Genomic DNA, 288358 nt, shown 5'->3' on the forward strand with positions numbered 1-288358 from the left:
TGCTCCATGATTTTCTAGGGACTGAGGTGAGGCTGACTGGCCTGTAGTTCCCCGGATCCTCCTTCTTCCCTTTTTTAAAGATGGGCACTACATTAGCCTTTTTCCAGTCATCCGGGACCTCCCTGGATCGCCATGAGTTTTCAAAGATAATGGCTAATGGCTCTGCAATCACATCCGCCAACTCCTTTAGCACCCTCGGATGCAACACATCCAGCCCCATGGACTTGTGCTCATCCAGCTTTTCTAAATAGTCCCAAACCACTTCTTTCTCCACAGAGGGCTGGTCACCTCCCTATACTGTGCTGCCCAGTGCAGTAGTCTGGTAGCTGACCTTGTTTGTGAAGACAGAGGCAAAAAAAGCATCGAGTACATTAGCTTTTTCCACAACCTCTGTTACTAGGTTGCCTCTCTCATTCAGTAAGGGGCCCACACTTTCCTTGACTTTCTTCTTGTTGCTAACATACCTGAAGAAACCCTTCTTGTTACTCGTAATGTTCCTTGCTAGCTGCAACTCCAAGTGTGATTTGGCCTTCCTGATTTCACTCCTGCATGTCTGAGCAATATTTTTATACTCCTCCCTGGTCATTTTTCCAATCTTCCACTTTTTGTAACCTTCTTTTTTGTGTTTAAGATCAGCAAGGATTTCACTGATAAGCCAAGCTGGTCTCCTGCCCTATTTACTATTCTTTCTACACATTGGGATGGTTTGTTCCTGCAACCTCAATAAGGATTCTTTAAAATACAGCCAGCTCTCCTGGACTCCTTTCCCCCTCATGTTATTCTCCCAGGGAATCCTGCCCATTAGTTCCCTAAGGGAGTCAAATTCTGCTTTTCTGAAGTCCAGGGTCCGTATTCTGCTGCTCTCCTTTCTTCCTTGTGTCAGGATCCTGAACTCGACCATCTCATGGTCACTGCCTCCCAGGTTCACATCCACTTTTGCTTCACCTACTTATTCTTCCCTAAAAAGAACAGGAGTACTTGTGGCACCTTAGAGACTAACAAATTTATTAGAGCATAAGCTTTCGTGGACCACGAAAGCTTATGCTCTAATAAATTTGTTAGTCTCTAAGGTGCCACAAGTACTCCTGTTCTTTTTGCGGATACAGACTAACACGGCTGCTACTCTGAAACTTATTCTTCCCTGTTTGTGAGCAGCAGGTTAAGAAGAGCTCTGCCCTTAATTGGTTCTTCCAGCACTTGTATTTGCATACTGGAATATATCACACATTTGCAAATTTATTAGCCCCAATCAAAAAACAGATCCCTATGTCAATTTTTCCCTTCTGTGAAAATTGCATTTCACTTTCATTACAAATACTACAAGATTTAAAGCCAAAACAGTTTTTAGCATTGTTTCAGATATGGGTGTGGAAAAATGTGCATGTTGTGTCAACAAATTCGCTGCCAATTAATATTAAGAATCAAATTGTCAAAAGGAACATTTAATGTCCTGATACTGCAAGCTGATCCATGCGAGTGGATTTCTGTGCCCATGTCTACATTGCAATAAGAAACGCACAGCACAGAGCCTCAGAGCCCGGGACAGCTGATTCAAGCTTGTAGGCCTAAAAATAGCTGTTGTTGTCAGACGCTACCAGTGTGGTGCTCTGCTCTGTTCAATGTTCATATCAGTCGGCTGCGTGTGTGTGTTCCCTCTGTGTGCTACCCTGGATCTGCAGATTGCGGGCATAGCAGACCCCGAGAGAATCCCCAATGACCACAGAGTCCGATAAGGTACGAAGGCACCCAGCCAGGTTTATTGTCAAAGAGAAACACAGTATTTAGCTCCCAGGATTAGATATCTATGGTTCTGCTAGTACATATGTGCTTCCTGGCAATGAACCAGTTCAGTCAGTGGCGGGACTTTCCACTGCCCCCTAGGCCAGACAAAGACACTGCCCCAGGGATGTGTTCTTATACACAGGTACAAACAAGTTACACATCACTCCTGACGTATTGAGGTGCAACCCCTCTACATAGCAAGGTACAACCCCTTTACACAGTAAGGTGCCGCCTCTCACCTTGTACATGGTGGTTCGAACAAAACTCTATCCATCATATTACCCTTTTGCCCCCATCCTTGTTATCTGCGTGGAATGTGCAAGTATGCGAATGTTCTGATATCTGGTGTCCAGTACCTTTTAGATACGTCTCTTTTTGCAGCATCAGCCCTTTCCTTGCCAGCTTCTATGAGCAGGGCCTGCCTCTGGCTCACAGCTTAACTTTGCTTTATGTTAGCAAAGTCTTGACCATTGTTTTAGTTCAGGCCTCATACTGGGCCTCTGATATAAAGGTTTATGTTTCAGGGCCTCATCTTACTACATTCCCCCACTTTTTGTCTTTTTAAGGGGAGGATGTTTACCCATCGTCCCGGAAAAGCATAATTCATGGACTAAAGATAATCCAGTGGGCTAAACACTGTTATGTGGTTACCTTATTTTACCATCCATACACTCATGCCCCATCTGTCTTTTTAATCTGCACATTCCCTCATACAACTGATAGACAGATTTTATTATCCAATTATTTTTTAGTCCCTTATGGTGGGCCTGGGAATGTTAGGCCCGGGACCGTGACTGAGGAATGTAATATTATGATTGAGCCTTAGAGGCACTCCCAAATCATTAATATATATGAATAATATGGATATGGGGCACCTGGCATTGGCCACTGTCGGTAGACAGGATGCTGGTCTGGATGGACCTTTGGTCTGACCCAGTATGGCCGTTCTTATGTTCTTATGTTTGTAGTGTATATGGGCATATATGCATAGTATGTATGTATACATATAATAGCACTTTATATCCAAGCATAACAATTCTTTTCCAATCTGTTGAGGTAGTTTGGCCCTTGTGGTACTGCAGATAGCAACCCGCTTTTATTAGGGCAATTACAGTTACCATCTGTATCATTATTAGTAGTAGGCTGAGTGTTTTGAAATACTGGGATAGGGATTGTGATAATGTGTCCCACAGTGCTATGTATATGAGAAGTAAAACAGAAATTTGAAGTAGTGACACTACCACTGAGGCCTTTATATATAAATATATTGTAATTAGTTACTACACAGTACTGTCCATTCATGTTATAGATTACCCTTACTGCTGGTTGTCAAACTCTGGTAAGCTTCACTGTTGTCACCTTCTGGTAAGCTTCACTGGGCAGGAAACAGAAGTAGATAGCTTCTCTGGTCCATTGATTGAACTGCTCTGTGATACACCAGTAGTTGATGTAGATCCAGTTGTTTTTTATGGATGCTGTCTTTCAGATAACCTACTGAATGGACAGTAACCAATTTATCAAATATTGCTGTCAGGATTAGTATTGGTAGCCAGATACTGAACAAAATTGTTTTGAATAACATGTGCCTTAGTTAGGATGCAGTGTCAGTAACCCAAATTATGACTGGTACTAACGGAGAATTTGTTTATCCAATTTGTAGTTACTGTGTAACTTAATTTCTTTACCAATTTGTTTTTTCCTTGCCTTCATGTTGTTTGCTGCCATTAATTTGTTGATATTTACCTGGGTGTTGGTTAAACAGTTTAGCAAGGTTATGCACATTGTATATGTTGTACAGCAATAATACAATACAGCAATAATACAACAGTACAACAATAATACAGTAGTACAGCAATAATACAGTTGTTTTTACACCGTAACCAAGTTGAAAGTAAATCACGGTTTATCCTGGTCCAGCTAGTGGTTTTTAGCTGTTTGTTAACTTAATTGTCCATATATGGTAGATAGAGGTGTATTTGACCAGTCTCTTAGGCTGGGTCTACACTACCCGTCTGAATCGGCGGATAGAAATCGACCTCTCGGGGATCGATTTATCGCGTCCCAACGGGACGCGACAATCGATCCCGGAATTGACGCTCTTACTCCACCAGCGGAGGTGGGAGTAAGTGCCGTCGATGGGAAGCCGCAGAAGTCGATTTTGCCGCCGTCCCTACAGCGGGGTAAGTCGGCTGCGATACGTCTTTGCGTATCTTAAATCGACCCCCCCCCCCCCCCCGTAGTGTAGATGTAGCCTTATTTATAAAGCACTTCATTTTTCTTTTCTTGATGCTTGGGGGTTTCTTCACTGTATACTGATATTTTCTGGTGTCTTCAGGGTGTGATATTTTCTGGTGTTTTTGGTCTGTGAGCTACAACTTAAACAACTTTTGTTAGTTAACATAGTAAAGTTTTTTGTTTCTTTTCCTTTTTTGTTTTTGTTTTCAGTAACCCAAACTTAATACACAGTTTAACTTAGTTTGTTTACAATGTAATAGGGACAATATAATAGGGACCAAGTCTTTTATAACACAAGCTATATTTTGCAATTTTTGTATAGACATTAATTTTCACTTGAGGTGCATTACTAATATTTTATACTAAATAAAATTCTTAACTGCTAAAATAGATGCTCACAATTTTCCATGAGAAGGTATATTGCTTTCCCTTGCAGAGTACTCTGTTTTAGCAAAAGAGTTAACAGAGTTTTTACCAAGCTTTTTAGAGTTAATTTGCTTGTGATACCAATTTCACTCTTGTTAACTGTTTAGAAGCACAAACTTTAACAACTACTGCTTCCCATTAACATAACATAACAAAAGAAAAGCATATAAAATTAAACCAACTATAAAATTAAACCAAAATAAATTTTAAATACAGGTCCATACAAATACTTTAAGGGTATTAAACTTTCATGATGCCTTGTTGTGTTTGGGAGCCAAAGGTGGAAACCTGTTGAAAATGTGGAAACCTGTTGAAATTATTTGGTTAGCTATATACATAAGTTGTTATTTTTAAATATTTTTGCTATCACATTCTTATAACTATATTTAAAAGTGCAAATAAATTTATAAAAAGCCCAAACAAGAAATTGACATTTTGTTAATATTATCTTTATCTTAATGTTGAGGTTTCCCCTTACATTTTTTCTTGAATAACAAATAAAAAAACCTTAAAAAACAAAACAAAACTGTGATTGATAAAAGAGAATTCTTTTTGTTTGCAATTGCATTATTTGTTGAGGCAGAAATATATGTATATGTAACTGAAACCTTTTTGAACTTTGCACAAAACATTGGTGCTAATAATACTATGATTATACCCCAACCATGATCTTAAAATAGTGTGGTACCACTATACATATATTTTTAAAAGGGTATAAAATTGACTTTTGTTGCAACAAAATAAAAATAATGAAAAATAGTCACGTGACACACACAACATACAACACAGGACAACACACATGACGTACAGGACAAACTTACAATTAAAAACAAATGGTGCCAGAATTCTATTCATAAGTATACAAAATAAGGCAAACAAAAATAAAAAATAAAAAGGGTTAAACATTTGAATAAACAAGTTACTACCTAATTTAAAACTTTTAACATAAATTGATAAAAATATATATTAATATTTGCCAACTGTAGCGTATTAATTTGGTAATAAGGAATTTTGTATTACTTTATATTTGACATTATTTTAAAACTCTGCTATATGGAAATAAGAAAAGTCCATGTTTTAAATATTAGTGAGTGGTTAGGATTAGAAGCAGAGTGTGTATTTCTGTTGCTTGGCACCCATATCTTCAAGAAAGTTAGGAATAATTCCAGCTGTTGCATTCCTGAAGGGTTAAAATAATTAATTTACTGGATTTATTTAAAGTAAAGCTTTTACCTTGTTTTCTTTTTGTTTCTTGTTTTGTTCTATTTTCAATTGCTTTATCTTTTGGAGGTTTCTGTAAAAACTATAACTTTTAACTTCTAAAACAAAGAGAGAGAGACGATGTGAGGAGAGGCAGGGGAAAGGGGGGGTGAAGAGCAACCTAGGAAGGTAGGGAGACCTGAGCTAAGAGAGATTAACTCTATCAAGGTATTTGAAAGTACTGGCCGCAGCAGTGAGTTTAGCAAACTGAGAAAACATATAAAGGACAAAACTTAACCGGTATATAAAAATATTTGAAAAAGAAGGTTCTATTTTTAGATATGAGCGCGGAGTGTGGTTCCATGGGTCAAAGCGGTTGGGAACCTGCACAGTTGGGAACCGCGCCCCTGGTTTTTAGCCTGGCTCTGAGAGGAGAGTGGGGGTAGTTACATGCTCTTGTAAAACCTGAATTTGTTCCCCCAGTGTTCATTGCTTTTGTGTGCATGCCAAATGGATTGCAGGAGTGCCCTTTTTTACTGCAGTTAACTGTTTTGGGGCAGCTCCATGTGTTAATGTATTAATTCTAGGTGTTAACCCGCTTAATTTTGGCTGCGTGCATGTGTTCCCTCTGTGTACTGCCCAGGCTCTGCAGATCGCTGGCACAGCAGACCCCGAGAGAACCCCCAATGACCACAGACTCCGATAAGGTATGAAGGCACCCAGCCAGGTTTATTGTCAAAGAGAAACATAGTCTCTAACTCCCCAGATTAGATATCTACAGTTCTGCTAGTACATATGTGCTCCCTGGCAATGGACTGGCTCACTCAGTGGAGGGACTTTCCACTGCCCCTAGGCCAGACAAAGACACCGCCCCAGGGATGTGTTCTTGTACACAGATACAAACAAGTTAGACAATACTCCTGACGTATTGAGGTACAACCCCTCTACGCAGGAAGGTGCCGCCTCTCACCTGGTACATGTTGGTTCGAATAAAACAACTCTATCCATCTTATTACCCTTCTGCCCCCATCCTTGTTATCTGTGTGGAATGTGCAAATATGCGAATGTTCGGATATCTGGTGTCCAGTACCTTTTAGATATGTCTCTTTTTGCAGCATCAGCCCTTTCCTTGCCAGCTTCTGTGAGCAGGACCCGCCTCTGGCTCACAGCTTAACTTTGCTTTATGTTAGCAAAGTCTTGACCATTGTTTTAGTTCAGGCCTCAGGCCTCATACAGGGCCTCTGATATAAAGGTCTATGTTTCAGGGCCTCATCTTACTACAGCTGTATATGAACATTCCGGCTTGGACTCCCGGGTTTGAGACCCACCCCCGCTCGTGGGGTCTCAGAGCCTGAGCTCCAGTCTGAGCCCAAACATCTACACTGCAACTTTATAGCCATGCAGCCCAAGACCTGTGAACCTGAGTCTGCTGACCTGGGTCAGCCACAGCTGTGCTGTGGGTCTTTTATTGCAGTATAGACATGCCTGAATCCCAGTGACATTGATGCAACCTGGCAGTGGTGTAAAAATCCACCCTGGTGGACCACTGTTTGCAGGATCAGAGTCTATATTTACATTCCCGAGTTGTATATACTGAAAATCCTCAAATCTCTTCATGGAAGCAATATTTGAGAGTGCAAGTTGGTTAATTCATTAAGCATTCATAAGTCTTGGTTGCATATATAAACCCTAGCTTTTAGAAACACAAAAAAACTGGTTATTCAAAACTGCACATATAGAAAGACATGAAAAGGCAGGCATTCAATTTTGAGAACAAATTTAGGAGCCCCATTGAGGCCCCTCTGAAAATTTAGCCCAAAAGTTAACTTAGATTAAAAGAGGAAAAAATGAGCTGACACATGCCTACTATTAATTGCCGCCCCATACACATACACATTAAGCCATGGGTCCCCAATGCCCTGAGATGGTATAGAGGGGCTTCCACATAGAGGGAGGGGAGAATATTACTGCTTAGGATCATGTCCCACCCTTCCTCTGGAAAACTGGGCTCCTTTCTGTTCTTTTCCTGCCTTTTGAACAGAATAGTTGAGCACATGATCTAATTTAACACGAGTTATGATATGATAGTCCTGTGCTTTCTTTAAATCATTCTGCCAAAAGGCCATGCAAACCAGACAGCTGGAAAACCTGAAGAAAAAAAAAATAGAGGAATATTCTGAAAGAATGCCAGAGCTCAATGAATAGCTGAGACATCTGGGAACAAACATTGTAAACTCATATTATAATAGATTTTAAAAACAACGTATCATTCTGTAATGCCAACAGACCGCGGTCGTCAGGATCGAACCTAGAATCTCTGGAGATTAGTGCATGAGCCTCTACTGCATGAGCTAAAAGCCAACTGGCTGCTAACTAAAGCTGTAGAGCAAACTCATTAATCTCTCTCTCTCTCTCTCTAAGTGGTCTCGGTGCCACTAGATGGGACAGAACACCACACCCAGGAGGTGTGTGGGTTACAATTCTGCCAGGTACAATGAACTTCTGTAAGGATCATTGCACTTTAACACGCAAACATCACCAGCTAAAAGGAGAAAAATCAACCTCAATTCCTCCAAAAGCCAAGGGGGTAGAAGTAATTTGTAGCACACCCAGAGGTTAACAGACCTGGACACCAGTGAATTGAGGGAGTGGAGGAAGAAAAGGGAAGTGAGGTTTAAAGATAGTGATCCCTTACAAAGAACACCCTACCAGTAGTTTCTTCTCATTTGTATTGAGGAGCACTCCAGATGGGGAATTGTCAGGGATCTCAGCTACAGCAGCATGGCACAGGGAGAGAGGCAGCCAAGTCCTGAGCCATTAAGGGTATGTCTACACAGCAATAAAACACCAGACAGCTGACTCAGCCTTGTGGGGCTCAGGTTGCATGGCTATAAAACTGCATGTACATGTCCAGCTTCGAGCTTGGGCTAGATCCTGGGCTCTGGGACCCTGCAACAGGGCCAAATCTGAGAGCCCAGATTCCAGAGTGAGTCCAAATGTCTACACTGCAATTTTATAGCCCCACAGTCCAAGCCTTGTGAGCTCAAGTCAGCTGACATGGGACAGCTTCAGATGTTTTATTGCAGTGTAGACATACTCTTAGGGCTTTGTTATGGAGTGAGGACAGTTGCTTAATTGTTTATGACCGCAGGTATGTTTAGATGCTAAGTTTCTGGACCCCACTATTCGGAACCACTTTGATGGCAACAGCCTTCCACCAAGGTTCACTGTTTTGACCAAGTTTGGATTCAGTGAAAAAACAGAGTCTTGATTCTCATTGGTTGCTGAATATTAGTTTTCTTATTTGGATTTCTACAATTATAAAAAGGACTTCTATCCAGAACTACGTGCCCGGTCAAGTTAAAAAAATAAGACCAAACAGCAGTTTAACCCCAGGTTCAGCCCACAGAACTAAACCTCCTGAGAACATAACACACAAAAGTCCTCTCCTTCAAAGAACCTGACAATCCTGGGGCAACCACAGAGGGAGCCAAGTCAGGCAGTGCCGTGACCTGTAAGAGGATGTGAAATGTTTCCAAACCGTTTTCAAATAATGTTGTTTAGTAAAGTCCTTCCATATGTATAATAAAAGTACTCCCCTAACACCTACAAATCCTGCTCCATGGTCTCTATTCATTCACTAAAAAGGACCTTTTCATAGGTATGCAACTTTAAAGGCTTTGGTTTGGAGCCCTAGTCTGCATTTAAGCACAGAAATGGCAATACAATACACTGAGTGGAGGAGAGAGCATTAATAATATGGAAGGCCTGATGTGGGTTGGCTAGAGCAATTTACCCCACGCAAAAAGGTCTATGGTTGGCGGAAATGCCTGGCAGGTAACAATAGAACTAATGGAATTAACCTGTTACGAATTTTAGAAATTAGACTAATAAAGAGCAGAAATGCTAATCTCTATTCTGTGCAACAATTTAGCCTCCAAAATAAAGGTAGAAAATCTCTGCACTGCAATTAGAGATAAGTACTGTATTTCATAGTATTTTGCATTTTGTATTATTTTGCATAATAGTAATAGAACTATCTGTATATTTTAAATTGTATGGAAACAGCAAACACCTGAGGAAAACTTCCTCCTTTATGCCTTACCAATGAAAAGGTAAATGCATTTATACTGAATTGGTTAGTGAGATTATTTTAAATAAGTGTTGCAAATTCCTTTTTAATGCATTTTATTATGTAGTAAATCTCCATCTTAGGGAGAATTTCACATTATATCCCTTTTAAATTTCATCTCTCCTATAAGAAATGTCTCTATTAATACAAAGGGAAAGGATGATCCTGACATTAAAGCACAGGAATGGAAATTGGACCTGTGTTCTATTCTTGGCTATGTGACGGACTTCCCGCCTGAAATTAGGCAAGTCATTGGTTAACTTTTCAAACCCTCAGTTTCCCTCATCTGTCATATAAAGATAATGGACCATCTCCTCAGTGGGTGTAAACTGATGCACTTCATTGATTCCCTTGGTAGAGCTCTGGTGTTTTACATCTGCTGAAGATATACTCCATTAATTCTTACCTGCCTTCCATTGCTGTTGGGAGGCTGAATTAACTAATATTAAGTGCTTTGGTATTCTCAGATTCTCCACAAATGCAAACTTTCATTAAACTCTGTTTTCTGCCTGTTTATGAGTCCAGAAAATAAAACCAGTGATACATCCGGTGTTAGTTACACATACTTCATGTACCAGAAAAAATAAGCAGCTTGGATGGTATTTCAAATACATAAAATCCGATAAGACCAGGAGTATCAGAAGTGGACACGAGAACGAATGGATATAAACTGGCCGTGGGGAAGTTCAGGCTTGAAATTAGACGAAGGTTTCTGACCGTCAGAGGGGTGAAATATTGGAACGGCCTTCCGAGGGAAACGGTGGGGGCGACGGACCTGTCTGGTTTTAAGATTAAGTTAGATAAGTTTATGGAGGGAATGGTTTAATGGTAAAACATAGTAGCCAAGGAATACCAAGCAATGGTGGGTAAATAATATAATGGCTAACAGAGGTCAGGCTAGAGACTCTTGCCTAAATGCTCGGGGTCTTACTGATCGCCATATTTGGGGTCGGGAAGGAATTTTCCTCCAGGGTAGATTGGCTGAGCCTCTAGAGGTTTTTCGCCTTCCTCCGCAGTATGGGGCAGGGATTACTAGCAGGAGGGTCTCTGCCAATTGAAGTCACTAAAACACAGGATTGGGGACTTCAACAGCAGAGTCCAGGGAAGGGGTAGGGACGGTTTTGTGGCCTGCAGCATGCAGGGGGTCAGACCAGATGATCATAATGGTCCCTTCTGACCTTAAAGTCTATGAGTCTATGAGTCTATGATCAGCAGCTAACATATTAATGTGTTTTGAGGAGATTTTAGTATAAGGAGTGGAACTTGAGAAGGAGGGTCAGGTTTCAAGAGGTTCCTGATTTATTGTAACATCATGGGTTTAGGAATGCAGGCCCAGCCATTCTGCTATATCACAAACTGTATTGCCTCAGCATATAACACTGGCCTCTCAGTGTCTTCCCTGTAACTCTGCTTGTGTGTCATATCAATTACTACTAATGATAAAGTTGGCACCTAGACATATGCTAGAAATATCTCAGCTTCATTTAGATGTGTAAAGACAAAAAGGGCCAAATCCTGCTGACCTTAATCACAGGAGCAATTACATGAACTTCAGTAAAAATTCCCATAGGAATAAGACCAGCAGGATTTTATCCTGAAAATTAACTTCATTGCATATGGTAATCACTGGCAAGATGCACTGGGGATTGCTAAGAAGTTATGATATGGAAAATGCCAAAACATTTTAAAGCACATCTCTACTGGCTTATAAAACTCCCCACACAATTCAGTTCATCCCTGGAAATAGGTAATCTCACTTTGACGCACGTGCAAATATAAGGGAATACTGATCATTAAAGGTCTCTTTGAAAGTGATAAAGTAAATACCTTTCATATGTGCAAAATAAAATTCTCTCTCTTTTAAGATAAAATATGGGAACGTGCACAAAAAAAGGTCCTATTCCCCTCCTGCAAGTAAAGAGTAACTACCTCTGAAGGCAATGGCCTTCTCTACACTAAGCATTTGAAGCAATATCCCTACCTTTGGTCTAGTACCAATGCAGCACCCCTCCCGCCATGCTAGACAAGACCGAAGTACAAATGTACAATGTGTGCAGACATTTTTACCACTCATGGTGTCAAGTATCAGAGGGGTAGCCGTGTTAGTCTGAATCTGTAAAAAGCAACAGAGGGTCCTGTGGCACCTTTGAGACTAACAGAAGTATTGGGAGCATAAGCTTTCGTGGGTAAGAACCTCACTTCTTCAGATGCAAGACCTTGAGGTTCTTACCCACGAAAGCTTATGCTCCCAATACTTCTGTTAGTCTCAAAGGTGCCACAGGACCCTCTGTTGATTTTTACCACTGTATCACCTGGACCTGCTTTGGTATGGTGATGCCCTGATGTCCATTCTAAGCTAGCACTTCTACTCCAGTCTAGTGGTGTGATTTTCCCTCCATGCTTCATCCCAGACTGTCTTTTCACTGATATACCTCTCCCAAATGTAATTTACATAGTTAGGAAGTAATGGGTTGAATTCAGCCTGAATGTAAGCAGGCGCCACTTGATTGGCCTCAGAGTAATTACACTTGCTTATGCCATGGTTGAATTTGGACCAATATACCTTGACCTCATCAGTCCAATTAGCATATTCAGGGAAGGATGAGGCAGAGGTCCACTGCTGTGTTTCTGCATTGCCTGCTGCTTCATACAACTTCCCAGGGGCCCTATTCTTTGCATAATAAGACCCCCACTGGCTACCTCTCCACTGAGAATTTTAGCAGTTCCCTCACCAATGGTCAAGCACAAATGCATAATGCTAGCCATGATGGAAGTGTCAGAGTAAAGCCACACAGGGATTTTTATCATCCCTTAGATCTAGATTTGGTCAACATGTGATGTTGCATGAAATCACCGACATTGTCTGTGCTAGCATCCTAGGGGCTGGAGCATGTGCAAACTGTAACCATTAACAATGCTGCTTGTTGATGTTGCAATCCCCTCCTTCCTCTATTTTCAATGTGACAACCTGCAGTTGTATAGCTCATTGCCACAGGCTGGCCTCCTGCACTGGGAGTCCCCATAGGATTTGATAGAGCCCTGAGATGAAAGCAGGATAAGTGACTATCAGGGCACAACCTCTGCCAGCACCATACTGAACACTGGGCAGAAAGACAAGGGAGGAAGGGGGGCCCTAAGCATAGCCAGGAGCCCTCTGTTTCTGTGGCATAGTGCCTGCCAGTGAGCATGCATCCCTAGATTTGCTGGCTTAGCCTATTTGCCATCACCATCCTGTGCACACCACTGGACTGGAGTGTGCCTGGGACTGTCACCTCCTCGTTGATGGGGGCCATCAGGATCTGTGTCTGCACGGCTGAGTTAGGTTGGAGTCATGGCCAGACCAGCTCTTAAGTCATGGTTCTGAATTGGGAGTAACAGGACGTGTCCTAATTCCACCTACATCTGCCTCTCCCTTTGCCTGGTCAGTCCAGGGAGCTTTCTGCGCAGGTGGAGATGGGGGGATGGAGGGGAGGAGGGCAAAATGCTCCACCTACATTTACAAGTGTGACTCTATCAGGTTATTGGAGATCAAGTGCCTGATGCATCCGAAAAGACGTGGCGGGGGGGGGGGGGAGAGGGGGTCAGCACTGAGCTATGCCCCTATTGCCAAGACACTGGGGTTTAGTTTATTACAGGCAATGCATTGCACCATCTGTAAAGTGCCCACATGCAACTCCAGTGTTAGCACTGGAAGGGACTTTCAGAAAGTTGCATCTCCAGGGAGCTGCAGTCTGCAAGGAGAACGGGTCGAAGTGAGTTTAAGTGTTTTCAGCTAGTTATTGGTGAAGCTAAACACAACTGATTTTTGTATAAATACCAGTTAACTCCAGTCTTTGACATAACGCTCCTGATTAATTGCTTCTGCAGCATGGCTGTGCCCAGGCACTGCTTTATGTCATTATGCTGTTTGAATACTTCCAAGAAGTGTTGGCTGGCTAGTTGGTCTTTCCCTTTAAGACTTTAGCAATGTTAGAACACACATGGTTGTGAGCTTTGAAAAAACAAACAAAACTGGTTTCTAAATGGATGAGCTAAAGCAGAATGAAACACCAAGACTTCATGTAGGGTTTGTGATGCTAATTCTAGGTCTGCTCAAAAAAAGGAAAGGAGATATTGTATATATTTCATGTAAGGGCAGGCTTTTTAATCATTTGTTTACCGTGGAAGTGTGGCAATTTCCTCATCTTAATCTCTGTACTAGCGACAGTAGAAGTTCTTTCTGCGTTGAGCAGCAGTTCAGAATCAACTGGGATATGATTTTAAGCAGGCAAGCTAGGATGATGGTTGAGTCTGAGGACACAAGATAAGTTAAGCAAGGAAATCCTAAATTACCATGTAACTGACACTCGTCTGCCTGCGTTCCTTTCAGCGTGTACAATATACAGCCGTGCACACTCCTCAGGACCCCGCTCACGCCCAAACCCAGATTTAAGCACGTGGACTTCTTCCTTCTGCACAGTGTCTCATTCCTAACGGTTTAACTTGGTCCTATAGCTACTGTCCTCATTTTGATTAAAGCTGTAGGGAAACGGTGACTAATCCCTTTCCCCCTAGTCTACGAGCTCTGGATTTCTCTGGTATCTGAGTTTCGCGGGGAAAGTGACAGTTCTTGCATTAAAAGAGAGCAGCCCCGCTTTCCGCAGAAGTTTATCACACGCACTTCCATTGAAATGGTAACGGGTCAAGGAGGTCCGCAGCGGGATAATGCTACACAGCAGGAAGGCAGATAGAAAGCTACCGCTAAGAGAGAAACTAGTCCAAGCTAACTGCAGAGGTTTATTGCTGATCAAAAGAAAGCAGCAGCTGAAACAATCTTACACTTCTACAAGGTGAGATGTTACTGCAGCTGGGGATGATTGACTCCCCTTTAGACTGTATTGTTTAGCAGGAACGAATACCTAACATGACTGAGTGCAAATATTGTAGAGTTTGAAACTACTGCACCGATCATTGTTTTTCGAGGGGAGTAGGCAATCAAACGATTATTTGCTGTGTGTTTTCATTGTGCATTTCAGGGGGTTGTCAATTACAGCTGTCACACAAGGGTTTCTTTTGAGTCTGTCCTTTATTTTTTAACCAGTCCTTTTCGCTCTTGTTGGCGCACGGCTGCAAGCACATTGATTGTTGGTTGTTCACGCCTGACTTCACCCTAGGGACACACGTGCTCTTGGACGTTTTATAGAAAATCAAAAATAAAAAAATCAGCCTAAAACATTTTCAAAAGGAAGGAAAAGGTCACGTCAAACTGGCGAGGAATTTCTCTAGGAGGAGGGTGGCTGAGGCTACCAGCAAAGAGGCCACCTGCACCCTGTGTTCCATTGGAACGGAGCCTGCAGAAAGCTGGTTTTGCTCCTCGGTGGGGACTATCCCCTGATTATCCTGCAGGCGGCGCTTTTAGGTATTTACCGTGCCTCCCCACCAGACCAAAAGAAAAAAGTCCCTAGGAGAAGCGGCTCAGCCACACACCAGGGAGGGAAAGACAGACAGAACTGATCGTGCGGAGAAGCTGACAGAACAAACCAGCGCGCAAGACAATCCAAGGGGTGATCTTCGATGCGAGGTATCTCTTCTGTGCAAGAGGTGCCTTAATACCGGAGAGCGGATCTCCTGGGCAGGAAAGCATCAACTTCAGCTTATTTGTGTTCTTTTCCCTCTGATGTTCATGCCTCGCAGTTTCTCTTCCAACAGGAAACATTTCATGGAGAGGGATTGTTACTTTTTGCAGTCGGCATGGGATACCCAGGAAGAGTAATGAGACGCCACAATAAACAGCCAGGGAGGAATTTGACACTCATCTGTTGCACTAAAGCGAAGCTACAGGCGCTGTCTCCTTGGCTGGAAGTGTTGAAGACCACCTGAATTGGGGGAGAGTGTTTGAAAGATGAAGAGAATAACATAGACATGGGGAAAAGTGGATGAGGTGGGCGATTGCAAAAAAAAAAAAAAATCCTAAACGGATTTAATTTATAAATGGAATTGAAATGTGCCCTGATAACAGTTGAAGTAAAAACGCTGGATAGCAACGCATGCATATAAACCAAGTAAGTTCTCACCCATTTTGGAATATTTTCTTCTTGACGCTTTGGTTTTATTGTTGTTCCTCTTAAGAGACGCCACCAATTACTGGAATTAACCAACTTTTGCCCACGGTGGCTACAGGGGTTTTGTACCCTCTTGGACCTAGCATTAAGCAACATTTAGATTTTTCCCCTTTACATAATAAACGTGGATTTTTTTAATCGCAATCAGTTTAATTGTTGACATTGTAGACAGTGCCATCGTTTGGGTTATTGCAAGGGAAGTCTGACACCTGCAGGACAACTGAGTATATGAAAAAAAACTGAAGGGAAATAGTTTTGTGACGATGACTAGATGGCTCAGAAGTAGCGAGTAGACAATAGAATTGGGTGGGTGTGTTTGCGATTCTTGTAATGTAAACCAAAGGATTTATGCAGAAGGCTAATTCTTTGAGACGGGGCTTTCAGGGAGGCGAGTGAAGCTGTTTAACTGGACAGAAGACTGGTTGTAGAGTTAGCGTGAGTTTGCCTTTAAAGTATAGCGGAGTGCAGCTAAGTGACCGTGACAGCTGTTCAGGTGAGGGCTCAGACTGTATCAGGAATCACCTTTGTCTCATTTTAGATTTTGAATTTTACACCCATATATTATTATTTGGCTACAGAGGTACATAAAAGACAGCGCTTTCAGAAAAAAGAATTGGTCCTCCCCTCCCTCCAGGTATAGTGTTTGATTATGACAACTATCATGCTATAGCAAAATATTTTTTCATGGGTTACCAGCCTTGTAATTGCTAACACTCAACCGCTTGGAAGGCAGCTGTACAGCCATTGATAGGACATTTTTCTTTTGTTAGGAATACTGAACTTTCTGAAACTATGATGTAATAAAACTGCAGCTCTTGAATAACAGTGTATTTTCATGTAGGAAAGGATAAGTGATAAGCGTTCTAATAATAATTTATCAGCTAAAAGCATGGGGATCTCACAATGGAGTTTTATTAGGATGTAATTTACCAGACAGTAGCAACTCTGCGGGCTGTTTCTTTATCCTGCTATCAACTTGCTATCAGGAAGAGTTACTTATTTAAAATAGTGTTTCTTTCCCCTGATCTGTCTCTGAAGCTTTGACATATCAGCTTTCCTATGTGTCCTGTCATTGTGAAGTTAAACATTGTTTCAATTCTGAAAATCAAAGTGGATGGGGAACAGCTACACACTAAGTGCAGCAAATTTCATGTACATCTTGTATTTTTTCAACCTTAAAGTATTGTTTTGTTTTTTTAATTTACAATTTCCCTACTAACCATTGCTACTACAAAATCCTGAAAAAAACATAAAGAGAATCTGGTGGAAGGAGTGTGAGGTTGATGGCAAATGAACATGATGAAAATGAGCCTGAGAATGACTTATATGGTAAACAAACTGACTGAAGGAATTCACCCGTGCATTGAATTTACATTTTCAAGCTCCTGAATATTTTGGCTATTTTACAGTAGTCATAATCCTGTTGAAAAGAAGCAGTTGATGTTCTGGAACCTTAAACAAACACTGACAGAAAATATATACTAAGTAAGGGTTGAATTGTAAAATCCACTGCGATTGGCAAGACCTGCAGCTTTGTTGTTGTATTATTATTATATTTTACAAGGCAGTGTCACTAAATTTTTTTTTGTTTTACTGGCATCAATTGAGTGAGCCCATGTTAGCATGGCAACTGAAATTTATATTTATCCAAAGTTGCCTCATAAAAGAAGTAATGCCAGTTCTTCCTGAACTAAAATACCTTCTAGCTAGAAGTAAATAGAAACGCTACTCCAAAATGCTTTCTGGTTAGTTGGCACTTCTAAAAAATTAAAAGAAAAGAGACCCTAAAACAAAGTTCAGACAATATATTCAGAGAAGGATGAAATTAACATCTGGTTTAGTTATGATAAATGCATCCACATAAACTCTATATAATATAGCATGTACACAATTAAACAGTAATAAGTCACCAGGACCAGATGGTATTCACCCAAGAGTTCTGAAGGAACTCAAATGTGAAATTGCAGAACTACTAACTGTCATCTGTAACCTATCATTTAAATAAGCTTCTGTACCAGATGACTGGAGGATAGCTAATGTGATGCCAATTTTTTAAAAAGACTCCAGAGGAGATCATGGCAATTACAGGCCGGTACGCCTAAATTCAGTACTAGGCAATTTCTTGAAACTATAGTAAAGAACAGAATTATCAGATACATAGATGAACATGATTTGTTGGGGAAGAGTCAACATAATTTTTATAAAGGGAAATCATGCCTCACCAATCTACTAGAATTCTTTGAGGCGGTCAATAAGCATGTGGACAAGGGGGATGCAGTGGATATAGTGTACTTAAATTTTTAGAAAGCCTTTGAAGAGGTCCCTTACTAAAGGCTCATAAGCAAAGTGAACTGTCATGGGATAAGAGGGAAGGTCCTCTCATGGATCAGTAACTGGTTAAAAGATAGGGGGAAAAGGGTAGGAATAAATGGTCAGTTTTCAGAATGGAGAGAGCTAAATAGTGATGTCCCACAGGGGTTTGTATTGGGACCAGTGCTATTCAACATATTCATAAATGATCTGGAAAAAGGGGTAAAATTTGCAGATGATAAAACACTACTCAAGATGGTTAAGTCCAAAGCAGCCTGAAAAGAGTTACAAAGGGATCTCACGAAAATGGGTGACTGGGCAATAAAATGGCAGATGAAATTCAATGTTGATAAATGCAAAGTAACGCACATTGGAAAACATAATCCCAACTATACATATAAAATGATGGGGTCTAAATTAGCTGTTATCACTCAAGAAATAGATCTTGGTGTCATTGTGGATGGTTCTTTGAAAACATCCACTCAATATGCAGTGGCAGTCAAAAAAGCTAACAGAATGTGGGGAATCATTAGGGAAGGGATAGATAATAAGACAGAAAATATCATATTGCATCTATATAAATCCATGGTATGCCCACATCTTGAATACTGCGTGCAGATGTGGTCACCCCATCTCAGAAAATATATTGTAATTGGAAAAGGTACAAAAAAGGGCAACAAAAATGATGATGGGGTATGGAACAGCTTCCAAATGAGGAGAGATTAATAAGAATGGGACTTTTCAGCTTGGAAAAGAGACGACTAAGGTGGGATATAATAGAGGTCTGTAAAATCATGATGGGTGTGGAGAAAGTAAATAAGGAAGTGTTATTTACTCCTTCTCATAACACAAGAACTAGGGGTCATTGAATGAAATTCAAAGGCAGCAGGTTAAAACAAACAAAAGAAAGTATTTCTTCACACAACGCACAGTCAACCTGTGGAATTCTTTGCCATAGGATGTTGTGAAGGCCAAGAGTATAACTGGGTTCAAAAAAGAATTAGATAAGTTCATGGCGGATAGGTCCAGTGGTGAGCTGGTGCCGGTTCGCACTGGTTCACGTGAACTGGTTATTAAATGTAGAAGCTGGTTTAGAACTGGTGGTTAAAGGGGTGGGCAAACTCCGGCCCGTGGGACCATCCTGTCCGGCCCACCTGAGCTCCCGGCTGGGGAGGCTCCCCTGACCCCTCCCCCCCCGCTTCTCCCCTCTCGCAGAGCCTCAGCGTGCCACGCCGCCGGCGCCAGCACTCTGGACCGCTCCTGGGCAGCTCTGCAGCTCCTGCCGCTTTGAGCGGCATGGTAAGGGGGTGGGGCTGCGAGCTCCAGTGGGCCACGTGGCACCCATACACGCTGCCCTGAGCAGCGTGGTAAGGGAGCCGGGTCAGGGCTGGGAGGAGGGGTTGGATAAGGGACAGGGAGTGGTTGGAGGGGACGAAGATTCTGGGGGGGGGTGTCAGGGGATGGGGAATGCGGGGGCGTTGGGTAGGCATGGGAGCTCCATGGGTCTGTCGGGGTGGTGGTGGATGGGGTCGGGGCAGTCAGGGGACAGGGAGCAGGGCGAGTTGGGTAGGGGGTGGAGCCCTGGAGGGGCAGTTAGGATGGGGTGTCTCAGGCTTGTACTCACCGGGCAGTGCTTAATAACCGGTTCCCTACCGGGTCGTCGTTGGCACTTTGGTGGCGGGTCGTTCACTTGTTCCAGGTCTTCGGCGGCACTGAAGGACGTGCCGCCAAAAACCTGGAGTGAGTGAAGGACCTGCCGCTGAAGACCCAATAGGGAACTGGTTATTAACATTCTGGCAGCTCATCACTGGATAGGTCCATGAATGGCTATTAGCCAGGATGGACGGGGGTGATGTCCCTAGCCTCTGTTTGCCAGAATCTAGGAATGGGCAACAGATGATGGATCACTTGATGATTACCTGTTCTGTTCATTCCCTCTGAAGTACCTGGCATTGGCCACTGTCAGAAGACAGGATACTGGGTTAAATGGACAATTAGTCTGACCCAGTATTGCTGTTCTTATTTAATGTAGGTCCTACATCCCAATACAAAAAAAGAAAATTATTAGAGGCGGCTTCATCAGGCACTTAAATACTCTAGTGGTAAGGAGCAACAGAGGGTCCTGTGGCACCTTTGAGACTAACAGAAGTACTGGGAGCATAAGCTTTCGTGGGTAAGCACCTCACTTCTTCAGATGCAAGTAATGGAAATCTCCAGAGGCAGGTATATATCAGTGTGGAGATAACGAGGTTAGTTCAATCAGGGAGGGTGAGGTGCTCTGCTAGCAGTTGAGCTGTGAACACCAAGGGAGGAGAAACTGTTTCTGTAGTTGGATAGCCATTCACAGTCTTTGTTTAATCTTGATCTGACATTTCACTTCCTAGATAGATTCCTTTATGAAAAGAATGGACCTGAATAGTTTGAACAAACTTGCCTACACAATATATCCAGATTTTGTATAATATAGCACTATCCGCCACAGCAGCCAGTTTTCTGTGAAGAAAGATCAGCTGGATATCACAGTGATAGGTGCCTTGGAAATATTCAAGAAAGATGGATAACTCTTAAGATCTGATCCTGTAGACCTTACTGAGGCAAAAGGAAGGATTGGACCCTAGGTTTCATCACCAAAATAATTTAAGGGCTCTATTCCCCATCCATGGAAGACATTGGCAAAACTTCTTATGGTTGTAGGATGGGGCCCTAAGACAGAATTATTGCTCTCTTTTTCCCCATAGCTTTCCTTTCTGTTCAGACTGTCAAACAGAGAGATTACTTCAAAGACAAGCCAAACATACAGATGGATGTCTCTTAAATTCAACCGTACTCTCCTTCTATTGATGCTGACACCATTTCTTCTAGTAGCTGGTCCTCCTTTTTAGAAGACAGTCCATGAAGAAAGCATTCAGACCCTCAGTACCTCTTCCTACGTAGGGCTCAACACTGCTAGGACCACACTCCTCACTTGGCAGGATTGTGACCATCACTTTGAATATGCCAGGGCCAAAATATGTTGCCTGTTAATACACACATGATCAGTGAGCAATAGCACTCCCTTTTTAATAAAGGTTTGTGTTCGACCACTCAGGCCAACCCATCAAGTACTTGTTCAAGGTGACTTGTAGAAGAAGTTATGTGGCCCAGAGAGCTAAAGTACTAACCGCTCTGTTCCAGAGAGATCTGTTAAATCCTAATGTAGGTGACAAGTAAAAAGTGAGTTTGTCTCATCCAACCCCTGTGGAGATTTGTCTCTATCCCCAAAACACTATGCAGTTTGGCAGCCTCTTCTAGGGAGATACACAGGAATGGTGAAGTTGAAGTGCTGCAGGTCAGGATTGGCGCGTACTGGCAAAACAATAGGGAAAGTCCTGCATAGCACCAGCCTCTGCCACGCCTGACCAGATAGGCTGTGCTATTATTCCCTCACTTCCTCAGGGCTACATTCCCTTTTCAAATGTTAATTTAAAAAAGAAACAGATTTGCACTGGATCTGAAAAGACAACATGGAAGCAGCTAGAAAAGGCTTATTTATAGCATATTTTGAGACAAAGTAAACAAGAATGGAGGGGGGAGGCATTCACAGCAGTTTTTCTACTCAGACTAGAGCACATAATGGCTTTATTTATTGTCAGGCATACTGTTATCTCTGGTCTTCTATGTGACTTCAAATCCAAGCTATGTTGGTTTACAATATAGCTGTTTCATCAGCCATAAGTTTTAAAATGACTAAAAGCAAGATGATTTAGAATTAAGATGAAAATTTGCTTTTAATTCACCCCTTTGTAGCCATATTTTGCATCAGTGTATGGTATTAAAAATCAATCTATTTTTTTTAAAAAGCCCTAGACTCATTGAGGCAGAGGAAAGACAGAATTCTGCCCTTAGTTCTGATCTGAGTGATTTAACATAGATTTTGATTATATTCAAAAGCTATATGCCAGTATCCAAGTGTTATTGAGATATGATATTGCTGAACAATTCCTTGTGGTTTAATACACTGTAAATAAAAAGGCTCTAAAAACTGACCACACACAAAGGGCTAATAAATTAAAGCTACTTTTTTGTAACAAAAAATAAATGGACATCCAGGGAGAAATCCTTTCTAGGTACATTAAATGTCTGCCTAATGTAATTTGAAACTGGTAAGGTAAGAAAGCATGAAAATAGGAGTTAAATGCTTTGCACAGCAAGGTTAAGGTAATGAAAGATTGTCAGTATGCTGCATAGAAAAAAAAGTAACTAATATACCTTCTGTAGATCATTTCTCAGCTTAAAATTCCAGAAGTGCTGCGTCTACTTTTAAAAAATGCATTTCTTATTTAAATAGAACAAGAGGTGTGCTAAAAATGTCACAGAATAAGTACGTATAAAATTAGATTTGTCTTTATTTCCAAATTATTTTGAAAGTGAATTTTGGAAAAAGAGCTTCTGAAAATTTGCTGGGTTTAATTTTTCTTATGTCAAATGTTCAAGAGCCAGAGCCAGGCAAAGCTAACCTATACATCTGTGAGCCCAGAAGCTGTGGAAGATTCCTGGGTTCATAGATTTATAGATTTCCAAGCCCAGAAGGGACAATTGTGATAATCTAGTCTGACCTCCTGTATAACACGGGCCAGAGAACTTCCCCAAAATAATTCCTAGAGCCCGGCAGGCTATACTTGTCTGAAAATATCTCCCTGTGTCTATGGTATACAGAATTAGGTGCTCAAATACTATGGTAATGAATGGGAAACTTATAAATATGATTTTTTTTAATTAGCCTTTTCTGTGGTAGAGTCTATGAGGCCTCAGCACTCCATACTCTGGACTGGCTCCATCCTTGTGGTGATCTTCCCTGTGATCTAACTGTTCTTTTAGTGTCTAGTGGTGACTTCTCCATCCCAAGATATCACCTCTATGGTTTCCCAGAAGGTTCAATTTCTTTGGCCTCTGCTCTTTCATCTTCACCCTTTCCGTCATTTTCTCCCTATTTGCCTTTACTCTCGTGTTTACATGAATGATAGCTGGAGATATCCCTGGATACTTAAGTGATTCCTCCTTCTCAACCCTAACTTTGATCAAGTAAACTTGTTGCTTTTATTTCAACGGTCAGCCAAATATCTTACATGCAAAAGTGGATCTGCTGAGTGAGCAGGAGGAGCACTGCCAAAAACAACCCTAGATCCAGATCTCCTGTTTACATCCACTAAGCAAAACTGATTCCACTTGCATAAAACCAGAGTATCCAGGCTGTATGTGCGTGGGTGCAGAGCAGCTGGGGAGATAGAATCTACCACTACTGCAGCCTAGAGCCAGGGTTCAGACCTGCGGTTCATCCCTTCCCTTCCCAACCTTTGAGAGCTGCAGTTCCAGTGAAAGGGAATTTTACCCATTGTTTGTAACTGTGGGGTCACACTTAAAATTCAACTCTCTCTTTCCTCCCCACATTCTCTAAGGTCCAAATCTCAGACAAAGTTATTCAGGGGACACATTATGTACATCTCAAGAAGCAGACCATTGGCTTACCAAGTCTAGTGAACAAATAGTTGTGCCCCACGGAGCAAAGTCACAAGGATATTCTGTGCTTAAGTAGCCCTGATTGGCCAACTTTTATGGTTATGCACCGTCTGCATGCTCTCAAACCTGCTGCAGGCCATATAGTGGGCCTAAACCAAAAAGTGGGCATGAGTTTTCTTGGTTTTCAGTTTCTGAAAATTTGCCTGTGATGGGGTGTTCACCCTCACACTAGCCTAGAAGGTGTTGATGAGGCTGAGAAGCGGCCAATTGCTCAGATAAGCCACAGATGAGGTGGCCTATGTAACCCCTGAATGATGATGGAACCCAGCTGAGAAGAAACAGAAGTGGCTAGTATAAAGCCAGGAAGCTGGCAGCAGAAGGAGGCCACAGTGAGGGCTCTGGACAATAGAGAGGAAAGGAAGGAAATCTAGGGGCAGGGCTTAGGGAAATGGCAGCAAGGTTTAGATGGTACAGACATTGGTTCCTGATTAGAGGGTCCCAGAGGTGGAACCTGGAGTAGAGAGTGGGCCCAGGTTACCCTACCAGCCACTGGGGAAGTGGCACAGTGCTGGCAGTGAGGGAGAAAACTACCATTTTTGGATGGACAGACTTTGATAACCCCCAGAAGGGATTAACACACAGGTGACCTGGATGAGGGGCCAATCCAATGAAGAGAGAGGACCCTGAGTCACAGAGAGAGAGAGAGGGCGAGAGAGAGGCAGGGGGATGCACGAATGAGTGACAGACGGGGGTGCTGGACCTGGATGGAACTCCTCCCCAGAACAGCGAGAAGGAGGCACCCCATTGGTGACAGTGCCCATCACCCATGTACAACTTTTAAAAACCAGGAAGTTCCAAGTATCAATTTGAAGAACCAACAAAAATAAAATCTCCACCCTTGAATCCAAATAAACATGATACTCATTTCATCTGCTCCCACTCCTAGTGAATGGCTCAGGAAAACAGATGGCTGTGCTACTTAGTATGATGCCCAGCATACTTGGGTTCTGTCAGACCAAGGAATTGGTAGTGAATTCCACAATCAAAGGCCCTACACTGAAACCCACCTCAACCAGCTGTCAAATATTAAAATCTGGAGGCTGTGAACTCAAGCACATTGGATATCTCTATCTTCATGGCAGTACATTTGGACAGAGAGAGAGGGGAGGTCTTTTAGGTAGCCATGTAGGGTTTTAAAGAATGAGCCCAACAGTTTGAATTGCAACCAGAAGTGAAGAAGAAACCAGTGTAGTGTCTGGAGAAGTGATAGAATGTTTTTACTATATGGTCAATATGTTTAGGCAGATAAATTCCCACATTCTGCATCTGCTGTAGATTCCAAGTGATCTTCAACTCTAACCATGTGTAGAGCAGACTGTAGTTATCCAATATGAAAATGAAAAAGGCATGGATGGCAATAGCAAGATCTACATTGAAGAGAAATAGTCACTATTATCTGACCAAATGCAGATTTAAAAAAAAAAGACATCCCTGTCGACTTTGTCAACTGGGAAGGAATCCATGAATTGCATAAACTTCCAGTTGCCTGTTTGAGATCCACTGTTGGCAGGTTGTTAGCCATCATCTGTGCAATCCATTTACCCTAGCATCAGGTCTTTGAAGCAAATGGCTTTATGCAGAGCAGCACTGAACAGCTCACAATAGCAGCTGTGTGAAATGTGGGTGACTTTAAAGGCTTATTTGTCCAATTTGTTGTCCATCTTATTAAAACAGGTAGAAACTCCAGCCAATGGATCTACAAAGTCTATCACCTGCCTGGCATAGAGCCAGCTGGTATGTTGACCAATCTTGTTCATGCTGCACGACAGTGGCATCAGTAGGGTGATGCCTCTATCTGCAGTGTATTATAGGAAGTTGGCCAGGACACCTGGGGACCACTTTACCATTCCACTACATTTCTACTGGTAAAGGATATAGGACATTGCTGAGAGTGGAATATGCACACGATGGGCTGGGAACTCTGTCTCCACTTAGTCAAGCTATACATACCTGGAATATGCACACGATGGGCTGGGAACTCTGTCTCCACTTAGTCAAGCTATACATACCATAGGAAGTCAGTAATCATTGGATGATATGTGGATAATATACACAACCATCTGTTTTTTGTGGGGAGATTAGGGGCTTTTGCCTTATCTCCCTACTACCCATTTCTCTAGGTCAGGACAAGAACTAGAATGTTAATTGTCCTCATCTGAGAGAAAAATGTAAAGGCATTCCTACTTAGCATGTATTTTATCTTTAGTAGACTAGAAAACTGGTGTCATATCTAAGAAGTGTACTGGACCACACAGAGAGCACAAGCTTAGTCCTAGGACAATTTCATCTTCTTCTATATTGCTGTAGACTTCTGGTAACTTGCTATGAAAACAGAAATGCTGTAAATACAAGTGCCGTTTGTTAGTAAATATTTTCTTATTAAAACATTTCCTTTTTAAAAAGTGGGACAGTCCCACTTACATTTTCCATAGGGGATTTAAATTAATAGCAATGGTCGTATGTGCATTTTGGGGCATATTGTGTCTGATTCAAAACTTACGTACAGTAAATATGTATACAGAGACTTTCAGCAAGAATGTTGGTGCTGACAAATCCACAAGCTGTGGAAAGGGATTTCCAGGCCAACTGTTTCCTAGGCAAACTAAATCAGTGACTGAGTCCTGTCCCCTTCTGCAGGATGCGCTGAATCCTCACCCACTGGCGTCGTAACTCCCATTGAACTTCAAATGTGCAGGGTCTGGCCTTCCAATCACAGCATTGGGAATACAACATACCAAACCAGTGCAAGCACCCTGTCATCTGTTCTCAGAGTGAGTTAAAATTCGTGTGCAGACAGATTAGCTAGACTAAAATGTGGTGTTCTGTGTGTTTGTGTGAAATTCACCCCTCTGCAAAGTGCCAACACAAAGACTATGCACTATCTAAGAAAACTTCAGATTTTTTTCATCAAAAACCCCAATATCCCAAACTGGAAAGTTTTCAGCTGCACTCAGACTCACTGAAGAGTCTAAATTTTCCATGGGACTGCCCCCTCCACCATTATCCAGTCAGATCTAGGGTGGACCCTGCACTGGCTGCTCAAATCCCGCCTCTTGGGAAGAAGAGTTGCACCACCTACACTGCATTCAGTCTGCTTCTGTGGAGGGGGGAGGGCAGCATCTAGCCTTTGCAGATGGTCTCAAGAGTGGTTTTTTCCCCCTTACAACCTACCTTAGTCCACTGAATACTTGGTTATAGCTAAAAGTATTATCTTTGGGTTCTCAGGTGGTAATATCCTAGCTTTAATCTCTAGCTATGTGGAGTTGCTTGTTCTTAATAGATCATTTCCAGGTAAATCCTCTTGTTAAGCTTGAATGCTAACTACTGCAGCATCCTCTGTTGGAGAGGAATTAAAATATCTCATTTGCATTTTGTTTAGACACAATTTTATTTAAACTAGGAGAGAGAATGTTAGCCTTTCATTTTGGATAATAATCCTTTAAGACAAGCAGTGCTGCAGTCAGCCAACAATATCAGATTTTAAATGTTGTTTATGCTGATATAATCAGCTCGGTTTTTACATTTAACTTATTTGTATAGAGTGCTTGAACCTGCAAAGTACTCACAGCTGTAAAATTTACGCTAAAAAATTCTGCATGGAGGCTTCAAATACTGGCTAGGTGCCATAGAGAGGGATAGTCTGACCTTGTGTAAAATCAGGGACTTCCTATAGAAAAGTGTTGCTAACTTTCCCACCCTTCTAGCAAAAGAGATGCCCATCAGAAGGGCCAATCCAGTGTCTGAACTCTTATACATTTGAATTTTAAAGGAACTTTTTTAGTAAGTGGACCCTACAGTGCTATAAAATAATTAAGGTTTATGACACTGATGTAAAGCATATGTTATATCCATTTTTAACTGATGGTGGTCTTGTCAAGCCTCAGTTTCCCTAAAGTCTCTCAATGCATATCAGTGGGAGAAGAAGGAATAGAATCCATATTCTAATTTATGTGCTCTAACTACTAGTCACATTTTCTTTTATAGTGAAAATGAAGTCTAGTATAGCACAATTGTGATGCCATATTTTGGTCTCTCCACTTAAATAGAAATATTTTCATTCATGGTTGTTTAACTTAATGGTCTTAAGTTGGAACATATTTGTTTATGTATTGAAGCCAGTTATACCAAATACTTAGAGCTTGGATATTGTACAGTATGTTTATTGCTGCAATATCTTCATGTGTAACTAAACTTCTAATGTGTAACTCTTCTCTAAATTCTCCTGAAGGTCTATTTTTTTCCCACTGTGCTTACAATATGCTTGCTAAGTAAGGACTCAAATCTCTCCTGTATCTGAGTTCCATTCGGTACAGAAGAGAGGTGGGGGAGCTATCAGAAGCTGGTTGTCTCCTTGATTCTGTGCCCATCAGACCCCAGTGTGAGTAAGAATAACCAAGGGATTGCTATAACTTAGGCTCCTGACAGATGGTCTGAAGGGCCAGCATAGGGCGTGGAGCGCTACCACAGCCCTGACATGCTCCCTCTCCTCCCTGGACATAGCTGCTACAACTGGGTGGGGGGCTGGCTGGCTGAGGCAGGAACTGGTTCTGCTGTCTTTATGCCAGTGAGGAGTTCTTTTCTACCAGGGGAATTCTCCATGGGCTAATTACATATCCAGAATCCAGCCCCTTTACTGTTAGTGGTGGAAACAGGCCAGATCATAAAATAGAATCTGGACTGAAGTCTACCCATTCACTCTATCCATTTATCTAAAAAACCCAAGCCAAAACACATGATTTTATTATAAACAGACACTTCTTTCCTCCATCATACTATGCATTCATTACATTGAATAAGCATGTATTCTTATTGATATTATAGAGTCATAGGACTGGAAGGGACCTCGAGAGGTCATCTAGTTCAGTTCCCTGCACTCTTGGCAGGACTAAGTATTATCTAAACCATCCCTGACAGGTGTTTGTCTAACCTGCTCTTAAAAATCTCCAATGATGGAGATTCCACAACCTCCCTAGGCAATTTATTCCAGTGCTTAACTACCCTGACAGGAAGTTTTTCCTAATGTCCAACCTAAACCTCCCTTGCTGCAATTTAAGACCATTGCTGCTTGTCCTATCCTCAAAGGTTAAGAACAATTTTTCTCCCTCCTCCTTATAACAACCTTTTATGTGATTGAAAACTGTTATCATGTTCCCTGTCAGTCATCTCTTCTCCAGACATCTCTTCTTCCCTCACAGATATTTTCTAGACCTTTCATAATTTATGTTGCCCTTGACCTTCCTCGCTTGCCCTTCATTACTCTTGTCACCCGCCACCTCATCATTCTGTCAACTCCAAAAATAGTGCATAAGCTCCTTGAAGCAGTGATATTGCCATCTATTTGTTTTGCAATGCGATAAAACTCAGAAAGGAACCAATCCATTTCACCTTCAAGAATATGGCTGGTCCAAGTTATCCTGTGTGTGGGTAATACATACTCCTTAATGCACAGATAAGGAAGATGTGTCCAAGGAACCCATTAGATGGTGTATCTGCAAAGCAGCTGTCTATTCTGGAGTATTACCAAACGGATTATTAGTTTGTCACAGCTTTCAACTGAACCTATCAGAAAATCTTAATTATCCAGAAGCATTGCTGTGGAGCACTGCTTTCCCCTGGTGTTTATCACCCTGTTTCCATACTATTCCTACTAGGCAATACTGACTAAAGGCAAGGTGGATTGGAGTTGAATGAGAAATCCGGACTAAAAATCAAAATACGATTTCCAACATGGCAAAAAAATGGATGGTATTTCAAAAAAACAACAAACAAAGAACCCCAAACAAGTCAAAATAGCAGGGCCTTTCATTTCAAAACAGCCACATAAATGATTTGTGGGAAAAGCTTAAGACAACTGTGAGTAATATCACCAAATTAGAATAGGGCTGCTTGTGTATTTATCACAGAGAATTCTTACTGACAGCTCCAAAATAGACATACTTGTATGGCTTGTTTTGCTTTTATTAACATAGCAGTTTGGTACACATTGTACAAGGAGAGCTAAACATGTTCAAGTCTCTAGTTATCTTATTTCATTAGTGTTCCCTTGTTCTGTTTCTTATTTACTCAGAGCAAATGTAATATTCTTGCCTTAAACAAACCCTTTGCACCTACAGAAGGGGTATAATTAAAGGCTATGTTAATCAATAAACACTTCATTGTAAGGAACCTTTATGAGCAACAAGGAATACACTACATTTTGCAGTATTGGGTAATAGAGGCTCCGATTTTAGGAAAGTATTTGAATTATATGCTTAACTTTAAGCATGTGTTGAAGCCAATAGGATTTCAGCATATGGTTAAAGTTAAGAACATGCTTAAGTGCTTTCCTGAATAGGGATGCTTTCCTGAATCAGGGCCTAAGGATTGTAATTTGAAGTATGAGGTCAAATATTACTTATGGTAACAGAGAAAAACAACAGCATGTTCATATATGGTGTTGATGAACCTCAGTTCATGGGTTTTATACATATAAGATAGTCAGTCCTTTAGTGCATGTTGCTTTTTTCAGTCTAAATCCTTTTTTGCATTCTTCCCAGGTATCAGCATATCTGTTCATACACATACAGTTGAGTGTTTCTTCTTTTTTTCCCCTTTAGTGTCCATCAGTACCCCCTCTTTTACAATCTCTCAATGGTGTTTGCTACTGTCTAAGAATACAGTATTTCACTGTTGAGGATGCTATAGTCAAAATTCATTCCATTGCTCTTGCATATCAAAGCTCTTCTCAAAGTCCCAAAAGAGCTAGATATTTATTTATTTTCCATTTGCACCTATCATTATTCTCTAACCACCCTACAAAAGATAAAATCACAATGTTGATCAAAATGCATGTACTAACAGTAAAATTACTTGGAATTCTGGTGCCCTGATATGAAATCACACAAAACGTTTCCTTGTTCTAGATCTGTCAGATTCAAATTTTCTCAAATGGAGGCTACTCCTTCGAAAACTTGGCCCATTAGATATGAGAGAAGAATAATGTTCTACCCATTTTCTGTTTTATTCAAAAATTCATTAGTTTATTACAAATATATATGCTTTTATTCTCCACTCCAGTAAGCCAAGATACCTTTATAGTGGCGTAGTTCTAGTGTAATGGCATGAAGAATCAAGCCCAAAGTCTTGTTATTGATCATTTAGAATTGTATTTAGTTTAAAACAAGATTCTATTTTCCATAATTGTTATTTTTCATTATGATCTGTTCATTAAGAAAAATTCCACCCAGTCCTGCACTGCAAAACCTTTGGCAGGTCTCCATAAATCAGTTTTTTGTGGCAATGCATGAACTTCTATTTTTAAAAATTGAATATACCTCAATTTATAGACCATCAAAGTATTTTTTCATTGAATTTTACCTTAGCATTTGCACACACACTTTTCTTCAAGAGCAGCACTCACTTGATTGCCTTTACAGCCTGACAACATAGCCCTGAAATCATGTAGCAATTTGGGTGCCCAGTGATCTTTTACATTGGTTATCTTAAAAGTATTGGCTAATTTGCAAGGTCCTTAATCTTCATAGGACTGATCTTCCAAGACCAATGTACACTTAGTGCTTGATCCTGCCAGGTGCTAAGCTCTCTGACCTCAGTCCCACAAAGCACATATGTATATACTTGACTCTCAGCACAGGAACAGTCCAAATGAAGTCACAGGACATAAACTTGTGTAAGTGCGTTCCTGTATTGGAGACTAATCTACTCACAGTTTTTGTAAGGGTATAACTAATTCAGTTAGGGGTGTGATTTTTTTTTTTAATCCAAAATTGTTATGCCAGTACGAGTGCTTATGCAGTATACTTTATACTCTCATATTGGCTACATCTACACTACAGGGGGGAGTCGATTTAAGATACGCAAATTCAGCTACGTGAATAGCGTAGCTGAATTTGACGTATCACAGCCGACTTACCCCGCTGTGAGGATGGCGGCAAAATCGACCTCTGCGGCTTCCCGTCGACGGCGCTTACTCCCACCTCCGCTGGTGGAGTAAGAGCATCGATTCGGGGATCGATTGTTGCGTCCCTATGGGACGCGATAAATCGATCCCGGAGAGGTCGATTTCTACCCGCCGATTCAGGCGGGTAGTGTAGACCCAGCCTCAAGGGAATAAGTTATACCAGTATAAGGCACCTTTACACTGGTATAACTGTGTCCACACTAGAGGGCTGTATCACTTTAATTATACAAATATTTCAATATACTGGCATAGTTAAAGTGGTATTATTTGTCAGTGTAGACAAGGCCTATGTACTTGATTGCACTGGAAAATCGGATTCTTAAGTGTCTGAGGGCACCAACTAAGTCCACAAATCACAAGAAGATTTTTTACAAATGTGTCCATGAGAATTAACATACATTTTTCTTGCTGTGAACTGAAAAGGCAGAGCTGATATAAGGCTGATTAAAATACCCTCATTGTTATACCAAATCTTTGGTTACCTCTTCTGGTTTACCGTGTTTTAAAGACATTCAGGAATCAGTCTGAAGAATTTTTGATAGCATTGCCAACAGACAGTAGATCAGTTCTAGGCTGGTGGTCACAACAAAATAATTCAGTCCCAAAAGGTCTAATCCAACAGCAAGCACTGGAAAAATCCAGTGTTAAACATGTATGTGTTCTTAACCAAATTTCCATGAAAATCAGTATAATTATTCTGACTCAAGGCTGCTAACTGCTTCTGTTTTTATCTATTTATCTTAAACATTAAGCTAAAAATCATACGTTATTAAGGAGTATCAAGTCCTTTTAAAAAAAAAAAATCCTTTGAATTTGTGTATTTCCTCATGAAAATGCCACACAATTCTATGGTAAGAGCTCTGAACACTATAACACATTAATGGAAGCTGTGGCTTTCTAGGCCATAGACTTTTTGGCATTTTCTTCTAGGAGGCCATAGACTTTTTTGGCATTTTCAATTATTTGAAAGATACAGAGTTAAGGATTCCCAGCTGTGGTATATATACACAGAATAAACATTCTAATGGTTTTCTTAGACTCCGTTTTTGACCCCAGTTTGGCCCATTTTCACCACTCAAGCACATAGAGGCCATAAAGTTATCTTTTATGGCTACCTGTCAGTATAGGGGAAATTCTAAGGGGAAGAGAGACAGTTCTACTCCCCATTAAATCTCCAGTGAGCTCCAGTTTGTGGAATGAACTTGTGGGGGGTCAAAGACATCTTGAGGTTTAGATTACAGCAGTCCTAAGGCTGCTGTAATTTATACCTGGCTGGCCCCAAAATCTGAGATCCAATAAAGGTGATATAAAACTACTTTTGTCCTCCCCCATCCCCAGATCCTGTGGCAAGCGCTGTTTGGCCTGACCCGAGAATTAAGCCAATATCTTTGATTCCATTCTTTATTATCCACAAAGTGCCCCCATTCCCCCCAAGGTTTTATGTACAACAGTTCTTCAATCAATTAATCAAATTCATGTAAGTAAGCCTAACAACATCTTAAAATGTTTGATTTTTAGATGAACTGCACATGGCCTCCATCATATAAAACTGCTGGAGGAAGCAGGACACCATACTCTAATCGGGCTTGGGAGTTTTCATGAGAAATCTGCTTCTGGTTTTTGATTAGTGATTTGTTAGCGTTTTTGCTGTGCCTGATAGACAAAGAAAAGGTGATGAGGATGAATGTGATGAGGATGAAGAGGTGACCAGTAAGCTATAAAGGTTTACCTTGGGATGCAGATTGAAAACAAGGATCATATACACAGTATACACAGAACATAGAATTGTTAGTTCAAGTAAAGCCAACTGCAATTTTTTCCAATAACATAAAAACATATTTTTAACAAGGTCCTGTAACAGTAAATTATTTTCTTCAATGATCATTCTCTGGATAGGGAGAATTCACAGACATTCACTCAGTGTGTTGTCTCCTTTATTGTTTGACAGCTAATCTTTTTACTATTTATAAACTTCTTATTTTTATTGCTTTTCAGTATAATAATATTTTTTTTACTGATTAAAAAATTATATGATCCATGCTCCAAAGAGCTTGCAAACTGATTACATTTTCTCATTACGGCCTGTCAAAATTAGACAAAAGGTTGGATCTGAAGAAAGAATGACAGGAGCAACTCCCATTTCTCCCATTAGTCTTCTTAGACTTTCTTAGTTTCAATTTTTGTCAGAAACAGCCTTTGATTCAAAGGCAAAAAGACCCTTCCTGTGGTAAGTTAGTTTGCCCTAAACCCAGGGAGCAGGAGGAGCATAATTTGAATTAACATTAATATTTTACCTTGTGCAGATTGTTTCCCAAAACTTTTCATAAAATTAAAATATTTTTTTAAAAAATAAACAAGTTAATCAGTTCATAAATCAAATTGCATTTGAGGTATAAAAGTTGATTAGAAAAGAAAGCTAAAAGCAATAGTAATTAAGCATGATTTAAAAGGAGGATTAACAGCTGTAGAATTGAGAAAGATTAGGAAGGTATTTAAATAAAACACATCACATAGAAGGAAGCACAACAGGGAATAGACAATGCCCATGAGATTTCAGAGAGGCATTGCGAATACAGTCAGTGTGCTGTTTAAAAGTGAAGAGCATGGTTTGAAGTATATCAGATAAAAAGATGAACTAGTACAGTGTAGATAGATCACGGGGAGCTTAAATGTTAAGAGAATCTTGAACTCAATCTTGCATTTGTCTAGAAGGCTGTGGAGTGAATAGCACATATGAGGAACATTTGGTTTTTAAGGCAAACATGAACTTGAGCTGCTGAACTATTTTTCAATTAAACTGATATTTTTAATTAATTTAGCTATTTTCATAGTGTTCAGCTCTATGCCAATCAAATGGTGATTCTAGATGGATGAACTAGTATATATCCTTTTGCAATCCAATGCTGCAAAGATTTATGCATATACTTATAACTTCATTCACTGTGTTTGATATCTTAGCCAATATCCTGCAGTCAATGGGAATCTTGCCATTTGGGGGATATCAGTATGTTAATGATACTTTGTCTATATTGCACAAACTATCCTTTGGAAGGAGAAGACAAAAGCAAAGCAGAATGATCTGCTATGAGTCTTGGAAGTTGGGTAAGGACAAGTAGGAACAAAGATAGAAAGGCTTCAAATAGGGATCACTGATGAGAAATATGCTACATTTCAACAAACTAATGCAGTCATGCAAAAGAGAACAAATAAAATTGAAGAAGATACTTCAGTTTCAGGCTAGGAGTAGTAATTCTTACCACTATGTATTTTAAAGTGCTGCATAAATGTTGTTGTTATTTACTCCGTGAAGTAAGCATTGCTTACGAGAGGGAGTGTGGGCTATATTGGCAGAGAGAAAGGAGAGTCAGGACAAAACTGGGAGGAAAGATCAAACCAGTATCTTAGATGCCTATATACAAATGCGAGAAGTATGGGGAATAAGCAGGAAGAACTGGAAGTGCTAATAAATAAATACAACTATGACATTGTTGGCATCACTGAAACTTGGTGGGATAATACACACGATTGGAATGTTGGTGTGGATGGGTACAGCTTGCTCAGGAAGGATAGACAGGGGAAAAAGGGAGGAGGTGTTGCCTTATATATTAAAAATGTACACACTTGGACTGAGGTAGAGATGGACATAGGAGACGGAAGTGTTGAGAGTCTCTGGGTTAGGCTAAAAGGGGTAAAAAACAAGGGAGATGTCATGCTAGGAGTCTACTACAGGCCACCTAACCAGGTGGAAGAGGTGGATGAGGCTTTTTTCAAGCAACTAACAAAATCATCCAAAGCCCAAGATTTGGTGGTGATGGGGGACTTCAACTATCCGGATATATGTTGGGAAAATAACACAGCGGGGCACAGACTATCCAACAAATTCTTGGACTGCATTGGAGACAACTTTTTATTTCAGAAGGTTGAAAAAGCTACTAGGGGGGAAGCTGTTCTAGACTTGATTTTAACAAATAGGGAGGAACTCGTTGAGAATCTGAAAGTAGAAGGCAGCCTGGGTGAAAGTGATCATGAAATCATAGAGTTTGCAATTCTAAGGAAGGGTAGAAGGGAGAACAGCAAAATAGAGACAATGGATTTCAGGAAGGCAGATTTTGGGAAGCTCAGAGAGCTGATAGGTAAGGTCCCATGGGAATCTAGACTGAGGGGAAAAACAACTGAGGAGAGTTGGCAGTTTTTCAAAGGGACACTATTAAGGGCCCAAAAGCAAGCTATTCCGCTGGTTAGGAAAGATAGAAAATGTGGCAAAAGACCACCTTGGCTTAACCACGAGATCTTGCACGATCTAAAAAATAAAAAGGAGTCATATAAAAAATGGAAACTAGGACAGATTACAAAGGATGAATATAGGCAAACAACACAGGAATGCAGCGGCAAGATTAGAAAGGCAAAGGCACAAAATGAGCTCAAACTAGCTACGGGAATAAAAGGAAACAAGAAGACTTTTTATCAATACATTAGAAGCAAGAGGAAGACCGAAGACAGGGTAGGCCCACTGCTTAGTGAAGAGGGAGAAACAGTAACAGGAAACTTGGAAATGGCAGAGATGCTTAATGACTTCTTTGTTTCGGTCTTCACCGAGAAGTCTGAAGGAATGCCTAACATAGTGAATACTAATGGGAAGGGGGTAGGTTTAGCGGATAAAATAAAAAAAGAACAAGTTAAAAATCACTTAGAAAAGTTAGATGCCTGCAAGTCACCCGGGCCTGATGAAATGCATCCTAGAATACTCAAGGAGCTAATAGAGGAGGTATCTGAGCCTCTAGCTATTATCTTTGGAAAGTCATGGGAGACGGGAGAGATTCCAGAAGACTGGAAAAGGGCAAATATAGTGCCCATCTATAAAAAGGGAAATAAAAACAACCCAGGAAACTACAGACCAGTTAGTTTAACTTCTGTGCCAGGGAAGATAATGGAGCAAGTAATTAAGGAAATCATCTGCAAACACTTGGAAGGTGGTAAGGTGATAGGGAACAGCCAGCATGGATTTGTGAAGAACAAATCATGTCAAACCAATCTGATAGCTTTCTTTGATAGGATAACGAGCCTTGTGGATAAGGGTGAAGCGGTGGATGTGGTATACCTAGACTTTAGTAAGGCATTTGATACGGTCTCGCATGATATTCTTATCGATAAACTAGGCAAATACAATTTAGATGGGGCTACTATAAGGTGGGTGCATAACTGGCTGGATAACTGTACTCAGAGAGTTGTTATTAATGGTTCCCAATCCTGCTGGAAAGGTGTAACGAGTGGGGTACCGCAGGGGTCTGTTTTGGGACCGGTGCTGTTCAATATCTTCATCAACGACTTAGATATTGGCATAGAAAGTACGCTTATTAAGTTTGCGGATGATACCAAACTGGGAGGGATTGCAACTGCTTTGGAGGACAGGGTCATAATTCAAAATGATCTGGACAAATTGGAGAAATGGTCTGAGTTAAACAGGATGAAGTTTAACAAAGACAAATGCAAAGTGCTCCACTTAGGAAGGAAAAATCAGTTTCACACATACAGAATGGGAAAAGACTGTCTAGGAAGGAGTACGGCAGAAAGGGATCTAGGGGTTATAGTGGACCACAAGCTAAATATGAGTCAACAGTGTGATGCTGTTGCAAAAAAAGCAAACATGATTCTGGGATGTATTAACAGGTGTGTTGTGAGCAAGACACGAGAAGTCGTTCTTCCGCTCTACTCTGCTCTGGTTAGGCCTCAGCTGGAGTATTGTGTCCAGTTCTGGGCGCCGCATTTTAAAAAAGATGTGGAGAAATTGGAAAGGGTCCAAAGAAGAGCAACAAGAATGATTAAAGGTCTTGAGAACATGACCTATGAAGGAAGGCTGAAAGAATTGGGTTTGTTTAGTTTGGAAAAGAGAAGACTGAGAGGGGACATGATAGCAGTTTTCAGGTATCTAAAAGGGTGTCATAAGGAGGAGGGAGAGAACTTGTTCACCTTAGCCTCTAAGGATAGAACCAGAAACAATGGGTTTAAACTGCAGCAAGGGAGGTCTAGGTTGGACATTAGGAAAAAGTTCCTAACTGTCAGGGTGGTTAAACACTGGAACAAATTGCCTAGGGAGGTTGTGGAATCTCCGTCTCTGGAGATATTTAAGAGTAGGTTAGATAAATGTCTATCAGGGATGGTCTAGACAGTATTTGGTCCTGCCATGCGGGCAGGGGACTGGACTCGATGACCTCTCGAGGTCCCTTCCAGTCCTACAATCTATGAATCTATGAATCTATCCCAATTTACGGTTTGGGAATTTGATAGCTTAAACAAATTGTTCCATGCAGGGTGTGTCTACACAACAACGAAACCCTGTAGCAGCAAGTCTCGGAGCCTGGGTTAACTGACTGGAGCTGGCACGATGGAGCTAAAAATAGCAACATAGACATTCCTGTCTGGGCTGGAGACTGGGCTCCAAGACCCTCCCTGCTTGTTGGGTCTCAGAGCCTGGGCTCCACCCCAAGTGGGAACAGTTACACTGCTATTTTTAGCTCCGTAGCGCAAGCCCCAGTCACTTGACCTGGGCTCTGAGACTCACTACTGCAGGGTTTTCTTGCAGTGTAGACGTACCCTTAATGACCCAGTGAGAGAGCTGGGATTAGAATTTAGAAGATGACAGCTGGTATCCTAGGGTGAAATCCTCATCCCACTGAAATCAATGGGATTTTTGCCATTGACTTTATAAGAGTCAAGATTTCAGCCCTAGAGTTCAGTCCTCTAGGCCACACTGCTTCTCAAGAAAGGCATGCTATTTTTGATCAGTTTGGGAAAGACATTACTTATTTGACTGCAGATGGATACATTCATTTTGGAAAAGTAAAGGTTTTGCTCCTGGAAATGTTGAATCAGAATTGTCATGCTCTGTGTTTAATAACTCTGAGTTGGATTCCCTTTCTCCTTGAACCAACTTGGGAATTGTTCCTGAGAGAAAGTTAACACGAACGGAAATGTAACTGGTCATGACTCATTCAAGCTTAGACAAGAGAGGAACATTTATCAGATCTCTGCTATTTTGTTTATGGGAGCCTATTTCAATGCTGGGAGCATAACTCTCATTCTTCCATTTCAAATGTAGATCAAACAGTTCTGTTCCTCAACATGAAAACCCCTGAATCATTGTGTTCTGGAAATGTTTGCTAATACTAGTAATCAATTGTTTTAATTCCAAAAAAATGCATTAAAGTTCTGCTTGCTATATTCCATGACAATCCAGTATTAGAACAACAGATCCAACATGTTAATTTTAAAAAGGAGTTTTGCTATTCACTTGAGCCTTCAATGTTTCAGTATGTTTATGCCAACTCTCCACCCACCTGAGCTTGTCATGCTGAGCTTGGTGAAGATATGTCTCCGTCAGTCCTACTGACTGTATAACAGAATTTAATCGAGTAGGAATCCACTGAGCCATTTGCCCATGTGAAAATGGGTAGAGTTAGACTAGACATTGACCCATTCAGAATACAGGATTGTTTCTCATTCTTTACAGTGTGATTAAAGAAGTCACAATTTTAACATCTCTCTATCTCTCCATCCTCATCTCTCACTCTATCCTTAAACCATTAGTTCAGTGTTTCTGCTTCTCTTCAGGAAATCAAGGGAGAATAAACCCAGACCCAGTCTCAGGATTTATGAGTAGGCCATTAAGATGAGCCATTGCTTCACCTCTTTTCCCTTCCCATTTGTCTATCTAGAAATGCCTACTATTATTTGTACTGAGGTAGTATCCAGGAGTCCCAGTCATGGACACCGAACCCACTACGCTAGGCACTGTACAAACACAGAACATATAGACGGTCCCTCCCACAAAGAGTGTGTGACCGCCTCCATCACTATAGTATCTGAGCACCTGACAGTCATTAATGGATTTTATCAGTGCAATAACCTGAGAGGTTTTAGCCTCAGCATTACAGATGGGCAACTGAGGCACAGTGTAGATTAAGGCCCAGATTTTTAAAGGTATTAAGGCATAGCTCTGCACAGCACCGCAATGCCTAACTGATTTAGTAGCCAAAGTCCTTGAAAGTCAATGGGACTTAGATTCCATAGTGCCTATATCACTTTTGAAAATGGGACTTAGGTGTTGCAACTTCTAAATATCCTTCAAATATGGGCCTGTGACTTGACCAAGGCTGTATAGAAAATCTTTAAGAACATAAGAAGATAAGAACGGCCGTACCGGGTCAGACCAAAGGTCCAACAAGCCCAGTATCCTGTCTATCACAGTGGCCAGTGCCAGGTGCCCCAGAGGGAGTGGACCTAACAGGCAATGATTAAGTGATCTCTCTCCTGCCATCCAGCTCCATCCTCTGACAAACAGAGGCTAGGGACACCATTCCTTATCTATCCTGGCTAATAGCCATTAATGGACTTAACCACCATGAATTTATCCAGTTCTCTTTTAAACGCTGTTATAGTCCTAGCCTTCACAACCTCCTCAGGTAAGGAGTTCCACAAGCTGACTGTGCACTGCGTGAAGAAGAACTTCCTTTTATTTGTTTTAAACCTGCTGCCTATTAATTTCATTTGGTGACACCTAGTTTTTTGTATTATGGGAATAAGTAAATAACTTTTCCTTATCCACTTTCTCCACATCACTCATGATTTTATATACCTCTATGATATCCCCCCTTAGTCTCCTCTCTTCCAAGCTGAAGAGTCCTAGCCTCTTTAATCTCTCCTCATATGGGACCCGTTCCAAACCCCTAATCATTTTAGTTGCCCTTTTCTGAACCTTTTCTAGTGCCAGTATATCTTTTTTGAGATGAGGAAACCACATCTGTATGCAGTATTCGAGATGTGGGTGTACCATCGATTTATATAAGGGCAATAATATATTCTCAGTCTTATTCTCTATCCCTTTTTAAATGATCCCTAACATCCTGTTTGCTTTTTTGACCGCCTCTGCACACTGCCTGGACATCTTCAGAGAACTATCCACGATGTCTCCAAGATCTTTTTCCTGATTTGTTGTAGCTAAATTAGCCCCCATCATATTGTATGTATATAATATGATGGCTGAGGCAGGAATTGAATTCAGGCCTCCTGAATCCCAGTTCAGTGCCCTAGCCACCAAATCATCCTTTCTACCTCTTAGGTCCAATCTCTTGCTCTCCTTTTAACCACCGTGATCTCTCCCACCCAGTGGTTGCTTTTTGTCATCGTCTCCTTTCATTCTGGGTATGCTCCTCCTGTTTCGCTCCTATCTCATAGGGAAACTGTCCTATTTCCTCTTCCTCCCCACCTCACCCACAATGTTCCAGCAGCTAACAGCAAAGCCAGCTCTTCCATTGCCCCTTCTTCCCCTCCCATATGGCCAAAGGTCTAACTGGGGGATGAAATGAAGGAGCTAATTCAGTTGGAGGTAAACGACTGATATCTGGGAGAGAGTTTGCAATATCCCTAGCAAAAGCAGGGAAAGTTTAGGCAGCATCCAATGGCCATAAATTGATCAGGGTGCCCCAAAAAGTTCAGAAAAGCTGCGGTCACAGGCTTCAGGGCTGGAAAACAAGAACTCCACTCATGACAAATGTTGACATTTATTTTCATTAACTAGACATTTTGAAAAAAATTTGTGGGGGAGGAAAAAAAAACAGAAAAAGTGAGACCCCCCTCCACACACCCAGTATAGCCAATAGCTTGAGCCTGTATGTCCCAGATTCGTTGTGAGTGCTCTAAGTACTAGACTATTGGTTATACTGATGGGGCTCTCTCTCACTGGTTTTCACAAGCAATTCCCTCTTAAAACGGAGAAAATTTGATTTTATTTAATTGGAATTTTCCAGCAAAAAACTTGTCAGAAAATTCCCTGCCAGCTTCATTCAGTAGTTCCTAAGATCAACTTTGAGTGGGTACAAGGAAGACCACGAATAATCAGTGATTTTTAGGAAAAATATTTATGATGCTCTTTCCATCCTAACAATTACCTTCCATTTTGAAGGTTTATCTTTGTAATGAAAAGGGCTGGAGACTTATTTAAAAAAAAATTAGTCCATAAGCTAACAGGCTATCCAGAACTGTGAACCCACATCTGCAGGTTTCATGGGCAGCTAAATCTCAAGTAAACCCACTAATTGTGTAAAGTATGCTTTGTCCCAGTACTGTTATGTGATTTGAAAGTAATATAGGTGATATGGTCATGAGACACCTAAATTATCTCTGCATTTTACATTGTATGGAGTGCTGCAGTGTCCTTTTCTCAGATCCTCTAATGCAGCGGTTCTCAAACTTCATTGCACCATGACCCCCTTCTGACAACAAAAATTACTACATGACCCCAGGAGGGGGGACCAAAGACAGAGCCCGCCCAAGCCCCGCTGCCCTGGGCAGGGGGCAACGGATAAATCTGAAGCCCAAGGGCTTCTGCCCTAGGCGGGGGGCATGTAACCTTAGCCCTGGTCAGTAGGGCTTGGGCTTCAGTCCTGGGCAGTGGGGCTTGGAGTTCAGACTTGCTGGGGCCCAGGGCCAACACCAGCCTTGGCGACCCCATTAAAATGGGGACGTGACCCACTTTGGAGTCCTGACTCACAGTCTGAGAACCCCTGCTCTTGCAAAGCTTGTCATCTTTAAAGTGTTTTGAACTGGGTGATCAAACATGAATGTCCGATATATTGTTGTTACTGATACGTATTACACTAGTTGATAGCTCTTCTACAACATAGACCCGGGGAAATGACACATTTAGAAATCATGCATAACTCTTCCTGAAACAAATTCATACATCTACAGAGTAATTTTATTTGAGCTGAAAATCTTGACAGTGATACTCTGCTGTGAATATTCTTTATAAATAGTTCTATTTATACAAAATGTGGGTGAAAGTAAAAGTGAAATGGCAGAACACACTAGCATATAGAACCTATGAGGTCCTTCAGACCTCTGTCCTGGGTGATGAGTGGTGCATAGTCCTTACTGTCTTCATGGTCAATCAAATGGGTCAATTTGTAACCAACCATTACAAGCCAGTATGGATGTATCTCTGCATTTCTTTTAAGCCTTGAAGCATCACTCTCATTCATACAATACATGAAGGAAATGGCTCCTATAAAACCGAACAGTGTAATAATGAGTCAGCAGTAGCAAAGGCATGAAGAGCAAAACATAGTAACCAGATTTCATTTGCTTTTTTTGTTCATACTGATTGCACTGGACATCTCTGGCTGTTTGCACTGCTTACACATGTAGCAGCTATTTGCCCTCTGAGCTGTATCTTGAAATCAAAGTGCTGCGGAACATACTCTCTCCTTTCTCAGCAGTTTTGGTACAGAAAATACGATGTATTTTTATACTCTATGATTTTAGGATCAATTCAGAAGGACCTTGCTGACATGGCTTTTCTTCATAATACATATTGTAGGAAGTCTGTCTGTGGAGAATGACACTACAGCCAAGATTTTGAAAAGTGATTTTGGGTGCCTCCGTTTTTAGTTGCTCATCTTGAGACACTTTTAAAGGTCCTGATATTCATTAAGTGCTGGGCACTAGTCCTCTCCAAATCAGATCTCTTTAAGATGTCTCAGTTTTGCCAACCAAAACCTGAGCTATCCAATATCACTAATTGTTTTTAAAAATCTTGGCCTATCTGCCCACTATAGAACTCTTACTCTGTGATTTTATACTTTCTTGAGGGTTTCCTCTTTGGGGAAATGAATTTGCTTGAAAAGAAGAATTTCACTGCTCCACCATGTGAAGCCATTTCTATTGTAACAGTAACCAAAGACTCCAGTGAGTGCTGTATGGTACAAGGTACTGTACAAACAAAACACCAGTATAGTCCCTGTCCCAACGAGCTCACAATTCAAGATCATAAATATTATTACTCCTTGCATTAGATATAAGTAGTTCCACAAGGTCTTTTAATTCACCCCAGTGTAAGGGATCTCATTCCTATTTAACTGATTGCCTTTTTTTTCTTTCTGATTTCATTATAAAAATATTTCTCTCTCAAACCACACAAGCAGCATGTATCCTAATAATGACTATTAATAATAATTTGTAATATAGTAGTGCTTAGAGACCCCAATCAAGGATTAGGGCCCTATAGTGAGAGGTGCTATACAGATAAGTAACAAGAAGACATCCAAGATATTTATTAGTCATTGAAGTCCAAGAAACAAATACATATTACCATTTTAAGTCAGACAATCATAAAAGGGACATACAGCTAGATCTGAAAAGGAATTGTCACAGAAAAATTGTTCTCCAATATGTGAGAGTTAGCTTATGGGTCAAACAATTCCATCTATGACCTGTGTATTACCCTGAGAATCAAGAGTGAGTTGGAGGAAAATAGCATTCAGGAGAAGAGAGAAACCCTACCATTCTGCACCCTAGATACAATTCTCTGCTCTGCCAGTGCAGCTAGAAGCATAGCTAATGAAGGAACAAAATTCAGAGATAGACACTGCTATTGGAAAATACATTCCACAGCTTGGCATCTGGGTCTTGCAGCTGCCAAGTGCAGTCTGTTTATAGTCATCATAAATGTTAACTCTATTGCTAGAAGAGAGTAAAGAGGAAGACAGGAAGAAGCAGCAGGAACCCTAGCAATAGTGAAGATGGTTCAAATTCAGAATTCTCATAACAGAGTACTTATGGCAAGGCAAACGGGGTGGCACTTCATTCTAATCATTTATGCGCTGTACCCGATAGCTGCTATGTCAAAGATCTTTATAAATGGACGTACAGCATGAATTGCAATGGAGTGCAGTGGAACTATACATTTCACTCACGTGAATATAAAAAGAACGAATACTTAAAAAATGATCATGATGCGCTTTTATCATGGTGTTCTGTAAAGTAGGAAAAGAGATATTAGGGGACAGTATATATCAAAAGTGTTACTGAAGCTTGCCTCCAAATCAAAGTCTGTATCTAAACTCATATCAGCAAACTATGCAATAAGTAATGCTGGCTGTAGATGTTACCATGTTCTATCAGTTTAGGTAGAATAAATAGTAAGTATTTCAACTTTGTTTAAATGTAAAGGAGTACCTGAAATGGTACTGTACTGCATGTCCTTTATTGTCATCTTATGAATGACTAATATTAAGGAGATGACCTTTTAAATAAAAATGTTCTAGATTCCTCAGTCTAACACAGGGGTTCTCAAACTGGGGACCGGGACCCCTCAGGGGGTCGCGATGTTCTTACGTGGGCGGTTGCGAGCTGTCAGCCTCCACCGCAAACCCCACTTTGCCTCTAGCATTTATAATTGTGTGGAATATATCAAAAAGTGGTTTTAATTTATAAGGGGGAGTTGCACACAGAAGCTTGCTATGTTGAAGGGGTCACCAGCGCAAAAGTTTGAGAACCACTGGTCGAAAACACATTGAAATACTTAGAAGAATAGAAAATAATGTTAATAACTGAAAACAAAAATACATAAACATTTATTTAAATATAATCCCACCACAATGTGCTCATGCAATTTATTGTTAGCATAGTGAGTCTGCAGAATTGCTTGTTTGCTAGTGCAGGCTAAAACAGTTACAAAGAAAAATAATTGGTTAGAAAAAAAAAGTGATTGGCCCTGCATTTGAGAGTACTTGGTTAGTTGCAGGGAGTAGGGACATTTTGTGTAGAGCTGCCTTTTAATAACAAGAGTTGTTATATAAAACACAGAGCATTCTTTCTTACATCAACAGGTACTGCAGCTTCCAACAACTCTGCAAAACATAATTCTCCTTGGACATTTTAATTTAACATAACCTTTAGAAGTTGCTACAAACACTTTGTGCAACTCTTTCACTTGGACTGTAATTATTAAAAGCTGTGGGCATGGGGCAGGGGAGGGGAAAGTCACCATATTAAATATTCAAAAACCTATTTTGTTTATTGATCTTGAAGTACTGCAGTATGTGCAAATACAATGCAATATGCATATGTCTATATTAGCTCGTGAATTTATTCACTCAGGAATGAATTATTGTCTTGTAAAATGAGACACCCATCCTATTCTTCCTTAAGTACAGCGGGTGGGCTTTCCACGTGTATTAGTATTCAAATACAACTGTGAATGAATGTTTTAAATCTTTAGCACTTTAATTAGCACTGGCCTTTGATGGGCAAGCAGTGGAATGTCAGATTCTGTGTAGTTCCACATTTAAAAATATATTGTCCCCAAACCCTTTCCAATTAAAGATTAGGGGGGAAATCAGGTCTCCACTCTCATAAACAATGGAATATTTTTTATCATTAAATACATGTTGTGACAGAGTGCTGGGAACCAACATCTATTGAGTTCCGGGGGTGGGCAGGCACAAACCCTCCCACATCTGAAGTCTAAAGGGAGGAGCTACTGAACCCGGGGACCAAGCAAATTCAAGGAACCAGGAATGACAAACATGATCAGGATCAGGAGTGAGGGTCACAGGGACATAAGCAGGTAACCTGAGGGGGACACTGAGCAGAGAACCCTGGACAGAACCCACTGCTTCTAAAAGGTGTCTATGGAGCCAGCGGATGCGACCTTGAGGAACTCTGTCCGGACACATGAGAGAAGGGAAGAGTGGAAATAGGCCCCAAAGTTGCAGAACCCCTGCCTGACCAGCATCCTCCTCCTGGTAGAATAGATGGCTACCTTGCCCAGTGCCAGGAGGAGGTTGACGAAGAGGTCTCATGACTTTGTGGAGCCACGGATGGGTTGGAAACCAACAGCTGAGCCAGCACTCTGGTCACTTAAATGCCAGTTAATTTCTGCCAAGGACATTGGCCCTTAATTAATGGATTAGAATGGGCTGGAGGGGAGGACTAATGAGCAAATTGGCCTATAAATACAGGAAGTAAGAAAGCGTGAGAAGAAAGTGTATGTGGGTGTGCTCTGAGTAGAGAGAGCTTCTCCTCTGGAGAGAATGAGGAGAAACTAGGTAATACAGTCTATAGCTCAGCAAGGTGGTAGGAAGAGCAAATGTAAATAAACTACATTGGGGTGTTTATCAATGGAAGGTCTCTACATCTGTAGACAGAGTGGAAGACAAGAGGAGCCTGTCGCATGTGATTATGTGGGCATCTCCCTATCTAGTTATATTGCAACATCTGATTGTGGCATAGCAGCAAGAGCATGGTGAGTGGGTATTCTCCAGAAATTCTCCTCTGTGTGTAACACCACTAGGGTATTTTGCTGCTGATTTCCTCTCTCTGACAAGCCTCCATCATTAGCAGTTTTTGCTTCAGATATAAGCTGCTTCCATTGTTGCTACTGTAATAATCAAGCGGAAAGATATGTATGTATGTAGTGTTAGCATCTGGTAGGTGGTCTATGATTGGAGTGGGGGGGGGGAAGAGAAGCAACATCATAAAATCAAATGCAAAAATGTCATGAGCAAAACATAGTTGAAATAGTACATTTTCTCTCCTTATTCAGCCTGGAACTGATCCTGTTCCTACTGAAGTCAGTAACAGAACAATAGGTGAAATTCTGGCTCTGCTGAAGTCAACAGCAAACTCCCATTGACTGAAATATGGCCAGAATTTCAGCCAGTGACGTCCTTTGTGCAAAATCAAGTCCTTAGTTATAAAATAATTATAGAAGCTAAAGATGGAAAATATTTATTTTTACTAGATCATCCACTCCATTTCCTGGCTGACATGGGATTTTCCCTGCAGTATGCTTTGGCAAATGTTTTGGCCAGTCTAATTTTAGAATATACTAATGTGATGGGGATTCCACTTCTTCCTTTTGGAAACTGTTTCATGGTCAAATACATCCCCCGCCCCTCTAGCTAACAGATTAAAAATTCTTTTGTACAGGTTCATCCTTATTTTCATATTTATACCCACTGGGACAAGCATAATTCCCCCCCCCCCTTGATATCTAAACTCTTCAGCTACACGTAGATAGTTCTACCCTTTTTCGTATCTGTCATGTAGTCAAGTGAGACATATTCAGGGCCCAATCTAACTCTCACTGAAATCAGTTGTGCTCTTTCTATTGCCTATAATAGGAGTTAGTTATTTTAATCTTTCTTTAGAAGACCGTTTCTATTTATGAGTAGAACTGGGTGAATAATACAAACATTTTCCCATTAACATTTGTTCAATTTTAGGTATGAATTAGCTTTTGGCACATGAGTGACCCATTTGATCTTGTTTTCCATGCATATTTGTGGCTGAATTTTACTAGCATGAATTTTCAGAGAGTAGATTTAAAACCAGTTTTCCATAGACATTCACCCATAAGAACATTAGAATGGCCATACTGGGTCATACCAAAGGTCCATCTAGCCCAGTATCCTGTCTTCTGACAGTGGCCAATGCCAGATGCCCTAGAGGGAATGAACAGAACAAGTAATCATCAAGTGATCCATCCCCTGTCGCCAATTCCCAGCTTCTGTCAGACAGACGCTAGGGACCCCTGCCCATCCTGGCCAATGGCCATTGATAGACTTATCCTCCATGAACTTATCTAGTTCTTTTTTTTTTTTTAACCCTGTTATAGCCTTGGCCTTCACCCAATCAGGGAACAGGAAAAATGCCATGCAATGAATCATAACTGAGCAGTATTACTTGAATACAACTATTGAGATTCAAATAGCAACCCAGTAAGTAAACAAAATACATGAAAATGTTGTTAAATAACCAATAAATTGGAGCTAATCACTATCCTGCTCATGGACATTCTGCAAACTTTCATCAAGGAAACTGTTAAGCTTTCTCTCAGCAATAATGATGAGCATGAATGTATTGTAACGGAGATATTATACATCTGACTGGCAACTGCAGGGGGAGGGAAGTGTAAAGAAAATCTTCATTTTTAGTAGTGTTTATTTTTGGAGATCCTTTAAAATGTGGTTGAGTAGAACAATGGGTTGAACATGGGGATAGTGTGTATGTGCACACAGGACCAAGGGCTTGATCCAAAGTCCAATTAATTCAGTGCCAGCTCTTCCATTGACTTCAGTAGGCCTTGGATCAGGTCCCAAAACACCCAACTTCTTTCAAAAGCCTGCCAGCTGCAGAGCACAAGCATAACTCTGCTGGCCTTTTGCTCCGCCTCCACAGGATTTTTTGGCTACCAGTTATACGTACTTTAGGGCATGCTAGCCATCTTGAGTTAGCACAGCAACCTCATTTTTCTATTCAGCCACATTTATGATGCAGATGTGGCCTTTGGATCAAGCCATTGGTCCCAACAACTAGAAGAAAATCGCTTGATATGTAATTGATGTGGATATTGGGCAGATGAAATGATAGATTCACAACGCTATCTTGTTTGCATTTTAAATGGCACATGCCTTCATTTTATATTAAATTGCACCATTACGCCTGCAACTCAGAAATGGAAGAAGCCTCAGACTGTGCTATAGTCAATTCTTCTGTAAATACTTTACATTTAAGGCATCTCACTAGGCATTTAAGAGGCTGAAAAGATGTGACCTTTTTGACAGCCATTCCACAATTTTCTGGGTAAATTCTGGCATGCATTATTCATACTGACGAGAAATGGTATGAATCTAAAACGAAGATGCCCAGGGCTGTACACAGGGAAATGACCTGAATTGATAGCTTCCTTAAAAATATTAGTTAGATCCTCAGCTGGGGTAAATGGATGAAGCTCTATGAAACCAATGAGGCTCCAAGAAGTCAAGGATGCATCCTCGCATCCATTCTTTTTATGAGTGCCTTGGAACTGCCCGTCACAATGTCCTTCAGAATGGCCCCGAAGGAACAAAGCACTTAAGCACGACAACCAATCCAATTCACATGCTTAAGTACCATTTAAGTCACTGGGAGATAAGGACATGCTAAAGTGTGTTGCTGAATCCTGGACAGCTTTCCCCAGCTCTGTGTGGTAGATTGTGATCGACTTCTGAATCAGTAGCTGCTACCATTTACATTTGTCCTTCCTGTAAATACTGCCTCAAATACAGAACTGCCAGGACATTTCCCAGAAATGGCCGTTAAACATCAGTCTTTACTGGGACATCAACCTTTGATATAACCCTTGAATGAAACATGGCATCTCACCGTATCTAAGTGACTGACTGGTATTCTTAACTGGGAACTGAGTAGGTCCCTAGGGAAAGGGGGCAGCTCAAATATTTCACTATAAACTCATCCCTATTGGTATTCTTGAACTGTCCTTAAAAAGAGGGTCCTGATTGTTAAAAATCACATTGTGTATAAAATGAGAGGGGTTTTTCCAAGCAGAGACAATAATTATGCAGCTTCCAAATCTTCCTGTGAGCCTATAAAATTAGCATTCCACGCATGATCCTCTCTCCCACTTCTTTCTGAAGCTGCGTTAGCTTTATTTAGAGTGAACTGATTTCCCTTAGTGATAGCGATTGAGTTGTTAGCTTCTGTAGGATGATTTGGCCAGGAAATCTACAGCAAGTGTGGCAGGTCCAGTGTTGTGATACGCTGTAAATTGTTATCTCTACTAGTTTACAATAGCAGAAAGAGAAATAGTCAGGTGCAACAGGTAATTGTTGTTTTCCTTTCCTATTACTGCTATTATTTTGTATTCTTTAGCACTGAGTGCTCAGAAGTCCTTGTGAATCTTAACAAATTCAACCCAATATAGCAACATGTCCTCATAAGTATCTGATAACCCCTTGGGTGCAAGATGAGATGAAAAGAATAAAAATCCCCCTCATCTAAATAACAGTAAACACATGGCTGGAAGGATGCTCTTGTGTTTTAAGGTGTTGGACAAGAACTGAAGAGGATCTGGCTTGAACTCCCAGTGCTGCCACAGATTTCTTTAGTGACACGGAGCAAGGCAGCACAATCTCTCTGTGCCTCAGATCCCCATCTATAAAATAATGGATACTGATATTTCTTTTCATCTAACTCTGTGTCTGTTTTGACTGTAAGGTTTTCAGGGCATGGATTATTTCTTATTTTGTGTATGTACAGTGCCTAACACAATGGGGCCTGGTCTCACTTGGGAGTTGTAGGCAGACTGTAATAGAAACAATTATTTGAGGAATACCAAAATACAATACAACAGGTACCCGGGAATAAGTGTGTCCAGATAATACTGCTGTGAGGGAATATCTCAAGTTGTCAGCCAGCATCTTAAAGCTGGACCCAGAATTAGGCTACTTCTGACTGCTCTTCAAGTAAAACTTCTGATAGGGATCATGTGCAGCCCAAAGTCCTGCTTCTGAGTCTGACAAGAAAATAAATAAAATTACCTGTTTACTTTCTGGTGACTGAAAAATAAGTGTGGGAAAGGGAATCGCTCCCCAAGTGAGTGATGTCTTATGCTTATACAGACTTTACATTGTTGACTTCGCAGTGTGTTACCTCCATATGTTGTATGGGCAAATAAATGTTGGTTGAGCACCCCACTGATTTGAAAGGAAGTTAGTGTCCATAGAAAAAAAAACAAAAGAATAAGAAGGAAATTAATGAAAACTATATTGCAAACCTCTCAAGCATCTAAATAGTGCCTGTGGTGGTATTGTTAATTAGGACTCTGTTCCATTATCCTGTACTAAGATATTCAGAATAACATGAAGTCTTATATTGCCCCATGTAGGGATAAGTTAAGGAAATTGGCAGCATTTATTTCACATCTTTGTTTTTATTAGCACTCTCTCTAATTTAATGCAACTTTAAAGCAATGTTGTTGCTGTTTCTTAATTATTTGCCAGTTGTAAGTAATGTGTTTTTAAAGGTTTTTATTTACTATTTGCAGTAATTTAGGGAGCAAACTTCTGCCATTAGCAGACCTTTTTTCCCCAAAAAGATTTTTGACTCGACCAAGTATAGTTCTTATTGTTACTTATATTCAGTTTATTTATGATTCATATCTGTACACAGCTTTGTGTCCTTGAGGCAACAGAAATTGATGCACAACAGAGGTAAATTTTAACCAAGCAGAACACACCCAACAAACCCACCTACCAATGTACAGAAGTAATCTGTACAAGACTTTCATTTCACACAGCATGAAGTGTTAGATACTATCCTCAACTCCAACTGTTCAGTGTTTGTAAAAGACAGAACTCATTTGTAAATTAATTTCTACTGTGAAACACCTGAGCATTCCTTAATATAACAAAGAAGCTCTCCTGCAGATCAGTGGAGCACCGATTACCTCAGTGAAGCCTGGGTTCTGTAAGGAGCAGGTTAGGGTGGATAGATATGCCTACACTGCCACTAGACACCCACAGCTGGTCCGTACCAGCTGGCTCAGGCTGCAGGGCTGTTTAATTGGGGTGTGGACATTCGCAGGGTCCTAGAGGCCAGGCTCCAACCTGAGCCCGAACATCTATACTGCAATTAAACAGCCCCCAAGCCATATGAGCCCAAGTCAGCTGGCACTGGCCAGCTGCAGGTTTTTGATTGCTGTGTAGACATACCCTACGTGTACAACTGCCCTGTGTGGTCTGGAACTGGAATTGCTCAGCTGGGCTGCAAACTGATGAACATTTTCATTAGATCAAGCGTTAGATATCTTTAATTTGAATCAGTAGGATCTGAGTTCTGTTTGGTTCTTCTAAGGTTCCTTTATGGTACCTGCCACTGGGATAGTGGAGAACCTTACAAAGTTGAATAATGCAGTATGACTAGGCTCTGTCTTGTGTGATTTTTGTCTCCGTTCCTCTCCCCATGGAGAAGAACAGCGTGATTGCTTTTAAAAAAAATATGTACTATGAGTTTTTGTTACTTCAGCAGGGGCCTGAGCACGGCTCAGCCACTGCAATGAACATGAAGACTCTACAAAGAGATTTGGTAAGAGCAAAGGCCACAGCTTTTATTAACTGTATAATATAGCAGGTCTAGGAGAGGAGGAGCCAGACAGCCTCTGCCCAGCAGGATCAATCCCATGCAGTTCTCTAACCAAAAGTCCATAAAAGCTGTGTAATTCTTAACAGAAGGTTACCCCAGTGTTCAGGACAGCAAAGTCCTTATATATAAGGCATGAAGGCTTAGACAAGGTGTGCATCAGATAGTGAAGCCCGTCCCTTAATTTGCAGTACGCAGTAAGGTCCTGCCAGGCACCACCGAGCCATTGGCTGGGACTGCAGCAGCAACCTCTTGCTAATCATTTAAGCTGCATTGTCAACTGGTTCCACAATTATGACACCAACAGTACAAATCCCACCTCCAGCGCTGTAGAATGTGAAAGACCCATGCTGTTAGCTGTAGGTTTTACCATGTATTTGCAGGGGAATGGGAAGGACATTGGGAAAGCACCACCCATGATACACAAATGAGCAGTCAAGCTGGGAGTAGGGACTGAAGGCTCCTAAATCCTGCCACCGCACAAAGCCCCAAGGAGAGGACTGGGGAGGAGTGGATGGTCATCCCTTCTTCCTAGAAGCCTAGAGGTATCTTTCTCCCCCTACTCTCTGGTGAATGAGGGCTTGCAATTAAAAACCCAGTGAATAACGAATGGGAATGTTTTGCTGCATGCACCTGGCTCTATAATTCCTGTGGGTCAAATCCTATGCTCCTTACTGTCACCTTACTTCAGCAAAACATCCATCGAAGAAGTGAATGAGTACAGCAAGATTTGGATCATTGTACATTTCATGCAGTTAAATTCAGACACTTGGATTTCTAATAAATTCTGATTCTCTGAAGGTGTAACAAGCATTTCCTAAGGGTGCTCTCTGTGCTTTATGGGGGAACACCAGAATGCTTTGAAGCTTTTAATCTGCATAGTTTGCATAATTAGCATGGAATCTCAGGATGGAGTTCAACTAGCTTTGTTGATTTAAGGAATATGAAGAGAGTGGGAGAGAGATGTCAGTTTTCAAGACAAAAGGAAGAGGGTTTTTTCATCTCTTATTAATGTGTCATTGGTAATAGGATGGATCCATAGTTAGATACTCAAGTTACAGTCATGTTAATTGAAATTCATAAAAAATGTTAAATATGTCACATCTTCAAGCCTACCTTTTGATCCAAAATCTTCCTTCACATCACAGAGAACTGGAGTTTTCATGATTTTATTAGTTTAATTACAATAGATTCAGTCTGTTAAAGCCACAAGATATAACAATACCTTTGCTGAGGTATTATTTTTATCAGTTGGGAGTGGAGGAGTCTCGCCTCCCCCCCAAGTACTGATATTGTCCATAGACTTTGGCAATATGCACTTTTACAAACGGAAAGTAAAGAAATACATATCACTGCATCTGGAGTGCATTATGAGGCAACAGTTAATGAGTGTGATTCATCTCATTTATACTAGTCCAAATAAGGAGTAACTTTATTCAGTATAATTCAGTCAATGGAATTACATTAGTGTAAAACTGGGATCTGGTCTACATTTAAAAATTAGATTGACCTACCTACGTCACTCAGAGCTGTGCCCAGAGCGCTGCAGTTAGGTCAGCCTCACTCCCGATATAGATACAGCTAGGTCAATGGAAGAATTCTTCTGTCAACCTAGCTGCTGCTTCCTGGAGAGGTGGATTAACTACATTGAGGGAAAAACCTCTTATGTTGATGTAGGATGCCTCTAAGCTATGGCACTACAGTGGCACAGCTACAATGCGATAGCTGTGCTGCTGTAGAGAAGGTATATCCTGAGAGGGGAGATGAGAATCATGCCCAATATTTGTCGAAGAATTTGGCCAATTCTATCTACTCTATCACTTGGTTTTGTAATAGTATGACCCCACGGACTTCCAAATTGACACCAGCATATAAGTGAAATCAGAGTCATGACCAATAAGTGTGTTCCATACATCTGCCTTTTCACTCCACTAGTTAAGGAATGACCTAACCTGAGAGACCTTGTAAGAATTATGAACCTTCAAATTTTCCATTTAGCTACTTGGCAGCAGATTGCAGAAGAGAGTCCATACATTCCAGAAGTGAGTTGATTCCAGCCACTAACAATTGCACAATCTTTATATTGTTATGGGAAAGGTTTAATGAAATGCATATTATGAATTATTGATATAGATATATAAAGAGAGATACACACACTCAGTATGAAGTTCTCCATAGGGAGGGTTAAGTGTAGAGACCCATGCCCAAATGACTCCGACCATATCCAGCCAGTCATTAAAGGAATTTTGTGTTTCAAGTGCAGACTGTGCAGGTGGAGAGAAGATGGCTTCACTTTGAATTGGTTGTAATTGAACCTGTCTGCAGAGAACTTTTGACATGCAGAGTGTTACCCCAGGTTCTTTCAACCCAAAGCTCTTGGTAACTTGTATTCTGCGTGAGGTGTTGTCAGGAAATAAATCCGGGGAGACACGGCCGTCCGACCGATAGATGGCTGGCACAAACAGGACAACACAAGAGTGCTTTCACTTAAAGCTAAACTTTACTTAGTCTCACACACTTATACATGTCCGCAACAGGTTAGTAAAACACCCTCAACAATTACCGAAGCTGAGTGTGGCTCTCGAGTGGCACAGCGGCTGCCAGTGGGGAACACAAAATGTATCCAGAGGGCGAGTCCAGTCCTGAAGAGTCCCCCTACCTCAGACTTTTCCCCCTTATTTTATACATTAGTCAAGCAAGAGGTTTTCTTCTGATTATTGATTAACTAGGTGTGGGTTTTTCCAGAGTTTGCAGCCTTGAGACCCTGTTAGACACATTCCTGAGGGCACATCCTGCTCTTCTAAGATTCATGTATCAGCAACTTCAACACAATTCTTATCAGGAAGGACGCAGGGTCAAGCTGCCCTTTCTGTGGCATTCAAACCCCCCTCCCCTCCTGCCTTGGTCAAGATGAGCTTGCTGCATGGCCACTTTACAGCCTGCTGATGGCTGCTTTTAGCAATAAGCCAAGGTGGGTTCAAACACTTTACTGGTTTGCTGACATCTCCCCGTACACACAGCAGCTGCACAACACTGAGGAGAAGACAGGAGTGTCACGACTGAGGCTTGAGCAGTCCGATCTAGTAAGAGCATGAGTTGAGAATAAAGCCAGGTCAGATACCTTGAGGGTAGAGTCCAAGACAAGCCAGAGGGCCAGTGAGGAGTCAGGAGGTTGGTAGGGTCAGGTTACCAGGAGAGCAGAAGTAGGTGTTGCAGGAGAAGCAGCCCAAAGCAGGGAGATCTCAATTGCATGGACAACTTCCTGTGCCTGTGCTGGGTTTACATAGAAGCTGTGAACCAACCAGGACCCCCAGCATTCTGCCAATCAGATTCCAGGACTGGAGTCCACTGTCAGGGTTCAGTTTCAATTCTGACAATTGCTAGCTGGTCATTTGGTAGCAGGCTGGAACTTACTATCTCCTAAGAGCCCAGAGAACCAGGGTCCAAGACCCATGGTCTCTGACAAGGGGAGTCAATGCTTGGGGGTATCTAAATTAGCCCATGTTCTGCTGAGGGCTGTATGATTTTGAACTGAAGGGTTTCTTAAGTGAGAATGAGGAGGAAAGGCAGAACATGGTGTGCCCACTACATTTATTTTCCTTAGCATTTCCTTGTGTCATCACTATCACAGGAAAAACTAGTGCAGATTAACCACTGGCATTTTAATCATTATGTCCTTAATCAAGTATTTCCAAACTTTGACCTTCAGCATTTTTTTCAAGAACTGATACAACCTTCTCATTTTCTTACTTGCAAATATGTGTGTTTTTTTTTAAATTATTAGCATTCTAACTTTATTTTTAAATAGTTGAGACTTGTCTACAATCTTAACTTTGTTTTCACAAAGTTTTTCTTTTTTTACCTTAGAATATATAGTACATATTGATCTGCAGTATATGTTAAATCCAAAGATATATAAGGCAGAGCAGACTTCTTCCTTATAACAAGTTGCTGCAAATTAGCCAAAAGTTACCAGATTGAATATCCCTTGAAATCAGTGGAGTGTTTCAAGTGGATACCAGTTAATCCCATTGATGTCAATGAGAGTTTGATCAAGCCCCCAAAAATGAATTGGGTTAGGCTGCAATTCTCTGAGGTATGGATAATGTGCTAGTAGCAAAAGTAAACTTAGTTGTGTTAACAGCCTCAATCACATAATAAATCAGACTCAGAACGCTAACTGGAGCCTTTCCTGAGGAAGGAGGACTGTAAAAGATGGTCCGTAATTGAGTTCTTCAGATCTCTGTGATCAATCCCATTTTTAAAAACTAATGAACAGATTACTTTGCTTGTTCAGGTTCTATTTAACAAGATTGCTTTATCATGACTATGAGGAGTTTTCTCAATTCATGCAGGGTGCGGGGTGGGGTGGGACAGGGGAGCACACAAAAAATTACATTTCCAGTCTGAACACTTCCCCCCCTCAGATCGTTCCTGACTCAGTGCCACACAAAACTCATTAAAAACTTATTCTCATTAAGAAAGACCTATTGAGTCCCTAGATCCATTGAGAGACATAATTTTACTCTCAGGTTTCAGAGTAGCAGCCGTGTTAGTCTGTATCCGCAAAATTAACAGGAGTACTTGTGGCACCTTAGAGACTAACAAATTTATTAGAGCATAAGCTTTCGTGGACTACAGCCCACTTCTTCAGATGCATATAAAGTGGAATAAATATTGAGGAGATATATATACACACATATATCTCCTCAATATTTATTCCACTCTGTTACTTTTACTCTCACCAATTTGAGGCAAAGTTTTGGCATTTCACCTTGCACAGCTTGTAACAGGGGATAGTGAGCAACACAGTGAGTCTTCTTAAACTCATTGTATTTTTTTATTATATATAGTCTTACCTGTGATAATATATTCCACTGCTTCATTTGAGAAGCATGATACTTAGGTAATTCTACTGCAGCATCTTGTTCCCTATTCTAGTCTATAATTAAGGTGGTGTCAACAGCTGTCAGCCAGCACTTCCATCATGAGCCCCTGTTTTCAGTTTATATTATTAATTAACATTTATTTGTAGATGAGACTTAGCTTATTCCACCCATAGGACAAATTCTCATTGATCAGTTAAAAAAAAAAAAAGACTATTGTATAATTTCAGAACAGTTTTAAGATTTTTATCTAATCACACAGAGATGAGTTGTTCTGAGTTTCAATCTGTGCTCAAATAAGCATCCATCTGAAGGACAAAGCCCACCGGTGAATATCTGTACTAGAAATAGTAAAATGTAGTAGAAATGTTACCAAAGCACTCATCACCCATAACATTCTATTATTTCCTCTGTCTTGAGAAAGATATGGGGCCTGAAGAAACTCTACAAAAGGTGTATAATTGAATATATGAAATTAAGGTTTCTGTCTACTGGGCTACATTGTTATACAAACACCAGTGCACACTCCATTATAGGAGAAATTTGTCAGGGATTCTTTCTGCCACTATCTCATATGAAGTTATTGTCTTAAAAAAATCAGAGAAAACTGTAAATGCTGTCATCTCCTGAGGTTTGCACTTTCTAAATTTTATTTTAAAATATTTATTGTGTTTCGAGCTGTAAGTATTCTTTCCGTAGTCTTTGCGATATAGGGCAGATGCTGATGTTTCACTTTATAGGGTTATGGGTCAAGAAATGTTTTGATTCTTAATTTAGGCCCAAGAATGAACTGTGGAGTCACTTGGAAGGAATATTCTAAGTTAAGAACCAAAACATTCCATGATCCTTAAACTGAAAGATCAACATCTGACCTTTGTATAGTGGTATGACAAAGATTTAAAGTCCAGATCCACTGACGTGTTTTAGAACTATGTTTCCAAATGCATCTGATTATCTTTGTGAGCACCATTTAGATTCTAAACTCTTCATGGCAATGACTGTCATTTTGTGTCACAATTCAGATCCAAGAATATTGTCTGCTGCTAATAATTGAGAATAAAAATATATTGTCATACTTTCAAGATTACTGTTAAAATGCAATTAAACCTACCCTAAAGAAATGAAAAATGTCGGCAGTAACTAGTTAGAAATGTACTTTTTTTACTTTGTAACTACTTGAAGATTACCTCTTTTTGCAATTAACAGAGTCTTCGTGAGAAATTCAGATACAGGACCACAGGGCTGAAAATCAAAACAGCAAATACCATTCATTTCAAAATGAGTGACTCTCAAAGTGATGTATAAAATTATTATAGAGCAAGCCAAACCTGATAAGGGATTTGGATGGCTTAGGGGTCAGGTAATTGGTACATAGCTTCTGTGGTGTTCAGTGATCACTCTGTGCTCAAGGTGCTTACAAGAGCTTTGCTTTATTCGGTTTATGGTTCCAGCCGGATGAGCATAACAGTTTTACTTAGCCCTGTCCAGACTCTGCCTTGGAATCTCAATTCTTAGAGGCACAATCCCTAATGCTAATTACTATCAGATCAGTGATTCAGATCCAGAGTAGGTCTTCAATGAACAAAAGTCATTCACATTTTATTTTAAGGTTTAATGTGTAAATGACTTATAAGGGGCTAATCATTCTGTTATAGGAATTTTACAGAAATAAGGAGATGGTTATAATGGTTCAATAGAAGGTGTTATAAAGTATTATAGCCAACTATAAAGTGTGACCAATAGTCATTGCCATTTGATGACTTTTCTATGGCCCATATGGAATGAAAGGGTGGGCTCAGTCAATTGCCTTGTGGACAAGGGTTTGCATCACAACTGGGACTAACTGACAGTTTCCAATGAGGGGGACAAGGACTGAATAGACACAGAGAACAAGCTATTGTCTCTCACAAAGAGGTGCTGCATTCAGCTCTGGGTTGAAGCACATTGAGCAACAATTCCCTCTCCTTTCCTGCTATTCAGTACCTGTTCTGAGTGTTAACAGAGGGCTACTATAGCCAGTTCAGGGCATTTCTGAAGCAGTAATGTCACTCCAGCACTGGAAAGAAAATTATGGTTTTGGGATACCAGAGGCTGCTGTGACCAAGGTGGATGTAGGTTGCTTGAGCTCTGAAATGGCCCACAGGCAACCCCCAAACATTGTGGCCTAAAACCCACATCCAACCCCAAGAAATATTACACCCAATTGCTGAAACTTCCAAGATGCCCTCTAGTTCTGCATCTTCCTTTCTGAATCTGAAAACACAGAAGATCTGCCACATGCATGCCCCCTCCTCAAACAAAATGGTGCCTGAGCCAGATGGAAAGCAGATACTGTTGAAATTAAATCTACAGTTTCCATCCTACAGAGAACCGTGACTGAGATTCAGAACACACTACAACTTCTATCCAGATGAGTGGGTGAAGCAGAACACCCTTTCTGTAGTGGAAGATTTCAAAGAGAACAAATTACAGGTTATGAAGAACTGCAATGATATCAAGACTGAAGACCAAGCTAAATGATCTAGAAAGCCACTCAAGATGATGTAACATCAGGATTGGGGATGTCCCTGAGGGAATAGAGAGTTAAACACCTTGAATTTGTCCCTAAACTGCTAAACTAAGGGCAGGGCTACACTACTGCTTAAGTCAATCTAACTTAGGCCACTCAGGGGTGTGAAGAAAACACCCTCCCGAGCAATGCAAGTTACAGCTACCTAAGTGCTGTCCACACCGGTGCTATGTCAGTGGGAGAGACATAGCTTCCGTATCTTGACATAGTGCATCTTCACTAGACGCACTACAGCAGCGCAGTGGCATTGGTGAAGCTGTGCTGATGTAGAGCTTCTAGTGTAGACGTGCCCTAAGTTGTTGGATCTTTTGGTAGATTTGCTTTTATATAGAATGGGCACACTGGACTATTGCCCCAAGCCAGCTCCAGGAGGTTGGCCTCGAGCACTGATTGTGAAATTCCTGAACTTTTCCACTAAGGAGCTCATGCTGCAGAAATCCAGAGGGGACAAAAGGAGCTGCTATGCGGAGAACCAACAATTAAAATACTGTTCTTTCAAGGTTATACCTGTGATGGGGTTGCAGTGAATGCAGCTTTTAACCAAGCGAAACATTTGGCCAGGAAGATTTACATGAAGTATTTTATTAAATACCTAGAATGCTCCATATTAAGAATGGTGAGAAGATAGTATCATTCAGTTCCCCTCAGGAGGCAGAAAAATGCCTAAAAAATGTGCAACCTCCTCCCTCACTAGGGGTCATCTATGGAATGATCTGACTGTATAGAACTTATGTATTGCTCTCTGAGATCTGATATAGTTTCTTTAAGGAAGTTGATGGGTGCTAGTTGGTACTGATATGATAGAGAAAAGAAAAGTAACTCACATTGGGGTGGAAGGGTTATCAATTTACTTGGTATTGCCTTAACTCACAGAAAAGGAACATCAATCTAAAAATCTAACATTTGATTAGAAATTATGTATCTTTTAGCATTGTTTTGCTAGATGGTGCTTCCTTATGAGTTAATGTATCAAGATTCTAGGGTTACTATAGCTGTGATGATTGGACCCCACAGGCTGTGAGAATCTCCAAGTTTCACCTGATCTGGCTGCCCCGCTGGGCAAAGATGGGTAGTTTGTGTTTTGTTTTTGGACTGTTTAAACAGATTCTTCTTTTTGATTGTATGATACTAATGTGTATTTCTCTCTCCACTATCTTTTCTGCTTTGTTTTTCCGCCACTTATTTTATTCCTCTCTGTCCCGCTCCAGTTGCTGGCAATTTCCTTCATACTCCTCTAGAATATGTACTTGGACTTGACACCCTACCCTTGAATTATATAGCTTTCTCTTAGATATGAAAATTGTGTGCTGCTCAGGAAAATGTGCAATTTCTCATTTATTCAGAAAGTGACTTTATATTTTATCTGGTATAGTTTAACAGTGAAGGCTCCGAAAATTAAATGCATCTCTTGGAATATAAAGGGTTTTAATTAGCCTATTAAAAAGAAAATACACTCATTGCTTAAAAAAGAATGTTGACATTGCCATGTCCCAGGAGATGCACATGACAGAACTTGAAGCTTGTAAACTGAAAAGAGATTGGGTGGGTTTCCCAGTTTCTAGATTCTTTAATTCTAAAGCGAGGGGCATCATATACTAATACATAAAAAGCTGAACAATGTCTGACACTGAGGGCAGATTTACTGATTCCAGAAGATTGGAAAAGGGCAAATATAGTGCCCATCTATAAAAAGGGATAAAAGAACTAGGGAATTACAGAGGAGTCAGCTTAACTTCAGTACCCAGAAAGATAATGGAGCAAATAATTAAACAATTTGCAAACACCTAGAAGATAATAAGGTGACAAGTAGCAGTCAGCATAGATTTATCAAAAACAAATTGTGTCAAACCAACCTGATAGCTTTCTTTGACAGGGTAACAAGCCTTGTGGATAGGGGGAAATAGTAGACATAGTATATCTTGACTTTAGTAAAGCTTTTGATACTGTCTAGCATGACCTTGTCATATAAACTAGGGAAATACAACCTAGATGGAGCTACTACAAGGTGGGTGCAAAACTGGTTGGAAAACCATTCCCAGAGAGTGGTTCACAGTCATGCTGGAAGGGCATAATGAGTGGGGTCCCACGGGGATTAGTTCTGGGTCTGGTTCTGTTTAATATCTTCATGAATGATTTAGATAATGGCATAGAGAGTACACTTATAAAGTTTGCAGATGATACGAAGCTTGGAGGGGTTGCAAGTGTTTTGGTGAATAGGATTAAAATTCAAAATGATCTGGACAAAGTGGAGAAATGGTCTGAAGTAAATAGGATGAAATTCAATAAGGACAAATGCAAAGTACTCCACTCAGGAAGGAACAATCAGTTGCACACATAGAAAATGGTAAATGACTGCCTAGGAAGGAGTACTGAGGAAAGGGATATGGGGGTCATAGTGGACAACAAGCTAAATGAGTCAGTGTAACACTGTTGCCAAAAAAAGAAACCAAACACTGAACATCATTCTGGGATGTATTAGTAGGAGTGTTGTAAGCAAGACACAAGTAATTCTTCCACTCTACTCTGTGCTGATTAGGCCTCAACTGGAGTATTCTGTGCAGTTCTGAGTACCACATATCAGGAAAGATGTGGACAAATTGTAGAATGTCCAGAGAAGAACAAAAAAATTAGTAAAGGTCTAGAAAACATGACCTATGAGGTAAGACTGAAAAAATAGGTTTGCTTATTCTGGAAAAGAAGACTGAGAGGGGACATAACCTTTTATATACTTGTAAACTGTTACAAAGAGGAGGGAGAAACATTGTTCTTCTTAAGAAGCAATGGAATTAAATTGCAGCAGGGGAAGTTTAGATTGGACATTAGGAAAAAAACTTCCTAACTGTCAGGGTGGTTAAGCACTGGAATAAATTGCCTAGGGAGGTTGTGGAATCTCCATCATTGGAGATTTTTAAGAGCAGGTTAGACAAACAACTGTCAGGGATGGTCTAGATCAGGGATCGGCAGCCTTTGGCACGTGGCCCGCCAGGATAAGCACCCTGGTGGGCCGGGCCAGTTTGTTTACCTGCTGCGTCCACAGGTTCGGCCGATCGTGGCTCCCACTGGCTGCGGTTCACCGCTCTAGGCCAATGGGGGCTGCGGGAAGTGGTGCGGGCCAAGGGATGTGCTGGCCGCCGCTTCCATTGTCCTGGAGCGGCAAACCACGGCCAGTGGGAGCTGCGATCAGCAGAACCTGCAGACGCGGCAGGTAAACAAACCAGCCTGGCCCACCAGATGCTTACCCTGGCGAGTTGCGTACCAAAGGTTGCCAGTTCCTGGTCTAGATAATACTTAGTCCTGCCATGAGTGCAGGGGACTGGACTAGATGACCTCTCGAGGTCCCTTCCAGGCCCATGATTCTATGCCTCCTTCAAAAAGGACTGGAGAGAACATAGAATTGATACCCTTGTGAAGGTACTGATGTCCATTGCTTCTGCCCCCTCTCCAGTTAACCTCAGAATCCACATCAATCTAAGATATGAAATCAATAAAATTCTGTCCTGAAAGACTGAATTGTCTTTGTTTGAAGCAAAGCTACTAGGAATCTGGCAAGAGATCTGGCAAGCTATTGGCATATAGACTTAAGCAAAAGGCTAACAGAAATAAGATGATTGCTGATGTTGCAAATAGCAGTAATAAATTATGTACAATAATTTCAGTTTTATTCAGAACTATATTTAGCTGAAGAGGGAATCAGTCCAGAGGCCCTAGATAAAATATTTAGTGGATTCTCTGCCACAGATCTGACTTTCAGAAGGAACTTTTAGATGCACCTCTACAAATCACAGAACTGACACAGGCTATAAAAGAAATGAAGGTTGGAAAGACTCCTAGTGCAGACAGATTCCCAATTGAATTTACAAAATGTTCTCTGAAACTTTAACACTCAGATTATTGAATATGTTCAATGAGGCCAAGGATGAACAAACTCTCCCACCTACTCTGAGAAGTTGTAACCTCAGTTATTCCTAAACCTGGGAAAGACCTTGGACTATGTAGTAATTACAGGACAATTTCCTTAATCAAAGGTGATAAGATTTTAGCAAAAGCTCCTGCTACGTGATTGGACAAAGTTCTCTCACACATCAGACACAAGTCAGGTAGGCTTCCTTCATAATAGACGTAGCTCAGATATTTTGCATCAACTGATTGATATTATTGCCTCTTTGAGTTTCTAAAGAACCCTTAACTGTCATTTCTTTAGATGACAAAAAGGCCTTTGATGGCATAACATGGAACTCTTTTTCATGTGTTTATCAAATCTAAATTTTGCTACCAATTTAGTGCTTGGATTAAGCTTTTGTATGCTAACCTGACTTCCAGAATAGTTACCAATGATATTATTTCTTCCCCATTTTCATTGCAGAGAGGTATGAGGCAGGGGTGCCCTCTTTCTGTTTGATTTTAGCTGTGGAATCTTTAACCATTGCCATCCAAGCAGATCAACATATTCATGATATTAGGGTGGACCAAAAAAACCCATAGTTATGCTCTATGCAGATGCTTTTATTCATATCTAAGCCCCAGGTTACCATTCCTACCTTCTAAGCATTATTAATATATTTGGACTCCTCTGGATATAAAATTAATTGGGGGTAAATCAAAAGCCTTAGGCATTAAATATACCCACAAATACCTTTTCTTAAATTGGGACTGTCAATGGCAATCTTATATGAAATATTTAGGAATACCAATTCCCAGAAATATTTAGGGCATCCCAAAGATAAATATAGAACCAATTATTGCCCAAGTGGCTATTGATTTGGAGAGATGGAGTCTGTTAACCCTCACTTTGTGGGGTAAAATTAATATACTGAAAATGAATGGCCTTCCCAGAATTGTGTGTGTCTCAAGGGGGTCTCCCGATTTCTATTTCTCATACTTATTTTAAAAATGTTCCTTTGGAGCACAGGTAAGACCCTGACATAACTAGCAATTTCCCATACTCCCCAATCACAGTGGAGTAGTTCATTGTTAAAAACACTTCAACTATATAATGCTCAATCCATCTATCTTGCTAGGCAATGTGATCTGGGGGATACGACTCTAACCAGCCTCATTCCTACCTCCACCACTGACTTTCTGTGTGATGTAGTTCAGTTTCCCCTGCCATCCTTTGCTAGTATTGTCTATGAATAAGATTGTCCACCCCATAAGATAGGGACTGTCTCCTACTATGTCTTACAGTGACTTCCACAATAGGTCCCAGGCTTAAAACCTCTCAGTACAACTGTAATTCAAATAATAACTAGGTATTTATACCATGCTAGTCATTATGGGTAGGTCTATGCTGACTGTGGCAGCGAGCCTCCCAGCTCAGGTTGACAGACTCAGGATCACAGGGCTCATGCTACTGTGTAGACAGCACTTTGATGTTGCAATGCAGGCTAGAACTTGGGCTCTGAAACCACACCCCACCCTAGGCTTCAGAGCCTGAGCTGTACCATCTACACGGCTATTTTTAGTGTGGTAAGATGAGCCTCGCAAGCCTGAGTCTGTCGACCTGGGCTGGGAGACTTGCTGCTGCAGGCTGTGTAAACATACCCTACTAGGCCATCATAGAAGGCTTAGTCCTAACCCACTTACTTTGAGATTTTGCTTGACAAAAAAGTGCATGATGGAGCTCTCAGCGAGTTAGAAATGTTCAGCCAGTTGGTTGAACACATATTAATGGTTTAGAATCTTGCTCTAGAAAACTGGCCATAGTGAGACTTTAACAGGAAAGTTACTTGCTTGTTTGTTGAGCTAGTCCATTTTATAAAGCATTTTAGCCAAGCCCTGAAGAAGTCCCCTTTCTTCTGTACTATTGTTCTTGACATTCAATTAGCATAGCCCTTCGGTCTTCATTATCCTGGAAACATCCAGCTGTTATGGAAGACATCATCATGGAGTGGGAAACGCCTCCTCCCTTTTAATGTCATGCTACCAGACTGCTTGGAATCTCTCCTGTCTTTCTCATACAACAGTAGTTACACAAGCTGTGCAAAGAGAGGCTTCAAAATGTGGATTCATTTTCAAAGGTGGATCTCTCTTCTGAAGATATTTTGGATCATCTGAGCCCTCTTACTTAAAATATTTCTTTATCTACTGTGACAGACCCAGACCAGTGGGGTACAGGAGTCTGGTTGAGGGCAAATATACTGGTCATTGGATGAGTAGTTTTCTGTTCTCTGAGTGACCAGAGAAGGGGCTGCACTAGAGTAATCAGGAACCTGCTAGAACCAGTTAAGGCAGGCAGGCTAATTAGGACACCTGGAGCCAATTAAGAAGAAGCTACTAGAATCAATTAAGGCAGGCTAATTCGGGCACCTGGGTTTTAAAAGGAGCTCACTTCAGTTTGTGGTTTGAGGAGCTGGGAGCAAGAAGGGCAGGGTGCTGAGAGGGTGTGCTGCTGGAGGACTGAGGAGCACAAGTGTTATCAGACACCAGGAGGAAGGTCCTGTGGTGAGAATAAGGAAGGTGTTTGGAGGAGGCCATGGGGAAGTAGCCCAGGGAGTTGTAGCTGTCATGCAGCTGTTACAGGAGGCACTATAGACAGCTGCAGTCCACAGGGCCCTGGGCTGGAACCTGGAGTAGAGGGTGGGCCTGGGTTCCCCCAAACCTCCCAATTGACCTGGACTGTGGGTTCTTCCAGAGGGGAAAGTCTCTGAGCTGTTCCCCAACCAACATGGTGAATCTCTGAGGCAAGAAAATCTGCCAATAAGCACAGGACCCACCAAGTTAGAGGAGGAACTTTGTCACACTACAGAAACAAGCATTAGAACAATTAAGTTGTAGGTGGAGAAGGGATGTTTTAAGACTTTCTAGTAATTATTAGGAAAGACTTCACCATGCAACACAGGTTCATTTAACCAGTTTGCCACTCTTGTAGGAAAATTGGAGACTGCATTATGTATTTTCCTAGTGAGGAAAATTATGAGGGAGCAGAAATTTTGGCAAGTCAAATATAATAAGGCAAACCAAAAAAGAATTCAAAGAGGAACTAGCTAATGCCACAAAAACATTTTTTGTAATTATATCAGAAGCAGTAAGACTGCCAAACAATCAATGGTCCTACTGGACAATCAAGGTGTTCTAAAGAATTAAAGGAAGATGAGGCTTTTGTGGAGAAGCAAAATGGATTTTTTTGCATTGGTATTCACTGTAGAGGATGTAAGGGAGATTCCCATACCTTCACCATTCATTTTAGGTGACAAATAAGGCACTGTCCCAGATTGATGTGTCAGTAGAAGACATTTTGGAACAAATTGATTAATTAAACAGTAATAAGTAACCAGGTCCAGATAGTATTCACCCAAGAGCTGTGAAGGAACTCAGATATGAAATAGCAGAACTGCTATCTGTGCTATGTGAGCTATTGCTTAAATCAACCTCTGTACTAGATGACTGGAGAGTAGCTAATGTGATATTTAAAAAAAAAAAGGCTTCAAAGGTGATCCTGACAATTACAGGAAGGTAAACTTAACTTCAATAACAGGCTAATTGGTTGAAACTATAGTAAAGAACAGAATTATCAAATACAGAGATAAATAGATATATTGTAGAAGAGCTTTTGTAAAGAGAAATCATACTTCAATCCATTAGAATTCTCTGAGGGAGTTAAACAAACATATGCAGAAGGCTGATGCAGTTGATATAATATACTTGGAGTTTCAGAAAAAAGTTTTGAGAAAGTCCCTCACCCAAGCCTTGTAAGCAGTCATGGGATAAGAGGAAAGGTCCTCTTATGGATCTGTAACTGGTTAAAAGTTGGAAAACAAAGGGTAGGAATAAATGGCCAGTTTTCAGAATGGAAAGATGTAAACAGTGGAGCGCCCAGGGATTTGTACTGGGAGCTGTGCTGTTCAACATATTCATAAATGATCTAGGAAAGCAGGTAAACAGTGAGGTGGCAAAATTTCAAAATAGAAAAAAATATTCACTGCCTTTCTACAGAGGCTTCTCTGGACGTATTTACAAATTTGAAGAGTTTGTTATGTTTTACTACTTGGAATAATATTTTGCTTCCAAGTTTGATATGCATAATTCCTGAAGACCAGTTACAAGGGCCTATATTAAAACACAGCCTCAGAATTTGATTTTTTTTTTTTTATGTAGGGATGAAAATTTAGGGCTAGATGTAAAGAAATCTCTCTCTACTTGTCCGGTCCTGCACGTTTGAGCTTGTCATCTTGCAATATAAAACTTGGGTAGAATTTAGAAAAAAACCTCCACCCACTGTCCCCTATATTGCTATCCAAAAGAAAACCGCCATACCTGAATATGGTGTGCATGTGTGTACTTAGACACAGACACCTGACAATACTATGGCAGCCTGTATTATAGTGCATATATCACAGTACATGAATCTGGACTGTTTTTCACAATTTACATTTGTATTAAAAATCAAGCGCATAAAATATCAGTGGAAAACTGTGGGAGGCCTGAAAATAATCCAATAGTTCCTTTACACAACACTCATACAAACCACAGGGAGATAAGGAGTGGATGAAACACAGGTAATCAGACCTGTACAAATATGTTTCATAAGGCAGAGGATTACGGAAGGAAAAACCTTCTGGGGAAGAAGGAGGACAGGTGCCCTTTGTCTACCAGCCAGGGGAAAAGAGACCTTTTTCCAAGTAGTCAGAAGGAGAAAAGGTAAAACCACCTTCTCAGCAACCAAGTAAGAGGCAAGGTAGGGGAATCCCTTTCCCACAGCCAGGAGGAGATGGAGGGCAGAAACTCCCTTGCTAAGAAGGGAATTAGTTACAGCTTTGAAGCTAAAAGGAGGGAAAGCCCTTTGCAAGCCTGTTTTGCAAAGCATAAGGGAGAAAAGTCAGTGCATACACAGGTACCATCCAGCCCTTTGTTTGTTCCCAGAACTCAAATAGCAGCACTGCCATGAAATAATGGTGAGCTAGGGGAAGCATTATAGCTAATTAATGATCTGTCTTATTCATACTAGTGGTGGTGTTTGAGCTCTGGAAATGAACAGGTTGGTCATAATTAATCACTTAAGTGTTCTCCTGTGCATGACATGACCAGAAATGTCAATAGTAAAGGAGCACAAATGGACTTACTTTATACCATATATTTGTATGTGCCATTGCAAACTTGTGTGCAGATACTACAAGGAGCCTCTATCTTCACGAACAAGGTCAGCTCCCAGACTACTGCACTGGGCAGCACAGCATGGGGAGGAGGTGACCAGTCCTCTGTGGAGAAAGCAGGACCAGCTCCAGGCACCAGCTTAGCAAGCAGGTGCTTGAGGTGGCCAATTCAAAGGGGTGGCACTCTGTCCAGTATCGAGGCGGCAGGTCCGGGTCTTCGGCGGAAATTCAGTGGCGGGTCCCTCATTCCCTCTCTTCCTCTTTGAGCTGCCGCCGAATTGCCACCGAAGAGGAAGAGAGGGAGGACCCACCGCTGAACTGCTGCAGAAGAAGCTGCGCAGTTGAGAAGCAGCAGAAGAAGCAGCGCTCGTCTTTTTTTTTTGCAGCTTGGGGCAGCATAAAAGCTGGAGCCGGCCCTGGGAGAAAGAAGGTGTTTGGGACTATTTAGAAAAGCTGGATGAGCACAAGTCCCTGGGGCTGGATGCGCTGCATCCAAGGGTACTAAAGGAGTTGGCGGATGTGATTGCAGAGCCATTGGCCATTATCTTTGAAAACTCATGGCGATCTGGGAAAATCCCGGATAACTGGAAAAAGTCTAATGTAGTGCCCATCTTTAAAAAAGGGAAGGAGGAGGATCTGGGGAACTACAGGCCAGTCAGCCTCACCTCAGTCCCTGGAAAAATCATGGAGCAGGTCCTCAAGGAATCAATTCTGAAGGACGTAGAGGAGAGGAAAGTGATCAGGAACAGTCAGCATGGATTCACCAAGGTCAAGTCATGCCTGACTATGATGAGATAACAGGCTCTGTGGATGAGGGGAAAGCAGTGGATGTGTTATTCCTTGACTTTAGCAAAGCTTTTAATACGGTCTCCCACAGTATTCTTGCCAGCAACTTAAAGAAGTATGGGCTGGATGAATGGACTATAAGATGGATAGAAAGCTGGCTAGATCGTCGGGCTCAACGGGTAGTGATCAATGGCTCCATGTCTAGTTGGCAGCCAGTATCAAGTGGAGTGCCCCCAGTGTCGATCCTGGGGTCGGTGTTGTTCAATATCTTCATTAATGATCTAGAGGATGACGTGGACTGCACCCTCAGAAAGTTTGCAGATGACACTAAACTGGGAGGAGTGGTAAATATGCTGGAAGGTAGGGATAGCATACAGAGGGACCTAGACAAATTAGATGATTGGGCCAAAAGAAATCTGAGGTTCAACAAGGACAAGTGCAGAGTCCTGCACTTAGGACAGAAGAATCCCATGCACTGCTACAGACTAGGGATGAATGGCTAGGCAGCAGTTCTGCAGAAAAGGACTTAGGGGTTACAGTGAACAAGAAGCTGGATATGAGTCGACAGTGTGCCCTTGTTGCCAAGAAGGCTAACAGCATTTTGGGCTGTATAAATAGTGGCATTGCCAGCAGATCGAGGGACATGATCATTCCTCTCTATTCGACATTGGTGAGGCCTCATCTGGAGTACTGCGTCCAGTTTTGGGCCCCACACTACAAGAAGGATGTGGAAGCACATGACTTATGAGGAGAGGCTGAGGGAACTGGGATTGTTTAGTTCAGGGATTGGCAATGTTTGGCACGTGGCTCACCAGGGTAAGCACCCTGGTGGGCCGGGCCAGTTTATTTACCTGCTGACGTGGCAGGTTTGGCCGATCGCAGCCCCCACTGGCCGCGGTTCGCTGTCCCAGGCCAATGGGGGCGGCAGGAAGCGGCGCGGGCGAGCGATGTGCTGGCCGCGGCTCCATTGGCCCGGGCCGGCGAACCGCAGCCAGTGGGGGCCACGATCGGCCGAACCTGCCGCGTCAGCAGGTAAATAAACTGGCCCGGCCCACCAGGGTGCTTACCCTGGCGAGCCGCGTGCCAAACGTTGCCGACCCCAGTTTAGTCTGCAGAAGAGAAGAATGAGGGGGGATTTGATAGCTGCTTTCAACTTCCTGAAAGGGGGTTTCAAAGAGGATGGATCTAGACTGTTATCAGTGGTACTAGATGACAGAACAAGGAGTAATGGTCTCAAGTTGCAGTGGGGGAGATTTAGGTTGGATATTAGAAAAAAACTTTTTCATTAGGAGGGTGGTGAAGCACTGGAATGGGTTACCTAGGGAGATGGTGGAATCTCCTTCCTTGGAGGTTTTTAAGGTCAGGCTTGACAAAGCCCTGGCTGGGATGATTTATTTGGGGATTGGTCCTGCTTTGAGCAGCAGGTTGGACTAGATGCCCTCCTGAGGTCCCTTCCAAGCCTGATATTCTATGATGCACACAGTAGGTCTGGATAAATAAAACGGTAAAATGTGTGCTTCATCTTCATTAGTGCTAGTGCTGCTATTGGTGGATCTGCACCAGTGAATGTTTTTCTGAAAAATCCTAGTGTAGAGACATCCTGTGTGATGAGACACCTAGGTACATCTGCTTCTACTTCCCCTTTAACAGCGGCTCTAAAGCAGGCCAGCTTTGCATGTTTAAAATCAATGCTGAAGCATTTAATTATTTTGTGATTTCCAGCTGCTGTCATCAAATCAGAGTGGGCTTGTTCTCTGAAATAGATCTGGCCACCAGCCAACTGGGTTCTTTACTTTCCCACCTGATACAAACTGAAGTTTAACATTTGATTTCATTCCATTCTGACTTGTTTATATTCTTTTCTTTTTTGGAAGGGAGGTGTGGGGAGGATTTACTACTAAATAAAGGCATTTGAAAGTCAAGATAGTGGTAAAGATTGCTGCCTACTGAGGACAGATTCACAGAAATGTAAAATATGACTTCAGTTTTGGAACTTTTTTATTATGTACATGCTGAAAAAGTGAAATCAACAAACTTCTAAAGCACTGCAAAATAGTTGTCTATATACCCATTCAGGGGTAGAGATTTACTCAGTATAACCAGGGTTTTTTCAATGATTGTAATAGATGCTTGCAGACAACCCCACACAGCCTAAAGATTTGCAAGGAGTGAGCAAATTTGCTTAGGTAGTTCATTGTGGATATAACTATAAATCATGGGATGAAACTGAGCATAGGATAAATATCAGGGAAGCATTTTGAAGTGAAGCTTAGTTCCATAATCCTATATCTCCCTCGGTGGGTGATGGAACATTTTCATTTTGAGTCACCAAAATCCTGGACTGGTAGGGGGAAAATCAAAAGTCAAATATTCCTTCTCTAATTTCTGTGATAATCATTGGGAAATCCTTATTCCTGATGCTACTAGTACCACTGGGTATTATAGTGGATGACAAAGTGAATACAAGTCAAAAGTGTGAGGCTGCTGTGGAAAGATTGATATTTCCCTTTTTCCTCTATCACATTCTGGGGTGTATTAACAGAAGCGTCCTATGTAAGTGTAATGGGGTCAGCACCTGCCTCTCGTGAGCGCCCCCTTTGGCCGACTCCATGTCTGTAATCTCTCATTTTGGAATGGGGCAGTACCCACCTCTCAAGTACCCTCTTCTAGTTAGGTGTGAGCCTGCTGTTCTTAGTTCTTGGTTGAAATGGGGTGACAGCCTCCCTCACAATTGCCTTCCCCCAGCTGATGGTTTCTTTGGTGGCTCTTCAGTGACTCAGCCCTCTGGCTGAATCACACTGTCTGTAGGTGGAAAAAACAACCCCCTTCCAGGGTATAAAGTCTTTACCTTCCCACCAAGGTTTTCTCCCTGGAGACACTGCCCTCCTGTAACTGTCCAACAGGGGCCTTTTCAGCAGCCCATTACGGTACCCTCGCCTGGTCTGGCTAGTTTTTGGGCTCAGGCCTTGCTTGATCCCTTCAGCCATCAGCTCCTTCTTCACTCCCCTGATCTTCAGTAGCCCTCCCTGGGCTCAGTCTTGCCTGCACTGAGCTGTCCCTGGTCTTGCTGCTTTTCTACCCAGCCAGGAATCCAGCATTCCCTCTTTCAGCTCCAAGCAGCAGCTGACTGCTTTGTCTCTGCTACTTGCTTTTATATGGCCCTCCTAATCCCTGATTGGCTGTTTCCCCTGCAGCCACTCTATGCTGCCTGGAGGTCTTCTCCTCTGCTCTTTTCTGGGGCACAGTGAGGCAGGGCTGCAAGGCCTCCATCGGGGGCCACCGGACCTAGTCTACACCATCACAGTAAGACGCGGTTCTGCTTTACTTAGCATATCTGTTGAAGCCTCAGCTAGATATTGTGTCCAGTTTTGGGCACCACACTTCAGGAAAGATGGGAGCAAATTGGAGAAAGTCCAGAGGAGAGTGACAAGAATAAGTTTGACATATGAAATATGAGGAAAGATTGAATGGCGGGACATAAGTCTTCAGATATACAAAACAATTGTTATGGAGAGGGTGGTGATCAATTGTTCTCTGAATCCACCAAGGGCAGGACAAGAAGTAAGTGGTTTAGTTTGCACTAGGGGGCATTTAGGTTAAATTAGAGGAAAAACAGCTTGGATTTATCAGTGCTTATGTTAACAGCAGTGGGATCTAGCTGGCGACAAAGTCAGATGGTGTAACTCAGCTGTTCTGGATAGACACTTGTGTACTTTCTCTCTCATTTGACATTTGAACTCATCTTGCTGCTTTTGTTCCTGCCACTGTTCATGCTGGCTGTGGACAAATACTGCTGATCCATGTTCTGCCTGTCTGATATAAATTCCATGAATCCCAATTCAGGGTCCTCCAGGGGTGAAAGTCCTGAGTGGGGGCGTGGCCTCAACTGGAAGAGGCGGGACCTTTCAAGATTTAAAGGCCCTGGGGCTCTGGCTGGAAGCCACAGGGCCTTTAAATCACCCTGGAGCTACCAGCTGCAGAGGCCTCTGGGAGCCCCGGGGTGAATTAAAGGGCCTGGAGCTCTGGCGGGGATTTAAAGGGCCCAGGGCTCCCTGCAGTGGCTGGAGCCCTGGGCCCTTTAAATCACCGCCGCGGAAGCCGGTCCAGTCCGGCATAGTGTACTGGCTCTTGCCGGTACGCTGTACTGGCTTACTTTCACCTCTGGGGTCCTCTTACAATCATGGAATAGAATCCTAGAATATCAGGGTTGGAAGGGACCTCATGAAGTCATCTAGTCCAACCCCCTGCTCAAAGCAGGACCAATCCCCAAATAAATCCCCAAATCGCCCCCTCAAGAATTGAACTCACAACCCTGGGTTTAGCAGGCCAATGCTCAAACCACTGAGCTATTCATGTGCCCCACCCTGCCCCTTGTTTAATGTCAGGTGGATATGAAATGTTGGCACAATTTAGTGTGATTCCCATTAGCTATCTGGGAGAATGTGTGGGAAAGAATTGGCTTCTTAGAAGAGATGTGTGAATGATTAACACTACACTACCTAAGCTGTGTGAACATGAAGTGGGTCAGCTTTGGGAGTGAAAATTAGGGAGAAAGACAGGGATTGGTGTTGTAGCAGCAGCTTGCGATTTTTTTTTTAACAGATTTTCCAAAAATCTATTTGTTGCACACACTGAGAGGCAATAGATGAGTGGTGAAGCAGTCACTATGTGTGTGGCTTCATGCAATGGAGCCATAGCACAGATGTCCATTCACCCTACTTTATTCACATCATAAACTCTAATGTTAAGGGATTCCATGACCTCTATCTTCTCCACTCCCAACCAGGTGGAAATGGTCTGTATCAGCTACTGGTTAAAATTCTGAGGACACAACATTTCATTTTAAATTTTCTCATATTTTGATGGATACAATAAAATAAAATACATCTGAAATTCTAAGGAGAGTGAAATTATAAGAGTATAAGGTTGCTTGAGATGCAACTGTGAAACATTTTCTAATGAATGATTGTTAATCTGTTTGTCACTTTTACACAGCTCTCATCCAAGCAGCTGGTTGCTTTTCAGAAAGAAACCTTAGAATACCGTGAGGTCCCCTAGTCAGTGAGAGTGAACTCAGATGCTTCAGCATAAATAGTGTATTCAGATGGACACGTTATGCTGCTTGACATGTCGCTCATAAATTTTGCTTGGCCGAAGTTTCAGACACGTTGCCCTGCCAATTGCTGAGCTCCTTCTAAGTCCCACTGAGCACCCTCCACTCCTGTTGATTTCACTGGAATGCTCAGCACCGTGTGAGATCAATTTTAGATATTTAATGAAGTCAAGCAGAATGACTATTTCTAAAGATGAGGAGAGGACTTTACAAGAATTCCCTCCCTCCATCCATTGTGGTTTGTCTTAAGTTTTCAGAAACTATTAAATTCTGCTTGCCATATCACTGTCTGATAGCCCATGTAACTGCCCTGACCCAAGCATGGTGTGTAAGTAGTCTCAAGAGGGGACTCAGTAAGCCTGACTCCACAATTCCTCTTCAGCATCCTCCTTGTTCCAGGTAGCCCATGTAGAGATATGAGGGGGGTTGTTCTTACACCCTTGTCCGGACACATTGTCCACATCACAAGCTAGCCCTAAGCTTTCAGTGTGGGCATAATGAGCTCACAATCCATATTGTTTTTCAGATTTTAAACGGCTTCTGAGTCTCAAAAGAAATGCTCCTTACATTCACAAGTCTAACTGCCAGTGGGATGACTTACATGCTACTGTGATGTTTTTGTTGTTTTGTTTTGTCTTTGAAGACTCATGTAAGTTTTGATTCTTTTATGATTTTCAACATCTATACTCACCAAGATTGATAATACAGCTGATACAGTACCTATATTTGAATGGCAAAAAAGAGAGAGTATTTTTTAGGTATTATGAACCAAGAAAGATTGCTAATGTTAAAGAGACCAGTGCATTACCCAGATTCAACTCCAGTTGTAGTATTCGATTCAGTTGGCTGTAATTGGGATGGTAGTAACACATGCCACATGTGTGACTATTTTTGCATGTGAATTAGCATGCATTCTTCATAAACAATAAATTGGTAGGTCACTAGGTGGCGTTTAAGTTGTAGGGAAGCTCTGGTTAAGGTGCACATTGCAGAGAAGACATGTGCTATCTGTGTGGCTAGATAGAAAGAGATGCTAATATCAATCCATTTCCATCTTCTCTTTATTAATCCACTCAATTGGACACCAGATCCAGAAAGGACTCAAAACCAGTTTTTGATTATTTTCCTTGTGGATTTCTTTCTGCTATTGCTGTTATTTCTGTTATACATATGTGGCTTGGATACTTCTGTCGGAGTCCAGTATCTCCACATTTCTCTGAATCCCTTGTGGACTCATTTCTCCGTTTCCTTACGTTCGTCCTATACTCTGGCACATTTTCCTGCCAGCTCGTATACATTTTGGATTGAGCTCTTACCTGTTGTTTTGTACTAAGTAGGACTCTGAGGCTATGCTGGATCTCTAAATTTAAGTTCCAAAAGCCAAATTTAAGCACTTAAATAAGTGTCCTACTTTTCAAAAATGCTAAGCAGCAGCAGCTTTCATTGACTTTGATGAAAGCAGATGAGTGCTTGCTTTTGAAAATCAAGCCCTTTGCTTAGTTGTTTAAGCATTTAAGAGCCTAACTTCAGGAAGTCTAGTTAAAAAAACCTTGCTGTGAATGTATATTTACATAACTGCTTTTATTATTTATACCATTTAGAAACATCTTGAGGATTGTAAGTATAAATGGTGGAGGTACTACATAGTATCTAAGTATACATTTCCTTCATAAAATCTTTGAAAGTTCTATAGATAAACCAAACTATTCCCTTTCATAATACTGTAACAATTCTACTTAATTTACAGTACAAAGTAATAAGCTGGTTTCAAAAAGTCAGCATCCAAATATTATTTTCAATGTTCATATGCCTGAAAATCATGGAGACAATGGAATTCCTTCTCAAAGGGGAAAGCAACACTGCCAACTTATCTCTTTGTCTAGAGATAATTTAACACAGGGCTGGCTTTAGGAAGTGCAGGGCCCGATTCGAATATCTGGCGGTGGTCCGGGTCTTCAGCAGCACTTCGGCAGCGGGCCGTTCACTTGCTCTGGGTCTTCTGCGGCACTGAAGGACCCACCACTGAAGTGCCGCTGAAGACCTGGACTGGACCTGGACCTGCCAGGTGAGTAAAAATTAAAAAGTTAAGCGCTCTTCTTTTGGGCGCAGGGCCTTCTTAGGTGCGGGACCCTCTTAGCGGCAGGACCCGATTCGGGGGAATCGGCCTAAAGCTGGCCCTGATTTAACATTTCTCTAATCTTTTGTCCCCCATGAATCACAGACTGATGGAACTCAACCATTTCTGGGGTGAAAAATAGCAAACATTTATCAGCACTATAACACACACACTATATAGCACTTTAAAACAGGAAATAAAGAATAATAACTAGTTGAAATAAAAGGGAATTCAGGTGGCAAAATATAATCAGGCACCATCAGTGTGCTCAAGACTGTATAAAATACAGAAGAAGAAATAGTGCTTCCCCCAATATGTGTCTATAATAATTAATAGTAACTTACATAGCACCTTTAATTCAAAAGAACCCAAAACACTTTATGTACTATATTCCCTACAGATGCAACGTCACCTACCACAAGAATAATTCCCAGAACAAGTAGACAAAATGTATCAGGTACAATGAGTTTGTCCAGGATGCAAGGATTAATAGCTCTAATCTTGCAACATGTTTCATGTTATTTTGAATAACCACCAGTTATTTCATTGTTGGTTTCACATCTCATCTGAAAGGTGACATCCAGCAAAAGATTATGCAGATACCATCTACGTATCATGTTCATTTGTCTCATACATATTGTACTGTAATGAAAACATATTGGAATGATGCATGTTGAAAGAATTCAGGCACTTCCTAACATACAGATGCTCTTGAGTGCTTAATATTTGTATACCACTTACTCCCATTACAACAGTACCACAAGATTTTTTTAATTAAATATATTTGGAATAAAATATAAAAGTATAAAACATGGTAGGCCTTCTCTTTGGAAACCACCCCCTGTATGATCTGTGACTTCACACAATGCTGCTTCTCTCAATAGGCGATGTGCAGGAACACATCTGTGACCTTGGATAGAAATAATTTAAGAACACAATTAAATGACTCAACTCAAAGATTCACACATAGGAAAGTATTTGCTACTGTAGTTAATATTCTACCTGTTCCTGCTGGGGGAATCAATGGAGGTTACATTTAGAACAAACAGAAAAAAATAGTTTTTTTTCATTCAGTTTGCAAAGACTACGTGTGGCATTCATGGTTTTAAGAGGTCATGGAGTCAAAGATTGTAACTGGATTTTAAACTGAGCTGGAGAGCTGCTGTTATTGCTGTGCATGCTAAGATAAAGTTGATCAAAACTCGAGCTTCAAGGTAAAAGATGACTGCCATAAGGATCACAGAAGGATTTTTTCTCATATGTGCATCATTGTACAATTAGTTACATGCAGCATGGGATTGCTTTTGCCTTTCTTTGGATCATCAATTACACCTCTACCTCGATATAACGCTGTCCTCGGAAGCCAAAAAACGTATCGTGTTATAGGTGAAACTGTGTTATATTGAACTTGCTTTGATCCACCGGAGTGCGCAGCCCCGCCCCCCTGGAGCAGTGCTTTACCGCATTATATCTGAATTCATGTTATATCGGGCCACGTTATATCGAGGTAGCGGTGTATTTGGTCTTGTAGGAGAGAAAGTATTGCACTTCTATCTAATCCATGTGCTGAGGTTTTTGTATAATGACATAACTTTCTGGAAGTTATGCTCTTCTGCAACCACAATTGATTGGGCTAGGTACGGGAATCACTGGATGATATTCTCTTGGCCTGTGTTATGCGGGACCTTAGTGAGGTGTTCAGAATAGTCCCTACTCTATGACCTTATCTTGGCATCTGAGCTTTATAGATGAAATCCTGCTACAAGGAATTCCTGGTACTTATGACCCCTTTTGTTGAGATTTTCTAACCATTTTTTGATTTCTTTAATTGTTACCAGATTCGCAAATCAAGTAAGAACGTAAGTGATCTCTCTCCTACCATCCATCTCCACCCTCTGACAAAGAGAGGCTAGGGACACCATTCCTTACCCATCCTGGCTAATAGCCGTTAATGGACTTAATCTCCATGAATTTATCTAGTTCTCTTTTAAACCCTGTTATAGTCCTAGCCTTCACAACCTCCTCAGGCAAGGAGTTCCACAAGTTGACTGAGCGCTGTGTGAAGAACTACTTCCTTTTATTTGTTTTAAACCTGCTGCCCATTAATTTCATTTGGTGGGCCCTAATTCTTATATTATGGGAACAAATAAATAACTTTAATCTCTCCTCATACGGGACCTGTTCCAAACATCTGTTCCAAACATTCCTAATCATTTTAGTTACCTTTCTCTGAACCTTTCCTAATGCCAGTATATCTTTTTTGAGATGAGGAGACCACATCTGTACGCAATATTCAAGATGGTATGTGTACCATGGATTTATATAAGGGTAATAAGATACTCCCCGTCTTATTCTCTATCCTTTCCCCTCCCCCCCCCAATGTGTGGATACAGCTGTGGGAATGACTTCAATTCAGACTCCACTCTGGATACACCAGGTGGTTCAAACTCCATGGCTTGACACTGGTTGAATCAGTACCTAGTCAGACCCCAGGTTTGGGGTACCACAAAGGGGGATACTATCCCTTGTGTGTGTCTACTTAGTTCTCTCTCAAAGAGGAAGTATCATACTCCATAAATCAAATTCTACTCAGTCACACCAGGCAAAACCAGAAGTAACTCCTTTGAAGCCTATGGAGTGTAAATCCAGTGTGAATCAAGTTTCTGACCACCCAGAAGTCATGATATTATATATGGTCTAAATATTCTAATGTTCCTGTGTTACTTAATTCTCATTTGTCCTGAGGCAAATGCATAGTTTTATGTTTAAATAACATGAAACATATTGGAGCAGAATTATATATCAGAGAGGAATAGCTTATATGGGAACACAGATCCTATATAAAATTTAAAATGTCATGTTACAAGTAGGTTTCATCTCAGTGAGCTTTAAAATAACTTTCCGTGACCGAGATGAAGAAGATAAGCTGTTTGATTTATAGCCCAGTTCCAAAATAGAAAATTGATTGTAAATGTCTTGTCTCTAAGAAGGAGCTGGAGGTGATGAGACTGAAAATAAGTTTGAATTTATTTTTAATTTTACTAAAGGATGAATTTTGAGTGACAGGATTTGGTTGCTAGTTTTGTCTCCCCTCCCCCCGCAAATTAGCTATTTTACATTGAACTTTCCATAAACTTGTGGTGGCATAATATCTTTTTAAAGACCTTTTCACTTGGTTTAGACCATGCCAAATTCCTCAAAACTGGCCTCATGTATCTGGATTTTTGATATTTTGGTTGTTGTCACAGACTTACTGGCTCTGGGGTATGTAAAACACCAAATATTTTTAAAATAGGTGTTTTAAGTGAGCTTACTAACAGTGACTTAATTAAAATCTGACTGACTAGGTTGCATAGCTTCAAGATAGTACTGCACCTGATTTGCCCAAAGACCTTGGAGAGAGGTGTTGTAACGCAGATGGATTAAGCCAAGTTTGCAAACCATAAGAATCAAGGGTAAGGTGGAGAAGCATCACTTTCCAGGTCGACAAGCCACCTGAGGGAAGACTGACATTCCAGAACCCCCAAAACTGATCACCTCAGGAAGAGGAAGTCATGACACCAACAAACAGGCCACTCCAGCCTTTGGCCAGTCCCTCCCTGCACCCAAAGGAGTCCTGCTGGTAAGAAGTGCTAGCCAGCATAATATCACTGTCTGGTCCTTGGTGGCAGTCCCAACTCCAACTTGCTGAGAATCCAAGAGACTGAGAGTTGAAGCATTTTCAAAACTTTTTTTTACCTTTAGTATCTTTTTATTTTCCCCACTTCTATTTTGTTTGTCTCTTGTTTTTATTAACGAGGAGACATCCCAGCCTTTTAGTCCTTTTTTATTTTTAAGGTATGAAAGTGCGGCTGCCTGCAAGTGTGTATATGAGCACACCCATAAAGTCCATATGGGGAAGGCACGAGAAAAATGTTCCCCGGGTTTTGACAGCCCAAAATAATGTCTTATAAAATTACAGTGTGCTCTGTGTTCTATGTTTAAAAGCCTTGAGAGACTTGAAATTATCATCTCTAACTTCTTTTAAAGTCTGTATTACAGTATTATAATACAGGAAAAAGGGGTTAGCTAGCACCTAAGAATAGAATTCTAAGGAGGAAGTATTATAACTGGCTTCTGGTTATGGCATAGACATTAGATAATAATTTGGTTTCAGTATTCAGCTACTAACCATCCAAGTTACAGATTTCATTGACTTTGGTTAAATTCCTTAGCTGGGATTTATAACGAATGGCCAGCCACCTTCTTAAAATTTGTATAAGGATGGATTGCTTTGGGCATTAATTTGATGATTTAACTAACTTGATAGTTTAACTCCAATCAAATACTGAGTCTAGTTTTTTTGACTTGATCTCAGTTTGATTTTGATTTGATAGTTATAATGCTCTGTTAGTCTAGTTTAATATTATTCATAGCACCTTCGCTTCAGTGATATGGTGTCTTGATTTTATTTTTGTCTTAACAAAATATACAAGAGATTCTGACTCACATTTCTTTAAATACTCAACCTGGGTCTTTTAATACCTCTGAGGACCTGGGAGAATATTAGCCAATCAATTTAAATCCTGCCCAGTTCCCCCTCATTAATCCTTGGTTCTCAAATTTTATTCCGTTTTGTTTTTCTTTAACAAAATCAGTCTCCTCTAGGGACCCCTGCAAAATCCACATAAGATTCCAAGTGCAGCAGGCTGCATTAGGATGTTTATACTAGTCAATATATTTATACACAGACATGTTCACTGCTGGCTCCCTATGAGCTCTACATCCGTCGAGGGTGCTTATGGACAGTTTAAGTTTATTCTTAGGGGGGGTGGCTTAATTTATGTGTCTGACATGGGCCACACTGAAAATTTTTATTAGCCAGAAGAGCTTGTAAGGGTTAGGCAGTGTCAACCACACCCCTTTTTTGACCAAATCACACCTTCCCTTTAGAGCGTCACTAGCTGAAGCACAGAAAACATGCGAATCTGCACATAAACATCCTAGAGTATTGAAGAATCACTGCAGCCCTCAGCACACCTCCCTCAGATCTCTTTTCAGAGAGAAGCCAATATTGCAAGGATACTTCAGGATTTCACCATTAGCACAGACATTGTGCTCTATTTTTGGAACTGTTACATAAAGAAACTCTGGTTAGTGCAGCGAACCTTGAAAGCTTTGCTTTGTAAAAGATGAAGTTGGAGAGAGCCCCTCTGATTTAATCCAGAGGATAACACTGGCCAAGGAGATAGTGAGGTCAACTAAATTGGATGGAGTATTCTTTCCTTTAAAGCATTCTCTGGGTAATCTCCTGTTCCATCCTTTCTTGCAAATTGACTGCTTCCAATTAATGGTAGGTGCCAGGCTGACAGCCTTGCAGACTGGAGTCCTCTGTGAATTCACAGAACAAGTCCAGTTAAGACAGCGGCAAGCAAGTTTCTCTTATGTTGCTCCACCAATATGCCTTAACCCTGATCCAGAGAGATCCACCAGTAAGGAGGAGCAAGTGGTGAAGGCTCCATGTTCATTCCCTCTCTTTCCTGAGAATGCCAGCATGAGTGCTGCCTGGCAGTGAAAGCTAGTTGCAGTAGTACATTTTTAATGAAGGCAGCTGTCCAGTAAGAATAGAACTGAGACCAACTAATTTCATATATACCACTGAGCAGTTATCAGCTAATAACTCTGTGAACTGAACCTTGCTCACTGTACTCACAAGTAGCCACACTGATTGAATCAGGGCTAGTTGTGCAAGTGAGGCAAGCAGGCTTTGGTCCTGTGCTGCTGCCAACTTGGGTTTTATTTGAAGAAGTGTTAGGCCAATTCTTGAGCTTCTGTAAATTCATGTAGCTTTGTTGACTTCAGAGCTCTACTGCTCTACACCAGCTGAGGTAATTCCACTCTAATGTCTCCATATCACTTAAGTCACCCATTGATTCATACTTCACATATTTTAATAGGAAAACAAACTCTGTAATAGTACTCAATGATATAATTCTCATAAGCCCCTGAAACTTGGTCATTAGGCATTTTTCAGTCTTGAGAGAAGATCCCTTAGGGCTTGTCTCCACTTACTGGGGGAATCAATATGCGGCAATCAATCCACCGTGGGTTGATTTAGCAGGTCTAGTGAACAGGGACGGCTTTAGGGCAATTCACCTGATTCCTCCGAATCAGGTCCCGTGCCCCTAAGAGGGCCCCACAACGTCCCTAAGGACCCTCCGCCGATGTGCCACCGAAGGCACTGGCAGCCAATGAGCTGCTGCCGAAGTCCCACTACTGTCTTCGGCAGCAGCTCTTTCGAATCGGGCCCTGCAGTGCCTAAAGCCAGCCCTGCTAGTGAACACCCACTAAATCGACTGCCAATTGCTCTCCTGTCAACTCCAGTACTCCACTGGAACGAGAAGCATGAGGTAAGTCGATGGGAGAGTTTCTACCAGCGACCCAGTGCGCTGTAGACATCACAATAAGTCAACCTAAGCTACATAACTCCAGCTACGTTATTCACGTAGCTGGAGTTATGTAACTTAGATTGACTTAGCTCCATAGTTTAGACCTACCCTTAATCTGTACTCTTTTTGACCAACATCTTGAGTGACACTGGCTCTGGAGGGTGAAGTGTTTCATGTCTTCTGGGATAGCCTGCAAGAAATGTCCAAACAACCACCTAAAACCAATGGTTTATAGCAAAACGTTTATTACGAAAATAATTCATTCAAACTGAAGTAGTGCAAGTATATCCAGTCTTGACAAGAACTAATCTAGAAAGGTACAATCTGTGTAATCATGTTCAAGGTTTATGTCTTAGTTTTCTTGTTTCTGTACTCCAGACTGCTAGTTTTTGTCTCTTACTGGATGTCAGTGTGAGGCAAACCCACAGCCAAACCAGGGCTGCTCGCTCAGCTGCCCCTCCAACAGACTTTTCATAGAGCCATGAGCACAGGCATGTACTTGGTGCAGTTCACCACTTCCCCTGACACTTGCCCTGTCTGTGGCATGAGGGAGACCCTGGCACACAATTACATTGAGTGCACCAGATTGCAGCCATTTTTCCAGCTCCTCCAGAACTGTATCTTCAGGTTCTGGCTGCACTTTTCCCTGCACCTCCTGATATTTGCACACCCCATCTGTGGCCCCATGAAGTTGATATATGGAGTTATACTATCTCCTAGAACTGGAAGGGACCTTGCAAGGTCATTGAGTCCAGCCCCCTGCTTTCACTAGCAGGACCAAGTACTGATTTCTGCCCCAGATCCCTAAGTGGCCCCCTCAAGGATTGAGCTCACAACCCTGGGTTTAGCAAGCTAATGCTCAAACCACTGATCTATCCCTCCCCCCTAAACTCCTGGTGTTGTGAGACCTCCTCATCAGTCTCCTCCTGGTGTTGGCCCAAATGGCCATCCACCACATCAGAAGGAGGAAGCTGGACGGCTCTGTGACTTTGGGGCCTATTTCCCCTCCTCCCTTAGGTCATGTATCCAGGCGGAGTTCCTCTGGACTGTAGCCACTGGATTCCTTGATGATTTCAAGGAGCAGTGTGTGCTGTCCAGGGTTATCTGCTCAGCATCCTCCTCTGGCTCTCTGCTTTTGACCCTCTGACTCTCACTCCCATCCCTGTTTTTTCATTTGTTTTCATTTGTTGTCCCCTAAATTAACTTGAAACCTGGGTCTGGTAACTCCTCCCCTTAGGCTGAGAGGTGCAGCCTTTAGATGTGGCCATCTCCAAAGCCTCAATAGGTGCCCCTGCAACAGACTTCTTCATGGAGCTATGAGCATGGGCATGTACCTGAAGTAGTTCACCACCTCTCCTGACACCTTCTCTTTCTGCAGCAAGAGGGAGATCCTAGCACACTTTTATATTGAGTGTACCAGTTTGCAGTCCCTCTCCTGGCTCCTTCAGAACCTCCTCCTCTTCCTCCAGTTCTAGTTGCACTTTCCCCTGCACCTCCTGATTTACACACTCTATCTGTATCCCCACAAAGTCACGAGATCTCCTCATCAACCTCTTCCTGGCGCTGGCCAAGGCGACCATCCACCATGTCAGCAGGAGGAAGCTGGATGTCGAGGTGCTCTGTGACTCTGGGGCCTATTTCCAATCCCTCCTGAAGTCATGTCTCCATGCAGAGTTCCTCTGGGCCGTGTCCACTGGCTCCATGGACACCTTTGAGGAGCAGTAGGTGCTGTCAGGTGTTCTTTGCTGAGTGTCCCCCTCTGGATTCCTGCTTTTATACCTCTGATCCTCACTCCCATCCCTGTTTTTGCATTTGTTGCCCCCTGAACTTATTTGATGCCTGGATCCAGTGACTCCTCCCCTTATGCTGAGTGGCACGGCTTTTAGATGTGGGCAGGTTTACGCCCTCCCATTCCCAGTGCTTCAATAAGCACCCCTCCAAAAGAGCTTCAGTGAGTCATCCCTCAGGCAGGCGGCAACATTTCAGCAGGACTAACATACCTTACCCACAAAGCCTGCTGTGACTGAGCCTTCAGGCATGTGGCAGCAGCCTATCTCTGGGCACGTGCCCCCCAGGCTCAGGTAGTTTCCCAACCTCAGCAGAGCTGCAGATCAGTCTGTCCAACTCAGCCAGGAGCCCTCCTGCTGCGCCATAGTGTAAACAGACTCTCTAGACTCCCAGCCTGCTCTTGATGCAGTTCCTGTTCCTGTCCCAGTCTTGCCTGAGCCCTGTTCCAGTCCTGTCCATCCCAACTCTGACCTTGCTCCAGCCCGGCCACTGACCTGCTCTAGCCTTCTCTCTGCCTCCTGACCCTTTGGACTGACCACCCAGCTTCGACCTTAGGCTTGTATCTAGACTCCAGCTACACTACTGATTTGCCTTGTCCACAGACTCTGACCACCCAGCTTTGACCTCTTGCCTGCTCCTGAACTCTGGCTGCAGTACTCATTTTGGCTTGTTTATGGACTCTGCTCTTGATTCCGGACCCCAGATCTCAGTTCCAGCACGAGTCTTGGCCCAACCCCAATTCTAAATCTGACTTCAACCTCCATTCCAACAACTAGGCCTGAGTATTGGGAGACAACACCTGGCAGTCAGTAGGGAAGTCAATGAGAATTCTAGCCCCCAAGTCCACTATCTCTTGAATCCAGCTAAGGGTACTCTAGTTGCCTTTGTGACCTGGTGTGATTAAGTTCAGACAGTTGATCTCACAGGGAGACATGACAATCTGTCTCCATCATCCACTGTTCATTGCATACTCTTTAGAATCAGTGGGTTTTGCTGTCAGTTGGGGTTCCTGGCTTCTTGTAACCTTTAGAGCAAGTAAGAGCTACCAACTTAAAGTGCAACCTCAAAAGGAGCACCTCCAAAATTCAATCTCTCTTGCCACATAAATGGCTTTTTGTTTCTCAGCCGAAATTAGTTCCATTCCCCCAGTCCTTGGCCCTAAGAGTGGTCTTATATCAAATAGGACTTCTTGTCAGATTAGTCAGTCTATCACAGATATAGACTTTAAAAGATCTCACTCTTCCATCAATCTAATAAATGTCAGGCAATTGCTTTTGCCATGAATAATACACATACAATATGTTAAATTGATCAAAGAGAAATGTGTTCTGCACTTGTCCTAAATGTGTAGGTTTCTTGAGCACAGTGTTCCACATTCACTACCTATGAGATCCTCACCTTACTCACACAGCTAGTCCTAAAAGCAAACCTGCAAACAAAATCCAAAGTGCTCCTTGGACATTGTGGTAGCACATGCTACCCTCCCACTGCTAATCCCACAAAAGGGTAAAATGTACATGCAAACCTACATGAGTTAAAGCTGCTGGACTTAAAGTAACTTTCTCCCCTCAAGAAAAACAATGGCTCAATGATGAACACAGAAGTCACTCCTGTGGATTTTACAAAGCACCCTACCATCCTCCCAGCTCCCTGACCTCCATCCAATTGCACCTGAAGGAGACATGCTGTCATTCGCCATCTTCCCCAGACCTATGCCCAAAAAAGTAAAAGGCACAAGGGGGGGAGTTAGTGTGGATTCCACCAAAAGTAACTCCAATTTACGAAAGAATTCTTTTTGGTCCTAAGGGGAGCATGACCTGGAAGCCAGTCACTTTCTACCCTCCCCAAAACAGTGGAGATCCAATTTCATGCAGTAAAGTGTGGAGGCACCCTTGTGCTGTCTAAGGCCAGGGAGAAGTATGCAGCGGGAGCTTATTTCTGTGGGAAAAAATAGTATGTGATTGTTTAATTAAAGACTGAATGTGCAAGGGGGGGGGGGAGAGCTGAATTAAAGCTGCACATGCAGCAGAGACTGAATAGAAGTACTAAGGACTTCAAGACAGGTCCCTTGGTGAGGGAATCATAAACATGAAGCAGTACCTTCTAAGCTTAGACAGTTCATTTTGTATAGGGTCCAGTGTATGAGCCAGAGGTCTACACTACATTTGCTTTAATTTAGCACTTTGCACTAGTTTTCCAACTTTCATCCACTTAGGTTTAGAATAAGTTGTATCTAAATCTTCTCATTTTAACAGTAATTTTAATGGTTTATTTTATTAATCAGACAGCAATATACTTTGGAAGTTTATATTTTAACATATCTTAATTTGTATAGTGTACATATTATATAGTATGTGTTGTAAGCTGGTCAAATTTAATCACAGAATTTACATGATTTATATATAAAATGAAATTATTTACCAACTGTTTGCTCAACCATCTCTAGGACTATTTCAACCATAAAAATAACTGTTTGCAAATATTTGAAGATAGATAGAAACATTTGTAAGCTAAATGATTTGGACTGAATAATTTGACCAGCTGTGCTCATGATCATTTTTCTGGATAAGGAAAACCAGGGCTAAATGCTTTTTGCAAGTAATTCTGTATCTGGAGATCTGTGCAAAATGCAGATTTTTCAAAACATAATATTTCCAAAAAGCAACGAAGAGTCCCATGTCAGTCCAGGCATCTGACAAAGTGGGTATTCACCCACGAAAGCTCATGCTTCAATACATCTGTTAGTCTATAAGGTGCCACAGGTCTCTTTGTTACTTTTTACAGATCCAGACTAACACAGCTACCCCTCTGATACATAATATTTCCAGTGATCTAAAAGTAATCATCCATGGATAATTTTGAAATGTATAAAGTCTCCATTACTAAGTGAGGCTTGTATTTCAGTTAAGTCTTTTGTTCTATATTAAAATGAAGATTGCTTTGTGCAATCTTGCAAAATAAATGTAGGTACGTTCAGAGGAGTCATTTGTGAAAGATACAATAAACTGAAGGAGATCATGTAAACTTGACCCTAGAGATTGAGAGTCAGAGCTGATCAATGTTTTTCTATTAATTTTTAAAGTAACATTATTTTTCACTGTTTATCTCATTGTCGGTAGGTTGGCAGGAGCCCTGAACTCATTGCATGTTGAATTCTAGCTGATTGACTTTCCTAAGTACAACACAGTGGTAGGCGACACTGACATCCAGTGAGCTAGTTCAACATTAAGACTCTTTTGCTCACATATAGCTCCAGTGTATGATCTTGCTCATTTTAGGTTTGATCCTGCCAGGTAATGAGCATTTTCTAGGAGGTGCAAGGTGCCCTCTGCTCATCTCACTCACTTCATAGGGAGCAGTGGGTACTGATCATTTTGCCCAAGAAGCAAAGCACCTCCCGGGATCAGGCCCTTTATTTGCAAGATCTCCTTTCTCAGTCTCTGGTTTGCTTCATCAAGTTATATCTTAGATTCATAGGGCCAAATGCTGCCCTCTATTACACCAAGTGCAATCCCATGGACTTTAATGCTTGTGTAACCCTTCTGCCCATCTAAGTTGGCAGCAACAAGGGCCGGGTTCTGTATCTAGGGGTTCCGTTTCAATAACGCAATGCAAAACCGGCTCGAGCCCCCACCCAGTGACCTGGGACAATTACATACCACCCCCCTGGGTGCCTTTAAGAGGCAATACTTCCCCTCTCGCAAGCACAGAGTCTGAGTGTAACAGAAAATGTTTAATAACATGAGGTAAACGACATCAGCATTAAATTGGAAAAACACCACAAACAGGATTCATAACACAAACCATGAGCAAAAAAACCCACCCCAGCAAATTGGGCTGTGTCCTTTCCCTTTGGTTCTTGAATCCAGCAACCCAAAAATCACCCAGAGTCCCCAAAGTCCAACACCCCCAAAGTCTCTTGGGTCCAGCAACCACCCAAAGTCCCAAAAGTCCAACAGACCCCAAAGTCTCTGTCCCTAGTCAGTGCAGCCCCAGAGTAAAAGGGGGGGGGGCACACAGGGTGTTAAGGGGCACCTTACGTGATCCGAGGCCGGCTGGCCGTCTCTCCGTGGGGTTCTGCCACAGTCTTCACCACTAGCCAGTCCACTTCCTGCCGTCCCACAAGCTGCTCTGCTCCGCTCACCGACCTGTGAGCCGCTCCAGCCATCCCCGCAAACAGCTCCGCTCGCCGTTCCTTGGGCCGCTCCAACCAGCCCCACAAGGCTCCGTGCCACTCGCTGCTCCTCCAGTCCCCACAAATTGCTCCAGCAGCTGCTTAGCAATATAGCTTCAGGCTCCCCCACTAGTTAACAGCACTCAGTGATCTCAGCTCTTAATAACTTTAGCTCTTTTGTGATTTCAGCTCTTAGTAATTAGGGGAGCCCCAGTGCTAGTGCACCATTGACCCACAGTGAATTCAGCTCAGCAGCCTGTAACTAGACTCCTAATAGAATCAAAGTTAGCTCTGACATTCAACCATGGATAGAGGAGGTAGTGCAATTGGTGTTTCAAACCCTCAGAGAGGGCCCATGCTATCAGGTACAAATACCTATCCCCATCCTCTCTCCATTCACTGGGTTTTGTAACCCATGCCCCTTGTCAAGCAAGTGCTAGTTAGGTAATGGTGAAGGACTCACTCAGTCCTTCTGTTATACAACAGTTCCACTGGCCTTGATTCACAGAATCAGGGTAACAAAACTTTATTCTTCCTGCCCCAATAACAGAGAAAACTGGGGATCCCACACCAGCCAAAGTAACCACTTTGAGTTGCTGTTGTTTCATGCCAGGCGAGTGGGTGTGCCTATGCAAACAAGATCAGCCCCTGGAGTTCTTTTCCACACTTGCCATAATTCATCACCAGATGTCAGGGTAGAGTTCATCCTGACTCTGCTTACACTTGTGTGCAACTCAGGACAGAAATTTGGCATAAAAGATGTATATTGCCTTCTGGGTGTGATGGAAGATTAAATCAGTTCTAAATCCACATTTGCTTAGCTCTGCCTTCTCTGTACTTTAAGCAGTGGGTTTTTGGCTTGTCTCTTGATTTTTAAATTTAGGAGGTGGTGTTTCTTCTCTGTTGCAATGATTCTGCAAAGGTTGCACAGTCCTTACAAGCAGCACACAAATCTTCAGGAACCATCACTTTCCAAACCAATGTTCTCATTTCCTCTCAGTCCCCACCCCAGGGCATTGCTGGACTGGATCTCTAGTTTCTTTTATGATAGGGAAAAATCCAGCCCAGAGCAGAAGAATTCAGAGGAAAACTTTGGGAGTTCCTGTCTCTGTTTGCTATTTCTGCATGAGGGCACATCTAGCTCTGAGTAAAGATACCAACAAGTGCCACTGTCAATCTATATGTCAAGATGCTTGATGATGCACATCCACTTATCTGTAGAGAGGGTCAAGCCCTAAACTGGTAGTTTGATACATCTGTAACCACCTTGTGCATTATTATGACTCATGAATATATTGTAAACCATTCACGGGGCACTACACCTGTAATCAAGCTCTATGAATTAATTACATGTTTTAAACATTTTAGTTCAAATGAGATCCTCATATCATGAGGCTGATCTCTTTATTTACTGAAAATAGAAAGAGAAAAACAACAAAAACAATCAGCAATTACCAAAAGAAGGAAAAGTGTTATTTAGGAAAATGTGTTTGTTAAATGCATGTCAGCAGCAAGAGGGGAAAAGGTTATACTTTGGTTTTGTTCTTCCTTGTTATTCCCTGGTCCAAGAATGAAGATGTTAGTATCACATATTCTCTAGAGATTTCTGAAAGCCTGAGGCCTCCTTAATGCCCATCTAAGAGTTAAGAAAGAGTAATACCATAAAAAAATGAAAAGTTCATCATAATGTTGTCAGAACTTTTCTTCCAATAAACCACTCTGCTCATATTATGCCATAAGCATCTCCATCTTCTCCGATCTCATGGGGTCAAATTCATCTCTGACTTCCTTCCAAATAAATGGAGTTGCACTAGAGATGAATATACCCCATTTATTTTGTACCAAGTCCAGGAGAGAAGGGGAGGGAAATAACAGTTTCTTTTTAATCAAACATAAATAATTCAAGTAGCACAAGAACAAGAGGACATTCAATGAAATTAACAGGTGGGCAACTCAACCCTGATAAAAGGAAATTCTTTTTCACACACTAGTAATTAAACTGTGGAACTCAGTGCCCAAAAAAGTCATTGAGGCCAATAACTTAAGATTCACAAAGGACTGGAGATTTATAAGGATATCAGGAACATTCAGAGTTATTGGCACTCAACTTCCGGGGATTTCTCTGTTGTATGTAGCACAATCATTTTTAATACCACAGCCAATCAATCCCAGAATTTCCAGGAATATTCTAGTCATCTGTATGCAGAACCCAATTGGTTTCAGTGAAAATCAGAGCACCAGAGAAGCCTGGTTCTTAGGAAGTCAGGACACAGATTGCTTGATGCTGCAGGTGGAGGAATCTCTCCACCCCCACATCACCCTCCCTCCCCCGCCACATAACTGCCTACACATATTGGATGCAGCAGGTAATCTATTATGTAGGGAAGTTGTCTGTGGGCTGTAGTCTAAGGCTTGGTCTACACTAACCCCCCAATTCGAACTAAGGTACGCAACTTCAGCTACGTGAATAATGTAGCTGAAGTCGACGTACCTTAGTTCGAACTTACCGCGGTCCAGACGCGGCAGGCAGGCTCCCCCGTCGACTCCCCGTACTCCTCGCGTCGAGCAGGATTACTGGAGTCGACGGGGAGCACTTCTGGGTTCGATTTATCGCGTCCAGACAAGACGCAATAAATCAAACCCAGAAGTTCGATTGCCTGCCGCCGAACCAGCGTGTAAGTATAGACAAGCCCTAAGAGAAGTAATGGGGCCATAGAGAGAGGCAAGGACCTAGAGAGTGCAGGGGAGCAGAGTGGCAAGAGAAAAAGTGAGGACTTGGGGAGGGAAGAGAGTGTGTGGCTGTGTGGGGAAGGAGAAGGCAGCAGGGACCAGAAGAATGGGATAGTGGCGGTAAGGGAAGCAGGGATCCATGTGGGGGGGGACGGGGCGGACAAAGGCAATGGAGCAGGGTGAGGAAGCAGGGAACCAGAGAGGAGTGGGAGAAATGGTATTGATGGGGGAAGCAGGGACCTGGTTGGGCAAACTGGAGTTGGGGATGGGAAGGAAAGCAGGGGCCTGGGATGGGATGGGGAAGTGGTGGAAGGTGGAAGAAGCTGGGATCTGGGATGAGGAAGCAGAGACCTTCGCGGGGGGAAGTGTGGAGGTGGGAGAGCAGTGTAGAGGTAGAAACCAGGGACCCCAAGGGGGGAAGGGGGATGGAGGGTGGCTAGGGGTTAAAAGCAGGGACCTGGGAGGAGTATAGATGGGGAGGGGGAAACAGGGACAGGGTGAGAAATGGAAGGTGGAGGGGAGCAGGGACTGTTCATAACAAAGCCTAGATTTATCAGCTCAACTGCCCCAAGTATTGACTCTGGAAGGAGAAGGGCCGTGTGGGGAAAGGGAGGAATAAATTCCAGCCTGGGGGTTGGACGGTGGTGGTAAAGGAGCGTTCTGGTGCCGGAGGAGTGTGGACCTCAGGTGGGAAGGGGATGGTGAGCAGGTTGACGAGTCACTTAAAGGAAAACATTTAGAAAAGAAGGTACTCAGACAGACCAAGGACATATGCAGCTTGGTTACTGACTTTCCTTATACCACTTACATAGGATTACATTAAATTTGTTGTAGTTTGTTAACTAGGGTTTGATACTAGGGTTGCCAATTTTGGTTGGACGTATTCCTGGAGGCTTCATCACATAAGATAATTTTAAATTAAAGATTCATCTTTAATTCCTGGAGACTTCATGACAATCCTGGAGGGCTGGGAACCCTATTTGATACACAGGTATTTTACTGGGTTTTCCCCCTCCTTCAGAGGATTTTCTCCATGTCTCTGTCAAATATCCAAGATTCCCCCCATTATCCTCTTGTTTTTTTATGATTCACCATTCTCAGAGGCCCTTAGAAATAATTCCTCCTTCTGCCTGAGCAAGATTGGAGCCCATCAATGTCACTCCTAAAGTGGATGGAGGGGTTATAAAATAAGGGGCTCACTACCACTCAAAGGCTAAGTGCTGTGTGAGTTACTCAAATTCTCACAGAGGGAGACAGAGAGAGAAAGAATCTAGGTCACCTGACACTCAGTCTTTTTAACCACTAGGCAATGCTGCCTCTCTACTTGAACTGCAGGGGGGTATTTTATTGATCATGTAACCTAACATTTTAGATCCTATCATGTTACTACTTTCTTTTAGACCACAGAGGTTACCAGCTAATTGTTGCCCTGACAGAAGGAACAGATATTGCTATGGTATTACATGGGCAAAGAATACAGTAACAGAGGCAATACATGCTTGGTGATGTTTAAGATATTAGAATTGCGATTGGATATTTGTTTTAGTTTAGAATGTGCTAAGGATTAAACCAAACCCTTCACCATTATCTGTTAATTCTGGGGATTTTTAAATATTAAGAATATCATGGGCAATGTATAAATGTTATTTTATCTTTTTAATTCCTAATTCTAGCTTACAAGCCAGACTCAGGATACTTGCTAGAATATATTAGTTTAATAGTGATAAGGCTGAATCACATACAAATACTCCAGACTTTAGAAAGTTCACACCTGGATCTGAACTGTGCAAATTAGGTCCGTCTTAGGCTAGATAGAATGTGCCAGGAAGGAGCAAAATCTAGTTGATATGGCACCAGAATCAGCATGGGGAGACCTGAGTGCTTGGCTTGGTCACTGTGACCTTGGCCAAGGCACTTCATCTCTTTGATTCTCTGTTTCCCCTTTTGCCCTTTGTCTCTGTTGTCTATTTATACCAGAAGTTTTCTGGGCAGAGCCCATCTCTTATTATGTGTTTATACAGCACCTCTAAATGCTACTGTAATGCATATATAATAATAGTAATCAGAAGCTGAACTGTATTCCAGGAATCCATAACCGATGCACTCTTTCTTTTTAAATTGCAGAGACAAAGTATTAGAATGGCATAAAATATGGCCCAGTTCTATTACAAAAGAAGCGTCAATGCCCCTTACAGAGACCGCATCCCCCTTCGTATAGTGCGAGCAGAGTCTGAACTCTCCCCTGCCGAGAAAGCCTACTTGAATGCCGTGGAGAAAGGAGATTATGCTAGTGTGAAGAAAGCTCTGGAGGAAGCCGAAATTTATTTCAAGATCAATATTAATTGCATTGATCCTCTTGGAAGAACAGCTCTCCTTATTGCAATTGAAAATGAGAACCTGGAACTCATTGAGCTGCTCTTAAGCTTTAATGTGTATCTCGGAGATGCGCTGCTGCATGCCATACGAAAGGAGGTCGTTGGAGCTGTGGAACTTTTATTAAATCACAAAAAGCCGAGTGGGGAGAAACAGGTACGTGCAAAATTCACTCTTGCTCTTGGTTTGCAAGCAAGTTTCTGTAGGTATATGCCAGGAATTGTCAAAAGGGAGCCAAGAGTTTAAAAAAAAATTGACTCTTTCAAATTCAACATGTAGTGTTTTCAATATGATCGGTATCATTTTCATTTTGATTTGAGTGTCTCTGTTCTTAGCATTGGGTATTCTGTTCAATATGATAATATAATTCATGCTAATACATGGGAGATAAAAAGAAGTGTTTTCCTGGGATAGGTGAATGGCTTTGGAAAAACTATGCAATTTGAAACTGGGCATTTCCTTTGAACGTTAATTCGATTTCAGCTAATTCTGCCATTTTATTGGTGAAATGATTCCTGGACATATTAGGGCAAAATCCTGCTTCATGCAGAATTGCAACCTAACAGGAAGAGAATACTATGGATGAAATCCTGGTCCCATTGAAAATCAATGGCAACACTCTCATTGACTTTAATGGAGTCAGGATTTCACCCTTGATGTGGAGACCATCTACCACTTCAGTGACTGTGAGGCATGGTCACCATGACCCCAGGTCTTCATGGTCAGAACCTCAGCCTTGGCTGCATGCATAGCGATAGGCCCTCAACCTGTTCTCATAGGAGTGAAGGCAAACCTGTTCTTTCTCCCCATCATCCCTCAAAGGATGCATCATTAGATAGAAAATCTTTTTTAGAATAAATTGAAAGAGGCTTTAAGGTGTGTCCCTCTCTACCTCCCCCTGACTGCACTAAGCCATCCTCCTTTAGGCGGCCAACATCCTCCATGCCAGACCCATTGTAAGGCCCTATTGAGGCAGGGTAGGATGTAAATTGTAATTTGGCAGACTCTTAGGGATCCTTTGGGATGAAAACCACTCTATAAATAGATGTAAGAGTCTATTCTATTCCTGTCTATTCCAATTTCCATATATTATAGGTGCTATATTAGTGCATAGTGAATTGAAATGATTGGAGCCCTTTCATAGGCAATGCATACAATATGATGTAATTACAGTATCTAGTACTTGCTATGGATATAATTGCAGATGATAAGTAAAAAGTATAATTTTTGTGTCAATAAAATAATAGGAATTCAATGTTATTTTTGGTGAAAGAGTACAATATGTTGGGTCCTTACCCAGCTGTGTATAGAACAATGGCTTTATCTCAGCATAAATGGATGGAAATTAGATTCATTTTATGCTTGCCTCATTTCCATTATTTCTCACCCTATTGCATAGCTCACAGGGTATGAGGAGACAATTCAAAGGAGAAGAATGGTCTTGTGGTTAAGGTACTGGACGAGGAATTAGCAGCTTTAGGTTCAACACCCCACTCTCCATCAAGTCACTTAAACTTTGAAGGCCTTAATTCCTCATCTGTGAAATAGGAGTATGTGATAGGCTTTCAGAGGGCCAGGTTGCCTAGCAGTTAGCATACCTGACCACCATACCCTGGTGTTTCTGTTAGAGGTGATAGAGATGCCTGATCCTAAGTCACAAATGTTTGGAGCCTCTACCCACATCTGGGCCTTTTCTCTTAAGTCGGGGCTTGGTATGGGGGGCCCAGGCTTTTCCTTTCCATCAGGTCCTGATCCAGAGCCCTGTAGGAAGTAACACTTGGAGGGTCATCCCTTCAGAGAGTCAAAGCCTGCCAGCCTGAGCTACTGCCTACCTATGTGCTCCTGGGGTATGGCCCCGAAAGTCCAATCAATCATTTAACAGAAAGTCTAAATGAGCAGGGCCTTGCAGGTTTCAAAGGGGGGCAGGGTGGTTGGAGAAGAACCGGCCTGGGACTTTATCTGCTTTGTGGTCCCATTGCAGGCTCTGCCTTCAGGCTGACTTCCCAGAGAAGGATTCATCTCTCTTGAAGCCTGTCCACTATTCTTTGCCTGGGCTTCTGAGGTTTTTTTAACCCACTCTTCCAATTGCAGTGGGCTGCCAGGCCCAGAGGAGTGGGGCTACCTGGGCCCAGTATTGCCTTTTAATAATGATAGATGCTGTAGGTTGGTAATCATGTGGCCTGATGCCAGCAATTCATGATATAGCAGGATAAAGTTCGGATTTCCTTTTGTGCATGTGCTATGTTTTCTATTATCATGTATTATTTGTATTACCACAGTGAATAGGAGTCCCAGCCATAGGCCAGGACCTACACTATGTTAGGCACTGTAAAAACACAAACCTAAAGGATGTCCCTGCCCCAGAAGGTTTACAATCTAGCAATAAGACAAGAGACAGCAAATGGATACAGACAGGTGTGTGTGTGGGGGTACAATGAGACATAGTTGGTCAACATCATAGGTAGTGGTCTGTGCACAGTAACATTCAGGTGGGAAGCCACAGATAAGGTTGTAAGTTCATATCCTGAGAGAGTTTTTGAACTTCCGCTGTCTTTGGCAAAACAGTCCTCCTGTCAGTTTGAAGCTTTTTGTACCTCGTCTTAGAGGAGAACTCAGACTTGTATTCCATAACCCACAACACCCACATTCACTCATGCAAACAGCACATCCCAGCATACCCGATAGAAACCCTGTGGGTGGGCTCTGCACACACTGCAAAATCTATGAATCAGTTTGCATACTTTGAAATGGTTATGAAATGTTTCATAGACACAAAAGGTGCGAATCTGCCCAAAAATATGAGGTGTTTATAAACATTGCAAGGCATTTTAGCAGAGATTGTGGCCTGGATTTCCAGCCATGTGCCTCCATTTGTGGGCATGCAAGATTCCTCCTGCACAAACATGAACCTCCACATTGCAAATGCAAACATTGGCATGCGAACATGGACTTTCAGAAAGCCTCCTACAAGATCCCTCACCAAAGGCTCTTAAGCAAAGTAAGCTGTCATGGGGTAAGAGGGAAAGTCCTCTCATGGATCCGTAACTGGTTAAAAGACAGAAAACAAAAGGGTAGGAATAAATGGTCAGTTTCAGAATGGAGAGATGTAAATAGTGGGGTCCCCCAGGGATCTGTACTGGGACAAGTGCTGTTCAACATATTCATAAATGATCCAGAAAAAGGTGTAAACAGTGAAATGGCAAAAAGTGGAGACAATACAAAATTACTCAAGATAGTTAAGTCCAAAGCAGACTGCGAAGAGTTACAAAGGGATCTCACAAAACTGGAGGACTGGGCAACAGAATGGCAGATGAAATTCAATGTTGATAAATGCAAAGTAATACACACTGGAAAACATAGTCCCACCTATACATACAAAATGGTGAAATCTAAATTGGCTGTTATCACTCAAGAAAAAAATCTTGGGCTCATTGTGCATAGTTCTCTGAAAACATCCACTCAATATGCTGGGGCACTCAAAAAACAAACAAACAAAAATCTAATGGAATGTTAGGCATCATTAGGAAAGGGATAGATGATAAGACAGAAAATATCATTATGCTACTATACCAATTCATACCTTGAACACTGCCTGCAGTTCTGGTTACCCCATCTCAAAAAAGATATATTAGAATTGGAAAGGGTACAGAGAAGGGCAACAAAAATGATTAAGGATGTAGAACAGCTTCTGTGTGAAGAGAGATTAAAAGACAGGGACTTTTCAGCTTGGAAAAGAGAGAACTAAGAGGGGATATGATAGAAGTCTATACAATTGTGAATGGTGTGGAGAAAGTGAATAACACAAAAACCAGGGGTCACCAAATGAAATTAATAGGCAGGAGGTTTAAAACAAACAAAAGGAAGTATTTATTCACGCAATGCACAGTCAACCCGTGGAACTTTTTGCCAGTAGATGTTGTGAAGGCAAAAACTAGAACAGAGTTCAAGAAAGAACTAGATAAGTTCATGGAGTATAGGTCCATCAATAGCTATTAGTGGATGACAGGGGATGGATCTCTTGATGATTACCTGTTCTGTTAATTCCCTCTGAAGCACCTGGCATTGGCCACTGCTGAAAGACAGGATACTGGGTTAGATGGACCATTGGTCTGACCCAGTATGGCTGTTCTTCTGTTCTTATGTTGGCCCTTTAAATAGACTAATACTTTACTCACATGCATTGGCACCCAAAGAAGCCATTAGCATTAGGTTTCTGCAAATGCAAATGATTTGTTTGTTTTTAGGAATTAGTCATGTTAAAGGGAACATGTAAAATGTTTAATTTTTTTTGCAGGTATTTGCACCTGTAAAGCACATGAACATGTGTGCATATTTTGCACGTGCACAACTGGAGGCTACGCTGAGGCCTGGCTGAAAATTCATTACAATAGGCTTAGGTTTTCCAACTCAAGTGCCTAAAATTAGCCACCAAAATCCTTATTTTAAGTACTTAGGAAGAGATTTTCAAAAACACAAAGGGCAGTTAAGCCCCCAACAACCCTGAAAAGTCAACTCCCAAATGTGTCTTTGAAAATCTCCCTCTTAAATTGTGGCTTCATATTTTAGCGTATTTTTGTTAATTTGTTATATTTACCATATGGTTTAAATGAATTGTTTTCATACTGGGTTGTTTACAACCTGTTAGCTTTGACTATTTGCGACTTGCTCTTCATTCCTCCTCATGTGTAGTTGGTCACCTAGGCTCTGTCTGTACTTACGGCACTGTCTAGAGTACAGGCACTACACGTGTAGTTGCATGCCACAGTGAAAGTCAGGCTGCGTCCACACTTTTCACTGCAGTTCGTAGCTTCACGCTGCAGTGAAGGCTCAGTAACCTACAGGAGCCTTTCCCTGCTGCTAGAGCCTCCCTGCTGCCTCCCACTGCCAGAGCCTTTCCCCACTGCCGAAGCTTTGTTCTGTGGTGGGAAAAAGCTGTGGCAGCAGGTAAGCAGTGGAATACTACACTACTAAAAATATCAAGGTAGACGTTGGAGGCACTGCTTGGGCCTATAGAGAGTCGTAGGATATATATCCTAGGGTTCAGGCATGTAGGGCACTTTACTCACCTAAGCTGTCTCTCTCGGTCTACACTGCTGTTTATGCCCAGGCTAGCTGTGCCTGCAGTGTCTGTACTTCTACATGCTGCCATAAACCCTATGGCTTCACTGAGGTCAGTGGGGCCAGGATTTCAGCCCTAATACCATTTCCTCTCCTTGACTGAATGACTGAAACCATTTAAAAAGGAGAAAAATAAAAAGTGCACAAGGATTAATCCATTTCCACTATATTGCTAAAGCTCATGGAACATTTGGGATTTTCATTAATACATGGAAGTTGTCTGAATACTAGCAAATAATAATGACTATGGCTTGAGAATTATAGTTAGAAAACTTGCAGCTGTTATTTACAGAAGTATTCATGTATCAATATCGTTTTACTATTCGACAAGGGGATAATATGTTGTGTGGGGAGGTTGTAGCTAAAACTTACTTCAGCATCATACTCAAAAAGCAACATAAGAACATTTGATTAAACTAAAAGTAATTATTAAATATTTTTAGAGTTTAGAAATTCCTAGATAAGAGTCTATCACCAGCCATCCACTATGTCCCCAGACCCTACCTACTTTCCACATGCAGTATACTCTGCATTTCAGATAACACAGCATGTGTATTATGGGGATTTTGAGTTTATTATCATATGTATCTATTTGGTGCCATCTGGTGCCTAGTAATGAGGTATATACATTTAATTGATTTGGATTCTACTTGACTCCTTCTGTCATTCAGTTAGTGAGTGAGGCTTCTGTGGCATCCATTATAGCAATTCAGGAAAAGGTCATTTTTGTCACTTGCATTATGTTTTCTAAACTTTCTGAGTTTCCCCAGCTGCTGGATCACATGTAAAAGCCAATAACAGGATTTAAGGTAGCTGAGCTGACTAAACTTATCCATGTTCTTCCAAATTATTAATTTTTCATAACCAGATGTCTCAAAAACTATCTGCCAAGATCTTATTGCCTATTATCCTGACCGATAGTAGAATATCTTTCTGAGAAAAGCTGTTTTCCTTTCCACTTTAGGATGAATAACTGGTTGTTATATCATGCTATTTTGCACTGTGCATACACACCCATGTAATAGAATGGAGGAGACTTTAAGCAGATAATTGAATAGAATGGAATGCCGTAGCTTTAACTTAATGTAATAGGTGTGTGCGGCTAGCACCATATATGGAATGTACTGTATTTCATTAAAATTGTGTGCATGGGTATTTTTGGAACCACATATTTCAGAAAGTTAGACAGTTGGAAAGTCTTTGAAATAGCTGATTAGTGGAGTGACAAATCAGTGTGGTAACTCTTCCACTGGTACCGCAGAGGAATTAATTTGTTAAGTTATTCTATTGGAATTCCAGAGGGTATATCAAAAATATGTATCAAGTGGATATGCGTTACATGAAGAGTGTATTTAAATGTTTCTCTGACCTGGAGTGTAGAATGACATTGTCACCTGGGCACCAGCAGATAGGCTCCCTGCTTTCAGTTCTGGTGCCTAGCCATGATATGGCTCACAGAAGCCAGAGCTGCAATTGCAGGAAAAATCCTGTTCAGCCCTTGGCTGGAGCATGCTTAGTCTGGATGGAATCTTTGGGGAATGTAGCAAGACTCCACTGAGCATGTGCTAACTACAAAATTTCAAAGGCCTATAACTAAGGTTGCGAGTCTGTCATGGAGGTCACAGAAAGTCACAGATTCCATGACTTTCTGTGACCGTCATGCAGGGCTGGCTCTAGGTTTTTTGCTGCCCCAAGCAAAAAAAAATTGTGGCTGCCCGGCCTCCCCCCGCATGCTTTTTTTTTTGGCTTTTACACATGCTTGCACTTTGCAGTTTTGTTTAGACTGTTTAAAATTTAAAAAAAAATGAAAACAGAGAATTTGTAGTTAGTGAAATAAAACAATTTCCTCCTAATGTAATTTTAACATTTAATTTTAACAAAAAACACAATTACAAACAATTTGAGTTCAGCTATACGCTGTAATGAAAAATGTTAGTGTCTTCCAGTTTCTTATAAATTAAAAGAATTTATATGAACTGAATTTTTCTGGTTTTTATACTTGCATAGTCTTTTAATAAGTCAGTGAAATCTAAATTTTTTGCAATAGTACTTTCAATTGAAATTAATGCGAGTCCTGACAAACGATTTTGAGACATGGTGGACCCCAAATAATTTTTTAGTAATTTCAGTTTTGAGAAACTGCACTCACCAGAAGCCACTGATACTGGTAATATTAATGCCCAATGCTATAGCAGTGTTTGGAGTGAAAAAATCATTTCTTGCTATAAATTCTAATACTTTTAGAGGAGAAGTTTTAGGACTTATTAGCTCAGATAAAGCTATTAATTCATCATACAATTCTACTGCATCAATGTCAGCAGCATTATCAGTACTGAGCGCTAAATGTAGGTCTTGGCAGTGCTTCATGAGGTCTTCTTTGGAAAACTGATTTTTAATATTTCCAATATCATATAAAAATTCAAAAGTTTCACAATGACCATGCAACTGAAAAAATCTTTCTTCAATGGAAGTTATAGCTACATCCAAAATACAATAGAAACATTCAATTTTAAACCTTTCGTTTGGATCGAGACTAGGATCATCATGAGCCTCATAACAAAACTGTCTTGTTTTTTTCCCGAAGACGAATGAATTGTTGAGGTGCAAACGTCGGTTCAAAATCAAGATCCTCTGCTATTGTTGTTACTTCTTTGACAGTTTCTTCAAAACCTTCATCTGAATGGTATTTTTTTAAATATGCCAGCGTTTTATTCAAAATTGTCTTTGCCTCAGATATGTCTATGGTTATGTTCTGCATAACTTTGCTGGTCAAATTAATTTGATTTAGAATATTATGCCAAATAACCGTGCAACATTAAAATTGAAACTGCATCATTTTCTGAGCCAATGTTTCAGCTTCATGTCGAAATGAAGGATCATACGACAAGTCCTAGCTTATTTCGAATAGTGCATCTTAAATCTCTCCTGATGAATATCGGAGTGGTCTAATAGCATCTATCCTGCTTTCCCATCTAGTTTGAATCAGAGGTTTAAGTATGAGTTTTTGTTCAAGATGCTTCTTCAAGATTGCCCAGGTGTGTGGAAGCACTAAAAAAGTTGTAAATTGCTTGCACTGTGGTAAAATATGAAACGTCATATCTTTAGATGATTTGGCGGCATCACTGACAACCAGATTGCGCGAATGTGCATGGCAAGGAATGAAAAAAGCTCAATTGTTTAAATTCAGTATTCTTTGCTGAACACCTGCATGTCGTCTTCGCATGTTTGAGCCATTATCGTACCCTTGGCCGTGCATATTTTCTAAAGGTATTCCACAGTGTTCCAATCTCTGTAGAATTACATCTGTGAGGGCTTTCCCATAGTTTTGTTCACTGGTATAAATTCTAGAAAGTGTTCACAAATTTTCACTTCTGCATTTTCGTCAATTTTCAGAAATCATAAAAATATTGACATTTGCTCGGTTTTACTCAGATCTTGAGTACGATCAACTATAATTGAGTAATATTTGGCATGTTTCAAATTCGATAAAATTTCATTATGCACTCCATTAGAAATTAATTCTATTATCTCATTTTGTGTATTTTTACCCAAATAATGGGTGTGAATCTCTCCATCTTTCACTCTTCGTACATGCTCAGCCATAACATTATCAAATTTTGCCAATAACTCAACCAATTTTAAGAAATTTCCATTGTTATTCTCCTATAAAATATCCGAGGATCCACGGAAATTAATGATTGCCAGTAAACATTCCAACAGCGCTTGCCAATGTAGAATTTCTGAATTTAGTTGACGTTGCTGTACCACATCGATTGTTGTACCAGAACGTAATCTGTTTGACAGCTCAATCCAATTTGTCAATAAGCATAAATGATTTTTTGATGTTTCATGTTCTTTCAAATGCTGATGCAAATTTCGCCTGTCATTAAAATCTGCAGTTGCCAGAAGAATGTCCGAGTTACAGAACAGTTTGCAGCAAAAACAAAAAAATACATCTTTGGTCTGTGAATACACTAACCACGATCTATTAATTTGTTCCCCATTTTTCATTTTTTTCTTCATACTGGATGGCATAAATCGACGATTCGACTCATTAAATGGATATTCAAATGTAGGATCTAGTTTTGACGGACCTTTTTTCACAATAATCATTCGCATTGCATCAGTAATTATTGTCGGCCATGTACTTGTATCTGATCCTATGTCAGTCTCTCCACCTTCCAATAATTGTTCTTCAGTTTTAGATTTGGATAACAGTTCTTCGTTTCTGGACTCTTCAGCTGAAGTAGCAAATCTTTGGATGGATTGTGATTGTTCATCTTTATCAGTTAGCGAAGATAATCTTTGGTCAGATTGTTGTTCATCTTTATCAGTTGATAAAGGTAATCTTTGGTTCAATTGGGCTTCATCAGTTGATGAATAACCACCTTCAATGCATTGCTTATAGCTTTCTCCTTGATTGTCGATTTTTTTAAAATAGCTTTTTTCTAATTCTTTTTGCTATTTCTCTCTTTGTTGCTGGTAGGCAGCACCGGAAAGTCATTTTTATTTTTGTCCTGGCATTTTAGCCCTATCACCACTGGTACCGACGCAAAACGGAAATTAGCGTGAAGGGCGCCGATAGAGCAGCACAGTACACACACGTAATTGTTATTTGAGTGACCGTGTCACAACGTGACATGATATTTTTCACGTCATGCTCCTATTGCACTACTGTACTTGCCATAGGTAAGGCGCTAGTCATTGGGGCAAGAGAGCTCCTCACGAGCTCGGATACACACTGGATCCAGCCCTGGTGGCATTTTCCCAGCACTGAGGCCGCCCAGCTGAGATCCTGAGGGGCATGCAATGGAGAGAGCTCTGGGGCTGGAGGAGCCAAGGAAGAGGTGCTGAGCTTGCTAGACAGATGCTGCCCCTCTCTGCCAGGTCGCTCGCCCCCTGCAGGGAGGGAGGCAGAAGGAGATTCCAGGCACCAGCACTCTGAGGCCACCCAGCTGTGAGCCCGAGGGGCATGCAATGGAGAGAGCTCTGGGGCTGGAGGAGCCAAGGAAGAGGTGCTGGGCTTGCTGGACAGATGGTGCCCCTCTCTGCCAGGTCGCTTGCCCCCTGCAGGGGGGGGAGGCAGAAGGAGACTCCAGGCACCGGCGCGCTGTGCGGGGCTGGGGAGGGAGGTGGCAGCCGCTGGGGCTCCAGCAGGCAGAAGCTCCCGAGGGGTCCTGGGGACCCTCCCGCCCGGCCCGACTCTTACCTTACTATGGATCTGGCCCGAGGTGGATTCATCTCCCATTGCTGCTGCTCCCACGGCTGGGGGTTGGGGCTGCTGCTGGATCCCAGCCCCGCTCATCCTCGGTCTTCGCCTTGGCCCCGGCATGAGTTCAGCTCAGCCCAGGCTGCCGTTCCGCTCTGCTCCCCTCTCCCGTCCCCTGGCAGGAGGTGGTGCGGAGGGGAGGAGGAGGAGGAGGCAGAGGCGGGGGCAAGCCAAGGAGGAGCGGCCCGCCTGGGCACCATGTTCCGCCCGTGCTTTGTAGCCGGGGCAGGGCCGCTCTACCGGCTCCTGCCTGAAGGGTGGCCGCTGACTGTGGGAGAGCGCCAGGGACAAGCCGAGAAGGAGCGGCCCGTCCTCTGCAGCTGGGGCAGGGCCGCGCTAGCAGCTCCCGCCGCTCTCCCACAGTCAGCGGCCGTCCCCCCCCTTGGGAGGGAGCCGGTAGCACGGCCCTGCCCCGGCTGCAGAGGACGGGCTGCTCCTCCTCGGCTTGTCCCCGCCGCTCTCCCGCAGTCAGCGGCCACCCCACCCCCCAGGCGGGAGCCGGTAGCGCAGCCCTGCCCAGCTGCAGAGGTCAGGCCGCTCCTCCTTGGCTTGCAGCAGCGGGCACAAGCCAAGGAGGAGCGGCCCATCCTCTGCAGCCGGGGCAGGGCCGTGCTACCGGCTCCCGCCTGGGGAGGGGGAGTGGCCGCTGCCCATGGGAGAGCAGCAGGGACACGCTCCCCACTTAGCCGGCTCCCTGCCCTGCCGCACCCCGGCGGCAGAACAACAAGCTGTTTACTGCCCCCCCCAGGGCAGTCAGGATCCAGCTCAGGACGCTGCTTCAGGTTTGAGCTGGGGCCCCAGCATTATGTTTCCCCATATATTTTGCCGCCCCAAGCACCTGCTTGTTTAGCTGGTGCCTAGAGCCGCCCCTGCCTTCATGACTTCTGCAGTGGCCAGTGCTGGCTCAGGGCAGCCCCTGGGCCAGAGCAGCAGTTTGGGTGTGTGGGTGGGGGCTCGGGGCAGGGTTGGAGGGTGCGAGGGGGTGCTTACCTCAGGATGGGGAGCTCCCTGGGTCCCACTAGCATGGCTCTTCAGCTCCTAGGTGGAGGGGCCAGGGGACACTGCGCGCTGCCCGTGCCCACAGGCTCCACCCCCACAGCTCCCATGGGCTGCAATTCCTGGCCAATGGGAACTGCGCAGCCCGCGCTTGTGGTGCGAGCAGCACATGGACCCCCCTGGCCCCTCTGCTGCCTAGGAGCTGCTGGGACACGCGGAGCCGGGTAGGGGGTCTCTGCCAGCCCCGCCCCCCCCAGCACCAGGGGGGGTCCTGGGCCACGCACCGCAACCCAGCCACCCGCAGCACCAGTGGGGTCCGGGGCCACCTCCCCCAGCACCCATGGTGCCCCTGGACTGCCGCCCTGGAAGCACCCGTGGTCCCCTGGCCAAGTTTTAGTTAGGGGTATATAGTAAAAGTCATGGACTGGTCACGGGCCATGAATTTTTGTTTACTGCCCATGGCCTGTGCATGACTTTTACCAAAAACACCCGTGACTAAAATGTAGCCTTACCTATAACTTAATCAAATTTGGGCAGATTTTCACAGAGATAGCAAAAAGCACATGCCTGACAAAAAAGGTCAAATGCTGTGAAATGTCAAGTCCCAATACTGAAATGCCCAAATCAATGCTCAAAGCATGGAGGTGCTAAAGTGTCTCAAAGAAAAGGTCACTAGAATTTTTTTAACATGGGCTAAAACAATGTATTTTTCATTAGCTTCATCCTTAGAAATGGCTGAACTGTTTGAGCTGAAAGTTTCCCAAAAAATTCCAGCCTGAGGCAGACTTTTAACTTGGAAAATTTCAGCCCAAACAATTAAAATTTGACAAAGATATAAACAACTGAAAACATGCTATAATGGGAAGTATCGGGTAACCTTAATACTAGCTGATGCTCCCAGCCTTGCTTATAACATACATACCTACCTATCTATAGCCGTATTTACTCCCCAGTCCTGCAAGGAGGTCTGTCCACAAAGAATTCCTTGCAGGATCAACACCTTAGTTGGTAAATGTTCAGCTTTTTCATGGGAAGAGGATATCTGCAATATTGAGGCAATAATATTGCAATTATTTATCATGATGGTTTTACCATGTCCAAACGTCTGCACTAGACGTATCACAGAACATACAATTAGGCAAGGACTCTGCCCTGCAGGGTTTGCAGTGCAGATATTAGGCAGGGCATGAGTGAAGGAGAGAAAGCAAGATAAGGTGGGTAAGGATGAACAGCAGGGTTAAGTCTGAAGGGGGGAAATGCAAGAAAGCAGGGGATAATCTTTTTTAAAAGAGATCTCTTTTAGCATTTTCACAGCACCACTCACTTTCCTTCCTTGCATTTTTTTCTTCTCTTTAATATACATATTCAAATCATTTGGCTTCAGCTGAAGGGGTTGAGAACCCGAGGCTGTGCATTTGCTAGTGGGAAATCACTTGATCATTCTGAGTAAACAATGATAGCAGTGGAATTGTTGCCACCAGTCAAAGAAGAGGTTTGCATATTCATCATAGAGTTATTGAGAAATAACCACACATTGTGTTTATGCAGATCCATGAATTCTGACAGCCATAAATAGCCAATCAAAGTATAGGTATACAACTACTAGGAAATAACTGTATAGCGATTATGCAAATCAGACACCCAGAACCAGAGTGTACGAAATTGCTTGATTTGGAAAATACTGTAGTTAGCTTCAGTAACTGTACAACAACCTTGCAATGTGATTGACTTAGACCTAGTCCATTACAGCGTGTCTTGTAGCATTTTTTCTTCATAACGACTATCTGAAAAGAAACATAAGAATATATTGTAGGGGTTGCCATGTTTAACTATTGCTTTCCTGCAAGCTATTTCCAATCTTGCCCAGTTCTGGATGATTCAGAGGAAAGCAGGAAAACCCTAGGATTGTGCTGAGATTCACTAAGGAACTGGGGGGCAAGTATTTCTTCTACGTCTTCTGGCAATTGGTTTATGCACCGGAGCAAGTGGATTTCTACTTAGCCAATACTAGGCCATGAAGCTGCCTCTTTTGGAATGTCCTTGTTAAGAAATTAATTCAAAATATGCCCTAAATGAATGAATAGGGAATTACTGGTGTGAAGCAGAGGCAGGAAGAGAGAGAGGGCTGTAAGCAAGAATGATATGATAAATTGTACATATAGTAAACAGTGCAATCTGTTCATGCAGTCTTTTGAAAATGCCACCCCCAGAAGCTCATAAATTGCACTCTATCCATTAGGCACCAACTGTGGTATTTGTTTTGAAAATGTCTCCCACAGAAGCTCATAAACTGAGTTCCGCACAGTAGATATCAAGTATGCTGCTTAATTGTAGTCCATATGGTAATGAGGGTGGAGGAAGCAATGTGGTGCCATTTTATAGAGCGTGAAGAGAACTGTCTTGATGTGGAATGTGCGGGCATTAGAGTTCATTTTTCCCCCTGCTAAGCTGCCTGAGTGGTAGCAGAGGATTTTCCCCAGTGGTATCTGATTAATCAGAATTTTCTGACAGGTTGAGAATACTGATAGGCGGAAATGGATGTGAGAGGCTAGGGGTTAGTTTGGTTTGTTAAGAGAGGACACAAAGCAGTCAACTCACATGTTCCATCTTTTCATGTAATCATTTGATTAGTTGAAGTGTACATTTGGCTGCTAGGGAGAGATACGCTGTGAAGATGGAGATGATTACTTGTCCGTTAGATGGAAAGCTGGGTTTGTGGCTAGCTTTCCAGGAGTGGTTTTTCCAAAGATTTTCTTTTTATGTTTGCAGTAGAATTGTTTAGAAGTGCACTAACCTCTTGGCAAGAAGCTTTAACAATGTAGATGTTTTTGTGCACCAGTAGTGGGGTTGGTGGCTTTGCAGAGAAATTTGGGATCACTACTAAAGCAAAACGTTTGATTCTGCTCCCATAGGATGAATGAATTTTCATGACTTTTCCCAGTTCCTCTTGTATTGCTGCCAGTGTTTTGGCTTCATAGTGACATTGGCAGGTATTCACCACTCATGAAGGTATTATGCCAAATGAGATGGACCCATGGCCTTATCTAGTATGCTAAATCCTCTGCTCCTAAATTGGACTAGATGCTAAGGAAAAGGGAGTATAGGAGCATCTAACGCCAAACAAAATGATGAGCCTCTTTGTTATTGGCAAGATGAGGAGAATATGGCCACAGTTCAGGCTTACAGAAATCTTAGGGTCAGATTCTCAGTAAGTGACATCACTGATGCTGATTTACACCAGCTAAGGATCTACTCCTTATTTTATTAGGGTTCGGTGCACTAGTTCGATAACTTTATGCAAATATGTGTAATACTTAGTTCATATATAGTCCTTTTTATAGACAACTGAGCCAACCCTCCACCAAAAATGTACGACTTTTTTCAAAGTTTCAAAAGGTTTAGTTAACTTTTTTCATTATTTATTATTTTTGCACACTTGCTGGTCCCAGCTGGTACAGTAAAAAGAAATTGCTATAATACAGAGAGAAAGGTGAGTGTTGAACGGTCATGGTAATTTTTTTTTAAAAGCTTTGAACTAGAACCAACCAGAGGACAATTCCATTTCACAAGCACTTTTGAGGTTTCAAATTTTGTTTTTATTCCTCGTTAGAGCAAAAACAAAAGCCTTTGAATGTTTTTGCAAAATGGAATCAATTGTGTTAAAACATCCATTTTCCACTCTAAAAGCTTTTTTCAGTTCTGCTCTCTCTCATCACAAGTGACCAGAGAACCTTGGATCTCGGATGTTTTCTGGAAGAAAGCTCTATCAGAATCAATATATTTCCACAAAATGATTCAGCTTTCACAAAAGAGAATATTTCAAAATCATTTAATTGAAAATGTTCAGACCAGTTCTACTTTGAACATTCAGGCAGTTTGATTTTTCTTTCTCCTAATATGCTAACATCAATCACGGTTTGATTGATCAGTGATATGATGTGACAGCGAGAATTCTAGTTTTCCTTTAATAGTTTTTCCTTAACACTATCATATTTTTTTTCAGTGTAATCATGGGCTGATGTATTTTTTCAAAACATTTTCACTTTGGGTTTCTTTTTCACCATTGCTGAGTGAGAAAAACACACATCCATGCTTGTCGTTAGTCATTACGTGCACTTGGGCAATGCCCTGTGTTACTGGTTATTGACTAGTTACAAAGAGGTACAATGTGGGGGCACATGGATTTAATCAGAAGCAATTCTCAATAATTTTAGAGTATTTTAGCTGCCACTTTTGGAGTATCTGCTTCTAGGCCGCTAAAGTCATTGACAGTAACTGAAGGAAGGATATGTTTGCCTACCAGTAAAGTTGACAAGTCATTGAAAATGAGCATGTTTACCTACAGGCTATGTTTTGGAGCAGTTTACAGACCCAAGGGAGGAGGAAGAGGGATAAAATGCTGAGGGCTTCTTTTGTCACTAATCACACACACATTAGAAAAATCTAAACTGACACAAATATATGGCCTTCTGTTTCTCCCGCTACATGTTGTGGGAGGAAGGGAAGAAAAATAGTCCCCATGCATTTGGGGAGGCGAAAATGATTTTTTTGCAGGAAACTCTTGACCCCTCAAAAATGTTCTGCCTCAGTCAGCATCACATTTGTCATTCACTGGGTAAAACACTCCTATGCTTCCCCAGCCCAAATCTATCAGTTCCATAATCTTTCCTGCCCCCTCCAAAAAAAAAAAATCATCCGGTCTCTACTCTTCCCTCCCCAAATTCCATCATTTCACACACATTCCCAGTCCTCATATGCCATACTCCCTCTCCTCAGAAAAACAAAACAAAACAAGAATTCCATACTCTTACCCTTGACGGAAATACGTCACTTAAAGTCTGTAAGCTCTTACTCAAGATAAATCTACACAGCAGCTGGGAGGGCACTTCCCAGCACAGATAGACAGACCGGAACTAAAAATAGCAGGGGAGAGTTAAACTCAGTTGAATGGAATCAAAATGCAAGGGGGGGTTAAATGTGACCAAAGACAAAAAAAAAAAAAAAGAAGGTATAATTAATATTACTGGTATCCCAGCAGAGCTGAATCAGTATTTTGAAGAAAGTAAACAGACATGCAAAACCAGTCTTTATCTGGAGGAAGGCTATCCACAGCTTATTATTGTTATTTATATTACAGTAGCAGCTGGAGGAACTTACAGTTGAAATAGACATGGTAAACAGAAGCATAGAGAGGTCAATAGACTTGACTGAGGTGACCCAGCAGCAAACTCAGGACTAGAGCTTAAATCTTCTGAGTCCCTGTCCAGTGCCTTATCTATTGGACCTTGCAGCTTCTCTAAGTGCCCCTGTCATAGCCTGCTATCAAGATTTGCCCTCAGACTGACATCACCCCACTATTTCTTTGTGCAAAGGATTAGGGCACTGACAAAGGAGTGCTTCTATCTGTACTCTTGTAGCCCATTCAAATCCTCACTGAAGATCCTGGGATTGTGATAGGTTAAAGGCATCGTTGCTGCCACATAGAGAGTTTAATCTCTTAAAATATGTTTTCTAGTTAGATTTAGGAGATGATAAGCACGCATCTTGGAGAGTCATTTATTTTAAACTAATGTGGGTTAGTTTATTTTGCAATATTTTCCCTGCTGTGATTTAACACAAGAGTGAGTGTGTATGGGTATCAGACTGTTAGGGTTTATAGCTAGTGGATTTTATTTAGGAATGAATAAAATTTTAAATGATATATTTCTAAACGAGCATGCATGATTTAGCTTTTAAATGTACGGATACATTTTTATTATCTGTGTTAGTTGTAATTAGACCCTAAAGAGAAGAAAATACAGACTTCACCTAGCCAATGTCAATCAGAGCTGTGGCCAAAATAATTTTTGAAAAGACACCTTTTGCGTTGGAAATTGAAGTGCTGGGTCTATGCAGGCAGCATCAGTCACATCAGGTAGTTGCTTAATATTCAATGGACATAATCCTAAAAAATCAGAGCATGTCTCTAAAATGTGAGTGCACATCTGTGAGTCACTGCAGACTTTAGTCTCAGCCATTGTCACTCTACTTACAAATCCTTAGAGTGAGGGTGGTGGTGATTTTTTTTTTTTTACAAAAATATTATGTTACTAGATATGTTACTAGGACTTTGTTTTGTTCCTTTGGCACAACAAGTGTGTGCTTTTCTTCTATCCTAATTTTAGATTTAGGAAACTGAATCAGAGAGTTATTAATGGGGTAGAACACTTTTCAGTGAGGTCTTGGAAGCCACGGTAAGGAAGGCAGAGGTTGACAAAATGTTGGATGGCTTTTATTTAACCTATTTCCCATGAAAAACAAAAGCTAAAAATGCTTGTAATAGAGTTATGATGTCACATTTTTACATAGTTATGCCTATTTTAACTAGTTTCTTTTAATCAGACACTAGTTTATAGTCATCACCATCATATATGATATTCATTAGAGCTGATCAGGAACTGGACTTTCCATTCTGTGGGAAATTCTGACATTTCAAATGAGAACAAAAAGCCAACATTTCCTGAGAAATTATTTTTTTTTAAAAAGGTTGGAACTATAAAAATGCTTATTTTCAATAGCATTGAAACTTTTCTTATTGACTTTATCATTTTAATTAATTTCATTTTTACGTTATTATATTAAAATAGTAATGATATTACATTTAATATTATATATATATAATTGCATTTGATATTGACTATAAAAGTCAAAACAAAATGAATCAAAACATTTCAGCATTGTCAGTTTGATTGCTTGCATAGACTCAAACATACTGACATTGTCAAAATAACACATTTTAACTTTTTCTCATCAAAAATGTAATTGAAATTGGTGTGTTCCCACAATACAGTTAGATTTTGACAAATCTGTATTTTTTAACAGAAAGCTGTTCCACCGAAATATTTTCAACCAACTCTAATATGCATGTGATAGGAGGATGGATGTATGCTCTTCGTATTATCTTGGAAACTATAACCCAGCTGAGAGCTTTTCAGTGGCTTGCTATCTATGAAATGTCTTTGGTGGCTCTTAGTTCAGTTCTAAGTGGACCCAAGTACTTAATAATAATGAATAAAGTACTTTGGCCAAAATTTTAAAACAAGCATAAAAAAGAAGGGAAGAACTCCCCAAATTCAATGCCCTGAACTTGCAACTAAATCTGTGTAGGAGCACCCCACTGCCCACATGGAGCTCGTGGTGGAGCTCTGCATGGACTGGGGCCTTGGTCTTTAGTTTTAGAATTGTTGGATTGACAGGTCACTATAGAATGGTGAGATGTACAAGGAATTCTATTGGTTGGCCTAGCGAAGCAGCACTGGAGCTTGTTATAGACAAGAGGTAGGCAACCTATGGCATGCGTGCCGAAGGCGGCACGTGAGCTGATTTTCAGTGGCACTCACACTGCCCGGGTCCTGGCCACCGGTCCGGGGGGCTCTGCATTTTAATTTAATTTTAAATGAAGCTTTTTAAACATTTAAAAAACCTTATTTACTTTCCATACAACAATAGTTTAGTTATATATTATAGACTTATAGAAAGAGACCTTCTAAAAACGTTAAAATGTATTACTGGCACGCGAAACCTTAACTTAGAGTGAATAAATGAAGCCTCGGCACACCACTTCGGAAAGGTTGCCGACCCCTGTTATAGACGGATGTCACTGCTGTATAGTGACAGTTTCCCAGGCTAGCCTGGTACTTTTTCTGTCTGATGCACTACGTTCTGCTTATTATCTTTCTTCATTTCTTATACCTTGTTTCTCTTTTCTTTTTGCTTTGGTTCTTTTTCTGTGCATTTTCTGACAATATATAGCAGCCAACAAATGTACAATTTTATTGTCTGAGATAATGAATCTGGCTTTGTATTGTATTTACCTTTGTATTTTTGTCCTTATTTATTTGCTGCTGTTACAGCTCATCTTTCTTTTCCTTTAAAACAAATAGTTCAAAACAAAACAAAACAAAAACATTGAAGCTTAGAGATAGGTACCCAATATTTAGGCACTCAAAGAAGTGGGCTCATTTTCATAGGTGCTGAATAGCCACACCTAAAATTAAGGTAAGTAGGAGGTGTGGGTGAACCATATAAGTGTCTGGATGGATGAATGGAAGGATAGATATTAGTGCCTAGGGTCTTACTAAAACTCAGCAGGGTGTTGGCTAGCTCCCAGTCAGGGCCGGTGCAAGGAAGTTTCATGCCCTAGGTGAAACTTCCACCTTGAGCCCCCCCTCAGCTAACCCCACCCACCCCCCCCGCAACAGCTAACCTAGCCTCCCACCCGGGGAGCCCGCCACCCCCCCTGCCCGGGGAGCCCCCCCCCACAACAGCTACCCCCACCCTGCAGCTATCCCCACCCAGGGAGCCCCCCCCCCCCCCCTCCACGGCAGCTAACCTCACCCGGGGAGCCTCCCCACCCCCCGCGGCAGCTAACCCTGCCCGGGGAGCACCCCCTTCTGTGGCAGTTAACCCCACCTAGGGAGACCCCCGCTGTGGCAGCTAACCCTGCCTGGGGAGGCCCCCCCCTCGCAGAAGCTAACCACGCCCGGGGAGCCTGCCCCAGCTCACCTTGGCTCCACCTTCTCTGCTGAGCACGCCAGCGCCATTCTAATTCTCCTCCCCTCGCAGGCTTGCGGCGCCGATTGGAGGAGACTTAGAGCGGGGGCTGAGTGCTCAGCGGAGGAGGCAGAGTGGAGGTGATCTGAGGCGGGGAGCGGTTCCCCTGTGCGCCCCCCCCCCCCGTTACTGCGGGCAGCTCTCCCCCCCCGCCCCCCCCCGGCTCACCTCCACTCCACCTCCTCGCCTGAGTGGGCTTTTAGGCGCCCGCAACCACTAGGCATCCTAGGCGGCCACCTAGTTTGCCTAAATGGTTGCACCGGCCCTGCTCCCAGTACCAAAAGAAAGGGGACGGGTTGGTGGGAAATCAGCATCCTGAGACTTACACTCCCCGGGAACAATGGGGAGAGGCCAATGCACCAGGTCAGCCTGATTGACAGGGCGGGCAGGCTAATCAGAGAGTCAGGAGGCCAGGGGGTCCTGTCCTCTGTGTGAGCTGGAATTCCCTGGGTCAGACAGAGTGGGGCCAAGCTAGGGAGAGAGCAGGGGCCCCAGCTGAGCTGGGGAGCAGAGCTACACCAGCCTGAGGGGCCAGAAAAGCAGCCCAGGAAGCAGGTCAGTGCTGGGAGCAGAGTCACAGAAGCAGCTCAGGGAGCTGGAGGCAGAGCAGCAGCAGCAGCTGTACTGAGGCAGTGTGGAGCTGGAGCTGGGGCTGGAGCAGTCCGGAGCTGGGTGCGGTGATCAGCTGGGGAGAGTGAGGGGGACCCTGGGCAGTGGGCTCAGTGCAGGGAGATGCCCTCAGCCAAGAGGCCTTGCAGGACAGACTTGAAGGGGGATCTTAACCCGATGGGGTGGGGACGACGCTGGGAAGAAGGGTCCTGCCACCCAGAGCCTGAGGGCATGTGGCCACCGCCAGAGCAAGTGTCTGACCCGCAGCGTCTCTGCAGCACAGCCAGGGCCTGAGAAGGGGCCTGGGACTTGTGAGGAATAGACTGAACTTCCCTTACATCCCAGAGACGCTGGTTGTGATGTCCCCGTGCCACAGAGCAGGATGATGTGTTTTCCTTTAACCTTTCCTATTTTTTCCTTATTTTTTTTAATTGATTGCTGTTTAATAAATTGTATTTGCTTTGAACTGTATGTAATGATCAGCGGGTCAGGGAAGCGTCCAGTGCAGAGAGAGCACCCTGGAGTGGGGACACGCTAGCCCCTGCCCTAAGTGACCACAACAAGGTTGGGGATTGAGCCCCTCAGGAATCCTGGGCCCAGCCTTGTTGGGGTTATGAGGACTCTGCCACACGGGAGAGTGGAAGGGGAACTCTTGAGGTCAGGCAGGCCTCTGGGTAAAGGGAGTGGGAGTGAGGACTCAGATCCTTTCGCTAGCCCATTTCACTGGGGTAGTGTATAAGCCAAGAAATTTCCCCACAATAGCGGGACCGTTCCCCCACTTACACAAATACAAACCTGCCCACAAGTACAAGCCAGTGGGTATGTTCTCATCACAGCTCAGCTGTGCCTTCGCTACCGCTTCTCCTGCCATCGCAGCTACATTGCTATTTATACTTGTGCTAGCTCCATGAGAGCTAGTGTGAATATGTGTACTCAAGCAGGAGAATCACAGCCCTAGCTCCAAGTGTAGACGTCTTGAATATCTTATGGGCATTCAGGAGTAAGTCCCCTTTCCATGATATCACATTGCAAGGAGCAGAAAAAAATCTTTGATCTATTTTTATTATTAATATTAGTATTATCATATTGCCTAATAAACCAAGCCATGGACCAGGACCCCAATTTGCTAAGAGCTGCACAAACACAGAGCGGATCGGGTGCTTTCTTTACAAGGCTCTGGTCAGCTTCCCTGTTTAAATATCTTATGCACTCTACACTTTCCCTGGGTCAGGAGTGCTCAAGAATGCCCCACTCTTACCCCAGGAATGGTTTGAAACTCAGTGAGTTTGAAGCAGTCATCACAACAGAGATTTAGATGGATTTCAAAAATGTTAGCAGGCAAGATTGAGATCATAGTACAGTAACTCCTCATTTAAAGTTGTCCCAGTTAACGTTGTTTCATTGTTACATTGCTGATCAATTAGGGAACATGCTCGTTTAAAGTTGTGCATTGCTCCCTTATAACATTGTTTGGCAGCCACCTGCTTTATCCACTGCTTGCAGGAAGAACAGCCCGTTGCAGCTGGCTGGTGGGGGCTTGGAACCAGGGTGGACCGGCAGCCCCCCATCAGCTCCCCCTATCAGCTCCCCGCTCCCCTAAGTTCCCTGTGCGGCAGCTACCCATTGCCAGCTATCTATTACCTAATCCCAGGCAATTCCAGGCTATCTATTGCCAGCAGTTCAGCTGTCCCTCTCCCCATTGCCATGTGCTGCTCCTGCCCTCTGCCTTAGAGCTGCTCCCGGGAGCCTCCTGCTTGCTGTGCAGCGGGGGGAAGACGGGGACTAATGTCAGGGTATCCCCGTCCCCCCGATCCTGGCCCCTGCTTACCCCTTCTCCATATAGAGCAGGGTGGGGACACAACAGGGCTCAGGACGGAGAGAGCTGGCCGCAGCTGCTGTCCCAACTTCCTGATCTTTTTAAAGGCAATGTACTTAGAGTGGGGTCAGCGTACTTAAAGGGACAATGCACATCTTTCTCTCTCACATCTGTCTCTGTCTCTGTCTGCCATGCTGCCTCCCCTCCCTCAATTCGTTCTGCCTTGTAGAGTGTGAGGCTACATTAACAACCATGTGTTAACCCTTGAGGGCTCAGCCAAGTGCTAGTTCATCATTTAGCAGTAGGGCATTCCCTGGGAAATATCCCACCCTCTTCCAACCCTCTAATTTCACCACCTCAACCAAGCTTCACAATCATCATCTCTGTGTACAGTATTAAACTGTTTGTTTAAAACTTGTACTGTGTTATAATATAGTTTTTTGTCTGGTGAAAAAAATTTCCCTGGAACCTACCCCCCCCCCATTTACATTAATTCATATGAGGAAATTGGATTTGCTTAACATTGTTTCGCTTAAAGTTGCATTTTTGAGGAACATAACTACAACGTTAAGCGAAGAGTTACTGTACACACGACTTATGAATTCTTCTTTTTATTATTGCACTAGGTACTTATAGATGAATTAGAACAAGATCCCTGCCACAGCCTGCTTATATTCTACAAAGACAATGTGCAAACAAGGGATGGGGAATGGAAGAGACTGAGCACTGAAATTTGCTTTTAGTTCTGCTTTTCTCTCTTTCATGCTTACACACCCATACCCACACGCACACACAGAGTTCTTGGACTCCCCAAGCTTGTCTGCTCATCCATATGAATAATCTTGAGTTGCAAAAACTTCAGGAAAATGTAACAAGAAAACAAAAATCATGTGACTTGGGGCAAATGTAAACAGCTGCACACTAGAAAGCCTTCTTAACTCTAGGATATGTCTAATAGCCATGCTGCTGCTGAGCCTGTGAGAGTCACCGTTACAATAAGACTTGCTAGCTTTCCATCCTCGCAGGACTTAAAGAAGCTTTGCATATCTTTTCGGAGAACTCTGTCAAGGATTTCAAATGTGTGACTCATTCCAATGAAAAAAGAACAGGAGTACTTGTGGCACCTTAGAGACTAACAAATTTATTAGAGCATAAGCTTTCGTGGACTACAGCCCACTTCTTCGGATGCATACAGAGACTGTATGCATCCAGTCTCTGTATGCATCCAAAGAAGTGGGCAGTAGTCCACGAAAGCTTATGCTCTAATAAATTTGTTAGTCTCTAAGGTGCCACAAGTACTCCTGTTCTTTTTGCGGATACAGACTAACACGGCTGCTACTCTGAAACCTGTCATTCCAATGAGACATTTGAATAGGCCAGATCCTGCGCTCAGAAACCCCGATGAAAATCTGGCATAACTTCATGAACTGCAGTGGAATTGGAGTAATAGTGAAAGATGCTGAATGCCATGAGAGCAGTCAACTCTAAGCAGGATTAATACCTGATAATGTTGTAAATGAGAGAACAATTTGACTCAATCACTTTGGCGTTCCATATATATTTGGTCAAAAGTCAGTGGGAAATCTTAAAATAATAGAAGGAGATTCAGGGGCTAAACTCACGACGTAATAAAAGCCATAGTCTTTTAGGGCTTACCGTTTAAGTGTAAATGTTTCTGTGAGTTAATGTTGCAGTGATTAATAGACTTTTCTATATTTGGGTAAATTCAGATGATCTGAATTCCAGAATGTCTGCATCAGCCTTTAGCTGAATTACTTCAAGATGAAAGACTTTGATAAGCTATGAGAAAAACAAACAGCTAATGGACCAGATATAGAAGTCAATCATTGTAATGCTATGCTGTTTGAAGCTGCATCGACATTAACATTTCAGAGAAGATTGCAATTAATGTCATGTTAAGAGAGCCTCGGTTTCGAGCAGGGCTAGAAACAAATATTAGTTTAGTAGAGTCAGACTACAAAAATAATAACTTGTCATAGAGACATATGAATATCTTGAAAAATCTGTGGGTTTTGACTTGTATCTTTATACCCTTGTGTTTTACTCTTTTATCTCTCTCCTCTTCCCCTCTGATTCTCTGATTTGGATGCCCAGGGCAAAACTGATTGGTCGTGGCAAATGCTGTCAAAGTGCAGTGGCTTTACTCACAGTAAGCCTTTGTTCTGCCATATAAGGGTCCAGAAATTCTCTTCAAATAACTTCAATTTCCTCAACCTTACTTTGACTTCAGAAATCAAAGTACTGTACCATCCTCGACAGCCGCAAGCTGTGCACTAGTCAGCTGGCATTTCCATCTGTTTCCAGAGCTAGTGAAGAAAGTACTTACTGCAACTGAAACTTAGAGGAGAGAAAAAAAGGGACAAATCTAATGTATTAAACAAACAAACACCAGGACAGATTAATTTGGTAGTGTGTGATGCTATTTTTCCACTTCACTGCGTGAAGAAGAGGTGTGAAGGAGCAGGAGTCCCCAGAGGCCAGAGTTCTTCCAGGGATTCTGGGGGAGTTTACACTAAAGGAGAAGCTCTGCTACCCTTTCACAGGGCAACCCTGAGCTCCTGGCAAGCTGCTCCAACTCTACTGTATGAGGCGAAGGAGGGCTGGGCTATAAAGAATCTGTTGTGAAGGCTACGGCCAGGATAGCCTCGGTCTAATGCAGTGCTTGTGCTCCTGATTGTGATACGGGAACAATGGGGAGACCTTGAGCCCATCTCCTTTTCTTGCATACTGCCACAAGGACCAGCCACTCTGACCCCAAAGGACCCCAATCTTGCTGTATCTAAAGTGCCCAAATGGCATATTCTTCCCTCTCTCTCCTTGCACACTCACAAGTAGTACTTCAGAATCAAAAGTAGTAAAGCAAAATGTTACTGGAACTAGAGCAGAACCTACTCAGCTCTGAGCTGGGAGGGTTGAATCCGCAGCACAGAGTTCAGCCCTGTATGGGCCCTCTGTTTTCCAGTACATCTGATGGACACAGGGCATGGGCAACCTGCTGCTATGACAATCATGTATTCGCCCCTGGAGGTGGGAGGGCCATGTCAGGCATTCCAGAACCCACTCCTGCCATTGGGCTGCTGTAGGCTCTGTGCTGCACTTCACCAGTGTTGCACAGGTCTGTGTGTGTGTGTATATATGTGTGTGCGTGTGCTCTATGCTGCACTTCACCAATGTTGCACAGCTGTATTTGTGTGTGTGTTTCCCATCCATCTCCTCCCCTTCCAATACATCTTCTCAGCACCTAATCTACTTATTCTGGTCTAGCAACATGCTCTGGATTTTAGCAGTCAAGGTCAGAAGGCATTTCACCTAAGGATGTGTGTAGCTGTGACCCTGAATTTGCACACCATATTACAGAAACATTTCAGATTAGCAGTATTGCCTCCTGAACTTACTTTTCCATTACCAGAATACAGCTCATTAATGCCTTTGGGCCCATTCTGCAACCCATACACTGAGTAGCACTTAGTTACAGAAGAAATTGAAAGTGTTTTCCTAAAAAAGCTGCTCTATGTGAAGAAGAGCTGAAAAATCAGGCACTTAAAGGGGAAAAAAAAGTACTCACTGGCAGGGCAAGAAATATGCATTTTTATTACCACACAGTCATATTTCTTTTCAGTTAAATGTCACTCTTTTCCTTTCTCTGCTAATTTCTGCCTAATTCTTCTGGTTTCTTCTTCTCCTCCCATTATTTTCATGCACTTTCCCTGTTTGTTGTTAACGTTTCCTCACTCCCAGGGTAGCATTCTCTGAAATGCTTCTAGTTCCATGCGCAGGGCCAATTAAACAGGCAGAACTGCAGGGTCTCAATGCAAGGATGAGATGATGGCATTGGGAGGAGAGATTTAAGTTTATTAGGAACTGGGGAACTTTTGGGGAAAGGAGAATCCTATACAAGAAGGATGGGCTCCACCTAATTCAAAAGGGAACCAGATTGCTGGCATGTAAAATTAAGAAGGTCGTAAAGGAGTTTTTAAATTAAGGGCTGGGGAAAAGCCAACTGGTGCAGAGGAGCACACAGTTCAGACAGAGACATCCCTTAGGGGACAGTTTATTAAAGGGGATATTCTGTATCCTAGTAAAGAGGAGAGGCTAGAAATTGATAAAGTACTGGTAGGAACTGAAGAGAACCAATCAAACCAAAAAAGTGCCATTTACTTGCATCACATGAAAGCAGACAACTATATAGTGATAATTTTTATAAGTGCTTATATACAAATGCTAGAAGTCTAAATCCTAAAATGGGTGAACTTGAATGCCTGGTCTTACATGAGAATATTGATATAATAAGCCTCACAGAAACTTGGTGGAATGAGGATAGACAGAGGGACATGGTAATACCAGGGTACAAAATATATAGGTCTCTCTAGTGGAGGAGTGCCACTATATGTGAAAGAAAACAGAGAGTCAAATATAGCAAATATCTTAAAGGAATCAAACTGTACCATAGAATCTCTATGGATAAAAATTTGTTGCTTGAATAATAAGGGTATAGGAGTAAGAATTCTCTTCCAACCACCTGACCAGTGATTGTGAAATGCTCCAGGAGATTAGAAAGGCAACAAAAGCAGAAAACCCAATAATAATGGGAGATATCAACTATTCCCATATTGACTGGGTACATGTCACCTCAGGATGGCATGCAGAGATAAAATTTCTAGACACTATTAATGACTGCTTCTTGGAGCACCTAGTCCTGGAATAAACAATTCTTTGCTGAATCCTAAGGGGAGCACAGGATCTGGACCAAGAAGTGAATATAGCTGAACTGCTCAGTGATAGTGACCATAATATAATTAAATTTAACATCCTTGTAAAGGGGAAAATATCAAAGAAACCCACCAAAGTAGCATTGAACTTCAAAAAGGAGAACTAACAAAAATGAGGAAGATAGTTAAATGGAAATTTAAAAGGAACAGTCACAAGAGTGAAATGACTGGAAGCTGCATTTAAAAACACCATAATGGAGGCTCACACTGTGTGTATACCCCAAATAATAATAATAAAAAATAAGCAGAGTAAAAGATGTGGTTGGAGGCAAAAGGCATCCTTTAAAAATTGGAAGTCAAATCCTAGTGAGGAAAATAGAAAAGAACATAAATTCTGGCAAGTCAAGTGTAAAAGTATAATTAGGCAGGCAAAAAAATAATTTGATAAGAACTAGCAAAAGACATAAAAACTAAATTGTTTTTAAGTACACCAGAAGCAAAAAGCCTGCCAAACAATCAGTGGGGCCCTGGACGATCAAGGTTCTAAAGGAGCACTCAAGGATGACAAGGTTTAATGAATTCTCTGTATTGGTCTTCACTGCACAGTAGGTGAAGGAGATTCTCTCACCTGTGCCTTTCTTTTTAGGTGACAGATCTGAGGAATTGTCCTAGATTGAGATGTCAATAGAGGAAATTTGGAACAAACTGATAAATTAAACAGTAATACATTACCAGGACCAGATGGTATTCACCCAAGAGTTCTGAAGGAACTCAGATATGAAATAGCAGAACTACTTTCTGTGGTATGTAACCAAATCAGCCTCTGGAGGACAGCTAATTTGATGCCAATTTTTTTTTTAAAAAGCTCCAGAGGTGATCCTGACTATTACATGCTAGTAAGCCTAACTTCAGTACTGGGCAAAATGATTGAAACTTCAGTAAAGAACAGAAGTATCAAACACATGGATGAACACAATATGTTAAGGAAGAGTGAACATGACTTTTGTAAAGGGAAATCATGCCTTACCAATCTATTAGCATTTTTGAGGGAGTCAACAAGCATGTGGACAAGGGTGAACCAGTTGAGATACTGTACTTAGATTTTCAGAATCCTTTTGACAAGGTCCCTCATCAAAGACTCTTAAGCAAAGTAAGCCTTTATCAGATGAGAGGGAAGGTCCTCTCATGGCTCAGTAATTGATTAAAAGATAGGAAACAAAGAGAATAAATGGTCAATTTTCAAAATGGAAACAGGTGAATAGTAGAGTCCCCCAAAGATCTGTACTGGGACCTATCCTGTTGAACATATTTATAAATGATCAGGGAAAAGGGGTAAACAGTGATATAGCAAAGTTTGCAGACAACACTCAAGATTGTTAAGTCCAAAGCTGACAGTGAAGAGTTACAAACGGATCACACAGAACTGGGTGACTGGGCAACAAAATGGCTGATGAAGTTCAGTGTTGATAAACGCAAAGTAATGCCCGTTGGAAAACATAATCTACATATAAAATCACAGGGTCTAAAGTAGATGTTACCACTCAAGAAAGAAATCTTGGAGTCATCATGGATAGTTCTCTGAAAACATCCTCTCAATAATAATAATATATGGAGATATCCGATCTCCTAGAACTGGAAGGGACCCTGAAAGGTCATCGAGTCCAGCCCCTGCCTTCACTACCAGGACCAAGTACTGATTTTTGCCCCAGATCCCTAAGTGGCCCTCTCAAGGATTGAACTCACAACCCTGGGTTTTGCAGGCCAATGCTCAAACCACTGAGCTATCCCTCCCCTGCAAAAACCAGTCTGTAAGCAAGGACTGGCCTGCCTCCCAAGATCGGTGAGAGGCCTTGGCTACACTTGAGGATTCACAGCTCCGAGGGGAGTAGCTTGCAGCGCTGCAGGGGCTGATTACACTGGCGCTTTACAGCGCCGCACTCGCTGTGCTCAGGGGGGTGTTTTTTCACACCCCTGAGCGCAACAAGTTGCAGCGCTGTACAGCGCCAGTGTAGCCAAGGCCAGAGTGAGGGATCATTTTCCAGGATAGGTTGTAGATCGTTGATAATGCGCGGAAAAGGTTTTAGCTGGGGGCTGTATGTGTACAGTGGCAATTTAAAAAAAAACCAAACAACTCCCCCAAAATGTTAGGAATCATTAGGAAAGGGATAGATAATAAGACAGAAAATATCATAATGCCACTATACAAAGTCATGGCACACCCATACTTTGGATACTGCATGAAGGTCTGGTTACCCAATCTCAAAAAAGATATATTAAAATTAGAAAACGGTAGGAACAGCTTCCGCATGAGGAGAGATTAAAAAGACTGGGACTGTTTAGCTTAGAAAAGAGATAACTGAGGTGGGATTTAATAGAGGTTCTAAAATCATGAATGGTGTGGAGAAAGTGAACAGGAAAGTGTTATTTACCCATTCACATAACAGCAGAACCAAGGGTCACCTAATGAAATTAATAGGCAGCAGGTTTAAAACAAACATAAGGACGTAAAATTGTAAAGGCCAAAAGTATAAGTGGATTAAAAAATGAATTAGATAAGCTCACGGAGGATAGATCCATTGATGGCTATTATCCAAGATGGTCAGGGACGCAACCCCATGCTTCACATGTCCCTAAACCTTTGAATGCCAGAAGCTTGTACTGGGTGACAGAGGATGGATCACTTAATGATTGCCTTGTTCTGTTCATTCCCTCTGAAGCATCTGACATTAGTCACTGTTGGAAGACAGGATACTGGGCTAGATGGACCACTGATCTCACCAAATATGGACATTCTTAGGTTCTTATACCTATGCACTGTCTCTCTTCACCTTATAGAGGTCATTCTGCTGTCACTACACTTTCTTCAGACATCTTTTCCCTTCTCCAATGGTTTATTTATTCATCAGGCTTCAGGTGAACTTTCTGATTCAACTGTTTATCCCTTTTCCTTTTTAAAGAGACACTGTGACCCAAGGACCTCTTGGTGCCAGCTGGCAGGGGGCAAGAGGGTACATAGGGTTTTACAGGAATCCCCTGCGTAATAGTTCACTGAAGGGTAGCATGTGAAGTATCTACTGAGAGCAAGGAGCCCACTGGTCATCACAATTGTTGTGAAATATATGTACAGATAATATTTAAGGGCTTCTTTATCTATACTGAAAATTATATTCTTAAGGTCTTGGAGTTAAGGCAGGTCACCAACAGATGACATATCTCAGAAATGTTCTTTCAAGGCAGGAGGTAACAGACACCTATCTCCCTGTCTGTCCATTTGTGTATTGTATATTGTATGCCACATACTTAGCCCAATTCAAATTGAGAGATTGCAAAATATACAAGAGAGGAAATCTACAGGAAGAAATAAATAGCAGAGGGAGGTCCTGTTTATGAAGAAAGACAAAGGATTGCTCTGGAGTGTAAAGAAACTCACCGAGTCCTTTGCCTAGGAAGCAAACTGACACATGTGCTTGTCTGATGAAAGAAGGGTCACAGCCAAACTGTCTGCAAAAATGCAGCAGGAATTTTGGGTGAGCAATATTGTAGTAGACAGTAAAGAATCCTATTAATTAAGTCTAAGCTCTAGAAGACATGCAATGGTTTTATTTTATATGTAACCATTTGTTTCCAATACTTCTACATGAATCTCTGTGCTTTGATAATAAACTGATACTTGATTTCACTGTAAACATGTCTAAGTGCTGTGTGCTGAGAGGAGCAGTGATCTGAGGCGGTACGGGTAAGCTGAAGTGTAACTGTTTCTTTGGAAGCAGTGGATTGGTGAATGCGTGAGTGTCCAGTGGACATGAGGCTGGACACTCCAGGGAGACACTTGGAGGGCTCGGGGGTTGGAGTGTGCCTGTCACTAACCTGTAGAGTGATAGTGGGGCCTGTGAGGCGTGGCGACTGCTGGTATTGCCCGTGGCCAGTGGGTTTGGGAGGCAGAGACAAGGCTTCCTCATGTTAAAGGCAGGTGGTGGCGAGGTGCCTCCCAATGCTGGGTACCCCCGGGAAGCATCACAGGCACCATTCCAAATGTTCTTTGTGTTGTTTATATAGCAGTGGGGGGGGGAATCATTCCTTGTGCACCATGTTACAAAGTGACTGTAAAAATAGCACATTGGTGCTGTAAACAGCTGCTCCCTATGTGCCTTCGAAGTCGTATGTGCTGAGTTCACACTTCCCTTCCTCTCAGCACTGCAAAGCTGTACAAGAGCAAGCTGTTCTTCATTATATATATACATACTTAGTAGAACTGCTGGATAAGTTCTGATTTCAGGCTCTTTATAGCTAGTAAAGATGTACAAAGTAGACACATTTTCAGGATCAACTAGGACTGGTAGCAGTTGGCGACATTTTATATTGTGCTAAAAACAATGAATCAGAAGTTGTGAAAGAGGAACAAATGTGGAGTATAAGGATGTCATAGTTACAAGGTCACTTTCTTGACTGGCACTTTAATAGCTGGACTGGGAAAACAGAAGTTAAGCCGGGGTTCCAAAAGAGAAGGAAGATAGAAAAGAATATAGGCTAGGTTTACTCCTGAGGACATTCTGCACCAAAAATTTAAAAATTCTGTGCCCAATATTTTAAAAGTATACAAATATTATTTGTCAAATAAACATGGAGGCTTCAGCATGGCACTGGGGAGCACAGGCCACTGGCTTCACAGAGTTGGGAGATCACTGTGGAGCTCCCCATCACCCCAGGACATGGACTCAGTGGTAAGGCTGCACCCAACTCGGACATAGTGCAAGTATTGGGCCTGCCCCATAAACACCCCAAGGCCCTGACCCACCGTGCCAGGTGCACCAGGTGTGGGCAGGCAGGCTCAGCAAGGCAGAATCCAAGTGGAGGGGCCTGGTGTGGGTTGAGAGGGTTCTGTGTGGGGCAATCTGGATGCGGCTGGCTCAATGTGGGATCTGCGTGCGGGTGGGATTTGGATGCACTGGGGCTTGATGGAAGGTTCTGGGTGCAACGGTAATCGGACTCTGTAGGGGGGGTCCAGGTGACAGTGGTTGGGGCTCAGCGGGGAGGGGTCTGGGTGTGGGGGCATAGAGCTCAGAAGGGGGGTCCAGGTGTAGGGGGATCAGTCTGGGGGTCCAAATGCTGGGGGAGTGGGGCTCAGTGGGGTGGGGATCCAGGTGTGGGTGGCTCATTGGGGTGATGGGGAGGTGAGGCTCAACTGGAGGGTCTGGGTATGGGGGGGTCTGGATGCACAGGGGTTGGGCAGATGGGGGAGCAGCTCCCTTTACAGTGATTCCTCCCCTTGCAGCTGACAAGCGATGGGTACAGGAAGTGCAGGGGGGAGGGGAGTTTGCAGAGCTTCCTATAGCTGGGGGAGAAATCCGGGGTTGGGTCTGACATGGCCCTGGATGCCGTGAAGGGGAAGAGGAAGTCCTGTCCTCCCCAGCCCAGCAGGATAGGAGCAACCAGCTGGGTCTTCCCCAGTCCCGCCCCCTGCCCCACAATGATTTACCTCTCTGCCAGCTACCCAAAATATACTGCTGGGGGAGGGTCGCATGACCACTCTTGTGGCTTCCCTTTGCATCCCCATCAGAAAGTCATTTTTCTGCGAGGAAGCAAAGAAATCTATGGGGGACATAAATTCTGTGCATGCACAGTGGTGCAGAATTTCCCCAGGAGTATAGGTTATAGAATTGTATACAAGGAAAATTAATAAGCGTCAAAGAACAGTTATGAGACAAGGGTTTACAAAAAACCTACACACAAAAAGGAAGAGTATTTTAAAACTCTCTTTTGTTGTTCATTGTCTGTCCTTTATATGTTACCTACTTAGGGTCCTATCCTACAAACCATCCCATATTCCTTCAGTTACACTTATTATTAGGTGTCATGATTAGCGTATTCAGGACTGGGCCTTACAAATGCAAGCTCACTATGGCAGGGACTTCTTTTTCTCTCTGACGGGGAGACTCAAAGCCCCAGTGATTTCTAGAGCCATGCCTCCTCATTATAAAATTTATATTATCGCATCAGGGACCAGAAACAAACCAATCTTTCTTAAGTGACTCATCACCCAGCCCAAATAGATATTGTGAAAAGTTGTAGCCGATAGTTTGAGAATAACCATAGGCTACAATTTGTTAGCGCAAAGGATTGATTCAACAATTACAAATAACAAACAGATGTTGAGAAAAGATCACAATTTATGAATCAAAAAAGGAGCTGCATTTGCAAAATAGAATATTAATTCCAAATTGTTTTGTGCAACTTTTTACAAGAAGAACTATCTGTAGCTTAATTTACTGTTGCTGCTGTTGAAATAAGAGTCTATACATTTTCTCACTTTTTTGCACAGGTGCCACCAATACTGCTGGATAAGCAGTTCTCAGAATTCACACCAGACATTACACCCATTATTTTGGCTGCCCATACGAACAATTATGAGATCATAAAACTTCTTGTACAGAAGGGGGTTTCTGTACCTAGACCACATGAAGTCCGCTGCAACTGTGTTGAATGCGTCTCAAGCTCAGATGTGGACAGCCTTCGCCATTCTCGATCCAGACTCAACATTTACAAGGCTCTGGCAAGTCCATCTTTGATTGCGTTGTCCAGTGAGGATCCTTTCCTTACAGCATTTCAACTCAGTTGGGAGCTTCAGGAACTGAGTAAGGTAGAAAATGAGTTTAAGTCGGAATATGAAGAGCTGTCGCGTCAATGCAAGCAATTTGCAAAAGACCTCCTGGATCAGACACGGAGTTCCAGGGAATTGGAAATTATTCTCAATTACAGAGATGACAATAGCTTGATAGAAGAACAGAATGGTAATGATCTTGCACGATTGAAGCTGGCAATTAAGTACCGACAAAAAGAGGTAAGTGTGCTGGAGAATATTTAGGCATATTTAGTAGCAATAATGTGATAGATAATTGCCTGGAATACAGTCCTTTAAGTGAGACAACTTCAGATTGCTGCTTATTTTTTTGTTCTACAGGGGCCTCTTTTTATTATTGGAAGAACATAAGAGGTTGTTACAGTTTATTCAAACTGGAATTTGAAATATTCTATCATATCACAGATCCTGGGGGACTATCTGTTTTGCACCTGAGCATACGTTATCACTAGCACAGAATAATATTAAGCAAGTCTTTGGTAACAGAGTAAGAACTGCAAAGAGTACGTCTCAAAACTGATTAATTAACTGTGTCTGGCTGGTAAAGCGGGCATGTCACATGTTTACATGCTAGTTAAATTACATGCCTGTTGTTACAGAATGGTTTTCTCCAGGAAGGAGTTCATTTTTCTAAATAGATGTAGGCTTGGTAAGTCATTATTATCAATAGGTAAATCCTAAAAGTTTGATATTCATTTTTGGTTTGAATAAGCATCCAAAAGTAGATACTATTCTAAACATTTTCTGAGTATGCCAAACTGGACTGGAAATTTAATGAGAATCTGAAATCCCATGTGTGCCTTTTAAAATTTGTAAGGTTCTTATATGCTGTGGTACAGAATAAGAAACTAGATAGAAAGATCAGTTTTTCATGAGAGTTCCAAAACTTGTGCATCTGATCCTAGCCAGAAATTACTATGTCATTTGGGAGTTTTGCTTTCAACAGCAGCTCCAATGCAGAAGTGTAAAGTCAAGCAGAAAAGTATATCAGAACATTTCAAACCTTAGTAGTACTGCTACTACTAATAATAATTAAAAATGGTTCTATTCAGGTTTTAAAAATGGGCAAAGGTTCAAAGTGTCGTTACTTTTAATTGAGCCTATTCACCCATTGCTATTAAGTCCCTGATCCTGCAAACAATAACCTATATGCTTTACATTAAGCACATAGGTAGAGTTTGCAGAATCTGGTTTAAGCTAACATTTATCAACACACAGAAGTCAACATGATCTACTAATATATATATACATATATTTGACTTGGAAAAGGCCTATGTTGCTCACTTATTTCATATTTAAATGTCATGGTATGCCATGGTTAAGCCTACTCCATATGATCTAATTCTGGAGAAGGACCTACAGGTGGCCTTTAATATAGCAAGAAATGATTGACACTATCTTTCACTTGCTGTTTCATTATTTCAGGATGCATGCTCACCAGTTTCCTAAATAACTTGCTGTGATGTACTTTCAGACATTGTACCTCAGTCCTTTTTGAGAAACTAATCTCTGTGTGTCTCATTTGTATTTCTTAAAATGTGAAATACTACTTTATAATTTATACTTCTATATTCATTTAGCAAATGTTAGCTGTGACTTGGATTTTCCAATGGATTCAAGCATTTAAGAGCAGTTCTGAGTTTGCACAGTGATTTGAAATCCTAATTGTAAAGCTTGAATTTTTCTAATTTGAGTCTTAGGTAGTGAGAGACATCTGCAAGTGCAAATGGCTTATATAGTCCCAGCTGATTTCCATGCCTAATTAAATTGCAGTAATACAGATGATTACCCTTTATAGAGTCCTTGTAATGGCAAACATTAAAGCAATACTGACTCTTGAGACAATGATTCCAAATCACTGGATCATCTACATTTTTGATATTTTTTTCAATTTCTATTAATCTTTTTCACTATTTCTCCCCTGAGTAGCCCCTTAAATGGAAGTAGGTTCTACTTATTTTCTCCGCCATATTATTTATTTGCCTATTAGATGCTGGAACAAATATTGTCAAACACAACAGACCAATTATTTTATTTCTAATGACTACAATAAGAGAAGGTATTGTATGAGATACAAATATGGAAAGCCTAGAAGACAAAATAGTTATATGACAGCAAACTCAGAGCTAAATTCTGTCACGTCCTGTGCAGATGTATTCTGGGAATTCCATCTTGCCTCATCCATTGTATCCACCCCGGCATAGGCACCAACTCCAGGGTGCTCTGGGGCTGGAGCAAGCATGGAAAAAAATAGTGGGTGCTGGCGGGCCCCGTCGATCAGCTCCTCCCCATTTCCCCCAGCACCTCCCACCCACTGAGGATCAGCTGTTCAGTGGCAGGCTGGAGGCGCTGTGCGGGAGGAGGAGCAGGGGCAGAGTGCGGGTGGGGTACACTCAGGAGAGGGGACAGAACATGGGAAGAGGCAGGGTGGGCAGAGCAGCGGTGGGAAGAGGTGGGGTGGGGGTGGAGCAGGGGCAGGAAGGGTGGGGCGGGGTGGGATCTTGGGGAAGGGATAGAATGGGAGTGGGGCCTGGGGCGGAGCAGGGGTTGACCACTGCCTGAGAAATCAGAAAGTCAATGCCTCTGCACCCAGGATCCCGCCAGGATCCTGACCTAGTACTGTAGCCATCCAGCTGGAAGATATGATCATTGTTCTATCTGCTTTGTGCATTTCTGGTGACTGGCAGAAGGTGTTGGAGGCAAAATAGGCTATTCCTATGTAAAAGGAATAGCAGGGAAAGATGTGGGTTATTCTTTAATATTCTGTTGTTGGATCTGACCTGCCTTAGAACATCATCTCTTGAGTGATACAACTGTTCTCCCTGCTCTATGGGCTTAAGCCACTGAGAATCAGAATTACGGCCAGATAGGTTTGTGTTGTATCAGGAAAAAATATGATTTTGTTTCTCAGCAATCTTATTTGAGTTTTAATCGTTTGGTGGTGGTGGTGGTGGTTGGTTGGTTTTTGCTTTTGTTTTTCTCTCTCTCAACTTAACTCAGTCAAAAAATAGCCTTTACTTTACATCCAACCCCACAAAATAAAAAAACAAACAAACCAGCTGAACAATACATTTCCTTCCCTCCCTGACACATCAGTGATCTCATACCTCTCATCCTTTATTATTATTACCATTCATTATTAAAATTACAGCAGGGCTGAAATTGGGGCCCACTGGGCTAAGCAGAGTACAAATACATAGTAAGAGACAATTCCTGCCCTGGAGAGCATCCAGTCTAATTTAAGACAAGAAGCAACAAGTCAACATAACAAAAACTGGAGGAAGGAGGAAAAGGATGATAGGAACATCATTTTTCTTTTAAGTTTTACGATGGGAATATTGTTTGTTTATTTCTGATATCACTAATTTGTACTGACATCTGTAGGTGGTTTACCACAGACATCTTAGCAGAAGTAGGGTCTTGAGAAGTAGATCCGGATTGTGACTTTATGATCTGACATGGGGGGAGAGTGTTCCATGCACCAGTTTTGTCATGGATCTAGTTCAGAGGTGCTTGTGGGAGAAGAACACAAATGGGTGAAGAAGAATTGCACTGCTGGTGTGCAAAGGAAGGTGACTCTTAAAAACACAAGGCAGGAGAAGTGGAGTCGTGGAGGAGTCTCAAAAATGAGGACAGGATGCTTGATTGAACTGACATAGAGATTGAAAAAGCCTCTCTCGAGTGGATGTGGTCCCTTCAAAGGCAATGTGGTGGTTTACAAGCTGCTGCTACTGTCTGTACATTATTCTTCATAAAGATAAACAGTGAGCATCCGTTTGCAGTGCTGTCAGTCCACATCTTTCTTGAGCGCCAAATTCCCTTTGTAAAGAAAAAACAAAAAGCCTTCAAAAATGTATGCAAATCATTTTGGAAGCTCTGTGCAGTAAAAATTGCTCATGTTCTGCATTTCCATTCTGTTGATATCTGCCACAATACTGTGATCATGTCATTCAGACTTTCTCAGGCGGCATCCCAGAAAAATTCCTTCCCAGCTCTTGGAATCCTGTCAGAATGAGTCACTAGGTGGTGAGTCTGATGAAGTGGGTATTCACCCACAAAAGCTCATGCTCCAATATGTCTGTTAGTCTATAAGGTGCCACAAGACTCTTTGTCGCTTTTTACAGATCCAGACTAACACGGCTACCCCTCTGATAGGTGGGGAGTCTATCGAATGGGCAGCCTGCCTCTTTTGCTTCATTAATAAATAACAAGGTTGAAAGACACTTAGAGTTTGAGATGCAGAATGCCTGATGACACCATTGATAGTGTCTGTTGATAATGATATTTTCAGTCCAGTGACCAGAATATTACACTCTATATTTTTGGAGTACTTAGTGGCAATATTACTTTACAGGATGCAGGTTAAAGCCCCCAAGCCAGAATTTTTCTCCTCTCTGTTAACACTCGTGGTGCTGATTGATTGCAAGAAATGACATTTTCCTGCTGCTGCTGGTCTGACTCCTGTCCCTTCCTTCCCCCACTTGCCTGCTTCCAACACCTATTGTTGCTAGGTAACAATTAGCAATGCGCATCAGCTATTCCCTAATGTCCCACAACCATTCAGCACTGTGCAGTGTGACATTTCATTGACCAGCTCTCAGTTGTTTACACCAATGGACATTGACAATGACCCGATTAGTCATTTCGGCTATCACTGTGCTAGGATCTAGGGGCATGATGAACAATGCCAAAAAGCTTCCTGTTTTCCTGAATCAAATATAAAACTTTATCTGATTCACATATGATTCCTTTCATAGGTGTAGAAGGGATGATACAAATCATAGAATTGTAGGGCTGGAAGGGACCTTAAGAGGTCATCTAATTCGCCCCTCCTACTTCCCTCATCTAACCCCATATCTGAATTACAGGCCAACATTTTTCTATCAACAAATCCAATGGTCAATCTGAATGCATGTAGATTGTAAACTGCCCAGGACAGGGAATATAAATAAATAAATAATAAACAATTATCAACTAGTCATTTTTTTTTGCATTGATTTCAAAATGCACATTACAAACCTGAGGGATATATACAGAAGAGTTATATTTCTGTATTATTTCTTCAGATATATGTACTTACATGGTATTACAGATCTAAAATGGTACTTCAAGAATGACAGGAAATACTATCACCTTGAGAAACTCCCTCATCTAACCAGGCACTGAGCTTGAATGCCAATATATGTTCTTTTGAAGCTAATAGAAAACATGTATCCTATCTCCTAGAGCTGGAAGGGACCTTGAAAGGTCATCAAGTCCAGCCCCCTGCCTTCACTAGCAGGACCAAGTACTGATTTTGCCCCAAATACCTAAGTGGCCTCCCCAAGGATTGAACTCACAACCCTGATTTTAGCAAGCTAATGCTCAAACCACTGAGCTATTTTATGTGCATGCGCTCTCATGTATGCGTGTACACACACACACACACACACACACACACACACACACACACACACACACACACACACACACACACACACACACACACACACACACACACACACACACACACACACACACACACACACACACACACACACACACACTTCCTTCCTTCCTTCCTTCCTTCCATTATAGTGACTATACTCTTACAATACAGGTATTGTAATGTTTGTGGTTCCAGATTAGATTAAAGTGATTTTTAAAGATTATTTTTCCTCTTAATATCACTACAGGGCACAGTTAAGGTTATTTTGGTGCTATAGCTGTACAGTTCTATACCTTGACATGTTTGGATTTCTTTTAAGTGACTCTTAACTCTGAAATATCTTGGTTTATAATGGTTGCTTTTGGGGATGAGTATAACATCCTTGTGATGTTTATTACTCTTAAATTATTTATACATAATCTCAGTTTTAACTCACTTTTACCTTTTTTTATATCTTAGTATCTGAACATCTGGAAAAATGTACTCAATAAAACATGTGAAATGGGAAAAAAGATGCTTGAATGGTTTAATGTTCTCTGGGTCAGTGTCTGATATCACAGCAAATGTTACAGTAATGTAATAGAATTGAATTTAGTGTATTATTCTCAGTCTTTTTCTTCAGCATCTGCGTCCTTGTTCAGTCTCCATTCCTGTTCCTTGAAAAGTCTTCCTCCTGTCCTCTGACTTTTACCATTGGCTGCATTTTCAGAATTTGGTCATTGATTTTAATGCAAGTCAAATGAATAAAGTCAGGTTTCTTTGCCACTTATCATTCTGCTTTTCCCCCTTACATCCTTATTTTATTGTAATCCTCCTTTCCTTCCCTTGCATATCTATATGGCCGAATCTCCTTGTCTATCCTATGGTACCCTGAGTCCTTTGCTTGGCTTCTCCCAGCAATTCATTTAAGTTTTGATCTAAGTGCATCTGTTTACTGTCCATTCCCAAGTCCATATTCTTGGGACTCTGTCAGCAGGCATTAGTCTGGCCTAGGTGCTGACCTCTTCTCTTTGTTGTTGCTATGTTCTCTACACAAATATATTGATTTTTTTGCAACACCAGCAATTAGGAAAATTAGTACCCCAGTAGATGGAGAGGAGCAGCAGTAGAGAAGTCAAAAGCAACAATCTACCACATGTGCAAGGGTTGAAGAAGGAGACAGCATCTGATAAATTGAGGAATAATATCAAGAAACAGCAGAGCTTTTAGGAGACCAGACAGATAAACATTGTTCAATTTGAAAAGCTACACAGAGTAAAGGGCCTTTGGGAGGTCTTTCAAACCTGTTAACAGCATAAAAACAGTCAATGCTAAACAAAATCCACATAATTTTCTTGCAGACTTTACAGTATATATTATGTCTTAATGCTCCAAACCTCTGTTTTTCAAGAGATTTTAAAGCAATATTTGTGTTGTTGTTAGTGAAGCTGTTTATGGAGTGACTGATAAATACGAAGCACATTTTTTGAATGATTAGTGAGCATTTGTTAAAATTTGCCAGTCATGCTGTATTCCAGTGTTCCTCATTCTATCTGTAGTCACTAAATGGTTCTTTTGAGACCAAGGACTTGTTTATACCACCTGCCGGATCGTCAGGCAGCGATCAATCCAGCAGGGGTTGATTTATCGCATCTACTCTAGACGCAATAAATCGACCACCAAGTGCTCTCCTGTCGACTCCGGTATTCCACCAGAGCGAGAGGCACAGGCGGAGTCGACAGGAGAGTGTCAGCAGTCGACTCACCGCAGTGAAGACACCACGCGGTGAGTAGATCTAAGAACATTGACTTCAGCTACGTTCTTCACGTGAAGAATGTAGCTGAAGTTGCGTAACTTAGATCGATTCCACACACACACACCCCAGTGTAGACCAGGCCCAAGTGCTGCAAACCTTGTTCATTCAAGCAATCTTTATTCACATGGGAGGTCCCATTGACTTCAGTAAGTCGTAAGAGTTACAGGATGGAATCCTGGGTACCCACCCTATTTAGTTAGGTGGTTCATGTGAAAGGGTTAATACAGAAAAGAGGGGTTTCAGAAGCTGGTAGAAACAGTGTCATGGCCTTAGGTTATAGTTAACCAGTGGGATGTTGTTCTGATGTTTTGGGGTTCAGACATGCTTCAGATTAAATCAATGGGAGTTTTATTATCAACTTCTGTGAGGGTAGAGCAGAAGCAGAATTGTATGTTAGCTCAGTGAATTTTCCCTCCACCAGTTGTAGTCCAGGTAAACGCTATCTGATATTTTTTTCCTAACTTGTATTTGACTCAGTCTCAAAGTTCTTCTTGATTAGACAGACAAGTTGTTTCTTCTCCTTCTCATTCTTGTACCAATTTCCTTCCCCACTACAGCTAGCCCAAACCTTTTAACTGAAACAATTTTATGTCCAAAAATGCAGTCTTGTTAAAATCTGAACATTTTTGTGGGAACGTATTGTGGGAAATCTAAATATTTGGGGGGAATATGTCGATTTTGATACCATTTTCAATGGGGAAAAAAGTCAAAATGTTTTATTTTGACAGTGTCAAAACATTTTGATTTGACAATGTTTAAATAATTTGTTTTTTCTCATTTCATTTAGACTTCCATATTATATTAAAACATGAATTAAAATTACATTTATATATTATATTTCATAGTATGTAAACATTATAATATTTTAATATAATAGAAAAGTTTAATCAAAATGATAGTCAAAATAAAATGTTTTGACAGTGCTGAACCAGAACATTTCGATAATCCTGACTTCATTTTTATCAGAGTTTTATTTCATGGGGAAATTTTGAAATTTTGGCTTTTCATTCCAGTTTGGAACAAAACAAATGTCAAAATATCAGAATTTCCCGCATAGTGGAAATTCCAGCTTCAGACCAGCTCTGTTTAGCACCATTTCCTCATTGTTTTATCACTTTGACGCTGGTGCCAGTGGAGAGCATACCTGAGGCAGGGAAAGCGAGATGGAAAGAACTACATGTCAGGGATTGCTGTTAAGAATACAATAATAGAATAACTATTTCTGGCTTTGGCTTTTGTGTACCCACCAAATATTCACCAGTGATTAAGAAATGTGAGCAAGACTATACCAGTTGGATACCAGTCCTCCTCTCTCACAAACGCAAAAACAGAGAATCTGATACATACCGTACCATCTCCCTTTTATTTGTACCTAACATACAATAGCATGAGATTTTCATTTTTTATAGTTAAGCTTGTGAGTGGGGCCCTCCGAGGAAACACATGCACATTTCAATTTGTAACTAATGATGGGCATATTTGTTGTTGTTTTTTTCCTGCTCAGAGGAAGATCTACAGGGGTTAAAACATCAGCTGCTTGCTGCACAGTGACATATTATGTATTAGAAAATAAGATTTTCCAATATTTTTTACATTTTGTTTGGTTTTACTCTTAAAAGTTATATTTAACTTTGATTGATTTTTTGCTTTTTAGCTTTATTGTTTAAGGTTAACCCCATTTTTGTTTATTTTCCTTTCTTTTAAAAAGAAATCTTGTTCTTGGTTTCTTATTTACCCAATCTTCTTCCCTTTCTGTGAGTCAAAGCACACACAAGCTAGATATATTAAACATTTGAAAACCCAAGTGCCGAAAGTTAGACTCCTAAATCCATATTTATGCATGTAAGTAAAAGTAGCCTGATTTTCACAAGTACCACTCACATTGACTTTAATGAGATTTCAGTGTGTTGTCAGACTTCTGGAAATCAGGCTCCTTTAATCTGGTGCTTTGAAGTGAATTTCAGAGCTGACTTTCATACACTCAAAGTTAAAAATGTTGACCAGCATTTTCTGATTTTTGAGTGCTTAACACAATATTCTCATAATATAGTTTATTTGACATGGAATGTTAATAATTTGATGATGGTGCTTCTTGTGTAACTAAGAGGTTATGGTCTCCTGAGCACCTAGGCTAATAAACAGCTCAGCCTTAGTGTTTACATTCTATTAACATCTTGGCCTGTGACTCCTGAGCTTGTTCAGTCTGGCTAGCACTGCATAAACAAGAAGCAGCCACAAATTTCCATATTATATTTTTGAGCAAATTGATGTTGAAAGCTCAATAATCCTTTCATGGCTAGATTACCAATAACTCAGTCTATTTAATAAGTTTCCCAGGCCAAATCTTGAGCACCAGACTCAGTGTGAACTCAGTTCTTACTGTAGCTTCCTTAATGAAGCCGCTACGAGCTATTCTTTGAGTAAATGCTGAAGAATGGATTCGACAATCCATAAAGTTCATTTTGTGCCAGGTAAAGGAGGTAAGGGGGAGCATTGGGGGGCGGGTGCTGAGAGCAGGATAAAAGGGGACATGGTGGAGCCAACCTCCACTACACTAGATTCACTGCTGTATAAGCTCCGGAGCAGCAGAAGTTAGAGTAGTAGTCCCTCTGCAGCTCTAATTTGCGCTCGGTGTCTGGAGACAAGGGAGTCAAAACCAGTTCACTATAGACACCACTCCCCTCTAGATTTAAGTGCAGCAGTGGAGAACCGGAGCCTGAATAAATGGCTCAGGATTAATAATTACAGCTAATAGAGGTGATCTGATACCAGACAAGCCAAACCACTGCTGCTGCCCTGCTTGCTAAAACAGAACCGATGGTACTGGTACATACTCTGGACCTGATCCTGGGAGATGCTCAGGATTTCTGCTTGGCTTTGACAAGAGTGCCAGGTGCTCGGCACCTGTCAAGATCAGGCCCAAGCTATTCTTTACAATGTAGTGTGTACTTTGCAGCAGATTACAACAGGCAAATCCTAAGGTTCTCAGTCCAATAGTAGGAGTAGGGGTATTCAGGTTGTCCAGTAACCTGCATGGATAATTATCCCTGAGTGCTTTTTGAATTCATATACATTAACACTTGTGCTAAGAGCAAGAGATAGAAACTGTTCAGTGATTATGAGGCAAAAATATTAATACATTTCAAAAACCTGAGGTACCTTTTGTGAGGGCCTTAAAGATTAGAATTTGCATTTAATGTTGCAGATAGACTTTGAATGACTTCAGCAGCCCTTCTTAATTAACATCCTTTCAGAATCAAATGACTGAATGATTGTATATCTAAGAGATATACAAATAACACGTCAAATATAACACCTCTGGGCAGTTCTTTGAAAGAAACCTGGAAGAAGTAAAGAACTTAGTTATTTTGCAGCCATGTGTCAGGTAGTGAGTGTAGCCATGCAAGCATTAACTAAAAGAATGAAAAGGTGCCGCCTAGTCAGACGTCTCCATCTAAAAATAATAATAATAATAATAAAATTACCAAACCCCAGAAAAGCTAACTTGGATAATATTTGGACATTTTAACACCAGGAGAAGATATGTTTAGTCTGTGCAGCCCATAACTGTAAGAAGTGAAGTATTCAAGTTTGGGACTATGTCTCCAAAACTCCCATTTCTGCAAATTCTCAGTCACAGTCCTCAAGCTCTTAGATAAACATTTGCCAGGCAGGGGCAAGTTACTCTAAAATAGCCCATATGTTTGCTTTGTAAATCATTTAGAAGCCGTTGTGTTTATACATAAGACTCCACATATTGTTAAATAGCATAAATTATGTAAGCAGCTTATCTGCTTCACAAGTTTGAAGTATTACTATAATTGGTTATATGCTGCCTATGCTGAATGGGGTTTGGATTTCCCAATGGAAGGTGCAGTGGTTCCTATTAAAAAGATCACATTTACTCACAGTTCCCACAACAATGGCAATAAACATACCATCATTATGGAAGTATAAGGATCCACACGATGTAAAATGAATCTCAACATTTTAACTTTTTAAATTGTTCAGAGTGTGTCTACAAGCTTTTGTGAATAATGAATGCCAGGTGCATACTTATCCCCTTTCATTACAGTGCCAATTAAATTGTTAATGATGCTGATATTCTTCAATTCCTGAAACTTAGCACAAGTTATTAAGCTGGAGAGAATAACAGTACACAGCACTAATAAGGAACAGCAGCTCTTTTCCATTTTCAGTTCCCTTCCTGTAAGCATTTGGATGCAACTGTATCTTCCTTGAGAAAATTGTTAGTGTGGTTAGCCCTATTAGATAGTATCATTAATAGAGGTTATTCTCCTGTGAGTGTATGTCCATTAGCTTCAGCAGAGTTCCATGTGATTTATGTGAGAAGAACAGACTTGCATTATGCATCTTCTTTTACTTATTCTGAAATTAAAAGGAAGGGGGTTGGTTTTGTTGTCCATATGTCAATGTAGAATCATCATCACTCAAAAGGAATCATTTCCATAATGCCAACTCTAACAGTTCAAAAATTATTACTGGGTGCCAAACATGGAATTGCTTTTAAAATAATATGTTTGTTCTTGTGAAAGTCGTATGATTTTTAAGTCTGATTTCTGATTTTTGAACTTTTGGCAGAAAGCCTTATGATGCCCATCTCTGTATAGGTGTTTCAGGATGAAAGGTTCTGCTTGATATGAAAAGAAAATGGTCCCATAAAAATTGGATGTCTTCCTTCTGACAGGGAGACTCAGTTTTCCTTCTTCAAAATGAGGGATGCCATCTCTCCCATCTCCACTCCCTGTTGTCTCTCACGGGAAAACCCCAAATCCACCTCCCCACATCCCTGGCACAATTCAAAATGCCTGCTGCATCCTCTCTCCTCTGACGTTCTCTAACCTGGTACCTGGGAAATACTGCAAAATAAATTCTGGTAATAGTCATTTGAATTTTTAAACAAATTAGCTTCGACGGTGCTCACAGACCTCGTGTTCAGCTTACTGTGGATATTCTAGCAATGGAGCTAACAGGCCGGAATGTTCAGAAACACTGACTTTCAAGTGACTATTGAAGAATATCAGTAGAAAATGAATTTAGAACTTGTAAATCACGTCAGAAACGCATTTCTTAGAGTAACCTTTATCCGATTAGGCAACACAATATAATTGTCCAGTCAAATTCTCCACTATAGACTAGTCCACACAGCCAGGGGGCTCCAGGCACCAGCACAGCAAGCGTGTGCCTGGAGCGGCAAGCCGCGGGGGACGGCCTGCCGGTTGCCGTGAGGGTGGCAGTCAGGCTGCCTTCGGCGGCATGCCTGCAGGAGGTCCGCCGGTCCCGCGGTTTCGGCAGCAATTCAGCGGCGGGTACGCCGAAGGCGCGGGACCGGCGGACCTCCCGCAGGCGAGCCACCAAAAGCTGCCTGACTGCCATGCTTGGGGCAGCAAAATACGTAGAGCCGTCCCTGCACACAGCAGACATTTTGAATATTGAGCCTGTGCATTTAACTGCTTGTGAACAGTCTACAGAATATAAATAGTTTGCAGTGAATAGTTTCAAATAATAGAGAAATTTGAGAAAATTAAGAGCAGTTCATGGACGATTTGTGAACAGAAAAAGATGCAACATTCTTTGAATAAATTATTCACTATGAATTATCTACTCCAGTTCCTCCATCCTCCTCCCTCTCCCAGATGGCACGCTCCAATGTTCTCTCTGCTTCTCCCAGGCATGCTCCAGCATTCTCTTTGCTTCTCCCAGGCACGCTCCAGGACCCATGGCAAATTCTAGCCACTCCCCCTTCATCCTTAGCTCACCTTTTCCAGTCTCTCTATACATGCCAGTACCCTCCTGTTCACTTCCCCATTGGCAAACTCCAGCCTACCTGCTCCCCTCTTCCCTAGCATACTCCAACCGGATCCTTCCCCTGCTATATCCCTCAACCCACCTATTGCTGTCTCCACTGATACATGTCTGCCTCTCTCTGATTCCTGGTTAATTGTACTAATTTCTTGCTTACTTGGGTGGGAATACAATTGGAATCAGGACTGCATCCAGAGTGGTGGCGAAGCTGATTTAATAAACAAGGGAAAGAATTGTGTGCACTTCACAAACAGATGTAAGGGGAGAAAACAATTCAAAAGTTCTTTTCCCCAATCCAGATAGTGTCCCTTTAATTCAGAAATGCTTAGTCAGAATTTTAAAATGATCTCACTTCATCATGCCTGACTTCATTGTTTATCCCTGTTGTTCCTTATGATCTTTACTTTAAAAAACTAGCAAAGTTTCTTATGTATATTTTTCTTGTTTGCTCTAGAGCAGTGCTTCTCAAAGTCGGGCCGCTGCTTGTTCAGGGAAAGCCCCTGGCGGTCCGGGCTGGTTTGTTTACCTGCCACGTCCGCAGGTTCGGCCAGCACATCCCTCGGCCCGCACCGCTTCCCACAGCCCCCATTGGCCTGGGACGGCGAACCACGGCCAGTGAGAGCCGTGATCGGCCGAACCTGCGGATGCGGCCGGTAAACAAACCGGCCCAGACCGCCAGGGGCTTTTCCTGAACAAGCGGCAGCCTGACTTTGAGAAGTTCTGCTTTAGAGTACTGTTAGGGCCAGGCACAGATGGAAGGGCCCTATTGTTCTAATGAGATAGCATATTCGCACTGCTTGCAATGTAGACAGAGTCAGAGTCAACCACTCAAGGCTAGACAGTGGCATTTCTGTGGCAGCCCTGCAGTTGCTCCTAGTGTGTCTCTTTACTCCATAGGATGGAATAGCCACTCCCCCTCATATACTGACCCACTCTGTAGGTCAGTGCAGAGGAGGATTTGAGGATGATGGACTGCTACTTAAAGGACTTTGTGAATCTCTACTTTTCCCTTATCCCAACGAGAGGCAGTTGGTCCAGTGACCAGGGCCCTTGCTTAGTAGTTGCACAGCCTGGGTTCTTATCCTTGCTCTGCCATTAATTTGCTTTGAGAGCTTGGCAAAGTCATTTCGTCTCCTCCAAGCCTTTATCTTTATTATTTGATTACAAGATTTGACTGTTTCTCACTATGTTTCTGAGTAGTGCGTAGCACAATCAGTCTCTCATCATAGGTGGGGCTATATTCTACAGCAGCGGTTCTCAAACTGTGGGTTGGGACCCCAAAGTGGGTTGCGGCCCTGTTTTAATGGGGTCGCCAGGGCTGGTGTTAGACTTGTTAGGCCCCAGGGCCAAAGCCCAACCCCCACCGCCCAGGGGCCGAAGCCCAAGGGCTTCAGCCTGGGATTGTGGGGCTCAGGCTTTGCCTTCCCTGCCCCCCACTGCCCAGGGTTGTGTAGTAATTTTTGTTGTCAGAAGGAGGTCACAGTGCAATGAAGTTTGAGAACCCCTGTTCTACAGTAATAAATAACACGGTACTCTCTCAGTCTGGCATTTATTCTTCCTAATGTGTCATAGAGATCATTTTTATAATTTCCCTATTTAATCATAATTCAAGCTAAATAAATTATAAGCCAGATTCTCCCCAGCTAATGCCATTTATTTTTGTTTTCAATGGTGGCTAATCCACTGAAAGACTCTGGCAGAACAAATAGTCCAGAGCCTCATCGACACAGGGAACTGGGAGGAATAAAGCTAGCACAACCCCAAAAGTGAGTGGCATTCATTGGAAAAGGCTTATCATCAGGGAGGCTGAGGAAATGCCCTGATTCAGCATCCACCTTTATCTTCAGATAAAGCTCTTGATGAGCCTTGGCAAAAGTGAACACTGCCCCGGAGGTCACCCTGAAGGCAGTTTCAGGCCATATTACAGCTTGGATCTCTGCCTGAGTGAATCTTTTCTCCTGTTTATGGGACTTAGTTGGTGCACGGAGGGGCAATTTACACCACCCTCTACCTGTTTATGTGAATTTGTCCCTATTAATTTCTTTATTTTATAGTAAAGCTCTGCCTACATTAATTATGCATTGAGAAAATGATATTTTTAAAATCATGTTGTAGAGAAGCAAAGAAGATCATGTCGTTTGGTAATAAAAGACCAGAAGAAATAGCTGTTGTGTTAGCTACACCTTCAGTTCATTTGAAGATAGTTCATTAAAGTCTATAAATTCAGCTAGAAGGTGAGCAGAATACGGAAGGAAGGCTGGCTTTAGTCAATGTCCATTTACATCTAATGAGATGGTACAGTGTGCACATTTCTGCCTTGGGTTTTGTAACGGAGCAGAATGAGTTTGCTTTTTGCTAATATGAGTAAGAGATACAGACCATGACCAGCTTGACATAAACACAGGCCAGAAATATGCAGGGACAGAATAAGGAAAGGAGAGCACCCAAAAGGTTGTGTCCTTTAACTGTGCTCTTCGTTTACTGTTTATAATGCATTTCCCCCGCCCCAGTTCACTTGAAATAGAACAGATAACAGGTGGTGTGTGCTGCAAACAATGATCAGCAGTGGCACAACGACCTCTCTATTCATCTGACTTCACAGGTGTTTGCATTTGATTTGGCTACCTGGGTATCAGCAGCCTAGTAGAATGAAGGGATGGCCAGTTGAGGATGTGCAATGTTAATCCTCTATTTAACATACTGCACCAAAACCATCCTGTCCGTCAAAAGATTTCATTTCTAGATATAACACAGAAGAGATATCATCAGTGTCACAGCTTATCTAAATGTCCAATCCTGAAACCTTCTAAGTTTTACCTGCATGTTGCTGAGCCCTTGTAGTGCTTTCTGCACTCATTGATGTCATGAGAAGGCTTAATTCTTATAATAGGATTATTTTATATCACTATAAATTATTTGTAAAGGAATATCATATGGAATGCACACCAGCTTGTCTTACACAACTGTACATACAGTAAGTCACAGTACAGTATATGTAAGGCCAGATTCTCTCCTGGTGTAAATTGGGGTCTCTGCATTGAAATCAATTTACACCAGTTGAAGCCAATGGAGCAATTCCATTTTGCATCATCTGAAGAACTGGCCTTCAGTTTTCAGTCTTGGCTTGATTTCCCTCTGCTTTAATATAATCTGCACTAAAATAAAAATTGTTTTTAAAAAATGTGAGTTTGAGCCCAACGAAAGCAACTCTTACAAATTTCCCCCAGCTGAAATTTAATCGTGATTTATGCTCAGGAAATTGAGCAAAATCCGGCTTATAGAACTCAGTTCCGTTCTAAGATGTATAGAGTCAATAAAAGTTGCATCAGTATATCAGAGGGTAGAACTGGACCTCAAATTGGTTTTGTTTTCTGAGGCTAGTTCTTCACTACCCGCCTGAATCGGCGGGTAGAAATCGATCTCTCGGTGATTGAATTATCGCGTTTCATCGGGACGCGACAGTCGATCCCCGAATCTACGCTTGTACTCCACCAGCGCAGGTAGGAGTAAGCACCATCGACGGGGGAGCCACAGAGAGCGATTTGCCGCCGTCCTCACAGCGGGGTAAGTCGCCTTGGATACGTTGAATTCAGCTACGCTATTCGCGTAGCTGAATTTGCGTATCTTAAATCGACCCCCACCCCGTAGTGAGGACGTAGCCTGAGTCATATATATGTAATGCGCTAGCGAATGGGAATGTCCAAAAAGAAATAATGCCATGAGCTAGGGTTGCCAAAACTCCAGGATTGTCCTGGAGTCTCCAGAAATTAAAGATTAATCCAGGGGTCGGCAACCTTTCAGAAGTGGTGTGCTGAGTTTTCATTTATTCACTCTAATTTAAGGTTTCGCATGACAGTCATACATTTCAATGTTTTTAGAAGGTCTCTTTCTATAAGTCTATAATATATAACTAAACTATTGTTGTATGTAAAGTAAATAAGGTTTTTAAAATGTTTAAGACGCTTCATTTAAAATGAAATTAAACTGCAGAGCCCCCCGGACCAGTGGCCAGGGCCCGGGCAGCGTGAGTGCCACTGAAAATCAGCTTGCGTGCTGCCTTCGGCACACATGCCATAGGTTGCCTACCCCTGGATTAATCTTTAATTAAAGATTATGTCATGTGACGAAACCTCTAGGAATTCATCCAACCAAAGTCGGCAACCCTATCATGAGCTGGCAAGGCAGCAACTGCATTCACCAGCTTAAACAAAACTGGGTTATCGAAAATCTACAATTTAAAGATCAAACTACAAGTTTTCAACTCAAACATCATTCCCTTCTTACCATATGGATATGAACACTGGCAATCCACCAAAGGTACTAACAGATGTCTCCATAGACTTGAATACAAATTCCTTAGAAAAACACTAGATATTAATTGAATTACAGTAGAATCTCAGAGTTACAAACACCAGAGTTACGAACTGACCGGTCAACCGCACACCTCAAGTACGCAATCAGGCAGCAGCTGAGACACACACACTCAAATAGAGTATGGTACTGTGTTAAACGTAAACTATTTTAAAAGGGTAAGTTTAAAAAAAAATGGACATTAACAAAACTGTATCTGTGCTTGTTTCATTTGAATTAGGATGGTTAAAAGCAGCATTTTTCTTCTGCACAGTAAAGTTTCAAAGCGGTATTAAGTCAATGTTCAATGGTAAACTTTTGAAAGAACCACCATAACGTTTTGTTCAGAGTTATGAACATTTCAGAGTTACGAACTACCTCTATTCCTGAGGTGATCATAACTCTGAAGTTCTACAGTAAATTATAGCAAATGGCACGATTCATCAGAGAGGCAGGAAGGCAGCAGGACACTACAGTGTTAAAAATAGCAATGTAGACATTGGAGGCATTGTTTGTGAGTGCAGAGAGACATGTAGAGTACATTCCCTAGGGCTATGGAATGTCTTTACTCACCTAAGCAGTGCCTCACCATCTACACTGCTATTTATACCCATGCTAGGGATGTGTGCAGTGTATGTCCTCTACAAGCCTGTGAATTACAGCATAGAACTCACACAGGAGAAGGGGGGGGAGGCGGCTGTGGTAGTTTTAAGCCACCTTTGTGCCTTCCTGGTCTTGTGCTGTTCTGGGGACCGGAAGGGTCCCAGATGTAACTTGGACTACCCTTGAGATCTCTACAATGCTGCCTCACCCCCAGCATGTCCCAACCTATCCCCCGTTCCACCCCAGGCATGCCCTTTCACCAGCGCTTTTGGTGGGGTCTTTGGAAGTCAATATTATTAGTGTATCTGTGGTGCCTACACAGGAGGAACCATCCTCCAGCCGCAACCTGGGCTTTTAACCGCTTGACTCTTTTAGCTGATTCACAGAGAACAGTTTGGGGTGAGGACCTCACCCAGAGTGTTCCACATCTTGCAGGGTGGAGCTCAGGTGTCAAAGGATGTGCTGTGTGAAAATCAATGAGTTTTTACTTGTGCCTCAAGGTTCTGTCTTATGGTTTCACAAGTAAGCTTTTTGCAGTAGGTTTGATTTGAGGAAGATTTCCTGTACTATCAGATGGTTTTCAAGATACTTTGTGGGAAAAGCTTTGCAGGGAAGAGTTGCTGAAGGATCAGTTAGGGAAAGAGAGAGATCAAGATAAGAAAGTAGCTACAGCTGTGACAGCTTGCAAAAACCCACCAATGTTGAACAGTCTCTTTGTCATTCTTTCCAAGTCTGCAAGCTTATGGTGAGCTTATTTTAAGTCAAAGGAGAAATCTCTCTCACACACACAAAAAGCAAGCTCTTAAATATCTCTGAAAGTATTTCCCTTTCTATCTGACTGGCGCTACTCATAAATAAAGTAACTAAAGCAAATTATAACACTAAGTATCATAATCATACTTTAAAGGAGAATAGCTTATCCTCCTTCCCATTAAAGCCAGTATTTCAAGGGCTTTGTAACCTCACTGAAAAATGTGCTGCTTTATTCAGTACTAAGCCTAGGCATAAATGGTTGGAGAGTGGGAGTGGTTTTTTTGTTTATGACAACAGGTTTTTCCAGGTGTAATCATTTTTATAGTACTGAACTTACATGAATGTTAGATAAGACCTTGCCAATGTCTCAGATATGAGATCTTGTTAAGTGGAAGCCAAAGTTGCTTTTAAAAACTGAATGCTCCATTGTAGCTTTTACAGCTAAGCCACGGCTGTACATGCACAGCGGTACCCTACCAGTGACGGGAAGCATTCTTCTGTGGGAGTGACATGCATTGTGCCATGTGCTTAAAAGCATCTCATATGCAACTTTCACCCAGCTGGTAGTGAGGATCAGAGCCCTTACCCTACCCAGTCCCACTCCCTTTGTTTTATGAAGAAATCCAGCCATGGTAGCCTTGCATATACAAATCTGGCCTTGTGTAAACAAGACTCAAGCACTGGCATTCTGGCTGCAAGTGCAATAGGAGGGATCTCGCTGCATCATCTTCATCTTCAGCCATTGTGCTGATGCAGGCAAAATGTTGTTAATATTATGGCAGCCTTCTAAGAATATTTAGTCTAATATGTATTTTAATTGGTTTGAAGTGGAATAAATAACTGTGGATTTTCAAAGGAAGAGACAATGAGAATAGTGGATCAGTATCAGTATGGAACGCTTTGTTACCACAGCACAATATAGAGAAGAGCTCAGTAAAAAAAGTTTCCTCTTTGTTCCCAGAGGTAGAACACGAACACTTAATAAAATGGAATCCTTAGCAGTTTTGTGTGCTCTTCATCTTCAAAACATTTTACAAATTAATTATTACAACAGTCTTGTGGGGTAGTTAGGTGATAATTATTGTCTCCTGTTTTTTAAACTGGGGAAGGTTAACTTGACAAAGCCAGTCATTGTCAGAATTAAGAATCTTTCTTTCTTTCTTTTGCTTGGGGCACTTTCACATTAATATTAACTTACTGTAGCAAAGTGCAAGTCAGCAAATACAATATAATAAATTATCCATACTCCTAAAAAAATAAATGTTGCCAATAAATACAAATCCACATGTAATTCCTTCAGTCATAACTCAAGTCCTTTGGTCTATCTCTTCCCTAAACTCCTGGGGGGAAAGATGGGCTTTGCAGCATGTCCAGAAGGCTGACAAATCTTGCATATTTCAGAAGAAGAGGAAAACATATCCAAAGATAAGGAGCCTTCAGAAGAAAGACCTCCCTCTACCCACTTCTGTGGAAACTGAAGGTGAATTGTTACCTCACTAGGCTGACATATTTTGCAAGGCAGAGAGTTCTACAGCTAATGGGAAAATAGTGTTACATGAGGGAGATTCATTTTCCTCTTTAAAGAAAACCCCAGAAAATTCCATTTAAAAATACTACATTAGAAGAACTTTAAGATTATAAAACAAAGCATGGAAAAGTCTTGCAATGCCAAAGATAAGTTTGCCTGGGCATCCTTATTTCTACTCCCCTGTGCACATGCAGTGCAGTACGGTCTATAATAGCTGATCGGGTATTGTTTTACTGCTGGTCCTCTGTTTTTTTCATTGCACAGTTTGTATGGTGAGTAAGTCAGAGTTCAGTAATTAATGAAACTGGAGTCCAGAGGACCATGGTCTCTTTCAGCAACAGTGTTGAATGGTGTGTAATGAATTAGACAGGATGAGTGATAAGTGAGGCGGAGGTCTTCTCATTCCCTGCACAATTCAAATGTTATATAGAATGAGGCAGGGCTGTGTAATGAATGAGAACTCCTGTCTCATTCGGTGCAGCATTCAATGACATTAGCAATCTGAGGTATGGGGCCACAAATGTGACCAGTGAGGATAAAAATAGCTATTGAACAACAGTCTAATTCACTGAGCACCATCCAATTTGTGCTCTGAATGAGGCAGAGGTCCCGCTGGAATAATAGAATGTGACCATATAATTAAAAACCTGTAGCAGACATGTGGGGTCTGAGGGATGTGCAGGGTGAAGCTTGCATGGACCATCTAAACTTGGGCATGTCCAGCCTTTTAAGTGATTTGTTTTGCCCCTTTAGGGCTCTTTTCATGTAGCACTTAGTATGGAATAGGATATTCAGAATCACATTCTGAAAAATAACAACATTCTGAGTTTAGAGAATGTTATACATATGATTAGGACAGGGTTACTTAATACAGCAAAGTACAGTGCAGTGGAAATGAATAGAATAGAAAACCTTCCTTTAAAATAACAGTGGGCTGTCTATCTTAGTGATTAAAATGGCCATTTCTTAGAAATGTATCCTGTATGACTCACTGGAGCAGCAGTTTGTGCATCCATGCAGGCAATGACAGCAGTCTCTGGTGTACATTTTCCTGCAGGCAAACAAGTGTCCTGTGTACTTTCCATGTGAGAATGTGCCCTCAATCCTTAAATGGTTCAAAAGGAGGTGTTTGCTTATGGCCCTGCATATACTGTACAGATCTCCTCCACCTGTCTTGCTTCTTACCCCTACACTGCTAATATGTGCAGAGGTTTATATCTTTAAGAATACAAAATAAAATATATTTGTTTACTGGGAGCTAAAAGCAAACATTTTTTTCTTTCATGTTCATAAAGTCTAGCTGAGCAAATATATCCATTACTTTCTGAGCCATGATGCACTAGGAGGCTATACATTTTGGAAAGATCAATCTGTTACAGAAAGGTAACATTGCAATACAGTGAAGCTCATATAAGAGACCACTCTGATCATGCAACCACCCCAGAGTATCTCCAAAGGTACCAAATACATTAGTGTATCAGTTTCCAAGAGACTGATATAGGAGACCTCACCCTTGGGGAAAGTGTGGGACATTGCATGTACACAGGAGAGGGGCAAATTTCCTTTCACATGAGCAGTGAACCTCTGTGGAGCCCAGGAGGCCCACAAAGCATTTATGGGCCAGCAGTTGCAGAAGCTAATTTCTATTATATCAGCAGCTGATAGCCAAAACCATCTCCTTTCTCCTTGCCCATTAGCCTCAGAGGTGTCTGGCCCATGTGATTTCTCTATGGGAGAAAGCAGGCTTGTAGGGAACCCACACAGGAAGTAACACAGACCTCTGGTCTGCATAGACTTCCTGGGCCACCTTGCACAGGGATCTTTGGGGAGCAGGATTTGTGGATCTGTGATCAGGGCCGACGGGGGGGTGGAGGGGTGGAAGCCGGTACAAATTACCGGGGCCCAGCTTCCCGCCCCTCTCATTGCCTTACTGGGGCCCGGCGGTCCGGAAGCGGACCCGGGACCCGGGTTCTTCCTCCCACCTCGTCGGCCCTGTTTACCCTGTTCGCCCTTGCTGGGGGGCCTGAAAAATATTTTCACCGGGGCCTGAATCCGCTCTCGGTGGCCCTGTCTGTGATTATGCTTCCCACATACCAGTCAGAGGTCCCCTCAGCACTATCAGGCCATTCAAGCTGCATGCCGGAGTCCACAATTTCAACCTTCAAGAATAGCAACATGGGACTTACATAGTACAAAACTGTAAAGACGTAGAGCTCCACAGAAAGTGAAAGACCAAATCTGTTACACAGAGTGCCAGATGGAAACTCCAATAAGAGCATGTTCATAATGGTGGCTGATATAATTCATGCATCTCTTATCATCTGGAAAAAGCATTAAGTGGGTGACTAGCATTTCTTTTGCTAATGGTCTCTGAACAATGCTCATTGAGAGTCACAGTTACAATCGAGCTTTCATGCACTCACTAGTGGCTAGTGATTAACCTGATATCTTAATATTTAACATTTTGGGCCAACTTATACATCTTAGTAAAACAGGACCTATGAGTTAAAGATGGAAATCAGTAAACTACTTGCAAAGAAAAAAAAGCATATATATAGGCTGCTGCATACGTCATGTTCATGTTTATTTACTGAACTAGAAAACCAGACTTCCCTACAATATTTTAATAGCTGTATTTTAAGGAGAAGTGTTATATGATATTATTTAATTAAATCTCCTTTGTAATTGTGCTGAGTTCTTATTTATCCCTAGGTATTTAATTCTGCATTCAGTCGGTCTGTGCTTTCCAAAGACAAAAAGACAGATCTTTTCAGGACTTGGGCATCTTTGAGCAAGCTTCAGTTCCATACAAACTTGACAGAATACACAGACAGTTTTAAGGAAAGTGAAATAGTTTGGAACACAGCATGACTCAGTTGGTAGCTTTCTAATCACTGAACCTGAACACCATGGGCTCAAATTCTACAGTGGGAGTTGAGTGCATATGCATTTTTTCACACAAGGATGGCAGGGGGCTGCCAGGATGGAACCTGACCCCGTGCAGCTGTTAAAGGTGGTGGGGATGGTGATTGTTGTTAGATGCTTTAAAATCAAGTAACTAGACAAGGTCCCTATTCCAAGAAGGTTCCAGTCCAGACAGGTATTAGCCAAACAATGGAGGAAGGGGTGCAAGGAAGAGCTCTGGAGTGATTGAATTGTCTTCATCACTGGGGTAAGTCGACCTAAGTTACACTACTCCAGCTATGTAAATAATGTAGCTGGAATTGATGTAGCTTAGGTCAACTTGCCCTGATGTCTTCATTATGCTGCATCGATGGGAGAGGCTCTTCGGTCAACTCCCCTTACTCTTCTCAGAGAGATGGAGTACTGGGATCGAGCGAAGAGTACTCTGCCATCGATTTAGTGGGTCTTCACTAGACCCACTAAATCAAACCCCGATGCATCGATTGCAGCAGTGTCAATCTCCCTGTAGAGAAGACCAGCCCAGAGTGAGCTCCACAGTCAGGGACTCTCCACTAGCAGAATGCCCTGCCTTCAGGTCTGCAAGGATGCACATGTAGGGAATGGTAGACAAAGCCCCTCAGCTGATCTCAGCCCCTGCAACGAAGTGTAGGGAGATCTCCCGTGATGCTCTTACAAATGTTTAGAGGTACAAGAATAACCTAGAAGGAACTCATCTATTTAAGTCACTTTCCTATCCTGTCCTCATTGAAACCTCCCCTAACTCCTGCTTCTTCCCATGAAGCTCCCACTACTTCCATCCCTTCCAAAAGAAAAGCTAAAGTTGTTGTTGCATCTCCCTTCTGAAAGAGTAAGGTGAGCATTGTGAGTAATGTGGTATTATGTGCAACTGCACTGTTAGAACATCCCTGAACCTGGTTCTAATATAATCATGCCACAAGCTATGCAACTTATCGATTCAAATAATTTTATTGATTACTTTTATGATTGTATATTTATTACAGTAGTGCCCGAAGTATACTAGGAGCGATACAGACATAGATCTCACCTTAAAGGTCTTACAATCTAAAGAGAAAAAACACAAATGGAAGGTGAGGGTAAGGAATATAGCATATAAGAAAAGTGGTCAGGGGAATAATTGTGTTAGCTCTATGGATCTTTCCACCTCCTATAAACAGATGTGAACTTGAGTAACAAACTCAGATTGAACTTCTCCATTAAGCTGGTAGATAGAGCTGGTTGGGAATTTTTTATCAGAACTGTTTTCCAACAGAAAATGCCCTTTTTACAAAATCAGAATATTCCACTGAAAAATGTCAATTCCCCCTCCCCCAATTTGATTTCCCCTCAGGAAAATCAAAGTGCTGGCTCCCTGGCTGGATGGCTCTTACCAGTTTCATTTTCTGGTGTCAGCTAGGCAGCCAACGGGCCACAGCGGATCTTGGGGAAGGACCCTGCTGAAGGGGAGGTTAAGAACCTGGGAGATCAGCTTCTGGCAGCCCACTTAGAAGACTCTTGTCAATTTCACTTGCTGAAAGTGAACTTGAAAAGAGCCTTCCAAGCAGGCAGACAGCCACAAGCCAAACAATTTCATTTTAGTTCTCCCTAAACAATTTTTTTTCTGGAAATCCCTTCCCGTCCCTCCCCCAAAATCATGTTTCTGACTTGGGATGGAAAAAATTCAGAAACACATGTGTGGGGGGGTGGGGGGTGGGGGGAGGAGGATTTCCATTTTCTGGCCAGCTCTACTGGTGAGTTCCTTCATTCTGCACTAACAGGAGCTTGGAAATGGAGTTCAAAGACAGCACTACATAGAATGCATTGGAGTGGATATACAGGGAGATGGGTTTTTTTTGCTTTTTCAATGGTTTGAGCCATTTCAGGACTTTGATGATAGACTTTGCTGATAACCTCTCAGGAGCTAGGCTATTTGGTAGAAAATGGTATAATGTCTCAACTTTATCCTGAGCAATACTAGTAGTATTTTTTTTTCATTCAGATTCAAATAACAGGGTTGCAAATTGTTTGAGGAATAGAATTTCAATAGGACATTGGAAAAATAAATTCGATCTGGCACGTTTAATTAAAATTGATAATTGAATATCCAAAAAGTAATTGTTATGAAGTCGATTAAATTCACTCTAACTCATCCTTGATGTTTTCTCAGAGCTAAAAATGCAATTTAAGTTTTACATATATATTTTCAGATCTCTCAGTTAAACACATCTAGCTAATTAAAGTAGTGGATATAGATGTGAATTAAAGCATATAGTTGGGCACCCGAGAGGCACAATATTTTCTGTTGCTTTGACATTTTAATGATACCCATTTGCTGTAGTGATGTTGGGAACTAATGGAAAAACAAGAGGGAGAGCCCCAACGCACAGCCTTTCATTTGTGAGACACAGAGGAGGTGGATAGGAAGCCTAAAGAGACTAGCTTTAGTGGCTAGTCTGCAACAAAAACTAGTTTCTGCAAAGTCAAGAGGATGGTTATGCTACTGGGAGCAGGAAAAAAAGATTTGTGAATAGAAAGTTGCAGATGACTGGTTGCAAGACATCCCGAGGACCTGGTTCTGTCCACAGTGATGCAATGAGAGCTTTGTCATTGACTTCAGTGAATGCAAGATCAGGCCAGAACTTTGATGGAGTAGTTCAGTGGGTACTGCTGCTATATTAGAAAGCTGGACACCAACATGGCATCCAGAAAAGCTCCAGTCAAGTTTGGGAATTGCCACAGGACATAGGGTAAGGAGAGTGGACAGATCTCTCTGTGAGGAAGCTATCACTGAAGGGATGAACTGAATAATGGCTATAGTAGCAAGTGAGGGCCAGAGGGAGCAGGAGCCATCAAGAGGGAATATTTAGTTCTTAACCCTCAAATACAGAAATTGGATTTTGGCTGCTCGACCAGGTAAGTTAAAAGTTCAGGTGACAGTGATGCATTGCAAAGACCCCGTGTATGTTATCTAGACCGAGTTGCTTCATTTTAGAGATTATTTATCTATTTACTAACTTATTAATTATTTATTTTCATGATTTTTAGGGGTCTGATTTACTATTTTTAAATGTCTGGGGTAGTCAGTACGGCAGCCATCAAAGGGCAGTAGAATGATACACCAAGCTACATGTGAGAGGGCTTCACATACCTGTCATATGATTTTGGACTAGCCAGGAGCTGACAGACTAGCTAGTCTATTAACAAAAATAGGAATAAATCATCATTTTTCCCAATGGAGAAAGGTATGCAGCCGGGTCCCCTATGGATCTGTAATGGGACTTGTGCAGTTCAACATATTCATGAATGATCTGGAAAAGGGAATGAACAGTGAAGTGGCAATGTTTGCAGACGATACAAAATTATTCAAGATAGTTAAGTCCAAAGCTCACAGCAAAGAGTTACAAAGGGATCTCACAAAACTGGGTGGCTGGACAACAAAAATGGTAGATGAAATTCAACATTGATAAGTGCAAATTAATTCACATTGGAAAAAATAATCCCAACTACACATATATAACAACGGGGTTTAAATTAGCTGTTATCACACAAGAAAGAGATCTTGGAGTCATCATGGATAGTTCTCTGAAAACTTCAGATCAGTGCACAGTAAGGGTCAAAAAGGATAACAGAATATTAGGTACTATTAGGAAAGGTATAGAAAGTAAGATATAAAATATCATAATGCCACTATATAAATCCATGATGCTCCTACACCTTGAATACTATGTCGGGTTCTGGTCATTCCATCTCAAAAAGGATACAGTGGAACTGGAAAAGGTTCAGAGAAGGGCAACAAAGTGATCAAGAGTTTGTAACATCTTCCATACAAGAAGAGACTAAAAAGACTGGGACTGTTCAGCTTAGAGAAGAAATGACTGAGCGGGGCAAGGATATGATAGAGGTCTATAAAAAAAGTGAATTGAGAAGTACCCTTTCCCACAATACAAATCCAGGGGTCACCCAAAGGAATTAATAGGCAGCAGGTATATAACAAACATAAGGAGGTACTTTTTCACACAATGCACAATTCATCTGTGGAATTCATTGTCATGGGATGTTGTGATGGCCAAGAGGGTTAAAAAAACCCTGAAAAACAAAACAAAGTAAGTGCATAGTATAGGTCCATCAATAGCTATTAGCCAAGATAATTAAGGATGCAACCCCATGCTTGGAGCTACCTTGAATCTCTAGCTGGAGAAGACGATGGGTGGATTTCTCCAAAATGTCCCTGTTCTATACACCCCCCCTGAAGCTCTGGTATGGCCATTGTCAGTGACAAGATACTGGGCTAGGTGGACCATTGGTCTGACCCAGTATAGCAGTTCTTATGTTCTTAATAGGTGGTAGCAGTTCTAACATAAGGACCAAGGGCTTTTGGACTCATGGGTCATCATACTCAGTCACCTGACTGTGGATTTTCTTTTTTTAACAACCTTTAGGAATCACCGTGTAAGATTCTGTGCACACAATAGACATTTGGTCCAAAAGGGGTTTGAGTGGGTAGCATGGGTTTACATGTACAATAGGCTATGAAATATATATGGTACCAACTGTTCTATTTTGCACCTGTATTAAATAGTAAAGAAAGGTACAAATTACAAAGAATAGGATAATTCTAGTAGCATAAAAAAAAAAAACCTGCTGCGCAGAGACTGAAGAATAATGAACAGGTTTGTTAATGTTATGTGCCTTAGCTTATTGAGTCTTGGAAGGGACAACCAGGAGAAGCAATATTTCACTCATCCTCTTAGCCAGTAATATATATCAGAGAAGCTTTTAGTACAGGCAACAAGCCTTCATTGTCACAAATTTCTGAAGAATGTTTTGGGAGTAGTATGGCTGAACTGACAGAGAGCTAAGTAAATATTTTGGCTGCTGTGTTTTATCCCTACACATGATCCACAGACAATTACAGTATAAATGTTTGAAAGTGGTTAAATAGTTACATGCATTTGGCCATAATATGTCTCGATGATATGAAGCAGACAGGCCCTGTTTGTTATCAAATGGAATAAACATGGGTGGCAAAGAACTGACAGGAGTAAGGGCCTGCAGCTACTCTGCTTACCTGCAGGGCCGGTGCAACCATTTAGGCGACCTAAGCGGTTGCCTAGGAACTAGGATTTGGGGGGCACCATTTTCTTCGGCAGCGACTGCGGCGGCCGGATCTTTGGCCGCCCCGGTCACCGCTGGCATTTAGGCAGAGGGAGCTGGGGCAGTGGAGCACGGGGAGGGCCGCCTGCAGCAGGGGTAAAACACAGAGCATGAGACATACAATGGAGCTGGGGCGGCACGCAGGGGAACTCCCCGCCCCAGCTCACCCCTGCTCCGCCTCCTCCCCAAGCACGCCGTGGCTGCTTCACTTCTCCCGCCTCCCAGGCTGGTGGCACCAATCAGCTTAGGCGCTGCAAGCCTGAGAGGCGGGAGAAGTGAAGCAACGACGGCGTGCTCGGGGAGGAGGCGGGGCAGAGGTGAGCTGGGGTGGGGGAGGTGCCTCAGGGTGGGGAGCTGCCGCAAGGGGGGCACCTCAGAGCGGAGGAGGGGAGCTGCCACGGGGGGGAGCGGGGGTGCCTCAGAGCAGGGGCTTGGGGATGGGGGGGTGCAAGGTGGAAGTTTTTTCTAGGGCACGAAACATCCTTCCACCGGCCCTGCTTACCTGCTAGCTTAACCCCCAGACAGTCTAATGAGCACAGGTAGGCCCCAGTTAGGTGGCTGATTGGTCCCACCTCTGGTTGAGGGGATCAGCAGACCCAGCTCTTAAGGCCAGCAGCAGCATGGCGCTGGCTAACAAAGCATAAGCCTGTAGCTATGTTAGCTCCTGCCTTGCTCCTGGCTTCCCTGACTCCAGATAACCCGTTTCTGACTTCTGGTTTGGACTCTGGGTTTGACTCTTGGCTCTGATTCCTGGTTCTTACTTTGGCTTTGACCCTTGCTTCTGATTTCCTGCTCTGGATGCCTTCTCCAACCCCTCGGCCTGCCTCTTGCTCTGACCACTAGGCTAGACTGCCTACACCCCAGTCCCTAACAGTATCTCAGAAATACCAAGAATGCCTTCCGGACTAGTGGGTGAGGAGGAGCTATTGCTATTGCACTTATTAAGAATCAGTTTACATGAAACAGTCTGCTTACAATAATGCCATAGAATACATAATATGAGCACTGATGTAATACTCAAATTGCTGTACATAAAACCCACATCTATTAGATATGATAAAACCGGGACTGTACCTCCTTTAGATTGTCCAGTTTAACTTAATCTCTGAAGCTAAAAGGCACCTAGTTTATAGTCTATAACAGGGGTCAGCAACCTCTGGCATGCGGCTTGCCAGGGTAAGTACCCTGGTGGGCTGGGCCAGTTCGTTTACCTGCTGCATCCGCAGGTTCGGCCGATCACGGCTCCCACTGGCCGCGGTTCGCCGCTCCAGGCCAATGGGAGCAGTAGCCAGCACATCCCTCGGCCCGTGCCGCTTCCCACAGCTCCCATTGGCCTGGAGCGGCGAACAGCAGCCAGTGGTAGCTGCAATCGGCCGAACCTGCAGACATGACAGGTAAACTGGCCCAGCCCGCCAGGGTGCTTACCCTTGCAAGCCGCGTGCCAGAGGTTGCCGACCCCTGGTCTATAATCTCTGCAGATAATAAGATTTAAAAATTGTTTACCACTACAGGGTTTTTTTTATTGTTGTTGTTTTTTTACTACTGTAAGTCTAGGGCATAAAGCTCATGACAAAAATGTAAAGTATGTTTTGTACTCCACTGCCATAAAAACTGCAGCAACATCCTAATTATGACTATACTGCACTGTTTGTACACTCATCCATAAATCTGGCCAAGTGAATGTGTTTCCATAAGCATTGGGAAGTCTAATGCATAACTATATTTTCATACATAACTAGCTCCTAAGAGCTATATTCAATGTTCATTGTATTTTCTATTATATTAATTAGAATCACTGTAATTATAGATAAGCCTTGGCTGATTTTATGGATGTTTTAATAGTTTGCCGTATGCTGGTTCACTCTACTGAGCAGTCACAAAGCATAGAATGAAGGTCATAGATTTGATGACAAAAATATTAAAGTGAAAAGCCGTAGCATCTTCATTTATGTAATGATGCTCATCATTAATTTCTCAAATTTAACTTTTTAAATATTTTCCCTTTTGAAATTGCCTGTTTTATTACCTCCCCAAGTATGTTGTATATTAAATTATATTTTGACCATAATAAAAGGTACTGGGGCATATTCTGATTTCAGTTACATCAGTGCAAACAATGGTTTTACAATGAGATCAAAATATGGTCCATATATGTGACAAAGGGAAAATGTAAATGAATACCAGATTGTATCTGAATAGAGGAGATAGATGAAACAGGTCAGCTTCATGAACAGTTATTTTCTTTGAACCAATAATTATAAAACTAGGGCTGTCAATTAATCGCAGTTAACTCATGGGATTAACTCAAAAAAATTAATTGCGATTAATCACAGTTTTAATCGCACTGTTAAACAATAAAATACCAATAGAAATGTATTAAATATTTTGAATGTTTTTCTACATTTTCAGATGTATTGATTTCAATTACAACACATAATACAAAATGTACACTGCTCACTTTATATTATTATGATTACAAATATTTGCTCCATAAAAATGATAAAAAAAAAATAGTATTTTTCAATTCATCTCATAGAAGTACTGTAGTGCAATCTCTTTATCGTGAATGTGCAACTTACAAATGTAGATTTTTTTTTGTTACATAACTGCACTCAAAAAAACAAAACAATGTAAAACTTTAGAGGCTACAAATCAACTCAGTCCTACTTCTTGTGCAATAAATCGCTAAGAGAAACAAGTTTGTTTACATTGATAATGCTGCCCGTTCCTTATTTACAATGTCACCTGAAAGTGAGAACAGACGTTCGCATTGGAACTTTTGTAGCCGGCATTGCAAGGTATTTACGTGCCAGATATGCTAAACATTCGTATGCCCCTTCATGCTCTGGCCACCATTCCGGTGGACATACTTCCATGCTGATGACGCTTGTTAAAAAAACTAATGTGTTAATTACATTTGTGACTGAACTCCTTGAGGGAGAATTGTATGTCTCATGCTCTGTGTTTTACCCACATTCTGCCATATATTTCATGTTATAGCAGTCTCGGATGATGACCCAGCATGTTGTTTGTTTTAAGAACACTTTCACTGCAGATTTGACAAAACACAAAGAAGGTACCACTGTGAGATTTCTAAGGATAGATACAGCACTCAACCCAGCGTTTAAAAATCTGAAGTGCTTTCCAAAATCTAATCAGGATGGGGTGTGGAGCATGCTTTCAGAAGTCTTAAAAGAGCAATACTCCGATGCAGAAACTACAGACTGAACCATCAAAAAAGAAAATCAACTTTCTGCTGGTGACATCTAACTCAGATGATGAAAATGAACATGCATTGGTCTGCACTGCTTTGGATTGTTATCAAGCAGAACCCATCATCAGCATGGACGCATGTCTGGAATGGTGGTTGAAGCATGAAGGGACATATGAATCTTTAGCGCATCTGGCATGTAAATATCCTGCAACGCTGGCTACAAAAGTCCCATGCGACCGCCTGTTCTCACTTTCAGGTAACATTGTAAACAAGAAGCGTGCAGGATTATCTCCTGCCAATGTAAACAAACTTGTTTGTCTGAGCGATTGGCTGAACAAGAAGTAGGACTGAGTGGACTTGTAGGCTCTAAAGTTTTACATTGTTTTATTTTTGAATGCAGGTATCTTTTGTACATAACTCTACATTTGTAAGTTCAACTTTCATGATAAAGAGATTGCACTGCAGTACTTGTATTAAGTGAACTGAAAAATGCTATTTCTTTTATTTTTACAGTGCAAATATTTATTAAAAAAATATAAAGTGAGCACTGTGCACTTTGTATTCTGTGTTATAACTGAAATTAATGTATTTGAAAATGTGGAAAAAATCCAAAAATATTTATATAAATGGTATTCTATTATTAACAGCGTAATTAATCACGCGATTAATTTTTTAATCGCTTGACAGCCCTAATTAAAAAACATGTTGATCATATAGAATTCCTGTAGCCTCCTCCTCTCTTCCCTATTTTACAGTGACCACCACCACCATCCAATACATACCAAACACCATTGCAAAGACTATAATCCTTGCTTGTAAATCTCAGCTCTCATTCTCCTCTTTGGGTCTCTCCACTTTTCTCTCCTGCATCATATTAAAGCTTCTTGCCATTGCTTCTCTGCACAGCTGTCCCCTCTCCTTATCCAACCTCCTCTCTCCCCTGCCCATCTGCTCTTTGAGCCAGTACTTTGGGATTTGTAGAACTGTGTCTAGTGCCTTATGAAAGAGAATTTTCATTCAGTAGACCAGGAACAATTTGGGATAGAAAGGACCTTGAAAAACTTGGGGTTTCATACAAATTCTGGAACTTTTTTTTTTAAGTTCTACAACACTGAGCCTGATTCTCAATTGCCCTACACCAATGTACACAAGTGATTGCAAAGTGGATCTAAAATGGTACTAAATCCCAATGCTTGCATTTTACACCCACTTGGCAATTGTGTAAATGTTTACACAAGGTACAGGGAAATGGAGAATCTTACCCATGGTATTTTAAAGGAATTCAGAATGCACATGTCATGATAATCACTTATTTTCCAATCCGTTCTCTTCTCCATTGCAGCTACCAAATTTTAGAGAATGTTATTAGAGGCTGGTCTTCACAAAGAAGGCAAAAGGGAAACCACCCTCCATCAATACCGATCCCTTTTAGGCACTCTATCATGACCCTCTTTTTTTAATGTATGTAACCCGTGTAACTCTTATTGATGTCAGAGTGAAGACATTATATGGGCTCTTGCATTTATTAGACTAGATAGTAAAGTGTTACAATGCAATATCTTAAACTCTTCAGGGCAAAGACTTCTTTGTACTATATGTCTGTTGAGCTCCTAGTAGAACGGGACTCTGACTGAAGCCTCTAGGCATTACAGTTCTGCAAATAGATCATTTGTTTAAAAAAAATCTTTAGTTTATAATGCATTTCTGAAGTCCTTTGTGTATTTCCTGGATTGCAGGTCATTATCCTCATCATGATGATCCCGGGTATATTAATAGAGAGAGTGCAAGAATTTAAAAGGCTTCAGTCTCAGTCCTAAAAACACTTATTCACATGCTTACCTGTAAGGATGTGAATTGGTCCTAAATATGTGTGTAAGTATTTGCAGGATCAATCTTTAACTGGCATCTTTCTGTTGCTTTCTCTTTATCTGATGTTATCCATAGTATCTGAGAAAAGCGTTTGTTGTCAATAGGAAATATATTAACATCAACCTTAATGCGGCAAAACTACTGATCAGAATAAGTCAACAACAACGTGAAACTTGAGAACTTGAGAAGGGCCTGTCTACCAGGGATGTAAGGGTGCAGCAATTTTGGTGTGAAATTACAGTGTACTAGCTTGCTGTTCAGTAACGTTCTATGTGGACCCTGCTACCACACACTAAAGAAACAGGCCTGTAGGTAAGATCCGCGAGAAGGAATTCAGAATCATTTGTAGCAAGGTAGAATCACATGAATAGACTAAAGCAGAACAGCCAGGGGTATCTTTGCTGGAAAACATCCTTCATGCTTCCAAATTGCTGGAAAGTCCTAGGAACACATTGTACATGAAAATGAGAAACACAGTGACTGCTAATAAAACGGATCAAGAAATATCATGTCAAAGAACACATAATATAACACCACTGGTGCAAAAGAGGTTATTGATACCTTAGAATGTAAACTTTCCAGTTAAGAAAGGAGAAACAGACTTCAAGGACAATATTCTGGATAAGCAGTGCAAACATAATAAACCAGTGAGACAAAGAATCTGCTTTTTTACAGTCATAAAACATTAAGATAGAAAAATGTAAAAACAATTATTTTATAATTAAGGCTACAATTCAGCAAGGTACTTAAGCATCAGCTTAACTTTAAGCATGTGACTAGGCCTAATGACTTCAATGGAGCAAGTAATGTGCTTAAAGTTAGACATATGCTTAAGTACCTTGCTGAATCAGTGCCTAATTTAACTGCAGTGTAGAATCTACTGAATATTATACTGAAATGGAATAGTCTTATAGTAGGGATTTGCAACAGTTACTGACCCATCAATCTATGTGTGTGTGTGTGTGTGTATGTGTGTCTGTCTGTCTTAAACGGGATCAAACCCACAAATCATATGATTGCCTCAGTCCAAGATCTTAGGTTCAAAGTTTCTTAGTTGTGACATGATATGACAGAAGACAAACACTGTAAGAAGATATGACATGAATCTTCTAACAGAAGGGGCAGAGCTCTGCAAATAACTGCTTCAACAGCTTCCGTGTTCTCTCTTCACTCACCATTTCCCAGCATTAACATTAACAGCAATTCTATGACTCACGAATGCACAGATATCAGGCTACAGACACCAGTTTCATAGACATTTTGCACAGATTGCTTTTATGCTATTCCAACCAAAGGCTGAGCAATCCATTTTTTGAATTGTGAGTTAGTATCCTCCTGATAAGCCACTTACGGATATTCCAAACTGTACATTGGAATACTGGAAAGCAAAGAAATCATACTGGGCTGATCTTGTAAGCTTCACTTTGGGAATCATAAATTGCCCCCTCCTCCCCACAGCAATGGCAAATCTTGAAGAGCATGCATGAAGGACTTTTAGCATAACAGGATTTATTATAGAAGATCTGCTATCCAAATTACTACCAGATAATGGAGAACATCTGGCATTGCTGAAAATGAAACTTGCTAAATTTATGAACAGTCAATGTTGTAGTCCTGGTGGAGACACTGAGGCTAATGAACAATATGAAGATTAAAATATATTAACCAATGCTATCCGTGACTCTAGGTCAGATTTTTAAAGATATCTGACAGAGTTGCTAAAAAAAAATTCTATGGAAGTTTTCCATCGTAAGATGCAGTTTCATAGATTCTAAGGCCAGAAGGGACAATTGTGATTATCTTGTCTAACCTCCTATATTACACAGGCCATAGAACTCCCCCAGAATAATTCCTAGAGCGTATATTTTAGAAAAACATCTAGTCTTGATTTAAAGATGGTCAATGATGGAGAATCCACTGCAACCCTTGGTAAATTGTTCCAATGGTTAATTACTCTCACTGTTGAAAATGTATGCCTTATTTGAGGCTGAATTTGGCTAGCTTCACCTTCCGGTCATTGGATCATGTTATACCTTTCCCTGCTAAATCGCAGAGCTCATTATTAAATATTTGTTCCCCGTGTAGGTACTTATAGATTTTAATCAAGTCACCCCTTAATCTTCTCTTTGTTAAGATAAATAGATTGACCCTCATTGAATATATCACTATTAGGCCTATTTTCTAATCCTGTAATCATTTTCATGGCTCTTCTCTGGGCCCCTTCCAATTTATGAACAACCTTCTTGAATTGTGGCACCAGAACTGGCACAGTATTCTCACAGTGGTTGCACCAGTGCCAAATACAGAGGGAAAATAACTTCTTTCCTTCTACTTGAGATTCCCCTGTTTATGCATCCAAGTATCACATTAGCTCTTTTGGCCACTGTGTCAAACTGGGAGCTCATGTTCAGCTTATTATTCACCAAAACCCCAAAATCTTTTTCTAAGTCACTGATTCCCAGGATAGACTCCCCTATAGTGTAACTTCTATAACATTCTTTGTTCCCAGATGTATACATTTACATTTAACCTTATTAAAATACACACTGTTTGCTTGCACCCAGTTTATCAAGCAATCCAGATCACTCTGAATCAGTGACCTGTTATGCAGGAGGTCAGAATAGATGATCAGACTGGCCTTAGAATCTATGAATAAACCAGTCCCCTATTCACTGAACCATACTGCTTAATAGTATTTCTTATTAAGCTTGTGTAATGCATTTATATATCTCTAGTGAAAATCATACACAATACTTGCTTGTACCATCCACCTACAAAAATGAGTCAAGTGATTTACTCTTGTTCAAATGATACAGGAAATTTGTGATTCACTTGTACAATACTTTTAGAAATAAAGTCAACAAGTGTAAATTTGAAAATGTGTCTGGAGCAGATGTAGAGTTATTTTCAGGAGGTCTAAACAAAACATGTGGGGAAGGCCTGGATTAGATATATGGCTGATAGAACTGGGTAGTCAAAAGAAACGGTTGCAATGAAAGGAGATTTATTGCTACTTGAGGAAATTGTTCACTAGCTATGTCAATGCTGTTATCATATAAAACCATGAAATTGAGGTCTGGATCTTTTGTAGATTAATAAATCATCTGCATCTGGACATGCTGCTTCATGGATTCTGTTTTATATCTCTGCCTGTGTTCTGCACCACAAGAGCCACTTCACTATGTCTGCAGCTCATATAGGACTCACATGGCATGTTTAGACATGTTTTGAAACATGCACACAGTTATTCTTGTTTCGTGTTTTTTACATCTGCTCGCTTGTTTAAAGTACATTAGATTAATGTCTCATTGGTATTTGTATATGGAGTTACTTGATATTTGGCATTTAGTGGAAGAGGACATCTAGGTCATTGTTTTCAGTTTTCAGTTGCTCATAAACTAAACAGATAAGGAAAAGATAAATGGGAGATGCATGCACATCTTTCATTTAAAATTTGTGTTTAATTACATGTCAGAGGTTCTTGATGTTAATTGGTTCCTGGAGAAGTGGACTTGATTTCGTTCAAAGCGTGCAAGATACTTTAATTACAACTTCAGCCTCAGTGAAAATGACTCAGTGAACAAATCCAAACCTGCCCTGTAAAGAGGGTTTCAGAGAATATGAACATGAACCCTCTCAAAACCATTTTCCCAGTTGTATTGAAACACGCTGCTGAGTTGGAGGGATCTCAAGGGGCCCTGCTAATGGATCTCAACTTTCATTTAAAAATAATATTCTAGCCTTTTTCATTTTGAAGATGGCCTTGAAAACAAACCTATTTATCAGCCAATGTAAACTCATCACTAGGATTGACAGAAACAAGCATCAGGGCTACACTTCTGCAACAGGAAGCTGGTTGGGAGCAGAAACCAAACTCAAATTTTGAATGGGTGTATTCCAAAGAATCATCTTCCTTATCCTTCCAAAAATCCTTAGTTTAGCATGGAAGACAGGAAATGTGATGCAGGATCAGACCAGCTATCCATCTGTACTGTATCCTTTCCTTGACAGTAGTCAGGACCAGATGCTTTTGGGGAATGGGCAAGAAATCACATAGTGAAAAGACAGCTAGAGGTTAGCCATTTTGTTCACATATATGAAGAATCTGTAGTTTGGAAGGCCACAATTTTCCTTTATCTAGATCATGTAATAGCCATATGATCAGAGAGGAACAAATCATATTTGGGTATTGGGGCAGAACGTTGTTTTACAGGCCAGCTCCAATTGGTTAACAAGCCTTGTTGTTACATTAACATTTTAATTTCATTTCACATCAATATTTTAGTCCTTTTTGAGACAAGAGTTGAGCACCTGCTGCTCACTCCTACAGCTACCATGCCCCAGGTGCACTTGGTATTGGCAAAGCACGGATGCAAGTGAATCTCCCCTTTAATGTCTACCTTGCAAGCTGCACAGCACCATTTTTGCCAAGTTCTCTCTCCAGAACTGCATAAGGAGGAAGGAAGGCAGGACACGCAGCAGCAGCGCTGAATGTGATTCCTACAGTCGCTGCAGTGCACTTGTCTCCCACCTCTGCCTGCCTGCCCGACTCCAGCTCACACTTTGAAGAAACAGGAGCCCTCCTTCCAGGGCCGGCTCCAGGGTTTTGGCCGCCCCAAGCAGCCACAAAAAAAAAAAAAAAGCCGCAATCGCAATCGCGATCTGCGGCAGCAATTCAGCGGGAGGTCCTTCGCTCCAAGCGGGAGTGAGGGACCGTCCGCCAAATTGCCACCGAATAGCTGGACGTGCTGCCCCCTCCGGAGCAGCCGCCCCAAGCACCTGCTTGCCAGGCTGTGCCTGGAGCCGGCCCTCCCTCCTTCCCCCAGACTTCTCACTACTACCTGTTAGCATATAGGCTTGTTTGTCAGCCTGAGATAGAATTTTGGGTTTGACATTTTGATAGTCCTATCTTATACTAATATGTGTGAAGAACAATGAACAAGGAGACTGTGTTTCATTTCCCACAGCCAGATGGGGCTTTTAGTACAATGGGAAAAGATAAGGGATACAGTTAAAGTGTTACAGGTTACCATGGGAGTATAATATACAAGCATTCCCTAGAAGTCTGCCTAGCTCTTCTCTCAAGCTAAGGTCAAGCAACCAGTTAGGAGGGGCAAGGAGTTTGGAGGGCGGGGAGGCATAAGAAACACTAAAAGCCAAAGTAAAGCCTGGCCTTGGTCAGAACACAACCTCACTCCTTACCCCCGCATGGGATACAAAAGAGGAGGGATGAAGACCCCAACTCATGACCCTCCAAAATGGAACATGATCATAAGTTGTAAGGAGTGGGACTAGGGTTGTGCACTGAGGGTATATTTAGGCCTGCTAAGGAGGGGGAAAGGGGAAATGGGAAAGGGAACTAGGGAATGGCAACACAGGCAAGGCTCCGCGGCGTCAGAGCTGGGAACAGAACACTGGGAAACAGACTCTGCCGGTGTATAGAGCTATGGATATGCTTGCTTGGAACTAACCCCAATAAACATAGAATTGCCTGCACTTACGACTTCTAGTCTTCTGCTTTCTGTCTGCGTGAAAAGAACCAGGGGAGGGGGTGAAGGGAAAGCCCTCTAACACTTCCACCCAGGATAAACTTACTTCTCCTTAACCACTCCTGACAAGCCAAGGGGCACCTGCTTCCACCCCACATCTCAGATTAGCCAGGGAAAAGTTGTTCTTTTTCCTGACTCCCCATATCAAGCAGGTGAGGCCTGGAAAGAGGGAAGGAGTATGGAACCGATGAATTTTTAGGAAAAGAGATTGATATAGAATTGACAGATATTGTGGTGAGGGGAAAAGAGCATGGAACTGTCAAACGTTGGGGTGGAAGAGAAAAAAATATTAAATTCAGGGAATGTCACACGTTGCCAAGTGAGGTGAAAATTTTTTGAGGGACATCTTGTTAAAACACTGACAGCACATCACATTGAAACAAGCTGCTTTAATTGCATATGGTATTATTCCATGCAGCTCTAACTTGAGATAAACATCTGAAACCTTTAGGACTTAATATTTTTCCTAATGAAAGAAACAGAGAACACTGTATGATTTTTCTTTTTGTTCCTTTCATATTTCTTACAGTATAACTTATTTTCTTTTTTTTCCTTTTTCTTTTTTCCTTTTTCCCCATTCAAAAATAACAAATTAATAGTCAGGGGATCAGCCTCAGAGCTAGTGCATGGTAAGCCAGTATATCTTTATTGAAAACACTGACATTCTACCAGCATGCAGCAGGTTTGAATTTGGTCCAGGGAGCTGGTTCCCTTTAATTTTACTAACAAAATCCAGACGTATACAAAAAGATTCACTTTGAATTTTAATTGAGTGCCAGATTCTGCCAAACCTACGAGTAATACTTTCCCTTGCCAGTAGTTCCAATAATTTCAGGGACTATTTAAAAAGTAATATATTACTTACCATGAGTAAGAATTGCAGAATCTGGCCCTCTGTAATTATAAGATTTTGTCAAAAAGCATGACATATAAAACTTATAATTACTCTACATGCATATGATTGGAATTCAAAGCCATCTAAAATTGTTCAGTAGTGATGCTTTAAAAAAACAAATTCCATGAACCAAACAGAAACTAAATGAAAAATTGTTAATGCATGGCTATATTAAGTTTTTAATTTTGATTGACTGAGTATGTGTGTGTTTGATGCAAAAAGGAGCATGTTTCTTTTTTAACCTTTACTCTGTTTGATGGAAGTGTCAATCCTATTATATGTCTACTTATGTCAGTTCTATTACTTCTATCAGAGGGGTAGCCGTGTTAGTCTGAATCTGTAAAAAGCAAGAGAGGGTCCTGTGGCACCTTAAAGACTAACAGAAGTATTGGAGCATAAGCTTTCATGGGTGAATGCCCACTTCATCAGATGCAAGTAATGGAAATTTCCAGAGGACTCCTCCTGAGGGTCGAAATGACAGTCTGGACCTATACATAGAATGCTTCCGCCGACGTGCACAGGCAGAAATTGTGGAAAAACAACATCGCTTGCCTCATAACCTAAGTCGTGCAGAACGCAATGCCATCCACAGCCTCAGAAACCACCCTGACATTATCATCAAAGAGGCTGATAAAGGAGGTGCTGTTGTCATCATGAACAGGTCTGACTACCAGAAGGAGGCTGCCAGACAACTCTCCAATACCAAATTCTACAGGCCACTTTCCTCAGAGCCCACTGAGGAATACACTACAAAACTGCACCATCTACTCAGGACACTCCCTACACTAACAAAGGAACAAATCAACATACCCTTAGAGCCCCGACTGGGGTTATTCTATCTACTACCCAAGATGCACAAACCTGGAAACCCTGGACGCCCCATCATCTCGGGCATCGGCACTCTCACTGAAGGACTGTCTGGATATGTGGACTCCCTACTCAGACCCTACGCCACCAGCACTCCCAGCTATCTCCGTGACACCACTGATTTCCTGAGAAAACTACAATGCATTGGTGACCTCCCAGAAAACACCATCCTAGCCACCATGGATGTAGAGGCTCTCTACACAAACATCCCACACACAGATGGAATACAAGCTGTCAGGAACAGTATCCCTGATGATGACACAGCACAACTTGTTGCTGAACTCTGTGACTTTATCCTCACGCACAATTATTTCAAATTTGGTGACAATATATACCTCCAGACCAGTGGCACCGCCATGGGCACCCGCATGGCCCCACAATATGCCAACATTTTTATGACTGACCTGGAACAACGCTTCCTCAGCTCTCTCCACTCACGCCCCTTCTCTACACATCTTCATCATCTGAACCCATGGGAAGGCAACCCCTCAGACAGAGACCAACACCTACAAGATCTTCACCAAGCATTCTCAAAACTACGATACCCACACAAGGAAACAAATCAACAGAGCCAGACGTGTACCCAGAAGCCTCCTGCTGCAAGACAGGCACAAAAAAGAAACCAACAGAACTCCACTGGCCATCACCTACAGTCCTCAGCTTAAATCTCTCCAACGCATCATCAGTGATCTACAACCCATCCTGGACAATGATTCCTCACTTTCACAGACCTTGGGAGGCAGGCCAGTCCTTGCCCACAGACAACCCGCCAACCTTAAGCATATTCTCACCAGTAACCACGCACCGCACCATAACAACTCTAACTCAGGAACCAACCCATGCAACAAACCTCGATGCCAACTCTGCCCACATATCTACACCAACAACACCATCACAGGACCTAACCAGATCAGCTACAACATCACTGGCTCATTCACCTGCACGTCCACCAATGTTATATATGCCATCATGTGCCAGCAATGCCCCTCTGCTATGTACATTGGCCAAACTGGACAGTCACTATGCAAGAGGATAAATGGACACAAGTCAGATATCAGGAATGGCAATATACAAAAGCCTGTAGGAGAACACTTCAACCTCCCTGGCCACACAATAGCAGATGTAAAGGTAGACATCTAACAGCAAAAAAACTTCAGGACCAGACTCCAAACAGAAACTGCTGAGTTCCAGTTCATTTGCAAATTTGACACTATCAGATCAGGATTAAAGAAAGACTGTGAATGGCTATCCAACTACAGAAGCAGTTTCTCCTCCCTTGGTGTTCACACCTCAACTGCTAGCAGAGCACCTCACCCTCCCTGACTGAACTAACCTCATTATCTCCATACTGATTTTATACCTGCCTCTGGAAATTTCCATTACTTGCGTCTGATGAAGTGGGCATTCACCCATGAAAGCTTATGCTGCAATACTTCTGTTAGTCTTTAAGGTGCCACAGGACCCTCTGTTGCTTATTACTTCTATGTCTCCCTGTATCAAATTTAGCATATGAACTATATGATAAAGGAAATCATATGAAGAAAAGTCTGAAATACACCAGAATCTTCTTTGAAAAATTGAAAATGGATATTAAGTGCATATATGTATATGAAAAATGACATTTGTAGAAAATACTTTTAAAGTTACTTTTAAGAAACAGATCACAATGTAAAAATAAAAACAGGAGCTAGGTAGTATACAACACATTGTAAATAATAAAATAACTGTAAAAATATTGTAAAGGATGAAAATGAATATGAAAAAGGTTTACTAAGAAAAGCAGGGAGTATTAGGGATGGCAAGTTCTTTACTTCAGTTATGCAAGAAGCAAACAGTATATCTACATAAGCTTTGCTCAGTATTCCGATAGATAGAACTAAATTAGAGAATTTTCAGGGAACGTGATGAGGAAAAGCTTTTTTTATTATTGCATTCAATTTTACTTTTTGAAGATGCTAAATTATAGTCATGCAACAACAATAATTCTTTGTATTTCCATAGTGACTTTTATCTGATGATCTTCAAGTTCTGTTCAAGAGCTGAGTGAATAATGGAAACTTTTTTTGTGACTATGTATTTGAATTGAAAACAAATGTTGAAACATCAATGTCACAACCCTTTTGTGTTTGATTTCCATTAACACTTGAGCAGTTGAGATTTACTAGCATAAATACTTTAAAAAAGTGAATTTTAAGGGCTTCTGTGTATGCTGTACACAGCATGAGCTGTACCATTTCTGGGGGAGTAACATGAGGGAGTATCCTTTGGTAGGCACCATCTCTCCCAAAAGCCCCTGGCTTCATGGAGGCGCACACACCCAACACCTTTAGGGTGAGGTAGAGATGCCTGGAGAGCCACAATGGGGCTGAGCCAAGTCCCCTCCTGTCCTCTCCACCCATCCTCTTTCCAGTGACCGGCTTACTGGAGGAAGGAGGGGCTTATCAGTCCTTGTTCACATGGGCTGCTATTATGAGTAGTACTTGCATAGGTTGTGTAAAAAGCACGGTGGTTTCTCAGAAGCTTTCCTCTGTGTGTCCACCCAAAAGCCAATAAAAATATGGCCCTAAAGTTGGCCTGTGGAGAAAATGAATGGGTAACAATCACATGGAATTGACTTTGTTCTTTCTCTCTTTCCCTTTAGTTTGTTGCCCAGCCCAACTGTCAGCAGCTGCTTGCATCCCGCTGGTACGATGAGTTCCCAGGCTGGAGGAGGCGGCATTGGGCAGTGAAGATGTTGACATGTGCCGTGATTGGACTCCTTTTCCCTGTCTTCTCTGTGTGCTACCTGATCGCTCCCAAAAGCCCATTAGGGCTGTTCATCAAAAAGCCATTTATCAAATTTATCTGTCATACTGCATCATACTTGACTTTTCTGTTTCTGTTGCTCCTTGCCTCTCAGCACATCGACAGGTCGGACTTGAACATGCAGGGGCCACCTCCAACCGTTGTCGAATGGATGATATTACCGTGGGTCCTGGGTAAATGTATTACTAAAGAAAATATAGTGGAAAATGTTAAATTCAGACATATTTTGTGAAGATTATTGAAGGAGGAATACACAGTGGAATATTCCATCACAGAATAGACCAGTAGGCCATCTAATCTTGTATTTGGGGACTGTAGCAGATAATTCAGAGGAAAGTTAAAAAAAAGCCAGCCTGCTCCTGGCCAATTATAATTCTATACCATGGTAGGGGCAAGGGGATAAGATTCAAGGGATTTTCTTTCTGACCTCAGCTGATGATTAATGTATGCCCCGTAGCATGAGAATTGATAACTTTTTGATTTCTATCCACTGTAGTGCAGATTTATATAAATTACCAATTTGAAATTTACTAGATGCTTCACTTTAAAAAAAATCTATTTACTTCTCTTATCTTTCAATTTAGAGTCCCTATCTAAAAAAAGATATACTGGCACTAGAAAAGTTTCAGAAAAGGGCAACTAAAATGATTAGGGGTTTGGAACGGGTCCCATATGAGGAGAGATTAAAGAGGCTAGGACTCTTCAGCTTGGAAAAGAGGAGACTAAGGGGGGATATGATAGAGGTATATAAAATCATGAGTGATGTGGAGAAAGTGGATAAGGAAAAGTTATTTACTTATTCCCATAATACAAGAACTAGGGGTCACCAAATGAAATTAATAGGCAGCAGGTTTAAAACAAATACAAGGAAGTTCTTCACAAGCACACAGTCAACTTGTGGAACTCCTTACCTGAGGAGGTTGTGAAGGCTGGGACTATAACAGCATTTAAAAGAGAACTGGATAAATTCATGGTGGTTAAGTCCATTAATGGCTATTAGCCAGGATGGGTAAGGAATGGTGTCCCTAGCCTCTGTTTGTCAGAGGGTGGAGATGAATGGCAGGAGAGAGATCACTTGATCATTGCCTGTTGGTCCACTCCCTCTGGGGCACCTGGCATTGGCCACTGTCAGTAGACAGGATACTGGGCTAGATGGACCTTTGGTCTGACCAGGTACAGCCGTTCTTATGTTCTTATGTTTAACATTTTATTTAATACTTGATAAATACTAGATAAGATCATGGAGGATAGGTCCATCTATTAGCCAGCATGGGCAGGAATGGTGTCCCTAGCCTCTGTTTGCCAGAAGCTGGGAATGAGCAACAGGGGATGGATCACCTCACGATTACCTGTTCTGTTCATTCCCTCTGGGGCACCTGGCACTAGCCACTGTCAGAAGACAGGATACTGGGCTAGATGGACCTTTGATCTGACCCAGTAGGGCCATTCTTATGTTCTTGTTTTTAGCTGTAAGGATATTCTGTGACAGAGAAAAAGACAGTTTGTAGTACTTGCAGAACTTATAGTCTCAGAGTGTGTTGTTACTAATTTTAAACATTTCCAAAGGTCACAGCCATATTTCACAAATAGTGAAGGGTGCATAAATTATAATTAGTGCTGGTCAGAATTTTCCAATAAGCTTTTAAATCCAAAACAGACTTTTTTCAAACATGTTTTTTTTTCTGTGAAAAATTGACTAGGGCTAGTTAACAAATTTCAGTCAAAACATTTTGCCATCAGAAAATGGGGTGTTGTTAAAATCAAAAGTTTCCACGGTGGGGAACAGGGGGGCAGGAATGATTTCTGCTGAATTTTCTGTCAGGAAAATCAAAAGTAAATGTTTTTGCCTGGGTTCACCTAAAACAAAATATTTTGTTTGGGTCACCGGATTGTTAATCTCTGTGTCTGCCTGAGTGGGTGCAGTGCCTCATGGGGGCTGTAGTTCCAGTTCCCTCATGTCCCCATTCTCGCCTTTAGCCCCTCCTCACTAGCCACACTACATCTGCCAGGATGTACTATGGTCTCTGCTTTATTTTGGTTTAATTTAAAATTATTCCTAAACAAATCAGCTAATCTACAATAAACCTGGTTTAAACCAATATAGGAGAGTCCACACAGAGGTTCACACAGGTTCATGACATTGGTTTAAAATCGCAACTTTAGTTAAACTGGTGCTACTGTCCAGTGTCAATAAGGCTACACACAGATCCTTCCTCACAGTAGGCCACTGACTTTCTTTCCATCCTCACAGTTCCCTATGAAGCTATTGCACTGAACACCTCCACAACCCTTCCTAGACTCCCTGATCTGTTAGCTTCAAAGGAAAATGGTGATGCATTTTATATTTTTGGCCCAAATTGGGAAGGCTCCAGACGTTGTTGATCATGACATTTAGGATATGTCTACATGGCCCTGCAGTTCGGCCTATGTGGGTGTGAATTTCAGCATGCGCTGGTGTGCTGTGCTGTAACTCCCCCATGTGGAAACTGGTTTCAGAGTAGCAGCTGTGTTAGTCTGTATCTGCAAAAAGAACAGGAGTACTTGTGGCACCTTAGAGACTAACAAATTTATTAGAGCATAAGCTTTCGTGGACTACAGCCCACTTCTTCGGATGCATATAGAGTGGAATAAATATTGAGGAGATACATATACACACATACAGAGAGCATGAACAGGTGGGAGTTGTCTTACCAACTCTGAGAGGCCAATTAAGTAAGAGAAAAAAAAAACAAATCTCTGGAGTACATCCACAGCTGGGATGGGTCATTCAGTCCTTTGTTTAGAGCTTCAGTTTGTAGCAAAGTCCCTCCAGAAGCAAGAAGCAGGATTGAAGACAAGATGGAGGAACTGCAAGCAGGGCCGGCTCTGGCTTTTTTGCTGCCTCAGGCAAAAAAGCCTCCCGCCGCTCCCCCCCCCCGGCCCCCCGGCCGGAGTGCGGCAGGGGAGGGCGCTGAGCCCGGCAGCGGGCGGCTCTCCCCGACCAGCTGGAGTGCGGGGGGGAGGGCGGCGAGCCCGCCGCAGCTCCGCTGGCGGCTGGAGCCCTGGGAGGAGGGCGGAGAGCCCGGCCGGGGCTCCGCTCTCCCCAGCGCTCTGGCCGCCGGGGGGAAGGTGGTGAGCCGGCCAGGGCTCCGCTCTCCCCGGTGGCCAGAGCGCTGGGGGGAGGGCGGAGTGCCCGCCGCGGCTCCGCTCTCCCCGGCGGCTGGAGCGCCGGGGGGAGGGCGGCGAGCCCGGCCGGGGCTTCGCTCTCCCCGGCAGCCGGAGTGCCGGGGGGAGGGCGGCGAGCCCTGTCGCGGCCCCGCTCTCCCCGGCGGCCAGAGCGCCACGCCGCCCCCCCTCCAGGTGCCGCCCCAAGCACAAGCTTGGTGGGCTGGTGCCTGGAGCCGGCCCTGACTGCAAGAGAATATAAAAAGCTGCTGAATGACCCATCCCAGCTGTGGATGTACTCCAGAGACTTGTTTTTTTTCTCTTACTTATGCTCTAATAAATTTGTTAGTCTCTAAGGTGCCACAAGTACTCCTGTTCTTTTTTCATGTGGGTGCAACCTAGATACCTTTTAGTTTGCACCTGCAGCATCCACATGGGATAGTTACTGAGCAGCATGATAGTGCGCGCTGCAGTGCACATCCACAAGGTTCAAACTGTGGACCCATGTAGACAAGTCCTCAGAATGCAGCTAGATAGTGCCTGACCACTCATGGAGGGGAATGAGAAGGGACTGTTCCTTCTGTCTCCGACACTCCCCAGCAGCAGGGATGCATGTCCAAAAGAAGAGTGCAACATGCACAGACTCCTGCATGCTGATATGCTCTGAGAGGGATTGTGCTTTGTGAGGTATGTTGCCTTCTGGAGTTTGCCCTGGGGACGGGGTCACACAGCTTCCCTCACTTCCCGGCACTGGGCCACACCTCAGTGCCACAGCTGAGCTCCAAGATTTATTGTCCTTTGTTTGATAAATCTTGTTTTTAATCTAAAAAGACGCCAAAATATAGCTATTGTTTTTGCCAAGAAATTAATCAGTCTGTCGAGCTGGTTAGAGTTACAAATCATATTGAGGAGCCAAGCTAATGTCAGGATTTGGGATTCATTTTTTTTTTAAATCTTTTCTAATTAGTTAGTACAGTTTTTGTATTAACATGAAACAAACAGAACCCAGTGGACCAAGTACCGATCCTGTTGCACTGGCACATTCCTTCCTTTCAGATAGAGACTCCTATCTTGAGCAGGGAGCCTTCCTCAGCTACCCTGCAGCTGCTCAGCTCCGGCCCAGTCTGCAGTTTTCCAGTATCACAATGCCAGGAGGCCACAGTACCCCCTCTCCCCAATGTCCCTGGATTGGGGGATAATCATCATCATCATCATCAATACTTAGCTGTTATATAGCTCTAAAATGCTTTAAAATGGATAGTATCATTATCCCAGTTTGACATATGGGTAGGTAAATTATACATTTCTGCTTACTGGATGCAGATACATTTTGAAGCATATACTGAACTTATGTAGCTCTAGGGTAAAAGTCCTATTTTAAAACTGGCAATGTAACTAACTAATCCCCTTTCCCAAAGCAAAGGTTATCCTGGAGCAGCTACAACAGAGCTCAAGGCTATTAACTTTTTTAAACAATAGACTCATGTTTCTTTCTCCTTGTTAGGGCAGTTCTGAATGTAATTTACATTTTAATGTTACCTTTCTTACTGTGAGTACAGACAAATGGGAGCTATACATATTCCTGACTTATCCTCAGTATGGATCTCATAATATATAATGGCTCCATGATTTAATACTTAGGAAGCATTAAAATTGTCCATAATTATCTAAACTCTATAAAGATCAAACATTAATTACCATTTTCCTACTAGTATGTAAGAGTCAATGTGTATAATTAACATATGTTAAGAGTCCTTAGAATAGGAAACTCAGTGGAAGAACCTGTATCAGGCTACTTACTCAAAGAAACAGTTAATTTTATAAGAAAAAAAGATCATTTAAGAAAGTTTCTTCATTCATTTTTTTGTTTTAGACAATTTACTTGATGATACACGTTATATTACAATACCTGGTGATTATCTCTGCAGTAATAAAAGTCAGTATAACTAGGACTAAGGGAATAAAACTAAAAAGAAGAACATTTAGGCTTAATATCTGGATAAACTTCCTGACAGTCAGATCTATTCGTTTGTGGAACGGCCTCCCAATTGAAGTGGTGGAATTTCTATCTAAACAAGACTAAAGGTACAATAGGGAGAAATCCTTCACTGCCAGGGAAACTATTATTTTTAAGGCTATGTTTTAGTCACGGGCATTTTTAGTAAAAGTCATGGGTAGGAAATAAAAATTCACAGCCCATGACCTGTCCATGATTTGTACTATATACCTGACTAATCTTGAGAGTACTGCAGGTGCTTGGGGGTGTGCAGGCGCTGAGGGGGCAGCCCGGTGAGCAGCACAGGTGCTCGGGGAGGGAGTCCGGGGGCACTGCGGGTGCTCTGCTGGGAGCAGCCCAGAACCCCCTCTGGTGCGGGGGTTGGCGGGTCTGGCAGGCTCCCTATCCAGCTTCTCGGAAGTGGTGACATATCCCTCCCTAAGCTCCTAACTCCATGAGTTCCCATTGGCTGGGAACCGTGGGAGCTAGGAGCTGAGGGAAGGACATGTTGCCACTTCCGGGGAGACCACCCTCAGGAAAGCGCCGGCCAGAGCCCTCCTCCTCTCCGCACCTGAACCCCCAGCCCTGAGCCCCCACCTAAACTCCTGCTGTTGCTGGGGGTGGGGAGTGTCCCGAGACTGCCCCAGCAGCGGCCGGTGTGACTGGCCCAGTCACGGAGATCACAGAAAGTCACGGAATCCATGACTTCCATGACCTCCGTGACAAACTTGCAGCCTTAATTATTAGTAGTTATTAATTGGCATCCTGAAGGTTGCTAGTTGTTTTCACAGGAAAAATAAAAAGATATCATCCCTGCCCTGAAGACCTTACCACCATTGAGGCAATGAGCAAGAGTAAGTTGGAAAGAGCAAGAGCAATAAACAATAGAAGTGAGGGAGTGAGACAGACCAATCTTTTTCATCACTAGATTCATAGATTCCAAGGCCACAAGGGACCATTGTGATCATCTAGTCTGACCTCCTTGTATAACACAGGCCAGAGAACTTTCCCAAAAAATTATCCATGCCATCACTAGATTCTGTGTGATTGCCCTAATTGCCCCTCTGCACTATGCCAGCAATGTAAAGGGGGTGAAACCAGGCAGAAACAACTCTCTCCTGAAATGTCTCTGGTGTAAGGGGCTTCCCTAACCAACATACAGCTGCCAAACCAGCACTACAGGAGCCCAAATCACAGCCCCTGATGTAGAAGACAAGTCAGAGGAGAGATGATACATGACTGGATCAATGCTGCAGTCACTATTCTCAGCTGACAGACAACCCATAGGGGGCCATTGCAGTCAATGTTTTGAGTTTAGAGCAGCCCTGAGGCTGCTCTAATTTATGTCAGACCTCCAGATAACTCAAGAATAGGGTGACAACAAAGTTGGCTTAAGCCATCTTTGTCTTTCCCGCTCCAGTCTTGCCCTTAGCACAGGAATGGAGGAATAGACAATCAGGACATTCACTTCTATGAATTCTATAGTCAATAGCTGTGTTCTAATAAACTCATTGGTGTTTTCCCCAGTCTGTTCTGTGGGGATGTAGCAAATGGCAATGGGATCTTGATATCATAGTAGTATTAGGTTGGTGTGCATATACTGTTCTTCAGGTGGCTGTCTTTTTTCTGGACCATTCTGCAAGTGACTTAGAGGACATAACAACAAGAGAGAAAGTTTCTCTGACAAAAAAACATCACTGCATTGATAGGGCTCACTTACTGTAGTTGTGCTAGATTGCTGGGGGAAAGAGTGAACAAGAGTGTCAGAAAAAGAAGATGAGGAACTTCTATGAGAGGAAAATTCTTAAGAAGAATAATTTGGGTTCTTATAACTTTATTAGTAGTAGTAGTATTCAGATTGTAGAATTTTCCAGGTTGGGTCCATCTCACCTTCTTGAAAGGGCATGGAAAATTCCTATTTTTCTGTTGTTAATTTTCATGTTTCCATAACACTTTTAATATTTCAGCGTGGGTTTGTTTGGATAAATTGAGTGTGTATTTCTATGGTCTTCTCTAGAATATTCAGCTTAATAAGGCTCTGGATAGTATTGAATGTAAAAAGAACAGGGATTTAGTGGCTTTTTTTTAACAATTTGTTTCCATGCCTTGTTCTTTCTGTCAGATTGTTTGATACAGGTTATTAGAGAGTGAGAACCTATAGGAAAGGAGGAGGCTTGTAAATGGTGCAAAATACACAACTTCATGGCTGAAGAAATTCTAGGTGGGATGAGTGCGATAGTATAGTCTTGTTGAGCATTGAGAGCAAAGTGTATCTGAATCAAGAGGTGGTGCTATCCCACCGGGGACACCTAAGCCAGAGTATCTTTGGACCCCCTCTTACTGACCCCTTAAATATAATAATTGCATTATTTCTGCAAATCAAAAAATATACCAACACAATATATAATAATACACTTGTTAAGTCCATGTTAAATACAATGAATGGTATTTTGGTAATGGTAAATACTAAACTGGGGCACCCTTGAGCTGTTTGGGGCAATTGCTTAGTCTGCTTATATCTAGCGACACTACAAATGGATATGCAAAAGTTCAGTATGAACTGTTTATAGATGTGACATTAACAGGGGAATCATTACCAGGTCAGGAAAGAAGCATAAAACATTGATCAGCAGGTACTGGAAATTGGGTTGTTAGAGGGAGCAGAGATAAAGGGTGATGTGGCCACCCAGATGAAATAACACACACCCAGATGGAGACAAAGGAAGCATGGTGGAGGAAAATGAACACTCATTGTGGAACAAATCTCTGTCCAAGAAGATTCAATGAATACATATGATATCTGTGAGCTAAGAGAGTAAGTTAAGCATAAATTATGTGACCTTCGGAACCACTGTAACCCAGGGCTCAAAAATGAGAGGGAACGAAATCCTGTTTTTTCAAATAATGTTATTCATTTCCTTTGTTCTGCATATTAAGGTTGCCCAAACACTTTCCATTATAAGACCCTGCTTCCAGTTGCTTATACGTTTGCCAGACTATAACTGTTTGGGCTACAATTTTCTTTGCAGGGTGTGAGCTAAAATGGTCGAGCCATTTCCAAGAATAGAGGGTAGAAAAAAAATGGTTTTGCCCATGTTAAAAACTTGGGCGTTTTATATCCCCCCATATTTTGCAGTAGCAAATGGATGATGCTAACTGAATGAGCAGGTATTCAATATTTTTTTCTCTCTTTATTGTTCAGTGCTTGACCCTAGGCCTTTTTTACTGCACACCGTTCAAGCCCTGCTCTGAAGGAAGAATTATTAATTTCCTCATGGGCTTTTCTATGATGCGCATAACTATAGCATCTGATATATAATGTAATGTATGAATAGAAAGCTCAGAAAATAAAGGTAGTTCTTTTAATTAACAATGACCTTCTGAGCCTTGAGTTTTACATAGCCTTTTATCAGTTATGACTGACTTCCATCCCAATGGCAATGGCTTAGAATTACAAACACTCTATTTTTACAAGATAATATAAAAGGTTATAGCATCCAGGCGACCATTTATCCCAATGTGCTGTTTTACTGTAGCCAGAACACTTTATTGATGGAGTCAGTATTTGGCAAGACAGTACATAATACCTGGAGCTTGGTCATATTTTTAAGCAAGCAAGTGCCATCATTGGTGTTATTCCAAAACTGAAATCCTTTTATCTGTTAAAGTAACAAAATGTGCAGCTTAGAGGACTATTCAAATGATTTGTTCTAGTACACATAAAACTACTACTGAAAAGGTTAATATAGTTCATAATGGTGACTCATTCTATCACCACTATAGAACTATGGATTCATGCAAAAAAGATTTTGAAAAAATATAGGACAATTTAAAATTCATATATGACTATGTATTCAGTTTAACAATGAGATTAAGTACCTACTGATTTTCAGAACTGCTACAGTGACTTGGGAGCTCAAGTTTAATGGAAAATAAACAGGATTTGTGCTCCTAAATCACTTGGGCCCTGCGCCTCAAAGGTATTTAGGCACCTAACTCCCATTGATCCTTTGAGTATCTGAGCCTTAGGCTCTTTTGAAAATCCCACTCTTCATTGATAAATATTCTAGATTAATATCTCCATTAAATTGCTATACCAGCACGGAAGCACGGCAATTACTAATTAGAGTAACAAGAAGTGTACAAATTAATTAGTATAGGATTGTAGCAATGAACTGTTGGTCTAGATGTTAACATATATAAAATTAAGGATCTTTTAGGTAATATAGATATAAGCCCAGGTTTACCCTTTTTATCCCCTGTAGAATCTTGTGAAAGCAAGAAAATAATTTGTACATTAAATAAACATAATAACTGTCGGCATATTAAAGCCATAAGCAATGCCAATGAAACCTTAAAATATTATAAAACAAATTCCACAAGATTTATACCTCACATTGAGTGCAGGACATATTTTATTTTCATTGCTATATACAGACTCCTTTGCAGAATATATCTGAGAGCATGGAAGCATATCCGAATATCCTATTTGCTGAGCATGAGTCAACAGCAGCACTGTGCAAAAATATTGAGTTTGCTTCACTATATTTTTTGCAATAATTCCAGTATTTCTCTATTTGTGACACTGGAGACATTGTTATATGTAAAAAATATTTTCCAATTCTGCCTTCATAAAATTAAGAGCCTTCGTTAACTTGTTCCTGCCACAAACTAACCATTTCCAAAGAAAAAAACAGTATTTTTAAAATTAAAATCTAGCCTGCATCTGAATTTCTCAAGTCAAATCAAAACAATTTCTTCTACTTTTGCTGATTTTCCCTCCTAGAGTAAGACTTTTGAATACAACACAATTCAATCTATATAGTGGGGAAATATGTTTTCATGTCTGTTTCGGTTCCACTTGGATACAATTAAATAGATAGATGGATGGATGATTTAAATAGTAGCTAGATGTTGTCATGAATTTTAGTTATATTCAGCAACCAGTTAATTCACAGCTTGATCCTGTGAGGTGCTGAGGACCCTGACTGCCATTAAGGCCAGTGGGAATTAAGGGTGTACAGTACTTCGCAGGATTCATCCTTCATTGCCTTTTGCCTGTAATAGGTCCATAATCTCCCGGAGTCTAATTAGGTACCTAAATATAAATGAAGGGTCTGAATTTTAAGGAAGGTTTGGAAATGTTGGCAAATAATAACCATTCATTCACCCTGGCATAAGTGTACAGGAAGAACTTATTTACACAGCTCATTACCAACAAGAGGCTGGCACAGCTAGCACCTGCAGACGTCTTCTCCTCCCTGGATTGTAAACTACTCAACCACTGAAACTGAGATTTAGACAGAAAATCAAAAGAAAGCAGCTGAGGATGTCATACAATGAAAAGGAATAAAGCAATTACTGTCTGTTCAATAGGTCTATTCAATTAGAGTCCTCAGGGTAGTTTAATAAAAGACTCTGTAGCCTCCATGGCACAAGTTGTTTTCTTTATTAACCTGCAGAAACTTACTCAGATACTGTTTTGGTTTGGTTTTTTTTTTTTTTTTGGTTATTACTGGCATCTCATATATCCTGCAGAGTCTAAATAAGTTAATAACCACCAAATGCACTGCACACGGAGGGCCTTTGCAAGAGTCTGATCAAAGAATACTTTCAAAAACATCCAGGACCAGTTTTTTAAAGGTCTCCAGGTATCTGAAAATGCAGATAGATTTCTAGTGGGATTCTCAAAAGTGCCAAGGCACCTAATTAATTGGTACTTTTGAGAATCCCACTAGAAATCTATCTGTATCTTCAGGCATCTAAATATCTTTAAAAACTGGCCCCTAGTGACTTAGGAGTCTATGTCAAAATAAACATAAAAATTGATACCTTTTATATATCCAAGACCATGAAAACTACATTTAACCCACAGAGGCACCTCCTAGTTCACAGGATCCCAAGATGCGTAAACCTGAAAAGGTTTGGCTGTTCATTTCAGACAAACCCAAAGGTTCCTAGAACATTTAGCCATACCAGATTGAGCTGAAATTTCACAAGAGATTCAGTGTTATTGCTTCCGGTCTGTCAGGAAAACTGTGAAACCATCATATCATGTATTATTTCTTTGCCAGAGCCTTGAACTGCAGTGGCATGACAAAATGAGAGGAAAAAAATGGAACATAATTAAAGTAAGATAGATGTACTAAGTTACATCTCATTACAGCTACCACTATAGTTATCAACAACAATGCATATGTGTTTGATAGTAACATTTGGGCAAAGGACTTTCAATGTATTTTTAATGTAACTACTATATAGATACACAGTTTTGGGAAGTGCCGGAGTACAGAAAATGGCAGGATTCTTATTCTTATTTTATTTATGTAATTATTTAAGAGACGATCCCCTTGTAACGGGCACAAGTGTGCCCCTTTATCTTCTGCCACTTCTGCACCCACAAATCAGCCAGAGACCTCTGCTTTGGTGCAATCACCCATGCTCTTTATTTAGAGTACAAGTTCCCACCATTTGTATCATAGAATCATAGAATCATAGAATATCAGAGATGGAAGGGACCTCAAGAGGTCATCTAGTCCAACCCCCTGCTCAAAGCAGGACCAATTCCCAGCTAAATCATCCCAGCCAGGGCTTTGTCAAGCCGGGCCTTAAAAACCTCCAAGGAAGGAGACTCCACCACCTCCCTAGGTAATGCATTCCAGTGTTTCACCACCCTCCTAGTGAAATAGTTTTTCCTGATATCCAACCTGGACCTCCCCCACTGCAACTTGAGACCATTGCTCCTTGTTCTGTCATCTGCCACCACTGAGAACAGCCGAGCTCCATCCTCTTTGGAACCCCCCTTCAGGTAGTTGAAGGCTGCTATCAAATCCCCCCTCATTCTTCTCTTCTGGAGACTAAACAATCCCAGTTCCCTCAGCCTTTCCTCGTAAGTCATGTGCTCCAGACCCCTAATCATTTTTGTTGCCCTCCGCTGGACTCTTTCCAATTTTTCCACATTCTTCTTGTAGTGTGGGGCCCAAAACTGGACACAGTATTCCAGATGAGGCCTCACCAATGTCGAATAAAGGGGAACGATCACGTTCCTCGATCTGCTGGCAATGCCCCTACTTATACAGCCCAAAATGCCGTTAGCCTTCTTGGCAACAAGAGCACACTGTTGACTCATATCCAGCTTCTCGTCCACTGTGACCCCTAGGTCCTTTTCTGCAGAACTGCTACCTAGCCATTCGGTCCCTACTCTGTAGCAGTGCATGGGATTCTTCCGTCCTAAGTGCAGGACTCTGCACTTGTCCTTGTTGAACCTCATCAGGTTTTTTTCGGCCCAATCCTCTAATTTGTCTAGGTCCCTCTGTATCCGATCCCTACCCTCTAGTGTATCTACCACGCCTCCTAGTTTAGTGTCATCTGCAAACTTGCTGAGAGTGCAGTCCACACCATCCTCCAGATCATTAATAAAGATATTAAACAAAACCGGCCTCAGGACCGACCCTTGGGGCACTCCGCTTGATACCGGCTGCCAACTAGACATGGAGCCATTGATCACTATCCGTTGAGCCCGACGATCTAGCCAGCTTTCTATCCACCTTACAGTCCATTCATCCAGCCCATACTTCTTTAACTTGGCGGCAAGAATACTGTGGGAGACCTTATCAAAAGCTTTGCTAAAGTCAAGGAATAACACATCCACTGCTTTCCCCTCATCCACAGAGCCAGTTATCTCATCATAGAAGGCAATTAGGTTAGTCAGGCACGACTTCCCCTTCGTGAATCCATGCTGACTGTTCCTGATCACTTTCCTCTCCGCTAAATGTTTCATAATTGATTCCTTGAGGACCTGCTCCATGATTTTTCCAGGGACTGAGGTGAGGCTGACTGGCCTGTAGTTCCCCGGATCCTCCTTCTTCCCTTTTTTAAAGATGGGCACTACATTAGCCTTTTTCCAGTCATCTGGGACCTCCCCCGATCGCCATGAGTTTTCAAAAATAATGGCTAATGGCTCTGCAATCTCACCCGCCAACTCCTTTAGCACCCTCGGATGCAGCGCATCCGGCCCCATGGACTTGTGCACATCCAGTTTTTCTAAATAGTCCCGAACCACTTCTTTCTCCACAGAGGGTTGGTCACCTTCTCCCCATGCTGTACTGCCCAGTGCAGCAATCTGGGAGCTGACCTTGTGCGTGAAGACAGAGGCAAAAAAATCATTGAGTACATTAGCTTTTTCCACATCCTCGGTCACTAGGTTGCCTCCCTCATTCAGTAAGGGGCCCACACTTTCCTTGATTTTCTTCTTGTTGCTAACATACCTGAAGAAACCCTTCTTGTTACTCTTAATATCTCTTGCTAACTGCAACTCCAAGTGTGATTTGGCCTTCCTGATTTCACTCCTGCACACCTGAGCAATATTTTTATACTCCTCCCTGGTCATTTGTCCAATCTTCCACTTCTTGTAAGCTTCTTTTTTGCGTTTAAGATCAGCAAGGATTTCACTGTTTAGCCAAGCTGGTCGCCTGCCATATTTACTATTCTTTCTACACATCGGGATGGTTTGTTCCTGCAACCTCAATAAGGATTCTTTAAAATACAGCCAGCTCTCCTGGACCCCTTTGCCCTTCATGTTATTCTCCCAGGGGATCCTGCCCATCTGTTCCCTGAGGGAGTCAAAGTCTGCTTTTCTGAAGTCCAGGGTAGCTACAGACAGTGTCAGGCAAACAGCCTCAGGGACTTCTAGCTTCTGCAGCCAGCAGGGGAGAGCAGCCTCTAACTCCCTGACTCCTCCCTTTCCTCTCCCGTGGCTTCCTTCCTGACAGCCTCTATGTAGCCCCTGGATAACAAGGCCGGCAGCTGTTCCCCGTTTGCCACTTAGGCCTAGGCTTACTCAGCCAGCTCAAGTTCCCCTTTCCTGATTGGAGCTGGTGTGACCAAGGTCTGGCTCAGGGTTTTCTAGCCAGCACCCTGTCACACACCTCCCCCCTTATGAACCACCAGGTTTGTCCTTCCTCAGCCTCTCCACCCCTGTCTGGTGGGGTTCATCCGGGGAAGCCTCTCCCCCTCTTTCGGGCAATCACCGGCATCATCTCCTGGAGGCTCCTTCATCCCCCACCCGCAAAAAAGTAGATTGGTCCAGGGGTGGATGTCCCCATAGCTCTGCCACCACCCACAGGTCCTCACACCAATCGCACCCCAGCAGGCATCCCTTCTCCTTTATCCCCTTTTCTTCCGATAGGGAGTCGAGCCTCCTGCTGGAAACCCCAGGCCTCAGGTTCCCCTAAACCACCAAGCAGGGTCCCCGTTTCTTCTCCTGGGAGCTGTGTTGTGGGGAGCTCCAGTTGTCCCTCTCCTCCCTCTAAGGGGCTTGGGCTGGCCTTCTCCCCACATCTCCTTCCTTCTGTCTACCCTATCTGGGCTCTGATGCCTAGGGTTCTCATGTTCATTACCCCAAGGACCTGGCTCCTCTTCCTCCCCAAGGCTTTTCAGTCTAGGGGTCCCCATCCCCTTCTTCTGGGAACCTTTCCTTCTCCCTCCAGGGGGAGGGCCCCAGTCTGTACCTAACACAATGGGGTACGGTAAACGCTCCTCTACCCCGACCAACTAATGAAGGCAGTAGTTGAACTTGGCATGTCAGAGATTCACTGTTGCAAATCTTGCATCTTACTTCTCATTAGTTGATGTTGTGCAAAGCAATATAGCAACAGAGTGGCTGGCCAATTGTGGGAAAGGTGAGAACCAGCATCTGAATGGGATCCACAGATATTTTTTTAAAACCAGAAGTACTTTTACTAGTTCAAAATTTTGTTTCTCTTGCTTTTTTCCACCAGTCCTGACATTACATTACAATGAGGCATTAGCCATGACTTTGAGAATCCTGGAATATACTTATAAACAACAGAAGGCAGTTTTCCAAATGTTTGTGTTGTGGAGACAGGATAACATTTTAATCTCTCCACAGACACTTGAGAATCAGTTTTATTTTATAATCATTCTGGATTTGCTTTCTAGAAGGGGATTTAACCAAGATGCATCTGATTATTTTTGTCAATTTATATATCATCACTTTGTAATTGATTAATTGTTTTAATGGGAAACGGGGGGAAAAGTGTTGTTTAAAAGTAAAATTTATGGTGAATGATTTAGGAGATTCATTGATAATGGGGTCAAGTATCAGAGGGGTAGCCGTGTTAGTCTGAATCTGTAAAAAGCAACAGAGGGTCCTGTGGCACTTTTAAGACTAACATCTGAAGTTGTGAGGTTCTTACCCACGAAAGCTTATTCTCCCAATACTTCTGTTAGTCGTAAAGGTGCCACAGGACCCTCTGTTGCTTTTTATTGATAATGGGATTAATCATCAGTGACCAAAATATTTTATAATCTGACAGGTGTTTGGGAGTTTATGTGAAAGGAGATTTTGGCCTCAACCCAAATCTTAGTGGATGGATATCTTCATCACCCAAAACATTGCAACATTTGATACCCTAATTAATTGGCACTCTCACCAGAGACTGAACTACCCTTTCCCCAGTAGAGTCACATTGGTGAGGCAGTGCAAGGAAACCTGTATTGCTAATGCCTGTGCTGTTTGTATTTGGTAGATAAAAACTGATACCAGTATTTTTTTAATTTTATTTTAAAAACAAGTATCAAAATAACCAAATGTCCTCTCTTAAAATTAAGTTGAATCTAGTTTTTTAAAGAGCTATTTGATTTTTTTTTAAACAGTTGTTTAGTGGAAAAATGGCCTTTCGAAGATGAAAACTTTCTTAGGAAATTTTTTTTCCTTTGAATATTTTTTTTCAGTTTTTCAATGAAAAATGAAAACAAAACATATTTTGATTTTCTGGAAACTGAATTGTTTTAAGTGTTTCAGTAAACATTTTGGAGCTTTTTTGGTGATTTTTTTTAATTTCAGACAACAAAATCCCCAATTTTTCTAAACCTGAATTTTTTACAAAAATCTGATTTTTCCCACCAAAACAACAGAATAGTGTTTTTTGAAGAAAAAAAAAACAATTTTCAGTTTTTAAATTTCTTTTTTTTTTTTGTCAAAAAACTTTTTAAAATTTTTTCCCAATATTGACCAGCTCTGGTTTTATACATTATAATTCTCAAGTTGGATTCAAGACACAGTCCCATTCACCAGTTTTCTGTTATAGTGGTAAGCAGCCTAGCTTTGGGTCTCCACTATATCTGCTGTCTTCTATTGAATTGCATACAGCTTGTAGTGTTCCTTTCCTGGCTTGCAATCCACTTAGACAAATGTTTCATCTAATGCGTGTTCATCATTTCAGCATATATTTGCGGTGCCCGACCTCTTTCAGCTTTCTATCTTTATGCTCCAGCATCAGATTATAAAGATGGCAGACAAGAGTTTAAAAGCCAAGCTCTTTATAGGCCCTCTTGAAAGCATTTCTGCCCTAAGAATGCTGTTATGAGACCTGCATTTCACAATTAAAGAGACTATTTGCAATTTCATGATCATTTTCTGAAACCTAGGCAGTGCTTAGAACAATGGTTTCTGTAATATGGCTGCTTTCTGCCCATAAACTCATAAAACTGAAGAAAATGCTAGCTATTTTTAATTTTTTTTTATGAACAGTCTGGACATAGTTCTGTTGTAGTTTAGATAATGCTTTGTAAGCATTTGTCATTAAGTTATTGTCTGCCAGAAAAACAGCCCCCAACCTTTGTGAGGTTGCGTCAACTCAGATCTTAGGCTGTTTGTAATGTCAAATTATTTCAGCAATGATGCTTCCATGACCACTTTATTTTAGTTCCCGTAAACTTTTGTCTTACTAATCATCCCAGTGCCATTCTGCATTGTCCTCAAGCAGTATACTAAGTGGAATGCTTAACTGAGATGAATTGGAGAAGAATTTATTTAGGTGGATATACCCATGAATCTCTAAGGCCTCCTTGTGCTGGGGTCTTTCCATTTACACAATTGTCCCTATCCTTAAATTTGGTTAAATTTCCCAACAGCAAGCCAAATTCAGGGACTCTTGGTGAGGTTAGCACCTCTCCCACTCAATCCTTTGAAGAGAGGATGACTGAGTGGGAGAGTGATGCTTCCTAGGGTTATCAGGCCCCTTATTTTCTGATGTCAGGAAAAAACATAACACAACTATCTTTGGCACCAATGAAGGCAAAAGAGGCAATGCCTCCTTGGAGTTGAGTCTGAAGTCTCCTCCATGTAGCCACCTTTGGTGAAAATATTGATTATGACTGAAAGGCAATTCCTAATTATAGAGTTTATTGATACAAGGCTCGTTAGGCCTCTGCCTAATGTTGCTGAAAGAGATGACTAAGGAAAAGGTGATAAATAACATATTGGTATTTCCCCCAAGTGTAAATAGATTTCACTCTCCATTGCTGTCAGCCTGGCACCTTTATTGAACATTTAAATTCACTTAGAGAAGAAAGTAAAACTGAAAAATGTGAAACTTCAACTGGTATATTTAACCAAAAGACTGTACATATTTATGTAAAATGTACATTTTAAATGTATGCATCCATACATCCTCATAATATGCAAGCATTAATTCAGCACATTCTCCCGAGGGAGGCCTCTAATGATTATAGCTTTAAAGTGTCTCCACATGCCTTTCTTTGGAGCTGTTCAGTTGAGCTCACATCAGACCTCATGCAAAATTTCCCAGAGGCTTTAAATATTTCTGTATCGCTATGTCAAAAGCGATATGTGGGGAGTACACCTGAAAACTGTTCCCAGTCCATCAGGTTTAAAATGAATGTACTATGGTTTTTAATATTTCAGCTAGAAATAGTTTGCTGATGACACTAAGGATTTAAGAGATATAGGAGATTTGTTACCTACCATTGTGGATAACAAAGTTGAAATCTCTATACCCTACGATAGCATAAATTTCTATTGAAATAAGGTAATGGTCAGTTTCTTCAGTTATGCAGTTTCCACTGGAACACACAGCTAAGGACAAAATATGGCAATAGTTGCTATGTTAGACTACTTTTTATACACTCCTTAGAATGTAATGAAAAAGTAATAGAAGGAAAGCAAAAGAAAATGAAGCTGTATGCTTAGATGAATGATGTCAGTTCTCTCTTGCTTAGTGAATGCATTTTGGAAACATGAATCAGAAAATGAAATCTAAAATGATTGATCTGTATAAAAGTCTTCTGAAAACCATGCTTAGAATGAATTCTTTTATATTTACAGGTTTCATATGGGGTGAAATTAAACAGATGTGGGATGGTGGACTACAGGATTACATTCATGACTGGTGGAACCTAATGGATTTCGTAATGAACTCCTTATACTTGGCAACAATTGCTTTGAAAATTGTTGCATTTTCAAAGGTAATCATTCTATTTGATGATTGTTAGCTAATATTTATAAACAAATATATTAAGTAACTAAGGTTATACTTTTTGACTTGCTTCTATATTTGAAAGTTTCTTGGATTGATAAACTACTAGAATGACTCAGTGAATCACTTTGCTAACCTGTTAGTTTTGCCATCTGTAAAATGGTTTTAATATTCTTTATCTATGCCATGGGATGTTGGATGGCTTAATTCATCAGGATAAGTAAAGCATTTTGAGATGTTTGGATGTAAGGTACTATAAAAATGCCAAGCATTATTATTATTAGGTGTGGATATTTGTACAAAAATGTATTTTATGTTAGATATAGTCTTTGCATATTTTTTTCTACTGAAGCTTTTTATTACTAAGGTTGTCTAATAAATAATATGCAACCTCATATCAGAATTGCATGAAACATTCAAATAAAAGCTTAAAAAACATTAAAAAGCAATATTTATCATTTTTTAATGCTTTTAGTCCAATTTAATCAATAAACTGAAATTTAATGTAAATTTTGGCTAAATAATAGAAGCATTGTTGGGTAAAATTTGTCCATTTTGCTCCCCATTGTCTTGTTTTTTTAATAAGAAATATGACATTATTAACATTTGTACTTTCTTCCAGAGAAACATCCATTTGTTTCAAAAACATGAATAGTTGAATATTGCCTGTTTTCCATATGAATTCACAATTTCATGGACATTCCTTGTAAAAATTAAATATTCTGGTTTCAAAATGGTCTCGAATGAAAGAAAGATATATTCAAATTAAATTTCAAGAAAAAGGTGTCAGCACTTTCCCACAGCTCTAATCACCTCTGAGTCAAGATAACTTTCTAATTTATATTATTCATTATCATCATTATATTTCAAGTTTATTTCCACCAACTATCCAATAACTACAGGGCCAGAGTCTCTCCTGTGCCAAGATCCAGTAGGCTAAGAAGAAAGTGAGCATCCATAAAGGAGCTGATTATAGCTCCCTGTTCTCAAGTCACAGCTGTTCTGGCTGCAGTCGTGGCATAAGTTTAGAGCAGACCTAGGAGCTTCTCTAATTTATGTCAGTTGGTGACGGATCATCAGTGTCTATATGCCCAGTTGATAATTGGCAGAGTAGAACAGAGCCCCTACACACCTGACCTGCCATCTCCCTCTTCTATCACATTAGGTGTTTCTAAACTTTTTGCCTGCATGACCCCATTTTCAGACTTACTGTTTCCTGTGACCCCAGATCACAACAAAGCAACATAGTGACCAAGGAATCCAAGAAGATTGCACATTAAATATATTTAATGCTCGCTAATATGACACATGGGCTTGGATGTTGTGACACAGCTTCTCAAAGTCCGGTGATGTGGTAGAAATTGCATATGTAATCTCCAATTTGACATCAATGGTAGATAGATACTGAGAGTTGATGAACACAAGTGCGCTGAATCCAGCTCCACACAATTATGTGCTCGTGAATGTCACTATCAGTTTCAAGGTGCATGCTGAGAGTGCAAGATTATCATTCTTCACAGTGAACCAGAATTCCGGGAGAGAAAGTTGGGCATATGTTACTCGCAAGAATTGATCAGGGGACATTTTGATGGGCTGTTCGATTTCAGCTGCTGGCAAATCCATGGTATCGGGCTTGCACTGAAAGTAGTTTCACACCCAATCATACGTTGTCATGTCCAAGTTGAGGGAAAAGGATGCAAACTGTTCCTCCATCTGGCTGAGCTGCTCAGCCATCACCTGTGTGGGAGGCTCAATAATTTCATTGACAGCCAGGAAATTAGAAAGCTGTGGGAAGGATTCCTAATTTGTCTCTAATAGATTATTCTTCCAGAAAACAATTTTCTTCATTAATCCTGTGAGTCAATCACTCAGCTGAAGAATGTGGGTGTTTTTTCCTTGCAGACCTGTATGCACTTCATTCAGTTTCCTAAATATGTCTGTGACTTAGCCAGGAGGGCACATCTTCCTTTGGTCACCTAGAAAATCAACAAATTCACTCTTTTTGCAGTCCATTGTATAAGCACACAGCTCGTCTCTCAGTTCAAAAAATCATCCCAGTACTTTTCCTCAGCGAGCATCAGTGTGGAATAAAAACATGTCATGATCAGATCCCATGTCTTCACACAGTTTTGCAAACAGATGCGTGCAAAGAGGCTGATTCTTGATGTAGTTCACAATAGATGATACTGCAAAAATTCAACTAGCTCTGGACTCAGAGCTTTCTATGCCTGTTGTTCTCTGTGATTCATGTAGTGAGTCCACAGAGCAGACGGAGCAACTTTCTTTACCAAGGCATGCAGACCTGCTGGTGGCCTGCCATAGACGGAGTTCCCTTTGTGCAAAAGCCTACAATGTGATCACCAAGGACATTTTTGTTTTGCTTGTAGCCATGTAGTACATCGAACATTCCTTGTGCTGTCTTGTGTCCAGGAAGAGGGAGACAATAGAATGTCTTCAAGGATTGCACTCTCCCATATATTTCACAAAAGCCAGGAAATGTGCATCAGGACCCTCAGTGCTCACCTCAACTTGAAGAACAAAAGCACCTGTATTTTTCAGACTCTCCACCAGTGTGTTTTCCTGATCTGCTGCTATCACCTCAATCCTTCAATTCACTGTGTTGTTGGAGAGTAGTATGTCTTTGAATTTGTTTGCCTCCATTTCCCCACACATTATCTTCACCATTGATTTCATCTGGCAAAATCAAAATCTCTCCGATTATGTAAGGTTTCTTGGCCTGCACAAGGCAGTAACTCATGTCAGATGATGCCTTTTGTGTGTGGTCAGAGATGGACAGGGCTCTCTTGAATTGCACTTGTTGACATGAAAGTTCTTCTTTCCAGCTCTGGAAAAATGACCTTGGTTTTCCTACGTATTCCCTGTGAAGGGCTTACAAAGATCATTTAAGTTTAATAGGCTTCAAGCTTTTTCTAGCTAACACTATGCGACATAGCAGGCATTTTGTCCTTTCTTCATTCTTGACAAAAACATTGGTGAAGCCATACACAAGCCTCACCATATTTGCCCGCACATTTCTTGCATGCTTGGTTTTTGCACATAACTGCATTACTAGACTCACTGCTGGAGGATGAAGCAGATACCCTGCGCAAACATGAGTCAATTGTGCCTCATCTCACAAGTTAGAAAGAGGAATTCATAGTTAAGCAGATGAGGCCAGGACATAGGAAGGCCCTGTGTGCTGATACTACTGCAGCACAGAGACAGTGACTTACAATGATCCTTTATGCTTGAGTGCCATAAGGGTACTCAGGGTGGCATAAAAAAATATGGGCCCTGTCTTAAGGAGTTCATAAGCCACTTCAGATTCCCTCTCAGAAAAAGCTAGCACAGGTTCCTACCCGCTCAAGCAGAGAGGATGCTCTGTTGAGAAGGCTGCTGCCCACAGAGAAGCATCTTCTGGATTCAAGTCTCTCAGCTGAATGCTTGCACAGCCAGATGGGGCAAATGGCATCCGCACAGCCACCTCTTCACAGCTCATGTGTCGAGACCTGTTGTACAAACACCACACCAGGAGGCTGCCATTTTACAAAATGCATTCACCACACATGCAAGGTCACACCATGAGGAGGCTGCCATTTAGATGTACAAAATGGCAACCTCCTAGTGCAAGGTTTGAGGAGCAGGTCCGGACACGTTCAGGGGCAGATGGCATCATCTCATGGTCCGAATCTGGTCCTTTGGATCTGCGACCCCATCTACTGATGGCACAAAACCATTTGGAATTGCAACCAACAGTTTGGGAACCGCTGCATCTCAACAGGGTGTGTGTAGGGCGGGGTGTAAAATAGTAGCTGCTTGTGCTGATTTCACACCCACTCAGAACTTCTCAGGGGAATTTTCACCTAGGCAGCTGTGGCCAGATTCGAGTCCCTGTGCATCACTCAGGTAGAGCAAAGGTATTTGAAAAGGTGGAGAAAAATCTGCCTCCTTTTATTCAGAAAGCTAATGGAATGTGCTTTGATATGCAGACACAGTTTCATATACAGTGACCAGGAAATAGCATTTTTATTGGTCCAAAATGCAAAATAACAACCTCATTGGTAATGCAAACCTTTCTAAAACATTGTAGACATCCAATTTTTCCTTTTAGAACAATATTAATTTGAAAACATAATAATCCTTTCATCTCCCAGTCAGCTTCTGCCTTCTGTAATCAGATTCCAGGGTGACAGTGTCTGAAGTAATATGCATCCATTACCCTCCAAATTAATATCATGATGCTAATCAGACTCCAAATGTAAACACAGTAGTGCATAAAATATTACCTTTAATTCTGCAATTATTTGTTTTGTTATGCCTGTGATTTTTAAATCCAACTAGCTTTTTTGTCCTTGTTTTTTTTTTCACCTTTCCTTTGGTAAAATGATTACATCAGAGTATATAAATAATGCATCTGATATAAGCAACTGAAATAATGAGAGGTTAATTGATTAATCAATCACATTCATTTCAAATTCTTAAAATATGATTGTTTTCCAGTTGTACAATAAATGAGGACCTAGGATTACAAACACTACCAAAGTGTTAGAATATATGACCTTTACTTTCAATTGCTAAACGTTGCATGACTATTTTTTCTGAAATATAGTTTTGCCTGTATTTACTGAAATAATTATATAGGCCCAATTCTCAAATGTGTTCTACCAGTTGTGTATCACTCTAGTGACACAACGTAGCCAGACACCCATCTTAACCAGCTTCCTTGTATAAGAGGCATAGCAGCTCAATGCTACTCCCTGATGTGGGAGATGTTCCCAGAAAAAAAAAAGAGTTAATTGCTGGAAGAAAAAATCCTGGCTGATAACAAACCTTTGAGGCTGCAAGCAGCTGAATGTTATTTAGAGCAGCCTATATGCTGCTCTAAATTACATCAGGGACTGGAGGAGCCCCTAGTTAGGTCCAGGATCGGGACATTGCAAAAGGATATCTTAAAGCCTTCTTCGCCCATTCTCCCACCCCAGTGATGTGTGTGTCTTATGTTGATCTGAGGATTAGGGTCCAGAGCCTCAAAGGAGTTAGGTGCCTAAATACCTTTGAAGATCTGGGCCCTGTCTCTTATACCTGTTTATCTACCAACACACAAGTTAAATGTCACATGGTTATAAATGTACTGTAGTCTCATACATTTTAAGTTCATAAAAGCATGATTCATTTTAAGGATGTAGCTGTTTCAATTGAGGATTATAAATACAAATAGAACTATTTATGCTGTAAAACAAAGGATTCTGTTTATATTTTGAAACTACAGTATGTTTTGCACTGCTAAGTCAAGTACTCCTTCTCTCACTTTGATGCATTACACCCAAGGATGCTTTTAATGTTTTATTAAACTGAAGCATGGCTTCCAATACTGTGTGTTTTCAGCTATATAAGAGATTGCACACAGCTGATGTCACTGAATAAGTGGCTCTCACCCATTAGCATGAAATGCTATGTAATTCTATCACTTTGGGGGCAGAGGATATATTTAGAGTGCAATTCTATCCTGAAAAGTGAATCTGTATATAAACTACATTGTTGGGCTCCATATTTATTGTCTCAATCATTTCCATATTGAATCTACTCTGCTAATTAGTATAAGGATGGGTTTTTCCCCCTAAATATCAGTGCTTCAAACACTGGGATGCTTAGCCTATCTCTCTGGCATTGTAAAATGGTTTTCACTGATATTTGGCCAATTCCAAAGATTAGACATTCACTTGCACTGGAGTATTAACTGCACAGTAAGAAAAAAGTATATTTTTTGTGCTTCAGTTTTGTTGTTGTTTAACATCTTTTGGCTGATTATTCTCAGTTTTTCTCTACTGGTTCTCTGAAATGTACAGTACAGATTGTGACATATGTGTCCTAATAACAATAATTTGAATTTCATCCAAGAATTAACCTTTCATCCAAGAATTTCAAAGCATTTTACTGAGGTAGGAAAAATATTTATCCCTTTATTATAGATGAGGAAACTGAGATACCAAGAGTCATACATGATTTGATTAAGGTCAGACAGATGGTCAACAGCAGAGCTGCAGCTAAAATGAGATCTCCTTATTCACATTTATATAATGACTCGACCACACTGTCTTTCCTTAGGATCATATGATCATTCTGCAATTTATGGTTTCTGCTCTAGAGGATAAAAACTAAATATCTGGCCACCTTCCCAATGCTTACAACTGCCTTGAATGTTAATCTTGTGTATGGTTTTCTGTGAATAATCATCAGGAACTGTTATTTCATATTCCTTTGGCATCATTAATATACATGATAAATTTGCTTTGAAGTTCTAGTCTTTATATAGTTCTAATCTGTCCATATTTACTTTCTTCAGTTTTCCACAGGTGTGGACTATGTATTTCCCCTATGTATTAAATAGTTATTAAGTACATGACTGCCTTTGCAACATGCCGACGGGTTGTGTTTGGGCTAGAAGTAGAGTGCAGAAATTGTATCAATTGTTACAATATGAGAAACCCAAGAAATCAAAACTCATGCTCCATCAGAGTTTGGTCAGTGTAAGATGATGATCTGTTAGGAACCCTCCACAGAGGGCCTCATCCAAAGCCCATTGAAGTCAGTCCCATGCACTGTGGAATTGCAGAAGCAAAGCTCTGCATTACTGAGGTGGCAGGATATATTTGTGTTTTTACCTTCTTTGAATTACTTAATATAAGCCATTGCTGGAATCAAGATAAAATACTTTATGTTTCTATGATCTTCTCTTTTATAGGAAATCTCACGTTCCTGTATTCACTTCATATTACTCAATGTCTCATGACTCTATATTGACATACTATCAAACAGCCATCTCATATCCTAATTCTTTGTATAACCCTATAGTGTGCAAATGAACTAAAGCGAGTTAATATACTAAATAGCCACATACTGTTTTTGAGGAAACTATTGAATGAGCAATTTACAGGAAGCCAGTGGAGGTGGGAAGTTTTGACTGGGTTTGTTTAGTTTCTTTTAGTAAGGATACTTTTTGGCCTTGTTATTAAGCAAGTCCCTTTTCAGTCCCATCATGGTCGGTCTTTATCTAAGATGTAGTTTATATTATATATAATATATAGTATAGTATATTCAGTTTCAATATAAAATTACTGTAGACACATAATTATAAATTTACAGTGCACACAAAGAAATACGTTAACTCCTAGATTTGCTGAGGGTCCTACACAGCTCTGACATTTGATATGCAGTGAAATGCCTAATTGCACTCCATGAACATTTGCAGATTTCAATCATAATGATTAGGAAGGAGAATGAGACAGCAATACAAATTGGAATCTGCAGTTTGAATAACAGATTATAATCAGAATATTTCTGAGGTGCCTTGTAACTCCTGAGAAATAAAGGAGGAATGTCCAAAGAGATCATTTATGGAGAAAACAGCCACTTGTGGTTCATAAAAAACAAACAAAAATGAAATAAATATTAGCATCTTTAGAGCGGCCCATTTGCTGATATTTCTTTCACTAGGTTTTTTTTTTTAATAGGCTGTCTTCTCCATAAATGATCTGTTTTCCCTTTTCTCTTTCACTTCTCAGGAGTTCCTGAGCTCCTGAGTAAATGTGCTTATTAAAACCTGTCTCTCAAACAATAGGTATCAATTTGTGCTAGTATCTTTTTCATTCCATGGCCTGGCCATGCAGTTATTCTCTTCTGCTCTTACTAATATTCCTTCTGCCTTTGACATGGTCAGTCAATCTCATTCCTCTTCCTTTTTTTTTCTCTTGATATCTGTGATTCTGTGCTCTCCTGGTTCATCTCTTTCCTTGACAAATAGTCAGTCAGCATTTTAATCCATAGCTCTTCATCTTTCTTTCTTCCCAATGTATCCCTTCTGCCAGGCAAAGTCAGCAGCAACCAGGGCCAGGTTCAATACCTAGGGGTTCCTTTCCATCGATACAACACAGAACTGGCTCAAGCCCCCACCCAGTAACCTGGGGAAATTACACACCACCCCTGGGCACTTCTGAGAGGCAATACTTCCCCACTCGCAAGCACAGAGTCTGAGTGTAGAAAAGAAACTTTTAATAAAAGGAGGGAAGTAACTCGGCATTAATTTGGGGAAATACCGCAAACAGGGTAATAAACATAAACCATGAGCAAAAGACCCACCCCGAAGTGAGCAGTGTCCTTTTCCCTCAGGTTCCTAAGTCCAGCAACCCAAAAGTCCCTTTAGCATGTCCATCCCTTCTCTGCACCCAATTCACAGTTGCTGTCCTTGGTCAGTGCAGACCCAGCATTCAGAGGTGCATCTGCAGAGTTCACCTCCCACCCTGGAGGCACCTTACTCGCTCCGCTGCTCGGGCACTCGTCCGCTGACCCTCTCTGCCAGCTGCCCTACTGGCTGCTCGCTGTGCCTCTCCACCAGCCACCCTGTTGGCCACTTGCAACAACTCTCCACCTCACCAGCCACTCATTTGCCAGTCGAGTGTTAGTCACCTTCTGCTGCCTCCTGCCTCTCTTCTGTGACCTCGGCACATCGGTCTCTTAGTGATTTTTAGCTCTTAGCAGTCTGGGCAGAAACACAGTCCCACCACAACTGATTTCAGCTCTGATTGAGCATTTAAAATAACAAAAGAGGCTCCCAAGGAAGCCTATTTGGTGCTTTCTTTGAACAGTCAGGAGAAAGAGGTCAAACCACTCTGTAGACTCCTAGGGAGAGTCCACAACTTCCTGGCTTGGACACCTGTCCCCACCGCTTGTACTTTCACAGGGCTCTGGTATTTGAGCCCCTGGCTTAACAAAGTCCTTTCAGCTGAAGGTGAGCCCCCTCATTTGGGACAGGTTAAGCACAATCCTGCTTCCCTATAGTCCTACAATAATTACAGCATTTTGGTAACAGCATTTTACTCCCCCTGCATTCAATACTAAAGTGATTTATAACACAACACCAGCCAAAGTTGATTACTTTGAGCGAAGTTTCGCTCTATTTGCTGGATATCTAAGCAGAGCAGGAGCAAACTGTATTTACATAAACACACCCAAAGTCTCTCCACCTCCCAGCTAGCTGTCAGGGAAGAATTCATTCTCTGCTTACACCTTACTTGTTGACATTAGCCTAGTTTCTGTTCTCAATCCCTTCTATACATCTTCCTCTTGACATCATCTGCTCCCACATTTCAACTACTGCATTTATGTGGATCATTCCAAACCTACATCTCCACTCTTCACCTCCTTCATTATGTTTTAATCTTGTAACTCCAAGTGTCCTTCTGATATCTCCAGCCTCTCAAACAATATCTCTCCAAAACAGAATGTACCATTCTTTCTCTCCCATCCCATTACCTTCCTTCTCTATCACTTCACATTTCTGGCCAAATAACAGATTCACAATCTCCTTGTCATTTTCAATTATCTTCTTCCTATTTCTCCTTTTAAAAATCAACAAAATCCATCCTTTCATATAATCTCCCTTACTAAAATATTTGTCCATATATCGGTCATATCTTCCTTCAGTTCTCTTCTCTGCTCACCCTTGTCCTCAACTCTCCACCATCCAATCTATCCAAACCTTTGTAGTTAATCTTCCTCTCCTACTTCCTCTCCCCTGGCCCCATTATAGTTCTTGTGAATCCTTTCAATGACTTCTGGTCTGTTAGCATATTCAAGTTCTTAGTCATCCCCATTCAAGTCAGTACAACCTCCTCTCCCTAATGACATCTTTGTTCACTACTTTTCTACTCTCTAACCTCCTTCCAATCCACTCTTCTCACTGCTATCTCAATCTTCTTAGCTACATGCCTTCATTTATGATATCCCCTGCACTTGGCAGGTGTCCTGTTCTCCTCTCCCTCTTTCTCCACCTACAAATGCTCAATCAGAGTATGTCAGCTCTTCAGTACATGGGCAGTTTCTCATTATATCTTTATAAAAGTGCCATGTACATTTACAGTGATGTCTAAATTATAGTATATAATAATAATATTCAGAAAAGTCACTGTGAAAAGGATATTGAGAAGTTGCACCTTTATTCTGTCAGTAACTTCCATATTCAATGTTCTCAGTTGGCAAGTCAATTTTTTTTTCTGACTGCTAGCATTGCAAACTCAGCCATCACTCTGCAACACAAGTTGTGCTCTTTCTGCCACTTATGTCATCCCGAGTAATAAGGATTCTACAATCAGAACTGAACTGATGATTTGGTTAATGATGCATGAGGCAGAATAACATGTGTCCTGTTCTTGCATAGCTGTATTGGCTCTACCATGCCAGCGGTAATAAAAGCTTGATTTTATGAGGAAGGTCACTAGAGTAAGGAAATGGTTTTGTGGCTAGGGCTGAGTCCCTTCACAGCTCAGTCATAGACTTTCTGTGTGACTCTGGCTAAGTCACTTTTTCTCTCCTGTGTAGCAGTAAAATGCGGATAATAGTACTTCCCTACCGCCAAGAGGTGAATTCATTAATGATTGGTGCTCAGGTGCTGCTGTATTGAGGGCCATATAAGCACCAAGGGACGTAGAGAGAGCAAATGTAGCTTGTGTCTGTTTGATTTAGACTTTAGTAGTAGTAGTAATAATACTAATACTACCTATTTCTTATTTTGCACTTTTCATCAGTTAATCTCAAAACACTCTATGACCTTTAAAGTATTTATCCTTACAACATCCCTGTGAGATAGGGAAGTATTATTATCCCTGTAAGCACTTCAACAGGGATTATGGGCTAGCTTCACATTGCCACACCTTTTAGGCACCTAGAAAATCACTGGAATTCACAAAGCCTACATCTGACAACTAGTCTGTTTATACAATGAATAGGGAGAGAGAGGTGCCTCAGAGTGGGATTCACAAAAGTCAGCACACTAGGCATCTCCTCTCTTAATCTAGTCAATGGGATATGTGGAAGAGAGGGATGTGTCCTAAGCCGTCCCCTCCCTCCCCCCGGAAGTTTGGCACCTAAGTCAGGCTGGAGGGAGGCATCTCCCTCTGCCTGGGATTTTCCATGGCAAACCCTCTCTTGGTGGTGGGCACCTATGTGGTTTTTGCAAGAAGTGTGAGGGGGGGAATCACTTTTAGCCCAGTGATTAGGGTACACACCTTGGCTGTGGGAGGCTCCTGATTCAAGTATCCATTTCCATAGAGAAGGGAGGGAAAAGCTTTTGACCTGGTTCTGCCACCTTTCAGGTGTGTGCCATCACTACTGGGCTGATGTAGCGCTCTCGACTGTTGAAGCTGTTCCACTGTGCCTACGTCATTAATGTTTTAGGACAAATGTTTTTATTTAAAATCCATTGTCATGAAAAAGTTACATTAACTGTGTTGTGGGGGATTGTTGTCCCCGCAGTGCATTCAGAAATTAAGAACAATTCTTTGTTTGAGACAAAAAAACTTTATTTAACTAGCAAATTGAAAGAACTAGCAAGAGTCTCTTCAGTGTGAGCCTATATGCCATTTTCACATGAGGATCAATGTGGAGTAGTCATCACATACAAATTCACTGCATTCTCCACATTGCTTGTGGCTCTTCTGGTCAGCTGACTGTGGCAAATATGTCACTGTAACCAAGGGACAAAATAATAGAGCAACACATTTGGAATACATTTGTACCTTACATACAGTTTTGATACAGGCAAATGTTTTTTATGCATAATTTAAAAAAATGTCACTGAATTGTGACAATAATAAATTTGTTAGTCTCTAAGGTGCCACAAGTACTCCTGTTCTTTTTGAGGATACAGACTAACATGGCTGCTACCCTGAAAACTGAATTGTGTACATACGCCTAGGTGAAAATGTCCTAAAACATCATAGCTGGAGGGCCACCAGTTCATGAGTTATCACAACATATATGCTTTACCCCACGAATATAGATGAGGGTTAAAAAAAGTCATTGGACAATGGATACTGGATCTCCCACCTCCCCCAAGTGAATGCATTCAGCATGAGGCTACAGAATTATTTACATGCTTGCTTGTTCTTTCTCTCTCTGTGACCCAGTGACTCTTTCATTATTTATCCGCATGGAACAGCTTTAACAGGAGAGACTGAGGAAGTCTCACCTCAGGCTCTCCCATAGTCAGTGGTTAGGGCATATAGCTGAGAGATAGCAAACTCCAGTTCATCTCACTTCTCCCTCTCAGTTGGAGTTGCAACTTGAGTTGGTTAGCTCCCACATCCCAGTTGTGTACACTGAGGTAAAAGTTCTGAGGGAGGTCCTCTTTCCCCCACTGGCTATTTTGCGTCATCTCACCTACCGGATCAGACTGCCATAGGCAAGCTCTGAGCATGCTTACCAGATCAGGCCCCACAGTTCCAATGCCTTTCTTCCCCTGGTTCATGCATTGCTTTGGGGCTAAGAAGTCTAGACACCTGGTGTGAGGTAGCAATGTGCATGCACAGAGGCAGAAACATAAGTACTTAGGGAGATTTTACTGAAAAAATGTAGATACCAAGTGAATTTAGATGCCTACTGTGTTTGGGAGCAGCTGAACAGAGGTTTCGTGAATCCCACTGGGCCTTATTCTGGGATGTAGGTTCCTAAAGTGGTAGTTAGGTGCATAAGTCCTTTTGTGAATTTAGCCCTGTGTCTTTTGATATGTTCTGTACAGCACAGAGCATATTAAAGGTACTCAATAGATAATCAATAAAAATTACGGAAGAGTATTTAGAAAGGTTTTATTTTAAAATGCATTTCAACTTCATGGAACCTATTGGTAGGCCTGGACTGTTAAAGGTTCATGATTACACGGATCAGACTGCCTGAAAATGAGGTAAGTAAACAATTAGGCATGTCTCAAAGGGAGAACAAATAGATATTGTCATTGTTTTAATATTAGAGATTAAATGATATTCTTATTCTTTATCTACTGTATAGCAACTTTTCAATGATTATCCAAACCTTGATCTATCAAATGCTTATATATGGAGTCCTTATTCATTTGAGTAATTTCATTGACTTTGCGGGATCCAGCACCTACTTTCCATATTTCAGGAGAGCCAGACCTTCATAAATTTGCTAAATACAATTACAGTGCGTACTGCTTTTCTACTGTCTGTCACAGACAGTTACAAAAAGACCAGACTTGTAATCCTTTCACTGAAACAAAATCATAACAAAATAAAAAAAGGCGAGTATAAATTATCCTTCAGATAAAGGTCTGGATAAGGACAAACACACAAGCCATATATGTTCTAATATTAAGATTATGAACTCCTTTGAAAAGACAAACCAAACATAGTCCATACCAAAAAGGGCTATTTTTTGTGTTATTCATGCCTGAACAGAATGGCTCAGCAAAGAAACTGAACAACTTGGATTTCTGTATGAAAACAAAAGTATAACTCTCTTTTTTTTTTCCAGTATAGCGGCTTACTCGCGCGTCAAAAATGGGATATGTGGCACCCCACATTGGTGGCTGAGGCATTGTTTGCTATTGCGAACATCTTTAGTTCCCTGCGCTTGATCTCATTATTTACTGCAAATTCTCACCTTGGACCTCTGCAAATATCTCTAGGAAGAATGTTACTGGACATTTTAAAGTTTCTATTCATATACTGTCTCGTGCTGCTAGCTTTTGCAAATGGATTGAACCAGTTGTACTTCTATTATGAAACAAATGAACCTGACAGCTGCAAAGGAATACGGTGTGAAAAGCAAAATAATGCATTTTCAACGTAAGTGGCATCTCTACTTTTCATTTGATATGTGCAATATTTTACTGAGTCAGACTGTAAGCTCTACTTAGACTGACTCAGACTGTAAGCTCTTTGGGGCAGAGACGTCTTTTTCGTTCAGCATTTGTACAGCATCTAGCACAGTGGCGTCCTGGTCCATGACTGTCTCTAGGTCATACAATACAAATTATTATTATTAAAAATAATAATTAATAATAAATACAGCAATCTATGATAACGTATGGTCTATGCTAGAAAGACGTCCACAGAAGTAACTTAAAAGGGTATGAGCTAAAATGAGAAAAATGAGATGATTGTGTGATTTTGGCAATAAAATACTGATCTGGCTCCAAACAAATAAATTTAACCTGCTAAGAGTTTGCTTCTACAGGCAAATGTTTCTGTGGTTTTCTTCTATGTCTGTTTGTTAAGATTAAAGTATTATCTTCTGAACAACTTCAGTTTTCAAAAACTTCAAGATTGTACATCCAATTTATCCACACACAAACAAGGTTCCACTGAAGCAGGACAAGGAAAAAAATTCAGTCCAAGCTGCCAGGGAGCCTGAATGCAAGGCCACCTTCAATTGAATTTCTTGTAAATGTTCAATCTCTACATTCTTACTTTTGTCTTAAAGGCTAAATAATAATGAGTTTCAGTTTATTTATTTTCCTTCACTTTGAAAGTCAGTGATTTTATTTCTTTAGCTATATCAAGTGACAAGGTTAGTGCCCAATCTGTATTAAATGAATTTTAATTCTCTACTTGAACTTTCACCTTCCACACTGAATCAGACTTCTGATACAAACAGCTGTTACAGCTGAGTTCTATAAGTCATATTTAGCTACTCACCTGCATTTAAATTGTACCAAGAGCCACTTCTCCACCAGGGTGATGTTGAGGGAGGCAATGATAATTTGGCTGTCTTCGCTGGGGATCTGAAGAAGGGTGCTGGCAGTGGTTATGGCCATAAAAGAGGCTGTCTAGGCAGGTTGTGGTGGCTCCTGCTTCTTCAGTGCATGAGAAATTGCCAGCAGGGGAGTTTAGTGGTGCATTGTGTCTATGCCTGTCCAAGAACTGCAGAAAGACATGCTGCACAGCCACTTCTTGGAGGCACCCTGGGCCCAATTCTCCACTTACTTGCACCAGATTTACACATCTGTAACTCCAGAGTCCAGTTTAGTTACTCCTGACTTGCACTCGTATAAAAGAGAGGAGAATCAGGCCCTAGGACTTGCATAGACATAGTGTAAAGCCTTGCTCCACACTGCCCAGGAGCAAAGGGCTGATCAGGGCTCAAAATAATAATTTGTAGTTTATTAGCACAGCTTTGTGTTACAAAGAAGTGATATTCTTTCAAACTGTTTAGCTCCTAAGGATCTGTTTCAAAGATGGCACCTTGTTATTTGACATCCTAGCTGCTGTCCTAGCCATATCTCTAAAGGGATATTATATAATTTAACTGTAGAAGCACAATGGGTGAAGGGGAGGGATAGCTCAGTGGTTTGAGCATTGGCCTACTAAATCCAGGGTTATGAGTTCAATTCTTGAAGGGGACCACTTAGGGATCTGGGGCAAAATCAGTACTTAGTCCTGATAGTGAAAGCAGGGGGCTGGACTCAATGACCTTTCAAGGTCCCTTCCAGTTCTAGGAGATAGGATATATTTATTTATAATGTCATTTTGTGATTGTCTGCTTTATCTTTGAATTTCTGAGCTCTTTACTAAACAAAATGTATGCCTGGGAATGCCCCTATAATTCTACAGCTCCTTTTATCTAGAAGACTCTCAAAGCACACTACCAATTGAATATACAAACTGTTTACTGATACAAACAAATCATTTTAACCCACTGCTGCTGCTTCTTTCATATGGCACACTCACTGCTGAAATTCAGACACCAAATTAATTTAGAGGTCTAATTCTGGCCCACTGATGTCAAGACCACACTCTCATTGACTTCAATGGGATCAACTTTAGGCATGTGGGCCAAAAATGTTCAAGTGTAGATACCTATATTTAAATAACTGGCTTGATTTTCAGAGATGCTGAGCAGTGATTTGAATAGAATCAGCCACTTACTTAAGGGCCTATTTATGTATTTAGATGCCTGGCTTTAAGGACTCAAGTTTGGAGAGTTTACCAAAATTTCCCTGGAAAATTACATACTTTTGTGTATATTGGGGAAAATTCTGTCCTCTGCTATCACAAAGGGCTTTTTGACTGTGCATGTAGGGAAAGATTTGGATATATATGTATATTTGCGGCTATTATTATCTATTTATTTTTCAGACTATTTGAAACACTACAGTCATTATTCTGGTCTATATTTGGTCTCATCAATCTGTACGTGACCAATGTACAGGCACGACATGAGTTTACTGAGTTTGTTGGGGCCACCATGTTTGGAACCTATAATGTCATCTCGCTGGTTGTTCTACTCAACATGTTAATAGCCATGATGAATAACTCTTACCAGCTCATTGCTGTAAGTTATTTCTCCTTATTAAATCACTTGCAATGAGTATTTTCTCACAGTTTCCACATCCGCTTTTTCCAGCATTAAATCCAATTTAAATATAGAATACGGGGACACATTCTCTGATGTCTTCTAGTTCCTTTGCATTGCCCTTCAAGCACAAACAGACAAGAAAACTGCTGGATTTGGCCAGATGAGAATTCTCCCCGAACTCTGAACGGTGCAAAGCTGCTCCTCACACAGCAGTTGTGTTGTGGGAGGGGCAGGGTGTATCAAGGTTTCTGTCAACTGGCATAGGTTAGAGCAGGCTGTTGTAGCCCAGATCTGCTCTGAGAATCAGGAATCTGCAACAGGCTGATTGCATATTTTCTATTTTACACTCAAGATTGATTAAGCTTTAAAAAGCTATTTTCCAAACTTCAAGCCAAATCAATGGTTAGTACCATAAATATCCAGTGATTCTTACAGCGCATAAAGATAAAATTAATGGGAACTGGTTGTCCAGATTCCTTAGGCAACTTTGAAAATGTCAGCCTACAAACATAAACATAGATGTAGGAATGAGCCTTCATTCCTTGCTCAAGAAAAGCACCCATGCACATTAAAGAGAGATTTGCTTAAGTAGGGATAGCAGGATCTGGTGCGTCTTTAGACCATCACATCTAGAGAGTTTAAAATATTTACTTCCCCACCTTCAGTTCTCTAAGACTTTTATGCAAGTGCTAATCCCTTGCAGGAGAGAGTGCAGTAACTGAAACTGGTGTAGTTTCACAAAGTGGTGGCTTTACAAATTGCACAGACTCTCCTACTAACAGTGAATGCAAAGATGTGGTATTTGATTTGATGACATGTAAGCAAGCGGCAGTAGAGGCATCAGACATTTCCTTAATTGTTCCTGTTTTCTCATTTCATGAAAACTGTATCTTTATTCTAATCAAAACTTTGGGGTTATTTTTTTTATATATATCTTAACACTCATTAAATAGATAGATCTTTGACAGATGCAGTCATGACTAGAACTGTGTGGAGAATATAAATGCCACTTCGTGAAGGATTTCAGGATTTGTTTTTGATCTGATTAGGAATGCAATCAGAAATTCTTGAAATTCTCTGTGAAAGAAAATTTTGAAAGAATCATTTTGTTTCAATTTTGACGTTTTTAAAGTTGTCTATTATAATCTATGATCTAAACAGAAACTTGAACCTGGACCTCCCCTATGCTAGGTGAGTTCCCCTGATCACTAGGATAATGGGTATTTGAAGGAAAGCAATTTCTTTTCTTTTCTCGCCCTGAAAAATTTGGATAAGAATCTGTTTTATCTTGATGTGGAATGCGGAAAAATGTAATCTCAAAATTTTTCCTGGGACAAGAAAATTGTTTTCTGTCCACATCTACCTATATGGTAACAAACCCACAGCTCTGTACAGCACTGTCCTGAAAACAGGAGAGCAACTAGTGTTGCCAATTCTCACTATTTGATTGCAACTCTCACTTTATTTGATGTTTATTTAAATACCCAGCTCCTGGAGGCATATGATAAGGTGAGAATCTCAACTTTCATTTAAAAAATATATAATTTCCACCCCCTATGGTTGCAGGGAAAAGCTCAAAGTACCATCTGAGAGTACCCAAAAGACTTAAAAACCAGAAAACAAATTAAAAGAATCCAATATTTTTAAACTCATGATTTTGGGGAAACCTCACTCATGATGTTTGAATTTTTGAGGTTGCCAATTAACAGCGCCTGCACAAAATGGGACCCACATTTTGACCACATTTCCCAGGTCCCACAGCATTGCTCAGACTAATATGTCAGAAAGAAAGTGAATTGCTCTATATAGAATGCCTGTGTTATGATGATATGGTACCATAGCAAAAGACCACTGCTAGACAGTTAGTATTTTTTCTATTTGTAATTTTCCTTTGCTGCCTTAGAGGTATTTAATTATTTTAAATATCTGTAGCAATGCAAGAAAGATTAAATGTGACATACTATCCAGACTCTCTCTTACTGGGTAAAACAAGTCAATTGCTGCATTATAATTTCTATCCCAAAGACAGCTATGTTTTTTATAAGCCATTTAATTAGCACTTCAGGATATGTTTAGCTTATAGGGCCCTTGTAAGTTTTTTTTTACCTTGTTAATTTAGCAGTTTGTCAGTTGTTATGTTTCTTGTATACAGGATCATGCAGACATCGAATGGAAGTTTGCTCGAACAAAGCTTTGGATGAGTTACTTTGAAGAAGGAGGGACTCTGCCCACTCCCTTCAATGTTTTACCAAGCCCCAAGTCTCTCTGGTATCTGATCAAATGGACATGGAGACATCTGTGCAAGAAAAAGATTAGAAGGAAACCCGAAAGTTTTGGAACCATAGGGGTAAGGAATACACCATCCTGGTCTTGCGTCTGATGAAGTGGGCATTCACCCACGAAAGCTTATGCTCCAATACTTCTGTTAGTCTTAAAGGTGCCACAGGACCCTCTGTTGCTTTTTACAGATTCAGACTAACACAGCTACCTCTCTGTTACTTGACCATCCTGGTTATTACTCAGTCTCTTCCCATCCCTTTCTAAATAGATGGTTTTTAGCCTTGCAGAGCTGGAAAGTCATGTAGGCCTGGGCCACACTACACAGTTAGGTTGACATAAGCTGCCTTGTGTTGACCTAATTGCTCATGTGGCTACACTTAAATTTGTCTCCCACTGATGTAAGTGCCCCGTTAGAGGAACACAGTAACACCACCTCACCAAGCAGCATTGAGCCATGGTCGATGTACTGAGGTCAAGGCAGCATGAGTGTAGACATTGCATTACTGTATTGTCCCCAACAGTCCTCCAGCAGCTGTCTCAAAATGCCAAGCACTGATGGCTCTTGTCAACGATCTGAACTCCACTGCTCAGAGATCACAGAGGAAGGAAGCTCCTTCCCCCCCACCACACACACACACACATTTTAAAACCCTGGGAATTTTTGAAATGCCTTTTCCTGATTGCCCAGCTATCCATTCTCCACTATTCCATTTCCACTGTTGTGTGTAACTGCCCAGGTGACTATGCTGGCCACACTCTCCAGCCTGGGTCTCCTGGGCCGGTGGGGAGAAAAGGCTGTGCATTCACAGCTACAGACCTGCTGTAGAAACATGGACATCTGTGAGCAGGTTGCTTGTGAATGCAGGAGAAGTGATACGACAGGGATCAGCAGCAGTGCTGCATGCGAGCAAAGGCACTGTGGCAGGCATGTCCCAGGGAGGCCAACAGTTGATCTGGTGCTGAGCCACAGATCTGCCTTTTTTACAAATGGCTGCATGCCATAATTGGTGGAAACCCCACCACCACACTGCAGACAACTATGGATCCCTCTGAGGAACCCAAGTCACAGGCCCCTGCTGTGAACAGCGAGGAGGAAGAGGAGGAAGATGGGGGACATTGATCAGGGGGTTCAGCTATGCTGCGAGCCAGGAGCTGCTTGAGACTCCACCACAGTCCATTCAGTCCCAGCAGTCGAGCCTGGGCGAGCCTGATACAGGGGAAGGAACCTCGGGTAAGTGTGTAAATGTATTTCCCATTACAGTGATGTACTGATGGAGCTCCCAACTTAACAGGACACAGCTATCAGCTTTTCATTAATGTACTCACACTAGAAAAAGTAGCAGCACAACAAAGAGAGGTAGAGTTATCTGCTTTTCATTCCCCTCTAGAGTTAGGCTGGGGGAGTTCGGATGGGGGACAGTCTCAGCAATTTGCTTATGTACACAGGGATAGCCCTTGAATGCACCTGAGAAATCTTGATCAAACTTTCATGGAGGCACTCTGCCATCCTCTCTCAAAGCTTTCTAGGGATGGCAGCCTTATTTATTTCTCTGTGGTAGGACACTTTCCCATACCAGATATCTTCAGCAGGCACCTTTTCAATAAACAGACTAGTGGAATATGGGCTCGAGCTGCTTCGGGACACCAGCAGTAGCTGTGCTTTCTGTCTCTTTATTACCCTCAGGAGTGAGATATCAGCTAAAATCACCACCACCTTGGAAATGGGTGCCGATATTCAATGCCCTATACTCATAGTTTCACATAACTGAGCAATTCCCTCTTCATTTCCCTCACCCCAGCAGGCCATGCGCACCGTGGCTGGTGCTGTGAGTGGTGCTGTGCACAAGCACTCTGAAGCAGACGTGTCAATAAGTACATCTTGTTTAAAACTTTAGGGGAGCAAGGGAAGGGAGTTCTGAATCTTAACTTTCACTTTCCGTTGTGACTACACTGACAGCAGTACCTCTGTGTGTTTTATCTGTAGCTGCTGCCATTGTGGCCTTCAGGCGTTCCCCTCCTTACCTGTGGAACACCTGATCTAGATAAGGAGGACAAGGAAAGAGCAGACAGGAGACAGGCCCAGGAGTCCCCGCAGGAAAAGGAGAGGAAGATGCACCAGGACATAATGGGGCTTCTCTGGCAGCAAACACACATGCTTCAGACTCTTGTGGACCTTCAGTTTCAACAGTCACATTCTTGCCTTCCTTTGCAGTCTATGGAGAACCCCAGTATAGCACCTTCCTTCACTGCCATCACCCTTGCACGTGGCATAAGTGTCTGCATCCCTACCCCTACCACTCCACACAGGGGACAGTAAGGCCAACCACCACTTCACATACACTGATCTGTCAGAGCAGTGGTGAGCAATCTGCAGCCCACGGGCTGCAGTTTCCCCACCACTGTGTCAGAGCCACAGTTGCCGTTCACATACACTGATCTGTCAGAGCCACAGTTGCCGTATGTGTAGTTAAAATGAACATGAATGTACCTTCCGCTTCTTAAGCTCTGTTCCATAAAATTTAAGTGTTTAACATATTTGCTCTTAACTTGCAAAGAATTTTTTTTGCAGTGTTTTTGTTACTCAAGAAAATTCTATTGTTTGGAAAACTATCCATCTTTATTAGTTCCCAACATATGCTGCAGAATGTCTAGCGGTACTGAAAACACGCACTTACTTGTTATTATATGGCGTGACACAGCTCATAGGATCAGTGGAAAAAACACAGCATCATGATCATAAATGTATAGCAAGCACCACAAAATTAATAGGTGCATTGACAGTGTTATATTCATTCATGTACATCAAGCACCATACAATACCTAACAGGCCCCAAAATAGCAGGGCCAGGTAGAGCACAGGACACCACAATGCATTAAGGTGGCTCACTGTTAAAGTGCTTTTTCATAGCCTCCCTGAGCCATATAACTCTGTGTTGAGCTCTTCTGATAGCTCTTGTGTCTGGCTGCTCAAACCCAGCAGACAGCTGCTCTATATCCAACCTCCACCCTGGTGGCCACTTTTCCCCATTTGCATCAGAGATACTATGCAAGACACAGCAGACAGATATAACTGTTGGGATGCTTTTTCTTGCTGACATCCAATCTTGTAAGTAAACAACACCAGCATCCCTTCAATCTACCGAAAACACATTCAACACTCATTCTGCACCTGCTGAGTCGGTAGCTGAATCTCTCTTTGGTGCTGTTGAGGTGGCCAGTGTACGGCTTCATGGCTCAGGAAAGCAAGAGGTAGGCTGGGTCCCCCAGAATCACTACTGACATTTCAACATCGCCAATGGTAATCCACCAGTTGGGAAAGAAAGTCCCTGCTTGTAGCTTTGTGAGCAGTCCTGTGTATTTAAAGATGCAAGCATTGTGCACCTTCCCTGACAAGCCAAGATTGATGTTGGTGAAGTGTTCCCGGTGATCCACCAATGCTCACATAACCATGGAAAAGTAGCCCTTTCTGTTGATGTACTGTGTGCACATTGCCGACAGTCACAGTCCTTCATAGCAAAAGACGATTAATGGCGCTGCACATTTATATGACAGTGGCCCCACCGTGGATTTTTGAATGCCAAAGTGATTTCCCCACAGACTGGTATCAATCCAATGTTGCAGACTTGCACAGTGTGATTTCCACTCGCTTCTCCACTGTCAGTGCAGCTCTCATTCCGGTGTCCTTGTGCTGGACGGCTGGGGCAAGCTTGGCACACTGATCCAGGAACGCAGCCTTACACATCCAAAAGTTCTGAAGCCACTGCTCATCATCCCAAACCTGCATGACGATGCAATCCCACAAGTCAATGCCCATTTCTCAGGCCCAGAAGAAGCTCTCCACCGTCTGCAGCTGCTTAGTGCACACCACTAACAACCTTGAATTGGATCTTGCTATGTCCCGCAGCAAACTGTCCTCCAATAAATCATCATGTTTCTCCCAGGTTTGGTTCTTTGTGCAGCTCTGCAAATACTGCAGGATTGTGCATCCTGTGCTTGCAATGCTCAAAACACCAGTGCAGAGCTATGCAGGCTTCTGTCAAAGATGGCAGACAGGGAGGAGGGCCACGCAAGTATGTGGGATTTTTAAAAATGGTGCAAAAATGGCATTATGGGATGTACAAAGTTGCATGCTAGGAAGTTGACCCCTTACTCCCAGTCATCCCTGTGTGACTTGTTCCTGCCCCACCATGCATTGCCAAAACTTCCCAAAAGACAGTGTGCTAGATGGTGGTAAGTTATACACTGGGATACTTATCCACATTGCACCATGGTGAGTACGCGCAGCGCTGACACACGGAGACAGTATGCATACCCACAAGCCATATACCAGCTGCGATGGTTTTATGCCATTGGAACTTGCGTCGGCAAAAGTTTGTCGCATAGACATGCCCTTAAGATGTGTCTACACTGCAATCAAAGCTGTGACTACAGCACATGTAGACATAGATTTGATCTAGCTGGCTTGAATAACAATAGCAGTGAAGCTGAGGCATTTTAAGTTGACTAGCTGCTCAAGAACATACCCAGGATCCCAGGCCAGCTGCCATGCATGCTGCTGGGGCTTTACGACTATCATTATTACAGCGACCTAGATCAAAGCTAGCTTGGGATGTCTTCACAGGCAGCAACCACACTTCTGATTGCAGTGTAGATGTCCCCTTAGCTTTCAAATGGGGTGGAAGAGCATGACAGTATCATTGTGGTGTGTCATCCTGACACTGAGTTACACTCATGGCGTGCTGTTGAAGTAGAGAGACCCACGCATCACAATTTATGCAATATCACCTTGAAAACATGACAGTGTCAAATATTGCACCTTTGCCAAAGACCTGCCTGTGGGGTCCAAAAGAGATACCTGTGGCTCCACAGCCATAGTTTAAGTATCACTGACATACCACAGACAAATAGCATATATCCACAATACAGTACAGTATATAATGAATATGTGATAATGGGCTATTAAGTATTGTAAGGTCTGGAAGCAATGCTCATGAGAAGCCATTCCTATTTTAGAGGAAACCTCTTGGAGGATAAGGGCACTTACAGGATGCAGGCAGAAGTATTTTCTAATTTTCCTGTATGTGTCATGCTAGATCAAACACACCCCTATTATCATCATTCAGCACAGATTCATAGTGCATGGAGCATAAGGAATTGGGAACCTTTAGGGGAAGAAGGAAAAGGGAGGGATCCCCACTAGAGAGGCAAAAGCTGGTTGATCAAGTTATCAGGACACTAGCCTTGGATTTGGGAGACATCTATTCAACTTCCAGCTCAGACACAGATTTCCTGTGTGACTGTGAGCAGGTCACTAAGTCTCTCTATGCTGCCAGTCCCTATCTGTAAAATGGGGACAATAGTACTTCCCTATCTCACAGGGATGTTGCCAGGATAAATACTATGAAGATTGCGGAGTGCTAGACATAACGGGAAGGGGGGCATATCAATACCTATAAAGGAAAGATACCAGGGATACAGTCCTGGCTCTATTAAATTCAATGGCAAAACTCCCACACACTTTAATGAAGGCAGAAGTTTACCCCAGGAGCAGGGATTGGGGAAATTACATGGAGGATCTGATGTATTCTCCTATCTGGGCCTATTTATATATACCCCTCTTACCTGTTTTCTCTTTCCAACCCCCATGATGATGGTCTAGACTTGCCCCACTCATTGTCCTGTCATATCCTGTCATTCACTTTAATCAGTGAGAGGTTTTTCTCCTGGGTGGACGTATAGAGAAATAAGCATGCAGAGATGACTCACGTGTGATGGATATGCAGAATGACAGCTGAAACTAGTCCAGATTTCCTGAAAAGATGCTGAATTCATGTGTTCCAGACTATGGCCTTGTCGGACAACATTTGCATTGTGAAAGGCTGGTGTGATTGGTTTAGCTGCCACTACTGTAGCTAGGAAAGAAAGAATAGAGAAGGAAAAGAGACAGCCACAGAAAGGGAGGGTGTTAAGAAAAAAAAGTAGGTGTTAAGAAAAAAAAAAACAAGGGGGTATGAGGATGACACTGAAACAGATTATGAAAAATAGACTGCAGGAATCAGACAAGTGATGGAGACATTAAAACTCACATAGAAAAGCCAGGGATAAAGAAAGATTGATTCAGAAAGAAAGAAAAGCAAAACAAAAAACAGGAGATGAATTCAGAAAGAATGATGGAAAACTACAATGAACCCCAAGGTCCCGTAACAGAAGAAAACGAAACAAGTGCAGATAAGAGCCAGACAGAAAAAAAAGAGTGGGATTATATTTAAAAGAGAAACATGACTCACAGTGGCAATGTGTTTGTGTATTTGAAGGTGGGGTACATAACATTCATTTATTAAACATTTTGAGCCAGATTATTAGATGGTCTAAACAACTGTGTTAAATTTAGGGGAGCTATTTCAATTCACATGAGCTGGGGATCTGGGGATCTACTATGTCTTTTAAAGAGATTAGTGTTTAATATCAGTTCAGAATTAATTTAACTTGAATCCTTTTATAGGTATTAATCACTTGGAGATCAGTTTTTAAAATACTGTTAGTGGTAAAGTAAGTCAGGTAATGTCATGATGGCACCCAACCTACCAATATTATGACTGTATCTCACTGTTTAAAAACAGGCAGTGAAATAGGTTTTGTTGCAAATAGAATCGAACAAAAATGTCATTGTTTTTTATAGGAAAATTTGAAGAAGAAAAAAAACTTTTTTTTTTCAAAATCACTGTAATTTTTTAAAATGTATTTATTTTTGTTTTTTGATGAAAACTCAGTATTTTTTATTCTTTGTTTTGTTTCTCCCTCATCTGTCCTCTTTCCCTCTCCCCACCCCCCGCCCAGAACCCTGGTTTCTGGTAAATTATATCTACAAAGGAAAAAGGGAGTAAAAAGGAGGGAAAATACTGAAAAGTTATTTTTTTTTTGTCTTCTGGTTTTTCATGGGGAAAAAAACCACAAAAATTTTGAAAGAAACAACATTTTCCATAAAACTTTTGTGTAAAAAAAAAAAAAAGGCTTTTGTCTGCCAACAAATTTTTGAGGGGAATTTTCCAACCAGCTCTCATTGCAAGAGTCTCTCTTTTTCGTTTGTTTGGAACATGACTAATTTTTCTCTGCTTGTGACTCTAAGGCCTGATCCAAAGTCCAGTGAAGTTCTTCTACTGACTTCATTAGACTTTGGATCAGGCCTAGAGTGGACACACACAATTTCTTGGGGGTACTTCCTTATGAGCTATGTACATACCAGACTGTTGAACTGCCTGCCCTCCAAAAAGGGCAAATTCCCCTTTGGTGCAGTGGGCATGGCTGGTGCAGGGGAATCTTTCATACACCTCTCTTTGCCAGGTACAAGGCAAGGGGGAAAGGGGGGGACCCAGGCCCGCCCACTACTCTTGGTCCCAACCCAGGGACCCTCTAGTGGCAGCCGTCCTGCCCTCCTTCTCTCCCTCCGTCTGTCCACGTTCCTGGGCCGCTTCCCCTTCTGCCCCTCGCACCAGCTAGGCCCTTCCCTTCAGGGCCTGCAGCCTGACAGACTCCGTGCTGGAGTTACCCTCTGCTCCCCGGGCCTGCCCAGCACTGCGCTGTCCCGGGTGCTAGTCTCCCAGCCTGGAGACAGACTTTCCCCTGTTGAAGGCCTGGGACAGACTGCCTGCTCCTGTCCTGAGCAGCCTTCTTATAGGGCTGAGCCTGGCCCTGATTGGCTCCCTCCAATCTGGGCCCTGATTGGCTCCCTATAAGGCCTTCCCTGATTGGCTCCCTGTCTGTGCAGGCCCACTGGCCTGCTGCAGCTCCAAATTCAGGGAGTGGGGCAGCCGCCCCACTACAATCACACACAGCTAGTTTATGAAATCTTTCTCCTATCACATGGCTTTTCTTTGGAGCAGCAGGCTCTTCAGTCGGTGGACCATTTGAACAGCTGATTTGACTAAATCTAAACATTTTACAGGAATATATTGATTTCATAAAAATTTTTGATGGGAAATTAACAAAATGTTATCATATTGACTTATGTTTACAATATCATAGACTAATTGAAATGATAGTCTAAACATTTCTACAAGGGTACTTTGAGATTTCCAAAATTCAATATTTTCCATATTTCATTTTATAGTAAATTTTGACCTTTCATTCTGATTTGGGATGAAAGAAGATGTCAGAATGTTGAAATGTTCCACAGAATGAAAATTCCATTTCCTGACCCAACCATCTCTACTGCTCAGCTGTTCTGAGGTCATCTACTCCAACCACAGGTGCAGCTCGCTCACAGACAGTGTAAAAAGACCAGTGATATTCAATTACAATTTACCAACACTTAGGTTCTAATACTAAATGCTGATTCAGAGAGGTCCTTTACCTTCAAAAATTATTGCACACTTTTATTTATTTTTATGTATTTTTTTTATTTTTACCAATGTCATTTTGACATAGCCCAGTATATGCAGTATTATCTTTAGCTATTATCACAAAACGGTACAAAGTTAGTACTTCATTGCATATTTCTAAGACTGGGTAGTCAATAGGCAGACCGCAGGCCAAATCCAGACTGCCAGCTGCTTTTGAATGGACCTCGAAAGCTTTTATTTATTTATTATTATCATTACTGTTATTGTGGTGTAAAAATGTTTCTCTGTAGTCTGGACCTTGATTATACCTTGACTAAGAAAATTTGGACCTTGACAAAAAGAAATTGACTACCCCTGTTCTAAGATAACTAGTATGCTGCTGTTTAAGCAATATAGAGAAGCTGCATTGAAGTACATATATAAACTATGGATTTGTAGTGCAGTTTTATTGACCTTTTTAGGCCTAAATTTTCCAGACTAATCAATGTCTTTTGGTGTCTACAAGTCAACTTGGCTAACCACAATCTGTGACCACTTTTGAAATATAGGCCCTAATTCATAAAAAAAGAAATGATGGAATAAATTATATTATTTTCCTCCATCTATGTGACATGTTTCACTATCCAGATTTGTTATTGATGTAGGATTAAATTTCAGAGCTGTTATTTAGTGTCTTATCACCATCCCGCAATTGTAGATTTCTCCATTCCTATTTTAAACTTAAAGTAGTCTGAAGGACATAGGGGAAGGGATTTGCTAATAACACCTTGAGTATTTCCTCATGCTGCTGACTTACATACAGGAGCGGCACCAGGGTTTTTGGCGCCCTAGGCAGGGGTCCTTCCGCGCTCCCGGTTGTCATCGGCAATTCAGCGACGGGGGGGGTCCTTCTGTGCTCCTGGTCTTCGGGGCACATCGGCGGCGGGTCCCGGAGCGAGTGGAGGACCTGCCGCAGAATTGCCGCCGAAGACCCGGAGCGCGGAAGGACCCCCCCATCGCCGAATTGCCGCTGAGGGTGGCAAAATGCCGCCCCCCCCCAAATCCTGGTGCCCTAGACGACCGCCTAGGTCTCCTAAATGGAAGCACCGGACTTGCTAACATAAGCATTTAAGAGAAACAAGGTGGGTGAGGTAATATCTTTTATTCCGTTGGTGAGGGAGACAAGCTTTCGAGCCTACACAGAGCTATTCTTTAGGTCTGAGAAAGAAGAACTCTGTATAAGCTTGAAAGCTTATATTTCTCACCAAAAGAAGTTGGTCCAAGAAAAAATATTAGCTCACCTACCTTGTCTTTCTGATATCCTGGGACCAACACAGCTACAACAACACTGCCTAAGTATTTACCTCTATTCAGTTTTACTCAGGTTCTTATACCATCCTCATCACATTATCTGAGCACTTTCCAGAAATGTATTAAGTGATGCAACTAGCATTTGTCACGTTTCTCCTTTTTTCTTACCCTTTTCTTTCCAAGGGGAAAATAATGTGAGGTTTTAGCTTGTTTGTTAGTGAAGGTTAGATCAAAGGAGTGCAATCACCCTTGGAATGGAAAGTGGTGACATTTGAGGTGGTGGTTAGATTCTGCAGGAGTTTCTTGCACAGCCCTGGACCAGCCCCAGAGAAAGCAGTGTCTCCTTCAGAGATAAGATTTACCCTAGCCACGGACAGCTGTCAAGCATGATACACATCCCAGAGTATCCTTGATCCAGACCTTTGAGCTTCTTGATGATAAGGCCAGACTTTGAATTTGAATTCTACCTTTATGAAAATTTCTAGGTGAAAAACAATTGGCCAGAAAAAAAATCATGTCTCTAAAAATAATTTAGTATTATTACATTTCTGACCGGTAAATAGATTTTGCTGCCAAGTCTGCAAAACTGTATTGATTGGCTGGCAATTTAATAAATAGGGTAATAGAAATTATTACTGGTATTAAAGTAATGATTAGAGTCTCTCAAATGAGGTACATGCAAGGTCCTATATGTACACAGGACATCAGAAAGGACTTATTATTATCTTTCTTTTTTATCACATGCACAGACAGATTAAGTGACTTGCCCAATATCACACAGAAAATTTGTGGTAGAGCTGGGAATTGAACCAGCATCTTAGGGATTCCACTGCTGTGCTTTAATCACATGACCATGCCTTCTCTTTTATTTGGGCATAAGCTTTCGTGAGTAAAAACCTCACTTCTTCGGATGCATCCGAAGAAGTGAAGTTTTTACTCACGAAAGCTTATGCCCAAATAAATCTGTTAGTCTTTAAGGTGCCACCAGACTCCTTGTTGTTTTTGTAGATACAGACTAACACGGCTACCCCCTGATACTTGATGCCTTCTCTTTATTACAGTGATTAATATATATGTATATATATTTTTGTCCATGGCTGTTCTTCTACCCACAACTTCCAACTGCACTTCACATACAGCTGAGCTGCGTTTAAACATCAACTTTTCTTTAATAAAAAGTCATTAAAAAATCTAAATCAAAGGTTTTTGAATTCTCACTCTTTTTCTTGCTTAAACAAAAGTGACTATTCAAAGAGGTCCTTCTGGGAGTGGAGCACTAAACAAAGAGAATGGGAAAGCTGTGACTGTTTTAAGTATTAACATTTGGCATGTATGCAGCTTTCGTTAAGTTTTGAATCTTGGCAGCACCAATTTTAATTTTATCTTTTTAATAAAAAAATAAATAAATCTTGACCCGTAAACATTTCCTAATTTAGCTTTCTCCATAGCAAAGGGAAAGCTGTGAGTGAAGTCATGTTGAAAGTTTTAGACACAGCTGTGCTGAGAAGAAACAGACTATATAGTTCCTTGTGGGAAAACATCCTTAACTTCAAGATTTAGTATAGTTTCAGTGATTTGATGACAAATTTTCACACGTGACCTCAGTCTTTGGCTGTCCTGGCTATCGTTAAGCACCTAGAACCTTATGTACTTGCCATTGACCTCAGATAAAGTTGGAGGTGGTCAGTACCTCAAAAAATTAAGCTCTGGGGCCATCATTCTCAAAAAGGTCTGTAATTTTGAGCGCTTAACTTCATGAACCCTAATCTTGCATGTTGAAGTGTAGGCACCCAAAAAAAAAAAGGCAATCAAAATTTGAGGCTACCTTTGAAAATTTGGGCCTTAGCCTTTAGGAAACTGTCTGTTTCTTAAGTAGATAACACTTGGGAACTGCCTATTTGTAAGGAGTTTTAGGGGAATGGATGGGGGCACTAGTGTGGGAGGTCAGAGTGGTTTCTTAGAGTTGGGAGGTAAGGCATGTCTCTTGTCTGTAACATGTCCCACTCTACATCACCCTCACCCTGCTGGAAACCCTCATAGGTTTCTGGCACACATTTTTCACAGTTCCCAACCTGAACTGGGAATCAGCAGTGGGTAGAAAGCTCATGGCAGTGAGTTTGCAGAATGTGAGGATCCATTCTGCCGTGAGGAAGAAGAGAAAGGGAATTAGGAGTTGAAGATAGGATCTGAGCATTTTAATTGGAGAGACAGAACTGAGGCATTGAACACTAGTTTGATATTCTAAGTGTATACATGCAGGTGCGCACACACGCACACATTTTTTCTTCTCCAGTTTATCAGTGTTGTGCATTAAATACATATTATAATTGTGGTAAAAATATTCTGGAGATATTTGCACGTTGAAAAATATGGTTAGTACTGTCAGCCAAAATCCTGTATTACCAGGCTGTGAGCTGAATGGTCACTGCACTGCTCCATTGGGAGTTTTGCCACTGACTTCAGTGGGTGCAGGATCATTAAATAACTGATCTTGCTAATCAGTGTTATCTTGCTCCATAGCAGCATAAACTGAGGGAGGCTGAACTTGAGCTGATGTGTTTATTTTGTATTTCACTGTAAATACCCAGAGGGCTGAGCTGTCGTGGTATTTTCTGCAATGCAGGAGTCAGTATTTATTTTGTTTATTGGGTTCACTACCTTTACCTCGAGTTAAGCACATTTCAGTGTTATCTTAAAATGATTTTTTTCCTCATTACCAAATCTTCTGTGGGTCAGATTTGTCTTCATGAACCCTAATGCTGTTAGGATTTCCTCAGTCTTCTCCCAACAAGAGGGAGACATCTCCACCTGGTGGCCCACCTTAAAACATTGCAAGAGCAAAGCTGCTTTAATACAGTGTGGGGGAGGGCTATATCACTTCCTTTGCAAAGGGGTTTTGCAGAAACATTGTACTCGGTGGGCACAGTACTCAATGCATTTCCACTCAGTCTTCAGGTGATTGAGTTAGAAGGGACGTAGTAACTTGTATTTAGCATGCACAAAATTATGAAAGACACAGAAATGTAATCAGGAAAAAGCACTGGAATAACTAGAGGGCAACTGCTCACTTAGGGAACCATTCTCCGCAGTGTCTTTTCAGAGAAGCTACCACAACAGAAAATGCAATGTCCCTCCTCCCTTCCCCGCCCCCTACATCCTGCTGTAGTCTCATCATGACTTTGCAGTAAATTACAAAAGAGAAATCAATCACAAATTACAAACCATCCACTAGTACAGGAATGTTACCAATCATAAGTAAATTGTAAATCAGCCTTGACTGCAAGAGCTGGAGAAAATATATGAAGGCCTGATTTGTTATAACTTCGGTTTTGTCAGGTCTCCTAGATACATTTTGCCATAGGTTAGACATCCAATTGCATTTGGGATGATAAATGTAGGAGGCAAAAATCAAAAATATCAATCTTGCTCCCACTAACTTACTCTATATCTGCCACTGGTGCGACCTCTGCTGGAATAGTGTGTCCAGTTCTCTTGTCCAAAACTCAAGAAGGATATTGGTAAACTGGAGAAGGTTCAGAGGGGATTCAAAAGAATAATTAAAGAATTAGAAAACATGCCCTATAACGATAGGCTCAAACAGCTCAATCTATTTATTTTAAGAAAGAGAAGATTAAGTGGTGACTTGATTACAGTCTATTGCTCTACATGGGGAACAAATATTTCATGATGGGCTTTTTAATACAGTACAGAACAGTATAACACAATCCAATGGTAGGAAATTTAAGCTAGATAAATTCAAACTGGAAATACAGCATACATTTTTAACAGTGATGGTAATTAACCATTGGAGCAATTTACCAAAGGTTATGGTAGATTCTCTACACTGACAATTTTTAAATCAAGATTGGATATTTTTTCTAACAGATCTGCTCTAGGAATTATTTTGGGAAAGTCTATGGCCTGTGTTATACAGGTGGTCAGACTAGATGGTCACAATTTTCTCTTCTGGATTTGGAATCTATTAATATAAGCTAGGGACAATCAAAGGTATAGAATAAGCAAAGACTTCAATCAGCCCATCTGAATTGTTATTGAGGAGATCATTAATTCATGAGCAGAGTAAGAATCAAATTATTTTTTTCCTTCTTCCTGAGACCCCTTAGGTATCTGAGTACAATCAGATGAGATACCCATTGCTTTGTTATTGGTAGTGCTGTGAAGCTTCTTTCTGTTGTCCACCATTTGAGCATTGTCCATCTGGTGATGTGGACAGATTTGGCTTTATTTTGAGTCTGGCCAGTGACCTAATGTTGACCCTTTCATCCAGAGATGAAATATACCATTAATCTGAGGAGACTGCCCTTTGCACTACAGTGCAAAAGTTTACTTGGGTTTTCTCTTTCACCCAAATTCATTCTTCACTGCACCAAACATGAGCAATCAGGCGTTGTGCAGGAAGCTAACGGGTGAGGAGGAAGAATTCACTCTCTAATCTGTGGGGTAGTCATGGGGCACTACTCAGCCCCTGTATAGGTGCTATTCTAGCTTTGAAGGTCAGAATAGTAGCCATTATCCTTCCCCAGCCCCTTTTTGCCGAGGGCATCTCAGTTTGATTACAGATCCTGTGCTCCACTCCACCCTGTCCTACTTAGAGCTCGCACAGATCTCCCCTTTGCAGTATGGAGAAGACACAAGGATGCACTTCTCATTTTGCCCGTCAGCAGCCCTCCCTCCTGTCCAGCTCCAGGATGGGGCTTTCACCAGTACCAAAACTTCCCAAAAGACCTTGAACCAGCCCTCAACATCACTTGCCCTAGTGCATCATATTGCTGTCCTGCCACTTTCAGCCAGTTGTTGATGTTTTTTTAAAAAAATCAGTCACTAGCATTAATACCACTCAGTATCTCAATCTGTTTCTTTTCAGAGGCGTGCAGCTGATAATTTGAGGAGACATCATCAATACCAGGTGAAGGCCCATGTTTTGTTTTGTTTTTTTAGCATGGGTCATTATTAGAGAGGGATGGGATAGGATTTACCCCCCAAACACACGTATTTCAAGAAAAATCTCCTTAATTGAAACAATTATTTTTCATTGAGAAAACACATTGATGAAACATTTTGACTGACTCTAGAAGTGTTAAAATTTTTGTAGTGTCTTAGAAAAGGAAGCAAAAATGCAGTTGATTCAGTGAATGTATGTCCAGTTATCATTGCCAGCGAAACTAACACATTCTTTTAAATCTTTTAGGAAGTGATGAGAAATCTTGTTAAGCGATACGTTGCCGCAATGATAAGAGATGCCAAAACTGAAGAAGGACTCACAGAAGAGAATTTTAAGGTGACTATTTTCATGCTTATCAATGTAATAATAAAATGTCAAATGACTACAGAGCATCAAACAAACAATCATGCAACTGCCATTCACTTACAGCTTAGAGGACAGTCTGTGTGGCCTGCCTGACCACATGCATTCATTTTGCACACAAAATCTTGCTCCTTTTTTTTCTTTCCAGTACATTGTTTTTAGACTTTCATAGCTGTTAAATTAATAAAGAATTATGGGCAGCATAGCCTAATGGTTGGTGTCAAATGACCTGTGTTCTATTCATGGCTATCCCCACCGATTACTAGGTCAGCTTGGGCCAATCATTTAAACATTTTGGACCAGGCTTTTTCCAATGGAAGAAAGAAACAGCTTAATTGGCTAGCTGGGGATCTTCTCTGTGTAGGGGAATCCCGAAGTGGAGTAGAGCTTGTGTGAATAACCAGGCTGCTAGAGCAAGATGGAAATACTTCCACATCTCAGAAAATTAGTTCTTCTGCCATGGAGTGCAGGGCTGGATGGAAGAGCCAATGTAAAACTCAATTCTAGCAACTTATGTTTTTTGCTGAAAACGGTCTGTCACTTACAGCAAGTTATCAGCAACTCCTGCCCTCCAGGCCAGGAGAATCAAACTTTCATAGGCTCAGAGGGTGCTGTTCCTTATGTCCCCTAAGTGATGGATAACCAGAATGTCTTTTTTCTCCCCATATCTTTTCCAAAGTCCATTGTCTTTGTCTCAAAAGCCAGGCAGACTTACTTGGGTTGTAGACTCGAAACTCTGGAGAGTTCACTAAGCACTTTCTTCCATTGCTTGTTAGTTTGATTGCTTGGTTTACCTTATATGTAAATGTACTTTCACTGTCCTCTGTAATCAAGCTGGTCAGACAGAGGAATCCACACTCTTGTGTCTAGAGCAGGCCTGATTTGTGCATTGCCTCTGAAACACATTTTAAGAACACATTTCCAGCACACATACATAACTGTTTGTACACATCCCATTCATACATCACACAAGGATTTTTGGGACAACCGTGTCACCAGTTTACATGTGATACCTTACATGATACCTCTTAGATACGTGTTATGACAACAGTGTGTTGGAGATTATGTGTATCAGGGCTAATATGATGCTGGCAGTTGAGCGTTAAAGTGAGGAAAGATCATTTGATGATGACCTGATCTTGGAAGGGTGATGAGGTTATACTGGTACTGGTTCCTCAAACTGTGGACTTCAGAAGAAATGATGTTCTTAGTATCACTGGGTGTCAAACCACAAAATTCAGCTATTAAAACTTTCTAAACCAAAAAGGCTGGAAGCTTCTTTAAACTAGCCAGTTATCCTGTGTCTGTAAATTTTGGCAGTTGGCATTGAGGGGCTCTTCGGGTCACAGACCCCCCACTCCCTCCTTGTTTTTAAATCAAAGATTAAATTCAGCAGATCTTGATGAAGCTAATGGGAGAGAGGATGACCTCACCCACCACACCTCGTAGGTTCACTACTGTGCCTTTCCACTCTTACAGACTCTCCCCAGTTCACCCACTAGCACCACTTCCTGAACTCCCAAATCCTTAAAACACACAGTTCCTGGGGCCATCCACCTGGAAGCTAGTGCACCTTGTAAAGGGTAATAACATTCAGTGGGTTAAGGAATAGCAGTGAAAATGCTCTGCCTCTATAGGAGTAGCACAGTCTAGTGAGCCAAACAGATATGGGAGGTAAGACAGCCAGAGGTCTCATCCTAGCACTGTCAGTGATTTGGACAAGGGGTCTTGGGCACTTTACATAAGCTCTCAGGATTTCCTCTGGGAAGTATTAATATTCGCTTCTCTGCCTTCCATGGGAATTGTGAGGACTGATCAGAAGCATTTGATAAGCACTTAGAAGATGTCAGAGAAAAATGAACATCCATAATACTATATATTTACAAATGAACACATTTGCTAAAACATTCAGGTGTTGTTCTTTATTACAAAGAGAAAACCAAAACAGATTCCCAAGTTTTAAATGCTTTCTATATCTTCCTAACTTTTTAGGAGTTAAAGCAAGATATTTCCAGCTTTCGTTTTGAAGTCCTGGGTTTGTTGAAAGGAAACAGACTTTCTAATTTGCAAACTTCAAAAATCAACAAAGAAGCCTCTTCTTTGTTAGAGACTGATGAAAACTGTGCGAGTGGAGGAAAGGAGAAAGTAAAGAAAAAGAACTTCAGCCTTTTTGACATAACTACACTGATTCATCCAAGATCAGCTGCTATAGCCTCTGAACCACATAACATAAGCAATGGAGCTGCACTGATGGTGTCCGAGCCCATAAAGGAGAAACAAAAAAGGGTGAACTTTGTAACAGACATAAAAAGCTTTGGATTATTTCATAGACGATCAAAAACAAGCTCCGTGGAAGTGAGTGCAAATAAAATATACTCTGTGTCTGAAGAAGTTTCACAACAACAGGTGGACGAACAATGCGAGAAAACTACTGAACTGGAAGGGGAAAAATTGGTCATGAACTGTGAATTAAGTGTCCAAGGTCTCAGTGACAAGTGCATGCTAACAAACAATAAGCAAACCAACAGTGAGACTTTGGATACACAGTATGAGGAGAATGATTGTGCTGTAGAAACCGAGAAGACAGAGGTACAGGATTCAGACCCGCCCCCACCAGAGGATTTGCTGGACAAGAAGTTGGACGTTACCAGTGACTCGGAGATGAACGAAGAGATAGTTGGTCAGGATGATTATGTAACAACGAGGTTGTGATGCGAGTGGGAGTGAGCATATACAAATATATATATTTTGCATAGTGCTTTTTTGGGCAGGATGTTTTAAAAGTTATATTAGAAAGTATAGAATTACACTTTATAGTATTCAACAACCATGGCACATGAACTTGTAACATAATTAGGTGAGGGAAAGACAATAGAGGAACCTTCTGTTTTGTAGCCTGCTTTAGCTTTCACAATTTGTTTTACATTTTTTAATAAATGGAAGCATCTTGTATTCTTGTACTGTTGCAATAACCCACAGAAACTTTTTAGCTATCTTTTTTCAATTAAAACAAATGCAATTTCTCTCATATGATAGTTGACTCCTATGATAAATATTTTTCTATGCAAATAAAAAGTAGCTTAATCTTGTAAGCCTTTACTTAACTTTTTTAGTTCCTTAAAGATAATGGGCAGCATAATAATCCATAAGCAGTTTCTGTCAATACAATTATTTAAATGGGTAGAAATTTGATTTGCTTCAAATGTTATGGAAATAAATTAAAACATAATATATCATTTATTTATTGAAAGTGTTAATAACTGTACATTATGAATAATTTTCCTATTTGGTTATTTAATTATACTTCCCCATCCCCCATAGAGTTATGACCCTACTGATGACATTGTTACAATTTAATTTGCAAAAAAATTGGGTTGTATAAAATGTTTCCTTTCTTATAGTAAACAAAATGTTTATGGCTTGCTACAATTTTATGACTGTTTATTCCGAAAGAATCCACAATCAGTACCAGCTATTATTTCTCCAAACATCTGCTTTTTCCAAATGTGGACAAACTATGCACTTCAATATACAATTGCTCATTAGCTTCTGCCTTCATATTACAAATGCATTTGCTAAGAGCAAGATTACTTCAGAAAAAAATCCTTCTAAATATTAGAAAAATATGACAATCTGCTAGGAATATTTGAAAGGCAAACCTAACAGAGGTTTTCTGGATCATCACAGAGTTTTGGGGAACCTAATGGATGATTTTATACAAAAATACTTAGACATTCAAATATATAATAGAAACCTGATAGTATTTTTCATAAATGACAAGTGATTTATTGTCTTAGTCAAAATGAGTATTTTTAAAATTAAACAGTATGTTTCTTTTTAATCAGCGACTGGTGTCCTATATTATTAAGATAGAATAAATATAAAAAATGTACACTACAATCTAAAGAAACTTTTGAATACACTACAATAAGGTAGCCATTCCATTCTTAAATTCATCTTGTTGTGGTAGGTTTTACAGTTTATATTGTCCTGTGTTCGGGGATCCCAGAACACAGAATTATCTTATATACTGGATCCCAAGAAGTACATAACAAAGGTGGAATTAACCATGGATGGCTGATGGATTTCCCTGTTTCTGTGATCTGAGTAGAAACCAAACGTTTACAGACACATTTTCTAAAGCTCCTAAGTTGCCCCTACAACATGTAAGTGCCCTTGCATGTGGAAAACAGGTAACCATGAGCTCATGTGAGTTTTGCTTGCAAATGTTGGATTTGAATATTCTCTCCTTTAAAAAGCAACAAAGAGTCCTGTGGCACCTTATAGACTAACAGACATATTGGAGCATAAGCTTTCGTGGGTGAATGCCCACTTCATCAGATGCATGCTCCAATATGTCTGTTAGTCTATAAGGTGTCACAGGACTCTTTGTCACTTTTTACAGATCCAGACTAACATGGCTACCCCTCTGATACTCTCCTTTAAAAATATACCTCACAGAATAGATTCTATATTTGTGTCCTTAGTTTCTTTTTTTTTTTAGGCTAGCTATACAACAGTTCACGGATTGATATTGTTATCCCATGATGTGGCAGCAGCTACCATATGCTCAGTTGGTATTATGTCTCTTCAAAAAATATTGCCTTATAATACTTCTACTGTACAAACTCATTATCCAAATCAAAAATCCAAGTGTTCTATTAATTTCAATAGGACTTTGTAAAGTAGAAATAATTGCTAGTGCAAATTATATGGTCTGATACAGCTGTATAAACATTTCACAAAATGTTACTTTTACCACAGGAGGCCCTTTAGCAGCAGCCATATTCTTCACACTGAGCTGGACCACAACCAGAACCATGAAAGGCACCTCCTTTTCTTTGGCACTTCAGATAAAAGGAACCCCACTCATGGCCCATTGTGCTAGGCGCTGTACAAACAGAACAAAAAGATGGTTCTTCTTCGAGTGATTGCTCCTGTGTATTCCACAGTGGGTGTGCGTGCTCACCACGTGCACCAGTGCCGGAAGTTTTTCCCTTAGCAGTACCCGTAGTGGGGGAGCACCACTGCGACCCCTAGAGTGGCTCCGCTATAGCGCACTATAAGGGGACATGTGCTCTCCCCCCACCCTCAGTTCCTTCTTGCCGCCAGTGAAGGTAGTCGGAACTTGTGCTCCAGCTTCACTGCAGCCTTCTCTTCTCTAGCGGTACTGTTCGTCAGATCGTTTTCTCAACATTAGCTTGGACCCGGGGCAGGCCCTGTGCTCCAGGCTTCAAGTCGTGCGACTCCTGGAGCGACCTCCACGTTAAGTGTCTTTGCTGTCTGGGTGAGACTCATATTAGCGACCGCTGCAAAATCTGTAGGTCGTTCAAACCAAGGATTAAAAAGGAGAGGGACTTCAGACTTAGAGCTCTCCTAATGGAGTCGGCGTTGGTTCCGACCCCGGTGCGCAGATCGGACTTGGCACCGGCCACCGCATCGTCTGTATGCAGCGAGGCCCCTTCGACCAGCAGGCACCGCTCTCCCGCCAAAAAACAGGGGAAGAGCGCGGCCTCGCAACGATGCTGCGACAAGGATAAGGGGGAGGCTGGTCCCGCGCTGGGCAGCCCTCGGTCCCCCCAAGGCTTAAGACCTCCGACTCGAGTGGAGCAGAGCAGCCTGGTGCAGTCGACCCAGACATCCCCGGTATGGATGCCATTGACGCCGGAGGCAGTGCAGGCAGCAAAGGACATTATGTCTTTGCTCGTGCCGAGCTCGCAGCCGAGCACGACCCCCAGGTCTCGGGGTAAGCCCCTGTTAGGGGACCGTCCGGCTTCTTCGGTGAGTAGTGGCTTTTGCTCCGAAGGTCGCTCTCTGCACCGCTCGACGCACAGCGGCCGCTCGTCAAGCGACTCCCGGCCACCGTCAATACCTTCCAGACCCTCTGTCCCGCTGCCGAGACAGGAACCGCGGGCCCCTCCTACCCTGCCAGCCAGTGAGCACAGGCACCAGGAGAGGCGCCGGGAACGCTCCCTGGCCTGACACAAGTACCGGAGCAGATCTCGACGCGATAGGCATCGTCATTCGCGCTCCAACTCCCGCTCGACCAGGCACCGCGGCAGAGGCTCTCCACGTGGTACCTCGTCATCAAGGCACCATGCTTCACACAGTCGTTACCGCTACCAAAGCAGCTCGTCGAGAGGGTAACATTCCTCGTCTTCGAGGTCCAGATCACAAGGGAGACGCCGACACAGGCACCGCTACCATCACTCCTGTGGCACCGAGCGATCTTCAGCCACCTCGGCCTCGGTCCCCTTCCTGTCCTTGGGCCATGCGTCCCCGCAGGGACTCGCTGTACCTCCCGGTACCCAGCAAGCCCAAGGCTACGGAATCCTGTGGCAGGGACAATGGTGCCAGTGGGTGCCGTGACAGCAGGTAACGAACCAGCCCGGGGCCCATTCGGTCGCTGGAGTGTCCCAAGCCCCATCGGCCTCGTCGGGGCGCCCACGGGACAAGTTGACGGGCCAAGACTCGGCAGACCTGCATCCGGATTCCGACTTGGGTCTCAATGCCCCGGCACCAATCATGGTGCCCGACTCCGTGCGTGCCGCGTCTCCAGCACCAGACGACACGATTGTGGCATTGCCACCTTTGGTCCCGCAGGAGGACTTCAAGGCACACCAGGAGTTGCTGAAGTGGGTGGCTTCCAGCCTTCAGCTACAAGCCGAGGAGATGGAGGGACGTCGGACTCCCTCTTCAACGTCCTATCCCCCTCGGCACCGGGCCATGTGGCATTACCATTACACCAAGGTGTTGCCAACATCACCAGTGCCATGTGGCAAACTCCCGCCTCCTTGGAACTGATTTCCAAGAAGGCCGAGAGAAAATACTTTGTGCTGGCAAAAGGTCATGAATACCTTTACTCCCACCCGGCACCTAACTCACTTGTGATTGAGTCGGTGAACCACAGGGAGCGCCAAGGCCAACCCGCGCCCACCCCTAAAAATAAAGACGCCAGGAGACTCAACTCCTTTGGCAGAATGATTTATTCTTTGGCCAGTTTCCAGCTGAGGGTAGCCAACCACCAGGCCTTACTCAGTAGATATGACTTTAACTTGTGGGAGTCCTTGCCTAAGTTCAAGCCTCTTCTCCCAGACAAGGATAGGCAGGACTTCCAGGCGCTGGTAGAAGAGGTGTCGGCAGCGGCTAAGGTGGCCCTGCAGGTGGCGTCAGATGCGGCAGATACAGCGGCTCGCTCCATGGTTTCCGCAATCTCCATGCGCCAAGTGTCATGGCTCCTGTTGTCGGGTCTGTCGACAGAGGCCCAGTCTCTGATGCAGGACCTCCCGTTCGATGGCAAGGCACTCTTTGCTGCATGGGATAAAAGACTCCTGCACCACCCTGCAGACCTTGGGCCTCTATGTCCCCCCTGCGAAGGACAAGGCCAAACTGATTCCAGCGGCTCAGCCTGCTAGGAGCAGATACTAGCCCCCGTATAAGAATCCCAGAGACCAGAAACGCTGGTCTCAGAGGCAATCCCGCTCTACCCAGCAGCCTGGTCCCCCTAAGGGCAAGAGGCAGGGAAAGCGGCGGTTTTGACTATCAACAGGGGGGCACCAGGCCTGTTGCCAGGGAGACCCCCCCGACCAATAAAGTTTGTGTTCTGCAACCAATTGTCAGCCTTCCTCAGGGCATGGTCCCACATAACGTCGGACCTATGGGTCCTCAGTACCATTTCCAAGAGATACGAGTTGCAGTTCACTTCTCCCCCTCCACGCCACCCGTCCACCTCCAGGGGTTTGGGGGATCCCGAGCACGCCCATCTCCTGGGCCAGGAGGTGGATCGGCTACTCAGCCTCGGGGCGGTGGAATGTGGTTTTACTCCAGTTACTTTCTCATTCCCAAAGCAAAAGGAGGTCTCAGACCCATCCTGGACCTGCGCTACCTGAACAGGTTTCTAACCCGTTCCAAGTTCCGCATGGTGTCCTTGGCTTCCATCATCCCCTCTCTATACCCTGGGGATTGGTATGCTGCCCTGGACGTCCAGGACGCATACTTCCATGTCCACATTTTTGAGGGCCACAGACGCTTCCTCAGATTCATGGTGGGGTCGGGACACTACCAGTTTGCGGTCCTCCCCTTTGGCCTGTCCACAGCCCCCAAGGTGTTCACGAAGTGCATGGCAGTGGTGGTGGCCTACCTCAGGAAACAGGGGGTACAAATCTTTCCTTACCTGGACGACTGGCTCCTCAAGGGCGACTCTCGTCCAGAGGTGGAGTTCCATGTACTCCTGGCCACCTGCAAAAGCCTAGGCCTGGTCGTGAATGAGACCAAATCTACCCTTGTACCGGTCCAGAGCATAGAGTTCATTGGGGCTCTCCTAGACTCCACCAAGGCTACGACCTCTCTTCCCCTGGACAGGTTCAAGACCCTAAAGGTTCTCATCGCCTCCATCTCCCGGTTCTCAGTAACCACGGCCAGGGCGTGTCTCCGACTCCTGGGTCACATGGCGGCCTGCACGTATGTGGTCCGCCATGCCAGACTCCGGATGAGGCCCCTCCAAATCTGGCTAGCCTCTCAATTTTCACAAGCCCGGAACGACCTGGACAAGGTCCTCACAATCCTGTCCCTGGTACTGGCTTCCTTTCGCTGGTGGACTCTCCTGAACAATATGCTACAAGGGGTTCTCTTCAGAGAGGCCAGCCCATCAGTAGATCTGGTGTCCGATGCTTTGGACCTAGGCTGGGGAGCCCACATAGGAAACATGCAGACCCAAGGGATATGGTCGACCCCGGATCTGTCCCTGCACATAAATGTCAGGGAACTCAGGGCGATATGCCTGGCATGTACAGCGTTTCTCACGCACCTCCGTGGCAGGGTAGTCAGAGTACTCACAGACAACTCCGCCGCCATGTACTATATTAACAAGCAGGGCGGGACTCGTTCCATAGCCCTCTGCCTGAAAGCCCTGGCCTTATGGGAGTTTTGTATAGCCCATGATATTTCCCTACAGGTGGCTTACCTTTCGGGCGTCCACAATACGCAAGCGGACTGCCTCAGCAGGGTCTTCTCCCCCCAGTACAAGTGGTCGCTCCACTCGGAGGTCACTCATCGTCTCTTCCAAGAGTGGGGAACTCCCCAGATCGACCTGTTCGCAACACGACAGAACTGACGTTGCCCCCAGTTCTGCTCCAGGGGAGGGGTGGGGAAGGACGCGATCTCAGACGTGTTCCTCATGAGCTGGTCGGACCAGCTCCTATACGCCTTCCCCCCACTTCCCCTCATTCCCAAGGTCCTGGAAAAGGTGAAAGTGGACAAGGCATGGGTCATTTTTATAGCCCCGGTGTGGCCCCGCCAGCATTGGTACAAGCCCCTCCTGCGCCTCCTGGCGGCCCCCCTGAGGGCACTGCCGCTCCACCCAGACCTCCTATCCCAGGAAGGGGGGGCCTCCTCCATCCTAATCTGGCCGTGCTCCACCTGACAGCGTGGCTGCTCTGTGGTTGAATGAGGAGGAAAGCAGGTGCTCGGACCAGGTGAGGCGAATCCTCCTGGAGAGCAGGAAGCCGTCCACACGTCGGACGTATATGGCGAAATGGTCCAGGTTTGTCAGGTGGGCGAGCGAGTGGGGAATCTTCCCCTCCGCAGCTCCTCTCCAGTTCGTCCTGGACTACCTTTTGTCCCTTAGGACTCAAGGTCTGGCACCAGCTTCGGTCAGGGTACACCTAGCAGCCATATTGGCTTTTCATCCACCAATGCAAGGGCACTCAGTCTTCTCCCACCCTATGACCTCCCGCTTCCTGAAGGGCCTAGTCCATTCGTTTCTGTGTGCTAGACCCCCGGTGCCACAATGGGACCTCAACCTGGTCTTGTCGCGTCTCACAGGACCCCTCTTTGAGCCGCTAGACACGTGCTTTTGGTCTCACCTCTCATGGAAGATGGCCTTCCTCGTGGCGATCACATCTGCTCGATGTGTCTCGGAGCTCAGAGCCCTAACTTCGGAACCCCCCTATATGGTTTTCCATAAGGACAAGGTCCAGCTTCGCCCGCACCCGGCGTTCCTCCCGAAGGTGGTCTCCGCCTTCCATATGGAGCAGAGTATATTTCTTCCCATGCTCTGCCCTAAGCCCCACTCCTCTAACGAGGAGTGCCGCCTCCACATGTTAGAGGTGCGTAGAGCGTTGGCTTTTTATCTGGATTGGACTAAGCCGTTCCGGAAATCCTCTCAACTCTTTGTTGCCTTGGCCGAGCGGGCAAGAGGCAACCCATCTCGACCCAGAGGCTCTCCCGCTGGATTACTTTGTGCATACGCATGTGCTATGACCTGGCAGGGATCCCCCTGCCACCTATCATTAAGGCTCACTCGATGAGGGCTCAGGCCTCCTCAGCTGCCTATGCCGCCCATGTCCCTATTCAAGACATCTGTAGGGCGGCCACGTGGGCATCTGTTCACACATTTACATCGCATTATGTGATCGTCTCCCAGTCTAGGGACGATGCAGGGTTCGGCAGTGCGGTACTTCATCCTGAACCATTGTGAACTCCTACCCACCTCCAACAGATACTGCTTGGAATCACCTACTGTGGAATACACTCGAAGAAGAAAGGACAGTTACCTGTTCCATAACCGGTGTTCTTCAAGATGTGTTGCTCCTGTCTATTCCACATCCTGCCCTCCTTCCCCTCTGTCGGAGTTGTCTGGCAAGAAGGAACCGAGGGTAGGGGGAGAGTGCACGTTCCCTTATAGTGCACTATAGCTGCGCCATTCTAGGGGTCGCAGTGGTGCTCCCCCACTACGGGTACTGCTAAGGGAAAAACTTCCGGTACCGGTGCACGTGGTGAGCGCGCACACCTACTGTGGAATACACAGGAGCAACACATCTCGAAGAACGCCAGTTACGGAACAGGTAACTGTCCTTTCCTGTCCCAATAAGCTTACAACTGGAACCACAATAATAATAATCTAGGCTTGCACAGATGTTCATGCTTTTGGATCCTACCATGCAATGATTTCCAAGCGGGAGTAAGCTCCAATGATGGAACTTGTTGTTTTCTTTGGCTACCCTTATTAGTATTAAACTTGGTGGAAGTAACTATTTTCTCCTCTTCCGCCAGAGAAATACTAGGGATCAAAACTGTAGTCCCTGAGTGCAACTTCCATTAACATTAATACAATAGGACCAGCCAAAAAGAACAGGAAAAATAAACCACCCTGAAAAGCATTAGCCTGTAACTCATCACTATGCAGACAGACTGGCCCCAACATTGTCCTTGCTGCCGTGCTCCTGATCCCCCTCTAACATGGCTTACGCTGGGAATGCCTGTGGTTGGGAGGCCTGCTTCAGCACTATTTGCCTTGGTTATGATATCATGAAGGAGCAAAACCATGTGTCACACTGAGCAGGAGCCACAGATCAGCAGCCAGTCTTCACTTTGTGGACCCGGAAAACAAAGTTCAGATTTTAAATCACTACCGTAAGGTGCTGAATGACTCCCACCCTATCTGTTTATTTGGGGCATTCAGCTGAAGTTTGACATTCTTTTGTTTTATATTTGGAGGTTAAGGTTAACAAGAAATCCTGCAAATATCTTCCTAGCCAGTTATAAGACAAAACCTATCATTGGGGAGTGAATAATTCTGAGGGAATCTGGTACTTTAGCTATAACTTTAGACAGATGCAGAATGTGTGAAAGTGCAGATACTACAACATTTCTGATCTTTCTAAAACTTCCTCTTTGGCAACATCTTTGCCTAAGGGCATGGGAAACCTTCCCTCGCAGACACATGATACCAAAGCAAGGGACTAGGTCATTAGACCTCTGCTTCAAATTCTACCATATTTGGGCAGTAAGGTGAAAAACCCATTTCCTTTCTGTATCCCAGCTGAACATATAATTATGGCCTGAAAGAGGATGTGTGGAGGGGGCGAGGTGGTGTAGGAGTAGTGGAGGTTACAAAGGTCAGAGTTGAGTCACACAATATGAAATGAAGGAAATCAGGCAATACATTTATCTGATCCAGTTCTTGGCATTTGCTTGCACAATACAGTATGTACCGTTTTCTTCTCATTTCAGTGCAGTGATCACAGAGAGACATATTAGGTCATCTAACTTTGTAAAGGGGAAAACTAAACTGATATAAGCTAAAGATGTAATCTAGTCCACCTCGTTTCCCATGGAATGTTCCCTGCAATGCCTCTTGAAAGCTGATTTTATTAACAAAAAGTAATTTAATTGTGACAGCACAAGAGCCTCACCCTAAGAGTTTGCCCTCTTTTGACTCCTCCTAGCGTTCCTTTCCCCAGCCTAAGTCTTCTCCTTGCTCTTGGCTGCCTCTAGGGTACCATTATCCAAGACCTGTCTGCTCCAGAGCCTACCTGCTTGGGTGAGAGAGGTACTCCCAGCTCCTTTATATTCAGGGTGAAGTCTAATGCACAACATGTGACTCTAGTAAATCAGCAATAATTAACCTGAATGTCCCTCCAAGGTTCTAATGCTAACTCACATGGTGGGACAAAAGGAGATACTCTCTGATATGCCCTAACCATTGTATTGTATAGTTTGATCTTTCCATTGTACATGGAACCAACCCAAGTTGTAATCAGGGTAAAGGAACCAGGTGCCTAAAATACCTGAGGATGTGGGTCTAAATGACTAATTTGGTTGAGAGTTTGACTATAACTTATTTGGGGCGGGGGGTTATCAGAGCTGCATATAATATATACATATCTCATAGAGCTGGAAGGGACCCTGAAAGGTCATTGAATCTAGCCCCCTGCCTTCACTAGCCTGACCAAGTACTGATTTTGCCCCAGATCCCCCTAAGTGGCCCCCTCAAAGATTGAACTTACAACCCTGGGTTTAGCAGGCCAATGCTCAAACCACTGAGCTATCCCTCCCCCATACTTTCACTGCTACTTTATAGTGCAAAATGCTGGGGAATGAGAAAGTATAACATGTCCAAACTGTCTTCATTCCATATAACCTGCCTCAGAAAAAGCCTCCATAGCTTTTCGCCCAGAACAATCTCAAACCAAGATCTATTGACACAGTGCAGGCAAGAGGATCTGAGCACCATCATTGCCAGGAGGCATTGGAGACGTATCGGTCATGTGCTTTAGATGGAAACTGATTCTATCACCAGAGTAGCAATAAGATGGACACCTGAAGGCAAGCAAAAACGAGGCCGCCCAAAACCAATATGTCGAAGAGCTGTGGAAGCCGACCTGAAAAATCTGGGGCACAGCTGGGGAACTATTGAAAGACTTGCCAGAAACAGACAGGAGTGGAGGAGCTTCGTTACTGCCCTAAACGCCAGAGGCGTCATAGGAACGTGATGATGATGATGATTTGGGGGGAGGGTAATATTTTCCCTTCTGATCCACAGGCCCCAAAAGGAGCTAAAAATAAATGTTTATTTTTGTTTTAAACTGAAGAAGACTGTTCGTTCATGGTCACCACAATGGGAGATGGATCAGGCCCTAAATGTCTGCTTCTTTAGTTTCTTTTATTTGTCATCTATTCCTCCCTTATTTGTAGCTTTCTATTGTAAATACTGTCTCTTTAAACAAGTATGTTCAGTATTGCATTTTAGGAGCATCAGAGTTGTATTTGCAATCGCAACAGATGGAGTGCTCGAGATGTAGCAGCGCTTTGCATATCAGCCTCGAGGAAGAGTTGAGCTCCCAAAGAGGGTATGATCACTAATGTTCCCCTCTCAGGAAATTAGTAATACAATCTCACTCAGACAGAACTCATGGGATATTATCTCACTGCATGAATTCAGTATGGTCAATTCATAAAAGCTTGTATTTTATTTTAAATTATTTAATTTTTTTTAAGAAAACAGGAAGAGCACTACTAGATTTGTCTCTTGTGGTCAACTTAAAACAATGTGGAATACAAAATTATTTTATGCTTTTTTCAGTCAGGCAATAAAAGCCATATTAACTAATATGGATAAAACTGTCCTCTCTCTGAAAATTAGGATCTAAACTTCCACAGTAGAAAGACTTTCCCCCACCCCTTTCCTTGATAACTAGTAGAAAAGCTTTAAAACTTCAAATGCAATATCTGAAGGTTTTCCAGAACTCAGTTTTCCAGGTTTTAGTGCAATAATGCCTTTAGCATATCTAAAAACATTCAACTGACTTTATTTAAACCTACTGGACAGCCTACTTGGCTTCTGAAATATAACCCAAGGAGGGCAAGTATTGGTACTTGCGACCAGAGGCACTAAAAGGGAGTTTCACAAGGGAGTTCTCCAGGTGAAGGAGGAGCAATACAGCACCCTTGGGGTAAGTGACTGTCTGTAGTGTGTGCTGCAGTTGGAAGCTGTGAGCTTGAAAAGAAGGTCTGAAAGCTAGAAGCCTCTGGTAATTGGCTGAGCCTTAATCAGTGGGCGGGGCATTCATACAGGCCAGGCCAGGGCTTTATAAAGCAGCGCACAAGCGACCAGGGAGCTTTTGCTAACAGGGAGTTTCGCAAGGGAGTTTGGAAGGGGGGTGGGAAGGGAGCGAGGGTCCCTTGCTGGTTCTATCTGTTTTCCCTTTATTCCCCTTAAAACCTATAAACCAACTACATTCAAAACTTCTTGCTTAAACAACCCTTTCAGCAGACAGGGGGCTGCAGACGGGAGTTTGAGAGGGAGGCTTACGATGGTTAGGAAGACCCATAACACCTGTGCTTCTGTCTCCTCCACCTGTGCCTATAGCCAGACAGAGCGCCTGAGCATGGATGCTTCTACCCAGATCCTGGTGTGGTTTTGCAGAGACTGTAACTTGCAATTTCCACTTACTGATATCCAGGCTGGGGGGACCATCCAATGTGAGAGGTGCCTGCTGGTGGAATCTCTCAGGCAGCAGGTGGGAGAGCTACAGGAGGAGGTGGCTAGGTTAAGGAGCATCCAAATCCACAAGCAATTCCTGGACAGTGTCCATGTGGAGACAGCTGAGGTAGCTGTCCCAGTACACAGGACTGCTGATACACCACTGGTGGAGGAGGAGATGGCTCAGGGTGGACACTGGCAGCTGGTTACTTCTGGCAGCAGGCAGTGCTCCACCCCTGCTCCGAACCCTCCTGCTGTGGTAATAGGTAACCGTTATGCTCTTCTTGATACAGGAGAGAAGTAATCATCCCCTACAGTAAAGGAGGAGAAGCCTCGTACCCCTAAGGCTGGGAGGTCTGCTGCCACCACTGTGAATAGGAAACGTAGGGTAGTGGTGGTCGGAGACTCTCTGCTGAGGGGGATGGAGGCGCCCATCTGTCGCCCTGACATTTCATCTCAGAAGGTATGCTGCCTGCCGGGAGCCCGTATCCGAGACGTTACAGAGGCATTGTTGAGGATTGTCCAGCCCTCTGACTACTACCCCATGCTACTCATCCATGTGGGCACAAATGATACTGCGCGGTGTGACACTGAGTGGATCAAGAGTGACTACAGGGCTCTGGGAGTACGGGTGAAGGAGTTTGGAGCGCAGGTAGTATTCTCTTCGATTCTTCCTGTCAAAGGTAGGGGCCCGGGCAGAGACAGATACATCATGGAGGTGAATGCCTGGCTGCGAAGATGGTGTCGCCAGGAGGGCTTTGGCTTCCTTGACCATGGGATGCTATTTGAGGAAGGACTGCTAGGCAGAGATGGCGTTCACCTTTCGAGGAGGGGAAAGACCCTATTTGGACACAGACTGGCTAACCTAGTGAGGAGGGCTTTAAACTAGGTTCGACGGGGACAGGTGAGCAAAGCCCACAGGTAAGTGGGGAACATGGAGATCTGGGAGATGGGCCAGAAAAAGGAAGGAACGTGGGCCATAATGGCAGAGAGAAAGGAGGGTCAGGGCAAAACTGGGAGGCAAGATCAAACCAGTATTTTAGATGCCTATATACAAATGCAAGAAGTATGGGTAATAAGCAGGAAGAACTGGAAGTGTAATAAATAAATACAACTATGACATTGTTGGCATCACTGAAACTTGGTGGGATAATACACATGATTGGAATGTTGGTGTGGATGGGTACAGCTTGCTCAGGAAGGATAGACAGGGGGAAAAGGGAGGAGGTGTTGCCTTATATATTAAAAATGTACACACTTGGACTGAGGTGGAGATGGACATAGGAGACGGAAGTGTTGAGAGTCTCTTGGTTAGGCTAAAAGGGGTAAAAAACAAGGGTGATGTCATGCTAGGAGTCTACTACAGGCCACCTAACCAGGTGGAAGAGGTGGATGAGGCTTTTTTTAAACAACTAACAAAATCATCCAAAGCCCAAGATTTGGTGGTGATGGGGGACTTCAATTATCCAAATATATGTTGGGAAAATAACACAGTGGGGCACAGACTATCCAACAAATTATTGGACTGCATTGCAGACAACTTTTTATTTCAGAAGGTTGAAAAAGCTACTGGGGGGAAGCTGTTCTAGACTGATTTTAACAAATAGGGAGGAACTCATTGAGCATTTGAAAGTAAAAGGCAGCTTGGGTGAAAGTGATCATGAAATCATAGAGTTTTAAATTCTAAGGAAGGGTAGAAGGGAGTACAGCAAAATAGAGACAATGGATTTCAGGAAGGCAGATTTTGGTAAGCTCAGAGAGCTGATAGGTAAGGTCCCATGGGAATCAAGACTGAGGGGAAAAACAACTAAGGAGAGATGGCAGTTTTTCAAAGGGACACTATTAAGGGCCCAAAAGCAAGCTATTCCGCTGGTTAGGAAAGATAGAAAATGTGGCAAAAGACCACCTTGGCTTAACCACGAGATCTTGCATGATCTAAAAAATAAAAAGGACTTATATAAAAAATGGAAACTAGGACAGATTACAAAGGATGAATATAGGGCAAACAACACAGGAATGCAGGGGCAAGATTAGAAAGGCAAAGGCACAAAATGAGCTCAAACTAGCTACGGGAATAAAGGGGAACAAGAAGACTTTTTATCAATACATTAGAAGCAAGAGGAAGACCAAAGATAGGATAGGCCCACTGCTCAGTGAAGAGGGAGAAACAGTAACAGGAAACTTGGAAATGGCAGAAATGCTTAATGACTTCTTTGTTTTGGTCTTCACCGAGAAGTCTGAAGGAATGCCTAACCTAGTGAATGTTAATGGGAAGGGGGTAGGTTTAGTAGATAAAATAAAAAAAGAACAAGTTAAAAATCACTTAGAAAAGTTAGATGCCTGCAAGTCACCAGGGCCTGATGAAATGCATCCTAGAATACTCAAGGAGCTAATAGAGGAGGTATCTGAGCCTCTAGCTATTATCTTTGGAAAATCATGGGAGACGGGAAAGATTCCAGAAGACTGGAAAAGGGCAAATATAGTGCCCATCTATAAAAAGGGAAATAAAACTACAGACCAGTTAGTTTAACTTCTGTGCCAGGGAAGATAATGGAGCAAGTAATTAAGGAAATCATCTGCAAACACTTGGAAGGTGGTAAGGTGATAGGGAATAGCCGGCATGGATTTGTAAAAAACAAATCATGTCAAACCAATCTGATAGCTTTCTTTGATAGGATAACGAGCCTTGTGGATAAGGGAGAAGCTGTGGATGTGGTATACCTAGACTTTAGTAAGGCATTTGATACGTTCTTGCATGATATTCTTATCGATAAACTAGGCAAATACAATTTAGATGGGGCTACTATAAGGTGGGTGCATAACTGGCTGGATAACCATACTCAGAGTTTTGTTATTAATGGTCCCCAATCCTGCTGGAAAGGCATAAAAAGTGGGATTCCGCAGAGGTCTGTTTTGGGACCGGCTCTGTTCAATATCTTCATTAACGACTTAGATATTGGCATAGAAAGTACGCTTATTAAGTTTGCAGATGATACCAAACTGGGAGGGATTGCAACTGCTTTGGAGGACAGGGTCATAATTCAAAATGGTCTGGACAAATTGGAGAAATGGTCTGAGGTAAACAGGATGAAGTTTAACAAAGACAAATGCAAAGTGCTCCACTTAGGAAGGAACAATCAGTTTCACACATACAGAATGGGAAGAGACTGTCTAGGAAGGAGTACGGCAGAAAGGGGTCTAGGGGTTATAGTTGACCACAAGCTAAATATGAGTCAACAGTGTGATGCTGTTGCAAAAAAAGCAAACGTGATTCTGGGATGCATTAACAGGTGTGTTGTGAGCAAGACACGAGAAGTCATTCTTACGCTCTACTCTGCTCTGGTTAGGCCTCAGCTGGAGTATTGTGTCCAGTTCTGGGCACTGCATTTCAAGAAAGATGTGGAGAAACTGGAGAGGGTCGAGAACATGACCTATGAAGGAAGGCTGAAAGAATTGGGTTTGTTTAGTTTGGAAAAGAGAAGACTGAGAGGGGACATGATAGCAGTTTTCAGGTATCTAAAAGGGTGTCATAAGGAGGAGGGAGAAAACTTGTTCACCTTAGCCTCTAAGGATAGAACAAGAAGCAATGGGCTTAAACTGCAGCAAGGGAGGTTTAGGTTGGACATTAGGAAAAAGTTCCTAACTGTCAGGGTGGTTAAACACTGGAATAAACTGCCTACGGAGGTTGTGGAATCTCCATCTCTGGAGATATTTAAGAGTAGGTTAGATAAATGTCTATCAGGGATGGTCTAGACAATATTTGTTCCTGCCATGAGGGCAGGGGACTGGAGTCGATGACCTCTTGAGGTCCCTTCCAGTACTAGAATCTATGAATCAATGGTATCTTTAATACACAGAACAGTACAATAAAACATCCTGGATAAAAGTTTAATCATTTTTGTAAATTACACATCATATACTAGCAAAGAGATGTATATGATGCCATTGTTAAGTAAAGTAGAGGTAAGTAAGCATGAACAATATATGTGTGGTAAAGTCGGTCAGGAACTCTGTTTCATCAGAAAATGCCGTTTAGTTGACGCAAAATGTGTCATGGAAACATCTCTGGTTTGATAAACTTATACTGAATAATTGTCAGGGTTCTGATGGAAACCTGCCTGGTTTCCCGGTGGGCTAATAGGCAGCCCATACTTTCAGGGTCCATGACTCTGGGACAGCCCTGCATACAGACTGCCCTGAGGCTGGAAATTCTGGGATTCCAAGTATTTGCAGCTCCTGTGCAGCCCCACTATGAGGACTGCCCTAGGATTAGGGACCCCGGGGCTTCTAGGGTCTGCAGCGCTGGGGCAGTCTGCATAGTGGGGCTTCCAGGGTTCCTGGAGTCAGGATCCTGAAAGCTCCAGGAGCCCGAGCTCTAACTGAAGCTTGGCTTCCAGATGCACAGTAGGGAGCCTGAAAGCCCTGGGAACCCCAGAGCTTCCAGACTACCAGGCTAGCTGGCTCATAGTCTTCCTGAATAGCTGTGGTCGTGATCAGTGGAACTGGAGTCAGAGGTCCAATGTTCCCTGGAGGGACTATTATTGACAGGACACCAGTAGAACAGAGAACGCATGGAGTTAGATTGGAAGCAGTACAGCCATGTGGACAGAGCACTATACAGGATTTAATAAAGTTCCACTTGTTCAACTTAACTGGCATTCAGTTTCACTTTGTGAATGAAAAGTGGTGGCAACATCTGAGCTGTGCGTTCTCTGCAGTGCAAAGGCTGGCAGCACGATCCATGAAACTTGGCCTGAAGCCCACTGAATCCTGGATTTTTGCAGACACAAACCTAGCCCAATGATATGCCTGGTGAAAGGAGGCATTTGAGCTTCATACTGGCCTGGCCATGCCGGAAGACAACAGCATAAAAGTAAAACTGTTACTCTCTCTTATTGGGGAACAAGGCAAAAACATCTGCAGCACTCTGAAGCTCATCCCTGCCACAAGTATCACAGCACCTTTAGGAGGCCTGAGGACTTACTGCTCCCCAAGGCAGAATGAGTGACACAAGATTTTTACTAGAGAACAATCCAAAGGGGAGGGGATAGAACTCTATGTTACTGCCTCATTCACACTGGCAGCTATATGATATTTTGGGGACTTGACAGACTCCCTAATTCATGACAAAATAGTCTGTGGGACTTGGGATCACCACCCATGGGAGCAGCTGCTCTGGGAAGGCAATCTTACACTAACAGATGCTTAGAAATTGCATGTGCAGCAGAAACCTCAAGAGAAAGGATAAGAGCCCTAGGAGGCACAATACCCACAGAAGAACATGAAGTAGTGCAACAGCAAAGGAGAGCAGGTGGCCAGGGTTACATACCCATAGTAAGATGCATTTACTGTGGGAGACCTCATGACTGGGGAAAGGAGATGTGTCCCCACACCAGGACAGTATTGAAAGGAATTTGGCAAGTTAAACTTTTAGCTGTGTGTATGCAAGGTCAAAGGAAGGTTCCAGAAAGATTCAGGCAGACTTGTACAAGAGCAGGATGGCAGATCAGACAGCAGGGTTGACGCAATGACTCCTGAGTCCAAGAGCCTATCAAGTTCAGGTAGTCAGGACAGGAAAACCTCTGTGCGTAGAACAATGTTAGTATGGAAACTCGCTTTGAGATGTCAGCTGGATAGCGATACCTCCTGCAATGTCACAACGTCAAGGCATTGGACTCAGACACATCTACTACAGGTGCACTCTAATAATGTACAATGGCAGCATATATGGAGCCTGTAGGAAAATGTGACCTCATAGTAATAAACAGATGATACCAACTGAAGTTTATGGTGGTGAATGGTGAGCACCACAACCCCCTCTTGGGGAATACAGCCATACAACCCATGGATCTGATCAGGATGTAGCATCAGGATTTTATAACTGCAGTGCAAGCAGAAGTGGGAGACTCAGAGACAATGGACAAAATTTGAAAAGCACATAGAGATATTTTCAAAGGTGGCAGATGCCTCAAAGGAAATTGTGACGGAAAGAAGATCCCACAGTGGAGGCATCTTGAGGCTTCTGGCTGCACATGTAATTTCTAAGTGCTTGTTAGTGTAAGACTGCCTTTCCAGAAGGTGTTGAGCCCAAGTGTGCTTGCCAGAAATGAAAATTCCAGTGGCACTATGTAATCCAGTACATGAGGAGCTCAAAAGTTTGCAGAGCAGGGGTATCATAGCACTTGTGGAGGACAGTGCAACATGGTGGTGGTAAAGTAGCCATCAGGCAAATTACTCCTCTGGATAGGCCCAAAGTCATTAGCAAGGCACTGAAATTATCCGCTGCCCATGACTGATGACTTATTGCCAGAATCTTTATGGTCTGTGATGAGAGGAATAGATTTTGGCACAGAAGCCTGGATGAAGAGTCCAGCAGGCTGACGACTTTTGCAACACCATTTGGTCACTTCAGATGCCTGCACATGCCATAAGCCCTGCACCAGGGGAGTTCCAGAGATGACTCACCCAAACACTGGAAGGATTGTCTGGGGTGAAAATAAGTGCAGATGATATCCTTATTGGGAGCAATGATACAGAAGCTGAACAAGACCAGTACAGAAAACTACAAGCCTTTCTCCAGCAATGCAAGGACTTAACCCAGAAAAAATGCAACACATCAGCATGAGGTGACATACACTGGACATCTGCTCACAACAGAGGGACTGAAAGCAGATCCCAACAACATCAAGGCAGTCAGAAACATGCCAGCTCCAGTGGATGTGAAAAGGGTACCGTGCTTCATAGGAATGATAAATTTTCTGTCCAAGTTCTATCTATACCCGGCTGCAGTAGAGGAATCCATATGTCAGCTCACAAGACAGGATGTTGAGGGGGACTGGGCAGGTTCCCAATGCTGAAACAAATCATAACAGATGCCCCTGGCCTGAAATATTACCAGCCAGGAGAGCCACTGACACTCTAGTGTGATGAATCAGAGAAATGATTGGATGTAGCTCATTTACAGGAACAGCTGGTTGCTTAGGCCAGCAGAGTCCTGTCAAAGACTGAAAGGGTTACACCCAAATAGAAAAAGATCTTCTGGTTGTGGTATTTGGAGTGGAGCGATTCCATCAGTACAGCTATACCCACCCAGGAATAGTAAAATCAGATGATAAAACCCGAGACAGTCATGACAAAGTCCCTTAGTGCTCTAAAGAGATTGCAGCACATGTTGATGTGACTCTAGCGCTACCAGGTAGAAATCAGACATTGTCCAGGATGACCGTTGGTGTTAGCTGACACCCTGAGCCAGTCACAGATACCCAGCATAAGCAAGGTAGGATAAGGGGCTCAGGACATTGACTTAATTAACATGCTGTATTATCTCCCAGGTTCAATAGTGAAGCTAATGGAAATCTATGAGGCTATGGAAAAAGACTACAGACAGTCAAGGGAGCAATACTAGCAGGGTGTCCAGAAGACAAAAGTCAAGTACTGGTAGAAGCAGAACCATATTTTCAAATTAAAGATAAGCTGAGTGTGCAGGATAGAATCATATTTCAAGGACAGAGAGCTGTTGTTCCTGCCTCATTACATAAGGACGTTATGCACACATGCATCACACCTGGGCATTAACAGCTGTCTTATACAGGCACAAGAGTACGTTTACTGGTTGGGAATAAGTACACAACTACAGTTCTTGACAGATGGGTTTGTACACCTGCTGGTTGTGTGCTAATCTCCAGAAGAAGGAGACACTGTTAACACATGAGCTGCCTTCCCAACCACAGGAAAAATGTGGGACTGGACTTATTTACCTTCAAGGAAAAGCAGTACTTTATTACAGGGGACTACTATTCAACATTTTGGGAGATTGATGCCCTGCCTGATACAAGAAACAAGTCAGTATTTGGCAAACGGAAGGCCCACTTTGTGAAATGTGGCATTCCAAACACTATATTCACTGACAATTGACCCCATTTATCTTGGGAGGATTCAAGGAATTTGAATTGACCTCTCCTCCTCCCTACTATATCCACAGAGTAATAGTAAGGTGGAATCTGCTGTGAAAACAGCTAAGAGGCTGTTACAAAAGGCTGTGTCTTGAGGTTTTGACGCTTTTTTGGCACACAGGAGTACCCAATACAAGGGATGCCAAACCAAACCAGTGCAGGCACTGAGGGGACAAAGGACCAAAACTCTGCTACTAATGCGAGGAGAACTTTTGTAGCCAGAATGGAAACATTGGAAAGAGGAGGTAGCCAACAATCAGTGAAAGCAGGCATTAGAGTATAAGAAGTCAGCCAAGAACCTAACAGCCGTGGAGACAGTTTTGTTAATCAGGTTCACATGTTTAATCCTGGCTTAGGAGAGATTCAGGATACTTTGTTTTCACAGGAATGTGATGTTGCAGGTTGTGAAGGCTCCATGTAAGTTTCCCAAATGAATACACAACAATCGGATATGCATGGGTGGAAGCCCCCATTGATTTCAGCAGAGACTCTACACAAGCATAAGTGTCTGCCCACATGGGCCCAATTGCAGGCTCTGGACCTATGTGGGAGAACCTGATTATCATTTTAGAGTAATGTCTTAATGTCTCACTCTTGCGCTATATAGGGGTGAACACTCTTCCTACATTGGGGAAAGGTAGAGAATGATCCACATTTCACTATTCACTATATCTTCTCTCTTCTGTGGATCAAATGAAAACCCCAGACCAAACACCCCCAAACTTTTGGGAATTCAGATCCAGATTCAAATTGTGCAGGTTGGCCCAGTTCCCATATGGACACAGACATAGCACAGGCATGTTCACTGAGGAACATGCATGTTGGGAAAAAGTTTTCATCATCTTGGGGAGAGGGTGAGTTTGTTTGTTATATTTCCCTATTTTGCTCTGTGTAAATATCCTATAAAAACTGAAGTATTCCCACACACTTGTACCCTGAAGCCAATGAAGAGAGAACCAGATGTATGACTCTGAGCCAACGCTTATCCATCAGTCAGCAATGAACTACGCAACAAAAAGAGGCTGATTAGAGAAAATGTATTATTTTCTGAACTAATGTTCTGAAAAAGAGAGAGAGAGGAAAGCTTTTATGTGGAATGGAAAGAAGCAATTACTGTCCTCGTTTTTCTTGGGAAATTCATTTTCCCCATAAAGATAGTAATAGAATCTCATGTGAAATATTCTCATTACTAAAACTTTGAAATCTTACATTTGGTGTGTTAATTTGATCTCTATGAAACTACATCAATTGTGGAGAAAGTATAATATCATTGACTTACATCTCCAGACTGAGTGGAAGTAACACTTTACACCATGAGCTGCCACATTTCATACTTGAGTGTGGTTCACTTGGCCCCCTTTACTCTGTTTCCCTCTCACTTTGAAAAACAGAGGCAGTCGTAATACAAGAAGGCATTCTTCACTTTGATTCTAAAACTATAGTGTAGTGTAGCTGCATGTTTAAACACAGGCCATGTCTCACTCTGGTGGTAGCTGGATCTCATTGGAAGATGGAGTGATTGCTGCAGCTAGTTTGTTTGTATGACTATTTAAGATGCCGTGGCACTTTAATTGCTTTAGAATTGAAAGACTATATAGATTTGAGATTCTAGTGCTAATTCTTTTATTATTACTACTACTCCTACTACATCTGCAGCACCATACTGTTGACCACAAGTGAGCAGGGAAGTCAAATGTTAAGTGGTCCATATTTTTGGCTAGAGTGGTTTCAGGAATCCATTCAAATAAGGTTCTCTTGCAGTTACAGTTAAACCACTAACATTTATAGAAGCATATTATAAATATATCATGTACAAGCATCTGATTCTGCCTTCTTGTTCCTTTCTGTTTTATGTCTCTGTTTAATAATTCCTCATTTCTTCTTTCCATGTTGAGTTCACTCCTCCCCACCCCCATGTTCTTTCAGTCTTTTTATTCCCCATGTCCTTTTCCTGTTCCTACATCTCTTACTCTGCTTTTATTGAAATTTCTCCTTTGTTCCTTCCCATCCCCTGCTCTTTCTTCACTTCCATGCAGTCCGGTCATTTTTCATCCATCCCTTTCCAATCAGTCCCTCTGTTCATTCATTCCTAATGTATCGCTCAGAAATACATCAGACCTTCTTCCAATATTCTCACCCTCCTATCCATTTACCCCACATGCACCATGGCAGATTTTTATCTTCTCCTGCTGTCTCGATGACCAAGCTGAGGCAAATATTGCAGGGAACAGTGCAATTTTTTGTTTTCTTCCTCACTCCCTAAGAATCAGTAGCAGCTGGTAGGAAGAAGTCCCCCTGCGGGGGTGCGCGCGTGCGCGCGCACACACACACACACACACACACACACAAAATCTAATCTCCCCTGATTTTGCACAATCCTTCATGGTAGTTGACCTCTTTGTCAAGTGAAATCTGAACATGATATATGTGCCACCACATTTAATAGCACTCAACAGTTTAAAACAAGAAGTGAATAACACCATAGCCTATAGAAACTGCAGGTAGAATTTAGACTGGCAGAATATCATTTACCTCCAATCAGTTTGTCTAGGACACTGAGCACAACACTCCTACCCACTCAGAAAGTGCCATCTGATCATTAATGATGATATGTGATCTGGACTTGGGTTTCATTTTCATGTCCTACCTGGGTCTTGGTTTATATTTGTTACCCCTTATCCACTAAACTTCATATTCATGCTGGTGCTTTTAAAGCCAGTGCAAGAAGGAAGCTGACATGAAGATAGATGGCAAAGAGGACTGTAAGCTTTCCCAGTTACTTGCTTGGAAATATGCTAACAGACCTTGTTTGTCTTTTGTCTAAGCGCAAATGATTATTAAAAATCATTTGAACCGAAAGACGCAGCCTTCTTTAGTCTCATACATTGTTTATTGGCTTTGAAACAGAAGTTCTCAGTTTTCAACATTTTCCCAGAATGATTTCTCCCCTTACAGTTCTCGGGAATAATGGATATATACTGGAATAGTCGCTGCTATTAGTCACGTTTTCTTTGTTAATAGTGACCTTGTGATCTTTGTTTATTTTTCCATTAAGCTATTCTTGTTTATTTAGGACGTGCAGCTGAGTATGTTTCAACGTAGTGAACTTGAGTGTATTTTTGAGATCCAAATGTTTTGCATAATGTTTGGGACATCTCTTTTTACAGGGGATCTTTGAATAATCGCAACAGAGGAGGAATTCATATGTCCTTTATCTTACTGTGCTGTTCATAGCCTGGTTGATTGAGTACATTATGGAAACTGAAATGTCTTAGTGACTAAATCCACATGGGCCTGATCCTGTGTGGTGCTGAACATCTGCTCTTCACACAGATTCCCAGCTGCTATAAAGAGGCATAGCTCCATTGAAGTCCCTGGAACTACATCATTTTACACTAGCTGAGGATCTGGCCCAGTTGGAGTAGAGGGTGCTCAACAGCTCTCAGAACCAATCCCCAAATAAAAAGAAATTCCTTTATCATTCAGAGCACACAGATGATCCGAAAGAGACCATTTAAAGATGGGCTTGCCAAATATATCCCACTGTTCCCATACAGCATCTTTGTGCTGCTAGCGTAGTAATGACCGTCCAGGTAAATGCAGCAGCCACACGTACAGCACTAGCTCATGCACAGCTTGTCATTGTATAACTGTCATGTTGATAGAGGCGGGAATGTTGTCCAGGAAACTAGGGTTATGCCTTAATTTAAACAAAAAGTGATGTGGGATTTGTAATTTCTGCTTGGGCAGCCACTGGAGCTAGGTGGAAAAGGTATTTGATTATCTGTGCCACTGTAACTGTGTGAAATACCAGTTGAAGTCTTTCATGTGGTGGATATTTCCCCAGTTCACTTTGTGTTGTGTCATGTGACACTTGGAACAGTTGCAGCAGAGTTTTAATTTATGCTGGGGTCTGAACTAGCCCCAGGCTCACTCAAGAATACAGGGACCATAAAAGTGGCTTAACGCCATCTTTCCCATACCCCGTTGCTACCTTGAGCATTGGTTGGCCACAATGGAAAAGCAGAGACTGTGTATCAAATCTCCTCTGCTCTAAGGCAATGTTCAGTTGCATTGCCCTTTGCTGAACTTTTTTTAGTGTAAGACATTACTTCTCTTTGTTTTGTCCCTGCCTTCGAATCAATGAGGCTGACCTCAATGGGCTGATCTGCCCTGCATTAAACAATTTGGTTATTTTTTGCTATTTTCCTCCATTTGAAATTCTCTATTAATTTTAAATACAAACTTTATGTCTTTAAATATGGGAAAGTCGCTTGTCATGTGAGATATATAGGGATACCTTATTTTTATTACTTTATTCAAAGTTATAGCTACATCACAACCTATTCTGGTACAAGTATACAGAATGCACAGCACAAAGACAGCTGTCACAAACTGTCCTGACAACCATATTAAATAGGGTAAATACAGTTTAGACTGGGGGAAACATTTTCAAAAGCACCTCAGTGACATAGAAGCATAAGTCCCATTTTCAAAAGTGACTTAGGCACTCAAGGGACTTGAAAGGCAATTTGACCACTCAAGAAAAAGATCTTGGAGTCATTGTGGATAGTTCTTTGAAAACATCCACTCAATGTACAGTGGCAGTGAAAAAAACTAATAGAATGTTGGGAATCATTAAGAGAGAGAGAGATAAGAAGACAGAAAATACCATATTGCCTGTATATAAATCCATGGTACGCCCACATCTTGAATACTATGTGCAGATATGGTCCTCTCATCTCAAAAAAGATATATTGGATTTGGAAAAGGTTCAGAAAAGGGAAACAAAAATGATTAGGGGTATGGAACGGCTGCCGTATGAGGAGAGATTAATAAGATTGGGACTTTTCAGCTTGGACTAAGGGGGAATATGATTGAGGGCTATAAAATCATGACTGGTGTGGAGAAAGTAAATAAGGAAGTGTTATTTACTCATTCTCATAACATAAGAACTAGGGGTCACCAAATGAAATTAATAGGCAGCAGGTTTAAAACAAACAAAAGGAAATATTTCTTCACACTAAAGCAAAGATAGCTCAAGTAACAATAGCAGTGTAGCTGCAGTGGCATGGGTGGTGGCAGAGGCTACCCTTGCAAGCATAACCCGCCTATGACCCTGGGTACATACTTGAGAGGCTAGGCCATGCCATAGCCCATATTGCTGCAGTTACATTGCTATTGTTTCTGCAGCTAGCTCCGATCTAGCTAACCAAAGCTACCCCAGGTATGCCCACAGCAATCACACCTCTTGATGCAGTGTAGACACACATGCAAGATTCAACCCCCTCCTTTCTATCACAGGGTTGAAGCTAACTGTAGTCACCTTGTCTGATGAGTCAGCAGTAATCACTGCATCTCTGTGCAGGGTTCTATCACCTTTCCCATGACATTGCTCAGTAATCGGTGTTAAAGCAGTTCAGGTGTGGGTGGGAAAGCAACTAGACATTTTTAATAATTTACCATTTTGAAAGATCAGACGAAGGTACATATGTTGTCTCACATTCTCAAGATTATACCTTAGAATCCTCAAGCTTCTTGGCTTTATCAAAATCAACCCAAAGTTTAGTTAGACAGAAAGCAGCAGTCTTCTGCTGGAAAACACTAGATTTAACAGATTAAATAGCTATTCAGAGTTGGGTTGTATAAGGTATGTCAAGGATCACATAACTACATGATCCCTAATTAAATATTTTTTTTCAATGTAACGCTTAACAAAACTCAGTTCTCGCCCAATGAGAAAACTCAAACAATATGAGCACAATAGATACTAAAAAGGTGCTTTCTCCAGTAGCACAAACGGTTCCACAGATACTTGGAGTATGGCCATGAATATGAAATTCAATCTTCACCTACAGTGAAAAGTCTTCAAAAATTCCTGAACACTGCTGACTGCTTCTGCATCTTCTGAGATGTAGTGAATACCATATATCCAGTGGATTTTAGACCTGCCTTTGTGATGAAGTTCCACAGAAAGTAATACGAAATAAACCAATAGGACAAATAACTCTAAAATCCCATAGAACTTAACAGAGAATAAAAATGATAAGTATCTTATAGAATTCTAGTATCAGAGGGGTAGCCGTGTTAGTCTGAATCTGTAAAAAGCAACAGAGGGTCCTGTGGCACCTTTGATGCAAGTCTGAAGAAGTGAGGTTCTTACCCACGAAAGCTTATGCTCCCAGTACTTCTGTTAGTCTCAAAGGTGCCACAGGACCCTCTGTTGCTTTTTATAGAATTCTAGTCCTTCCTGCAGGATGGAATCATTTGAAGCATCCACTGGAACAAACCAATGGATCTGTCCTGAGAAACATAAGGTAGGTGGGAGAATCCACAGATCATGCAGCACATGATGGGAATCCGGTGTGTGGATGTGGTGCACTGTGTCTATCCAAAACAATATTGTTAGCGTGTATGTATTGCACTGTTGCTTCTTCCATTGATGCACTTCTACTGGTTCAAGTTGCGGCAATATATTCTCTAATGTAAGCAACGCTCACCTGTCTCCCTCTCTCTCTGCCTCCTGCTTCTCAGTTTGTGCCCTCTTCTCATCCCATGGAGGATTTTGGTGTGGAGCAGCAGCACGGAGTGAGGATGGTGGGAATTTCCAGCTTTTTGAGTAAATCAGAATATTTCATCTTGGGGTTTTCACCAAATTCAGGAATGAATATTTATTGTAAAAGCCTTGCTGGATACAGCCAAGGGAAGGGGAAATCTTTTAGGGGAAATCTTTTTAAAAACCAGTAAGTCATCAGACTGCTGGTTGATTGAAATAAGAAAGGCAAATGGGTACTGGAATCCTTCAGAGAACTGACATATCAATTTAAGCTTATTGATATCTTCAGGAACTGTTTAGAACTGACATGGGAGAATTATGTGGGACATCAGTGTCTTAGAAGGGTAAACCAGAATAAAGCCCTAGTTTAAGAAAATTTATTATGAGAAAATACTAAAGTGAAGTTGATGATATTTTCGTTGGAGAAAGACACTTAGTTGACATAAAAGAATGTTTCCAAATATAACACTGAGTTTGAATAAAACTATTCCGCATTTATGAATAAAACTATTCCACATTTATGTGCAATTTTTAAAAATGGGTATAGATAATTCATAAAGAATAATTATTTAATCAATGATTTTCCCTCTCTTTATTTAAAATCTGCTCAGAATAAATTTTCATGATTAACGATAGAATAATTTCTGTGAAATAAAGGTTGGCCTGTGGATTGCAGTACACTGGGAGTACTCAGTATTCAAAATTTCAGCTCTCTTGATTAGTTTTTATTAGACACATAGTTATTGTTTCTTGATAGGATGATTACAATTCTTTTCACTTTTCCAGGGCAAATACATGTGTTTATGAAGTTCAAATGTGCTTTTTGTTAAACTTGTCCATTACCAACTTCTGCCAGCAAATATGTTCTTTAGAATATATGCCAAAAACAAAGCCTTTAACAATTTTAAAAGCAAAGAGTTTAAAAAAATCAAATGATATTAGCTGATACTTTTTGATCATTTTCCTATTAATTTTATGTTTAGACTCATTCCTATTGTTTGTCCCTAGAAAAATCTGCTTTAAGATACATGGCACTGTGTTGCATGCAATGGCAAATAAAGTTTGTTTAAAACATGCTTTCATTTTAGTGCACTGCTTGCAGTATGAACTCGTATTAGTTATGTTCAGAATTGTTCTACATCACAAGCTATGGTTTGGAGCCATAGAAGGCCAAATTAAATCTCCTCTGAGACTGAACCACTCCGGAAAGAGGGAGGAGAAGCAACAGCTGAGTGGTGGTGTCTGGAGTCAATTACTTGATGGCAGCATACTATCTCCTGGGCTCTGGGGGAGTGTCACGAGAAGTGCCCATTGTATAGGAATAGACACAGTTCCTGTCTGGCAGCAGTATGGGATATGATCTCAACTATTTCATCCATCAAACATGTGCGGTTTCAGGGTCAGAACTCCTGGGTGCTATTGCCATTAGTTTGCTGTAGGGCAAATAATTTAAACCTTTCCTTTCCTCAGTTTTTCCATATGTAAAAATAAATCGAATATTGCTTCCATATTTCACAAGGAGGGTTTTGTGAGGCTAAACTAATTCAATGGTTAGAAAATATTTTGAAAGATGCTTTAAAATAATCCATATCTCATTTCAATAGGAGTTCTGAGAACCTATAAAAGAGCAATTAGTGGTAGGTACCCAACTTTCTGAAAATAAAAAGCCACTTATGGAGAAATATGTTTTGTGTGTTTGAGGTAAATTTTCCATATGGACACCCCTGTTTAAATAAAGTTGTGCTATTATTTCAGATTGAATTTTTTTTTTAAATTCAAATAGTCTTTAAATCAATATTTTCCCATCTTTCATGGTATACGGTTATATACATCAGTAGTTAACGGGGAATTTATTACAGTCTATAAGTACCTACCTGGGGAACAAATATTTGATGATGGGCTCTTCAATCTAGCAGAGAAAGATATAACATGATCCATTGGCTGGACGTTGAAGCTAGACATTGACTAGAAATAAGATGTACATATTTAACTGTGAGGGTAACTAACCATTGGAACAATTTACCAAGCGTCATGGTGGTTTCTCCATCACTTGCCATTTTTAAATCAAGATGGGATGTTTTTCTAAGAGATATGCTCTAGGAATGGGGGAAAGTTCTATGGCCTGTGTGATGCAGGAGGTCAGACCACAGAATCACGGTGGTTCCATCCATCCTTGGAATCTACGAATCTATGAACTCTTTCAAATTGCAGTTCTTTTGGTTTCCTTTCTCAGTATCAAGGTGATAGCAGCCTCTCCTTCCTTCTCTTGCCTTCACTACAAAGGACTCCTTCAGATTTATGTTCTGGCCCTCACTTCTTTATTCAGTATCAGAGGGGTAGCCGTGTTAGCCTGGATCTGGATTCTTTATTCTGCAGTTCCCTAGGCAGACCAATTAATCCCATACCACAGGTCTTTTCATCTTCTTTTCTGTGAGACCATTTTAATCTCCTTTACACTAACTTTGTTAGTTTACTGTATTTTCCTTGCCACATCTTGCTCCCGCTGCTAGCCTGAGACTGCTTACCTATGGGCTATAGCATAGAGAACACTTTACAAGCATAGCTTTCGTCTGCACACTAATGTGTCTGTTGCTGATGTGCCCAACTGATGTTATCTCCTTCTTTAAGCTGTTCATTGCTGTGAGTCTTTGTTGCCCCTTCGCTTGCCTCTGTGGCTTTCTGCATGGGGTCAATATATCAGGTGATAGAAGAGATGGCAGAAACACATCATTCAGATCAAATACACTTTTCCTTAGTTATTAACATTATGATAGCGCCCACAGGCTCCAATCAGGATTCGAGATTCCATTGTGCTAGGTGCTGTACAGACACATATGAGCACAAAGTTCCTGCCTTCAAAATGATACAATCTATTTAAGACAAGACACAGGAAGTACATTTGAGAAACAGTAGGAGGGAAGTTAAGGGCAATAAAATCAAATAGTTACACAGGCTTGCTATCTTCACAATGTGAAGGTGTGACTAATTTAAGTGATGCGGCTGTGGTGATAGATAGGAGGATGTATAGGTGAGTGGGATAGGTGAAGAGGCAATGAGATAAAAGGTGAGCATGGTAGAGAGATGGGGAGAGGTCACCAGGAAAGCAGGAAAGAGGTATTGTAAGGTACTACATGCTCAAGTCACTGATATGTGCCTGCAAGCTTAACTTCCCAATAACGAATTCTTTTGCATGGGAACGGATATATACATAAGCATGTGCACATATGGCAGCCTGCTTGTTACACCAATGCTCCAAGAGCTACACTGGCTTCCAATAAGCTTTCTGGTGCAATTCAAAGTGTGTCTTTAACCTCTAAAGCCCTACATGCTTGGGAGATGGCTACCTGAGAGATAAACTCTCTTCCCATGCCACACTGCCATAGCAGAGATCAGTGGAATGTCAGGGGCTGAGAGGTGTCTTTCTGGCTGGTGGTAACTGCTTCCAGCCTTGGCCCAGTCACCCTAGCTCCTACCTACTCTGCAGCCCAATCCCAGGCTCTGTGGTGGCTGCTCCAGCCCCTATAGAGACCCACCCTGAGTAGGTGGTGACATACACTGGGGCAGAAGCATAGATCAGACCCCACAATATTTCCACTTCAGGGTCATTAGGATGCTGTGTCTGCCCAATTCCACCACCCCTGGTGCTCAATATTGTCAGACCCCCACTAGCCTAGAACCCAGGCCTGTAACGCTACCAGGCAGCTGGCATCTCCAGGCTGCCACCCAGCAGCAGCTGTAACCAACTTGTGCTCCACTTTTCATGAACCACTGTGGACACAGATCGTGGGATGTTCCACCTCAAGGGTTTGACGGACACAGGGTGACCAGATGTCCCGATTTTATAGGGACAGTCCCGATTTGGGGGGCTTTTTCTTATATAGGCACCTATTATCCCCCCGCACCCATCCCGATTTTTTACACTTGCTATGTGATCACCTTAGACAGACAGCAGCTCCATGACTCCTGTTTGCCTCTCTGATTTATATAAACCCACAGGGTGTTCCAGGAAGTGTCCAGGCAACAGTGCAGATCTTCTGTAGCTGTCATGGCTGTTCCGGCTTCTTGCTCTTGAATTCTTGGCTTGTCCTTGGCTTGATTTGGACTTCGTTTCCTGACCTGGACCTGAAACCTGACTCAGACTCTGACCCTTAGTTTTGACCCTGGCCTGGACCTGACTAAGAACTCCTCTACTACTCCCAGCCTCAGGTTTGCCTCTGCTCTGACTCTAGGTCCTAGCTGTCCTTGTTGAGATCCTGACAAATATGAGTCCTAGCAACATAAAGAAGAGGGATCTGCTGGCAGCATGTTCTTCAGTAGGGGTCATTGACTATGCAGGGATTTAGTGGGTATTTACCAGGGGTGAAAGTAATATTAAATTCTTACTGGTATGGGAGCCTGGCTCCGGGCCCCTGGAAGGGGCAGGGCCTCAATTTACAGATGGACTACAGTGCTCTCCAGCCTATCCCCCTCTTTTCCCCTCATTTCTTTAGACATGCCCCCTTCACTGTGGGTAGCAGGGAAAGTAACAGAAAAGCTGGGTACGCTGTTCTCTGTGGACTTCTTTATAGTGGGCTGTGGATTAATTTATAGGATTAGCACCCAGTGCCTAGGGTGGTGGGCACCTGTAGAGCAGTTCAGATATCTGAAGAAATTAAATAAAACAAATGCATACATACGTATTTGTTGAAGATCTGCAACACTTCTACTCCTGAAGCTCCGTGTCCTTTCCAGATGGTTTGTAATTTCTGCTATGGACAATTAAAGCAGCTACTGTATTATATACTTGATCATTCACAATGGCTCCCTTGGCGCTGTTGCCATTCATTATGTTAGGGCATACTTAGAAGATAACTAAGGGAATATTGCCATGATAAACTAGAACCCTTCCTTGAGTCATTACTATCATTCTAATAGCTACAATGCTTACAGAATGTTTACTTCTCAAATCTGTAAAATAGCTGGAATTCATAAATCAAAGGAGAGTGCATGCTATGTCCTTGGCTATAAACGTCTTAAGTACATTGGGTTCCTTTGAAATCCCATTTTATTTTATTTTTTTGCCTATGTGCAGTAATATATTTTTAATCTAAATTACTAGGTCAGCTACATAATTTAAAAGCAAAAGTGACGAGTCTATATTTAAACTAATTGCCTGATCCATTTAGTATTTCTCTCTAAAAATAAATTTTGAAGTGTTCAAGCATAAAATATTTAGGCATAATATTTTCTTTTTACACTCACCACAACTCAAACTGCTTCTAAACCCAGTTCTTTTGTCAAAATTTACACACACGCAGATACACAAACACACATACAAAATCCAATGTGGTTTGGACAGCAAGTTTCAGCTCATGTTTTTTTTTACTGTTAAAGTCCTAAAAAATGAAGCATTTCATATTTATAACAGAATTACTAATACATCTATAATTGTTAATGATGGGAGAAAAACTCAAAAGGTTCAGCTCCAGAGATTCTGCTGCATGCAGTTTCCTATTACCACTCCCTAATTCTGGGCCCCAGCACTGGCCCAGGCATGAGTTCGAACAGCTCTAACTTGTACCAGCTTGTATCAGGTACCCAAAGAGACCGTTTGCTGACTAAACAGCCTGACTGGAGTACAGCTCTGCCCTTCATTGTCCTGGACGTGCCACCTGCAGTGGAGGCAGCAAAGACAGTGCTAGAGAAGCTGGCCACTCGGACTCTTTTCTCGGTGGACTTCATTATAACTGGGGAATCCCAGTAGAGGAGTTGGGGACAGATCTGATCCCTTCTGTGCTGCAGGCATGATACAGAGGGGACAAAGTAGGCTGGCAAATCTGGATGTCAGAGTTTGGATTCAGCTCAGATGAGTTCTAGTTACGCTATGAGAGAGAAACCTGTTTTATTCATGCAAGAGAACAAACATGCTTTAACTGGGAACCCTGTCACAGTTGTTTTTACAGTATAGACGGATCCTGATTGGCTTTAGCTACCTTTTTTATTTTTTTTGATGCCAGCCAAATTATGGTTAGTTCTAGGAAACAAAGTCCCTACTTCAAATAACCTCATCTTCTTCATCTTCTTTTTCCTTTATGCTTTTTGTGGTGAGGGTCATGGCGGCAGCATGCAGAGTAAGGAGGACCAGACCTCCCATTCCTCTGCAACAGGTTCCAGCTCCTCGTGGGGGATTCCCAAGCATTCCCAGGCCAGCCAGGAGATATAATTCCTCTAGCATGTCCTGGGTCGGCCTCTGGTCCTCCTCCCAGTGGGACATGCCCAGTGGAGTTCCAAAGGAAGCCACCCAGGGGGCATCCTTATCGAGTGCTCAAACCACTTCAGTTGGCTCCTCTTGATCTGGAGGAGTAGTGGCTCTACTCCAAGGGTCTCCTGAATAGCCGGGTCCCTCACATTGTCTCAGAGAATAACTTTATCCCTTGTCTTTGAACTTAATTCTGCAATCCTTATTCGGTACTACTTCAGTGAGAAGTGTTTGTTCATACAAGCCAAGCATTCCCATTGACTTCAAATAGACTATGTGCAGGAGCAAGTGCTAGTGAATGTGAACAAGGACTGAAGAATTGAATTCTTAATATGTGCATTTACCAATCTGTTTAATCATTGCATCTCATAGCGGTTGAGTGGACAATTCAATGTCAACCCAGGGAGAACGATCTCCTGGTTCTCACAGGGAAAATCACTTGGCAGCTGGACAGAAGACATGGTGCTTTCAGAGGTTGTCATTCCTGCTCCACAATGGGACATTTCCCTTTCTTCAGCTAGGCCACTACATTACAACTCCAGCTGCTCCATTACATGATACCAAGAGTGGCATAGTGTAGTGTCTTCTGAGAAGGGAGATTGGGGTCTGGAACAAGAGGCAGACCTACTGCAGAGGAAGACGTCAACAGCTGGAGCCAAAATTCCTGCTCAGGTATTTGCATTTCTATCTTTTATATTCATGATTATGGTATCCTTGATTGGGCTCAGACTTGACTAGAAATGCCAACTTTCCAGTTTATACACTTTATTCAAACAGTGAGCAGAATCTAGGCTTAAGTCAGGGTTTCTCACAAGTATCCCTTTGAGTAAAAAAAGATCTAGTCTGAAAGGTGACTGTGAAATTGGTGTTGTGGGGATCTAGGTTCGTTGTCTCCTGATCATTTTCCAGAAAACACACAGCTTACAGGTAAAAGGAAGGATTTTCTAACTTCTAGCCCTGGAGTTTTAGCTTTGAAAGACAAGCTGCATCTTTTCCTTCTCACACAACTAATCACAAAAAGTAAAGGCCCACAATGACACTTGTGCAACTCCCTTGCCTTGAGTTCCTTGCAAATTAGTCTATAATTCTGTGGATGATACTCAAGCAATAGAGTCCAACTCCTTCCTTCTCACCTGTGATGGCTCACTGCACTCAGCCGGAGTAAGCAGAAGTAAAACATATCTTCTTATGCTAATAAAAAAATAAGTCTCTGACTGTGCACAGGGAGATGAATTGTTTGGTGAGAAGCTGCCATTTTCCGGGTTTTAAAGTAAAACAGCAGCATCAAAAATGAGTCTGCCATAGAGAACCATTTGTGAGCTTCCATATGCACAATCTGTGCCTTGTTACTTATATTCTAAGTGTCCATCTTGCTGTTTATTATGTTCTCTTTAAGCAAATTTCTCACAGCTGCAATTAAATTTCAAACCTTTAAGTAGCTAAGTAATTCTGACTTCCCCCATCCCCAATATTTTGCTAACAGTTTTCTATGGTACTATATATTAACCAATTAGTTTGACTAGCCAAAATGATCAAATTATATGACTTTAGGCTTTTAACTTTCAAAAGTATCCTGAACGCTTTTGACTTATCTTGTGGCTAATTAGTCATACCTAATTACTGAGTAAAGCATCAGTAATGCAGAACTAGATAATTTCAGCACATTCTTATGTTCATTAATACTATATTTATACATATAGTGGAGACTAATGTCCATATAAATTCTTTAGAATTATCATTTGAATACCTCAGGGCTACACAAAGCCTTGTTCTTTAAATTGAATGGTATTTTAACCATCTATATACATTTAATATTTCTCCTCTTCTGTACTGTTACTGTGCACACTGAGGAATTAGTACTGAAACTGCACTGTACTTTATTAATGCAATGTTAGTAGTCAATTAGAACAAACAGAAAAGCAGATTTTACCATTTTTTTATTATGTAGGTAATAAAGATGCTTCCCATTTCAGGATGCATTTGAGGCAAGGTTATTGGGCACGATGAATTTAAAATAATAGGTTTCAAAGCACTAAACAAACAACTTAATACTCAAAGGAAAAATAAAAGGGAATATCATTTCAATAGTTAGTGCTGATTAGGACTGGAGAGAACCCACACCAAACAGCAGGCAATGTGATCCCTTCAGATAGGAATCTGAAATGTCCATGTCTACAAAAGAGACTTAGGCTAGGTCTACACTATGGGGGTGGGAGGGTCAACCTAAGATAAGCAACTTCAGCTACGTGAATAGCGTAGCTGAAGTTGCGTATTTTAGGTCGACTTACCTGGCTGTGAGGACAGCGGCGAGTCGACCGCTGCCGTGCTGCCGTCGACTCCGCTTCCGCCTCTTGCCGCAGTGGATTTCCGGAGTCGACGGCAGAGCGATCAGGGATCGATTTTATCGCGTCTTCACTAGACGCGATAAGTCGATCCCCAATAGATCGATTGCTACCCGCCGATCTGGCGGGTAGTGAAGACATGCCCCCAGACGCATACAGCCAGATTCTCATTTACACAAAAAGCAGTGCAAAAGACCTAGATGGAAAAAAGAATCAGGACCAAAGAGCTGAGCCTGCAAACACTTACTTAGGCACATATGTAATTTTATGCATGCCGGTAGTCCCATTGAAGTCACATGTATAGCATTATGAAGTATTTGCCAGATCAGCAACTTGGGTTCAATATTTGTTACCAGCTACTTTCACCATCACAGCAGGACAGATTTGTACAGCGCTTACTGCATTTAGGCCTCACAGCCCTGATCCTGCAAGCACTTACCTGCATGCTTAACTTTACTATCGTATGTTGCCCAATTGATTTTAATGGGACTACCCTCAGTAGTAAAGTTAAGCATATGTAAGTGTTTGTAGGATTCAGTCCCTATCAAAGAGCACATGTCTAAATGCCATTTACTTCTATGTACCTAAGTGCTTTCTAAATAGGGATGCTTTAGAAAAGGTATTCTCACACATTCTTGTGTGAGTAGTTCCAATAACTTCACAAGGTCTATTCATGTGCTTAATATTATATAAGTGCTTAAGTACCTTGCTTAATCTGGGTCTCCCATCAAGATATTAAATTTCCCCAAACCTGAAGGAAAGCGTAGAAAAAACAGAGTACATTGGTTCTTTACTAAATCTCCATGCCTAAATATATTTTATTATTTAGCATAATGGACAAATAAGCAAATAACTCAAAATGAAATATTAAATCTATTGCACTGCCTTTCTGTCTGGGAACTGACTAAGCAGATTGTGATTTTGAATCTTAATTTGTCATACAAAGTAATTTACTGAATTTACTTCTGTGATTGAATAATTCCAGGTTTGTACAATGTTTACAAGTAGTTTGCTGCAATATTTGATAGAATATATTCAAGCCCCAATCCTGCACTGAGCTCCATGGGTGGGGAGGGGATCTCTCCACTTGCATGGGTTTGGGGCCTGGGTTTGTATGGAGTGGCCACATAGTATGCTTCTGTCCCTTGACTGGATGCAGAGAAATCTTAGTATAAGAATACTTGTGCACATGCTCAGACTTACAAATTTGGACACCAACTCTGCAATGACATCCATACAAACAGACCTCTGTGCCTGCACACAGCCTGCATCCTGGATGATACCAGAGATGGAAGTGGGGTTCTCCAGAACAAAAACCAGGAGTCACTGTAGTGTGAACTAAAGAGCCAAATTCTGTAGCAGGGGCTGCAGCAGACACACCTGCTCTGTGGATTGAGCCCAAAGAGAACACATGTACTGACCAGTGGGCAACATCCATACACCACAAACTTCACTACAACTCAGTTGCAGTTTCAGGATAAGGGATGTGAAGGGTAACAAGAAGGGTTTCTACAGGTATGTTAGCAACAAGAAGAAGGTCAGGGAAAGCGTGGGACCCTTCCTGAATGGGGGAGGCAACATAGTGACAGATGATGTGGAAAAAGCTGAAGTACTCAATGCTTTTTTTGCCTCGGTCTTTGCAGAGAACGTCAACTCCCAGACTGCTGCACTGGGCAACACAGTATGGGGAGGAGGTGAGCAGCCCTCAATGGTGAAAGAACAGGTTAAGGACTATTTAGAAAAGCTGGATGTGCACAAGTCCATGAGTCCAGATCTAATGCATCCAAGGGTGCTGAGGAACTTGGCTGATGTGATTGCAGAGCCATTGGCCATTATATTTGAAAATTCGTGGCAATTGGGGAAGGTCCTGGACATTTGGAAAAAGGCAAATATAGTACCCATATTTTAAAAAGGGAAGAAAGAGAACCCGGGGAACTGTGGACCGGTCAGTCTCACTTCAGTCCCCAGCAAAATCATGGAGCAGGTACTCAAGGAATCCATTTTGAAGCACTTGGAGGAGAGGAAGGTGATCAGGAACAGTCAGCATGGATTCACCAAGGGCAAATCATGCCTGACCAACCTGATTGCCTTCTATGATGAGATAACTGGCTCTGTGGATATGGGGAAAGTGGTGGATGTGATATATTTTGACTTTAGCAAAGCTTTTGATACTGTCTCCCACAGTATTCTTGCCAGCAAGTTAAAAAAGTATGGATTGGATGAATGGACTATAAGGTGGATAGAAAGCTTGCTAGATTGTTGGGCTCAACGGATAGTGATCAATGGCTCGATGTCTAGTTGGCAGCCGGTCTCAAGCGGAGTGCCCCAGGGTCGGTCCTGGGGCCGTTTTTTTTCCCAACATCTTTATTAATTATCTGGATAATGGGATTAATTTCACCCTCAGCAAGTTCGCAGATGACACTAAGCTGGGGGGAGAGGTTGATACACTGGAGGGTAAGGATAGAGTCCAGAGTGATCTAGACATTTAGAAGGATTGGGCCAAAAGAAATCTGATGAGGTTCAACAAGGACAAGTGCAGAGTCCTGCACTTAGGAAGGAAGAATCCCATGGACCACTACAGGCTGGGGACCGACTGGTTAAGCCGCAGTTCTGCAGAAAAGCACCTGGGGATTACAGTGGACAAGAAGCTGGATATCAGTCAGCAGTGTGCCCTTGTTGCCAAGAAGGCCAATGGGATATTGGGCTGTATTAATAGGAGCATTGCCAGCAGATCAAGGGAAGTGATTATTCCCCTCTATTCGGCACTGGTGAGGCCACACCTGGAGTATTGTGTCCATTTTGGTCCCCCCACTACAGAAGGGATGTGGACAAAGTGGAGAGAGTTCAGCAGAGAACAACGGAAATTATTAGGGGCTGGGGCACATGACTTACAAGGAGAGGCTGAGGGAACTGGTGTTATTTAGTCTGGAGAAGAGAAGAGTGAAGGGGGATTTGATAACAGCCTTCAACTACCTGAAGGGGAGTTCCAAAGAGGATGGCGCTAGGCTGTTCTCAGTTGTGGCAGATAACAGAACAAGAAGCAATGGTCTCAATTTGCAGTGGGGGAGGTCTAGGATGGATATTAGGAAACACTATTTCACTAGGATGGTGGTGAAGCACTGGAATGGGTTACCTAGGGAGGTGGTGGAATCTCCATCCTTAGAGATTTTTAAGGCTCGGCTTGACAAAGCCTTGGCTGGGATGATTTAGTTGGTGTTGGTCCTGCTTTGAGCAGGGGATTGGTCTAGATGACCTCCTGACGTCTCTTCCAACCCTAATATTCTATGATTCTATGATTCTAAAGTTCTTGGAATATGCTTTTCACAATAGTTCTGTGAAAGTCACTTACAATTAACTATCCCCATCAGTGTTCCTGCTAGGAGGTTAACTGAAATATTCACAGTAATCAAACTCAAGTGGGCATAAATGCCACCCTCAGGTCTTCAGATGCCATAGTGTAAGAACCTGAATAGAAGCACAGTTAAAAGCAATTGTAAAAGAATATTAGGTGAAAATTATTTTTAGAACATGCCCAGCTCTACTAGTTGGTTAAAATATTTCACAGATTTAATTATTTCATAGTTGTTGTTGAAACCTCAATATTTAGAAAGTCATGCAAACCTAGAATTAATTTAGATCTTTCACTGACAAAAGACTTCAAGACATCTTGGGATTTAAAATCAAACAAATACCTGACATCAAACACAAAAAGAGAAACAGAGATTAAAAACCTAATCAGTAGAATCATGTTGCTTTTTTTTCTGGCCTAATTCATAATTATTGAAACAGCGAGTACTACAATTAATAGTCTACTCAAATATCGGCACTGGAGAATTTGACAGATCATTTTCAGTATTATGAGATAGAACAAAGCGACATTCAGTGAAATTGAAAGGAAACAAATTTAAAATGGATGAAATGAAATACAGTTCACACAATGAATAATTAACTCATGCAGCTCATTGCCACAGTATATCACTGAGGCCAAGAGCTTAATAGAGTTCAAAAATGATTCAACATGTGTATGGCTATTGATAATACTCACAGTTACAAAAGATAAGATAACATTTTAATCTTAAGAGATAAACTTTCTGATTTCATGGTATAAGTCAAACCCTAACTGCTTTGGGTTGGGGGGAACTTCTCTTAATGGGCAGATTTCCCCATCATTATAAATTACAGGGATTCTTGTAGCTTCTCCTAAAGCATCTGGTACTGGCTACTGCCAGAAAACACTGGACAACTGGCTTCTTCCTATTCTAACTATATAGATGATAGAAGAGCATTTGTTTAATTAAAATCCTACTTTTTGGGGGGGCGAGGGGGTCTTTGCTAAGATGTAGTTTGGATAGAAAGTGAATTGAAACCAACCCAGCTCTTTTCCTTACCCACCAGCAGTATTCACAAATGCATAACCTTGCATTACAGGCTGTAGCTTCAATGGCATTATGTTGATACAGTTTTTTTTTGTGAATTTTACAGTAGAACATATATTTTGGCAAAAAGTACCTAACAGTAAAAATGCAGAGACATTCTTACATACATTCTCGTAAATGTCATTCAAGAGCCATGCAGGTGACAACAGTTACAGATATTGCAACCACCATCTGATATTTTTGGGGCCCATTGTATTAAATCTATGAATGTTTTTTGTATGATTGTCCTCTACTCCAAGGGGCAGGGTTACCACAGGTCCTATAGGAGCTAAAAACTGGGCAGCGGGGGTGATTAAGGTAATTCGATGAGATGAAACAATTCTAGAGAGGTACTGTCCCCAGAAGGGGCTTACATATATTGGTTCAAACTGGGTTTTCCAGAGACTAGGAGACAAAGAAAGGGATTTTAATACAAAACATGAGCTTGAACTGACACAGGACCTTCTTTCTTATCTGGCAAACAGACAAGATATTCTGTCCAAAGAGGGCCCAACTCTTGCAGAAGAGTTGGAAAGACTTGGGCCTACTAGAACCCCATAAGGCTAATGGGTGACCTCTGGTAAGTTTTATCATGAATATAGGAACTTTGATTGTTTTTTATGGCTTCTCTGTAATGCTTTCACCTTAGGAATAAACGTCTTGCTTAGAAAGAGCTGTGTGGTAACTTGTAACTACTGACAACAACTGTTCTTAGCCCTTGGAGAGAAACCAAAGCTCAAGCGCTGGCCTTAGGTGGACTGGCTTGCTAGAGATATTACAATGGAAGCCAGGGACCTGTCCAGACTTAAAACTCAGGCAGAACGCAGAGAGACATGGGTCTTCACTCAAGAGAGGTGATTGTTTGGAGCTGGAAACTTTAAGTGAGTACCCTTGAAGGACTCAGAGGGGGACTGAAACCATGACAATATCATGGCAATGTCTAGGGAACTGTGACAGTGTGAATTGCCATAAGTGCCAACACCAGTAAAAGCAAGTACTATAGAAGGAAAACACAGAGAAAGAAAAGGGTCTCATAATCTTTTGGGGAAAAGAACATCAAACAGAGAGACAGGAGCAGGAACGAGGAACCACTGAAGAAACAGCAGCTCCTGACCTTGTATGAGCAGCAAGATTCATCTGCTGCTGATTGGAAGAGATTGGAGGTGGTAAGCCATGCTGCACTCAGGCAATCTGAAGCAGGTGGCGTCCCCCCTCCAGACAAAGGCGTCCCCCCTCTCGTCGCCCTGCAGGACATGTAGGGAACTGAGGAGATAGTGCCACGAACAGTCCAGAAGGTGGAATGGTGATGGCAAGAGATCCAGAGATTTGGAACAGGAATGGAAAAGGCTGTTTGTTCAGGAGAGATGGATCGAGCTGGAGGCAGAGCTGAAGAGACTGACCCGGACAAATGCCACTGGCTTAAACAGCAGAAGAGGGTCAAATCACACCCATGGGACCCAGGAGGAAGGATGTGAGGGTGTATATCTTCAGTGGCTGTCAGGCAAAGAGATGCAGGTGTGATGAGTCCCAGTGCTCTGCTTGTGGCCTGAGTCAATATGGACACCAAAGAACGCTGTGGGACTCTGACTGTGGGAATATGAAAGAAATGGGGGCTAGAAAACCAAATCCATCTTTGTTCTCTTGGTCTGTTAGAAAGAGTGACTCAATCTGGACAGAGCCTTCTGTCCAAGGGCCTTCATCCTGCAGGAGATTTGGAAAGACTTTGGCCTACTAGGGCCCCCTAAGACTGATGTGGGACCTCTGGTGAGCTTTTACCATGCATATAGAAACTTTCTTTTTATATGTTTTCTCTCTAATGCTTTTACTTTAAGAAAAAATGCAGTTTGCTCTGTGAAGGGTGGTTGGTAACTGGTGTACATTGTTATAGCCCCTGCAGGAAGAGTCAACCACAGGTACTGGACCCTGGTCAGACCTACTAGGAAGTAACAGTGTGGTGCAGAGGGATTGCAAGCTTAAACCCTCAGTATGGACAGGGCCGGCTCCAGGCACCAGCTTCTCAAGCAGGTGCTTGGGGAGGTCGCTTGGGAGAGGGGCGGCAGGTCCAGGTATTCGGCGGCAATTCGGTGGACGGTCCCTCACTCCGGCTCAGAGTGAAGGACCTCCCGCCGAATTGCCGCCGCAGATTGCGATCGCGGCCGCGGCTTTTTTTTTTGGTTTTGGCTGCTTGGAGCGGCCAAAACCCTGGAGCCGGCCCTGAGTATAGAGAGAAAGAGATGTGGGTCTCCACGTAAGAATGGTGACAGCTGGGAAGCCTAAAGACTTAAATGTGTGCCCTCAAGGAAGACCAGGAAGGGGGTCAAAGATGCCATTAACTCTGAAACTGCAACAACAGCCTCTTGACATAATCAGCTAGACAGTCAGATTAATTTTGGATGTTGATGAATGTGAGACCTGAAACTCAGTGAAGCCCTGATATGGAATCAGTGGGGCTTCTGTTGGCACAGAGATCTTCTATGTGGATAAGCTTTCTGGATGGGAGCCTAAGGCACCATCCTGCATGTATTTTTAGACTCTGTCTCACTAATTGCTCTTGCTACATTTTTAAGGAAAAAATTCCTAGGCCAGATCCTGATGTCAGTTACATCAGTATGTAGTTGGAGTAACTCCAGGTCAGAATCTGGCCCTCTTTCGAAATGTATTTTAGCTTTTCTTGCTAAGCTTTTAGTCTTAAAGTAATAATGGGGGGGGGGGGGGAATCTGTCCTATATTCCTACAATTATACTTTTATGTGATGCTCCCACTTAAATTATTCATCTCAACTTTTCTAATAGTATCTTCTATTGTATAATTTGGGAACTATTAGGAATGAAGGTTGTGCCATAGCTGACCGGATCATAATTTTCCCTAGATTTACAATATTGTCTCCATGAAGATATAACTTATGACCTCAAGGTCAAAATAATTTCACCATTAATATAACTCAATTTAAGACACCATTGCCTATGGCAACATAGCATATTTTTCACTTTTCATTTTTTTATGACTTTTAATGTTACTTTTAAATTTTCTGGATCCCATTTCTTTTAAATGTGAGTGGGAAACGTTAGTGGATATTTCAGATATAATATGTCTGCATGTTTGCATACAGTGATATGCCTTATATAAGCATTTACTTCAACTGGCAGTACTTCATTAAGTAAAAAATAGGGAAAGCCACATTGTAGATACTGCACACATTTTCTGTATCTGATCTTGTCATAACTATAAAGGGAAGGGTAACAGCCCTCCTGTGTACAATGCTATAAAATCCAGAGACTCCAAAATCCTTTTACCTGTAAAGGGTTAAGAAGCTCAGGTAACCTGGCTGACATCTGACCCAGAGGACCAATAAGGGGACAAGATACTTTCAAATCTTGGTGGGGGGAAGGCTTTTGTTTGTGCTCTTTGTTTTGGGGGTTGTTCGCTCTTGGGACTGAGAGGGACCAGACATCAATCCAGGCTCTCCAAATCTTTCTGAACAAGTCTCTCATATTTCAAACTTGTAAGTAAACAGCCAGGCAAGGCGTGTTAGTTTTTATCTTTGTTTTCTCAACTTGTAAATGTACCTTTTTGCTAGATTGTTTATCTCTGTTTGCTGTAACTTTGAACCTAAGGCTAGAGGGGATTCCTCTGGGCTCTTTAAGTTTGATTACCCTGTAAAGTTATTTTCCCTCCTGATTTTACAGAGATGAGTTTTACCTTTTTCTTTAATTAAAAGCCTTCTTTTTAAGAACCTGATTGATTTTTTCCTTGTTTTTAGATCCAAGGGGGTTGGATCTTGATCCACCAGGAGTTGGTGGGAGAAAGGAGGGGGGATGGTTAATTTCTCCTTGTTTTAAGATCCAAGGGGTTTGGATCTGTATTCACCAGGGAATTGGTGAAGAGTCTCTCAAGGCTACCCAGGGAAGGGAATTAGCATTTTGGGAGTGGTGGCAGCAGACCAGATCTAAGCTGGTAGTTAAGCTTAGATGTTTTCATGCAGGCCCCCACATTTGTACCCTAAAGTTCAAAGTGGGGAAGCAGCCTTGACAGATCTGCTTTATTTTTATTGATGGTGCATCATACATACAATGAGGAGTTAATATTCAATGGACATTGGAAGCTTGTTTAGGTTCTCATTAATGAGAATACCCCAAAATTTGTTTGCAATTTTCAATGGAGCTAACATTTGCAGAATTAGAGAATCCCAGCATGATAGTTTTCATACAAACAGCATTATTTAACTTAGCATTTAAGGAGACAATGCTGCACTCATTAAAACTCAGTGACTTCAACAGGGATTGGGTCAGGCCCCAAATACACATAAGCATGAAATAGCATAGTTTAAAAATAATAGTGTCTCCTAAATTTCTCAGGCTGACAATTTGTTGGTAGCTTGCATATTGTATTCCTTACCTTTCATTATATTATTACAGATAATTTGCTAATAGTGCAATGATGTGGCAAATAATCTAAATTTGATTGACATTGAGTAGAATTGTCTGTTGGCTGGCTGACAGAAAGCACAGGTGTATTAACATTTACTCCATATTCATTCATGTCTCATATTCATTCTAGCAGTTATAACCAATGTTCCAAGATACCAACCTCTCCTCTGTACATTCCCACAGCTTCCTCCTGCTTTATTCCCGAATCTCAGCATGCGTTTCCTATATCAAATAGGGACAGATACACTGTTTGAAATATCAGTCCAAGCAAAGTAAAATCATAGAAATGTAGAGCTGAAAGGGACCTCAAAGTCATCAAGTCCAGCCCCCTGTACTGAGGCAGGATCAAGTAAACCTAGACCAGTGGCGCTCAAACTTTTGTACTGGTGACCCCCTTCAGACAGCAAGCCTCTGAGTGCGACCCCCCCTTATAAATTAAAAACACTTTAAAATATATTTAACACCATTATAAATGCTGGAGGCAAAGCGGGGCATGGGGTGGAGGCTGACAGCTCGTGACCCCCCATGTAATAACCTCATGACCCCCTGAGGGGTCCCAACCCCCAGTTTCAGAACCCCTGACCTAGACCATCCCTGACAGGTGTTTGTCCAACCTGTTCTTAAACCTAATAGTTTAGTGTAGACATAGCCTTAGAAAGATTTTCCTAGTATCTAACCTAAGTCTCCCTTGCTGCAGATTAAGCCCATTACTTCTTGTCCTACCTTCTGTGGACATGTAGAACAATTGAGCAGTCCTCTTTATAACATCCCGTAACATATTGGAAAACTGTTATTGGGTCCCCCCTCAGTCATCTTTTCTCAAGTGTAAACATGCCCAGTTTTTTAGGCTTTCCTCATTTATCTGTTTTTCTAAACTTTTTATCATTTTTGTTTCTTTTGTCTGGACACTCTCTAATTTGTCTACATTTTTCCTAAAGTATTATGCCTAGAATTGGACACAGTACTCCAGCTGAGGCCTCACCAATACTGAGTAGAGTGGGACAATTACCTTCTATGTCATATATATGACACTCCTGTTAATATACCCCAGAATGATATTAGCTTTTTTGCAACTGCATCACATTGTTGATTTTCATTCTATTTATGATACACTATAACCCCCAGATCCTTATCAGCAGTATTACCCCCACCAATTAGTCACCACTTTGCAGCTGTGCATATGATTTGTCCTTCCTAAGTGTAGTACTTTGCACTTGTCTTTACTGAATTTCATCTTGTTGATATAAGACTAATTACCCAGTTTATCAAGGTCATTTTGAATTCTAACCCTGTCCTCCAACGTGTTTGAAACCCCTCCCAGCTTGGTGTCATCCATACATTTTATAATTGTATTCTCTATTCCATTATCCAAATCATTAATGAACATATTGAGTTTTGTTTATTGAATGTAAAAAGTTACATAACATGTGAGTGGAAAAACTGTGTGGCATGGACAGTCACACAACCCCGTCTAACTCTTTCACTCAGCACACAACTGCCAGGGCACAAAAGAGGCCTCATACCTTCCCCAATTTCAAGCTCAGCCAATCAGAAGGTTCCTTATGATTCCAGGTGTGACAAACTACATAACCCAATACAAAGCTGAACCACAACTCTTAGCCTGCTGCTGAGATATCCCTGGCAAGAGTGTTCTAATGAACTACCAAGCTGGTTTGGGATAGGGCAAAATGCAGCATGCAGATCTAGCGTATACAAATCTAAGAGACTGTAAAGATTTTGGATGTCAGAAAGAGTGTAAAGATGAATTACGGCATGAAATGTGAAACTTCTACAACATTTGTATTTTTCGTTAGAGGAACTCAAAGAAATGCGGAGGAATCCAATCAACATTTTGGAAAGGGAGCATTTTTAAATGGTTGCTGTGCAAAGGGCTGTGCTGCAAATTCAGTTGTTCTTGAAGGGATCCAGTGACAGATTTGAGGACTGAATTCAATCATTAAAGAGAAAAACAGAAGGATTTTAGTCCTGCAGTATGACAAAACCTTCACACGGCCTTAACTGTAGAGTCACTACCCTATCTCCATAAAAACAAGTCCATAATGTTTGCACCATGGAGACACATTGCTGCTGGAATGTCATCTGCATTACTTAAGGGGAACTGTGCTTATTAGGACTCTCAGAACTATCCCTCTCTTTCTTTAACATACCCAAGTTAACAAAAATATCAGTTAGCTGTAGGGAAAATTTAGCCAGGTGATGTAAATTTGGAACAGACTAAGTTCATAATATCTGCCAGTATTAAGAGTGAATTGTATCTTTTACTGTCTACGCTTCACTTACTCAGATAGACTTTAAGTTATCAGCCATGCAAAATAACCAAACATGGACACTCCCTTACCTGAAAAAGCCAAAGAGTGCCATGCAAATGGCAGCAGTATTTATCCAGGCCAGCATGTGGTCATCACAAATTTAAAAAAATAACAGGTGTGGAGTAACAAAATAAATGTATTTTCATTCCCTGCTTTAGAAAACAGCTGAAATAAAGAATCCTTCACATTTACACAGAAAATGCTGACTTGTTGGTCACAACCCAAATAAACTTCCCCTCCAGCCCAGAAAAATGGCACCATTTGTAACCTCAGTATAGTTATGGTACCTACTACCCATAGTCACTATTCATTGTTTACCATGGCTGCTCAGCAATGTATGCCATTCTCTTGTACCATGTGATATAACATGACCCAATGTGCCTACTTGCCTTCCTTTCCTCAGGACCACAAATAAGGCGTTAATCTGCAATCATTCATGCATGCGCTTAGCTTTAAGCAAATGAATAGTCCCATTGAAATCAATTGAATTACACACATTCTTGAAGTTAAGCTTGTGCCTACATCTATGCAGGATTATGGCCTATGTGATTAGTCATAATTATTGGCATGTTCTTTATCAATAGGCAGTAGATAATGTTTTATTTATTAGGGCCTTCATAAAAAAGGATTATGGATGTTTTACATTAAAAAGTGTCATATTCTGCTCTCAGGTAGGCACACTCAGCTCCCAGTTAAATCACTAAGAGTTTCATTCATGCATCTGCTGGCAGAATTTTGCCCCAAATAGGAACAAAGCTAGAAATAAAACTAATGCACCAAGGCAAACTCCTCTTGAAATAGAAATAATTTTAAAGGGCTGCTTTTGTGGTGTCTCAAATACCTTCAAAAGATCTGAACAGCAGTGGTGAGTCCTGAGTTCCAAAAAGCTCCCCTCAAACCCTAGAGTGTGAAGTTCTGCACACAGGCAGCTAGAAGTTCAGAGAGGTATCTGGGACTCAGGGTAACATTTTCAAAGCTGCCTATGAACCAGATTTTTAAAGGTATTTAGGGGCCTAAACATGCAGCTAGTCTCCTGTGGGATTTTCAAAAGTACCTAGATGCCTTTGAAAATTGCATAGATGCCTATTGACATCCATAGTCCCCTAAACCCCCTTAAAAATCTTGCTCGAAGTGATTTAGGAGACAAGGTAAAAGGTATTTAGGCACCTAACTCCAACTCAAATCAATGGGGATTAGGTGTCTAAATACATTTTACATCTTGACTCTAAGTCCCATTTTGAAAATTGACTTAGAGCCAAATTCCTATTGAAAATCAGTGGGCCTTAGGTTAAAAGGCTTCAATGCTTTTGATGTAGGGTCATGTTGGGTGTAAAAAGGGAATGCCTCCTAGCATCTGCCTATATGGCTAGAATTAAGTTTAAGAAGGTATTTATCACTTTTAAGGCTGAAAATAGACAGAGGGTAAAATTTGCAAAAGCACCTAATTGATTTAGGAGCCTAACTGTCACAAAGACATGGGCCACAGCTGTCAGATCAGCATATGATGATTAAGTCACAGTCTGGCTGTTGACGCAATTTTCTCGCATCTCTAACCATGGTTTACTAGCAATAATTTGATTAAAATTCAGCATATTCAATAGTATTTAAGTTGACTTAATGACCAATCAGATTTGCACCATCTCTAGTATATTTTAAATGCTACAATGGCATCATCTGTACTGTAGAAATTATAAGTATACAAAATCATTCAATCAATCTGGTATCAAGTGTTGTGCATGGCTTGAAAAAGTAAAATCTATCCTTTGCACAGAAAATTCAGCCTCTTTTGCAACCGCCTTCCCTCTGAGAGAATCTAAGAATGAGAACATGTACTGTATTGTTTGGATCACAAGAATTACACCACATTATTCATGAAAAATAAGAGTACTCGGAACGAGAAATTAGGCAACTCTATTGTTCAATGTCAGAAATGTTAGATAGGTTTTGTGTCCTTCATAGTAATTACTCTGTATCCTTTTTATACTCAAAATAGGATTATAAATATCTTTAAACACAAGCCTTTGTGTGTGAGATTAGTTTCACAAGGCACACTTTAAAACCTGAAGATCATCATTTAAATTCCTTCTAACACATCTTCCCCAGAACCAAATAAGACCTGATCCTGCAACACTTACTCACAAGGCATGGCATTTATTTCCATTAGTAATACCCATATTGGGGAATGCTTAGTTGCCTGTTGAAGAAACTTTAATTCTCTTTATTGTGGGAGCAATGCAAAGGGCTAGGACTTAGGCAGGAACACGGATATGATCCTTGAAGTGAAAATTTGCTGCTACAAGATAGGTAGCATTGGTTCAATTCAAAAGATTTACTTTGGACGAATAAGAATTTGTTTTTAAATGCAAGGTTAAGCTCTGCTGGGACCACAAATAGGTCAAAAGAAAACTTTGTTGGATTCTCGGTTGTTTACCACAGCTACAGAAAGAAATTATATCTGTTCTTTTGACTATATCTGATTGTGAATAAAATCAAAACCAGTTATTAAGCCAAGCAAGTCTTTCAAAAGCCACAGGGTTGCATTACTATGGCAACTCAATCAACCACTGAAACAGCAATTGTGCTCCTGACATTCCACATAAAGGTTTCATTTTTCCCTCTGAAAGCCAAAACTAATATATTTAAACTGCCTAGCCGCCAAGAAAAAAACTAAACTACAGTTTCTATAAGCTGGCAATTTGTAAAAAAATCGGACCATAGCTACAATTATGTAATGTGGCTTGTCACATTATTATACTAGGAACGGTCAGCACATTGGAAAAAAGACAAGAGTCACGATTTACTATTAAAACAAGGTAAAAGTTACAATAAACCTCTCCTCTCATGGCAAACCACTACACCTATCAATAATTGAAAATAATTTGGTCATGGTAAATTCAATGTACATCAATCTAACTGTACATGCCCAGCAAAGCTCTGAAACACAACGGGTGCATGTGCTTACGCCATTTGCTAAATTTGCACTGAAATCAGAGGCGTGATTGCAGCACATGTAGCTTGCTCAGGTGCCAAAAGCAGTGAAGCCAGGGCAGCATAGATTTCAGTGAGAGCTAGTTGCCCGAGTACGTCCCGGGAGGACTTATACAGCCCATGCTACAGTGGCTTCACTGCTATTGGTACTGCACTAGCTAGATTAAAGCTAGCTCGGGTATGTCTATACATGCTGTAATCTCAAACCCCAAATCTCCAACCATTGCTCTTCTGCCAGGGCCTAACCCAGGTCTCTTGCTTACATTCCATTTCCCCTGAGGGTGAGATTCACAAAGGGGAATGAGGCATTGCAATGCTCATCATTGCAGAACCTTTTAGGTGTCCTGCCAACTCGTGGAATTCCCAATCCTGAGTTAGGTGCTTAAGTTCCCTACACAGTGTAGGAGCCTAAGAGTGGGATCCACAAAAGCCAGCAAACTGAGCACAGAGACACCTAACTTAGTTAATAGGAAATGCCAAGTAGAGGGGCTCCCACTGGCCACGGTTCACCATCCCAGGCCAATGGGGGCAGCGGGAAGCAGTGGCCAGCACAACCCTCGACCCGCGCCGCTTCCCGCTGCCCCCATTGACCTGGGACGGCGAACCACGGCCAGTGGGAGCTGCGATCGGCCGAACCTGCAGACGTGGCAGGTAAACAAACCAGCGAGCCAAAGGTTACAAATCCCTGGCCAAGACTATGAGAGGGTTCATGGAGGATAGCTTCATCAATGGCTATTAGCCAGAATGGGCAGGGATGGTGTCCCTAGCCTCTCTTTGCAAGAAGCTGGGAATGGGAGACTGGGGATGGATCACTTGATGATTACCTGTTCTGTTCATTCCTTCTGGGGCACCTGGCATTGGCCACAGTCAGAAGATAGGATACAGGGCTAAATGGACCTTTGATTTGATTTGATCCAGTATGGCCATTCTTATGTTCACCTAACTCTGTGCTGATGTGGGGCATCTATCTCCACTCAGGATTCACAGCCATGAACCCTCTTCTGGAGTTAGGCATCTAAGCCTGATCAGCTATTTTTCGTTTAAAAATGAGGCAGAGGAGCTGCTGCCACAGTTTATAAGTTTTAGCCCAATGGTTAGGCTACTTACCCAGGATGTGGGAGTCCTTTGACCGCACTCCTGTCCCTGTTTTTGCATTAGTTGTCCCCTGTAATTATTTGAGTTTCAGGCCCTGTGGATCCTCCCCTTAGGCTGTGGGGGGGGGACCCTTTAGCAGTGGGCGGGCTTATGCCTGCCCACTTCCTAAAATTAAAAATAAATAAAAAAAAAAATGTGGGAGTCCCAGGTTCGATTCCCCACTATGGGAGGTGGGAGCGCAATCTCAAATCTCTGCTCCACATCAAGTAGAGGGGAGAATTGAACATAGATCTCCCAATCCTGGGTGAGCGTCCTAACCATTGGCAGAAAGTTATAAGGGGAGGACTGGCCTTTGCTGGATGTTTTCTGGGGGGTTTAGATGTGCTCTGAGCTTCTCAACCATGCTGGGCCCCAAAGGCAAGAAAGGTGGGGGAGCACCTAATTTGTGAATTGCACTGGGGCTTATGTGTGAGGAAGGTGCTGGGCTTCTGTGCCATGTCAGGACTGAGGCAGCTGTGCACATGCCCGACCATAAAAATCCAGGTACCCCAGGGCCTTTAACATGGAAATTTAGACACCTAAGGGACTTAGGCACCTACGAGGTTAGGTGGCAGCTGAGTAGGGGTTTTGTGGCATCTGTTGGACTGAAGCTCCTAAATTCTCCTTGTGGATCCTACTCTGAATGTATATGGAGCCAATTTCTTTACTATAGTCAGGAATTTGGCCTCTTTAAAGCAAGCCTAGATGGCCTGTGCCAGAGTGGGAACTCAGAACACAGTTAACCTGGCCTCATAGCAACTTGCCAGAAGCCAAGCCACATATATTTATTAGGTTCAGATGGTAAGATGTCCACAGGTGACAGAATGAATGACTTTTGTGGAAAAAAAACCTAAATATCTTTTACACATTTTTTACCCCAGTCCTTCAATGAGATCTGCTAAAGTGGCCCTCACCCATGCAGTGTCGTTGGCATTATGGGACTCTGTGGGGTGCAGGATCATTGCTAGCAGATCCCATTACCAGATAGGTGCCATGGAAGTTTAAAGGTAGGAGCCTAATTTCATGTTTAAGCACCTAAATAAAAGCAGCCTGATTTTCAGAAGTGCCAGGCACCCACAGCTCTCTCTCAAGTCAGGGGAAACTACTCATGGAATAAGGGTTTGCACAATCAAGCCCTAATTTCTAACCAGAATGTTACAATTTTTCTGCATTTCCAATCTATGAGTCTGATCCAGGGTGGTGCTGAGAATCTCCTGAAAGGTGAGGAGTGGCCACTGACTTTGATGGGAGTTGAGGATGCTGGACACCTCGTAAGAGATTCTCAGCACTTCACAGGATCAAGCCCTAAATTGCTGAGTTCTGGTTTCCAAAGTTGCTGAGCATCGCCATCTCCCATTGGCTTCAGAGGGAGTTGTGCGTACACAGCACTTCTGAAAAAATCAGGCTTTTAATCTGCATTCCATATTTTAATTTCAGCTCTGAAATGGAATTATATATCACATTAATTTGTTTGAGAGTGACACATAATCTGTCCTGATAATTATGGGATCCTACATTAAGTATTTATTGCAGCAAATGTCACCTGCTCACATAACAAACTCCAGCCTTTTCCAGAATTATCTGTAATTAATCTTGCATTCCACTTCTGCAGTGACCTCTGATACTAACCCACATCACTAACAATCCGAAAAACTATAGAAATTAGAAATCCTTTTAGACCTTGTAGGAGTATTAATTGCTCTATATTCCAAAATATTTGAATGATGTCCAGAAAGCAGCATTCAAAGAAGGTCTGAGTGACAAAAGTTGACAGAAATAACTTATTGGAATATCATAGTTTTGATTTCTCTGTGACATAGATGTAACCCTTCTGCTAGGTGGAGCCGGCAGCAACCAGGGCCAGGTTCAATATCTAGGGGTTCCTCTTCAACAATACAACAAATAACTGGCTTGAGCCCTCACCCAGTAACCTGGGGAAATTACACACCTGGGCGCCTCTGAGAGGCAATACTTCCCCACTTCCAAGCACAGAGTCTGAGTGTAGAAAAGAAACTTTTAATGAAAGGAGGGAAGTCACCTGACATTAATTAGGGAAAACGCCACAAGCAGGATTCATAATCATAAAACTGTGAGCAGGACACCCACCCCAGAGTGCGTGGGGCAGTGCCTTCTGCCTCATGTTCTTGAGTTCTGCAACCAAGAGTTCCTTTTCTGTGCCCCTCTCTGCTCCCTCACCATGCCCCACTCACAGTGGTTGTCCTTGGTCCGTGAGGACCCAGGGTTCAGAGGCGCATCTGTGTGAGTTCACCTCCCACCCTGGGAAGAAGAGACCTGGCTTGCTCTGCCATCTGAGCACTTGCTCTGGCTGACCCCCCTGCCAGCTGTGGTTCCTCTCCGCTGGCTGCCCTGCCAACTGCTCACACCGCTCCCAACTGTCAGTTACTGTCTGCTGCCATCTGCCTCTTTGCTGTGATCTCTGCAGATCAGTCTTTTAGTGATTTTGAGCTTTTAGCAGGCTGGGTAGAAATGCTGTCCCACCACAAGTGATTTCAGATCTCAATTTGCTCCAATCCCTCAGACGGAGACAAACACCTACAAGATCTTTATCAAGCATTCTTAAAACTACAATAATCACCTGGGGAAATGAGGAAACAGACTGACAGAGTGAGACGGGTACCCAGAAGTCACCTACTACAGGACAGGCCCAACAAGGAAAATAACAGAACACCACTGGCCATCACATTCAGCCCCTAGCTAAAACCTCTCCCAGTGCATTATCAACGATCTACAACCTATCCTGGAAAACGATCCCTCACTCTCACAGACCTTGGGAGGCAGGACATTCTATAACAGATTTTAAAGTAACTATTCTTGAACAAAAAAACTTCAGAAACAGACTTCAAAGAGAAACAACAGAACTAAGGCCTTGGCTACACTTGCAGCTGTACGGCGCTGTGAGGTAAACCTGTCTTCATACAGCTGAGTAGGGAAAAGCGCTGCAGTCTGTCCACACTGACAGCTGCCAGCGCAGTGGTGTGGCCACACTTGCAACATTTGCAGCTGTGTTGGGAGCGGTGCATTATGGGCAGCTATCCCAGCATTCATGTGGCTGCAATGTGCTTTTCAAAATGGAGGGGGTGGGGTGGATTGTGACAGGGAGTGTGGGGGAGAGAGAGTGCTTTTTGGAGCATGTCAGCTTTCTATTTTGCAAGTTCCAAACTCCCAGCCCCCTGCTCATTCATTCATTCACTCAAAGCAAGCTGCAAACTGTTTGCTTTTCTCTGTGGTACGAGCTTTGAAACCGGCACTTCCGCATTCCTGCAGCAGGTCACAACAATGGAGAGGATTGGCCACTTGACAAGGTGATTAGTACAGCACAGCAAGCTTTTACACTCACACCCGTGAGTCATAGCCACTCCGCTGCAGCTGTTATTCCTCTTGGAGATGTGGAGTACCTGCAGCGGTGTACCCAGGGAGATACAGCGCTGTAAGTGCCCTGCCAGTGTGGACGGGGAGTGAGTTACAGCACTGGGGGAGGCTTTACAGCGCTGTAACTTGCAAGTGTAGCCAAGGCCTAAAATTCATTTGCAAATTTAACACCATTAATTTGGGCTTGAAGAGGGACTGGGAGTGGCTGGCTCATTACAAAAGAAGCTTTGCCTCTCCCGGAATTGACACCTCCTCATCTATTATTGGGAGTGGACTACATCCACCCTGATTGAATTGGCCCTGTCAACACTGGTTCTCCACTTGTGAGGTACTCCCTTCTCTTCATGTGTCATTATATAATGCCTTTGCATCTGTAACTTTCACTCTATGCATCTGAAGAAGTGAGGGTTTTTACCCACAAAAGCTTATGCCCAAATAAATCTGTTAGTCTTTAAGGTGCCACCGGACTCCTTGTTGTTTTTGTGGATACAGACTAACATGGCTACCCCCTGGTACAGATCTCATTTAAGCACTTAAAATAACAAAGGCTCCTAATGGAGCCTATTTAGCTCTATGTTTGAACAGTAACGGAGGAACAGGTTAAACCAAACTGGGGACCTGTAGGGAATGTCCACACCTCCTGGCTAGGATACCTGTCCCCTCCCCTCTTACTTTCACAGGGCTCTGGCATTCAAGCCCCTAGCTTAACATGGTCTTTTCAACTGAGGATGAACCCTCATTTTGGCACAGTTCTGCTCTCCTTTAGTCATACAATAAAGGCAACAATATTGATAACAACATTTCACTACCCCTGCATTCTGTACTAAAGTGATGTGTAACCCAACACCAGCCAAAGTTGGTCACTTTGAGCAACACAGCTCCATCTGCTGGCTATCTAAGCAGAGTAGATGTGTTCATGTAAATACGGTTTGCTCCTGAAGTTTCTCCCCCTCCCAGCTAGCTGTCAGGCGAAAGTTCATTCACACCCTGCTTACATAGACATTAATATTCCCTCATCAAAGATCTCTATCAAAGGAATTGGGGGAATTCTTAACTGATCTTCCCCAGGGAGTGGGGAGGGGAAAGGGTGTCCTTTCTTTCCTTTCCCATGAAGCCAGGAGAGGAGCAAAAGGGCAGAATCATGAAGCAAAAATTGGATAAAAAAGGAATAAAAGCAGCAGAGAAAAAGTGCACTATGGTAACGGATAAAGGATGAGGCCCTGCTCAAAGCATTAAAGAACATTAAGAGCCTCCAAGGAAGTGAAGTGTTATACTGCAAAAGCCTTAAAGGGACATGGGAGAGAGACAGTAACAGTGTCTATAACAGAGGCAGAGCTGTTTAACTGCAAAGATGTAGGAAGATGCATTAACAGTGCTAAAAGTAGAGCTGGGTGATTTTTTTTTTTTTTTTTTTTTTTTTTTTTGGCAAATAGTTTATTCACTGAAAAATGCAGTTTTGGGTCAATTGTTTGTGAATTCGGGTCAAATACAGTGCCAAGAGTCTAAAATTGTTCATAGCTTCATAGATTCTAGGGCCAGTCTGATGTTCTGTCAAAACACAGACCACTGAACTTCCCCCCAAATTATTCCTAGAGTATATCTTTTAGAATAACATCCAATCTTGATTTAAAAATTGTCATGATGACAAATCCATCACAAATTTTAGTAAATTGCTCCAGTGGTTAATTACCCTCTGTTAAAAATTTACGCCTATTTGCCAAGTCTGAAGTCATCTAGCTTCAACTTCCAGACATTGGATCATGTTACACCTTTCTCAGCTAGACTGAAGAGTCCATTATTAAATATTTATTTCCCATGTAGATACCTATGGACTGAAATCAAGTCATCCCTTAGCCTTCTCTTTGCTAAGCTAAATAGATTGAACATCTTGGGTCTATCACTATAGGCAGGTTTTCCCATCCTTTAATCATTCTCATGGCTTTTCTCTGAACTCTCTCCAATTTATCCACATCCTTCTTGAATTATGGGCACCAGAACGGGACACTGTATTCCAGCAGCAGTACACCAGTGCCAAATATTGAGGTAAAATAACCTCTCTACTCCTACATGAGATTCCCGTATGTATGCATCCCATGATCGTATTTCCTCTTTTGGCCACAGCATCACACTGGGAGCGCATGTTCAGCTGATTATCCACCACAACCCCCATATTTTTTTTCAATTTTTTTTCAAATGTTTTGTTGCCAGGGTAGTGTCCCCCAACCTGTAAGTATGGCATACATTCTATGTTACTAGATGTATACATTTACATTTAGCCATATTAAAACACATATTGTTTGCTTGCGCCCAATCTACATCAAGCGATCTACATCACTCTGACTTGCCCTCTTCATTATTTACCATTCCCCCAATTTTTGTGTCATCTGCATACTTTATCAGTGATGATTTTATGTTTTCTTCAGGTCATTGATAAAAATGTTAACTAGTTTAAGGCCAAGAACCGATCCCTGCAGGATTCTACTGGAAGCAGACCTGCTCAATGATGATTCCCCATTTACAATTACATTTTGAAACCGATCAGGTAGCCACTCTTTAATTGATGTAATGTGTACCATGTTAATTGTATATGATTCTAGATTTTTAATCAAAATGTTGTGTGGTACCAAGTCAAATGCCTTACTGATGTATAAGTATATTATGTCAACACTGTTATCTTTATCAACCAAATTTGTAATCTCATCAAAAATTATATCAAGTTAGTTTAAATCAAGTCCCATATCAGCCGCTCCATCATATAGCCCAAGATCAATGTCAGGCTGAGAGGCCTATAATTATCCAGGTCATCCCATTTACCCTTTTTAAAATTAGTACAATATTAGCTTTCTTCCAGTCTTTTGGAACTTCCACAGGACTCCAAGATTTACTGAAAATCAACATTAATGGTCCAGCAAGCTCCTCAGTCAGCTTTTTTAAAACTCTTGGATGCAAGTTATATAGATCTGCTGAATTAAAGGTGTCTTACTTCTGTAACTTCTGTTTAACATCTTCCAGAGGTACTAGTAGAAAGGAAAGAGTGTTATCATCACCATGTGGTGAGACTTTATCATGTTTGTTGCCAAATAGAGAACAGAAATATTTATTGAGCACTTCTGCATTTTCTCCATTATTACTGATAAATCTTCTATTTCCATCTAGTAATGGACCAACACCATTGTCAGGATTCTTTTTGTTCCTCGTATATTTTTTTAAAAACTCTGTTTTTATTGTCCTTAACTCTGCTGGCCATAGATTTCTCCTTGTGTCTGTTGGCTTCCCTTATCAATTGTCTACAATTCCTGACTTCTGATTTGTTACCAGCAATTTCCCCTTTCTTCCATTCATGTGCCTGTGTGTGTATAGACAGATATAAGTATATTATTTTTTACAGTTGCCTTCACTTCCCCTCTAAACTAGGTTGTTTTTTTAACCAGCTAATCCTTCTTCCTTGGTTGTGGGATTGTGACTTTTGGGGCATCTAGTAAAGTGTGGTTAAATTATTCCCAATTATCATTCACATTTTTCTGATTACATTCTTCTTCCCAGCTGATTTGGCTCATAATTGTTTTCAGCTTTCTGAAATTGGCCTTATTACAGCACCATATATATATATATATATATTACTAGTCTGGACTTTATTCTGCTTGCACATTATAAATGTGATCAAGTAATGATCACTTGTACCCAAGCTACCATTAATTTTTAGTTCTGTGATCATTTCCTCATCATCTGTTAGCCTGATTTAATGCTTATTGAAATCAGTGGAAACCTTTCCACTGAAGCTAATGAACATAGGAATCTGGCATCAGTTTATCACAAGACTTCTCTGATGCATTTAAATCTTGATGCCTTAACCAGATACAAGGGTATATGTTAGGGAAAAGAATACTTTCACATTTAAAAACTACATATTATCTGTTTGCTTGGTTTTTTTTTTAACTTTAGGATAAAAAATATAGGAGGTATAGGCACATAATTTAGACTGCCTGGGGCACTGTCTAATGTCAGGCCAGCCTAGAAATATTCCTGGGAGAAAACACTTGATTGCTGACTCATACCTCTGCTGCTTCCTGAGCATCACTGTGTTGACTGAATCACTTATTAACTTCTATTGATTGGTTCAATCTACATTTATCACACGGTTACACTGGTACTTACAATGTGCTATATTGACCGAAGAAGTTAATAATAGTATAGATCTTCTCTCAAGTACTAATTCTCAGAGATAGAATTACTGCAAGAGCATCACCTGTTGTCAGATTAAGAATCAACATTAGTATTTGCTGAGGATGCTGATGCGTGTCTGTTTTATTCTTTTTAGGTCTATTTTAGCTGAAATAAAGGAAGCCAGGTTTGGGAAAGAAGGAAGGGTTATTGGTGCTCTGTAGATAGATAGATTTACATATGCTGGGTTTTCACATAACGTTGTCAGTAAGATGACAGCTCATGTGAAAGGGATACAGAAATCCTAGTGTGGAGAAAACTGTAATTTAGATGTTGTATTCTTTTAGATATTTTGCACTGTACAAAACAGAGAAGAAGACACTGTCTCACCAGGAAGTATAAATAATGGAGTGAATTCTTGTTTTTGTAAATCAGTTTTACTATCAGACTCCTGCACAATTCCACAATTAGGAATAATTTATTGGAATATTGGATTACTGTACCTCTTGGTTTAGAATTATAAATATTTAAGAGTACTGTCTTCTTAAATCAAGGAGTACATTCCACTTAAATAAATAAGGGCTATTCTGTAAAAATCAAGGACTATCATATGCATCTTGATATAGTGAGTTTTTAAGTATAACTCTTCTCCTATCAAAATAAGAATAAGGTAAAATTTTCAAAAGTGGCTGAGTGATTTAGGAGCCTAAATCCCATTGACTTTCAGTGGAGTTGGGCACCTAAGTAATTTAAGCACTTTTGAAAATTTTACCCATAGCGAGTCTGGGCTCAACTGAACCTTCAGAACTCTGAGTGTACATCACAGTGCACATTGTAAAATCAGTTATAGATCTTAGACACACAAGTGCAGAAGCTGTTTGTACAAGGTTTATGGTGATGCATGAATCCATACTGGAGGGAAGAGAGTCCTGAATATTTTCAGGATTTTTGTGTCAAATCTCCTATTAAAACAAAATATATTCTTACATCTAACCCGGTCTCAGCTTTATCCCCCTCAAATCCAGCACTTCCATTAGAAATATACTCCCCCTCACCCCCAAGATATACGTTATACCTCCTTTCTTATACAGTTCCATTACCTTCTTCTTTCTTTTACAGTTCTTTTATTTTCAGTCTCCTGTTCTTTGGTCTGTTAACCCAATCCAGTAAAGCACATAAGCATCTATGCTACTTTAAACACACCAGTAGTCCCAGTGAAGCCAATGGGGCTATTCATGTGCTTAAAGTTACACACATGCTTAAGTATTAGATCATGGCCTCGTGTAATGTTAGTCTTCCGATCTCTTATCAACTTCAGGTCCACCCCATTTTGACATCTAATGTTATCTATTTATAGAAATATACTATATCTATCTCTCTCTGTCTTCATATTCAGAGTATGTTTTATCACAGTTTTAAAAATGTACATAGCTTATTTACAATACAAGTAATCAAATGGTATCATATGCTTTTTCTTGAAAAAATATTACTAAATTCAACGCTTGCAAAGAAAACAAGGAAGCAGAAAACATGAGATGTAGAAACCAGTAAGAATACTGGTGAAGGTTCCATCACTTTAGCCTTTTTAAAAACTAGACTAGAATTGAATAAATGTACAACAGTGAACAATTCTGCATTGGCAGCATGATGTTAGGCTGGACTATCTAACAGATGTTTATTCTTTTCCATTGTAATTTGTACTGGAGGGTTTATCTCTGCAACCCCCTCTGTGGCCCTACATTTCACTCTTCCAAGGACTGACATAAAAGGCAAGCCAAGGTGAAGATGGGAAGGTGGGAAGGGCCAGTGCCATAAGGGATGCTGCTACAGCCATTGTGGCTTGCCCCGTAAATGATAGGCAGTATCAGTGATGCTGTCATAACAAAGGCTTCCTTCCAGGCTGCCTAAGTTATGTCTGGGGCTTTTTTAGCTCCTAGATCAGACCAGAATTGGGATGGCTTAAAACCTCCTTTGTTCTCCTCCCTCTAGGCTGGATCTTTTGTGCTGCATCTCCTAGAAGGACCGCATAGAATCTGGGCATGTGAATGAATCAATGGAATACCGCAGAGACGTTTTAGGGCTGGCCACATTTAATATCTTGATTAATGACCTTGAAGAGAGAGTAAACAGTATTGGTGGGATTCACAAAGGTACTTGAATGCCTACACCCCAGACTTTGGCATCTAAGTCTGGGTTTAGTAGCCTAAGTCTTAGTTTTAGGCTCCACTGCAATTCACAAAACTCCTGCTGAATTCTGAAGGTGCCTAAACTCACTCACCACCTACATTTTCAGGGTAAAAGTTCTCTAGGTGCCTACATTCCTGCCTCTGAGTATGCACAGGGCCGGATTAAGGCAAGGGCTTTAGGGGCTGCAGCCCAGGGCCCCGCAAGGGGGGCCCCTCAAAAATAAATCACCGGCAGCAATCTCCAGGCCGTTAAAAGGGATGTTCAGGCAGGCTGCCTGAATGCCTTAGCCCCACGCCGCTCCCAGAAGCGGCTGGCTGCTGGCACATCTCTGCAGCCCCTGGTGATGGGGCTGGAGGTGGCTTTGCACTCTGCCCCTGCCCCCAGCACGGTCCCCGCAGCTCCCATTAGCCAGTTCCCAGCCACTGCATGCAGGCAGGCAGCCTGAGCCCTGCTGTGCTGCCGGCCGGGAGCCGCCTGTGGTAAGCACATCTGGCCGGAGCCTGCACCTCGCACCCCCTCCTCCACCCCAACCCCCTGCCCCAGATCAGAATCCCCTCCTGCACCAAACTCCCTCCCAGACCCCGCATACCCTCCTGCACCCCAATCCCCTACCCCAGCCTCCTCCTGCACTAAACTCCTTCCCAGGAAAAGGACTTGTATACAGGGACCCCACAAAATCTAATAGCTCCAGGCCCACAGAAGAGTTAATCCAGCCATGGGTATGCACACTGCTGTCTCACTCTAGGCATCCAATTGCCTAGCTCTCACCTCAACCCTCAGTATGATTCACACACTGGGGAAAGAAAGACGCCCCTCCACCTATCTCAAGTACAAGACCCAATGTGATAGGCATGCTCAAAGGCCACCTACTGGATTGGGCCTCATTTAAAATCTGAACAGAGGAGCAGAGGGAGGTGGTAGTGCTTACCTTATAACTTTTAGCCCATTGGTTGGATAATTGGGATGTGGGAGACCCAGGTTGAATTGTCCCCGATGAGGGGGGGAAGAGTAATTTGAGCTGTGGGATTCCTTCAGTCTCTTCTTGAGGTTGTTCCATTGTGGATAAAAACATAGAGTCATTGGGACAGAAAGAGCGAGCAAGAGAGTGACTCTGTAGTCTGGTAGTTAGGGTACCCGTCTGGAAGGTGAGAGACCCAAGGCCCCCTCCTCCAATAAATTGGGTTCCTAACTCATTCTCACAAGAAGTGCCTAGGTATCTAAGCCATGTGATTCCAGGAGAAGGGTTATCACTTGTGAGTCACTAGCGGAGATAGGTACCTATCTCCATGAGGGCCAGGGATTAAGACACATCCCTGTTGTTGGCATCTCCCATTAACTATTTTAGGCAGCTCCCTGCCTAGTGTGGTGACTTTTACAGATCACAGTCTAAGGCGCCTGTCTTTCTCCATTCATTGTATAGGGATCCTAGTGCCAAAGTCAGGCTTTGTGATTTGCAGTTTTGTTCCTGTGATTTCCAAGATGTCTAAAAATTAGGCATTGCAACATTCGGCATCACAATGCCTAAGCCCCCTTGTGAATGTAGCCCCACAACAATAAAATATGAAAGGAATATCAAGTACCAATGAGAGCAGAGAAATAACACAAATGAATAAAGAACAGGAGTACTTGTGGCACTTTAGAAACTAACAAATTTATTTGAGCATAAGCTTTCATGGGCTACAGCCCACTTCTTCGGCTGCATAGAATGGAACATATAGTAAGGAGATATATATACATACAGAACATGAAAAGGTGGAAGTAGCCATATCAACTCTAAGAGGCTAATTAATTAAGATGAGCTATTATGTCC

General features: G+C 42.0%; 1 protein-coding gene across 5 annotated transcripts; it reads left to right on the forward strand.

Moving 5' to 3' along the window:
* Positions 1-15195: 15195 nt before the first annotated feature.
* Positions 15196-227093, forward strand: TRPC4 (transient receptor potential cation channel subfamily C member 4). 5 transcript variants are annotated; one of them, XM_065581286.1, is made up of 11 exons: positions 15196-15816; positions 94266-94670; positions 127964-128482; positions 171676-172012; positions 190130-190269; positions 203604-203917; positions 206210-206405; positions 208582-208776; positions 223224-223265; positions 223548-223637; positions 225657-227093. In XM_065581286.1, the coding sequence occupies exons 2-11, from the start codon at positions 94293-94295 to the stop codon at positions 226374-226376; spliced, it is 2931 nt and encodes a 976-aa protein (XP_065437358.1). In that variant the 5' UTR covers positions 15196-15816; positions 94266-94292; the 3' UTR covers positions 226377-227093. The 5 variants fall into 5 exon arrangements, with proteins under 5 accessions (XP_065437358.1, XP_065437361.1, XP_065437360.1 ...); XM_065581287.1 differs by lacking the exon at positions 15196-15816 and adding an exon at positions 80506-80643; XM_065581289.1 differs by lacking the exon at positions 127964-128482.
* Positions 227094-288358: the final 61265 nt, after the last annotated feature.

Source organism: Chrysemys picta, chromosome 1 (assembly GCF_011386835.1).
Source record: "Chrysemys picta bellii isolate R12L10 chromosome 1, ASM1138683v2, whole genome shotgun sequence".
NCBI lineage: Eukaryota > Metazoa > Chordata > Testudines > Emydidae > Chrysemys > Chrysemys picta.

Coding starts and splice junctions, on each gene's coding strand:
- TRPC4 (XM_065581286.1), top strand. CDS start 94,293: ATGGCCCAGTTCTATTACAAAAGAAGCGTCAATGCCCCTTACAGAGAC. Junction 128,483..171,675: donor TTAAGTACCGACAAAAAGAG/GTAAGTGTGCTG, acceptor CTTTCCCTTTAG/TTTGTTGCCCAGCCCAACTG. Junction 172,013..190,129: donor GATATTACCGTGGGTCCTGG/GTAAATGTATTA, acceptor TTATATTTACAG/GTTTCATATGGGGTGAAATT.